Source organism: Girardinichthys multiradiatus, chromosome 19 (genome assembly GCF_021462225.1).
Source record: "Girardinichthys multiradiatus isolate DD_20200921_A chromosome 19, DD_fGirMul_XY1, whole genome shotgun sequence".
NCBI classification, from domain to species: Eukaryota; Metazoa; Chordata; class Actinopteri; order Cyprinodontiformes; family Goodeidae; genus Girardinichthys; species Girardinichthys multiradiatus.
The window spans coordinates 18833243-19077035 of NC_061811.1; the positions used below are offsets into that span (position 1 = coordinate 18833243).

A 243793-nucleotide genomic window follows, 5' to 3' on the forward strand; every position below is an offset into this window, starting at 1 on the left:
ATTATATTTGGACATGCATTAATGTTCTGCATGCAAATTGTATATTTAGTTTGTTGAATGGACGTTTACTGCCCTAGAGCTTTTGATAGAGCTAAATGCTTTAGCCCACCGCATGTAGTGGGTAAACTGTGATGATGGAAAACAAGGAGAATAGTAAGTCAGAGTCCTTCAGAGTTGTGTTCTTTGTCAGTGTGAGAAGAAAGCTTAACAGAAGGATGCTAAAATCTGCTAATACACATGGCTAAAATAACATACATCTACAAATTGTTTCAAACTCCTGTCCTCCAGGGTCATTGTCTTGAAACTTTTAGTTGTGTCTCTGTCTAAGCACACCCGGATCAAAAAACTAGGCCAATGGCTAACTCTGCTGAACTTAACTGCATGCTTCAGAAGCAGCTGGGTCATTTGATTCAAGTGTGTTGAAACCAGGGACACCAGCCCTTGAAGACTGGAGTTTGAGACCTCTGATCCCTAGCGTGGCTGGGGTCATCCTTACTGATATGCCTCTTTTCCATTCAAGGTTCCATCACTGCATGGCTCCCTTCCGCTCTACCTCGCTCTACTCGACATGAAACCTGTTGTGATTCCATTGATGGCTGAAGGTGGAATTGCTGCTTCTCTGCATTAAGATAATGCCAGTGGAGGTGGCTTGGGGATACATGAAGGATGTGTTCTGGTTATCTTCATAGTGAACTGTTTTTGACACATCGAGTCCCACCATTAGTGGCGTTTCACCAAACTCAGACCCAAAACTTCAACTGTTGGATTGCAAAACAAAGAGGGGTGATTCATCACTTTAGATAACAGGTCTCCACTGCTCTGGAGTACAGGGTCACATGCTTTACACTACTGCATCTGATGCTTTGCATTGAACTTGGATGTAGCTACTTGGCCATAGAAACCCACTACATTAAGCTCTCGATACAATGTTCTTGGGTTAATCTGACAGCTAATAAAGGTTGGAGGTCTATAGCTATACCATTTTGTTCCTCCATTGCAGTCATTCCAAAATCACTTCCAGTTAACTGTGGAATATTTAGTGATGAGGAAATTTCATGACTAGACTTGTTGCACAGGCACTATGCTGGAACTATGCCGAGTTCCTGAGAGTGAGCCTTCTATGACAAATATTTGTGGAAGCAGTCTGCATGCCTGTGTGTTGGTTTCTTATGCACCTGTAACCACGGAGCTGACTGGAACACCTGCATTCAGTTATTATGATGGGTTAGTGAATACTTGTCACAATATCACACAATTTCTATTTTCTAATTTTAGCCTTGTTTGTCTATTATTATGTCTTTTTTGGTTTTTTTTTGTTTTTGTTTCATTCTGTTCAACCCTGAATGTGCATCTATAGTCTGGCCAGAATGAAGACTTAACATAGTTCAGGCAGCCATCCACTGAGAAACAGCTCAATATGAGGCTAATCAAATCTGAAGATGAGCTTGTTTACCTTTTGGGGCAGATTCAGCATTTTACTGGTTTTACACCAGTTTATTGTCTAATTAGGGACATGAGTTGTTTTGACAAGCGTGGGATGAGTGACAACCCTAGGGAACAGCAACGTGACTTTAAGTTTTCCCAAGAGGCTGACAAACCTTTGTAAACATCCTTGCGGCAGACTGAAGCATACAATATTGTAGTTTGTGGTTGAGGTGGCATTGGTTTAAAAAAGGAAGAAATAGATTAACTGCTTTTAAATGTTTTTCACAAAGGAATCTCAGCATCTGCCTCAGTTATTTTTTAAATCAGTGGTTACATTTTAAACTAGAAATGTTGTAACTCTAAAATGCTTGACATGTTCTCTTTCAATCTGAGCCAGAAATAATTTCAATGTGAAATGAAAGATGCAACTCATCACTTGAACTTTGAAAGTCACTTTTCAACCCAGGTAAAATGAATGAAGAGAGAGGGCCAAGAGGGAAAGATGGAAACTTTAAAGTTCATTTGATTGCTGTATGATTACAGATAGTACAAGGGGAACAGGCAGCAACTTTCTCACAAAAACTCTCACACACACACCACTACAAATCGACTAAAATAATATGATCGACTCTACCTCTGCATCCGAGTTAGGAAACAGTTATACGCACTCTCAGAAATGTGCTCACACACCCATATAACTGCTTGTAAACTGGTTGTAAAAGAAACATTGTTCATTTTTATTCAGTGGTTGTGTTATGATTTGGGGTTGTTTGGTTTTTGGTTTCTGGTTTTTTCTTATGTTTTTCACAGTTAAGGTTTTGACTCGTTCTTTTGTTATTATTCTTCTTAGGTTTTGAATCAGGCTTCTGTTATTTTCCTGGTCATGCTTTAGCTTTGCCGTCTTGTTCATGTTTTGTCAAGTTTGGTTTTCGGATCTGGTTATGCTTTTGCTTCATGTTTTTTCTAGTTTCTGTTAGTTTGTGTTCAAGAGTCTCTGTTTTTGCTGCAGCCATGTTTTGCTCTGTCTGTCAATTAAGTTTATTCGGTCCACCTGCACCATGTTAATCAGTTTTGTTTTCCACCTGTACCATGCTCCATATATAAACACCTGTTCTGTCATTGATGTAGGAAACATTTCTCAAACCAAGTCTTGTTTTTTTTTTTGATCATGCCATGCCTGTCTTGCCTGCCCGTTTGTTTTGTTCCTGCCTCCTGCTGTGAGTGAGTTTTTGTTATTAAACCTTTTTTTCACTTACCGTCACGCTGCCTGCTCGTCTGCATTCTGGGGTCCTATATCTTGCAAACCATAACAGGTTGCATGTTTTATGTGTTTCAACCATGTCAATATTTTGTATCATTCAGCTGGCTCTTACCTTACAGCTGAATCCTAATAAGTGTGAATAATATTAAACAATTAACTCACCAAGTGTTGAGTGCATATACATGGAGATCAGTCAGTAGGCTGACATCGCTGTATTGAAAATTCTTCAATGTCATTTTTGGAGGGCCTAGATTTAGGTTATTAGCTGTAAGCCACGCTCATCAAAATTAAGAGATAAACCTTCAAGTATGTAACTCTGTGTATCAATGAATCTCTTTACGACTCTCACTTCCTGAATTGAATAACTGACAAAAACGTTTTGATTACATTCTGATTATTTAGGTGCACCTGCATGAGTCCTCGTAACAGGTTTTCTGCTTTAACTTAAGTGAATAAATAAATCATTTTTCTTCAGAAAGATGAGATGAAAAGGCTAAAGTGAGGGCAAAACAAGCCTCATGCTGTGCCTTTAAAGAAAGGACAAGCATGGGGCCCCTTTCATGTCATATTATCCCCAAGGGGCCCCTCTAAAGTTACATGCTGTCTGTGGCTGTAGCCAACAGGTCTCACATCACTACAATCATTAAAGGCCCGCTGTAACAAGATAGCCTTGCCCTGACCCATATCCCCATCATATTTTGGTTGGCTAGTATGCAGGCGGTCATTTCAATATAAAGTAACTCTCCTTCTTATGTATCCGTTTTCACTTTGTATTATTTTGCTCCCGTTACAAATTCTGATGTTACTTCCCTGCTGTCTGGTTTATGACACATCCCGTGAGGGTTGCTGAGAGAGCCAAGATGGTATCATTAAATTAATTTGACATTGTGGCACGCTGGACAAGGTGTGTGTAAAAGAACAGTTTAAAAATAAAAGGCTCAAGGTAAAAGAGTTAACTTTGATCTTTATTTTTTGGCCCATAAGTCAAAACCAGGACTCCTTGTTGCTTCCTCTGGTCCAAAAACACAAACACTGCTGTTAAATTAATCTCCTCACTGCTACTTGGAATGAAATAGGTAACGGCTGTCCCATACGGATGCCCTTGCTTTTACGTCTGTGATTAAAAATGGGCCACACAGATAGGAAATGAGTACACCGGGTAATGGTGTGGATCTATTGATTTTCTGTCGCTTTCTCCGACTGTTTCTTTGCTCCACCTCCTCTTCTTAATGAAGGAAGCCTCGACTGGGACTGAGTCTGTTTGAGAAAGCTGGAGCTGCCCAGCTGCTCTTCTCCACAAGGCTGTCACTACCTGATGTAAGTCACTGCCCAATGTCCATCCCAGTTTTTCTGTCTACAGTTGCCAATCTTTACAATCTAGAGATACAGTCATGTGAAAAAATAGAACACCCCATTTAATATTCAATTCTTTCTTAAAGAAATATTTTCATATTTATGTCTAGTCTTATTTTGTATTTATTTGGTCATTGTTGTCTCTCAGCATTCATGTTGAGCCGGTCAAATCTTGCTACAGTAAAGCAGTAAAGCATTCCCAAACCCTGAGTCTTCCCCTTCACGTGTCAAGCTGGTATGAGGTTGTTTTCCAGGAATGCTGTATTTGGTTTATGGCACAAAATGTCCTATGTTCTGGTGTCCACATAATTCAGCTGTAGACTCACCTTTCCAAAGATCAGTATTCCAGGAGTCTTGGTCTTTGTCTTCGTTTTCTGTGCCAAACTTCAATCTGCCCTTTGTAATTTTGTTAGAGAGCAAAGGTTTCCCCCTTCCACACCTCCCATGGACATAAAAACTTGTGCAATCTCTTTCTGATTATACAGACATGCCCTTTTATATTAACAGGAGTAAAACCCTGCTCTAGGTCATGTAATGATATTTAGGGCTTTTGGAGACTTCCTTTAGCATCTTGAGGTCAGCTCTTGTGGTAAACTTGCTTGGACTGCCACACGTGGGCATATTCACAGATGTTTTAAATGACTACACTCGTAGACTACTTTCCACACAGTGGAATGAATGATTTTTAATTATTTATAAACCTGATTTTAGCCCTTTTAAATGAAAATATACTTGAGGGTGTACTAATTTATTCCTCACCAGAAATTATGATGACTTTCCTAGATTACAACAAAATCTGACTCATTGGAATTAATATTTCAAGAGATTAATAATAATATTTTAAAAGTTCAGTGCAGCATATTTCATATCATATCTTACCCTGTTCTCTACTCAATGTGTTTGCATTCACAATCAGTCAGCCTCATAGCCTAATTGCCTAAATCATATAACTTAAACAATGATGCTATGAGGCTGTATAGTGTTATAGCTGGAGTTTTCAGAGGTACAGGGAAGTTGGGTTTACATTGAGAGATACCTTGTGGTCTTCCCTGAAAAGACAAGCTTCTGATATCTAAAAGTACACTTTAACTTTCATCAAACATACAGTTGATGTAGAAAATGACAGTATGTGCGGTTGTCTTCTGCTATCTCTTGTGCTTTTGTGATGCTTGCTTGTGAAGAGCATCAACTTAAATAGAATGGCTGTTGTCAGCGCTCTGTAAGAGCAGTCGACATTTAGGCTGGTACTCAATCAGCACTCTGCTGGTTTAGCAAAGGACTCTTCTCATGCTGTCATCCAGCTTGTATGTCAGCAAAGCCACATGGTCACATGAAGGCCACTAGATCTGTCCAAAAGCTTCATTTCTCTGAGCATCCTGTCTCTCTCATTTCATTCCCATGGTTTTGACATTTTAATGTCTCTTGAAAGACATGGACAACCACTGCTAAGTGGTAGATTGTGGAGGTGGTCCTGATTTTTTTTTTAAAGGGACTGGAAAGTGTATCGACTGTTGCTCTGTGAGAGCTTGCTCTTTGGTGTTGGACAGAGGGGTTTGACAGGTTGTTGCTCTGACAGGCAAGAGAAACTAAGGAGGAGCTGCAGAGATCCACAGCTCAGGTGGGGGAACAACTAACAATCTGGTGCTCAACAAACATCAATAGATAGAACAATTTAGAGATTGTTTCGTTGTGTTTGTTTGATGTTTGTTTGATATATGTTTGTTTGAGTGATTATTTTGCTTTGTGTTCAACTGTTGAATTCATATGTCTGCTCTGCATGATTGGTTAGACTGATAGTGAAAACCCACAGCGCTAGGTCTTCATATTGTGTTGGGTTTTACCTTTTTTTCCCATACAAACACACCCACTCTCATACCTGTATTCATACATATTTTGGTTCTGACACATACATATCCAAGCTGAACTATAACATTGCAGCATTATTGTTTTTTTCTATTGTTTTTACTTTAATTAATTAGTTCATTTGTGTTTCAGCTATTCCTTTGTTGTTATCATTCATTAGTTTATGAGTTTATAAGTTTCTTATTTTCCTTTCCCAGTTGCTAGCTTAGTTGTGGAGTTTATTGGCTCACATATTTTAATAGTAAAGTTGAACTATTGTGTTTATGAATGTTTGTTGTTTGGAGAGAAGTTGTGTTTTTTCTGTGTATGTATGCAGCTTGCATGAATTCTCTCCTTCGCCTATTGTTCTATTATACCACCTTATCAGGTGAGTAATTCCACAATACGCCAGGGCAATACAAACAATGGACAAAGCATGGAGAAATCTGGGACTTTGTGAGGAGCATTTAAAGGGAGAAGTACAGGAAATTTGTGGGGGTGGGGGGGGTAGGGGGAGGGGGAGGGGGAGGGGGGAGTAAAGGAGTGGACAAAGGGAGAAAAGCCAGGGGGCTAATGGGCTCGTGCCTAATCAATCCTGACTGATGGCCACTTTAGAGTGGTCCAGGCTGACAGATGGAGACCATCCCTCTGTTTTACCTTTCCCCTGACTCACCACACCAAAAGCACATCAACACCTATCAACCCTCACCCCAACTCCCTGGAGAAAATCAGACATCAGGAACATTCAGAGACAGACTGGACCCAGCCAGTGCCTGTCAGATGAGCCAGTCCATTCATCATGTAAGAAGACCCACATCAGGAGTCTGTACTGTCATCCCCGACACGGTTGGGATTTAGTGAGTGCTGCATCAGTTGTAGATTGATTTACTATAAGGACTGATTGGACTAAATGAGTGAGAATTCAATTGCACAGTGAATGAGTTACAACTCATTCAACCACATGTACTTTTCTACACTTTATCTCAGCTGGCAGAAAGAGCAGACACTGTTCACTTTATTCTCTGCAACTACCATTTACTACCATTTACTCCAGGTAAATGGTAGTTCACAAAATTTTCATCACAAGTCACAGCATCTTTAGATATTTTGTGAATAGTTGTACAAGTTATAAGTTGGAAAAAATATCAGAAGGGCCCTACTTCCAAATGGAAAGTAGGAAGTTTCTCACCAACTTTTAACCCCAAAATCCAGTGTGACTGCCTTTCATTTAGAACGTTACGTAGCTGAAGTTAAGGAAATGAATTTTTTTGCGCTTTTGACAATTAGTATCTTTTTAAATAGCTCACAACCACAGTACTATACTACCTTCAGCAAGCATTTAGATGTCATATCCAAGTTGAGATTTCAGAAGAAAATGGAACAAAGCATTAGTGGCAAAAGGTGCTCCTGATCTACTGTCATCCAATACATCTCAGTTAAGGCATTCTGGTTTACCTTGCAAATAATTAATAACAACATTTATTTTGAGTACCACTAAAGGCAGCCAAAGTACAACCAGCAGAACCATGGATCTAAGATATGTCTTTTATTAAAAGTCTTGAGATTCTGAAAGTTCAATATTACATCTAAAAAAATACATTTGAAAGCAGTCAGGTATAGAACTGAAAAAGAGCAACAAAACACCCCAAATTCAACAAGACCATCACACTGTTTGACTAAGCTGCCAGGATAGGGGACACACACACACACACACACACACAATGTATTTTTATATGTTTGCTTTAGCTACTGTAAATTGTGCATTATATGCCAGTATGCTTTTTACCTGTTTTTTTTTTCAGGGAAGCAAGCTCAGCTTTTAAATAATAAACCACATTGTTGTAGAAAAAAAATTAGAAGCTTGCAAAATACAAGGAACAGAGGGATGACTCAAGGCTTTTGTGTGTTGTACTTAGTTGTCTTAAGTCTCCAAAGGACTAACACTTTGCCCAGTTAGTTTATCATTTAAAACCAAAACATGTAAAATATTATATACTTATTCGGCAAGTTATTTAGTAGATCTTGCCACAATATGATTGGAGCCTTATTGTCTTCAGAAATGCCTTAATCCTACATGGCATGGAATAATTCATCAGAAACATTTATTAGAGAGTTTGGTTCTTATTGAAATGATCAGCACCAAGCAGTTGCTGTAGATTTGTCGGCTGCACATCCATGATGCATATTCTCCGTTCCAACAAATCACAAATGTGATCTGTTGGTTCAAGTTTAACATTATATGAGCTTTGTAGCATGGTGCATTATTCTGCTGGAATTAGCCATGAGAAGATGGGTACTCTATGACACAAATGGAAGGACATGGTGAGCAACAATACTTGGATATAGGCCGTGCATTTAAAATGATATGTTGGTACTGGGGGCCTAAAGTTTGTCAAAAAATCCCCTGCACTATGAACCTTTGATTTAAGGCAGGAGGGATTTAAACTTTGTCATAAGGAGGTGGTTTCTTGCAGGACCAAAGTGCAAACGGGAACATGAGATCCGTGTGGTAAGTAGACATGACAAGACATTTTGGTCCACACAACTTCCACGCACAGGATTTTTTTCTCTTTTTCAGAGCCTTCTCGGTAAACAAGAGATTTTTGTGACTGAAAGTACCAGCAGAGCAGCAGTTTCTGAAGTACTCAGAGCAGCCAGTCTGGCACCAACAACTATGCCATTTTCAGAGTCACTGAAATCCCCTTTCTTTCCATTCTGGTTCAGCAGATTGTCATCATCACATACAGATGTACCTAATAAATTGCACTCGGCTGGCCTTTTTTAAAATATTAAAACTGAAGCCAGTGACTGGCTGTTTGGACAAGACAGACTTCAGAGGCCACAAAAGGGAGGAAACAAGGATAGCAAAGAGGTATTCACTGGAAGATTTTTACCACACAGTCTCTTTTTAAAGGAATGCTGCCACTGGGCTATATTTGCAGACAAGCTTCTTATGCAGCAGTGTCAGCAGCTGCAAACTTCAGCTGCTTCTGCGTGCATACATACATTTGTCACCCTTATTTATTTCTGCTCAGTAAATCAACACAGCCTACAATCCTCTGCTTTGTCTGTCCTGTCCTTTAGCAATCCCTTTGCAAGGGAACGCCACTGTTTTTCTCAACCAGCTGTTCTTTCAGCAGCCAGTGTAGGTCAGCTAGTAAGGCAGCGATGCAGGACTCCATCAGCGTTTAGAATCTTCACTTCCTGAGCCATGGAAAAGGGTCAAAGCACAAGGCACAGATGGCAGAACCCGGCCCGGGCTACAGACACATCCAACTCTGTTGAGGGGTGGAGAACTGAAGGGTCAAAAAGGCAAACAGAGAGAGGGGAAAAAGAAATGGATCTTTTTGGAAATTGGAGAGAAAACCACGCAGAGGCAGGCAATTTCTTTCCATATGCAGTGGAACACAATCATTGAGAGGTTTTCAGAGTTTTCACTGCTTTACTGATCATAAACTTCAAAGCAAATTCCTTCATACCTGTCCACAATTATAACTCCTTTCCTTCATATATTCCTTATTTGTGAAAAGCTCATTTAATCCACTGATATATACAAAGTGTCTCAGAGCCTCTTGATGCTGGCTGTAAATCAAATAAAATTAAATGTGCTGTTCTGCTGACATTAAGTCCCTTGAGAGGCTAATATGATCATTACTGAAGTCTTTGGCAATAATGTCAGCAGATTAGGAAGATGATTCATAGTTTAAAATCCCCGGAAATATTGTGAGGTTAGTCTCAATTTCACTGTAGACCTTTCTGGGGTTAGAGGGATTCTAAAAAATCATGATCAAGTATTGGGTACTTATGTTCAGCTCAAATAACTTAATCTGTGTTTTATAATTTTTTTTCAAATTGAAATTGAAGAGAAGATAAACATTGCATGCTCCCCTTATTTCATAAAAACATTCTAAATATAATTTTTTGTCAAATTCTCAGCATTTGTATTGTACATTTCTGGCTTTTTAATAAAGACAACTCACAAGTATACAAAGCTTTATTGAACACAGAGGAGCAGATAGTTTGGTCCATTTTTTTCCACCTATACATGTTCATACATTTACATTCGGAGATGCATTTGCACAGGAAGGAAGTATAAGGGAGCAACTACAAGAGAGAAAACACTTGAATCAGGTAAGAACTGATGCAAACAATGTGGGAAAATTTCAGGTTTTGGTTTTCCAGCATTTCACGATAAGGCTTCCTGAACTGATGATGGATTAGCAGTTCTCCAGAAATTAGAGCTCTTCTGTGCCATCGTTTCAGTGCCACAACATCTGAAATGTTTCAGGACAGAAAACTGTCACATACTCATTTAGTGATTTAGTGACTTTAGTGATAGGTTAATCCTCTCCTACTTTCTGTGTCACTGCAAGGGCTTGACAGATCCAGGAAGGCAGACAATTAGAGGAGGAAAAATTAAGGATCATTTGCAAATTGTACAATGTTTAAAAGATCTACAGCCTTTGCTTGTGGGTGCCAGTGCAAAACACCTTCAAGCACTTTTTAACGGCAAAACTAAAAAACTTTCACACTGTGCCTGTTGATGAGTTGAGGCATCTGCTTAAAAGGCTTACAGGCAGCTGCAATAAAAAAACAAACAAAAAAAAACAACCTTTTTTTTTATTAATATTGTATGCCAGTAAATTCCTCTGTCCTGGAAAATAAGAACTTTTCAAATATGATCACTGTCTTATCCTCCCAAGTGTGTGATCATGAATGTTTTTCCTGTGTAGCATTTTTATTTTTTTTTCTCTCAGTTCCTCCAGGTGAATAAGACACATTTGATCCTGGTTCCAGTAATCTCATCCCAATCATTTAAATACACTTTCATTCAGAGTTTGTCTTTTTTAAATAAATGTTCTCTAATATGATCATGGTATCCTCTGCCCTGAATTTGGGTCCTCCAGCAACTCAACAGAATATTATAATTCCATTAAGTATATATTCTCCTGGTTGGGAAAAGTCGGTTGGACCTTTTATGAAGTTTGGACAATATCTTTGGAAATTTAAAGGTTTCTTACCAAACCAAACAACCAACCATGTAAATATTATACATGCTTGAAAAGCACACCAGTGAAGCAACATATTTCTTCACTTTCTGAAGGTTACAGTGCAGAAAAAGACAATGCATACAAATATGAAATATTATTTAAATATTTGTATTGTTAAAGAAGATTAGCCCCATGCATGACCACAACATTCCCAAATCCCACTGGTTGTCCAGCTTAGAACTGTAATATGATTTAATTGATGGCGACATCAATCCAAGATTTCATTTTTGAATTGATAGTAATGTAACAAAGCATATTAGTTGCTTTTCTCAATATAAAAATGGGGGCTAACTAGCTTGTAACCTTAGCATGTTAGCACACTTTTACAGAAATTAAATCATTTTTACAACTTTTCTTTTTACTAGACTGTAGATAACGATCAAGTTTTATCTTACAGGGGTTAATATCTACTGATGCTAAAGTGAATCATTCACCACTCATTTCAGTGTAACTGCCCTGAAGCAAAGAAAGATTTATCACATATTCATGATATATGACATGCTGAAGTTTTATGGAGTTTAGATGAAAATTCAGAATGAAAGACTCATCTTCACCGCCTCCACCTTCCAATGACTCTTCTGTGCGTCTCCTGGCCTTCCAATCAGCATCTTGTCTGCCTGATTCTCCATCCAATCACCTTCCGACACCTCGCTTTTAAAGGACCTTCAGCTGTGTACATCCTCGCTTTGTCAGCTGAGCTCATCCCTCCTCCACCATCTTTCCTTCACATCTACTCCTGGCTTACTCGCTCCCTGGCCGCCAATCCACCACCAGTGTCAGATCAGGGGGAAGACATCTCTAAATCCAAGCCTTACAAATGATCATCTTAGCTCATGTCATTCTCAGCATTCAGGTCTTCCTCCCAGGTCAGAGCGCCAAAGAAATAACAATGTAATTTCATATCATTAAAAACTTTTCTAATTGCCATCCCTTTCTTTGTGAGTCTTTTCAGATTGAAATTTAATTTACCCCAAGGCTGACTGAAGGAGAGAAGACATCTTCAGTCAGAGTTCATGCAGGAGCATTTTACTCTTCAATTCAATAGATTCTAAACTAATTAATAAATTTCCGACATAAGGTAGTCATTAGGGCCAGAAAAATCAGATAAGTGGAGTGCTAATGTTTGACAAACACCCTTTTCGTCACACTCTCCATGAACGTCCAGTGAAAAACGATTCGAGTCGGCAGAAGGCGGCATGCTGAACAGGTGACAACGCAGCCTCATCCCACCCGGAGATAGCTAGCCAGGCTCAGTTTACTGTAGAAAGTCTCACAGCAGATGGTGTCCAAGGAAGTGAAGAGTGGCCGTGTCCACACACACACACCAGATGGGGGTAGAAGAAGAGACAAAGAAAGTGGGGGAGAAAAACAATAACATAAAGGAGGAAAAGCCAAGGTGAAACAGGAGGGCGGGGGTCGGGTTAATGGGGGCTTTGTTACTGGCTCATTAATTTGTTTGCTTGTGTACGGTTGTCCCTTTGTTTGGCTGTTACAGATCCTTGCCTGAGTTCATTAGCTTGTCATCTGTGATTAAATGTGTTCAGTGAGTCACTTACCATACAGATTCAAAGCAGGAAACTATTTTTGAAAAAAGTGTCCCATGCAAAGCAAAGCTGGAAAAACATCCAAATTAGTGTTTTGTTCCACGGTTTAAGGGGAGGTGAGATCACTTGCAAAATATGTAAAAGAAGGTGCCTAAATTGCTGATAAAACAATAAGAAATCAGATCATGTTTAGCCCAAAAAGTGTCACCCAATTAGTTTTTAATTCTTCTACCTTTGGTGTAGTTCCAGAAACTCTTGTCCTCTGAGGGTAGTTGGTCTGTAATGGACCTCTGACACTTATATGGGTGACACTATATGGGTGACAAATCACTCTTTCAAAAACAGAAATTACTTGCAATTTGTGTAGGAGCTGGAAGGGAAAGAGCCAAGCTCTGGTCCAAGTAATCTCCCAGTGTCAGCCGTTCAAGAATGGGCTCTGGAATTTTAATAAGTCGGGAGGAAAAAGGGCAACACAACTTAAATGCCACACAGATGTGGCCTATCGGTGATGCAATCTTACAAGGAAATTAGTTGTAGTACTCTGTAGCACATTACTTTGTTGGAAACTGTTACATATGGGCCATACACAAAACTGCAAGTGGAAATGTCAAAATAAAGATGTGCTGATACTATACGCTGAATGTGTCCCAGTTCATTTTATTTTTCCATCTCCTTTGTCCTCGTCTCTCTACAGCCCATCTGGCTGTGATTATTAGCTGTGGCCTAATTCAGTACTCTGTCCCTTTTCACGCCAAAGCCTGTTGTTTCACTCATCCGTTTTTTCGTTTTCTCCTATCGTTGTGTTGCACTCTGAGTTTTATATTGTCTACAGTTTTAGTTTCTTATCCTTCTGCCTGAGTGCTCCTGCATCTGTCACCGGTCGAGCAGCGAGTGTCTGCGTGGCGTTCTGCCAATGCTGACAGCTGGCAGAGAGACAGACAGAGAAAAATATGTGGTGGAGGAGAGAGGGCAGAGAGAAAGGGGAGGGCGAGAAGCAAGCAGTCAATAAATATCAGTTCGAGTCAGAAATTCTATTATCACCTTTGTGACAGCACATAACATTGCAGAAGTTGTAAAGGAAATCAATAACAGCATTGCGGGAAACAACATAAAGCAGTGCAATATTAATAGGAAAAATCATGCATTAGCCAACAAGTGGAAACGCGTTTTTACCTGTTAACTTTGTTTCTTTTCATGTGCCTTTTACTAAAATTGTTAAACCTTTCTTTGCTTTTGGTCACATTACCAGCGATTTAAAGAGGCTTTCAACCCCTTTGCTTCCTTTTTCCTGTATTTTTCTGAAAAACCCTATATCACGATCTGACTTTGATTCTGTGTTGCTGCTATGCTGTTGAATTCTGTATCATTTTGAGTTTATTTTGGGTTTTCTCCTCTGTGTAGTGATCATTTTTTGAGTTTTCCCATGAAGTATGAAGTTAAACAGCATTTTAATGAGCCATGCTTTAATGATGCTTTCTCATGTTTTCCTTTATGGTATATATTTATTTCAAGCAATTCCCCCTCTGTCCCACAGTCCATGTCCCTCCACAGCTGCAGCTCATTCAGTTAATTAGACTCACTTTTTCATTGTGCTAATATTTCCTCCTCATAGCATACAGTGACAAAGTATCCCAGCTGGCAACAGTGGTTTAGCCTCCAGAAGAGGTGGAAACACACTCAGGCAAGAGACATTATATGTTACCACAACCCTATTGTCCCTTACATGGGTTGTGGTAAACTGCAAAAAGACTTCTAGAGGCTTTATTTAAACAAATACGTTTTTCTTGCCATTCCTCACAGAGGTCAGATGCTTGGAGTGCATGAATAGTAGTTGTTATATCAACAGTTTCTCCCACCTGAACTTTGAATCTCTGCAGCTCCTCCAGGCCTAAAATGGGCCTCTTGGTGCTTCTTTGATTAACGCTCTTCTTGTCCAGTATCCTAGTTCTGGTGGATGGCCATGTTTTGGTAAGTTTGCAGTTGTGCTATACACCTTAGGGTTTTAGAAATAGTGAAAATACTTAAGCCCAGAAGTGAAAAGTGGGTTTGGTTTCTTCTAAGGTCTGAAAAGGATGTGTTTGGTCAGTATTACAGCAGGTCCTGTCAGTTTGAATTACATGTAAAAATGTCCCATGATACTCTGCTTGTCTCGCCATCCTGCAAAAAGACAGGACATATCTGACCTTAGGTTTTCAGCACTTTAAGATGGTCTCCAAAAAAGTATGAAGTTAAACACCGTTTTAATAAGCCATGCTGTGACAATGCTGAGCTCTAATGTGTTTACATTGGCTACTCACAAAGAGAGAGTTGGCCTTACATTTTAACAAGAGTGAGAAATGAAAACCCACTTCATACAAACTTGTGGCTCTGCGAAGCGAAAGGCCCAGCACGTGAGCCCTTCAAAGGCGGTTAGCAAATCGCAGACACTTTTGATGCAGCATCACCATTCTTGTGTTACTGTTTAAATCATTGGTGTGATGTCAAACTAAAAGGCTGGATGACCCATCTTATACCTTATGGGTGTTTATTTGGCAGCACAAAAATCGTGTTAATATCCGCATACTGGTATATGAGAAACCACAGTGGAAAAATATTCTTGTAACAACAGAGAGGAGGACTGCAGTGAGGGGACAGGGAGAAAGAGAGAGAAACCAAGATGCAGTATTCCAGGGATGAAGAAGGCTGGTTTCACTTTTTTCACTGTTTGATGGCACATTATATGTTATAATGAAAATAAATTTACTGCTTGGAAGAAGAAAAAAAAAAAAGATTTATTAGAAAGATAGCCAGTGCTAAACAGTCAAGGTTTGATTCTGCTACACTCTTTTTGCAATGACTTAAACATTTGGAGAAATGAAGCTTTTACCCTGAGCGGAATGCAAAACGGTTTGCTCAAATTTAGGAATGAGCTGGCTCTACTAAGTCTGATTAAACGGTGGGGGAGGTGGGCAGGGAGAGAGTAAGAGAGAGAAGGCGTAGGGTGGGGGGCAGAGGCAAGGAGTAAATCTCTAATTTTCCATCTGGAGAATGTATGTCACTGGGCTGCGCTATCTGCCAGCTCCACATCTCACTTTCTCAGCCTGATTCGTTGCAGCAAAGTACAGTTGTGTGTTGCCATTGCAGCCAATTTAAATTCAGAGAGCGCGCTCTGCACTGTTGCAAGCTGCACTTTGCCATTGACTGGTTAATGGATGAATTGAAAAGCTGTATCTAGGCAGAGCATATTCACATTATAAAAGCTGCTATACTGGAGGAGCTCTTTTTCATGGACTTCAGCAATAGAAGTAATTCAATAAAATATGCATCAATTAATACAATATGTTTTGATTTGTAGTATTTACCTTATACACAAATTGCTCTGCTCCGTTTATTCTTTTTTTATGCTGTCCTTGAATCGCAAAATCTACAACAACCCTGAACCTAATGATCGCATTACTAAATATGCCTTGTGTTTTTTACTCCACCTCCTTCATGTGTTGTGCTCTTTGTTTTGGGAGGTTTTCTTACTTTATTCTCCTCCTTTGCAGCTAAAATGCAACTCAATGGTCTGAACATTTTCCTGGCAAGTCTTGAGCTGAATCAATTCTGGTTTTACCCAGATCCCTAAATTGAAAACATTTCTTCTTTGATGTCAAAAGGCAAAATGGTTAACATGGTCCTCTGTAAATCTGAGTACCCCTGGAAGAAGCTCATTTGTCATGTGTTACTGGCCATTTATTTTACAGCTACAGCAAAATGTTGCTGGTGTTTCAAACAGGGTAAGTAGCAAAATAAATATTGTGTTTTTCAAGCCTAATAAGAAAGATTATTGGATGGAGAGATATGTAAACCTTACTGTTAAAGTCTTACCACACTTTCTTTATTGGATTCAGGTCTGCACTTTATTTTGGACATTCTATCATAACCATTTCACTGCAGCTCTGTCTGTGTGTTTAGGGTCACTGTCCTAATGAAGAGTGAACCTCTGTCCTGGTATTATGTCCTTTCCTGCAGGTATTCTTCCATCATGGGCTGTATCATGTTACATCCACACAGTTCAGACTTTTTGACATCATTAACTAAACAGTGCTATGTTAAAAGTTTAAAGCTTGGGATATTGTTTTATACCTAATCCTACTTTAAACATTTCCACAGTTTTATCCTTGCTTGCAGTGTTCCTCGGTCTTCATGATGCTGTTTGTTGACTAACAAAAATCAGAGGCCTTCACAAATTAGCTGGATTTATACTAGTTTTTGGTTTATAGTGTTAAACAAAAATGTTTTAAAGATTCTTCTAAAGTAAATGATCTTATTGGTTCAATAGTTGTAGAGAAAGTTACATGTGCATTGGCAGAAAAAAACAAAACAAAACCGAACATATACATATGTATGCAGGAAAGGGAAAACTAAGCACAGCACAGAGTATTGAGAGGGCTCTGCACATAAATTTGAGTTTTTCAAAATAAGTGTAAAGAATTCAGATCCAGTGTAAAGAATTAAAGATTAATTTCTGTCATGAGAAATTAATCTTTGGTCATTTGGTTTTGACCATGTGACTGCAGAAGATTTCACCGACCTCGACAGTCTAAACAGTCCTTTGTTGGAAGGTGAACTTGCTTAAATGCGGTAGCACAAGGGGAATTCAGTAGGAACTCAGATCCTTTTACTTCACAGCATTGACTATTGGCTTTGAAATGTGTTTATGACCCCTTTTCCTTTGAACTGTGAAGTTGGAATATTTTGTTTCTTCGCTGGTAAATTTTGAATAGAGTGGGCCTCAGAAAAAGTCAACATCTTTCCTGAGAAGACACAGTATCTGTCTCAATTCCGCCAAAAAACTATGAACTATTCTTTTTTTTTTTTACTTTCACTTTAGTTCTCATATAATCAGGGTCACATTGTACATATATCTCTATTAGAAATACTTTTCAAAGCCTAATTTGCTCAGTGAGGAAAATCATTTTCTATTTTTCTAAAGTGCCTGCTACAACTCTTTAGACAAACAAAAAATAAATTAATTCTGAAATGTTCAGAAGACTTCCCATCAAAAAATTTCATCCTGCAACTATGTGCCACAGTAAAGATTAAGGTACCACTATGCCATTATGGGCTCTTAAACAGGAAACCATCAATTAGCTGTCAGAAACATTTTGGAAACCATATATTTTTAAACAACAGACCTCAGATCTGACAGAAATGTATATATTTTCTTATTAAAGGCTGGTTTAATTTAGTTACCAGGGATGTTGGCAGACCATGGGGCTGTTAATGAACACATGGATTGTCTCTCAAACTGTTCTCTGTATTAAATGACTTCCAGTAATTTCAAAATAAACGTAGCTTATGCTCAATAGTTTTTTTCTCACCTTAGTAAGCAATTATAGCACATGCAGCACATGGATTTTAAACATTTTACCACCCATCACAATGTTGTGAAGATGTGGTGTAGAGTTTGCATTACAGTTGGCAGTCGTGTTGCCTATTAGATGGGATTCGGTGTCTTATTTATCTCCAATTACAAGCAGGGTAAGGAGAACTATCAAGCACCCCTTATTCTTGATGTTGATTTCATGTTTAAGAGATCTATACACCTCACAAATCCATATGTTATCTCTCTATATTCTAACCTGGACAGAGAGAAAGTTAAAATCCATTAAGTAACAAACAGTTCAAACATTAAATATATCAGTGCTCTATAAACATTCTTTCACAAAGGAGCTCTTTCAACAAGGATGCTGTATACATTTGATTTTTACAGCATCCTTGTTGAAAGGAGTTCTAAAAATCTAAAAGGATGCTGTAAAAATCTAATGTATAATGCAGTCAGAGGATTCAGTCTGCCTTTATTGCATTCTACAGTAGCATGGCTTCAGAGATGGGAAGCCACTCTTCATTAACTTTAATCATCCTGCCATCTGCCTGATCAATAAGAGCCTGGAATGCATTTCCTAAACAGCTAATGATATTTCAAACTTTTTAGATTATCAGCATCATTTGGGGAAAAATTCCCTCTGCCAAAAACACAATTATACCCACAAACTGGTTGCCCAGAACCCCTCCTTCAGTTCTCTAATGGAATTGCAGCTTTAATGAAGATGTTCAGCTCACAAAGTCTAAGCCTGAGCAAAGTAGAAAAAAACAATGCAAATGAGCCACCTCTGCTTGTTTCCTTAGCTTCAGCCTACATACATTTGCTACTCTGGTTTCTGTGTGTGCCGAGGTTAGACAGAGTGAAAAGTGCTTGCTCTCATGTGTGGTGACTCCAGTGCCAACAGCTGCAGGGGAAGTCAGAGAGTCTTTGCGGGTTCAGTGCTTATGAGTGGTGTGTTTGTGCACCGAATGTGTGTGAATGTGCATGGGCTCTTCCTTCGCCACTCTGCTGGGGCTGCTCTATTTCCTCGTTGCAGGTGCTGCAATGAGATCACTTCCTGCCGGCTCCCCCCACTGCATTTGTATCCGTGTGCTCCAGCCTTTTCCTGTCAACGGGGAAGAGGAAAATGCAGGAAACAGGATGAGCATCCCGGGCAGGAGTGGTCACCGAAGGTTGGGAGAGCTGGAAGGAGGGTGTGATGACCCTGGAAATAGAGGAAATGACCACAGATACACAGCAAGGCATTTTTTACTGTTTGCTTTGGAGAATCCAGACCTACTTGTGATATTTTAAAGTGGTCTTGTTTTTCAACAGACTTTATTGATAATTTTTTTGTTTCCATCCAGTCTTATACCTGACCATGTTAGACAGTGTTTGGCTGATTAGGAGCCTTTCTATGACTGAAAGATCCATAGGATGGCTTTAAACAACCAAAAATACTCATGTTTAAGGCTGTAAATGAGTGAAATAGCACCCAAACACAAAATAAAAACTTTGGATTTGAAAGGATGACAAACTAATGATGACATGCCACAGCTCATCATCAAGATCCTTTTAAGCCTGTTTATGGTTTTGCCTAATTAATTAAGAGGTATTTTGTCACCTTATAAACAGGTTAAAACACAGTGACATCAGAATTATAAGCAGTCGTCCCAACTTACACTTGAAGAAACTTAGTAGGCTTCCCTTCCTATTTTTGACTGAAGTTAAAGCTGCTCAGAGTACATCTACAGCTAGCAGAGTGCACACAATTTCACAAGCAATTAAGAGTCATGGGTTAAATCTATTATGCATAATCTCAGCATCTGGTTTTTTCACACAGAGGGCATGGAAAAAAGCCAACCACTGCAATGATAAGGAAATCCGACCCTCTTTAGAATGTCCATAAATGAGAGGCATGCTGCAACAGCCCCACAGATAATGCAGCCAGGATGATTGGATGTCACATTGACGATGTACCAAACCCCTCCTGTTTGCTTCCCATCAAATGTTCTGAAACTTCCTTTTATACCTTGCTGTCGCACACAAAATCTGCCAGATGTTACTCATGTACGCTCCCACATAGTCATGCATATCATACACACTAAATCATTCAGCAAACTCAACAGGTTGTTGGAAAGACAAGTCCAGGCAGATAAGTCTCTCTGATGACATTTCCATTATGCTTCTTACAGTTGGTTTATCTCTTCTCATTTTAAGGGGAAATGATCTGTAGAAAACATTTTGTAATCCCACTTCTCTGTGATTGTGGAAGAAGTTTTAGAATAGACGTATCTTTACTATGTACAGTGATTTAATTGTGTCCTTTTATGATGTCTTTTGATAGCCGGTCAGACTCCTGTCCAAATAAAATAGATTAAGAGTGCCTGAATGTGCAGTAACTTCAAAAAGGCCCTTGTGACATGAATCCTTTTAATGTTATATTCAACTGCTCTCTATGTACTTTAAAATCAGTTTCATCTTCTGGGTCACCTTAAGCATTAACTCTGAGTGTGTCTCTGACTGTGAGAGAGAGAGAGACGGGAAATTCAGTGATTTCCATCTTTCCAGGGAATTCCTCTACATTTAGAGCCTCCCCATCTAAGGACAGTGAGGGTTAATCTGAAATCAAATTGCAGATCTCATTCCAGCTTCTGCTAACTCCTAAAGCCATCCAAGAAAGTCCAAATTAAACCCAACTTTTTTAGAACATGTCAGAATCTATTTCCTCTAATTCACTGACAGAAAGTTGGTTGAGATTTGAGATTCCTGAATGAACCGTGGGGTCTAACCCCTGGCAGAGCTTCCTGTCTCACTGGTGTGTGTGTGTGTGTGTGTGTGTGGGTGTGTGTGTGTGTGTGTGTGTGTGTGTGTCGGTGTAGTTTCCTGCTAAAAAATTTGTGATTTCATATGCTCACACAGCTGGACTGCGAAAAGCTGAGGGAAAACATCCTAGGCTAAAAGAATGCTCAAACTACAGTACAGACCAAAGGTTTGGACACCTTCTCATTCAAAGAGTATTCTTTATTTTCATGACTATGAATATTGTAGCTTCACACTGAAGGCATCAAAACTATGAATTAACACATGTGGAATTATATACTGAACAAAAAAGTGTGAAACAACTGAAAATATGTCTTATATTCTAGGTTCTTTAAAGTAGCCACCTTTTGCTTTGATTACTGCTCCACTCACTCTTGGCATTCTGTTGATGAGCTTCAAGAGGTAGTCACTTGAAATGGTTTTCCAACAGTCTTGAAGGAGTTCCCAGAGATGCTTAGCACTTGTTAGCCCTTTTGCCTTCACTCTGCGGTCCAGCTCACCCCAAACCATCTCGATTGGGTTCAGGTCTGGTGACTGTGGAGGCCAGGTCATCTGGCGCAGCACCCCATCACTCTCCTTCTTGGTCAATTAGCCCTTACACAGCCTGGAGGTGTGTTTGGGGTCATTGTCCTGTTGAAAAATAAATGATGGTCCAACTAAACACAAACCGGATGGAATAGCATGCCGCTGCAAGATGCTGTGGTAGCCATGCTGGTTCAGTATGCCTTCAATTTTGAATAAATCCCCAACAGTGTCACCAGCAAAGCACCCCCACACCATCACACCTCCTCCTCCATGCTTCACGGTGGGAACCAGGCATGTAGAGTCCATCCGTTCACCTCTTCTGCGCCGCACAAAGACATGGTGGCTGAACCCAAAGATCTCAGACTTGGACTCATCAGACCAAAGCACAGATTTCCACTGGTCTAATGTCCATTCCTTGTGTTCTTTAGCCCAAACAAGTCTCTTCTCCTTGTTGCATGTCCTCAGCAGTGGTATCCTAGCTGCTATTTTACCATGAAGGCCTGATTCACACAGTCTCCTCTTAACAGTTGTTCTAGAGATGTGTCTGCTGCTAGAACTCTGTGTGGCATTGACCTGTTCTCTAATCTGAGCTGCTGTTAACCTGCGATTTCTGAGGCTGGTGACTCGGATGAACTTATTGTCCACAGTAGAGGTGACCCTTAGTCTTCCTTTCCTGGGGAGGTCCTCATGTAAGCCAGTTTCTTTGTAGCGCTTGATGGTTTTTGCAACTGCACTTGGGGACACTTTCAAAGTTTTCCCAATTGTTTGGACTGACTGACCTTCATTTCTTAAAGTAATGATGGCCACTCGTTTTTCTTTACTTAGCTGCTTTTTTCTTGCCATAATACAAATTCTAACAGTCTGTTCAGTAGGACTATCAGCTGTGTACTGTATCCACTTCCTGCACAACACAACTGATGGTCCCAACCCCATTTATAAGGAATGAAATCCCACTTAAACCTGACAGGGCACACCTGTGAAGTGAAAACCATTTCAGGTGACTTCCTCTTGAAGCTCATCAACAGAATGCCAAGAGTGTGCGGAGCAGTAATCAAAGCAAAAGGTGGCTACTTTGAAGAACCTAGAATATAAGACATATTTTCAGTTGTTTCACACTTTTTTGTTCAGTATATAATTCCACATGTGTTAATTCATAGTTTTGATGCTTTCCGTGTGAAGCTACAATATTCATAGTCATGAAAATAAAGAAAACTCTTTGAATGAGAAGGTCTGTCCAAACTTTTGGTCTGTACTGTATACAACCAATACTGTACACAGACTACAAGTCTTTCTAAATAAGCATTTAAAACTCTTTGAGCCAGGTTTGGCTTTTCCCCAATCTGTTAATAGCCTGGATGTCTTTAACACCGGAGCATTCTCACAAACATATGTGATCCATCTGCTCAAGAATGTCAGGAATGTAAAGAAAGACTGAAGGGAAGTGACAAGACAAGGGACAGAGCTTGTTTAGACACGTCAGGCTTCAACTTGAAGCCACAAATTGTTCTGATGTAAAATTTAAAGATCCTTAGAAATTTTGACAGATCATAGCCACAAAGAAAGTCTGCTGACCTCTCACCTTTTATTAAGTATTTAAAGCATTTAGCTCTGCTGAGTGGAGGCAAGATGATTGCATTAAAGAATGTAGGTTAGTCATTTTGACAGACAGAAGATAGCTTAGACTTTCAGACAGCAAAGATTTGATTAACATCTTTATGTACAGAATAACTACTATTAATCAGTGGTGGACAGCTGACATAACTCACTTTCATCTTTTCTGAAACACCGATCCAGTTTTTTGTAAGGTTCTAAGTAATGTAGGAATTCCTTCAGGAGGTAGCTGGAATGGGGCCAATGTCTTGAAATCAACTTCTCTGATTTCTCCCTCTCCAGTGAGCAATGGTAAATTGGGGAGGGGGTGTTTGGTGTCTGCCTTGGGGCAAGTAAGCTCAAAGAAATAGTTTTATGGGGATAATACAGTGGAGATAACAAGTATTTCATACACTGCTGATTTTGCAGGTTTTTCAACTTGCAAAGCATGTAGAAGTCTTTAATTTTTATCACAGGCACTCTAACTGTGAGTGTATGAATCTAAAGCAAAAATCCAGAAAATCAAATTGTGTTTTTTTTAAGTAATTAATTTGCATTTTATTGCATAACATAAGTATCTGATCACCTAACAATCAGTAAGAATCCCGGCTCGTACAGACTTGTTAGTTCTTCTTTAAGAAGCCCTCCAGTTTTCCACTCATTACCTGTTTTAGCTGCACCTGTTTTAACTTGTTATTTAAATAAAAGACACCTGTCCACACACGCAATCAAACAAACTCTGACCTCTCCATAATGGCCAAGACTAAAGAGCTGTGTAAGGACATCAAGGATAAAATAGTAGACCTGCACAAGGTTGGGATAGCCTACAGGAAAATAGCCAAGCAACTTGGTGAAAAGGCACCAACTGCAAGAAAATGGAAGAAGTTCAAGATGACGGTCAGTCTCCCTCGGTCTGGAGCTCCATGCAAGATCTCACCTCGTGGGGCATCAATGATTAATGCTGAAGGTGAGGGATCAGCCCAGAACTATTTGTTAGAACTTGGTCAATGACCTGAAGAGAGCTGGACCACAGTCTCAAAGAAGACCATGGATTAAAATCCTGCAGCGCACATTTGTTGTAGATGGATGGTTAGGATTTTTTGATGTGTTGTTCTATATAGCACTTAACAGTGATCAGTATATTACCTCCATTAGACAACACTGATAACAATTTCAGTATAGAAAATGACAAAGAAAGTTTAGTTAAGTCATAACCCTGGCAAATGTATGTTTAATGTAAACCATTAATTTACTAGTACGTTTCTTCTTATTTGGAGTAATATTAACATTTTGGACTAACCAAGCTAGAGTTTTGACTTGAATATGTAGAGGGAGCTAAGGATTAGGGCGATGGCAAGGAGGCCTTCTAATCTAATGATAAAATACCACTGAAATGATGCAAAAAGCTGCCCAGCATTTAAAGGAACGGCGTGTTTCCACTGATTATTGATAAGGGTATAAATAAGATTTCTTAATAGAGCACATTGAACACTTTTTAACTTAAGTGTTTTGCCTGCTAAAAATATTTAATAATTACAGTGCAGTCATTGTTTACTTTTATGTTATTTCGTTTTATTACAGGTGTAATGGAAGCACAGCTTCCTTTGATAGATATGTTTAAACAGGTTTGTAGGATTTCCTTCATTCATCTCTGGAACATTGCCAAAATTAGAAATATCCTATCCAGGAGTGATGCTGAAAAACTAGTCCATGCATTTGTTACTTCAAGGCTGGACTATTGTAATTCGTTACTATCAGGATGTCCACAAAATGCAGTTAAAAGCCTTCAGCTGATTCAAAATGCTGCAGCAAGAGTTCTGATGAAAATTAAAAAGAGAGATCATATTTCTCCTATTTTAGCTTCCCTTCATTGGCTTCCCATTAAATGCAGAATAGGATTTAAAATTCTCCTTCTCACATATAAAGCCCTTAATGATTTACCTCCATCATACATCAGAGATCTGATTGTTCCATATGTTCCTAACAGGGCACTTCGTTCTCAGACTGCAGGTTTACTGGTGGTTCCTAGAGTCTCTAGAAGTAGAATGGGAGGCAGATCTTTTAGTTATCAGGCTCCTGTCATGTGGAACCAGCTCCCAGTTTTAGCCCATGAGGCAGACACCCTGTCTACTTTTAAGGCTAAGTTTAAAACCTTTCTTTTTGATAAAGCTTATAGTTGGAGTGGCTTAGGTTATCCTGAGGTATCTTTGTAGTTATGCTGCTGTAGGCTTAGATTGCTAGACGACATAATGACCACTTTCACTCTCTGCTACAGTCTCATACTACGCTCCAATTTTGGGTTATTTGCTGTTATTTCAGCTTTTAATTCTACGTTCTCTGTTTTTTCTCTTTCTAGAAGCTACACCTGTCCTGACTATGTTAAGCTGTGGCACCTTCTTGGAGGGGGACATCGGCTGAGGTGCTGCTGCCAAAACCTTAAGGCTCACCTTATACAGATTAAACACTAGGCCCTGTCTTTCAGTGTTTAACCCTATATTTCTCCTAGACATAGCTACTGACTGAGCTTCTACTGTGACTAATTGTATGGTTTGATTTTCTATATCATTGTAATGTTTTTCCTTATGTACAGCGCCTTGAGTGCCTTGTTGCTGAAAAGCGCTATATAAATAAACTTGACTTCACTTGTATGTGCTCTCTTTCATACTCTAGAGTTGAAATCTGGCACAGAGTGCATCTGCTTAGCTGCCTTCTCTCCTAGATGAAGCCTCAAAAGGAGCTATAATCATTAATGTTTCACTTTTCTTTCCTATAGAAAGTTCCACCGGATCAGTGCTTCATTTTTTTCTCTTCTCTGTTCTGTTCTCTCAAAGCCCCAGTCGGTCATGGCAGATGGCCGCTCACATTGAGCCTGGTTCTGTTGAAGGGTTCTTCCTGTTAAAAGGGAGTTTTCCTTTCCACTGACACTACATGTATGCTCAGTATGAGGGATTGCTGCAAAGTCATTGCTATTGCTACATGCTCATCCAGGAGGAAGGAATGCTGCAAGTCACTGACTTGATGCAATCTGCTGGGTTTCCTTAGATAGAAAACTTTTTAACCAATTTGAATAATAAACTGAATCTGACTACACTGTTTAATAGTTGGAATTATTTGGAATGTATGAACCTCACCTGAAATCTGTATAATTCGATTGAACTGACTTTGTAAAGTGCCTTGAGACGACATGTGTTGTGAATTGGCGTTATATAAATAAAACTGAATTGAATTTGATAGTGACCTTCAGGGGTTCAGGACAAGCAGGTTTGCTGGCCAGTTGAGCACAGTTAACACTATGGGCATTTAACATGCTTTTGGTAGTGTGGGCAGGTCCCGAATCCTGATAGAAAACAAAATCAGCATTTCCATACAGCTTGTTAGTAGACGGTTTCCTGGTAGATGGTTACATTGACTGTGGACTTGAGAAAACAGTGGTCCAACACCAGCAAATTACATGCCACCCAAAATCCTCACGGAAGTGGAAAACTTGCACTGGACTTCAAGCAATATGGATTTTGTGCTTCACCACTTTTCCTCCAGACTCGCTTCCAAATGAAATGCAAACTTTACTTTATCTGATAAGAGGACTTTGGACCACTGAGCAACAATCCAGAAGTAAGACACTTCTAGTGTAATCTGGGGTTCAGGAGTGGCTTGACATGATGAATCTGACATTTGTAGCTCATGTGTAGTATTCATCTTTCCGTAGTGGCTCTTTAAGCTCTGATCCCAGCCTGACTCCTTTTGAAGCTCCCCCCAAATTCTTCAATTACTTTTGCTTGATAATCCTCTGTGTTTGTGCACCTCTTGCTATAACAATTTTTCCTTCCACTCAACGTTTTATAAATACGGTATTTAATATTTTCACATATTCCAATTTTCTGAGTGACGGAAATTTGGGTTTTCATTTTCTAGAAACAATTATCAAAATAACATGAAATTAAGGCTTGAAATATTTCACTCTGTGTGATGAATCTATGAAATATGAGTTTCATTTTCTGAATTGAGTGACAAAAATGTTAAAATGTTTTGATATTCAAATTTTTTGAGCTGTACTTTTACATTAGCAAACTGAAAATATGGTGGCCTTTTGTTTCTCTCCTTATTGATGTTAAACTGTAGTTGTTATTCTAAAGTGGAGGTTCACTGGTTATGAAAGGATTTCCTGTTTCCTCTGTTCAGTCACGCCTGGTAACACTAAATTCTGCCTAATTTTTTCATGAGCCCTACTTCATTGACTCCACTTATCTGAGTGGTTCATCTCTTTTATCACTGACAACAAATGTCTTGCTATCACTGTTTGGTCTATGGAGTCTTATTAGTTTGTGACTCAGTTACTGCGCAGCCAGTGTTACCCAACATCCTCTCGTCTATTCTCTACTGCATTCATTGAAGGTTTATCATCCTCAAACTCTGACCCATTTCTCTGTCTTGCTCTGACAATCCATCACACAGTTGTTACCCTGACTCATCCCAGGGGAAAACACATAAGGGTACTTCCTCTTCCTGTTGGAGGCAGGCCAGGCATCCGCTGCCCTGGGGGATACAGTCACTTCATGTGCAACTCTGAGTGGTGGCGGGGGGTGAAACCGAAGGTGCCTGGGAGGATAAACTCAACATTTAACAGGCATTCTAGGTACTCATTCAAATAACAAGTGCTCTGTTCATCTTGAAAGGGATTTTCATTATTACATGATCACTGTAAAAAGATAGACTGAGATTAATGAGAGTGCAATGCTTTATTTTATTCATGTCAAACACTACTGTGTAGATTTCCATTCAGGAACAAAGCTGTTGTCTGACAACAAAGCTGCAGAGAAACAATTTTAAAATGAAACCAGAAGGATTGCCACGTCATGTAGAAACGGCCATATGCCACTGAACAAACATCTCATATATTTAGTTAAAACTAAACATTATCCCCCAACAGCATGACATTGCCACCACCATCTTAAATGGCAGTGGGTTGAGGGAAATGTGTTCTTGGTCTTTTTAATTCTGTTTGTTCTCTAATGTTCTCTAAGAAACCTTTACAGAACAGCTATGTTTCTTTTTCTTATTTTATAATTATCCCATAAGTATGTGTTGGTCTCTCACACAAAATCATAAAACAGAAATACAGGAAATTAGTCTTCATCTGCACTTCAGAATTATTCTTAATAAAGATGTAGCATAAGTAAACAATTTTAAATAAAACATTAGTCATTTAGCTGCACTGCACAGATATGATAAAACCCTTACATTTTGGCTTTGTACATATGAATGATGTAGGCCCATAGGCATCTGAAAAAGGCATTACAGATGCCAAACAGAGGTGGAAACAACAGGTTAAGGAACATTTTGAGAATAATGAACCACACAGCAAAAAGGAAAAGGAATTAAAACCCTGACTGATTATAAAGGTAGTGGTACACAAGTCAATCAGGACAAACATCTACCTGATACCTTGAATATTTGTCTTGCCCGGTTTGGTAAACCATATGGTGGAGTAAGTACCAGAGGAGTCCAGCTAGAGCAGTGGCTTCAATCCTATACCACAGGTTCCAATGTCCGGCATGTTTTAGATGTGTCTTTGCTCCAACAGACCTGATCCAAATGATTGTATTACCTCCTCAGTTTCCATCAAGTGGTGCAGAAGCTTTTCAATCATTTAGGTCAGGTGTGTGGCAGCAGGGAAACAGTGGGTCCTGAGGACCAGGTTTGAGAACCCCTGAGCTAGATAATAAGCAGACACTCATCCTCCAACACCCCCAGGCAGGTCAAGTCTGAGGAGTATTGACATCACCAAGGCATCAGGACTAGATGGGGTGCCCAGATGCATCCTTAAGGCCTGTGCTGACCAGCTAACAGGGATGTTTACTGACATATTGAACATCTCACTACAGCATGTTGCAAAGCTCACCCACTTCCAAGCCACCACAATCGTCCCTCTGTCAAAGAAAACAGCAGTCACCAGCTTTATCAACTACCATCCAGTTGCCTTTACACCTTGATTAACAGCAAACTGGAAATGTGGTGGCCTTTTAAATTGATTGATTAAATTGATTAATATACCTACTGGCCTTGGACTGCCCAGCACACTTTGTGGATGGATTATGGACTATCTCATTAAAAGACCACAAAATGTCTATGTGGAGCCAAACATCATCAGCCATAATCCTTAAATACAGGCGTGCCAAAGGGCTATGTGCTGAATCCAGCCCTCTTCATTCTCTTCAGACACGATTACAACCCGACAGTACCATAATCAAATTTGCCGATTAGTTCGACTACCACCGCAGTCGGACTAATCTCAGACCACAATGAGTCCTACTACAGGCAGGAGGTCCGACATCTGATCAAATGGTGTACAGACAATAATATGGTTTTAAACACCAGTACAGCAAAAGAGATATTGAGTTCTTTTGGGGGATTAAAAGCAACAAAAAAGGTCCATTGAGGATCAATGGGGAGGTGGTGGGAAGGGTTGACTCCATTAAGTTACATGTTAGATCCTCACATTAGTGAGGATCTAACATGTAAACATCTCTTGTCATGATTTGAGAGTGTTTGAGTTTTTGTCTTAGGCTCTATTTGATTATGTTTTCCAAATTGTGTTTTTGGATCCTGTTTCTGATCATTTTCCAAGTAGTACTTTAGTTCTTTCCTTAGGTTTAGTTGCTCATGATCCTTGTATTCTGTTTTTAGTGCATTTAAGTTTGTTCTGTTATAGCTATGTTTCTTAGGTTTGATTGTGTCTTTGTTTAGTTCCAGCCATGTTTTGTATTCACTCCTGCCACAGCCTGTAATCAGCTTCATTTGCCCACCTGCACCATGCCAATCAGTCTCCTTGCTTCTTTTTTTGCCATGTCCATACATAGACAGTCACTCTGTTCATTCTCTGCAGAAACATTCACTGATCACTCTGTCATGCCAAGCCTGTCCATGTCCTCGCCTGTTTGCCATACCTGTCCAGTTGTCATGCCTGCCTCTGTTACCAACTGTCTGAGTGAGTTTTTGTTTAGTTAAAGACTTTACTCGCCACTGTTCTGCCTGCCTGTCTGCATTCTGGGGTCCACTCCTACACCACATTGTGACATCTCCAGCCTTGAGAAGAAAGCTCAACAAAGACTTTTCTTCCCGAGAATGCTGAAAAAGGCTGGTATGCCACCTCAGCCATTCATTAACTTTTTGTGGGAGACACACATCCAAATATGGACTAACAGTTGATGCCTGATTAGGGCAGTGTAGGTATTTTTTTTCCAGAGGATTTGGCACAAGGCACAGTGCCTTAAAGTGGGGGACTGGTTCCTGCATGCTGCTGGTTTCAGTTAGAATATGGTATTACTACAGGTACATTTCTTGAGCATGTCACACCTGCCATGTGTTACTGTGATACTGATGATAGTCTTTAACCATGGACATGGAGTTGGTAGTGGAAATGTAACACTTTGATTTTAGTTTCCTGAACTTGCCACACAAAGCACATTTCAGGACCAGAATTCTTCTGAGAATTCACATAATTGTGTGGTTGTCAAGGAAACAGTATAGCAATGTACCAATTTACAACTTAAATTTGTAATTTATGTGTATTTAAGACTTTTTAAGACCTGAAATTGAGATTATTAAATTCAACTTTTTAGCATCCTGCAGAAATCATTGACTTGCATCGATCCAGTTTATATCAGCATAGATACATCCTCATGTCCTAGTAAAGAGAATTACCACATTATTCATTTGTGCTCATAAGCAAGATTCATTCCTAATCTAAGTAGTTCTAATGTAGCACAGGAGGATACATAGCTATTAAATATAATTAAACCCATACTGGCATCACACTGTGATGTGTCGGACAGATTTCTTTGCATATCAAACAGCTTCATAATTTGTAGTTTTCAGCACCTTGTACAAACATTGTCATACAAAGAAAGAATGCAGCTTAGAGATGTGCAGTATAATTACAACATTTAGTCAACAAGCATCCTCTACCCTAAATTATGACAGAAAAACCTGGAGCAGTCAAGATTACAGATCTCCATTCTATGCAAGGAAGAGCCACAAACATGATACTTACTCTGACACAAACAAGAGAAGGAATGTGGCCAGGCCCTCTGAGAAAATTGAAACAGCAAAAAGCGTCATATTGTTTGCAAAACAATACTATCTGTTTGTGCCTGTGTGCAGTTTGCAAACCTGTGTAGGCAGTACCTAACTCATATTCATAACTAACATGCCTGAACTATCTCAGTTTGGAAACAATATTTTGGAAAGCAGGCATTAAATTGGTATAGTATCTGTTACAATTCTTGCTGTCATGCATTGGGGGAGAAATCCTGAAAGAAAAGTAGTTAGAGGCTCCAAAAGACTAGAGACTGGGTTGGGGTTCGCTTTTTTAGAACAATAGATCTGAATTTGCTGTTAAATATTTAATATCCCAAACTAAATTTATACAAAAGGGTATTTACGACAAGACTAATACTATGTTAAAACTACAGGCAAGTGGGGCCCAAATCCAACTTTTTTGCCCATATGTGACCCATATCTGTTTTGTTCATGACAGTAAGAATGGTCTATTTTCAATTGTTTTACCTCCCAAAAAATCTAAATTGTGCCACTTTCATACGTGGTACTAAATCAGGTACATATCTGATAATTTTCAAAGCGTCTGCAGTCTGAACGGTCATATAGCATTTCATCCAACTTTTACGTCATTGTCTCCAACTACGCATCCACAGACTTCTCTACCGAAGTAGCAGTCACTTCTCCGCTAAAGGACACTGTAATTAGTTGTGCTCTCTTTTTCCTTACCTGTCTTTGTCTTATGATTTAATCATAATATTGACCACATCATCTCAACTTAATAATAACAAAGAGACACCAGCATCCATTATTTCTTCCATAAACAGGATGCTGTTGTGTGATGTCTGCATTCTCCATCTGTACATGCGGGTCACTTTGTGGTCGTGAACTGTTCAGAATTTAGTCTGATGGAGGTCGCATTTGATTAGTAGTTTGAATGACTACTCAAAACAAATCAGATTTCAGCAAAAAAAAAAATTGGAATCGAGCATCAAGACCTGGAGTGTGAACATAGCCTAGAAAATCTTTGTAGAATATTAGCACTGAATTTGTTCAGAGATGTTCAAAATCCCAAACTCTACCTAAAGTTGCTTTGCAAAGCCAGAGATCGTCTTTTGGACTACCTCTCCAAGAAGGCTAAGAAAATTAAATAAAACCCATTGAAAAGCAAGATGACAAACACATATGAAAACAATAAGAATCCAAAGAGTATTGTAAAGATAATAAGGAAAAAAACAGCAATACATTTTTTTAAATGTTTGTTTTGTTTGTTTTATTTCTGAAAATCTTTCTTAAATGATTTTCAGAATTAAACTTGAGGCCAGTGGGTTATTTTTGAACAAAAATTATACTATATTTGAAGCTTGAAGTTCTCTATTTGTGAGAAGTCTCTATTATCCATTCCTTTGTCCTTTACTTTGTTTGAGCTGTGAAGGCACAGTATGTCTGCATGATTCCTGCAGTTTTCACAAGGGACAGGTTCCGAAATGAAGCTGGAGCTTGCTGAACGCATAACAAAACAGAATTCCACCGAATGCACTTATACTGCGTATCTGCATGGTCCAAGATGAATCCAGCGATCACTATCAGTATCTGATATGCTCCTCAGAATTTAAGAGATTCTTATTAAAAATAAGCTAAATATTTGAGTTGAGTTAATTGTAGCATCTCTTACATGTACATGATCTACATGTTTGGAGTTTGGTTTGGTAGAAATCGGATATGCAATAATGGATAAGCCTGCCAGTTTTCATCTGGATCAGGGGTATTCAACTAAAATTTAAAGAGGTCCATTTAGAGAAAATATGCTTAAGCAGGGGTCTGGAAGATTATAAAATATAACATAAAATATAACTATTCAATGTAATGTTTATTTAAGTGGCCTTGTCTCATCACCTGCATACCATCAATACCTTACACTCAAGTCAACTTTCTCCATTTGTTTCTCTCGTCTTTTTATGTGTCACTTGGCTTCCTTCTCATCTGACTTTTCTGTACTTGCTGCAGTCATAATATTTACTGCCAGGTATACACAGACTTGTTTTGCTGAGAGGTATCACGTCATGTGGCTTAACTGCCATGCAGTTGATCTGTGCTTTTCCGTATACACTAAGACACTACCGTAAAGTCTACAAAGGCTGTGCTAGTTAAAATAAAAACGCCTGTCAAGTTTTAAGTATTACTCCTCTGATTTCTGTAGGTATGGGTCTTGATGGGGCAGTTTCTGGGTCCAGACCGGTACCGCGGTCCGACAGTTAATGATCTCTGATCTAGATTAATGTCATATGCAGTAAAGAAAAAAACAACCAATGCATGTGTTTTATATCGTTGTCCTGAAACTGATAGTTATCATTTAAATATTTTTTTCAATGTTCACAGAAATATTTTGCTAAGCAACCTAAGCATTAAAACTTAGTTGGTAATTATATAATAGCTGAAAAGTTATTTAAAGCAATGATGTTTTAATACAAAAATGAAATGGTAAAATGTTTTGTAAACATTTGCCTAAATTTATTTGTGCTGAATAATAAATTAAAACTTCCTTAGCTAATAGAAAGATGCCATTTCACCATGAGCTTGTTCAAAACTACAGAAATCCTTGATGTTCGCAATATCAATCCACCTTATCAGTTGATTTGGCAGATCAGCTGCAGGGATGTTTTTCAAACAACTACTAGACCTAGAAAGCCCAGAAACATGCCCGTCTTAGATGCAGCTGCACAGTAGGTGCAAAATTCCAAATTTATGGATAATCGTTGTTGTAGCTAGAGCAGACTGGCAAGTTGCAGCTGATCTGGTGGACTGATACAGCCAGCATGCTCCACCAACACAACATAGAAATATAATGTTCGGCTAGACAAAACAGCACCTAACTTATCTCTTGTGAAACTATAGACTTTTTGATGTCACAGGGATATAGATTATTCTACTAAATAAGGGATCTACTGTCAATAATAAATTCACAACATGTCAAGTCAGAAATCCAAACCGGCCCTTTAAATGTGTTGTTCGTTCTCTGAAAATGTTGGTGAGAGTAGACCCAAACCACAATGGTAATCGGTGAAAAGGTGAAAAGACAAGCACCAAAACTAACAAAAAGAAAAAATACGCATTTCTAAGGACTGAGAATTGCCTTGGTTTCTTTAAACACAAACAACCAAAGAAAAACAAACAATGGAAACTGGGTTAAAAGCATGTAGGATCTACACCCATACCTACAGACAACTGAGGTTAGAAATGGGTGACCTGAACATTGGCTCCCATGTTGCAATACCTATAAACATTGTCAGCAGTTTGACTTTCAAATGTTTGCTCTGTTTATGAAGCAGTATTTGGGTCAGAGGGTGTTGACAAACTTGGCCCACTTAAAGGCCAAGCTGAGGCCAAAATTTAACTTTTTGGGGATTTTCGGAAAAGGTGGCGGTATTTGAGGTTAATAAAAAGGTTCATACTTGCTATTGAAACCACATTCTGTAGCCATGCTGCAAGCACCAAATCCCATAAAGACAATCCCAAACAGTTACCAGGAACCATTTGCTCTAAACTCAATCTCAAATCCATTTCCAATCTCCTCTAAATCATTATGCACATTTCTGTTCAGTTTGTTTGTCTTTGTTTCATCAGGTTAATTTACTTCATTATTTGTCACTCTTGTCCACGTCTCTTTTCTTTCATTCCTGTCTACCTCAGCAATATTTGTCTTTAAAGCTCAAGTCTCATTTCTTTTGAGCAAGCCCAAATTTCACCCCAGGTCCTCCAAAAGACAGTGCTCCTTCCAATGCTGCACAGCCTGTGTCTTCTTTGCTCTCACATAGACAGTTGTGGGACAAATGTGTCAGATCCTCGACTATGAGCATCTGGAGAATGTTAATGTAATCTTTGCAAATCAGATTCCTTTAACTGTCACTGGCAGGAGTTCAGGGCTCAAGAGGGAGCAAGGGCCTCAGGAGAAATGAGCAAGACGTAAAATGAGGAAAGAGCCAGAGAGGCAGTGCAAAATAAATCAGAGGCTGGCTTGTGTCACAGAGTTTTAAGCAGATGTTCTGCTAAAGAGCTGTTGTACTCTTTGTTTGCTCCCTGATAGCTTTTGCGTACAGAGATTACAGGGGAAACAATTTGAACAGTGAGGGAATTAAGGGTCCAATGAGGAAGCAGAAAGCAGTTCAAGGTCACTTACAAGAGTGTGGAAAAAGCTTTAGACCTCATCTAATTTTGTTGGATTTTGCTTTAAAGGAGCCAGACGTTTGTGATCTCTGTGATCTTTGTAATTGGACTAGACCAAAAGCAGTTTTGGCTTGGTGAAATCAACAAAGACTTGACCCAAGTGTAAAGAGATGCACCATCTTAGTTGATCAACTATTGTATGCTAAGTTTTCAGCTAACTCTTTGGAAATTACTTTGTTGGTCCCAGAGTTTGGGACTGTCTGCAATATAGACTCAAGCTGTACTTAAGTCGCAAAAAGACTCTTCAGTACTTGAGCCTTGACCCAGTCTAAGGGGCTGGAGCTTGAACATCTTTGTCTCAGGTAATCAGGAGTACAAGTTGAGCATATGACTAAATGATTAACACTGTCCCATCTGACTTACCATACTGGACAGTATTCAAATGAATTTTTGCACATGGTAACTTTATACACAGCATGTATGGGTTCTCTGTGATGTTTCTTTATAGCATGTGTCAGAAGAACAAGTTAACGACAGCTTTCAAGTTCTTCTGTTTTTATTTAATGCTACCATCAAGCGAGCTTTTACAATAAGATGTGCTTACTACCTGATTAAATCAAGCGCTTGTTTTATTTTCCTGGGACGTCTATGGCCATGTTCCACAAACTGAGCTCTGAAATAAATAACTTTGTGTCACTTGAAAACAAAATAACCTGTAACTAAAATCTGACAATCTATTCTTTAGCCGGGAGATTAGCGTCATTACAAAGATACTTTCAGTTCTTTAAGATAAAAGCACGTTCTGTTTGATTTATTCTGTGGTTTTTCACTAACCAATTTCAAATATTTTTTTACATGAAAGCATATTAATATGTTTCAGTGTTGGATTGAACACATTCTAAAAAAGATAAAAATGTTACATGTTTATTTGTTAAATTAGGTTTTCAGGGTTGTTTTTATAATCTGCAGTAATTCACTCTCAAACTAGACACCATGTAGCCCATGTAAGATTGTTATTTTTAGTCATCTGCATGTGTGTGTGTGTGTGTGTGTGTGTGTGTGTGTGTGTGTGTTCCTGTCTTGGCATCACAGTGAGAACCATTTTTCCGATTTCACCATCAAATTGAGGACCGTTTGTACCAAAGTGAGGACATTTTGCTGGTCCTCACGACCTATTTTGCGAACGGTTAGGTTTAGGATTAAGGTGTGAACTGAGTTTAGGTTAAGGTTAGGGTTAGGCATGCACTGGTAATGATTAGGTTTAGGGTTATTGTCAGGGCTAGGGCAAAGAAAGGGTTGAAAATGACTGAAAATCAATGGAAGTCAATGGGAGTCAACACATGGTCCTCACTACATATAGCAAAACAAGAGTGAGTGTGTGTGTGTGTATGTTTGTGATAAGTTTGTTTGCAGGAAGGTTGAACGTGAGACTGAGCCATTTGTGATTGTAACCTTTGCCCTGTAAGTTCAGAACTGTCGTTCTGTCTCATTTCCTTTCCCCTTGGTGTATATGCACGCATGTACTTTGTCAGGAGGTGGGACAATCGGATGTAGTACCTGGTTCGGACTCTGCCTAAATCCCTCCGTATTAAGAAAATAACGACAGTGCATTAGCAATGAGGTCATGCAGTTGAAGAACTTTCCGGTTGTCTCTTAGCCTCTGACTGACCCAGACTACTATACAGACATAAAATCAGATCGTATACTCCATAATTTTACTTTGCACAGCACATGATGCTGACATCTGGAGGTGGGGTTTCAAGCCACACCTCCAGTTGTCAGTGAAAACACAACAAGTTTTGTGCCGAAAAGAGCAAGGTTGAATGAAGTAGAGCTCTGCGGTGCTGGAACCGTGAATGGTAAAGAGGCATTAAAGTCTGGAGGGGGAGGTTCTCCAACAAATTCAGTGAACATATTTTTGATGTATTTGTCTTGTGTAAAAGTATATTTATATACTCACCATAGGATATGATTTATAAGTACCACCAAAACAGTAGAGGTACTGAAATTGTTAGAGCAAAACTACTTTTTGAAGGGGGTTTCATGGCATGTTTCCTGTTAGCTGGTAAACTGCTGAGTCAGATCATTTCAGTAGAACAAGCCTGTACCATTAAAGGAGGCTTTATTGGCTAAACACTGACCAGAACCTGTGATTACTGACTGGAATTACTTTCTGGCTTGGCTGCTAGACTTAGGAAATATATTTGCCTTAAACCCATGCACTAATGGAAAAAACAATTGACCTTATGAATGGTACAAAGCTAAGTTAAAACACTTTGCATGGATTGTTATTATTATGCTCTTCAAGTTCTCTTACCTTTGCCCAAGTCAAGCTGTAAAGATGTTATGGAAATATTTGTGGAAACAGACCCAGTGCTTTGGATCTGTCAGCTGATGGAAAGTATGTTACTGTTTTTTAGAAACCAGACGTTTTCCCTCTTCACTAAGCTGAATTTCAACATCCTTACAACAAAGGGCCAGAAATTATTGCTGTATTATATAAAACTGAAAACTTGTATATTTAACTTGTAAAAAATAAAGTCCAGAGGCTAAAGTCCTTGATGTGATTGTCTTCAGTTCAGTTTCCAGTCTCAAGTTATTGGCTGCATGCAATTCAATTACAGCTTCCTCCTCCCACATGTCAATGTGCCCCTGGGCAAGGCACTTGACTTTATGATGCCTACTGATCTGTGTATCGGTGTATGAATGTGGCTAAAGTGTAAAGCGCTTTGAGTGGTTGGTATGATTGGAAATATATATATAAATTCAATGAATTAACCGTTTCCATCCTCTTTTCCGACAAATTACTTTTAAGTAAAAGCCACAAGGGCCAAACAACAAAAGGATATATTTCTCAATGAAATCATTATGATGTCATTAGCAAAAATATGTTCGTTAATCAGTGGTTTATTATTCCTTCCTACAGGATTTCTAGATCCAATATAAACTTTTAATCCTAATTTCCAACAAGTTTCTAAATGTATTTTCATGTTTTCTTGCTGACATTTGTCATGGCCTGTTATAAGATCCTAAAGGAATAATAACTTCTGTTTTTTTTAATACAACTGTATACTGTATTTATATTCAATAAATTACAATATTATTAAAATATTTATTTATTTCAGTAACTCAGTTCACTATGGGTAACTAAATTAGATTAATTAAACACAGACTGATATTTCCAAGCCTTTATTAATTTAGTAATTTTAATGCTTTTCCACTTACAGCTAATGAAAACACAGCATTTAAAATTAGAATATTACATCAGACTAATAAAAAACATTTCTAATACAGAAAAGTGGGCTTAATAATACATAGGTTAAATATCTTTTTAAAGGTTTGTTTAAAACGGACTTTTAATTTGACAAACAAGCTTCATCTGAACACATATTCTAATTTTTGAAGAATAAGAATATCACTATAGGTTTAAAACAAAAATGTATATCATGATGTAACTTCTTTAATATATATTTTTCAATTTATTTATTTATAAACACAAAAGAAACAATTATTCAAACTGCTGATAAAACTAAATGCCATATTGATCATGTCAGCTATAATAATGTTACATTTATTATTTTGACTTTAAAACATCGAATTAAGTGAAAATATGTGACGCCCCCTAAATGTAGTAGTAGTTTTTCAATTACATATTGTGCAGAAAGTGGTATCCTCCTGCCATTCCACTTCAGTATTTAAGCTTTCTGCTCCAGTAGAGCCTACAGTCAACTGCTTAACAGACCTGTTGCTTGCAGTACCTTTTTCATTTTTTTCATTCTTCAGACCTTGCATCACCATGAATCTTGACTGATTTAGATAAAAGTAGAAAACACTCTGCATGCTTATTCACCCCTGTCATTAAAATAAGTCAGTTATTCGGCTACATGCACATGAACACATAGCTATGTCACAAAGCAGACTGGCAGCTGAGCATTCTAAAGGGGCATCAACGAGTCAGATAGTAACCTCAGCGCACCACAGCGGTAAACATTTAGACTGTCCTTGTTATTTCAGTGACTGCAAATCATTTCTTATCTGTCACCCATTTACCATTTTCTCTTTTTTAACTCATTGTTAAAACACTTAACTTAATGATATACTGTAATGTATAAAAAATGAATCCCAGATAGGAATAAAGACTTATGTTAACTTTGCTTTACTGCAATTGTTATTGTTGGAAATGCTTTTAAGAAGCTACATTTCCATACAAACAGAGGTTTTTATACACATTTACTAAAGAGTGTTTCTTTAAAAGAATGATGGTGGCAGAGGCCATTTTTACTACGGAAGAAGGCCACATTAAAGAGAAAAAGATGCAGTTTCAAATATATCTCCATTAGTGGATATGGCTAAGCTTTGAGACTGGGCAAGAGGGGATGGGGGAAGGGATCAAAATATCACCTTTCTGCCCTGAAGCTCTCCCACAGCTGCCACCTCCATCCCAGACAATTACTGTCAAACAGCCATGCTACATATTACACTCTCTTTTCTCTGCCCCTCACATGCACACAGATTAAACACACAGACCAACAGCAAACCCAGGACGGGTTGAAAGATGTTGACATTTCTTAGAAACAACCACACTTTTTACAGAAACTGCTGACTTGAAAAACTCTTTTTCTCTGTCGTCAGGGAGAGTTTCGGAAAACTTCAGCAGTTCACAGAGGAGCTCTTGTGTGGCACTTGTGGTGGGCTCCATTAACACTGGATTGCTGTGTGGCAACATGCTGGCATGAAGCACTTAACCTACTTCTAGACCAGTATTAAAGTCCAGTCATGGTAACACTGCCAAGCCCATGGGCCAAAAAACTTGTTTTTTTGATTCAATACATTTGATGAAATGATGCTCCATTGGTCTTGTAATGTGTAAAAGTCTTGAATCCTTTCTTATTTCTTTATATTTTCCTTCCTAAGTCAGACTTTCTTGGAATCTGATCAGTAGGTCCTCAAGCTTCCTTCAGATCAATTATAGTTTTGCCTTTTGCTACAATTTTTTCTCTTTTTTGATCTAGTACTTGATCAATTTCAGATTAATTTAGTTAAGTCAAATGAGTAAATCAGCTGATAAATCCAAAGAAAAGGAAAGCAAAAGAAAAGATTTTAAATGAATTACAGAAAGCCCAATGAACAACTGATCACAACCAATTTTTAAAATAACAAACATCCATCTGGCTCCTAAGACAGGGTTCTTACAAAGTTTCCATTTCAAAATTTTTATTATTATATATATTAGAATTATTATTTCCGTAGATCTTGCAACAACACAACACTGAAGTTGACTTACAATTCAGCAGCATGGTAAAGGGATATTTCTCTGCTTTTTGGCTTTTGGAGAAGCCTTTGATACATAAAACAATTTTGGATTGGCTTATCTTTTATTAAATGTAGATTTTAAATCACAGACCATAGTCGGTTCTACTATTATTTTAATGTTCAAAATAAAAAAAATGTCATTGCTTTATTTGACATCTAAATCAGACCAAATTTAAGAACTATAGGCTCTAACAGGGTCTACCAGACAAAAAAAGTAGTTGAAATGGCCAAAGGTTGAACAGAACTAAAGTTCTGATGTGGCAAATTAAACCCAAAGTAACTCATCTCAACATAAATTAGTGTAACAAAAAATACTTTCAGAAATTCTGCTTTTTATCTTTTAAATACTGGAATAAGGAATAAAATCTGGAAAATCAAACATTTTTCCAAACCCAATTATTTTTCTTCCATTTTAAATTCGATACTTTTCTACACTTTTCCATGCAACAGCTTAAGAACCCTCTTTAGAAACAACAAAATGTGGGGTTTTGCACAGAACTTGTTGCACGGTTGTTCCTGACAAAGAAGATTGAATCGAACGGTAGGACTTGACAAATGAGCAGAGGCCAGTTGTAAATTACCACAGAGAAGCGTAATCAGTGCAGAAGTTTGCAAAAACTCTTGGTGGTAAACCCACAGTGCATTATGAAATAAAGAGCTCAAAGCAGCCTCTAACACGGTAATGTTATCGAGTTATCCCATAACTGGCTCAGCCAAATCCGCCTGCTGCACTTTGCTTAATGTACAACAGCTGGTAGCAGCTGGGGTCTGCGGCAGCCATGATGGATCTCATGTGATATGGCTGTTCCCGCCCACTCTGACCTCCCAATGATTGTTTTATCTACAGGAGGCTCCAGAAGAATGGAGACTGAGGAGGAATGAGTGCTGAGTCCCTGTGGTGTGGAGATTTCCAAAGCTTTCACTGAAACACTTTTTTTCCTAGATACAAGACAATGTATATGTAGAGATACCTTTGCTGTTTTTGAATTTGTAAAGAAGAAAATTGTTTCTTTTTTCCTTAGACAACTTTTACTGTTTATTTTTAATGCTGCTGATCTTGATTCGTATAAAATTGTATCATATTATAATTATTTGGATTAATTAAAATTAACTGGACTGGACTACACCGAATATAACTAAAGGGGAATTAAATCCGTTTTTAAAACTGTTTAAAAAAGTGCCGCTTTTACTATGAGCTGGGGCTTAAACAGAGCTGAACTGAATTATTGAGTCTTTCTGTGCCAAATAAAATAAATTGGAAAAACCAGGGAACGTGCATACTTGTTTTTAGGGGCGAGAAATTAATTTAGTCAAAGGGGCACATAAGAAACTATTGCTTGTTATGAAGAGCAGGATCTCAGCCAACTCAGTCTTTCAAACAATATATTTGATAAGAAAATCTAAATCTATTTTTATTTGTATCTCATTATTGTAAATACAGTACTGTGAAGTACTAGTGATTTAGATTCTTTTGTCATTTTTGTTACAAATAAATCTCTGATCGTCTGTCATGTTTGGTTTTGTAATTGGACCCAAATGCAGACGAAACCAGAGGTGAAGAGGTGAAAAATATTAAATGACAACAAAAGTCAAACTTACAGAACCACACGAGAGGAACAGGACGGGGAACATCTGGCACGAAACGGAACATCAGGTAGTACAACAGGAGAATCCATCAGTGATGAAAGAGGACCAGAGAGTTTATATACTGAGGGAAGTGTGGAGAAAGGTATAAAGTGCAGGTGAGAGCAACCAGGTGAAAAGATATCCAAACAAACATGCCTCCTATTATTAGCTTTTATCTGTTTTATCTTTTTTATCTTAAGTTTTAATTAGTAACTAACAATGATGTGCTTACTTGGCCTGGTCCCCTTAAAAATTGTGTTAATCTCAATGGAGTTCCTGGTTAAAATAAGGTCAAATAAATAAGTTATATCCAATTGTCACTAGCCACATAAACATTGCACACAGTGGTCTGGCTCCTGACTCCCTGCTTTAGCTGTCTGTCCCAGCCATAGCATATACTCTGTTGTGTCCTCTTTCATTATCATTGGGTCGTTCCTTTTCAATAAATTCAAGATTCAATCTGTTTCATAATCCTGGGGCAAAACTGTTTTTGATAGGTGAGAAGAAATATATTGTCTTCACCTGTGTTTACTTAATCTGACCCAGATTTCATGCAAAGAGGAGTTATAAAGAAATACATCTCTGGTGTATATGGTGAGATTTAAATGAGTCAGAAAAGCGCATTTAAAATTAATATTTATTTTCTTTCCATTCTGGGGCACAACACCAACAAATCATCATTCTGCCACCATCATACTTCAAATTGACCTAAAAGTGATCAAAGTTAGCCTGATTTAGTGTCAGACAGTGGGAAAAATATATGTTTTTTATATAGTGTATGTAAATATCTACAGTCAACTGGATGTATTCTCCAGTTGCACTTATGCACAATCAATAGAGAAAGCTAGAGTCAGGCAGAATATTAAAACATGACGAAAAAGACCAACAAAGAAAATCAATGGTCAGAAAGAATTTGGAGAAGAAATGTTTTACCTTATAAACATTTTTTTTTACTAAATTCATGTGGTCATTGACTGTCCCCTTTTATGTCTATCCTGGAGGAATACTGGGGGAAAAACTGGAATGCACAGCAGGTACATAGTTAATTAATGGATCTGGCTCTAATTTGGGGCTCTTTGCTGGCAACATTTGAGAGGGCAAAATATGTTCCAATCACACATTTGATATAAAGCTGAAGACACGAAAACTTGCCTCATCTTTTCATTTTTGTCATGACATAGAAATGTGTGGTAAACACATAAAAAATGAAGCATGTTTCCTCATCAGGTAATCACATTGAGTTTGTTCTCCTCACATCATTTTGCCACCACTCCTTTTTTTCTTTTATTTTACCACTTTCATACACTCTGTCAAATGTGGGTACGCAAACACATACATGCATATTTAACTGTGCCATGATCCAAGCACACCACTATAACCTCCCCTCAGACTCGGAACTACAAGAGTAATGCATTTGCACAACAGGGCAGGCAAGAGAGCAGCAGCCAGAGGGACCAAGAAGAAATTAGAAGCAAAAGATCCCTTTAAAATACAGATTAAACACCCAAAACCAAGCAAGAGCACCTAGACTGCAGTAAAAAAGTATTTAGCCTCTTACAGATGTTTTGTTTATGCTTTTTTGTCAGACTTTTACTTCAGATCATAGAAACGAATTTAATGTCAGACAAAGGTAGCCTGAATATATGGCAGTTTTTAAAATATGATTTCATTTTTTTTTGTTTTTTGTTTTTTTGCCATTCAGGGTTGAACTTGCTTGATGTGCTTCCGAATATTGTCCTGCTTAGCATCGAAAACGGATGGTCAGACTCCTTGTGCTGAGCGCCTTGTGCTCTCACACCTAAAAGACATCACCGACCCCCTCCTGGACCCCCAGCAGTTTGCCTACAGAGCCAACAGGTCTGTAGATGATGCAGTCAACCTAGCCCTTCACTTCATCCTCCGGCACCTGGACTCCACAGGAACCTATGCCAGGATCCTGTTTGTGGATTTCAGCTCTGCCTTCAACACCATCGTCCCAGTTCTGCTACAGGAGAAGCTCTCCCAGCTGAGTGTGCCCGACTCCACCTGCAGGTGGATCACTGACTTCCTGTCTGACAGGAAGCAGCGCGTGAGGCTGGGGAAGCACGTCTCTGACTCCCTGACCATCAGCACCGGTTCCCCCCAAGGCTGTGTTCTCTCTCCTCTGCTCTTCTCCCTGTACACCAACAGCTGCACCTCCAGTCACCAGTCTGTCAAGCTTCTGAAGTTTGCGGACGACACCACCCTGATCGGACTCATCTCTGATGGTGACGAGTCCGCGTACAGATGGGAGGTGGACCATCTATTGGACTGGTGCAGCCAGAACAACCTTGAGCTCAACGCTCTAAAGACAGTGGAGATGGTTGTGGACTTCAGGCAGAACCCAGCCCCACCTGCCCCCATCACCCTCTGTGACTCCACAATTGACACTGTGGAATCTTTCCGCTTCCTGGGAACCATCATCTCCCAGGATCTCAAGTGGGAGCCAAACATCAGCTCCCTCATCAAGAAAGCCCAGCAGAGGATGTTCTTCCTGCGGCAGCTGAAGAAATTCAACCTGCCAAAGACTATGATGGTGCACTTCTACACAGCCATCATTGAGTCCATCCTCCCCTCCTCCATCACCATCTGGTACGCCGCTGCTACAGCCAAGGATAAGGGCAGGCTGCAGCGTGTCATTCGGTCTGCTGAGAAGGTGATTGGCTGCAGTCTACTGTCGCTCCAGGAACTGTACACCTCCAGGACCCTGAAGCAGGCAGGGAAGATTCTGGCTGATCCCTCCCACCCCGGTCACAGACTCTTTGAGACTCTCCCCTCTGGCAGGAGGCTGCGGTCCATCCGGACCAAAACCTCACGCCACAAGAACAGTTTTTTCCCATCTGCCACCAGCCTTGTTAACAAAGCCCGGAAACCACCCTGACACTCTCCCTTTCCCCCACACCCCCCCTGTTTTTGCTGACAGGACACCTGTAACCTGTAACTCTATGCGTTACATTAACGCTCAGCTTGGACTCCTGCTTTACTTGCACTGCCATACTTGCACAATGATCACCTGCACTGTTGTACTGCTCTTGCATCCTATACTGCTCTACATTTACTCTCACTCACTTAAAACTGTGCACATATATTATATTGTAGATATGTTTATACTGTTTAATTTGTACTGTATTGCACCGACTACGCCAAAACAAATTCCTTGTATGTCCAAAAACGTACTTGGCAATAAAGCTTTTCTGATTCTGATTCTGATTCTGATTCAGGATGTTTTGCTTGAAAGCAGAATTCTTGTCCATCAACTACAGCTAGTTGTTCAACACTACCACAATGTTTAGCTCTATTTTTGGTGTTCTCTTTCTTAAATGCTGTGTTCATTTTACATCAGATTTAATGGGGCACACAGCTCCTGAACGCTTCCAGTACAGAGCATATTTTTACAAAAGTCTTGTAAACCATAGAGATGTTTTTGGGAGGAATGCGAGATGTGCTTTTGTGTTTTGTTTTGGTCAGCAGTGGTTTTCGTCTTGGAACTCTTACATAGACCCAATTTTTCCCAGTACTTTCCTCATTGTTGAACTTTGAACAGTGATCTTAACTGAGGCCAATGAGTTATGTTGTGGTTTGATGTTTTTCTGGGTTCTCCTATAATGTCCTGGTGTTATGATTCTGGAACGTCTGCTCTACCCTGTCTCCCTGGCTGCAATCAGCAGATTAGATGCACCTGGTGGCTGCTGCAGTGCAGTGCAATCTGTGGAATGCCAAGCACCTGTGTCTTCCCTGATATATACTGACTCTGACAAGCAGACGGTGCCAGATTTTTGAAAGCCATTCGTGTGAGTAGATATCCAGCGTTCCTTCCTGTCTGATCATTGTTCTTGACCTTGCCTTGCTTTTCGGATTTTTGCCTCTCTGCCTGTTCCCTGTCGGACTGTTTGGATTCTGGTTTTGACCTTGTTTCCTGCATCTGGTTTATGCCTCTGCCTGCCCCTTGCCTGACATCTCTTGTTCCAATCATTGACCCTGTTTCTGTCCTCGGATTATTGAGCCAGCCTAGCTCTTGGATTATTTAGCCTGGAGTAACTTCTTACCTGTGCTGTGGAGATCACTGCCTGCCGCCCACTGAGGTTTCCCATCTGGGTTTCAAAGTTCCACTCAAGACAAAAGCAGTGATTCCTGGAAGTTGTGAGGAGTGTTACCTGTGTGACGTTTTCCTGTGGCTGAATAAACCTTTTAAACTTTCAGTACTGTGTCTGGCTGAATCTTGGGTCCGCCTTTTTCTGATTCGTAGCAAAAAAATCTAGCCACAAAATGGACCCATCGCCAGCACAGCAGAGGCGCACCCACATTGATGAGACCTTTTTCCGGTTGAGATCCAGCATGGAGGAAATATTTTCCACATTACGTTCAGGCAATCTTATCTCCGAGCCGCCACCGTCACAAAGGGAGCCACGCCTAACTCCGCCTGAGATGTTCAGGGGAGACCCAGACCAGTGTCGAGCTTTCCTAACTCAGTGTGAAATTCATTTTGAACTTCAGCCGTCATCCTTTCCCACTGAACGTTCTAAGATGGCTTTTGTTATATCTCTGCTGGCAGGAAGGGCAAAGCAGTGGGGGACTGCTGAATGGCAGAACAGGTCTGCATCTTGTACCTTCTATGAAACCTTTTCCAAGGAACTCATTCGAGTTTTTAACCCTGTTCTTCCAAGTCGTGAAGCCGCAAGAGGCTTACTGTCCCTCAAACAGGGTGATCAGTCTGTTTCGTCTTATATAATTGACTTTCATTTGTTGGCCGCAGATAGCCGTTGGAATGAGGCAGCACAGATGGATGCATTTATGCAAGGACTAAACGCAGACATCAAGGATGAGTTAGCAACCCGGGACTACCCCTCTTCCTTGAAACAACTCGAGGACCTGGCTGCTCGCATTGACATTCGGCTCGCAGAGAGAGGGAGGGGGAAGCAACATGAGGTGGGTCGCTCCTCATTAACTCAGGGTCCTGCACTCTGGCACGAGAGAAGGAGTCGGTCACCTCTCATTGAGGAAAATGAGGATTGTGAGCCCATGCAGTTGGGCAGAACCAAGATTACCCCTGAAGAGAAGGATCGTCGGAGAAGATTCAAGCTCTGTTTTTATTGTGGAGAGAAGGGACATTTAGCACTCAGGTGTCCATTAAAAAGGACAGGCTCAGCAGAGGAAGGGAGTTTTCTACTGAGCCGAAGTCAGCTAACTGCCTCCTCCTTCGTGTTTCCTGCTCATTTTCGAACCTCTTCCATGTCTCTCCAGGAGGCCGTGTTTATTGATTCAGGAGCAGACACTGAATTCATGGATGAAGCATTCGCCAATAAGAACGCTGTGACCATTGGATGGTCACAGCATGAACAATTCACACCTCAGGACGGAGGAGATAACCTTAACAGTTGGAGGTAATCATCAAGAGAATGTAACCTTCATGCCTTCATGATCATAAATTCACCTGAACTTCCTGTTGTCCTAGGGGCCTCCTGGTTGCAGAAACACAACCCTCACATTGACTGGAAAAAGAAAGAAATTCTGGGTGGGTCTGAGTCATGCTCCACTGCCTGCCTTTTGTCTGCTGCTATTGAGGTCAGCGTGGAGAATGAGGTCAAGGAGACATACCCGGATTTATCCAAGGTACTTCAAGAATACCATGATCTAAAGGAAGTATTTAATAAGATTAAGGCCAAGAACACTCTAGCTCATGCTGTTCAGTCGGCTCATCATGACTGTGATCTGCTCAGAGAGCAGTATGAGGAGGAGCAGGAAGCCAAAGCTGAGCTGCAGCGTGCTATGTCCAAGGCTAACAGCGAGGTGGCTCAGTGGAGAACCATGTATGAAACTGATGCCATTCAGCACACTGAGGAGCTCGAGGAGGCCAAGAAAAAGCTTGCCCAGTGTCTTCAGGATACGGAAGAGTCCATCGAGACCATGAATGTGAAATGTGCCTCTCTGGAGAAGACCAAACAGAGGCTACAGGGTGAAGTGGAGGTCTTGATGATCGACGTGGAGAGAGCTAATGCTCTGGCTGCAAACCTGGACAAGAAGCAGAGGAACTTTGACAAGGTTCTTGCAGAATGGAAGCAGACGTATGAAGAGAGTCAGGCTGAGCTGGAAGGAGTTCTGAAGGAGGCGCGTGCTTTGAACACAGAGATGTTCAAAATGAAAAACTCCTATGAAGAAGCTCTTGGCCACCTGGAGACCCTGAAGAGGGAGAACAAGAACCTGCATTAGGAAATAAGTGAATTGACTGAGCATATTAGTGAAACGGGAAAGACAATTCATGAACTGGAGAAGGGTAAGAAAACTGCAGAGAATGAGGTCAGGAGCAGGAACGATATCCTAAGGTGCCAAAGAATATGGAGAAAGGCCAGGAGGTCGATGATCAGAATGTCACTGATTCAGTCAAGAACGGCCAACCGGAGACGGACCCCTGCCCCTAAGTACCAGGTGGGGCAGAAAGTTTGGCTCTCTGCCAAGAACCTACTATTAAGGGTAGAATCCCGGAAGTTGGCACTCCGATTTGTTAGACCTTTCCCAATTTCCAAGATCATCAAGCCTGTCGCTGTACGGCTGAGATTACCCAATTCCATGAGGATTCACCCCACGTTCCACATTTCTCAGGTCAAGCCCTTCGTGGAGCCCCGACTTGGTGATGTGTTGCTATGTGTTGCTTTTGGAGATCTTTCAGTCTGATTTGTGTTGTCGGACAGTTTATGTCAAAGTGATTTGTTGAGTGTCGCAAGTGAAACTGCACTTGCTAAAATGCTAATTCATGATTTAACAAGTAAGTCAGTAATATTATGTAGGAGCAGGTTGATTTGGATAGCTTTTCCCCCTTAAAAAGGTAAAAAAAATGTGAAAACCTTTTGTATTTACTGAGTGAATCTTTGTCAGATTTTAAAATGTGTCTAAAAAGTGTAACATAGAAGAACACTGTATATTCCACATTAAATTACTAGAATAAATTAACAGATGATGTCTCTTTTTGCTCTTGCAAAAGCCTTGCAGAAAGTCATAGAATGATATGTGAAGTGGTAATGTAAGGTGATGGAAAGCGAAAGGATGCTAAGCAAGGGAATGAGTTTTATCCCTGCAGGGAGTACACCATTGAAGATGAGAAATGTTTTGCTGTAAATGAGGGTGCATCTTTGCTTGCTGGAGGAGGAGAAAAAAAAGTGGGTGAACGGGGATATTAGAGAAGATACCTGCATGCTTTCAGTGAATCTGTTACACCTCTTGGTCTGGTCACAAACCTCAGCAGCATCACTTACAGGGCCGCTTTAAACACATAACGTTTGAACTCTGACAGCAGCTGTACTGGCTTTCATCAATGTTGTCACATTGCTGTCCGTGTAATTGGAGTACAGGCCTGGGCCAAAGCAAAGACAGGTATCTTTCCATTACAGTACCCTCCTATTATACGTTATCCTCATCCCAAAGGTGCGTCTTGCTATTGATTTTCTTCACCTGCCAAAAGCGTTGTGAATAGCTGCTTGGTCTGACAGCCACATTACTCTTCCAAGACGCTTAGCAGATACCAATAATCGGCGGTTTCCTTCTCCTGTATTTGGAATAACGAGGCCATACATCAGGCCAAACACCCACTACCTTGAAGCTGAACTGTGTGAGGCTCTCAGACCTTATAAGGTGATTCAGTCTCTGGTTGGAGGAGGATAGAAAGCAATGAGTGTGTAGTATAGTATATGAAATTTCTGTTTGTGTTCAGCTCTGAGTGGCTATACATGCTCCTCATTAGGCTTGACTTCTGCACACAGCCAAGCCATTCTTAGCCTAAAACTCTCTCCTGTTAGTCTGTGACACAGCAACTTTGGGAACACACACACATGTGACATGCTCATCTATCAAACTGAGGACAACCTTGACTTCAGGGGTGTGTGGCTGGTGCAAGCACAGGTGTGTAGTGTGCTGTGGTGTTGACTCAGAGCAGTGCCAGACCATCTGAAGGTTTAAGTGCTTTAATGATAGCACGGAGGCCGAGATAAAGTAGCTGGTCAAAGCTCTTCGCCACTGCTGTTGCTGCTCGTTAATTACTCAAATCATGGTAACCTTGAGGAGGCCGCCCGGGGTCACGTAGCCCATTAGGAGGAACAACCTGCATCCAGCCAGACAACTTTCCCATGATGCCTCCATAAATCTCCCTAAAAAGATCCACTGAAAGCTCTGCAGAGAGCACTCAAACAGTCAGCAATGTATAATTAGACAAGAACTTGGATCTGAGGGTTGTGGGAATTCTGAGGGCATTTTAAGTTTTCATCCACATTCCAACAACTGCTTCTTTTTTTTTTTACAAAACATAGATAAAAAAAACGAAATAAAACAAAGAACATGACACATCTAAATAAATAAAATCTAATCTTTTCACACATCAAAACATACTGAACTGTTTACTCTTGTATTCTCAAAAATCTTTGTCCTTCAGGTTTGTTTGTGAGCTTTAGTTATTTTTCTAGTTTAACGATGATTGTTTTTTAGTTTTGACTTTTCGCTTCTTGCCCTTTTTTCCTGAAGTTTTTGAATTACATAGTACTTTATTGTCTAACATGAGCTTTTGTGGGGTGTGTTTAAAAACCTTACAAATTTTATAAATTACCTTGTTATTGAAGTTTTTAAAAGATGTTGTTTTCTTAAATTATTTTCTGTTAACTGTTAATTTTTTTCTTTCTATTGGTGCATTCTAAAATTGTTTTCTTACATATTTGATATTTAATATCTCAAAAGCTCAAATAATACTTCAGCTACAATCCCAAATCCCTGATGAGTTGAAAAGGAGACGCCGTGGATGCAGAGCAGGAGCTAAGAGAAGAGAGAGAAGGAGGAAGTTCAAACCATCTCTTCCGTCGATTTTGATGGGCAATGTGAGATCGTTGGGAAACAAGTTGGATGAACTCCAAGCCCTACAAAGGACCCAGCCAGAGTACCGGGCATGCAGTATCATGTGTTTTACTGAGACATGGCTGCAGGATCATATCCCCGACTCCAGCGTCTCTCTGCCGGGCTTTTTAACCATACGAGCAGACAGAGATTTAAAGAGGAGCGGCAAATGTAAAGGAGGTGGACTGGCAGTACTTGTGAACAACAGATGGTGTAATCCAGGACATGTTACTGTGAAGTGTCATCTCTGCAGTCCAGATATTGAACTGTTGGCAGTAAGTTTTCGTCCATATCATTTACCCAGAGAGTTCACCAGTGTTATTTTGGCAGCAGTTTACGTTCCACCTTCCGCTGTTGCCGACACTGCATGTGATGCCATCAGCTCAGTTGTTGCTAAGCTACAGACACAAAACCCCAATGCTTTTGTGGCAATTTCTCGTGATTTTAACCATGCTTCACTCTCTGCTACACTTCCAATGTTTCAACAGTTTGTCAGCTGCTCTACCAGAGAAAACAAAACATTGGATTTGTTTTATGCAAATGTCAAGGACTCATACATCTCTACAGCAAGACCTCCTATAGGCAAATCAGATCACAATTTTGTTTTTCTCTGCTCAAAATATAAGCCACTTGTTCAGAGGCAACCTGTAATAAAGAGGACTGTGAGAAAATGGTCACAGGAAGCTGAAGAAGCTCTGCAAGGTTGCTTTGAGGCTACAGACTGGGACACACTGTGCCAGCCACATGGAGAGGACATCAATGCCATGACTGAGTGTGTGACCGACTATATAAACTTCTGTGTGGATAACATCACCCCCACCAGAACCGTGAGATGCTTCCCCAATAACAAACCTTGGATCACCAGTGACCTGAAGGACCTGCTTAACAAGAAAAAAAGAGCCTTCAAAGAGGGAGACAGAGAATTATTGAGGATTATATAGAAGCAACTTAAAGTCAAGATAAGAGACAGCAAGGGGGTGTACAAGAAGAAGCTGGAGAGCAAGCTCCAGCAAAACAATATCAGAGATGTGTGGACAGGGATGAAGAAGATCACAGGCTTCAAGCAGAAGGATGATCAGACCGATGGAGGTCTGGACAGAGCCAATGAACTGAACACATTCTTCAACAAGTTCAGTTCAGAAACAAGCTTCGCATCCTCCTCTCCTGCTCACAGCCAAACAGACATTCCACCTTCCTTTGACCCACAGGACCCACAGCTGTCCAGTAACCCCTCACATTTTTTATCTTCCACCTCAGCCCTAGACCCTCCTGCTTCTACATGTTTGCCTTCAACCATATCAGAAGATGCTGATGCTTCCTTTGCTTCCCCCTTCCACCTGTGTGTCTCAAGAAGTCAGGTGAAGAGACAACTGGAGAGACTGAATCGGAATAAGGCTGCAGGTCCAGATCATGTCAGCCCTAGAGTCCTGAAGGCCTGTGCAGAGCAGCTCTGTGGGATTCTGCAGCACCTCTTCAACCTTAGCCTGGCCCAGAAGAAGGTTCCGGTGTTGTGGAAGACCTCCTGTCTTGTTCCGGTACCAAAGAAAACTCACCCATCAGTCCTCAATGACTATAGACCTGTTGCCCTGACATCTCACATCATGAAGGTCCTAGAGAGACTCCTGTTGGCCCACCTGAGTAAGCAAACAGTAAACTATCAGGACCCCCTTCAGTTTGCTTATCGCTGTGGAGTTGGAGTTGAAGATGCCATCATACACCTGCTTCAACAAACCCACTATCATCTGGACAAAGCCAGTAGCACTGTGAGGAGCATGTTCTTTGAGTTCTCCAGTGCATTTAATACAATCCAACCTGATTTGCATTTGTCAGAAACTCCAGAAGACTCAGGTGGAGGCCTCAACAATCTCCTGGATCAAAGACTACCTGACAAACAGACCACAGTTTGTCAGACTGAAGGGTTGTGAGTCTAACCAGGTAGTCAGCAGCACAGGAACACCACAGGGGACTGTACTCTCACCATTCCTTTTCACTCTGTACACCTCAGACTTCCAGTACAAGATAGACTCCTGTCATCTGCAGAAATACTCGGATGATTCTGCAGTCGTGGGGTGGATCAGAGCTGGACAAGAAGATGAGTACAGGAAGGTGGTGGACCACTTTGTGGCATAGTGTGGAAACAATCATTTCATTTTGAACGTGACTAAAACAAAGGAGATGATTGTAGATTTTAAGAGAAACAGGAATAAGTCAAAAACTATTTCTATCATGGGAGAAGAAGTGGAGGTGGTGGAGGAGTATAAATACCTCGGTGTTCACCTGGACAACAGACTAGAGTGGAGATGCAACTGTGAAGCCATCTACAAGAAGGGACAGAGCAGACTGTACTTCTTGAGGAAGCTTAGGTCCTTCGGTGTTTGCAGCAAGATGCTGCATATCTTCTATAAGTCTGTTGTGGAGAGTGTGATCTCTTCTGCCATCATCTGCTGGGGAAGCAGCATCAGAGCCAGGGACTTAAAAAAGCTCAACAAGTTGATAAAAAAGGCTGGCTCTGTTCTGGGGACTCCTCTGGAACCTCTGGAGATCATTGTGGAAAGACGGATTCTTCATAAAATGAAGAACATTATGGAGAACCCTGAGCATCCTCTTCATGAGACTGTCCTACAACAACAGTGTCTTCAGTCAGAGGCTTCTTCAGATCTGCTGTAAGACGGAGCGCTACAGGAGATCCTTCCTGCCCACAGCCATCAGCATCTACAACGGCTCTTTAAGGAAACCTTCATAATATGAGCTATAACAACATTTAATTTCCCTTTGGGATTAATAATGTATTTTTGAATTGAATTGAATTGAATTTTAAACATACTTTTTAAAATAGTGAGGTTTTTATGTTGTGCTGGTTTTCATGTCTATATTGACATTGTTTTTAGAGGAATATATTTGTTTTTCTTTATTTTTAAATACGTTTATTTTCTTCAATTTATGCATTTTAATCCCTATTCTTCAGGTTGAATTATGTAGTTTAATTTTGCTGATTTAAATTTTTTGTTTGGTGTTCAGTGTAATTTTGAAGGCTCTGAATTATGTCAAACCCTCACCAATCAATACTGATTTTCAAGTAGTATAAAGGCTGGTAAAGTTTTTGCAACATGGTACCGCCATGAATCACATGTCAAATATGGGGACAATTGGATGCCTTGGAATGTTGGGGAAATATTTGCCTCTAGGGCAGCTGTTGCACCTTTAGCCTGATCCCAAACTGCCTCAACGTCTTTTATGTATACCGCAGAGTCTAATTCATGACACCACATCACCTTTGACTGTTAAACAGTATCTGCTTATCAGAGTAAAATTACAGAACCCCAAAATATTTTCCTGTAGAAATAAGAAAACAATGACCAGTGATCAAATTGCTTCTGTGTGCATCAATTTGGTCATCTCCCTGTAACTCAACCTATGAACTCATATTGCACATCTATACACTGTAATCCCACTCTGACATCAATAAAGAGCTGACAATCTCATCAAACGATGGGCTTTCATCTATATATCTAAACCATTATTCTTGGTTTCAAGCAGATTATCTCCCACATAGACCTGAATGGTGCCTGATCGGCTTACACCTTGGGTATTTGAGGTTGTCAGACTGGAGCACCTGATCATATGGTGCACAACCTGTTGAAAGCTACATCAACCAATGCCCTTGGCCCAAATACCAAATCTGCAATTACATAATGGCGGAGGATCCTTTTGACTCTAACCAAGGATTCTCATCAACAACCCAAAATCAGAAAAATTAAGAATGAGTTTGTAAAAGAAAAAGGCTGCAATTACAGGATGTAACATTTGTTTGCAGGAAGATGGAAAATATTTAAAATGTCTACATTTTAGGCTAGCATTGTGGCGTATGTAACGTGAGACATTGGCAAATCAGGAGATCTCCAGCTTCACACCACATTTTCTCAACTGAGAGGTGAAAAATTATGAAACTGCTTAAGAACTACTCAACTAGGGGGTACTTGAGCTAGAACACCACTTAGTGAAAAAGTGCATTGTGTGGTCAGACAAATCTGTCTTCCAGATTCTTTTTAGGGGAAATGGTCCACATATTCCTCAAACCCAGAATGAAAATGAACGTATTATAAACAACAAGTCTAAAGCAACTCTAAGTTACACTTCAGTCCAGAAATGAAGTGAGATTGACATTTAATATTTTTCAACAGATTTCTTCCCACTTTACAAGGGTAAAACACTGGAGAAGAGAGCACACATGTTAAACAGACCTCACCACAAATATCTTGCTCAAGGTGGTACATGTACGTTTTCATTTCGAATGAATCCAGCTTATAAGTGGTCTGGGAGGATGATGCTAACAGCTGCTCCGAGAGGAGCCTCTTCCACAGCAGCCTTTTACACTTTTTTAACAACCCCAGTCTCAAAAACACCATTTTGCTTTTTGACACATCCTTTTTTGAACCTTAAAACAATTGTCACATTTGCATTGTGAGTTATTTACTGAGAAGAACATGATTATTTACACAGGAAATGAAGGCAGGAGGCGGTGTGCCATCAGTGATCATCCTGTGTGAAGCATCATCTGAGGAGGGACATGTAAAACACTTCCTGTCAAAGTAACTATTTAACAGAAAAGAAAGGCAGTGTGAAAAAAACAATGCAATAGTATTCACCTAAACTACTATAAGATTTTTGTTTTTTACATTAATTTGCTTTAAAATCAGACAGCTACTCTGAATGGAAATGCTTGACCTGTTCTTGTTTCTTTAAATATGTCATTTTTTATTAAAGCTGTTTTAAAATAATACAAGTTTCCCTAAGCTGTTAACTTCAGCCTCGGTAGCCATCTAATCTGAACTCATAGTAAATAAAGACACCAAGAGTTATCTGCTGCCGGTAAGATGTTACCTTACTCCAAAACGCCAGAACTATCCATTTAAGGACAGTCCTCTAATTGCACTGATCTTCTAAATATAATCCAATTAGTGTCAAACAGTTGTGTCACCAAAAGCACATTAGAAGTTTATATATCACATGTTTCTGTCTTTTTTTTTTTTTCAATCTAACTAACTAGAAACAAAACATTTTTATAATTCAGGAGAATTTGTATGCTTTGATGAATGAATGACCTGTTTGTAACAAAATTTGGCAGAAATGTATTGTGTGAATTTCAGCTGTTTCAACAATAACAAAAAAGTGACAGAGAGATAGTCAAGATTTGAATATTAACTGTTGGCCGCTAACCCTGCTGAAGATGCCATCTACTATGTAGCTTCCAGATTTAGGTAAAGAGTTGATTTCCAGTGTGTGGTGGCTCTGGACTACATTTGATGCTCTTTAATTAAAACTCTAAAATTCTTGAGACTGGCTAACCAATAGCAAATAATGTCATTCAGCTCTATTCAACTCTCAAAACTGGAAAGAATTAAACTGGTCAAACCTGAACTGAATGACTCCACACTTAGAGTCTTTTAAAAGCAGCATTTGAAATTTATTAAACCTTTGTTCTGTTTGTAAAAGCAAAAGAACCAAGCATTTTGGCTTTTTACACAAAATATGGATAGACTTAAACTGATAAAGTTGAACAGAGATTCTTTAAATTGCAAATTGTGTATTGAGAATTTTTTGTTTTGTGTGTGGAAACAAAAAAATGGGTATTCTTGATTTTCAATAAAATACTAAAATTTCACCACATCTCATGAACCCACTATTTTATACTGTCTTGTTATGAGCTGAATATTTCGATACACCACTAAATGTTATGAAGTTGGTCTTGGCATTACGAATATGTGAAACTTGTCCATGTGCAATGTTTCTTAACTTGAGGGAACAGATTTTATATCACCTCTATTTTTCATCCCCTGGCTATTGTGTGAGTCTGTAGTCTTCTCTTAAATAAAAGTCAAACTATAAGTAAGACTGTTTTATTCCAAACACTTTTCAAGGTGGGGTTTTAAATGGTTTCTGTTTATGTCCAGTTCCAGCACATTACCTATAAATGATAACCTTATTAGTTAGCCCCAAGGGGACGACACATACAAAGAGCCAGTCTCCCTTTGGACCCATTAAATTGCTTTTTATTCCCTCTGCTCCTGTCTGAGCAGGTGTCTTTCCCATTATGCTTGTAATCAATTGATATATTTCTACATCTCGTTTGGTTTTAGTGTCTTTTCCTGATGCTTGTTATCTTTGTGTTTGATGAGGAGCAACTGCATGATAAAATAAAGACAGGCAGTAAACGTTAATCTTGTGCCAAACCTGACGGTGCTCATTTCCCACAGATGTAAATAACAGTCAACAGTAACCATTCTCTCACTTCATTCCACCTCCCTCCCTATCCCCCTGTTTTGACCAATCAATTCCTAATCAGTCATTTGCAATCACTGTCAGCCTGCAGCCAATGTGTTAGAGGCTAAACTAGATCCAAGCTGGATGGAGGGTAAAGCAGACACTGTAGGTTAAATCAATGTTATTAAAATCATTTACAATTTTATTTTAACAGATGGCTGTATGCAAAGTGATGTAAAAGTGACAACCTTAAATAACCTATTTGCCCTCCATGCCACATGCCACTGAGCTAAAAATATCCCTTAGGAGTGTTATCTAAATAATACAGATGCAACACATAACTTAGTCTTGTGAATAATTCAGCCTTTTTTATGTAACCATGTTGTGATAAACCTGAGATGGACCAAAGAGGGAATTGGGGGCAGCAGATAAAAGTGGGTGGGTTATAAATAGGTCAAACTCCAGTGATGCTCCATGACAACCCAGCTGCATTGGCAAATGGATGCATTGGAAAAAGAGGGCAAAATGACAACCCAATAATAAAGCCCCACCAAAGTATGGCAAGCTGCACAAAACATCAGACTAAGAGTTTCTGAATCACTTCCACCTACACATGATGTTGCACATTATGAGTTAATTATTGCATAGATAACGCCTGTGAGAGTTCAGCATAAATCAAACACTGAATAAGGAGAACAACTAAGAATAAGGGGTGCAAATTCAATAAATTAAGCCCACAGGCAGCACATAAAAGCACAATATCTAACCCAAGGCACTCTGGACATTTAATAGATAAATATCCAGCAATAATGGATGATGCACAATGTGTGAAACTAATCAAAGAGCATATTAGTCAGATCCAAATAACTCATTAAGGTGGATGATGCCTTTTGTAAGTGATGGTAGTCCAGTTAGTTCGATCTGGTATTAGTCTATAACAGAGAGAACAACAACATGACCTGAATGGTATTAAGCTCATTATGTCTAGACAGCACAAAACACCATTGAACATCTTATTTTTCCTCTCTTCCAACCCTGGGGGAGGGGGAACATATTTTATGTCAAAATGATACTGACATGATGATGATATGTGGTGTCTGAGTCATGTAAACAGGCTCGAAGACAACCCTCGAAGCTCTCTCTTTCACTCAGGCTCCCCTCCCCCTGTCTACGCCGGACCGCCTGCTGAGACACGGCAGGCCAGCCAGGTCATACTAAACACCAACCACAGTCCCTCCAAAAGCCCATCCCCCCCCTGGCTCCCATCCCCCATCTGATTTCTAAATCTGCATTACAATGATGATATGGGAGGAGGTGCAGGAGGCTCAGCGATTCAAGGAGCTGGCGCAAAGGAAGAAAAAAAAACTGAAGGGAGATTAGAGATAGTGATGATCTCACACACTGGTCAAAAACAAAAGAATACAAAACACAAAGTACATTTGCATGTGGTTGCACACAAGCAGTCGTTATAAATGTGTCTGTGTAAACAAAAGAACAACAGCTACTTCCGAGCAAATTCCCTATCTTGCCTTACACTTTGTTTTCCTAATCTATAGAAAAATGAGAATGCCAGATCATATAACCTAGTGTCCCAGCATAGCTCAACATCTATTCACAACAATATAGGTAACTACAAGGCATCCGAAACATACTGGCTTTTTTATTTATGCTGCACAACAGCTGCTGGAAATTCCGTTTCCTTCGCTGTTTTGTACCTTTGTAGGTTTAGTTGTTTCGCACCCCTATCCTGGGTATGAAGTGGTGCCATCGACCACAGGATGTTTTATACCAACCATGTGTCAATGGACATTTTAAAGTAATTTTCGATATTCTGATCAAGGGTTGCTGTAAGAAAATGTGGTAATTTGACCCCAAATAGAAACATCTACTATTAGACTTAGGGTCATAATCTATCATATTTTACGAGAGTCCACTGGCCAGAAATGGAAAATAAATGGAAATAGAGTGTAATACAAAGCTTTTATATAATAGTATATAATTGAATTGAATTATATGTGATATTTGAGGCTTTTTATGAACAACTATCTCCATAATTTCAGAAAATACTTAACTACAAGGAAAGTAAACTTCAAAGTACTTAGGTACAAAACGGTTTCTTTATATGTATGAAATGGATGTAGTGAGGGATAAAATGGGAATGTTTAGGTAAAAATCTGCTGGTACGAAATGTCAAATGGGCAAGCTGACATGGAGCTTTATTCTATATTTTGGCTTAAACCAATGTATTTAAATCAAAATAGTGAATTCAATAGATAACATTATCATACCTATAATAATCATATAATAATGTATTTCTGTTTTGAACTCCAGTAACTACTATAGTACTGTGAAACAGTGGTATTTGCATCCAGTGTTTTCATACAGGGTAAATCTTAGATAGAAAGTCTTTACATGTAAATAGAACAACCTTAGATCCATTAAGAAAGCAGCCTACCCCTGTAAACTGGACTCCGTGGCTCTATGTTCTTGTTTTTTATTAAATGCTTAGAATGAGCTCAGGGCCAGCCAGTTTAAAACATAAAATTGTTCGTTTTCTTTATCTCTTGACATCCTACTTCAGTTTTATTTGTAAGATGTTATTTTTTTATACATCTGTTGTCAAGAGTGTGTATGAAAGTTAGATAGGAGTGCTACACGGTGTGTGAGCAATAGAAACAGAGGGACAGCAGACTATGGTAATGATGAGTGAGCTGATGGCACACTGACCCACTAACGCTGCAGCGCTGTTGCCAGCAGGGATGAGCTGGCCTACTACTGTACACCCCTGTCTAAAGCATACACACACACACATGCATGGAATACATCCAGCACTTCTTTGGCTTGACTTTCTCTGGCTCTGTTCCTCAATCCCTCACCCTCTCCTCGTACGTGTGTCGCCTCTTGTTTTATCTCTTGCAACCTTTATACCTTGTCTGCATGTTATGACAACAGCAAGAAACAAAGGCGCTGCTCACACAAGCCTTGATATAAAGATAAAGAGGCTGAAGAGAAGATGCAGTAGAGATTTGCAAGATGCAGAAGTTTTAAACCAGCTTTAATTTCTTTATATTTTGCTATCAAAGCAGCAAGACTTGGTATAATTCTGCAGGCTTTTTGTAAGTCTTTTTATGTTTTTCTTTGAGCTCTTGTTCCCGAGTCCATTGACTGGGTGTGCCTGTTTTTCTGTCAAGTTTTGTCTTGGGCTGCCCCTTTTCCCCACTCCTTGCCGTTGGCTGGTGCCTGTGCCCACCGGTGTGTTGGTGGATCTTGGTGTCGACATGGTTGTGTGCCGGGTCATTCCCGTTGGCAGTTTAGTGGGGCCTGGGCCCCCTGGCTCTGTCGGGCCGTTGCTGTGAGTTGGTGTGCCCTTGGGTCTCGGGTCTCTGGGTCCAGTGGCTAGTTCTGAGCTGGCTGCTGGCGGGGCCTCTGGGCTCGTAGCTGCAGCTCCCTGGGGCTTCTGCACTGTGAGTGCTGGCTGGGTCCTACGGGGCTCCTCTGCTATTCTCTGGGGGGGTATACACAAGCGCTTTCACACATACACCCAGGGGTGTTTGGATTTAGATGTTTGTGAAAATACAGATATATACAGGTCCTTCTCAAAATATTAGCATATTGTGATAAAGTTCATTATTTTCCATAATGTCATGATGAAAATTTAACATTCATATATTTTAGATTCATTGCACACTAACTGAAATATTTCAGGTCTTTTATTGTCTTAATACGGATGATTTTGGCATACAGCTCATGAAAACCCAAAATTCCTATCTCACAAAATTAGCATATCATTAAAAGGGTCTCTAAACGAGCTATGAACCTAATAATCTGAATCAACGAGTTAACTCTAAACACCTGCAAAAGATTCCTGAGGCCTTTAAAACTCCCAGCCTGGTTCATCACTCAAAACCCCAATCATGGGTAAGACTGACGACCTGACTGCTGTCCAGAAGGCCACTATTGACACCCTCAAGCAAGAGGGTAAGACACAGAAAGAAATTTCTGAACGAATAGGCTGTTCCCAGAGTACTGTATCAAGGCACCTCAGTGGGAAGTCTGTGGGAAGGAAAAAGTGTGGCAGAAAACGCTACACAACGAGAAGAGGTGACCGGACCCTGAGGAAGATTGTGGAGAAGGGCCGATTCCAGACCTTGGGGGACCTGCGGAAGCAGTGGACTGAGTCTGGAGTAGAAACATCCAGAGCCACCGTGCACAGGCGTGTGCAGGAAATGGGCTACAGGTGCCGCATTCCCCAGGTCAAGCCACTTTTGAATCAGAAACAGCCGGAGAAGCGCCTGACCTGGGCTACAGAGAAGCAGCACTGGACTGTTGCTCAGTGGTCCAAAGTACTTTTTTTGGATGAAAGCAAATTCTGCATGTCATTCGGAAATCAAGGTGCCAGAGTCTGGAGGAAGACTGGGGAGAAGGAAATGCCAAAATGCCAGAAGTCCAGTGTCAAGTACCCACAGTCAGTGATGGTCTGGGATGCCGTGTCAGCTGCTGGTGTTGGTCCACTGTGTTTTATCAAGGGCAGGGTCAATGCAGCTAGCTATCAGGAGATTTTGGAGCACTTCATGCTTCCATCTGCTGAAAAGCTTTATGGAGATGAAGATTTCATTTTTCAGCACGACCTGGCACCTGCTCACAGTGCCAAAACCACTGGTAAATGGTTTACTGACCATGGTATCACAGTGCTCAATTGGCCTGCCAACTCTCCTGACCTGAACCCCATAGAGAATCTGTGGGATATTGTGAAGAGAACGTTGAGAGACTCAAGACCCAACACTCTGGATGAGCTAAAGGCCGCTATCGAAGCATCCTGGGCCTCCATAAGACCTCAGCAGTGCCACAGGCTGATTGCCTCCATGCCACGCCGCATTGAAGCAGTCATTTCTGCAAAAGGATTCCCGACCAAGTATTGAGTGCATAACTGTACATGATTATTTGAAGGTTGACGTTTTTTTGTATTAAAAACACTTTTTTTTTATTGGTCGGATGAAATATGCTAATTTTGTGAGATAGGAATTTTGGGTTTTCATGAGCTGTATGCCACAATCATCTGTATTAAGACAATAAAAGACCTGAAATATTTCAGTTAGTGTGCAATGAATCTAAAATATATGAATGTTAAATTTTCATCATGACATTATGGAAAATAATGAACTTTATCACAATATACTAATATTTTGAGAAGGACCTGTAGATATACTCTATATTGAGCTGCGGTTGGCACCAAATATGTCTTGTATTATTTAGCAACATGTACTTTTCAGTGACGTTGTTGCATTTGTTGTTTGTGATTTTTTTTTGTTCAGGTGTAGAAGCAGGCTTCTAAGGTGTTATCTTGTATTCTCTTTCAATTCAATTAAATTCAGTTTAAATATATAGCGCCAAATCACAACACATGTTGTCTCAAGGCACTTCAAAAATGTCAGGTACATACATTCCAATTAATCCTAACCATTGAACAGAGCAGTTATTTATTCAAATTGGATAAAAAGTTTTTCTGTCTAAGGAAACCCAGCAGATTGCATCGAGTCAGTCTCTCCTCTATTCTCATCTCCTTCTCTGCCTCCTAACTTTTTGCCCTACCTCCCTCCTTTTCTTCCTTCTTTTTTTCCCTTTTGTTTCCGTGTCTGTGTCCATCACATTTGAAAAAATACCAAAGCAATTTCTAATGAAGTTTATATATATATATATATATATATATATATCTAGCACAGCATTATAGCAAAAGCCGTAATGCTCTACTTGTGAAAGTAAACCTGTTGGGCTTCTTCTTGGCACTCAGACAACAATTCTACTCTGCCATACAGGACACCCAAAAAAAGGCAATGGTCATGCACTGGACTGTAAATCAGTGGATAAAAGCACCCAATTCCCAGAAAACAATGCATATATACTGATATATAGTCATTACAAACAAACAAGATAATGAGTTAAACCCTCTTCTCTTCTGCTCGTAACTGGAATCCCAATTAAAAAAGTGTTTCTTCGTAACACCATCAGCCTTAGGCGCATCAAGAGAAGAGGCAGTTGCTATGGTAACCAGCTCTGTAACATGCCTGCATTCTCACAGAAATGTCTGGTATGGGGAGTTTGGTGGGGGGTTGTCGCAACATGTCTGCCACCTGAGGAGAAATGTCAAGAGGAGTGTGTGTGTTTGGGATGATTGCTGTTGTTTCCATTTTCTGAGTTCTCCTGTGATGTGAGTGATCGTTTTTATCAACGAGGTGAGTCTAGACACGCAGCCCAGCTTAAAACCTAACCCACAAACATTTGAGTTTGCGTCCCTTCATCATCTTCCCCTGAGAGCTCCTGCCAGACCCTGACAGAGGGGCAGATATGTCTGCCCCCCAGCCAAGATGTCTGCCGTATGTAGCTTTGTGGTCGCCTGCTGGTGAGGGCCTTTTTGCAGTCATTAAGGCAGTTGATCGAATTAATTAGCATCACAAAAGGTTTTCTCTTAAGTCCACACACCCCAATTCATGGCAGTGAAGAGGTCTCTGCACCTGATTCTCCTTGTAATTAGGTGCTTGGCAATGCAAATATTGTGCTTAGGCCTAACTAGATCAGACACATAAAATCAAATTTACATTTCAGTGTGCAAACAGAGCTGCTTTTGAGCATTGCTTATACTAAATTTCAGATACAATGTAACATAGAGGTTTATTTTAAGGCTATTTAAGTCACTTGAAATTGATGTCTGTTTATTTTTGAAATTATTTACCATTCTTGATCAATAAATAATGTGTTCATCGTATAGTTTGTAGCCCTGAAGGTCAAGGTAAAATTATAAGTGGTGTAATGTAGCATGATGGACTGGAACAACACCTGTGGAGTAGAACATTGGGTGCTTGGTCCCAACGTTTGAGAAAGGAATTTCAAATTTCAAGGAATCTCCCCACTCAGCATTCTTGGGAAAATTTACTTTAGGGTGATGAAAAGGAAGCTTTGACCAACTATTGAACATTAATTTAGGAGGAGCTGTGCAGAGAGTGCTTCGAAACTTTACCCTCAAGCTATTGTTGAGGGTGTCAGGGAAATTTGGTTCCAAGTCCATATGGGTTCGGTGAATGTGAAGAAAGCTTATGAATTTGTGTCTCAAGGTATTAAGTGAAGGGTGCTCTGGGATGGTTAGGTACCTGGGCTGGTTTTAAGGGCTAACTGATTCTTTTATATCGAATGCAAGAGCTTGCAATATAAACACAGATTTTGTTTGTGGTGTTGGACAGGATCTCTAAGCATAGTCATAAAGATGAATGTGGCTGGTTTGAGTGTCTCAAGGTCTCATCTTTGCTTTTTCTAGATTTTGTTGTTTGCATCTTCAGCTGAGCTGTTGTTTATTCACCTTGAAACGAGGCAGTTAAAGTGGTTCAGGCAACTGATTAGGATGTGTCCTGGATCTATCCTTTTTAAGGTTTTCTCTGCACGTCTCACTGGGAGGAGATAGTGGACCCAGGACCTATACTGTGCCTTCATATGTTTGCCTTGACAAATACACTGTAAAGGGCTTCCATTATTATCCTTGGTATGTGTGGAATCATCGACCAGCATTAGCGAGATACTAATAGCACTTTGGCTGCATTAAGACCAGAAGGTGTTAGAGTAAAATTCTTGAGTAAATTTTAACTGTCGCTGTAACATTGACAGGTTTTTATGGTTTCTTACTTAGTCTGTTTTGTTTTACAATTTTGAAACTTTAAGATAGTACCAACCGCTATTGCACTGCATTGAAGAACTGAGGTATCTGTTGTCAAATTAATTTGCAACTCTTTCAGAGTACCATTTAAAAGCACACAGGAAACATCTTGCACTCTCCGTTTTGTGATTGTATATGCATGAACTGCTTGGAAACAGAGCAACCTTAGGAAATCAACATAACTTGTAATCTGCTCAAGGTGACTGAACGTTTGACCTCACTGTGTCAAATCATAACATCAAAGACTTGTTTCTGATTCCCTAGTTCCATGTCTTCTTGCTCTTACCCCCCCTGCTCCTCTCCTACTTGGGATGCTCATCAGTTGGCTCCTCGAGAAATAGGACAATGGGGGCTTTCTGCTGAGGTTTTGAGAGCTCATCCTGTGTTAGAGCATGAAAAATGGGCAACGACACAAACAGGGGCATTGAGTTGCCGAGAGGGAAAGGGAAAAAGAGTGTGAAGAGGAGTAGCAGCATCATGTTCAATATGAAAGAAATTAACAAGCACGAGAACACAGGAAGTTCCACAGCGACTATCTGAGTTATTTCTCAAGCAGTGTGTGCCACAAAAGTGCATTATAATGATAAAAAAATTGTGTTGAGATTACATTAGATACTCTAGTTATATAAAATTTGTCATACTATTTGAAATTTCATCGAAATGTAATGTATTTTTCTTGTGATTTAACATGACAGTTAAAGTTGGCCTTACTTGTGAAGTAGTGAGAAAATTCTGTATGGCTTTAAGATCTTTTTCCAAATTAAAACTTGAAAGGTGATTTGTATTTGTGTTCATCTGCCTTCATCTACAACCCCCCCCCCGCCCCATGAAATTCCAGCGCAACCAACTGCCTTCAAAATTCAAATGAATATTACATACAGTCCACGTGTGAATAGTTTGTTCTCAGTACAAATACAGCTGTTCTGTGAAGGCCAAAGAGGTGTTAGAGAACATTAGTGAACAAACAGCATCATAAAGACCATAATAAAGTTTAAAGCAGGGCTAGGTTATAAAACAGTATCCTAGCCTTTCACAATCTGACAGTTCATCATCCAAAAATGTAAAGAGTATGGCTAACCTTTCAAAACATGTTTGTTTTTTCAAAAACACCCTTTCCTCCTACAGGAAAAATCAGACAGCATGAAGCCACCACCCTGTACTTCACAGTTAGGATGGTATTGTCAGCCTTGCAATTTCACACTTTTCCACCAAACATAACAATGGTCATTTGAGTGCAGTTGCAGACTGTAATCTGTTTTTTATGTTGCTTGTAGAGTAATGACTTCTTCCTCGCTGAGTGACCTTTCCACTCATATCGGGACAAAACTCATTTCACACTTACCAGCTTCTACCAGGATGTTTACAAGGTCATTTGCTTTTGTTTTGGCGTCCAAACACAAATTTAGCACATACACACTTGGACAACATTGTTGGTGCCCCTCAGTTAATGAAAGAAAAACCCACAAGGGTTACAGAAATAACTTGAATCTGACAAAGGTAATAATGAATAAAAAGTCTCAAAAATGAACAAATGAAAGTCAGATATTGCTTTTCAAACATGCTTTAAGAGAATTTGTTTAAAAAATAAACTCATGAAACAGGCCTGGACAAAAATGATGGTACCCTGAACTTAATATTTTGTTGCACAACATTTTGAGGCAATCACTGCAATTAAACGATTCCTATAACTGTCAATGAGATTTCTGCACCTCTCAGCAGGTATTTTGGCCCACTCCTCATGAGCAAACTGCTCCAGTTGTCTCAGGTTTGAAGGCTGCCTTTTCCAGACGGCATGTTTCAGCTCCTTCCAAAGATGCTCAATAGGATTTAGGTCAGAGCTCATAGAAGGCCACTTCAGAATAGTCCAATGTTTTCCTCTTAGCCATTCTTTGGGTGTTTTTAGCTGTGTGTTTTGGGTCATTATCCTGTTGCAAGACCCATGACCTGCGACTGAGACCAAGCTTTCTGACACTGGGCAGCACATTTCTCTCTAGAATCCCCTGATAGTCTTGAGATTTCATTATACCTGCACAGATTCAAGACACCCTGTGCCAGATGCAGCAAAGCAGCCCCAGAACATAACAGAGCCTCCTCCATGTTTCACAGTAGGAACAGTGTTATTTTCTTCATATGCTTCATTTTTCCATCTGCGAACATAGAGCTGATGTGCCTTGCCAAACGGTTCAATTTTTGTCTCATCTGTCCATAGGACATTCTCCCAGAAGCTTTGTGGCTCCTCAACATGTAGTTTGGTAAATTCCAGTCTGGCTTTTTTATGATTTGTTTTCAACAATGGTCTCATTGGCCGTCTCCCATTAAGTCCACTTTGCCTCAAACAATGTCGGATGGTGCGATTTGACACCGATGTTCCTTGAGCTTGAGGTGCACCTTTAATCTCTTTAGAAGTTTTTCTGGGCTCTTTTGTTCCCGTTCGTATTATCCGTCTCTTTGTTTTGTCATCAATTTTCCTCCTACGGCCACGTCCAGGGAGGTTGGCTACAGTCCCATGGATCTTAAATTTCTGATTACAATAATGTAGACACCTGTGATGCTAATTAATGGACACACCTTGATGTAACATGTCCCTTTGGTCACAGTATTTTCAGGAGTACCATAATTTTTGTCCAGGCCTGTTTCATGTGTTTTTTTAAAAATAATATCTGTTTAAGCATGTTTAAAAAGCAATGTCTGACTTTTATTTGCTCATTTTCATAGAAGTTTTATTCGTTATTACCTTTGTCAGATTCAAGTTATTTCTGTGACCATTTTGGGTTTTTCTTTAATTAACCGAGGGGTACCAACAATTTTGTCCACGTGTGTAACTACAATCACCTCAGGGACACAGAACTTATCTCCTTCCTCAACAGTATGATGGCTGAACAGATCATCTTCAGCCATCTGGAAATTGTTGTCAAGGATGAATCAGAACTGAGAAGGTCCACAATGGTTTCGTGATATCTTGGCTGATTTTTCTATGATGTCATACAAGCAAGTAGTGTGTTCAATGTGTCACCCTAAGATATATACGAGGGATCTGTATTTAAAGACATAACTTCATAATTTAGACTGTCACAAGTTGCTTAAAGCCATAGTAATTTTAGTACATGTAAAGTTCTTAATTTGAAGAAAATTTTTTCTCATTATTACATTTTGGAAATCTAAACAATTTTGCTAATCTTAAAAACCTGAAATAGGAAAACTGAGAAAAAATGTTTTGGCATCTATGAAAATGTCTGGTTTGATCAGCATGAATCCAATAGTGTCTTTTCACCATACAAAACTTTTTTCCAAGAATTTGTTTTTAATATTTTCCTCAAAAGTGCATTTGAAGACAGGAAAGCCCCTTCATGATTAGCCAAAATATTTTGTCTTTAATGCTCGTACAACTCATGAATTATTTTTCTAAGTACAATGAAATTACTAAAACGACTTAAATAGCTGTCAAAGATTGTTTGTGTACTGTTTTCCCCGCCGACCATAACGACCCAGATTGTAAATGATAGAAGATGCTATTAGTCATGCAAAGTTATATTATCATAACAGTTCTACAAGAGTCTAAACACCAAGTGCTTATCCATCTCACTTTGATTAAACTAGGATCAATCCTTTGAAGTTGGAAGACCTTAACCTAGAGACCTCCTCAGAGTCGACTCTAGAGTCACCACATCTGCACACCTGCAAGGAATTTCAAACCAAGCTTGAGATAGTGAGAATGGGGCTTAAAAAATGCATCGTGTGCTTCACTTTGCTGACTCAGTTTGCGGGGAATGCGTGGAGTGCTGGTGGTGTGGACATCAAATTTAAAGCCTCTAGGGTATATTCAACCACTGAATGGGCTGGAGACTGTTTGCTGGGTGGCTTTGCATGCCTCACATACCATGGCTGTGACATGCTGATGTGAGCGTGTGGTGAGGAGATGTGTGTTCTGTTAGTTAGTGCAAGCAAGGACTAAGGGGGAAAAGGAGAAGGGAAATCAGCAAATCTTTCAAGGAAATGTGGCATTTTTTGTGACTTTGTTTATGGGATAAATTGAGTTGCTGTTGGACAATCTGAGATATTAGGTTTCAGAGCAAAGTGGCGATTGACAAGCTCTTTAAGCTTAAAGCATGGTTCGACAAGGAAGGCTTCATCAGATTTGGGCTCTCAAAAAACAGGCAAAAAAAATCTACAGTGTTACTGTTTTCCTGGCTGAGGAGACATTGTTACTGTGACAGTCTGTCGTCGCTCCGTCTGAGTTGGTGAGAAAAGCCTGAGTGCCATCCACAAGCCGCCAAGTGGTGGTTGTTATGTAATCAGTTTACTGTTAGAAAGTTGGCCCTACCACTTAAAATCCAGTGAAGGCCTGTAAAATGCTTCTCTCTCACTGAATATGATTATTCTTTTTCTCCAATGAATGAGAAGCGATAAGCCTGTGGTGGTTGTAAGGTGACAGCAGCCTTTAGCTTGTTTGCCTTGGCCCCAGTCAAATCATCTGGACCTTAACGTCCAAAATCAAATGTCCTCCTGTCCTTTTTCTCTTCAGCCCAGAGAAGAAGCTTCTGACGTTGTCTCTGGTTAAGGAGTGGCTTAACACAAGGAATGCAACAGTAGCCCATGTCCTGGATACGGCTCTTAAAATGTGTCCATTTGCAGTCCAATGCCTTGTGAATCTTCTCCAAATTCTTAATCAGGCTTTGTCGCACAGTCTTTTTAATGCTGCAGTTTTCCCTGTCACTTCTGCACCTTTTCCTGCCAGACTTTTTCCTTCAATCAAACTTTTAGTTAAGACGCTTGAATACCGCACTCTGTTTAAAGGAAAGTAGAAAGCCAAAAGGCAAGAATCCCTTATGAAATGGTATACTTTGGACTTTTTTTTCACTCTCAGTTTGATATAGTGGAAAATATTCTCTTTTTTTTTTTTTCACGGATATTTAAACCCATTTTGGCACCGCACATTTAAAAGTTTGCGAATATCTTCAGCAGCCTAAAAACAAAGTCTTGCAGGTCCTTTGGTGGAGTAGCTGTGAGCATGCCCGTCCTCTCGCTGCAGATTGGACAGCGCTCGGCTGCCACGCCCGGAGGAGGAGACTACGGTCGATTTTTGAGGCGCGGTTGAAATACACACAGCCTGTCTGCCTGAAATCCTTTAGTTTGAGCTCAGCCGCCGTGGGCTTCGCAGTCAAATATATAGAGAGGAGGGTCTTCTCGCGTCCAGATCTTCTGAAGGGAATAAAAAGGAGATCCGAACCCCACCTCCGGGCCAGACCGTTTTACCATCCCGGAGTTGGATTTTTTTTTATTTGTAAAAGCCGACTCGGTTTTTTTTTTCCTTTTCGAGTGTTCTTTTTCTTTTTTGTTGCTTAGGAAAAAGACAATGGGAGCCCAGTTGTCCAAGGGTGGAGTGGAGGTGGAGGGCAAGGCCGCCGCCGACCCTGCTGCTGCCAAAGTCAACGGCCAGGTGAGTAAAAGAGGCCCAGATGGAGGCGCATCAGCGGGGAGCCACATGGCAGCCCAACGCCCACTGGCAGCATGGGTGCCAATGTGAGGTTCAGAGCCGCTCCTGCACTCCGTCTCCCCTCTTAAACTGAAGCACCTGTCATCAGATATGGGGGGAAACAAATAAAACCGTAATAAAATTAATCGCAAGTGATAAACTATCGAGCCAGACCCGCGCGTCCCCGCTTAGTGCGCACCCAGCTCAAGTCTTTGTTAATTCCGTCTGCGGGTCTGTGTGTGGGGTGGAGGGCTTTTTACCAGCAAACTGTCTTAAATGTCTTCAATTCTTGCCGAAATGCGCGATTGCAGCGTGTTCTCTCTCATGAGTTGGCGGTTTTGGGGCAGGCTGCGGCTTATAGCGTCGAACAAAGGATGCGAGGCGCATCGGTGCAAAGGATGCAAATGCGTTCTGCTGGAGGTGCATTTTGCGGACTTGCAAACAAAGCGCGAAGAGGCGCCAGATTAGACCCAGTTTCCCACAATGCCGCATATTTTTAAGCCTGCTTCCAACCTGTACTTTAGGTAGTTTAATTTAAAAGCTTTATTAAAAGCTACTGTTTGGTAATGATTAAATTCAGCACCTGATCAGATTCTATATTTTGTTTTTAGCATTTTCCGGGTCTGTTGTGGCCCACTCTCTCTCTGTATAGAAATATGTCCCGTAAACATTAGGGGTTGTCTGCGATAACTGGCTGCGCTAGGAGCTCACGGTGTCGGTTCAGCTCTTGGATGAGCGCAGCAACCAGGTTTGGTGGGAATTCCTTTGTTCCCAAACCTGCGCTCCATGGTGACGTTTTCATGACGCACGGCTGCCCCCCTGTGTCCGATTAGAGTCATGTAGCACCAAACCCAAATTACTGACATGACAGATGGTCTCAAATTTGTAGCGTATTGTTTACATCTTACAAAATATTCTCAACTATTCGTTCAGACTTCAGAATTTTATGACTCAAGTGATTCAATGTGGATTTCTTTCCCTGCAGGAGAATGGCCATGTGAAAACCAACGGTGATGTTTCAGACAAACCTGATGGGGAAGTGGCTGCTGCTGATGGGAACGGAACCGCCGAACCAGCTAAGGAGGGCGAGGTCAGCGCTGGGGATGCAATTGAGCCTGCTCCGGCCGCCGAGGGCGAGGATTCAAAGGCGGATGGGGAGGCCGGCAAGGAAGGCAAAAAGAAAAAGAAGTTCTCTTTGAAAAACTCCTTCAAGTTCAAGGGCATCTTGCTGAAGAAGAACAAGAAGAGCAGCGAGGAGGGCAAGGAGGAAGCCACCTCTCCTACGACTGAGGACAAGCCCGAGGAAAATGGCCACACAGCCAAGGAGACCAAAGAGGAGACGCCAGCTGTGGAGGCCAAAGAAGGCGAGGCTGCCCCTACACCTGAGGGTGAGGCCAAGGCAGCAGAGGAGGCCCCACCAACAGAGGCCGCCCCTGCCGAGGAAGCTGCTGCCCCCGCCGAGGCCGCCACAACACCTGCAGCCTCTGAGGGCGAGGCCAATGCAGAGTGACTGCATCTGAACTGATTTTCCAAGATGAAAGTATATAAATATATATATGAGAGACTTGTGCCACATTTTCAAAGTTATAAACAAAACTACAAAAGAAGACGACAAAGGATATATCACATTTGCTGATTTGACCACCAGTTCACTGCCTTTTATTAGTTCTTCGACAGATGGAAACTCACCGGGCCCTCTCATGATGAACCCGTCGGCTTGCGTCTCTCCACCCTCCCTCTTGAGGTACACATAGGGACTGGCATGTGGCGAAGGTAGTGGCTTGGACGCAGAGTGAATTAGGAATACTGACTTTTTTTTCCCAATTCATGGAAAAAGCATCTTTTTTTTTAACAGCGTGGCAGCCCTATAACATCAATTTCTATTTTAGTTTTGGGATCTAAAAATTTTTTTCCACTTTTTGCAGAGCTGGAACAGACCATCTTTCTCACTCCAAAAGACTTATATGGACACAAATCTTTGAAATGATCTTATTAATTTTTTGATTTTACATTCCTATACTTTACCCCCCTGAATTTCAAGTATTTTGTCATGTATAGAAAAGTGATAATCCAGGAGGGGAGACTGGAAAAGAGCTATGTCTTTGTTCGTGCATTTGGATTATTTTTCTTTTCTAGCTAAAACCACGTTCAAGCTTCTCAAGTATTGCAGTGTTAACATTCAGAGTTTATGGGGGGAGGGGGGGGGGGAGTCAGGGTTGTGTACAAATGTGATCTTTTTATCTGCAAACTGTCTCTGTAAATATGTTTTGGCCAACATTTTTGGTTCTCTTTATTTTGCTATTGTTTGAAGATGTTAATGGTTTTATTGTAACTTTTAATAAGGGTAAAAATAAATGTTCAATCCCCTCTTGAGTTCTGCCTTGTGATTTAACCCCCTAAATACACACAAGCACGAGTTTAGATGGTTGCAACAATCTTTGTAGGATATTAAAACAAAAGAATAGAATATTTAGCACAATACATCCTGAAGAGGAATCTCAAATCTGAACATTCAGGAGAGCTATTTAAGTTCAGTGAACATCTTACCAGGTTTCAGAGTGTCAAGAAAAAGTGAAGAGGCAACGAATCCCAAGTTGCTTCAGGCTGAATGTGAAGTTTCCATAGTTGGACATTATTTTGGGAACCATGTCATCTGCTGGTGTTGGTCCTCTGTGTTCAGTGGTCTACACTGCCAAGTATCAATACATGGTTCGATGTCCATTGTATCAGTCAGAAGCCAGAAAAATCACCTGACCAAAGGATCATAGAGAATCCATGGAGTATTGGCAAGAAGGAGATGAAAGACACAAGATCCAACAATGCAGAAGATCACTTTTAAAGCAACCTGGGTTTTCTTAATGCCTCAGGTGCAGGCTGACCACTACTATCCCAATTTGCATTGATGCAGTAATTCATGCAAAAGGAGGCCCAATCAAAAATTGAGTTCATAGAAATGGACATAAGCCATAATCCTAAAAACATTGGCCATAATGATTGAAAGTGCAATAAAGAAAAGCATCAAACATGCAGGAATTCATGCAGAGAAGCCTTTCATTTACATACAAAGCATCAGTTATTTTCACTTCAACATTCTTCATCAAAATTTGTCTTTTGAGTACTAAATGTACTAAAATTTTTCAGAGGAACAGAATTTAGTATTTTCATTAGCTGTATATCATCATCAGGAAAAGAATAGTCTGTGTGTACTCTGAGCAATGAATGTCATTTTTCTGTATTCTGTACAGCACATTAGTCTTGTGTAATAATGTAAATGAAGCTGGATTGGATGCTATATGAGTTTTGCGTTTTAAGCTGATGTGCTGAAATAAATTAACAAGTCATCCATCTGCTTAACTTAGGTATGTTTCCTAAATTGTTTGCCTTTGGCTCCGCCTGGTGGAGGGAAATAGGTGCTGCAAGTCGTTGTTGGTTTGTTTTGCCTTTTCTCCCGATTGGCAGAGATCCGTTACCTCGACGATCTTGAACAAAGGTATAAATGCACCATTGCCGGCAGTTCCATGACCCAGGCACTTTGAAAATGTGTCGTTAGGACTATGAAAGGCGTCCAGAGACGTCCTACCGATTCCTAACAACTCCTAACTTCTTACGTTTTTTTACGTATCACGTAGGTCATGCGCAGTGGGCAGAAAACAACAAAAATTGATTCCCCCGTTCTCTTTGTTTTGGCTCCTTTTTTAAAGTCGTGAAAAAATTGGTATGTATGATCGATAGTTTATCAGTTTGACGTGGGTCTGCTACAAATAAAAATCTCACTTTACATTATTATTTTTTACGTATTGTTCATTGTATCATTCAGGTAAGGAGCGACTTTTGCTTGAAATATTATGTTATATGTGGCATCTGCTGTGATTTTAAAGGTTTAATAGTAACTAGGTATTTTTTAAGTCATTCATTATTGACACACCTGCCTGACTTATTATTGTAAATTTAAAAATGTTCTTCGGATAATAATTTATGAAAACTAACTCTTCTTTGTATTTACTATTCAGAAATTATTATCTATAATTTCTGAAAAGAAATGCAAACAAAGAAGAGTTAGTTTTATCATTTCATAAATGCACCCAATCTTTGTAATGCCTTTTAAACATTGTTTTTTAAGGATGGACAAGCAATGCTGTGCACACTCAAATGTATATACTTGAGGGTGGATCCAGATGGAACATGAAAAGAGCTCAAGATGCTTTACATATGAGTTGTAGATCACACACTAAACTCTATGATGTTCGTCTGATGTCCAACATCAACACCCTTAGCAACAGAGTGCTGGGTCATGCAGTCTTGCCAGAGTTTGTTCCTCCAGGCAGCCCCACTGGTACTGAACCTTTACCTATGAAATGATACAAAAATACTATTTTGTGTACAGTAAATTTAAAGTACAATTGTAATTGTCATTTGTGATAATCTTTGTAGGGGAGCGCATTGCTGTGGAGTATCTTTTAGCTCAGTCGGACAGAGGAGACCTATTAGGTCCCAAGCAGGACAGCGAACTGGGAGTTGTTTTGCCAGAGATGCAAGCCGAAGTTCTGGAGGAGGAAAGTCCTGATGTCACCATCAGTGAGGTCACTGACATCCTCATCGACAGCCCTCTGAAGGTGCCACAGTATGATGACCAGTTGGAGATGTCACCCCCTAATACTCCCTTTCTCCAGGAAGGGTCATCTTCCACTTCATCTCAGGTAATGTGATCATTTCATTATAATGAGTTGATTTATTTTTAAAGACAAAGGTTCATTTGTATGGATTGTGACTAATTTGGGATTTTCATATTAACAGAACCAATTAAACTCATTTGTTGGATGCTTATACATGAATGTTTCCCCTTCCAATGTATTTGTCTAATTAACCAGATTATGATAATTGGATACGCTATCATCAGGCACTGAATATGGCTATTGATGGACAGTTTGATGATCTGAAACGTTTATGTTAGAAAGGCCTTGGCATCAGGGACTAAAACATAAATGGAGATCATGAATATGGAGGATAAGCTTCTTTCCTATCCAAGCATATGTAACCTCTCCTATCTCTCCTGTACAATTCTCAGGAAACCAGTTTTGATGCAAGCCCTGTCTCTCACACTCATACTGTTGGTCCAGTCAGAGGTGCACTTACTGATGACAACTCCTTTAGTGGACCAAGCAGTGCTTCATCCCAGGTAATATGTTACCCCTGTGGGTTTGGAGCGTGCACCACTTCGTAGCTGACTTATGTTGTATGCAAAATGTGGGGATGAGGTTTGTCTTGTTATGAAATCACATTTCCATCTTCACCTCTGTTTTGGCTCTATCCACAGGTACAGTATTCTGCCTCTTTTATTTGCTGGGTTAGTGTTGGTTGGTTTGCTTACATTTCTCAATATATACCCCTGCATACTTCATTCATACACAGCATGAATAAATCAGAAACTGTTTTCAGCGCCTGATGTTATGCTTTAATTTGGTTTATGAAGTCTAAGCAAGTTAATTCTTTATTTTTTTCCTGTGGTATGTGGGCATTTTTCCTTGGTACAAATGTGGATTATCCACTCTGAGACCAGCGGGGAACTTACAGAACTTACAGAAGAACTTGCAGAGGACACCTCCAGCAGTCCAAGGAAAATGTTTCAGGTAACGTAAATAAATGCTTAATTTTATATGATTTAGTGTGTATGTATGTGTGTATATCAATTGTTTTTATTCTTTTAAGGATACTACCCGGTGTGATTCCAGAGGTTTTCCTGGATGGGAGGCTATTGACAACTTGGCGGAGTATCTTTTAAGCCTCAATCGTACGTTAACTGCGTTGTCAACCACAGAGGTGGCAGAAATCATGCAACTGTATTCTGCTTTACATGCCATGGACAAGCGGCCCTCCAAATACACCCTAAAAAGTAAGAAGAGAACCTTGCCAGGACCATGGAGAGCTTCCCGGAAACGCAGTGGCTCTGCACCGGGTCAACAGGCAGCTGAAAGGTGACATGTTATTTGACACAATGCAAAATTTGCTTGCATATTAACTAAAGAAAGCCAAGTCATGTTTTGCAAATCCTATTTGTAATTTAAAGTTTTAAGACTAGAAGATTAAGCTGATCAAACTGAGGAGAGTAATTCAATTACATTTCACTACTGCTTCATTCAAATTACTGTTAATGAATTTTTCTGCAATTTTAATAACCTGTTTTCCACACAGGCTGTTCATGACCCATGGCCAGGCTGCCCAGAGACTTGACACCACTAGAATCACTGAGTGCATTTGCCTCAAGCTACTAAAAGAATACCAACAAGCGAGGAACTGACCAAAAGACTGCAAGGGAAAAGTTCTGCCCATTCCACAGTCAATTGTGCAAACCTACTGCCATGTTAAACAGCGGCTTGAAGACTGCCAGCGCATACAAGATAAGACCAACTTGTTGTTAGTCACTATCAACAACACCACAGTATGTGCCTGGTAAGATGACTTTTATTTCTAAGAAATATTGCCGTTTAGAGATGTGCTTGTCCTAAAAAGTAAACAATTTGTATTGTACTATTTTTCAGGCTACATGGGCTCTTCAAAGCATTGTCCTCCTTATCCTAAGACTATTTTGTCATTCTCATGCCAGCAAGGTCACTCTTCACCAGGCCCAGCTCCTACCTGCTTCTTGTATGCACAGAGTCAGCAGCCACAATCACCTGCTTGGCCTTATTATGAGCAGAATCAGATGCCAAAACCCCAATCTGCTTCTTCAAGTTTCTGCTACTGTCCATCAGCCCCAGTTTGGACCTCATCTGGACAAGGACAGTTCCCACCGCTGGCTATTCCTCTAGCTTCATTGCATCAGTGCTGTACACCACCACTTCATGCATCAGCTCCGGCACCTGCTGCTGATGTAGCAGCATCTTCATCATCAAATCAGCTTTCAGCAAACATAAATTGTCACAGGAGATGGAGACAGAATAGGGCAGAACTAGAAGACCAGGAACGTCTGGCAAGGGGGGAACCTCCCAAAAAGCGGCAATGGAAACAGGACTATCACTATCAATGTTCAGTTTGTGGTCAGGCCAAAAACAAAAGGACTGGTCATACACAGATTAGTGGAAAGTGGTACTGTCCAGCCTCTGGACAGTCTATTTTGCAATGGAAGGAAACTTTCAGCAAGCAGTGAAAGCTAAGAAAGATTTTCTTTGTATAATGGTTAGTTTGTTACATTTTATAAGCAGTGGTTGGCTTGTGGGACTCCTGAGGTGGTTGACGGGTACCGTGAGGCCAAGCATGCTGCGGCCCGGCCTGTGGCAGAGGCAAAAACTCGGGCCTGGGAGGAATTTGGTGAGGCCATGGAGAAGGACTACCTCGACTGGGGACATTATCGGGCGGTGGAAGCAGTACTTCAAGGATCTCCTCAATCCTGCCGTCACGCATTCCCTGGTGGAAACAGAGGCTGGGGACTCAGGGTTGGACTCTTTCATCACCCAGGCTGAAGTAACCGAGGTGGTTAAAAAGCTCCATGTATCAAGTCTCTTGATGTTGTGGGGCTGTCATGATTGACGCGCCTCTTCAACATTGCGTGGCGGTCGGAGACAGTGCCTCTGGACTGGCAGAACGGGGTTGTGGTCCCCCTTCATAAGAAGGGTGATTGGAGGGTGTGTTCCAACTACAGGGGGATCACACTCCTGAGCCTCCCTGGTAAGGCCTACGCCAGGGTATTGGAGAGGAGAGTCCAGCCGATAGTCAAACATCAGCTTCACGAGGAGCAGTGTGGTTTTTCTCCCGGCTGTGGAACACTGGACCAGCTTTATACCCTCTACAGGGTACTCGAGGGTTCATGGGAGTTTGCCCAACTGGTCCACATGTGTTTTGTGGACCTGGAGAAGGCATTCGACTGTGTCCCTCGTGGTGCCTTGTGGGGGTGAGTGCTCCAGGAGTACGGAGTTGGGGGCCCTTTATTAGGGGCCATCCAGTCCCTGTACAAGCGGAGCAGGAGTTTGGTTCGCATTGCCGGCACTAAGTCGGACCTGTTCCCGGTGCATGTTGGACTCCGGCAGGGCTGCCCTTTGTCGTCGGTCCTGTTCATAATTTTTATGGACAGGATTTCTAGGCGCAGCCAAGGGCCGGAGGCGGTCTGGTTTGGGGACCAGTGGATTTCATCTCTTCTTTTTGCAGATGCCATGGTCCTGCTGGCCCAACTCTAGCCAAGACCTACAGCATGCACTGGAGCAGTTTGCAGCCAAGTGTGAAGCGGCTTGGATGAAGATCAGCTCCTCCAAGTCCGAGGCCATGGTTCTCCACCGGAAAAGGGTGGTTTTTCCTCTTCAAGTTGGAGGGGAGTTCCTGCCTCAAGTGGAGGAGTTCAAGTATCTAGGGGTCTTGTTTATGAGTGAGGGGAGAATGGAACGGGAGATCGACAGACGGATCGGTGCAGCTGCCGCAGTAATGGGGACACTGTGCCCATGCGTTCTGGTGAAGAGAGAGATGAGCCAAAAAGCGAAGCTCTCGATTTACCGGTCGGTCTACGTTCCTACCCTCACCTATGACCATGAACTTTGGGTCATGACCGAAAGAACGAGATCCTAGATACAAGCGTCTAAAATGAGCTTCCTCCATAGGGTGGCCGGGCACTCCTTTGGGGTTAGGGTGAGGAGCTCGGCCATCCGGGAGGGGCTCGGAGTAGAGCTGCTACTCCTCCACATTGAGAGGAGCCAGTTGAGGTGTCTCGGGCATCTATACCGGATGCCTCCTGAACGCCTTCCTCGGGAGGTGTTCCAGGCACGTCCCATCGGGAGGAGGCCCAGGGGACGGCCCAGGACACGCTGGAGGGACTATGTCTCTCGGCTGGCCTGGGAACGCCTTGGGCTCCCTCTGGAAGAGCTGGAGGAGGTTTATGGAGAGAGGGATGTCTGGGTGTCTCTACTGAGTCTGCTGCCCCCGCTACCCGGTCCCAGATGATGCGGAAGATGACGACAACGTCGAGGCCATTGATTCAGAGATGTGCGCCTTAGTTAGATTCTGCTAATAATTAATTACTGTCCTGACTCTTCCTGGGTGTATTTATAATGCTGTGGATTTCTTCTAATGACTGATACCTTAGTACAACATTATGTTAGTGGACGAAGTGGTTGGGTGGTTACGGCGATGGATTGCTAATTTGATGCGCGCTGGATGCAAAGGTTGGAACCCCATCCTTGGTGAATTTATGCCTTTTCTACTGAAGGATATAGTTCGGTTGAACTTCTTACACATTGGAAGACTAATAAAGAATTGGCAACTGTGTCAGGAAAAATATACTTTCTACATTGCTAGATAGTCTTTTCTACCTAGTTTTAACTTGCACATTTGCTGCAGCTACAGCTAGTCTTAGCAATTACCCAAAAAATTTATTCTTATTCCACTGTTTGCCTGTGCATTTTAAAAGTCAGTCAGTCATTTTCTACCGCTTATTCCATAGTGGGTCACGGGGAAGCTGGTGCCTATCTCCAGCAGTCTATGGGCGAGAGGCAGGGTACACCTGGACAGGTCGCCAGTCCATCACAGGGCAACACACATACAACCATACACAAACTCATTCATACACCTAAGGGCAATTTAGAGTGACCAATTAACCTAACTGGCATGTCTTTGGACTGTGGGAGGAAGCTGGAGTACCCGGTGAGAACCCACGCATGCACAGGGAGAACATGCAAACTCCATGGAGAAAGACCCCCGGCCGGGAACCGAACCCAGGATTTTGCCCCGCCGTACCTCTCTGAACTTCTTCTTCCCTTACCTTCTCCATCTCTCAGGTCGACTTAACAGTGGGTCCTGCAAGTACCAAGATCTAGAAGGAAGCTCAGAGCCTTCTCTATTGCTGCTCCTAAAAAAAGGAAATACCATCAAAATGTTAGTTGTGGGTATGCTAATTTTTTTTTTTTTATATAGTTTTAACAGGTGGGCATTTTCAGTGAAAAGGTACAATATAATTCAAGGGTAGAGAATGACTTCATAAACAATATTTTGAAATATTTGGATATTTCTGTTTTTGTTACCTTTGAAGATTAAAGCAAAGACACACAACTCACCTAATTTACTGTAAAACACCACTTCAAAACTAGACTAGACTAGACAAGTAGATAAGGTATTCTTTGCCTGCTTTGGTGCGCTGGAATAATGTTGTTTACAAACTTCAAAGGAATAAAAAAATAATCACCATGTGGCGGCGCAGTTGGTAGCACTGTTGCCTTGCAGTAAGAAGGTCCTGGGTTCGGTTCCTGGCCGGGGGTCTTTCTCCATGGAGTTTGCATGTTCTCCCCGTGCATGTGTGGGTTCTCACCGGGTACTCCAGCTTCCTCCCACAGTCCAAAGACATGCCTGTTAGGTTAATTGGTAACTCAAAATTGTCCTTAGGTGTATGAATGAGTGTGTGTTTGTGTGTTGACTGGTGACCTGTCCAGGGTGTACCCTGCCTCTTGCCCATAGACTGCTGGAGATAGGCACCAGCTCCCCCGTGACCCACTATGGAATAAGTGGTAGAAAATGACTGAATGACTGACTGAGGTACAATATAATTCAAGGGTAGAGAATGACTTCATAAACAATATTTGGATATTTCTGTTTTTGTTACCTTTGAAGATTAAAGCAAAGACACACAACTCACCTAATTTACTGTAAAACACCACTTCAAAACTAGACTAGACTAGACAAGTAGATAAGGTATTCTTTGCCTGCTTTGGTGCGCTGGAATAATGTTGTTTACAAACTTCAAAGGAATAAAAAAATAATCACATACCATACCAACTTTATTTATAAAGCGCTTTAAAACAAACCCCGGCTGAAACAAGGTGCTACACCCAACAGAAAACTACAAACATATATTAAGAAAGAAAAAAAAAAAACATGTAAAGAAAAAAGTGTCAATTTTGAAAAATATTTTGTTTTTATTTACTTTTTTTTTTTAATTGCATATGTACAGTTATTTATGCCCTTCTCAATAACCACTGTTAAAGCCTTTATTGGCAGTAAAGCAACCAATCCCTTTCTATAATTGCTTGTTTTTTGCATGTTTCCACTGGTATTTTGATGATTAATATTTGGTGATGAGGTCCATGTCTTGGTGGTTGGAAAGTCTCCTGCCATCATTCTACTCTTTAGCTGCCTCCAAAGAGTCTTGATAAGACTGAAGTAAGGAAGAGGCACTCTAAAATGAAACATCTTGGTAGAATTAAAAGATTATGCCTAAAACCTAAATTTGCCAGGGGTATGAATAATTATGGGCTTAACTGTACATATTTAAATACACTTAAAGCAACTATAACTTAGGTTGTGGCTCATGCAATTTGCTCTCCAAATAGGCCTTTTAAAAAAAATCTATCCAGACATTTCTGGGGAAAGGTAATGATAAATCCAGATGTCAAGCTGGTTTTAAGTAGTGTGCCCTTGTTTCTGCAGTTTAGTTCAGTTAGTTTAGTTTAAAAACAGCTAGGCTATTTTTTTAACTCTACTCTTTACTCAGAAAACGTCTTTTTACTGTCTGGTTTCACTGATTTGTATTTAAAATGTTACGATCAAAAGTTATGATTTGCACAAATACCACTGATGCATAGTTAAAATCCGCTTATTCAGAATCAGAATCAGTTTTATTGCCAAGTTCGTACATACAAACAAGGAATTTGACTCCGGTACACTTTGCTCTTTGGTTTTGTTTTTGTATTACAGAATATACATATATACAACATACATATATACACATATATAATAAAAAGGTGCATTTCCAACATCTGTATGCTGTTGTTTTGTACTCTATTGAATGTTCAACAGAGAAACAGCCTGGGGGAAGAAACTGTCTCTATACACTTATTCAACAGAAACAGGTTGACAGAACTGCACAGCTTTACAGGATTTCTTTTTTTTCTGAGGGGAAATTAACCAACAAAGATTCAAACAGCCAGAAATCCAATGCATGAAAAAAAAATCATATGTTTTGCATATGTGAGACTTATGCAACATTTACTTAAGATTTGCACCACTAGCAGAAATTTCCACATACATTTGACTGCACAACAGTTCATTTGACATTTGCCTAAGAAACTGAGCACAGTTTATGTTGTAACATATGGCTTAGTAGATAAATATGCAAACATACTTGTCAAAATAATTAGATCAATTCTGTCTAGAATTATGTATATATAAACTTGAATGACAATTCAGTTGCTCCTGAGTGCCCTCTGTTGATTTGTGGGCTCCAAACAGCTGGTTAGTTTTCAGTGTTTTATGGTGGCGGTGGTTAAGTACATGTGTACAAACTGGTTTGTTTATAAGGGACAAAATACAAGTAGTAGGTTGCAAAATGTCAATCTGATGCCTCAAAAAACACATCCGAAGGGGTTACTTTTATCATTTTTATTATTTATCTCTGTGAAACAGAAATTAAATCAAAGGTAATGAAATTAACACATTTGTAGTAAGAAAGTTAAACACAAGTTAAATAGGTTTTAAAAGTAAACACTGATGGCATTTACCGTTTCTGAGTCATTGTGAGGTAAGGAGCTCCCATTCTAAAAAGTCATTGTGATGACAAAGCAGCATGTCCAGAATTCCACTCTACCCAAGCTGACCTGAGTGGAGGCAGCAACTAAATCAGAGTAAAACAATTATTTCTTTCAAAGCTGACCATGAATGAAGAAATACAACCTTCAGACAAGCCGAGCTGCTTCTACAACCAACTCCGCCTGGAGGGGAAATTAACCGACGCAGTCATCATTACTGAGGGTGTTGAATTTCCAGTTCACAAGGTCATCCTCTGTAACTGCACTCCATATTTCTAGTGAGTTGAGCAAAATAGATAACTTTATGTGTTTTACTAAGCAGGCAAAATGGCTATGTTTGGTTTTAATTGAGGATTTAAGATGGTGATCAGTATTCCCAATGAGTAAACTGAAAGTTAATGCTGTAAACAAAAATGTATTTTTAGCAGGTAATGTGTTTGCTGTTAGAACAGAGGTTTGAATTTCCTGTTTAGCTCAAAAGTCTTTCAGAATATTAATTACGAACAATCACTATATTGTTATTTTTTGGATAATAGCTAGTTTGAAACTCATTTTGAAGTTAAATGCTTCAGCCACATAAACCTCATATCTACTGGCTGAAGCTCTTAAACAGAACATGAAAAAACACAAACTCATTATTGTTTAAAAGTGTTAAACTAAACTTGCCCTAATTTAAGGTTACCTGAAACAAAAGGTTTATCAGGACCTTTTCCTGACACCATTTTAACACAAGTAGGTTGGTTTTAAATTTAAACTTAACTAGACTGTTACCATATCAGAGTTAAAATATGGCAACACTTGCAATCAGCTTCATAGTTCTATTTTATGTGTCATAAATTTACAGTAAGTAAGAAGTAGGTAAGCTCAAAATTATAACTTTTTTAAATGTGATAAAACTTTTTGAAGGGGGGAAAAATGTGATGTCATATCACATAAAAAATCATTATATTTCACGACAATTCTATGCTGTGCCCTCTTCTCAGCGCCCTCTTCACACGGTGGTCCAGCTCAGACCAAAAGGTTTTTCATATACCAGGAATATCACCTGCAATGATGCGGCTCATCCTCGACTACGCATACACCAACTCTCTCACTGTAACTGAGGCTAATGTGCAGGAGCTTCTTCAAGCAGCAGATCAGTTGAACGCTCATGAGGTTGTGCATGTCTGCTACATGTTCCTCGAGGGTCTAATGAGGCCAGACAACTGCATTGGCATCTGGAGGTATGCAGTAGCCTGCATGCATACTGAACTGCACCACAAAGCCTACTTCTACATCTTGCAGCACTTTGAGACAATCGCTTTGTGTGATGAGTTCCTGCAGCTCTCTGCAGACGAGCTCGCTGATATCATCGAAAAAGACAACTTGACTGTGAGACAGGAATCCAAAGTGTATGAGGCCATTTGGAGGTGGACTTGTCATGCTCTTCAAGAGCGAGAGGCACACTTCCCAGCTCTCTTGTCCAAGGTGCAGTAGAATCAGAATCAGAAAAGCTTTATTGCCAAGTACGTTTTTGGACATACAAGGAATTTGTTTTGGCGTAGTCGGTGCAATACAATACAAATTAAACAGTATAAACATATCTACAATATAATATTAAATATATGTGCACAGTTTTAAGTGACACATTTAGTTTAAATATTCACATGTTCAGTTTTTTCTTTGGTAATGTTATTCTCACTATGCTGTAAAGACATAGTTCTAAAAGAAATTAGGAAGTTTGCTGAGTTTAAGGCTATTTTGCCATTTGCATCAGTATCTTAGAGATTTTCTTTAAAAGCAGATAACGGCCTCATTAAGTCTTAGACAGAGCTTATTTAGATTACATCAAAAAGGCAAAGAAGAAAAACAACATAACTTAGACAAAAATGTGGTTTGGGACAAATTTAGGATGGGGGCAGGGGGGCAGATCCAGGGGGGTGGGGGCAGGTGTAGGGGGCTGGACCAATGTGGAGACTGGTAATGAAATTCTGTTCAGTGGGATGAACTACTTTAGTCAGAAGGTGGTGTCAAGAAACTCATTACATTAAAACCAGTTTAACCACTAAAAATGATGTCACCATCATCGTTAAATTTACCAAGTTTTGTTCTGATTTATTAAATAGTAGCTAATTTATTATTATTATTATTATTTACTAAATAGTTACTTTCACACCTACTTTCAATTGATTTTTTTACTACAGTGATGTTGCTAAATTTTCTTAGAGTAATAAGACTTTCATCAGGTTGCAGTAAAAAAAATAAATAAATAATGAAAGTGGGGTAAAATGGCAAACACCCCAAAAACAGCCAAATATAGATTTATGATATTTCAGCATTATCTTAAGAGAATAATCCTAAAATGATTTAAAAACCAGCAAAATCTAAGCTTTTATCATATATAATTTCTATATTGAAAATGTCACATTTCCAAACATGCATCTTCATAGAGGTTTGAGACCTATAACAGAAATCCCATCAAGAAATGATACCAGACTGTTATTATTAAAATTGTTATTTTTGAGTTTTGCTTTAAACATTCATGTGACAGTAAGACATTAACATTTTTTATACAATCTAAATTAACAATACAAATGAACCAAAACGAGAGAAAAAAAACTGCTTTGACAGCCTCGGCCAGAACCAGTTTCACACATGCGCAATTTATATGTACTCAGTAAGGAAAGATGTATACACCACCAGTTTGGGGTGCAGCTGGGAGGAACTCTTGCAAGATATAATGGCTGGTTGTAGTTGGAGGTGGGGCTCATGCAAGTAAGGAGAATATGTGCTTTCAAGTCAAAAACACCAAAAAAAACTTGCTAGATATGTTGCTGGTTGTTGTTTGAAAAAAATATGTTTCTAGAGGGGTCTTAAAAGTCTACGTTTACAAATCAGCACTGCGTACATCCTTTCTTACTCTAAAATAAAAGATACAGACATAAATACAACGTGGTATCAAACTTAAGGGCAACACACAACAGCAGCTTAAGATGTGCATCCAGAAAGAATGTAATTTTCTATTAAACATCTCACTATGGTAGCATTGGTTTGGTGGGCAATGCACCGAGGAATGATGCAGAATGATCCATTTCAACCCTGTTCTGCTTAGGTGTCCATACATTATCAACAGGTGAAGTCCAGTTATCTGATTAGGCACACTGCAGCCAGAGTTGTGCAACAGCACTAAATATCAAATACACCAAATGCGTGACCACTTAAAATCGCAGATGTTTATGTTGGAGAGCAGTGATAATAGCATAAACCTACAGGACAAGACTAGTATTGAACAGGCTTAAGTTGATTTTTAAAAAGGTGTCAGATACATTACTGTATTTTAACCTACGCCACCCAGTAAAATTCTATTGATAAATGTTGTCTTGTCATCTCTGTGTAGGTCCGGCTGGCCCTGTTGGGTATAGAATATATCAGAGACAACCTGCTGCCTAATGCGCTGGTGGAAAAACAGTGCACGTTTCTCCTCTCTGAAGCCATGGGAACCATTAGTCAACTTTTATTATGTAGACCCCATTTGACCAGCATCTGTAAGGCCTTTGGTCGCCCTCGTCTGCCTAACAGCATCCTACTAGCCATAGGTGGGTGGAGTGGTGGTGATCCAACCAATGCCATTGAGGCATATGATGTCCGTTTTGACCGCTGGACCAGCATAACTAACAACCTTGAGCGTCCTTGTGCCTATCATGGCACCGCCTTCCTCAATGGCTACATCTACTGCATTGGTGGTTTTAACAGGGTGGAGCATTTCAACACCGTACGCAGGTTTGACCCCGTCACATACACCTGGCATGAGGTGGCTCCCATGTACCACCGGCGCTGCTACGTGAGCGTGACTGTGTTGAATGGGTGTATTTACGCAATGGGAGGTTATAATGGACACATGCGACTCAGCACAGCAGAGTACTATCAGCCAGAGACAAACCAGTGGAATTTGATTGCTCCAATGCATGAACAAAGGAGTGATGCAAGCTGCACCACCCTCAACAATAAGGTGGGTGCTAAAAAAAGAGATAAAACTAGGTTTCGTGCTGTTTTACATATTGTGCTTTTCAATCCTTCCTTTTGACACTTATATCATTCAGTTTTGGTCTAAATAAAGTGGAACTGCAACACTTTGGTCTGAATTCCTCATTATTGTAGCCTCATAGGCCCCTCTTTTTCCTCTGTTCTGAGGAGTGTTTGACAGCAACTTATTTTGGTGCGGTCTCTTTAAATGCTACTGAGGCACATCACACCCGCCCACCTCCAGGTCAAAGAGCCTTCTACTCCACCCTGTTTGGCCATTTTTGTAGTTTGATAGCGAAGATCCAATTAACTAGCAGCAAAGAAACAAGAAAAAAATGGCAAAAACAATGCAAAACTGTTTATGTAATAATACTAGTCAAAACATGCATTACGGTTATGTCCTCAAGGAGCTAAAGGGAGAAAATATGTGGTATGCTCTTGTAGAGGTTTAAAATGCAACAGAATGGCTGCAGTCAACTCAAGTCCTGTTAGCAACAGTTACAAAATCCTCCTACTATTTTTCTTTAGATTTACATCTGTGGGGGATTCAATGGAACGGAGTGCCTGCAGACAGCAGAATGTTACACCCGAGAGACCAATCAGTGGACAATGATCGCCCCAATGAACAGCCACCGCAGTGGAATAGGAGTCATTGTTTATGCAGGTCATGTGTTTGCAGTAAGTACAGGAAACTGGGCTGAAACACAGTTTAGATGTTGAAACCTCACTAATAATTTGCGAGAGCTTACATCAGTGGCTGTATTAAATCTGAACAGACTCAGAGACAGGTGTGCAAAGCAATGAGCTAGACATTTTTCCTGGTCACATTTAACTACTACTTTCATTGATTAGTGATATGATTTTCAGATGCACAAAAACTATTTACACAGCTTAGTTTTTTAATAGGTGTTCTTCTATTTAATAGAAAGTTTGCAGCTTTCTATTAAAGTTGCAAACTGTAATGTTACCATGGTAACAGTGGAAAACTCCTCATGCCACATGCATGAGGAGTTATCATCTGGAGTTAATGTTTGAATAAAATTATTTGCCAATACGTTCACAATTCAAAATTTATGCAACACTACAGTTATGATAGGGTGTATCTGAAGTCAACAGTGGAGGAATTGATTTCTGTGTTGCTTTATCATCATGTCATGCTGTGTGCAAAGGGTTAAGGTGCACAGTTTGAACTTTAATTTCAGAATCTTTAAATCTAAGGCAATGAAATGGTATATTTAAATAGTAAAAGCATGTTAATATATTGGATAAATTAAAGTAATTATAAACATTATGTTAAACAATTCCTTGTAGCTGTGACTGAAATCAGAAATCAATAGAAATAATTAAAGTAGGTTTTTGCCTCTGAGGTGCATTGCCAGGACTCTTCTTTGGGTGTCAGTTTTGTTGCCTTTTGTTGTGTCCTTTGCAGTATACAACACCTTCCACATTTATTGGCATCCCTGGTAAAGGTGTGTAAAAAGCTTTCAAAAAATAATCTACACTACTGATCAACATTTTAAGACAAGGGGAAAAAGCTTTGCTCCTTGTGGTGAAGGTCGCTTTGGTCGCAATGTGACCTGCATTGTTGAAATACCCAGTCATCACTGAACAGATAAGGACCATTAGTTAGGAGGGATAAGTGCTGCACCTCAAAGCCAGTGGTGGTTTTGATGACCACTCACAACCTGAAGATCCGTTGAAGGACAAAGGTCCCAGTTCCCGATGGAGCCTTTTCCACTAAGCCACCTCCTGTGGGATCACTGTCGTCATGCCTCTAATCTTGGAAACCATCAGGTTTTTACAGATAAATGTTTTTCTTGTCAAACTTTCTTCCACCTTTCAATGTTCTTTATTTGGTCTTTTCTTGTTAAATGTAGTCCTGGAGGAGATGTGGCTTTTCAGGATGTTTGTTTTTAGCCCTTCTCTTCTCATGTTGTCTTCTGAATAATAGGCTTCAGTCAGCATTAAAGTAAGGAACTTAATTTGGGTTGAGGGCTGGTCTGTGTTTTCATGGACAACCCATTAGATCCTCTGGCTCTACGCAGGGACATTTGTGGGATCTCCCAATTCCCTTGTTTGTCCACAAACCCTCAGGATCTTTTAAGAAATTTTAAATGACTCTCTTAGGACATTTTGCTTGTGTAGCTTAGCAATACTGCTATGTTAAAACACTGAAAGCTTTTTTTTTGCCTTGGCCACCAAGTAGTTTTGATAGTGTGAGTATCTGACAGAAAAGGGCATAAAAGATAGATTTATGGGCTGACTTGGACTTTTAAGGATATAATCTTAACTTGACAACTAAATCCAGATCTAAACCAAAGATCATGGCAAAGTCATTTGTGGGGTTGAGTTGCTTATAAGGTGCCTTAAAACCAAAGCTTGCTAAGTTTTCGCCTTAATATTTCTTGTTTTTTTTCTAACCACCTTCTGCTTATCTGCTGCTTTTTAAAAAAGATTTTGTTGGATTTTAGCTCTTAAAGGTTTACTCGTTATGACTTGTTTGAAACACCTGAACCAGCATTTTTTCCTTCTCTCCAACAGGTCGGTGGCTTTGATGGCAGCAGGCGTCTGCGCACCACTGAGGCCTACAATCCTGAGACTAATGTCTGGACAAATGTGGCCTCCATGATAACCACCCGCAGCAACTTTGGTATCGAAGTGGTTGAAGATCGGCTCTTCGTTGCTGGGGGCTTCAATGGCTATACCACTTGCTATAACGTTGAGTGTTACGACACCACAACAGATAGGTGGTCTGAGGTCTGCGACATGGAGGTCTTCCGTAGTGCCCTGAGCTGCTGTGTGATATCTGGGCTCCCCAACATGGCGGATTACATGGTCTCTCGTGACACTCTGCCACTGCCTTCTGTAGAGGAGGAGGAAGAAGAGGAGGAGATGGAGTCAGAAAATTCATCCTAAACCCAGTAAATTGAGGGATCCTTTCCAGTGCCATCATCTAAGACAGGCACAACAGCAACATTACATGATTAATAAACAATTCATGGCATCAAGCTATTGTTGCATGCACCTTTTTCTTTCTTTTTACATTTTTGTATAAATGTATTTATTTCAAAGGTCTTCAAAGCAGTCTATTTTGTCCTGAATGTGGTTGTTAATTTATAACTAAGACAGTATACCTTGTTTCTAAGCTGTAAGCCACATGGCTGTACTTAAAACAGCTTACTCAGATTAATTTTAAAAATGCAGAGGTCAAAGGTTTACATACACTAATTGGTATAAATGTCATATTGTTTTCTGGGGTTTTTAATGGTTTTACTCAAACCATGGTACATTCATCTGACAACACAGACCATTAAGGACACTCAAAAGCAAGATTTGAGGGTACAAGTTTGAACTTGTAGTATCTTCTCTCTAATCTGTTTAGACAGGGACGGTTCTTGGCATAGGCCCCATAGACTGTTGTCTAAGGTATCAAATGCTAAAGGGGCGCTGCTAAGACAACTAAAAAAATAAAAATAAATCATTGAATAAAATAAATAATAGCATCAATGTGCAGCCCTGAGTAGCACCTCTTTCTAATGGCTTGTACTGAAAAAAGTAAATTCAGAAAATATGAACACCTCTCAGCCACCTGAGGCCCTGTTGTTTTGTTGTTCCTCATTCTGATGAACCTCCAACTGCTGTCATTCAAATGCATGTGGCATTTATAACTAAACAAATCCTGTTTTTAGAGTATCCTAGATAGCTTATCAATTTGCAATCGTTGACAGGAGTTTTTATTTTGGCAATGCTGTTTAGAGATATACTGTTTAATAGTCATGTTTGGTCTTATAAATTTCCCTCCACACCTCCAACTTTGAGTCTTCGTTCAAAGAAGTATTTAGTGCTGTCTAGATGCAATCAAATTGATTAAGGTGCGTGTTAGAGGTTTCTGCTAAACTGACTATATGGTTTAACTAAATCTAGCAAAAGAGACAGTTCTTCACAGGTTCTTTAAAAGAACCATTCTGGTTTTCCACAACCTAAGAATCAACTTGGAGTGAAGTCATTGCTTGACTGTAAACATGTTCTATCCCCCCTAAACAATCAAAACCACTGCTTTTATATAAATGAAGGTTGGTGCAGAGACGTAAAAGTGCTGGGGAAAACATGTAGCCCGGATCTGGAGTCATTTTCCATAATCTGTAAACCGTTTTATTCACCGAGAGAGTTTTCCTCGTTTATAATAATTGGCTCATATTTTCCACCGCATGGCTGGACTTCTGCCGCGGAAAAACATCTTGCTGAGCTGATTACAGACGTGGAGACAAAATACACGGACTCTTTCATCATAATACTGGGAGATTTTAACAGAGCAAACTTCTCCCATGAACTCCCCAAATACAGACAGCATATTAAGTGTCCCACCAGAGACAAAAGCACACTGGACCATTGTTACATAGCTTTAAAGGACTCATATCATGCTACCAGGGCTGCTCTGGTTTTTTTGGGTCATTATCTAATCCACCTCATCCCAACCTACAGAGAGAGACTAAGAGCTTCCAAACCCAAGGTTCACACTGTTAAGAAGTGGACTGAGGAATCAAAGCAGATGCTACAGGCCTGCTTTGAATGCACAGACTGGACTGTTTTTGAAACCTCAGCCACTGACTTAAACCAACTAACTGATGTGGTGACATCATACATCAGTTTTTGTGAGGACATGTGTGTGCAGACCAAGACCTTCTGCACCTTTGGGAACAATAAGCCATGGTTTACTCCACACCTCAGGAATTTGCGCAGGGAAAAGAAAGAAGCTCACAGCAGTGGAGATTGGGCGCGGTACAGACAGGCCAGGAACAAACTAACAAAAGAGATCAAAGCAGCTAAGAGAAGCTACAGTGAGAAGCTTAAGAACAGCCTTTCTACTGGTGACACTTCAGCTGTATGGACTGGTCTGAGAAACCTGACTGCCTACAAGAGCCCCTCCACCCATCCTGAACAGAGTGGTCTCCTGGCCAACCGTCTGAATGGCTTCTACTGCAGACATGACAAGAAGCCATTCACACCTCAAATCATCCCCTCCACATCCCATTCAGGAACAAATTTGACCCGTAAAACAACCAACCCCCCACCATCAGATCCTCTGCCTGCACTAAAGATCTCTGAGGAAGATGTAAACAGGCTCTTTCAGCGCATGAAAACAAAGAGAGCTGGAGGACCTGATAACGTCTCCCCATCATGCCTGAAAGCCTGCGCACATCAACTCGCTCCGATCTTCACAAGGATCTTCAACAAATCACTGGAGAAATGTGAGGTCCCTCCTGCCTCAAACGATCCACCATCATCCCGGTTCCCAAGAAACCCACCATCCTAGGATTAAATGACTACAGGCCTGTAGCCCTGACGTCTGTGGTCATGAAATCCTTTGAGCAGCTGGTGTTGAAGCACCTGAAAGACATCACAGGCCCCCTGCTGGACCCCCTGCAATTTGCTTACAGAGCAAACAGGTTGGCAGATCATGCTGTTAACTTAGGTCTACACTTCATCCTGCAACACCTCGACCACCCAGGGACGTACGCCAGGATCCTGTTTGTAGACTTCAGCTCGGCCTTCAGCACCATCATACCAGACATCCTCCACCAGAAGCTCACACAGCTCAACGTCCCAGCCTCCACCTGTCAGTGGATCAACAGCTTCCGGACAGACCAACAGCAGCAGGTGAGACTGGGGAGCATCTTCTCCCGATCCAGATCAATAAGTACTGGTGCCCCCCAGGGGTGTGTTCTGTCCCCACTCCTCGTCTCTCTGTACACAAATGACTGCACCTCATCGGACTTGTCCATGAAACTCCTTAAGTTTGCAGACGACACCACTGTCATTGGACTGATCCAGGACGGTGATGAGTCTGCATACAGACAGCAGGTGGATCGGCTGGTACACTGGTGTGGTCAGAACTACCTTGAACTGAACCCACTCAAGACTGTGGAAATGGTGGTGGACTTTCGGAGAACACCACCCCCATACACCCCCCTCACCATCCTCAACAACACTGTATCGGCTGTGGACCACTTCAGGTTCTTAGGAACCACCATCTCTGAGGACCTGAGATGGTCTTCACACATAGACACTGTTTGAAAGAAGGCCCAGCAGATACTGTACTTCCTGAGGCAACTCAAGAAGTTCAACCTTCCACAGGAGCTGTTGGTCATCTTCTACACTGCCATCATTCAGTCTGTCCTGTCTTCATCCATCTCAGTGTGGTTTGGCTCATCCACAAAACAGGACAGGTCCAGACTGCAACGAATAATCAGGACTGCAGAGAGAATAATCAGGGCTGACCTTCCCTCCATCCAGGACTTATACAGGTCAAGGGTCAAGAAAAGAGCTGCTAAAATCTCTGCAGACCCCACACACCCTGCACATAAACTGTTTAGAGTTTTACCTTCAGGCCGCCGCTACAGAGCACTGTTTATTAAAATCAGCCGCCACAGAGACAGTTTTTTCCCCCAGGCTGTTTCTCTGTTGAACATTCAATAAAGTACAAAACAACAGCATGCAGATGTTGCAAATGCACCTTTTTATTATATATGTGTATATTGTACATTGTAAATATGTATATTCTGTAATACAAAAACAAAACAAAAGAGCAAAGTGTACCAAAGTCAAATTCCTTGTTTGTATGTACGAACTTGGCAATAAAGCTGATTCTGATTCTGATATGGTCTCTCCCCTGTGTGGATTTTCATGTTTGTGTAAATAATATCTTTGGCGAAATCTTATCCCACACTCCTTACAACAGAAAGGTTTCTCTCCTGTGTGGATTCTCATGTGCCTGTTTAACTGAGCTTTCTGACTAAATGCTTTTCCACAGAGATTGCAAAGAAAAGCTTACTCTTCAGTGTAGATTCTCAAATGTATATTTAAAGCTGTCTAATAGATAAATTCCCACAATAATTACAACTCAATGTCTTCACAGACATTACTGTCAAAGTTTGCTGTTAAAGCAATCCTTCTGTTTTTCCATCATGTGGAGGGCCTCTGGATTGTGCAGGTCAGCACAAGGACTGTGTCCTTTAGGAGTGTCTTCTTTAACCAGCATCATCTGCTGAACATCTGGAAAAATCACAAAAATATATTTTACATTTTTTTCTAGTGGCCTTTATTTTTTGAAAGCTGACTCAATTTTTGAGGTTCAAGTTTCAATGTAAGTGGAGGAAACAAATTACCTCAAGATTTTGCTTTTAAAATGCAGTAGTAGTCTCAATTCTTAACCTTCATGCATGTCATGCTGTCATTGTTATTTTTGCTATTGAAATATGAAGTTATTTTTTTAGATTCTTTCAGATGAAATTGTTTGCATTAACATACAACTCTTTATAAGATTTGTTAACATACAGTGGTATGAAAAACACTTTAAATCAAACAAATTTAAATATTAGTCAAAGACAGCACACGTAAACACAAAAGTGCAGTTTCCATTAGTCAGCTGAAAACAGACTAATGGATAACTGTTTCTAAAATGTGACAGACAGGTAAACATACAAACCTGATCTGTGCAGCAGAACGTTGGAGGTGGAAACAGTCCCTACCATTAGATGCTGCAGTTTATTTTCTTTGAAATTAATAAACTCCTCTTTGTAGCCAGCATCGAAGGTCTCTCCCGCTACAGCATCGTGTTGCTGTTTGACCCGTTGTCTCCACACCTTCATAGTAACTCTCTCTCCATCCAAGTTGCTGAGCTGCTCTGTTCCTTTTCTTCTTATTTATTTGAAGCACTGACTTATCACGCACTTTTCAGATATGGCATTAATATGCATCCTGGCCTATTCAGATGCAAGTACAAGCCTAAAAAGACCACACCTGGCATCTTTACATTCAAATAAACTTTTAGTCAGGTTTCAGATTGAGCTGTTAGATGAGCTATAAACACGAAGTCAACAGGTTTTTGATGCTTTAGCAGCATCTTGGGGATATTCTGTCACTCAAACTACGTTATTACCACAGACATCAACATTTTTGTGGACTTATTTAGCCTATAAACACTATGCAAGGCACCACTGCAGTTTGTTGGAGGAGCACAGTGTAACAGGAGTTCACAAAATTGTAAATATAACTTTTAATTTGTACAGGTTAGAGTGTGTTCTTGTTTTATTTTATCAAATTAGCGTCTCGTCAGTATTCATAACATGATAATATTGTATTATTATGGTAATAATTTGTGTTGTATGTGATGAGTTATCAGGGAGGAAAAGCTTTTTGTTTTTTTGTGTTAGCAGCTTTGCTTCCTAACTGACGGAAGAGTACCAGGGTACTAGTAACTATTTAAATCTTGAACTTTAAGATGACTGCATGTAAAATCGTTCCCTCAAAAATGGTTTACTTTAAGATGAAATCTAGATATTGCAGCAAACGGTCTTTATTTCCTTGTTAAGTAGCCAGATTAAATGTCAGTTATATGACTTGTGATAGGCATTTATTCTGCCCAGAAAACTGATTCTTGATCGTATAAAATCTTCATCATTAGTATAATTATATTTTCACAATTAAAAAGAGCTACAAAGAATATTCTGAAAACACGTTTTTTAAATGTTGTGTATATACACAAAAGTTAAACCAAAGAACAAAATGTGGAGCAAAGTTGTTTTAACAGTCTGATTGTTACAGGAGGTAGAATGCATTTACTATTTCACTTCTTAAAGAGCAAATGGATGGTTATGTTTTACTTTTACAATTGTAAAACCTAGTGTGATGAAAAAGATTGTTTCATTTAGGTCCAATTTTTAGGATTTAGACATTCTAATTACATGACACATTTTTACATTATATTAGTTAAAAACTAAAAGATTGCAAAAAAATTACTCATTTCTCATGTATAGTTCATAAACCAAAAACTCCTAATTCTAAAGCAAAGGAGGGAGGCATCATAAAAAATTTCCACAATAAAAATGCTAAATTACAGACACAGTGGGAGTAACTAAATTGAACTGAAAATACACAAGTAAAAGTCGTGAGCCCATTAAATGCAATAGAAATAAAAATATGACAAAGAATTTAAAGGAGGCCATTAAAAATATTGGCTAAAAAGGAAGGTTTTGAGGCCTTTTTAAAAAGGCTTTTAATTACTTTAGGGTAGCATCTGAAATATTAAGTTTTGATGTGTGCTGAGAATGCACCAGGACCACAAGGGAAGCCCAGTCAATGAAATACACATGGACATATACATGAAGAACCAAGAAACAAGATTTCAGTCTAACCACTCAAATCAAGCAATCATTATGGAATAAAACCTAAAACTACCAGGTATGCAACCAAAGTAGCCTGTAGCACATTTTATTTATTTACATAAAATCCTCAAAAATAGGTTAGGACTGCGCCCTACTTGTTCCACGGTCCTTATTCATAACCACCACTATATAACAGCTGATGCATCAGTTACAACAAGTGACACTTTGAAACAGGAGTTTGGTCTTCCTGAGCTCCATGAATAATTCTGGACTGAAGGTACCTTGAGGATACATTAATAATGAGTCAATTGTTTTTGCAAATATGTCCAGAAAAACAGAAAAAATATATCTCACCAAATCTCCTCAGCAGTGGAGATATGTTCCCAGTGACAAGAGTCCTAAAAATCTTGCTCCAAGAGGATTAGATGCAAGAAAACATCTCACATCCAAACAGTTTACAGGACCTGACTCCTTCAGTGGTCCTCATAAATATCTCACAAGGGGGACCTCAGAGACAAGGGGACTCTCGGAATGCACAAACCAAAGAGTTACTACATCTCTCAGAATGCTTGCTAAGGTTTTCTTCATGGTAAAGGTTAAACAAGCAATTGAACGTCGTCTCCCTAATGTTAAGAAAGAAAACTCAACTGATCAAAGCACTGTGCAGGAGTGGAAGAATTTGCAATGTATTATTATAAAGACTTGCAAAGACAAGGTTATTCACAAAAGATAAAGCTGCTCACCTGTGAATACTTTCCTTGACAGAGATAGGATGCATAAGGTGGGTGGAAGGCTAGAAAAAAAACTAAGGTATGCTTTTTAAAATAAGACAAACGTTTAAGGAGGTTATGAATCATAGAAATAATCATTTTACAATGAGAGATTTTTTATATGATTAAAATGTATATCCTATTTATGTAACAGTTTCTAGATCAGAAAGTTATCAAATAAAAGTTATTAAACAACCTTTCTCTGACTTGGAGGCTGTAGAGAGTTGTAGGTTTTAACCTTTACCACTTGAGGGCACTCTTCGCATGCTGCTTTAAGATCTGCCTGTTACACATACGTTTGGAAGTAAAGTTTTGAGTAACATCAAGATAAAACAGCCAAATCTCTAAAATTATAAAGTTTAATGATCTGTTGAATATGGGAACGTAAAATTGAGGTAATATCGACTTTGGAGATGTAATTGAACGCAGCATTTGTTCGTGCTGTGATTGGATCTATCAAAGTGACGTGCAATACACCTCACTTTGATTGGTTGAATAAGTAACAACATAACGTACAGCGTCAGTCACGTCGGTTTTAGGGCCAAACGCACATTTGTCAGATACCACAGATTTATAGATTTAATTTGAAGTTTAAATTCATTCCGAGTGAAAAGCGAGCTGGGAGTGTTTAATATGGGTTTAGAAGCCTGGTACATGGACGGTTCGGACGAGGACCAGAGGAAGCCCCACAGGCTGAACCCGAATCAGCCCGTTACCCTGGACGAGTTGAAGAAACTCGGAGTTTTCTACTGGAAAGTAAGTACACGCTTACCTCAGCTAATTCTCTGCCTCAGTAAACAGGGACACACTTTTTATAATCATGTAACAACTTTGGCTCTAATTACACAAAACAAAACGTTTTCAGCATCTCTTGGTGTAATTATTTTGTATATCCCCGTCCCTGCAGTTGAATGCTGATATCTATGAATCAGATCCAGAACTGGAGAAGATCCGAAAAGACCAAGGCTACTCCTATATGGACATTATTACCATTAAAAGGGACAGTCTACCCAACTATGAGGAAAAGGTAACGCTTGAGCTCCAGTATGTATAAACTGGCCGAGAAGCCAACTAAAGCACAACTGCATGTTTGTGGAAACCAAACAATATCAGCACAAACATCTCATGCAAGCATACTGTCGAGTAGGGAGTAGGTCCCTGCAAGTTTATCGCGGTATTTTATTGCGATAATGATAACAAGTATTAAAAACAAACAAACAAAAACTTTGCAGACTTTAATGACACTATACTTGTAAGTGACTGCAGTCAAAGCCTCGCAAAACACTGCTCTTAAAAAACAACACGAAAAAAATCAACGCAAAATACATTAAGTAGTGTAATTTTAATCGCTAACGAGCATTTCAAAAACTATATATATTTATTTCTGCTCTCATTGAAAAAACTGGGAAGAAAATAGCATAAAGTAACAATCCTTTTAGTTTTTGCAATATATAAACATACTGTAGAGTGTCTCATTGTCACGATAAATAATAAATGTCATGACAAAAATATTTTCATGGTAATAATAAACAGTGCAAACATTTGATTTGGGTATGTGTTTCAGCATTGAGTCGATTGTGAACTCCTCTTTACGTCGAAGCATTGTAACTCTTTTATGCATGACCACACTCAGGATTTCTTTTTCAGTGTTTAATTCATCTTTTAGGGATGGAAAAAAATTGTGGTCATTTTTCTTTAAACACGAGATAAGACTTTTTGAAGTATGTCACAAACAATAATGTTTGTTCTGCTCCTTAAAAGCCTAGCCAGAGATAAGGATTGGGAATGAGGATTCTGTCGAAGTATTTAAACAACACTAATTTCTACAAACAGCAACAGTATTGTTCATGGCTCTAAAGAATAAAGAAAATGAGACTCCTCAACAGGTTTGATGATATTAGAATCTATACAGAAATCCGACAGTACGGAACACACAAACAAGACTCCCATACTGAAACGGGTTATTTTCATACTCCAGGTATCTGATGTGTTGTTTTTTCCCCCCATGAGTTTGGATACATGACAAACCCTCAGTTACATCATACATATGTCAGTTCTTCCTCATGTAGTCTTTGTAGGTAGCGTTACTAGCAGTATACTTATTTTCATGCTAGTGATGCATAATGTCCATTTTAATGGAAAAAACAATGAATTGCACTTTCTTCACTACCTAAAAGGAAAACATAAAAAAAAAATGTGTCCTTGCTTGTCAATTTATATTATTAATGTCCTTTTTTTTCCCCTGCAAGTTTCTCATAGTATTGACTGACTACAAGTCATGTGTTTTGAGGAAATACAGGTCCTTCTCAAAATATTAGCATATTGTGATAAAGTTCATTATTTTCCATAATGTCATGATGAAAATTTAACATTCATATATTTTAGATTCATTGCACACTAACTGAAATATTTCAGGTCTTTTATTGTCTTAATACGGATGATTGTGGCATACAGCTCTTTAAAACCCAAAATTCCTATCTCACAAAATTAGCATATTTCATCCGACCAATAAAAGAAAAGTGTTTTTAATGCAAAAAACATCAACCTTCAAATAATCATGTACAGTTATGCACTCAATACTTGGTCGGGAATCCTTTGGCAGAAATGACTGCTTCAATGCGGCGTGGCATGGAGGCAATCAGCCTGTGGCACTGCTGAGGTCTTATGGAGGCCCAGGATGCTTCGATAGCAGCCTTTAGCTCATCCAGAGTGTTGGGTCTTGAGTCTCTCAACGTTCTCTTCACAATATCCCACAGATTCTCTATGGTGTTCAGGTCAGGAGAGTTGGCAGGCCAATTGAGCACAGTGATACCATGGTCAGTAAACCATTTACCAGTGGTTTTGGCACTGTGAGCAGGTGCCAGGTCGTGCTGAAAAATGAAATCTTCATCTCCATAAAGCTTTTCAGCAGATGGAAGCATGAAGTGCTCCAAAATCTCCTGATAGCTAGCTGCATTGACCCTGCCCTTGATAAAACACAGTGGACCAACACCAGCAGCTGACATGGCAGCCCAGACCATCACTGACTGTGGGTACTTGACACTGGACTTCTGGCATTTTGGCATTTCCTTCTCCCCAGTCTTCCTCCAGACTCTGGCACCTTGATTTCCGAATGACATGCAGAATTTGCTTTCATCTGAAAAAAGTACTTTGGACCACTGAGCAACAGTCCAGTGCTGCTTCTCTGTAGCCCGGGTCAGGCGCTTCTGCTGCTGTTTCTGGTTCAAAAGTGGCTTGACCTGGGGAATGTGGCACCTGTAGCCCATTTCCTGCACACGCCTGTGCACGGTGGCTCTGGATGTTTCTACTCCAGACTCAGTCCACTGCTTCCGCAGGTCCCCCAAGGTCTGGAATCGGCCCTTCTCCACAATCTTCCTCAGGGTCCGGTCACCTCTTCTCGTTGTGCAGCGTTTTCTGCCACACGTTTTCCTTCCCACAGACTTCCCACTGAGGTGCCTTGATACAGCACTCTGGGAACAGCCTATTCGTTCAGAAATTTCTTTCTGTGTCTTACCCTCTTGCTTGAGGGTGTCAATAGTGGCCTTCTGGACAGCAGTCAGGTCGGCAGTCTTACCCATGATTGGGGTTTTGAGTGATGAACCAGGCTGGGAGTTTTAAAGGCCTCAGGAATCTTTTGCAGGTGTTTAGAGTTAACTCGTTGATTCAGATGATTAGGTTCATAGCTCGTTTAGAGACCCTTTTAATGATATGCTAATTTTGTGAGATAGGAATTTTGGGTTTTCATGAGCTGTATGCCAAAATTATCTGTATTAAGACAATAAAAGACCTGAAATATTTCAGTTAGTGTGCAATGAATCTAAAATATATGAATGTTAAATTTTCATCATGACATTATGGAAAATAATGAACTTTATCACAATATGCTAATTTTTTGAGAAGGACCTGTATTTTGTGAACTTGCACTGGGTGTCCAATAGGTGGCAGTGTTTGGAGTGATACCATAGAGACATGCAAAAATAACAATTATAGCAAATGTCAGGCCATTGGTCTGATTACTGAAGCTCGGTCCAAACTGAGTTCTGTTTGCCATGACTGCGTATCCAGTGACAGGTACATTAGTTTCATGTTTTGGTCTACTTGTCTTCCTCAGCTGAAGATGTTCTATGAGGAGCATTTACACTTGGATGATGAGATCCGTTATATCCTTGACGGGCAGGCCTACTTTGATATCCGGGACAAGGAGGACCAATGGATCCGGATCGCCATGGAAAAGGGAGACTTGATCACCTTGCCGGCTGGAATCTACCACCGCTTCACCCTGGATGAGACGGTACATCTAAGATTTAACGTACCTGTCAACTTAACAGTTTAGCTATTATATAAAGAGAGTAAAATAAGCATTGAATACATCACAAATTGTATTAGTAAATATGGATATTTATTGAAAGAACTAAAGCTTGAATGCATTTATGCGGAAGAACCAAAATGGACCTGAGCAATGCATGCAACTAGTTTCTCCATACAGAGGGCATCTTGAAGCAGTCTTAACCAAAAGGTTTTTATCTGAAGTGTTAAATAGATTTTTTTTTTTGAGCGTGTTCAATACCGTTTCCCCCTGTGTCATTGTATTTTATTACACAGAACCTAATTTATGTGTTTGGGCTGGTTGGGTTGTTGAACGGGGCACTCCGGCTTATCTGAAAGCCGTGTTATTTCTTTCTGCAGGACTACACCAAAGCCATGCGGCTGTTCGTAGGGGAGCCGGTGTGGAAGGCCTACAACCGGCCGGCCGATGACTTCGACATCCGGCATAATTATGTGGCTTCGCTGCAGGGATCCCGAGAGTGAGCAGATTCCCTCCGACTAATACGCGGAAATCACCTCCTCCAGTGGGTTCATGAGAAGACTGATGAGGAGAACGGACAGCTTATGAACACAGATTTTTCGTGGTGATGAATTAAATCTTCTCCTGAAAGTTGAGGTGCACCGATTGGATTTTTCTGGCTTATCACCGATCTTTAAAAAGCCTGACCTCAGATTTTGGGTGATACAGATTATTATTATTTTTTTTATAACTGACACTGGTGGTGTTATAAGGTCACAATTCACCTTTCAAAGTTCTAATCTTATTTTATTGAAAAACACTGAACAATACCCGTGAAACAATACTATTTTAACTGCACGAGGTAGTGCTTTAAAATATAAGTATCACCAGAGGGGTCTGAAAAATCGGTGGGATGACTATTGTTAACCTCGCACGTGCAGACGTGACCGGGTCGGCGGGCCTGTAAGTCAGCCCTCTCTCATGGGAGAGCAAAAGGGGACAGTGGCTGATTTCCAGACCTTTGCAGAGGTAGATAAGATCAGTTTCATATGTAAGTATCGGCTGATCGTGATCACATAAAATTAAGAAAATCAAGCTGATCGATCAGTGCACCCCTACTTGGAAGGCCTGAGATTACTGACAATTGTGCTTTATAGTTTAAAACATAAGATGATGCTTTTTAAGAGCTCACTTATTAGCTTTTTTAGATACTCTCTTTGCTTTTGATTTTAATAACTCTTCATGAATATTTTAGGTCTAGGAGTTTGAAATAATTTTACTAAAAGCATTCTTTCTTTCACTAAAAATAAGATGAGTGCCTTCACTTATAATAAATAAACTGAGTCTAATTTCCAATTCCACACTCAGAAAAAAAGATGTTTATGACAGATCAACATATGTTTTTAATTGGAAATAAATCTGCTGCTAATAATTTGTCTTTTATTCCATTTTTAATAACTCCAGCATGTTACTGTGATACAAGAGATTTCTTTAGGATAAAACCATTCTCTTTATATACATAAATATGATAAACATGAAGAAAACCGAAGGAGAAGAAGCAAAAATCAATAAGATAATCAGTTAGACAATGCTTCAGATATGTACAACTTTGGATTACAAATACTTTTTACATTTGTGTTCAGCGAGAAGAAAGCGATGCAATCTGAGGGGCTCGTTCACTTTCACTGCAGGAGTGATGAAATCTAGTGGTAATCCTGTAGAAGCTGCATTAAAAACTTTAAAGTTTATGGAGTCTGAAGCTCAGGGTAATGCCCATGCCTGGTCTCACTATGAGCCCGCAGTTCCTGTAGTGTAACAATAGGTTCACCTGACTAAAAGTTGGAAATCTGAAGACTGCTCATGTTTTTTCCATTCGAATTTCTCCGAAATATATTTACTGAAGGGCATTTTTCAGAAATTTGTTTATTGTAGATTTGACAGCACTGCCAATCGTGTCTTTGGTCATTAACTACAAAAGAGGGACTGTTTCTTGGTTGACCTCGTCATGGCTACCTTTTAAGGAGACGGTCATGTGACAGCTGAAAGAGACAGAGCTAAAAAGAGCAAAATGAGACGCCACACTGCAGCCAAGCAAAGAGAAAAAAAATCCTGGATTTGGATCAGCAGCAAACCGTATCCCTGATTTTGTTCAAATCTGAATGCAAATCCATCCACAACTTTTGAGTTATGCTGCACACAGACGAGCCATACCACCTGCTGGCTGGAACTGTGCAAAGAAAACCTCACCTACCTGTACCCAGATAAGGATGAACCATCAAAGAAACAACCTCTTTGCACACAGTTCCTATGCAGTCTGAAAATCTACTGAATTTCATTGAAGAGCGCTTTTGGGTCTGGCTAAGTAAGGAAGAAACAAGTATTTTTGAACTTTAAATCCTTAATCTATTGTCTAAATGTCTTCCTTCCATCATCCTTCTTTTTGTGTATGTCAGTCCATCCATCCACCAGAAATCTTTATTTATATTCAGCCTTCTTTCTGTCCATCCATTTCATCCTTTAGTTTGTCCGTCTTATGTTTATCCGTCCCGTGTTTCTGCCCGTCTGCCTGTCCATGTTTTCATCTTTTCTTTCTTCTGTTGCCAGTTCTGTATTTAAATCCACACTAATTTGGAAATATTGGAGATAAATTCAGTTTTTATTATTTATACTGTTAAAAACTGTCCTAAAAAGAACTCTGGATATTTTAGGTCTTAATAATGTCTGGAAGTATGTGTAGGAACCCTGTTTGTAGAGAAGAAAAATGTTTCAAGAAAGACAAGCTGGTTTGAAGTAAAGCCCTCCTAAAAAGTGCATCAGTCAAACATACAGCCAGATTAGTGCAGCAACACCATCACATGACCCTCACATGATTTGTTTTCCTACACAATTTGAAGAGGTTTAACAAAGATTGTGTTACTTAGTTGATGTTTTTTAGCTTTGGATAGAGCCAGATATGAATTCCCTCTGTATTTATGCAGAGCTGCTTCATAGACAACAAAACAAACAAGTACACCTCAAATTATTTCAATCTCAAAATTCTGTAAGTGAAAGAAAGGTTTCTGGGTCGCTGTTCACATGACTGTAGTGCTGGGCCCCCCTGTGCTTGGATCACTTTAGTGCAATAAAAGCAGATCTCAAACATCCCCTTTTAACATCTCTGAAAATTTGCAGCAAGCATTCGCTTGGCTGTCCTAAAGGAGCGCAGCTTAGTTCCTACCCAAACAGAGCTTTAGTACCTATCATTAACAAGGGAAAGCAGCAGTGTCCTCTCCCAGCTGTCCTTCCTCTCAGATCAGTTTGAGGCACTGCGTGTTGAAGCTGTCGCCCTCCCGGCAGGCCACGGCCTCCAGCAGCATCTGCTTCTTCTGCGTGCTGCGGGACGACTCCAGCTCGTACATGGTGGTCAGGTTGAAGAGGACGCTCTCATGGAGGTACAGGGCGGGGTCCTGCTGCACCAGGCCCTCCAGCTGGCCCAAGGACTCCTTTAGCCGACCCAGGTAAAGGAGACACACTGCTGCGTTGTTATTGGCCTGTAAAAGTTTTTTTAAAAGTCCATTCCAGAGAAATTAGCAGGATGTTTCAAAATGGGTGAGAGAAAAAACAGGGAACTCTGCAATAAAAGAAACCCCCTCGTACTAATTAAAGCTCCTCAGGAGCAAATTCTGATAGTTTATAAGATATAATTATACTTACAACGGGATTTTTTGGGTCAATTTTTAAAACTTCAAGGAAAGTTGCATGTGCATCAGCGTAATTATTCTGACTGAGGTAGACGAAGGCCCTGAAAAACAGACAAAAATACGTTAATCTCAGATGTACTTGTCTCAGAATAATCAACAGGAAAGTCACATTTAATTGATCTTTTTATATGCATTAAGGCAAAAAGCAACGTATTTCATATTTACCCACCGCCCATCCCTAACTTTCTGCTGCACACTGCTGATCAGCTGGCTAAAAGAAGGATTCTACACTTTTCTTTCACTTACAAGAAAGACAAATTAAAGATTGGTTTATTTTTAGCAGAAGCAGTAATAACTGCTGTTCTGTTTCACATAAAAGGCAATGAGATCATGTTATCTGTATAGTTTAAAATCTCCATCTAAATACCACCAGAGCATGGTATGTTTACCCGGTTTGTTAAAACATGACCACCTCATGTTGACCAATGCCTAATAGTTATGTTCAGATGAAACATGAACTGACAAAAAGAAATGCAGGATATCGACAGCCCTGCGACCAAATCCCACACACCTGAACTTAAATAACATCCTATGTTGGGAAAAGTCATATCTTGGCATTTCTTAGGATGTTTGACAGGAATCACCCACCTTAACATACTACTATAAGTGTTTCAGGGTAAATAATATGCATGAGCATTGGTGTGAAAAGCTAATCGCTGTAGTTTAATTAAACTTCTGTAAACGCCTTTCACGTTTACGTTTTATGTCTCTATTTTTGTGCATTTTTCTTCAGTTTGATTCCAGTTAATAATCAATTCTGTTTGACTTGCAATTTAACACACGCTGCCACCTGCTGGCCACACTGCACAGACTAGTTTAATCTGAAGGATGGTTATTTTTTTTTTTTACATCAATATTTTAAAAGGTTCGGTTCGGATTTCTGCTGATTTCTTTTAGCCAACGAATATCTTCACCCACAACGAACCCAAACACAGCAGCAAATTCACAACAGAACAGCTTTTACTCAAGTAATCTTTAACACGTGTCAGTGTAGTGCAATACTCCACGCCAGCTCAGGCCATAGCAGCAGAGATTTCACCTCCTGTTTAGTGTGTCACGCAGAGATTTACGTGTTCTGTCCCAGATGAGCATAGAGTTTACCCCATAGGTGCAAAACACTTGATCTGCATGTACCTGTTCATTAGAACGCATGTAGCATGACTGAGGTTACTCCCTTTCATCTGGTAGGCTTTCTCCACATCCTGGAAGTATCTTTCTGCAGTTTTCACATCTCCGATCTGGGAAACAACAAAGCAGCTATACGTTAACTGTTGATCCATGTCTGTCTACATTATTATTATGAAAAATGCCTAAAATGGCTGGAGAAAACATGAAGGAAAATCCTTGCAGACAAAAATGTAATAAGATGTAAACACCGTTTTAGAAAAGAAAACCATCCTTTCTCTGAGTCTTTCAGTTTGTTTGCAGCTGCAACAACAACGTTCTTACATATGGGACTTCTTATCTAGAACACACCTGGAAGCTTATGGCTGGTATTTACAGTAAGCCACAATTGAAAATAATTATCAAAAAGAAGACTTTTTCCCAGAGAGTAACAGCAACATATAAACGCTTAGTGACGTGGAATTATCAGAGTGCTTTTAAATAGTGGACAAATGTAAAAACCTTGAAACAAGAACCTCAAAGAGGAAAAAGATGCATCTGGAACAAAATGTTCTTCATAATTTTGCTTTGGTTTTGTGGACAGATTCAGTAATGTAGCACAGAGCCGTTGTCAAATCAGCTCCAAGTCTGGTGATCAACATGCAAAACAAACTAAAAGTAAGCAGCCCAGACAAAAAGAGGTAGAATTTAACTCCTCGTCTAAATCCATTCTTTAAAGTGTTAGTAATTATGGTGGAGTAGTAGGAAAATGCAGTGTGTTGAAGGGGTTATTTATTTCCGTGGAGATTTTTTACATTACAACCAAAGGTTTTATGTGATAGACCCACAAAACGTAGTGCATGATTGTGAAGTGAACAAAAAAATTATGATTGATACTTTTTTATTTTAAGCAAATTGTGTTGGCAGCATAATGCTGTGGGAGTGCTTAAGCTGGTTCAAGGTTGATGAATAAAAGGAGAAAAATAGCAGTTTTGCTGGAAAGCTGGTTAGAGTTGGATCGATTCTGCTAAGATGAATGGGCAAAAACGTTAGTCTCTAGATGTGCAAAGCTGGTGGAGACAAAGGCTAAAACCTGCATTTTTCATTTTAGCAAAACGTGGTTGAAAACAAATGCAAACCAAACCAAACATTATTTTTCTTCCAATTAGTCACCATCTTGTGCTGGTCCATCACATAAAATCTCAATAAAATACGATGGAGTTTGTGGTTGAAATGTGACACAATATTACAAAGTGCCACAGAGTAAAATACTTTCTAAAGGCACTGTATTTACAAAGCTACCTCCTGTTTCTGGTCTAGTTTTGATTGTTCGTTGATTCTAGGAAAGATATTGGTGTAAAGCAGTGAACCAGAACCAATACATGATTTTAATTTTTATTCCAAATGTATTTTAGGAAATCTTTCTAGAAAATCAGTTAGAATATGTCAAAAGATGTTGCGTTATAAAATGTTCTGAAAAAGAAAAATGTCCCAAAGAACTGATCTAACAGGGAAAAGTTATGGACAAAAAGCAGAAACATTCCTGCTTTTATTACAGTTTAAAAATACCAAATACTAATTGCTGCTTTACTGTCTTTGCATTTGCAAACCGTTTATCAAAGCCTCTTTACCAGTGGACGAAGTGGATTTCATATTTGGTCTATTGGAGCATAAGGTTCACTGTGCAATGGATAATCAATTCTGTGTCCAGGGAGTCTTTAGTCCATTCATCCATCTGGTGAAGCACAGACCTGCAAGAAGATGCGTCCGATTCCACTGAGCAGCTGCACTCTCTGCTGGGGTTCATACTGGATGATGGAGTGATAGGTCTCCACTGCCAGAACATAGTCCTGAGGACAAATGGGTTCCAGAAAAGCATTAAAGCGTGAAAACAATGACTAGAAAAGGAGTGAAACAGAAGACAAGGTTGGAGTGAGGTAAACTGAGCAGAGTTTGTGTACGGAGAGCATTATCAAACATGTGGAGTATTAGCAGGACGTTGTGACCCTCCTCCCACCCTGACGCTGTACTGAGACACATTGCTCACCTGGTGACTGGAATAGTGAGCGATGCGACACAGAGAGGTCAGAGAGGGGTGTGTGCACTGAGCTGAGGGCGAGGGCGAAGGAAGTGTGTACAGAACATGTCTGTGCATCTGAGCGCTGCTTGATACAAAACTCCTTTGACTTTTGACTTTGCCTTTAAAAATGAGTTAAATCTGGATCCAACTTTCATTTCTTTGCATTTTCCCAACAAAAGACCCAGAGATGTTCTTGATCTAAAGCTCTTCAGGCTTTTGGAAGGTCTTTCAGGTCTATCTGTAGACTGACTATTTTTCACAAAAAGGATCCTAAACTCAAGGGATGAACCAGTATTATTATCAACACTTTACCAACTTAGTAAAAAATACATTTTCTGGTAGATTTCTACAATGTTTGTTGTTTGTGCATTTGTTCCCGTTTCTTCCGTCAAAGCCATGAAAAACTACTTCTCCATTATTACCATTATCGATAATAATAATATTATTACGGTTGATTATTATTTATTTACATTGGGACAGGGTTAAGTATAAACAAATACAAAACACTATAACATTTATAGCCGTCGCTAACTTGCGATGCACGTCCCCAGAAGGGCCTTTAACAACATAAAAGACATTAAATACATACATGCATAACATAAATCTTTTAAATTAATTTTAAACAGTCCACAATGAAATGCAAGGACTGGCTGTACTACAAGACTGGTCTTTGAGAAACCGCTTCAGTCTTAATCTGAAAATCTGCCAGTCTGGAATCAGTTTCAAGCCCTCAGTTAAAGAACTACACATATTAAAAAGGTACCTTACAAGTTACTAAAACCTACAGATCTGAGAGAAACCACAAGGTCACCAAGCACTGGAGGAGCCTGACCTTTCAAATGTCTTCAGTACAGGGCCTTCAAATCCTTTAATGAATCTTCAAATTCAAAGGAAGCAGATTTTTGCTGATTAATAAACACAAAGTGTAAGACATAAATGCTGAGGATCAGAAATCCAAGCTTGGAATGAAGCTGGACTGACTGCAATCTCATCTCTCAGCAGTAGATGGCACTGTGTTTCTCTCTATGGCTTGTTTTAAACCCCACACCACCCCCAACACCCCCTCTTAGCTCTCCACTCTTTCTTTCTCTGACCAAGAATCCAATTAGTGGTCAGTCTGTGGGGATTTCACTGTGAATCCTCCACTAGCCTGGCATCAGAGATCTCTGAGACCCACACCCACAGTGACACACAAACACGCGCACCCACCTTCATCAGCAGCAGGCAGTTGGCCATGGAGTACATGACCCGACTGAGACGAGACCTCCACAGCGTTAGAGATGCTATAAACAGGAAAGAGAGATGGTGAAAAAGGGAGGGGTTCAATGACTTTCTATTTTCATTCCTATTGCTTTTTGGGTTTTCCTGAGATATCCTAGTTTTCTGAAAAGCCTCCACACTCTTGCTCCTCCATCCCTCTCATTACAACCAGCTGTAACACCTGTGCTATTTTAAGGTGAGGTGCTGAGGAAGACACTGCGGTACATTTCCTCTTTGTCTGCTGTGGGAAGAGCCTGTTACTATTCATCACTGTGTTTGTGGGAGACGGAGCTGAGGGAAGAGCTAATCACTCAGTGGGGTTCTGATGTGTGAAGGCAAGGCCCTGCGTTATCGACTGTCTGTGTGGGTAGGAGAGAAAGAGGACACAGCCATTACGCTGCTTTTGTTAGGAGGAGAAACCGGCTGAACTGAGGCGCCCTCATAGATACACTCGTGCATCTGTCACCCAGCTAATTTTACAGCATTTAGCTCAGCTGAAACAATTGCTGGGCACATTTTCAAACTGATAAACAGATGCTGAAGAAGTTTTTAGAAGCTACATGTCCCTGATTCTAGGTCTGATTCAGGTAGCATGGAAATGCATCTGGGTAGATTTTCCCTCACGCACACCAGTGCAGATGTGAGTGAATTGGCAGGATTGATCTGTATTGATCCGAATGGCGTGAAGAGCTGTGGAGAGCATTTAATATTCAGTGAGAGCGGTGGAGCTCTGAGAGGCTAAACACTACTACTGCATAGGTGTGTGGTTTCGACCGTGTGACTGTATGTGTGGCTGAGGTATGCTGCAGTCCTGCGCCAGGTGTGCATCTGGATTAACTGTTCAGGCCCGTGACCTGACTTTCCTCCCTTGATGCGATGCAGTCTGGGAACGCAGCCAGGTCGGATTCTCTGCGGTGTGTATGCTTACCTTGCCTGTTCTCCTGTGCTAGGGTGATCATGCTGCCATCCTCTGCCAAGCCTTTCTCCAGGTTTTCCAGTATCTGTGCAGGCATGGAGGATGATTCAAATTACTGCCTGCATTTTAAGTAGCACAAGCATTAAAAAATAAACAAGTTCTCAGATTATATGTGGGCTCTTTTTCTTTTTAAATCAGAGTTTCAACAAGTTTTAGTAAATAAATAAAAAATTAAAACCAATATTTTTTTTTTATTTAGGACCAAAATGAATTACTAAAACTAATTTATTAACTGAAGCAACTTAATTTGAGTTAAGTTGATGTTTTCAACTGTGGATTGTGAAAGCAGCACTTTTACACCCTGATAACCTAACTTCTAGGCCTTACATCATACAGCAGCCTTCATAACAGTTACTGACAGCAGGTTTTCAGGCCAAACCTCATTTATTTTCAATGTTTCTCAAAACATGGAAGCTAGTAGTGGATAACATAAACACGATGTTTAGATTTTAATTGCTTAAACATTCAAAAAGCCAGTTTCAGTAGCAGAAGCTGGATTATAATAAGAAAAAAACAAAGATTCAAATTTAAGGTTTAACCTAATATATGTAAAGACTTGGCACAGGAGGTCTGTATGGATTTAAATGAGATATTTAATTTTAAAGCGTTAATTTAAGATCCAGCAGAAATTATGTTTAACATAAATATTTTCTGTAAAGGTTCATGAGATACATTTTAAATCCACAATAGAACAACAATAAAACCATTTCAAACAACTGGTGCTTTGACAAAAGAACATGGACAAGGTTTATCTGTCTATGAATTTAGTTTTTAAGGCCTTTTCCTTCTTTTACTTGGGGGCACGTGTGTATCAATTTGTTTTGTAAATTTAAATTTGAGGTTAATGTATATGAGCTCAAAAAACTGATTTTTCATTTAGTTAATTTCACTTTATCTTAATCTTGAATTTATTTTGCGGCCAGTTTTTAATAGCTAGTTTTTCCTATGTAAACCTTTTGTGTTTTTTTTTTTTTTTTTTTTAAATCAGTACATATTAGTATTTTATATTCAGGAATGCTACCTGAATTTATGGCATTATTTAAGTAGCTAAAAACAGATTTCTGTTAACTAGTCTTAAAAAGTTATTCTAAGGATTTTTATGTTGTAAAATTTAGAATAATTTAAGTAAAAGTTTAACTTTTTTGTCCAAATCCTCTTTTTTAGATGCTTTTTGTGGCAAGGTTTTGGGTAAGTTTAGGGACTTCTAAAATTGTTTGAAGACTTAAAAACTGCATCTTAAGGCTGTGTTCTGGTCTGTGTGTGTGTGTGTGTGTGTTTGTGTGTGTACTAACAGCAAGGCAGATGGTTTTGAGGTTGTACAGGCGGTCCAGAGCCTCCTGGGGTTTGCCCAGGTACTGGGGAAGCTCGGCGTGCAGCAGCCGCATGGAGAAAGGCACCATTGAGCCTGGGTGACAAATAAAAAAGGGTGGAGATGGGTGAAAGGAAGACAGGAAACGGAGGGAGAGAATGTGTGAGGAAGAGGAGACAATATGGAACGGGGTGGGATGGAAACGAAGCAGGAGAGTGAAGACAGAAAGATGAGAATATAAAGCCATCCACCCACACACAGACTGTACACAGCCCTGGAGGCAGGAACCTACAGATGGCACTGAGCTACGTATGGCTGCTTATTAAAGCCTCTCATCTCTCCATCTTTGTGTGCCGCACAGCTCCATCACTCATCTCCCTGCCTCATCCCTCTGCCTGCCTCTACATCATTCACACTCTTACACACACACACCCACGCACGCACGCACACACACCCGCCCACCTACCCACACACACACACACCCCTGAGCAAAAGCCTGTGTTCAGGTGAGTCCCCAGGCTTTGATCAGGGTTTCTTTGATACTGTGATCTGATCTGAAACTCTGCGAGCGACTCCATCTTTGGCTGCTGCTTCTGCCAGTCAGTGTATCTCAATTTTTATCTATATTCTCTATCCGCTTGTGTTCACCATCTAAAAATGGAGGCCATGATACACTCTTGTTTTCCCCCATAATACATACTGTTTTTACTGCTGTCCTGTTTTACAGTTTTATCTTCTGATGTGACTCATTCAGTCTTTTGTTGAGGTGTTTTTTAGAAGATTCTTTGGCAGTATGGATAGTTATTTCATTAAAATCAAAGTGCCTAGGCATGTTTGTTATGTAAATAGCTGCTATCACTAGAACACATCTTGATCCTGTAGTCTTCATAACACCACAGGTTCTGCCTTTCCAACACTGTAAGCACCTCACTGTGGTTGCTGGTTATTCGGTGTTGACGGTTCCTAAAACTGCTAAAGAAACGAGTTGACAGACTCTCCCATCAACCTTCTTCACTGAAACCACAGTACTCTGTTGGAAAAAACGTTGTTAAAGCTTTTTATTAAAGCTTTCAAATATTCTACCAGAAAGCCACTTTATTGTCTGTTCATTTTGCTGACAGAAAGACTACAACCTTTTCTATAAAAAATCTTGTTTCTTTAGCTTCTTCAGTATTTTGTACTTATGGAGTTTTGGTCTTTTCAAACCAGACGTTTTGGGACACAAAAAGGAGCAGTCCAACATGGGATATTTCATACATCAGTATCCCAAAGTGCTCCTGGTTCTGCAATAAATATTAGCTAATCATATAGTGTAAGTACCATCTCTAGGCCAGTAGTATATTTGGTGATGGTTGTTAATCCAACAGAAAGCGTTTTAGGAGAGGTTCATAAAGATTTTCATTTAAAACTACAACTAAGTGTTTTTATTTTCCAAAACGACTTTCCAGATGTAGAAAAATGCAACGGTTTAGTTAAATACTTGTTTATCACAAGTAATATAAAGTCATTTTCAATGGTCTACTGATTATATAAAATGACTAGAGGATCAAATTCTTCAATAGACATCACAGCATTTAGCTTTCTCAGTAGCTCTACCTATATCCTGCTTCAGCCTCTATGAGGAATAACTGACCTTACCACTGTGTGTTTATTAATATGTATTTCTTTCTGTAGTTTGTGAGTATTGGCATAGAAAAAAACAAAAGCTGTTTCTAGCAACAACAATCTTTAATTAGTTTTACAAAATGCGTAAAAGTGTCTGCAAACAGTTCGGTGCCGATTATCGGCAGTAAATGAAGACTTTTACAAACTCACATTTGTGAGGCATCAATGTAATGTGATCTTGCAGTGTAGAAATGCTAAATATGGCCTGAGATTATTTACAGCCATTATATTGATTGTAGGTAATCTCAGACCATTTTCACATGCAATCTTCCTTGTTGCTGCTGAATGGTTCAAAACCTGACTCAGTTCCTGAGACATTTTGGAGGATGTGAGAGATGAACAAGAAGTTTTTTTTTCCAAAGCTGGTTAAAGAATGAAAGTAGGCAGAGCAGCAGTAGAACAACGGAGCAAAGTTTCTGATATTATTTAGATTTGGGAACACTTCGCTGTTTCAGTTCATTTCTATTGAGAGTAACTGAGAAGGTTTAACATTAGAGAAAAGGTAATTTCATCTCTGCTTGCTGCTGTGAACATATCTTAAAAAACAACATACACAGAATGTATTTGGGTGAGTTAAAACTATTGGTAAAGGGTAAATTTTTATGAAAACTACAATTTTTTATTTGCAACAATAAAAAAAAAATATAATAACCTGAGGGCTTTTACTGAGAGAGCGAAGTTTCTTCTGTCTCTGAGTTTTCACTTTACAAAACAAATACCCCACAAACATTGACTCCTTATTATTTGAGTGCTCGTTCGATCTCAATCCTTTAGGAGAGCGATACATGGGGCAGCTGTCTCTTAAGGCGTTCACACAATATGATCGCGGGTAATAGATAGTCGATGCAAGGGCTTGAGTAAAGACATGTTCGAATTCTGATGCTAGGCAACACAACTCACGCCAGTTTGTCTCTGAACACCTAGCAGGGCATAAAGCGTTTAATATTGAGCAATGGAAAGTCAATCGGTGCTCTCTTTAAAAGGCTGTGCAGTGTAGCTTCAAATGTTGTGTATGTGCAGCTGTGTCTTTGCTGCTGCCTTCCCTGTGGTAGCCCGAGGGCGAAGCATATCCAAAGTAATGGGAATACATTAGAGAGCAATTCATGCAGTAGAAAAAGAGGAAAAACAAAACCAAAGAACTGCTGGAGACAAGCAGAGCTCTCAATGATACAGTCTGATATCAAGCTTCTGCCAGAACTTTCCTTTGAATATTTAATAGGACAGTGGTGTGCTAGTGTATCCAAAGAACTTGGTTAAGATGCAAAAATGTAGGAGAGCATGCTTTCAGAACTAAGCTAAGAGTTTTAAAGCAGCTTTTCAGTGCTGTTATTAATCATACTATTAAATTTGAAACTCTCTGTGAGCAAATTTTGTGGAAAAGCTTTTGGACAAATAAAATATAAAAAGAATTTTGAAACAATAAATGCATGGCTGTTCAGCTGAGGAGTATCTAACTCCAGAGTGTCTGACCTGTATGGTCAAAACTAAAAGTGCACATCCTACATGGAGTGTCAAAACCAGAAAACGATATGGTGAAGATGCTCGTACCTCTCCTCCCAGGGTAAACAGTTGGATAGTACTCATAGTAGAGATCTGGTTGGTCGAGGTTTCCAAAGGGTTCACACTCCAGTTCAGCATTTTGGAAAAGGTTCAATTTGGTGAGAAGAGACAGCCGCACAAACCAAAGCTGGAACACACATGTCAAACAAATAAATAAACAAATCCCCTTTTTTTTGTTTTATACATAAATATGTATAAACCACAGGTCAAAGGTTTTAGACACACTGTTTCATTTAATGGTTTTCTTTATTTTCATGACTATTTACATTGTGCATAGATTTTCACTGAAGGCATCAAAACACATATGTAATTATGTAGCAAACAAAACATTGTAAAATAACTTTAATAATGTTTTATATTTTAGATTCCTTAAAGTAGCCGCCCTTTGCTGTGATGATTGAAATATTAACCTTTGGCCGTCTCTCAATGAACCTCTGGGAAGTTCTTTCAAGACTCTTTGGAAAACCATTTCAGGTGACCTCCTCATGAAGCTCATGGAGAGAATGCAAAAGGGTGCAAAGAAGTCATCAAAGCAAAGGGTGGCTATTTTCAAGAATCTAAAATATATTAATGTTTAGAGTTATTTCACACCTTTGCTTTTGGACTCATGACCAACTAACCTGTATGTACGGGTTAGTTGGACTAACCTGTATGTACGGGTTAGTTGGACTAACCTGTATGTACGGGTTAGTTGGACTAACCTGTATGTACGGGTTAGTTGGACTAACCTGTATGTACGGGTTAGTTGGACTAACCTGTATGTACGGGTTAGTTGGACTAACCTGTATGTACGGGTTAGTTGGACTAACCTGTATGTACGGGTTAGTTGGACTAACCTGTATGTACAGGTATTTACTGATGAAAACATAAGCAACAAAGCAGATTAACAAAAACAAAGACAACAGAAAAATATCTGCCTCTGCTGATCAGATATTAAAAGTTGTTGGCTGTAATCAATCAGTCAACTAATTCAAGCTCTAACAGTTGAAAGCTTTTCCGCAGACTTTTCCTCAATCCTGCTTAAAAAAAGTCTCCTCGGCTGTATACGGATGATCTAGCCAACTCGCTCTCAAAGGATGAGGACAAGAGGAAAAGAGGTTTAAAGTCAATCCCAGTAGGGTCCTTGTCCTTGAGTATCTTTGTGACCTTGAATCTCACTGTGTTAAGTACTATAAACAATCCTGCCTGTGCAGCAGAAGACTTTAGTCTCTCCTTGGTCCAGGAGTCACACGCTGGCAGCACGCTCCAGTGCCTCAACACCATCTCAGAGGGCCAGCCACAGTTCAACCCTCTCAACAAACGTGTTTGTGGTTGCAGGTTGTTCCTGGTGTGACGCGGCTATCAGCAAAAAGGGGATGTTTTGGCAAACGCCTCGACATTCGAATGCGAAACTAAGGATTGAAGGGATAAAGGAAAGCAGACAGGACTGAAAAACACAAACTGTGTCTTCCATATGATCGTGTGGGAGCGACTAATCAGAATCTCCCATAGATGAACCTTTCCTTTTGAAGTCGTGAGCTCTGACTACACACTAATGTGTCTCTAAGCATGTGAACCAGAAAAACTATCTTCCTTCTGGAAGTCCATATCACGGCAGGAAGACCAAAACAACCATGGACCTGACACAGGTACCTAAACTCACCTCGTCTTCCTCTGAAGCCTTTGACCACCAAGCAATAGCACATTCCAACAATGAAAATGTCGTAGCAAAGAAATATTAAGGCTGGAGGATTTAAAAAGGATCATTCAGTTCTGAATCAGATCATTGAATAGAGCTGTAATTTCCTGTGTAATTAAAGCTTTAAATATGGAATAAAATGATGATTACAGAGTCTATATTTGTCAGCTAGGATGAAAGAATACTTTGTCTCTCCGTGTTCTTAGTCTAAGTCTGTGGAGAAGCAAAAGTTATTCCGCTGCACATCCAAATATACTGGAGGTGAAACTGTGCATGTCCTACAAGAGGAATGTCACATCCTCGGGATACCTCTATGCGTGTTTATTCAAAACAAATACTATTAAGATGATAAATGTCCATTAAGATGTGACTGAATAACAATATTTCATTCTCAGAACGACAATAAAAAGTAGTTCTAACAAAGTTTTTCTGCTACACTGTATAAATGTTTTGGGCACTAGCATTAAAAAACCTCTAAATAAATGTAATTTCTGAGCCGTGCCACTTAAACACCATCTGTATTAAAATGCAGTCCAACATTTCCAGATGTGCATCAGGAGAACAACCCAACATTAACAATATACAATATATATATATATATATATAAGGAAGTTTTTTTTGCTGCTAAAGACTTATTAGATTGTAGTGAATTACAAGAGTTTTCTTGGCTTCAGTGATCTCTGCTACCCACAGAAACACAAAGATTGATTGGTACAGACGCAGAGGAATGGATGAATGAAAATAAGTCCCTACCTGCAGTGAGTCAGTGGTGTGGGAGGTTGGCTGGCCGGCCTTTCCGTATCCCTGACCAAGAGCTGTCAACAACCGACCCGTCAGATCCACTGCAGCCCGCCAGTTCTTACTGCTCTGTAGAGGAGAAGAGTCGCAACATGTCAGGGGGACGCCACACCGACTGGCTTTGTTATGAGTCATGCAATTCAGCTGAGGCAATCTACTGTCCTCTATATGACAACTTTTAGGTACAATAAATCCCTATTACAATCTGATCTATTCCTTTTTTAAGGCTCTGGCTCTCATTTCCATACTGCATTTGCAAAGTTCAAGAAAGTTCTAGAAATGTGAATCCAGCACTGAAAGAGCTACCTCTTTTCTAATTTTTATAGCTTATTTTTTTCCAGCTGCTTAGGTTTTAAGGAAGCTACAGTTTGGCCATAATCTGACAAAAACGATGACAAACTTAATCATTGCTGCCTTCGCTAAATGAATAAGTGAATAATTTGGTCAGGAGTGACTTGCTCAGTTGTGTGGAACGGCTTTTATTGTTAACTGTTTGTTTGTAGCCATTCCTTGGGTTCATTTGACTTATGTTGTCTTAATACTGATTAATCTATCCAAGTTTCCAGTCACATGGTATTCATTTTAAACTTAAAACATATTTCTTTCTGTAACAAAACACTGTGATAATAGGCTGTTGTTCTAATCGCTACTATTTTAACAGTATTGCCATGTGTCGGTGCTCGGCTTGTATCTGTGCTTTAATACTGTGTCAGCTGTTGTGATTTAGTTCGATGGATGGATGGATGGATGGAGCGTTTAGACAATAGAATAGTTAAAGTCTGGAAATCCAGATTTTCTTTTCTTTTTCCACATCAATCCAGGCTTCGTTTGAAAAACTTTTGCATTTGAATAATAATATAAGCAAATATTTCACCAGACTGAAAGGTAATTTCCAAAAACTAAAAACTGGAATAAAAGACAGAACACAACAAAGTTAATTATCTTTAGGTTTTCAGGGTTTTAATTGAACGTTCAGCCACATATTTAATGGTATTTTCTAGTAAATACTTTTTATTTGTTATATTTAGAGAACTCCTTAGTTAGTTTCCCACCCAAACCTTTCTATGTTACTTCTTTTTATCCTCTTTGCCTCTGATCTGTTTTTCTTTAACACTCATTGACCCAATTAAACTAGACCATGGAGAATTAGCATGTTGTCTTCAGTCTTTCAGTGGAAGAACCCCTGGACTTCAAGATTTCATCATTTGTGCTACATCATGAAAAGTCTGCATATGCACGGCTGAAATCCAAATTGAATGTGTTTGAGGTTCAGGTTTTCAGGCAGCAATACTTTAAACGCAAATAGGATTCTGGGGTGGAAACGCTTGCGTGAGGTAGAAGACAATTCTTGAAACTGCTGGAGTGAAGAGTTCATTGTTGCGATTTGAAGGAATTTAAAACCAATCTAAACAAAGACATAACACATTTACCCTACATCAAAAATAAAAAGGTGTCTTCTCTATAATGAAAGGTGGAGGTGATGAAGAACATTTTTCTATAGTCTGACTAAAATGTTAAACTATTCTTGGAATTTGTAAAGCATCCTTCAGACTAAAAAGGAGAGAAAGTACCAGCTTGTTTTAAAACCAGTTTAAAAGCCATAATCAGTAGGTAATGTATTATTTCACTTGTGTTATAAATATCTTTTAAAAAGGTCCTGCAACACAGTCATGAAATAAGCCCACAGTCACCTTTTCCTGTACAATTATTTTTATCTTAACAAAAACACAGAAGCTGTAATGCGACTCTTACAAGAGATGACACAAAATTGCAGATACCTTACATCGTACAATGTCTGGAAGAAGTAAGAACATAGAAACCTTCAATAAAAAAAATCAGAAAGTCTTGTGCAATAAAAGAGTGAAGATTTACTGGTCATTTAACTACAGCTTGATTCAAACCTTGCAGAAGATGAACAGGACTGAGTGTCGACAGTGCAGATTTATAACCTTACAACTGCTTTGAGAAGGTAAAACAGCTAACCTGACGGATGATGGAGCTTCATTACAATATGTGGGTTTTTATCCGTTTGAAAAATGAAATCAAGTTGTTTTAATTTTAAAGTTGTTTTAATTAAAAATAAAAAATAAAATAGCAAAAACAGCACGTTAAAAGTCATTGGAGCTCCATCCTTACGGTTTTTTTCTTTAAAACAGGTTTGGCTAATTTAGGGTTTTACCCCCCTGGGGTCCAGACAAGATTCCAACACAAAACATATTTATCCCATGATGGTTTAAAAAAAGTAGAGCAAAAAATGAATAAAAGGTGCGAGAAGGGAAGGATACAAGGTAGGAAGGACACAAGAAAGTGTATGAGGTTGAAAGTATGAGTTCTCAAAGTATGAAGGAAGGACAAAATATTTAGACAGTGGGATGTGAAATAAAGTCTGGAAATACACATATTTTCCAATACTTTTCATACTTACCCAGATCTTTCTGTTTCTACATAACATCAATGTAACTTTAAGAAATTTGATGATGCTCAGATTATTTTGTTTAATGATGTGATTCAGCAAAAAACCAACAGCTGTTTCTTTGTGTTTAGGTAATATAAGACAATAAGGTAAAATATTATTAGAAACCCTTAAAATATCCTAAATTACATTCAGTTTAAGTGGATGGTAATGACAGGCTATGTGTTAAATAATTAAGTCAACCATAATTTAAATTTTGGCTTCTTTAGACAATAATCCCAGCAGGAGACCCAAAGTACAAATCACTTTACGTCTGAATTGTTAATTTTTATTTTTAAAGAGCATTTCCATCTTTGGCAGCCAAAATATCAAGCTGAGAGCTGTTGTATCACCTAAAAACATTACTGCTGTCTTTTTTTAAACTGTAATAACTTAATCTTTCCTTCCATGCACTGAAATATTATCATAAAGGTAGTATTCAAAGTTAAATTTTTCATTTTTTGCAGAATACATATCTGTAGGTAACTGCAGCAAGCTACAGTGCAGTGCAAGTTTTTGTACCCTTACATATTTTGCTTTTTTGTCAAAGCTTAATGGTTTAGATCATTAAAATAATTGAGTGAATACAAAATGCAGTTTTCAAATTATGATTTTACTTTTCCAGGGAGAAAAGCCATCCAAACCAACCTGGCTCAATGTGAAAAGTTTACTTGATTCAAAACATACCACCTAAAAAACCTTTGAATGACTGAAGAAAACAAAACAAAATTAAGTTTTTTAGAGTTTCCTAGGTAAAGTCCGGGACCTAAACCTTATTATGATGTTGTGGCATAACCTTAAATGGAACAGTTATGTTTAAATGATTTAAAATGTACATAAAGCAAAAACAGAAGAGGGCAAACATTTTTTCATGGTTTTGTACATTTGTAAAGCCAAGCCAGACCAGATCTGACAACAGCGTAAAAACAGATAATGGAACACAGGTGTTTCTAAAGATTTATGTCACAAATAACTGTCGCTCTCCTTAGTTGGATATTTTCACCCTTGATTTATGGTCGTCGCAGTAACTGCATGTATCTGCGAGTTTGGATTTATTTCTGAAACTCTAAAAACTACCCAGGGTTCACAGAGGAGTTGCTGATTTCTGAGGTTGAACATGTGTAGGTAGGGAGAATGCTAGCGTCAGTGACAACATCATTATATCTAAGCCTGCAGGGTAAAAATCAAATGAAACAAAGGTTGCGTTTGAATGAATGCTGATGTATAAGCCATAAGAGCACACTAAAACCCATAGAGGGAGTGAATATGCATACAAACACACACAAACCCAGATATTAGCGGCATCTGCTTCCACAGGAGGTGGTACAATACAGAGAGGAGGAAAGAGGAGGCGGGGGTGTGAGAGTCACCCCACCCCATCAGCACACATGACAAGGTCGGCTTGCCGATTGGGTCCTAAGTGCTGCGCCATTCATCACAGCCAGAGAGCTAATTAGGAGACAGCGAAAGAGAGGGGGTAACTTTCTTTCTAGTCATCTTTATCGCAAAACTCATCTGCGTTTCCTTTGTGGCTCTCTGCTATAGCTGCTCTGTCTATTTCATAATTTCTTCTTTTCTTTTGCTGTGCTTCTCCCACACTTTGTTTTTGCCTCTCTTCCCACTTCCTTACCCTTCATCACGGTTAAATTTTTTCCTCCTTCATCCTCCTGCTGTCATTTCCTTGCGCTTTGCTTCTTCCCCGTCCCACCCTCCTCTGCTCAGTTCTCCTGGCCTGCGCCAGTAGCTGCGCTGCCTCTGAATCTTCATTAGGGGGGGAAATGAAGCTGAAAACGAGGAGGCAGCGTGGATGGCCAAAAGCAGCTGCACTCACTCACAAACGAGCACATCCTGCTACAGTACACCGCTGCCCTGCCACAGGGCATAAAAACAAGACAGGTGTGCAAGCGGTTCTCTCTAAGTGTCTTCGTGAGGCTGGGATTTAGGCTGATTGTTGTACAATAGCTGCATTCCTCAACATACACACGTACACACAGAGTCGAGATAGGGCACAGGGGGATAAAGGGTTTCAGAGGCGCATAAATGGGATGTGGATGAAAGAAATCTGGTCCATTCTAAGTGAAAGAATAAAGGTTTTAAAGCTAGCTACAGGGGGAAACAAGCAAAACTATAAAAATTGAAACAGGGTCTCTGAGCCTAGAAATAGCAGGCAGCAGAGCAGACAGCATACGGGGACAAAGAAGCAAAATGGAGAGTAAAAAAAAAAATTTAAAGAGTCCCACAATCTTGATAAGTGAACTTGAGCTCAGTCCTTATGCAACGATGCAGCATCACACCCTGGAATAACTCAGTGCTCTGATATCATCTTACTCCAGCCTGTAATTTTAGGTCTTGAACTAAACCAAACATTAGAGGAGAAAGTGAGGGAGGGTGATATGAGGAGCAACCAAACTGTATTGTTCGAATGGCAAGGTGACAAGGTCAGGACTCCGTTGAAGATGTAATGTGAGCGCCCTTCGAGTGAGATAATCACAGACATCTGAGGCTCGCTGTGATTTAAATTTGAGCAGACTGAGGTCTGACCTCACTGATGAAAAGAAAGTATACGAACAATCACAGGCGGGACACAATCCAGATGCTAATCTAACATTTAGAACATAAAGGGTCCTTGCTCCTGCTGCCAGCATTCATTACAATGTCAGATATAACATGTTTTATCTTTTCAATTTCTTCAGGCCAATTTGGTCTGCTAGCCTTATTTCACAGGCCTGATGTAGTCCCTTTTATCTTTGGGGTCAGACTCACTGAAACACAGCCACAAAGCAGGGTTTAAACCAGACTAACGTTCTCTATTAGAACACAATTTGTCTTCATTCATTATAGAAAACTGTCCAAGAATGACTGTAATTAATATAAAATATTGCAAACAGGATAGTAAGTATTTTGGAAAAAAGGTGGGCTTCTAGGTGGATTTGTGCTTTTTGGAAAGAATTCCAGTTTCTGGCTGCAACAGCTTGAAATGACCCTGCAAACTACTTACTTCTTTAGGTAATTATAAACAATATATTATTTACAGGATGAAAGTTTTAAGTATAAAAATGTTAACAAGAAACACAAACAAGCTGGATGTTAAATAAACGATTTAAGTAATGCAAATTTTGTAAATATTACGATAAAATTGCAAAGATGAGCACCAACCAAGAATTAGAAATAAAATGGTGTTTGTGCATGGGGTGTTAGCAGACTCTGTGACTAGAGAGTGGCCTTACTGCGTGGCTGTTGACTGATAACGTTGCTGTAAACTAACACAGAAAGGTAGAGCACATGCTCTACAAGAAACTGCCTTTAGTGTTAAACAATGGTTGTAACCTATTTGTATTATGTAAAAAGAACAGAGTACCAACTGCAGAGGTATCTGACTTTTGATAGTCAGTAATGTTCTCTCAGTGAACAGTAAATTGCAATATTTCCTTTAATGTAATCAATGCTACTCAAATCTATGGAAATAATATCATATCTAAAACCATGCTGGGCCAAGGGTCGAGCCCTGAGGTACACCCTTAACACAGGGCAAATAATACACAAACAGAACATGAGCCAGCTACAGTTCAACAAATCCTCGATGTGACATCCCTCCTCACAAAACCATCAGATGACAGTGGGGATAGGTACCGAATTCGATACTTTTATAGATACTCACAGAATTCCGTCTGTACTACCGAGTACCGATTCACGTAAATTCAAACTGCACTATGTTTCGGTACCTAAACGGATCATTGTGACACTGAGGGAGTGGTGTATACGGCTATAACTCCTGCATTTGCACTGTTAGGACGCCTGCATCGGTTAGCGACTCGTCGTCAGCAGCCAGCGACATGGTAGAAGAAATGTTGGATGTTATTTTGATATATTCAATAAAGTTTATATATTGAGAAACAGATATGTTTAACTGAAGAATTTTGATATTTTATTATTAAACAAATTAACATTTATTACCACATACCTGTAAACACACAAAAGTAGAGAAAACTGGTACTTTTGAGTACCAATACCGATTCTCAGGTACTGGGCATTGGTATCATATCGGTTCAAATGTGAAAGTTACGCATCCCTAAAAATGTTAAGAAGACTCCTAGAATGCTTTACCAATCAGAAATATTTACTGCTGATTATATAGTATTCTCGAATGTTCTGCCTTCTGAATGGAGTAGTTTTGGGTGTCAAAATATCTTCCTGGTACTTTGTTTAAACTCTTGTCCACTGGAATTACACATTTACCTAACAAGTGAAAATCTAGAGAATCAAGAATCACCTTAGCAGACTCCACCATCTGTGTTGACTGAAACAATTCATCATGTCATCAATCCCCTCTTGTTTAAACCTTTGTGACTCAGAGATTTGAATAATTTCAATTAACAGAATTGGTGGTGAAAAAAAAATCAAAGCAATAGACTGGTGGTGATTAATAATTTAGCACAGCCTAAATGACTTAGCAATAATTCATAATCAGCTCCACCCCAAATGAAATAAGGAGGTATTAGCATGTTGATTTATTGCCCGTCCTAACAAATAAGAAGCTCAATATGTGTTTTGGGACTCATTTGGTCAGGTCTCAGGCAATGCATAAGGAAAGCTTGTTTTAAAGGCTGGTGTATGTTTGCATTAACTTAAAACACTACAGAGAAAAAAAATGTAAAAGTTATTAAGGAACTGAAATGTAACATTTCAGAAAAAAAAATGGTAGGACAGCGACATAAAATAATAATACCTTACATATAAACAGAGTACATGCTTTTAGTATGTTTATGACTACACAAAACAAGCCAATTAGTACTTAACAAGTCTGACTAAAAATCATGGTCCACCCCAACTCTGACACACTCACACACACCACCCATGCGAATGTGTGCAATGAAAATGTGCACAGATAATGTCCTCCTTCACTCCCTCAGAGACACTAACACACATGATTAGTTTCCTTATGAGTTTAAAAGGGGTGATGCTACTTAATTGTGTTGAAGATCGGAAGTTCAGTGTGTCTATCCTTCTGTGAGTTTGAAAAAACCTCTGCATAACAAAGCCTGATGAACAAACGAATGCCCACTTGTTCTCTCTCACAAGACCCAGAGCCTCTGGGCAAATCAAACTTAAAAGGGCTTCCTCACACCAGCCCTGGTTAACAAAGGGAGCTCCAGTGCTACTTCAATTAAGCTTCTGCATTTTGGATTACACAGAGGCTGTGGGAAAATATACTAATATACTAAAAGTGTACGCCAGTCATTGGCTAACTCTACTTTGATGCCTCTGTTGTTGGCCTGCGGACACTTGGACCAGGGGACGGATATTGCCCCCCAGCTGAGGGATGGTTACTGTGCTGATATGCAGTCCACAAAGCAGTCGTTTCGTCTCCCACAGGCAATCACTCTGACTCTTCAAACAGTATCACAGAGAGATGGTGAGACACAAGGCAACATAAAGCACCATGTTAATACACTGTGCTTGCACATAGCTTGCAAGAAAACTCCCAATAATGCTCCCCAAGTTGGCTCAACACTGCTTCATGTTGTAAGTGAGGTTCCTCTGGGTGACATCAACCACTGATTGAGTTGTGGGCTACTGGATAGAGCCTGATGGTTTGCTTGTCAACAGTAACGGCATTTCTTATTCCCCTTGGACAGTGCTGCTGAGGACAGCTTTCCAGAGCTGTGTGTCGACCCTGATCCACAATCAAAGGCTCCCTAAGCATGCATGCAAAGCACACAAGTTTCTATCAGTGACGAACAACATGGAGGCGATGATGCTTCATATGAAAATCTAATGAGTAAATAAATAGTAAATTTTATATATAAAAATTTATATAAATTAGAACATGATGAAAATACACAAAAAAATTTAATCGTACAGATAATTAAACACAAATACACTAATACTTAAAGAGATCCCAAGGATCCTTTCTACTGGGTACAAGGTTACACTGTACTCACAAACATAAATACAGTGCCTTTAAAAACTATTTATATCCGTTGAATCTTTTCACCGTTTATCACATTAAAGCCTCAAACTTCATAAAATTTTATGGGATTCTATGTAATTGACCAAAATACCTTAATCCATAAACAATTTAAAACACCAATACAAATCTGAGAAGTGTGGCGTGCAGTGTATTTAGCTCACAATGATACCTGCAATCAATTGTGTTCAGATGTCACCTTATACTGGGAGAATGGGTTTATAGGACAGCTGTTAGTGATGCACTTTACACATGGCCTTTACGAATGAGAAACAATTTCTGTCATGTATTTATTAATGTTTGCTTTTTTAGGCTTATCTCAGTTTTCGATTATTCACTGTTAGTAGTTGGTATAGGATGTACTTTAAAGGTGAAGGTACTGGAAAGCTATACCTAATAAGTCTGTTGGGAATGATAAAGTTCTGAGTCTGGAGCTGAATGCATGACAATCTGGAAAGAAAAGTTGCAAATTCTGCCCCAATCTGACGGTGCTGCTCAAACTGGGGCAATTCAGCGTTTGAATGGGCCAATCAGACATTCACAAATGCACTTCATCCAATCTGACTGAGCTCGAGGTATTTTACAAAGAGGAATGGGCAGAAATTTCATTGTCTTGATGTGCAAAGCTAGTAGAGACGCACACGAAAAAAGCTTGCAGCTGTAACTGCAGCAAAAGGTTGTTCTAGAAATTATTCAGTGAAGGGGGCCTGAAGTCACTGTAGTTATAGCATCATTCATGTAGTCCTTCATCAGCAATTCCATGAACCCACATTATGTTTCTTTCAACACCAAAAAATGAGCAAAAATATATCTTGTGAAATTTGTAAGGGAGCTTTTTTTAATTTAGTTATTTCTAGTAACCTTTTGTAACGAGCAATTTTAAGGTGTGCACAAAGCAACCTTGATAGAAAGAGGCAAACTGACTTCTCCTTTTTACTGACTTCTCCTTTTTACAACCTGAAACAAAATCTGATCACTATTAAATTAAGAGATGGTTGGTTTCATCATACAATGGCTAAAAATGTAATGAGACTTCTACTAGTCAGAGCTGCATACAAAACAGATGTGATCTGTGCCTGTAAGGTGTGAATGCATCATAGCAAGTTTAAACTATCACCCTTCTTTATTCTAACAAAGCGGGCCATTTATCACCATATTTGAATCATTGTGAGCATGTTAAAATCTAGCTGCAGGGCTACTTAATACTCAGCCAAATGGAGGTTAGAAATCACAATAGAGAGGCTGCAGAATTCTCAGTCATTCAGCAAGACCAATTACTGAGTAGTAGTCTGTGCCAAGAGGACTAAATGTGAAGCACTGGCTGTAAGTAGTGATGGTGAGGTGAACAAGACCAAAACAGCAAAAACAACGCTAAACTGTTTACGCAATAATAATATTCGAAACATGTGTTACGGTTATGTCCTCAAGAAACTAAAAGCAACACACAGTGCTAACATAAGCAGAAGGCACGATGCTACTGCTATCAAAACAATGGCCAGGATGTCATATCAACACACAATAACTTAATGTCTAAAATAAAGTTTGCTGTCATTTTAGAGTTATTTGCAGCTTACCAATTTGCTGTGTTCATCATTTCCATAGACAGAAGGAACTGACCCCTTACTCAGATGAAGACTTTCAGCAAATCCTTCTTGATACTGGCGGAGGTTGCTGATGGCACTCGTCCTTGAAGTGGGGGAAACAGGAATTTCTCCACTGATGTGGGAACATTTCCATGAAAATAAAATTTAACCAGACACTTCGAAGAGGTTCTGATACTGGGAACTTATCCTCTTTTAGTGTAGGCATACTTGAGCATGGACTACAAAATTGCAGCGAGAAATAAATATGGCGGACATGCGAAACTGTTCAGCCAGACGTCTATGACCTTAGTTGTTCTGTAGCAAATACTGTGGCCTATGTAACAATTGGAAAAACGTAACAGAAGATAGAGAAAACTAAACAGACTGAAAAATATGACCCAAGCAGAATATAAAGATATCTCCACAGCACCTGGAGAGACTAAATTCAACTTTTCTGCACTCCTACAGACCCCAAGTACACAACAAAATGTATTTAAGACATAAAAAAAGTGGATTTTGTACGATACGTCCTCTTTAATCTGTCTTTATGATACAATAGCTGGATTAAAAGGGAAAGTGGAAAAAAGTAGGGGAGAGGGTTGTAATGTGAATGTGATTGTGTTACCTTGTAACTTTTCTTATGTACTTAGGAACAACCTTTTATTAATTTTTATTCAAAATAACTTTGCCACTGTGTTTGGCTTCAGGTTTTCTTTTTTGAGATAATTTCTTCTGCTTCAGAAAATACCCTTTTACACGCCACAGATGAAGCACGGGTTAGCCAGAAAAGCAACAGCAAGTTTATAAAAGTTGGTAATCAGCAGCGTTTGTTGCTCCTTATATTTCGAATCATGCTCAAACCAGCGTCCCAGTTCTTGATGTCATATGGTACGGATGTCACTACATGCATCATCAAAACAAGCCTCGAAACGTGCTTCACAAAATCGGCATGACCTTGAAACCTCGACACAGATGGACACATCACTCATTCCTCATTATGTTGTTCGTCACTGATAATGTAAAGAGTCAGGCGTACTGTGCGGTAAGCACTGTCCATGGACATTTGAGATTTCATAGTTGATCATATCAGTTTCCGACATTTCTTGTGACGAATTCCTACATTTCCCACACTTTCTTTCATCGGACGAGGATGATAAACTCATTTGCCTTGTACCTTTGGAAAACAATACAAAAGAAGGTGGTATGTAAGGTCATTAAACCAGACTAGAGACGAAAAAGGGGAAAACACCTGTCAGTGCGGCGCAGAGCGTGGCAGTGACACTCCACGTCCTCGCGACTGATTTCTTGGAGCACTGTGTCACATATAAAACAATTTGATGTGAAGATATTTTCCCACCGAGCAGTTTATTGTGTGACACCAAATACGCACATGCGGTCATAAAAATTTAGCTTTGCACGGACGTGTCTGGTGGACATCATTGTTGAGTCCGCCTCGAGTATGTGTGGACGCCCTCAGAGACAAGTAGGCCTGACTCTGTGGGAGAGTGCCAGCATACTGGCACTGGCATACCACCATTAAGTGTCATATTGGACATTTTTATCCTTCACCATTTCTATCAGTGTCACTCCTGAGCTGTCATAAGCTATTATGTTGGCAAAGCAACAGGGTGAAGTTTACCTGCACTTTTGCAATGAGGACCATATGGCTACAGCCACTGTACACAGAGCACGATGAGAACAGCTACCGCTAAGGTTTTAACATGCCCTTCAACGCAACAAAAGCTGACAGTGCGTTTCTTAGACCCCAGCCTGCAAGTGTAACTGGTGGTGGAAATGACAGCTATGTAGAAAGGTTATGATAATGACAAGTAAAGGTTAGACCAATGATATCAAAGTCCATTGCAGCAGCTGGGTCGTTGGGGTCATTATGTGGAGGATGTCTGAATGGTCTCTCTCTCTCTCTTTTTCTTTCACACATAATGACACACATACATACACGCTGGCCTCCGGCCCAGACAGCGTCAAACTGTGGGAGGAAGGAGAGGTTAGATTATCTGGCGGGCAGCAAAAAGGAATGAAGGAGAGAGACAAAGATGTAGGAGAACGAGAGGAAGAGGTGGGTGATTGCTAATGAAGGGGACAGATGAGGCCAGCTCTGGGTGGTGCTGAGCCAGGGACAAGCTCACTGCTGACGACGCCACAGTCGGGACAAGAGAGGAGACTGAGGTCACTGGAAGACAAAGGGAGAAGTCTAGAGAAGCAGACACGAACTCTGCATAGATCATCTAGTGTCATCAAGGACTATAGTTCCTTTATATCCCTAAGGAACAAAAAAAAACATGCACTTTAGGGATTTATTTTTTTTTAATTGCTTACAGTGCTGGTCAGACATTTACATAATAACAGGAATGTTATTTTAATTTTGGGCTTTTAATGATTTACTTGATGTTTTCGTTTTTCAAAGAACAAGGTTAATGAATTCCTAAAAACATGAAACAATTTGGTGGATAACTTTAAATTCAGTGGGGTTCTACTTAAATCCATACAGGGAATAAATGCAGGCTCAAAGTTTAGGCTCAAGGTTTCCAGCATACTGTATGTTTCATGTAAATCTTTCATACTATACCTGATTTAACTATTCTGACTTATCAGGCCTTTAAAGTCATTTAAAATATCAAATGTAAACATTAACTACAAATTAGGGTAGATATTTCTAAAGTAGGCAGGATACGCATAGGTTACTACATCTGAATCCAAAGAAAGACACATGGAAGAAATGAAAGTAGGGCATGAAGAAAGACATAAGGACAGTAACAATGTAAGATAGTAGTGAGATGTAAGAATGAAGGACACAAGGAAAGAATGGAGATAGGACACAAGAAAGGAAGGTCACATTGGAGACAGTAAGGATGAAAGGTCACTAAGAAGCAAGAAAGGGAAGAAGTAAGAAGACAATACATGAAGAAATGGAGGAAAGAAGGATGCAAGGAAGAAAATAAAGGAAGGAGGGACACAAAGAAGAGGAAAGGGACAAGAAAGAGCCAAAGTAGAGGTGTAGGACACAAAGAATGAAAAATGGAAGGGGACCAGGAAAGAAGGACAGAAGTAAGGAAAGATGGAAATACACAAGATAGTACAGACAGATAGAACTATGACAGAAAGCAGGGATACAAAGAGAGAATAGAGGTAGGAAAAGAGAAAGGAAGGAAGGACAGAGAGGGGTATGACACAAAGAAGGAGAGAAGTAGGGAGACCAGGAAAGAAGGAAGGGAGAAAGGAAAGAAAAGAAAAAAGGGTTATAAAGAAGGACTAGAGATGGGACAGAAGGAAAGAATGAATGACAAGAAAAGGTGGCAGGACACAAGACTGAAAGAAAGGAAAGAAGAAGGAAACAAGGAAGAGGCTGGACAAAAAGAGGGAAGAAACAAAGAGGGATACAGGTTTAGGGCATAAGGAAAGGAGAAGGAAAAAGGAGGGACATGAGGGAGTTAGGAAAGAAGGAAACCAGTAAGGAAGAAGAGATTACACAAAGAAAACTGTTGACAATGTCACAAAGGCTTGTAGGTATGATGGTAAACAAGTGGGATAAGGAAAAGAAAATCCTGAAAAGAAATAAAATAAAATGTTAAATCTTAAATTTACACACTAACTTTTACATTTTTATATTATATTTTAGTTTTTAAATCTCAATGTGTCTTAATATCTCACTTTGATTTACTGCTTAATAAATTATTATTGGAGTTTGTATAAAATTATTTAAAATACAGCTAACATTAACATAAATTTGACATTCACTGGAGAAACTCAAGAATATATAATTAAATAATAACTGGGACATAAGTTTACACACGTAATTTGTTTCGGTAGCACTTTAGTCTAGAGCTGCAACTAACGATTACTTGGCCAAAAGATTGATCTGTTGACTATTTTTTTGATTATTTGATTAATAATCGGATAGCAAAAGGTGCCTAATTAGAGATTTTTATAGAATTTAAAAGAGGTGAAGGTAAAGCTATGTCACTTGAGAAGTTGTGGATAGAGCATATTTACAAACAGAGGTTTTTCATCTTCAAGCAAAATGCACATATGTTTTGTAAAGTTCTGACCTAATTACTGTTCTGAGTGGGATGTTCTTTCAGCAAATGTCATGTTTTAACGTGTGTATACTCTGGTTAACGATTATTTTATTACTTAATGAGTTGACGTTATTTTAATAATCGATTATTCGGACTAATTCAGCGCTACTTTAATAAATAATCCTACCTCAAAGTAGGAAAGTAAGTTTCCTCTAGCTTCTCATATAACAATAATGACTTTTAGCACATCCATCGAATTCAAAACTACACAGGTTCATAGGACTCCTAACTCAAAACATTATTGAAATATGGGCACAGCTTTGCAGTGGTCAGTCCCAAACTTTCTGCATGTAAAAAAAGCCATAGAGTTGTCTAACAAGATGAGATTTCCCACTGATACCTTTATGTTGCTTTGGTATTACCATCTTATGGCTCCTTTCTTCCTATTGCTGCTAGAAAGCAGCACCGCCACCACCAGTGTGCTGCTTAGTTTGCATGGAGCTATTTACAGCAGTCTTGCTTTAGCTTTTTTTTTTTTATATCTTTAAGCACAGTTATGGTGAGAAGTGGAAGCAATTTTATTCTTTGTTTCAAGAATCTCATTCTCCAAAATGTAAAAAGCATCTCCAGAGGTAAACAGTGGGGATATTGGCTAAGCATTTTTTTAACCAAACCTAGTTTTTACTTCTCTAAGCAGGTGCATCAAGGATATCTTAGGAAATCTATATCAGATCTGTAAAGTAGTGGTGAAGTTTCACTCTGGATGAAATTTCATCACAGGGGTTGGACAATGAAACTGAAACACCTGTCATTTTAGTGTGGGAGGTTTCATGGCTAAACTGGACCAGCCTGGTAGCCAGTCTTCATTAATTGCACATTGCACCAGTAAGAGCAGAGTGTGAAGGTTCAATTAGCAGGGTAAGAGCACAGTTTTGCTCAAAATATTGAAATGCACACAACATTATGGGTGACATACCGGAGTTCAAAAGAGGACAAATTGTTGGTGCACGTCTTGCTGGTGCATTGTGACCAAGACAGCAAGTCTTTGTGATGTAACAAGAGCCACGGTATCCAGGGTAATGTCAGCATACCACCAAGAAGGACGAACCATATCCAACAGGATTAACTGTGGACGCAAGAGGAAGCTGTCTGAAAGGGATGTTAGGGTGCTAACCTGGATTGTATCCAAAAAACATAAAACCACGGCTGCCCAAATCACGGCAGAATTAAATGTGCACCTCAACTCTCCTGTTTCCACCAGAACTGTCCGTCAGGAGCTCCACAGGGTCAATATACACGGCCGCGCTGCTATAGCCAAATCTTTGGTCACTCATGCCAATGCCAAACGTCGGTTTCAATGGTGCAAGGAGCGCAAATCTTGGGGTGTGGACAATGTGAAACATGTATTGTTCTCTGATGAGTCCACCTTTACTGTTTTCCCCACATCAGGGAGAGTTACGGTGTGGAGAAGCCCCAAAGAAGCGTACCACCCAGACTGTTGCATGCCCAGAGTGAAGCATGGGGGTGGATCAGTGATGGTTTGGGCTGCCATATCATGGCATTCCCTTGGCCCAATACTTGTGCTAGATGGGCGCGTCACTGCCAAGGACTACCGAACCATTCTTGAGGACCATGTGCATCCAATGGTTCAAACATTGTATCCTGAAGGCGGTGCCGTGTATCAGGATGACAATGCACCAATACACACAGCAAGACTGGTGAAAGATTGGTTTGATGAACATGAAAGTGAAGTTGAACATCTCCCATGGCCTGCACAGTCACCAGATCTAAATATTATTGAGCCACTTTGGGTTGTTTTGGAGGAGCAAGTCAGGAAACGTTTTCCTCTACCAGTATCACGTAGTGACCTGGCCACTATCCTGCAAGAATGGCTTAAAATCCCTCTGACCACTGTGCAGGACTTGTATATGTCATTCCCAAGACGAATTGACACTGTATTGGTCACAAAAGGAGGCCCTACACCATACTAATAAATTATTGTGGTCTAAAACCTGGTGTTTCAGTTTCATAGTCCAACCCCTGTACATATATACACAATTGACTTTACAATAGAATATAATGTGAAATCAGTCCAAGTATGCATGGTGTTGTTCTGGATTGTCAAGTGTTCCTCAGAGAAACAGCCTGGGGGAAGAAGCAGTTTCTGTAGCGGCTGGTTTTAGCAGACAGCACTCTGTAGCACCACCTGAAGGTAAAGGCCTAAACAGTTTGTGTGCAGGGTCTTTGGGGTCTGCAGAGATTTTAGCTGCCCTTTTACTGACCCTAGACCTGTATAAGTCCTGGATAGAAGGAAGGTCAGTCCTGATGATTCTCTCTGCAGCCCTGATTGTCCGTTACAGTCTGGAGCGGTCCTGTTTTGTGGATGAGCCAGACCACACTGAAATGATAGGTGTTTCAGATTCATTGTCCAACCCCTGTATGTCACTGAGACAGACTGAGCTCTAGATTGAACACGAGAGACAGAGAAAATTCTGACTATTCTTTAAGCAGCTTTGCGTGACTGTTTTAGGGATGCTGTTGTGTGTGCTGTCAACATGTGTAAGTGGATGTAAGAATAAAGCGAGCATCGATGGGTGCAGTCACACCAAGACTCTGCAGCATGACTCATTCTGCCAGCTAATAGCAGGGCTCTGCGACGAACGCACATAAATGCAGCCCTACGAAATGAGTACTAATGTCACCCAAGCAAAAGGCCATGAATAAAGGAGGACAGCAAATAGCAAATAGTGTATAATGTCATGAAGTAAATACAGGCCAGACACAGGAATGTTGCTGCTCAATTGGAAATTTGTAGATCGGGTGGAAGGTAAGAGAAGGGGCTGTCCCAGGCTTCTGCATCATGTGATTGATTGGACGTCTTGACCCATAATCTGCTTTTAACAGCCAGCGGCATTCTGACATGTTCATTTCCTTGTCTGCGTATGAGTAATGACGTGTACTGGTGCATGTTCTGCTTGCTTGTGCACGTTCTTTCATTTTCTCATTTTTAACCTTCCCTCCCAGCTCTTTGAGATACATCACCTTCGGCATCTTTGATCTACGAGTTTGTTTGATCTCAGAAGTTTAGAAATTTCATAATTTATTAGTGAGTAAATCAGCAGAATTCAAAAAGAAAAGACAGGAGACAGAGAAGGCGATGCTGTCTGATTCATTCATCAGGAAAAGTGATCTTGATTATAGGGCCGGCAACAAAACTATGCATGTTTTTTAACAGATCCTTTTCCTGTGCATGTCAAAAGATATGTCAGTTCAACCCTTGGGAGCACAATCATGCTTTAAAATCAAGGAAGGCAGGAAAGATGGGGAAGATACATGACTGCATCAAACCAAGTTACCAAGTTAATCTAATTCATTTTAGTCAGGTTGAACAAAAACAGCAAACTGTTGCTAACACGACAACTCTACAACAGAGAAATGACACTTTTCCTAGGACCTGGCTAATATTTTAAAAATATCAAAATCACCCAAACAGACATTTAATAGTGAGCCTTCAATTAGTTGTAGCTTAGTCAGCAATAATTTCCAACCAGCAGAAGGTCTCTGAGCAAGTAGCTTTTCTGTTAACATCTAGACTTTCTCCCCTGGAAAAGGTGGAGCTTCGTCATTCAGCTCATTTCCATCTAAGATAGATTTGTTACTCTAATGGCATCCATTTCTAATGGCATAAAAAGGGCTCCTTAAGAAAAAACAAACAAACATTTGCCTCATAGGATAAAAATGATCAACATTAAATATTGCGAAAAAACTGTAATGGATTTTAAATATGGCCATTAGAAAAAGACCAAAACGGTCAAACAGCCTTATTACAACAGAACCACCTTAAGTTACAATTAACAGAAAAAGGTTTGAGCTCATGTTTCCTATGGTCTTACTAATAGCAGTTTTACCGGGGACACAGAATGCCGCTGTTTTCAGGATAGTTTCAGACTTCCAGAAAACAAAATTGTCCTTAGAATACTGTTTTTATCATGTTTAGCACGGTGCCGGTAGCATAGGGGGTTAAGAGCACGACCCATGTACAGAGGCCTTAGTCCTCGTCACAGGCTGTGGTGGGTCCGACACCCGGCCTGTGATGTATCTCCCCAACATTTACTGCATGGGCTTCCCCCTCTATTTCCATATTATTTCCTGTCTACTTACTTTCGCAAATGTGAAAAGAAAGGCCGCCCGCTAGTGCCTAAAAACAAACATTAAAATACTTTTTTTTAATTGATGTGTTAGATCTTAGTGGGTTCATAGAAAGAAAAAGCCTGCCACAGAGCAATGAATTAATCCAGGAGCTTAAAACACAACATGATTTAGCTTGGATACTCAAAGTTCCGATGAATGTAGAAACAAAACTGTGAAGGTAAAAATATTAGCTAGATAGCCATTCTATAGCTCGGTCATCAACATCAACAGATTGAGTGTGAAAAACAAGTAGAGATACAGTATGTTAAAATGAATGTGAAAAAAACATGTTGGTTGTTTTTTATTAACCTTTGAATAATGACTAAATTCCCTCATATTTTTCAAAAAACAAATATTCTTCATCTGTGTGGACTTCAAAGTTTTAGGAATATTTAGGATTCAATATTGCGATTAAAACACAAGTTGTGGGCGCGGCGCTGGTGGTGTAGGGGTTAAGCGCGCAAACACATATAGAGGCTATAGTCCGCCCTCCCTGAGTCCCTGACCTGAATCCCTGACCTGGTGACCTTTGCCGAATGTCTCCACCTCTCTTTGCCCCTCTTTCCTGTCTACCTACTATCAAAATAAAGGCCTCTAGTACCGAAAAAATCTCTTTAAAAAAACGTTTTTTAAAATACAAGTTGTGATGTTTTGCATAAAGTGCCAGGCAAAAGTATTCATGTTCCTTTGAACTTTTTTTCCTACATGATTTTGTCACATTGACAACAAACTGATGTGTTATATATTGGGATTTTATGTGATAGATTAATTCAAAGTGGTACATAATTGTTAAATGGAAGGAGGTGGATACATGCTTTTTATGCAATCAACTGCAGCTCATTGCCTTTAGAGATCACGCCTCAGCATTTCAAGCAGTTCTCTGCAAATTAGCTAATGACATATCTAACAGCCCCCCTTTTAAAACTGCAAACTCTCACACCGGTTTCTTTAGGGATAAAGCAGTAAATGTCCAGTAAGCCCTACATATATGTTGTCAGATACAAAGTCAACCTTTGTTTATGCTTTAGGCCAGGTGAAGCCCTAATCTTACTCGATACATCTCACACACCACTACTTTCTTTCTGTTTCTTTGCCACCTCTGCTGTAGGGCTGCATTACCTTACCAGCTCCCCGGCGCTCCCTTTTCGCTCAGCCGGTGCTCCAGGGAGCCACCCACACCAATCAGCAGACGGCATATGATCCTCTCACACATACACTCAAACACATGCACTCACCTACACCATATAGTGCAGTGGAAGGAGAGCTGAAAGTACCAGCTTGTGTGTGTTTATATATACACCAAGTCCAGAAGGCCCTTGAAATATGCACAGCAGTCCCATGCATAATACATGGGCACAGCAGGAGAAAAGAACTTGTGAGCCGAGAGGATCTCTGCCTCTCCATCTCCTCACTCCACCCCTCCCTTCCCACTCTATAACACTGTCTGTTGAAGCTGCTGTGCATATGTCTTAAATAACAACTGTCTCTCAGGGTCATGTGTGGGTCATGAATTGTGATGGAGGGAACGCATCAAGGCTGGGGGTAGGGGTGGGAAATCAGATAGATTGCAGCAGGAAAAGGGAATGAGGGGAGACTGCACGGTCACAGAGAAAAGTCACACATTTTGTAACCTCAGCAGATGAAGAACTATAATCTGAACTGAAAGGAGGCGAATGATTCACTGTTTTCAGTCAGCTGAGACCAAACCTGGTGACGGTTTCGGTAGGATCACTGACGTTTACGGGTTGAGTGTCCAAAGGTCAGACAGTCTGTAGATGCCACAGAATGCCAAGCTGTGGAAACTTACTGCAGCTTTGTCATTTACCTCCAGAAAGTGGGGTGCAGCTCGATGACAGTGCCTGTGCTTGAGTAATGATGTTTAGTGCTGAGACTTGTTGAGGAGCCTTACATAAGACTTGCATATTCTCCAAGTCAGACATCTAACGTCTACTGTCTGCAGCATGGAACAGAACTTTTCAAAGTCTAATCTGGGTTTGTCTCTTTGGCTAACAATTTAAATGATGGATGAGTTGGGCAGCTCATTACATCATTAAAATTAAGGTGTCCGAATGAAAAAAAGAAATCCTGTAGAATCTCCTGCTTTCTGAAACAAACATTTGTTTTTTGGAAAGCAGGATTGTCACTGCCTATTAAAATAATTATAGTTCAACCTCAACATAAAACAAAGTTAAATTCTGAATTAAATGTAAACCATTTTCATTTCCCTACCAACAGGTGTAGCAATAGAACAGAGGTTTAAAATGTATTCAAGTTTTGTGACGTTACAATCAAAAACTTTAGGGTATTTTACCAACACAAAGCAGAACACAAAGCAGTGAATATTTCTAAAATGGATGGAAAGGGATAAATGTATATTTAACAAAAAAAAAGGCTAAAAATGTTTGGCATGCATTATCTGACTTAAGTCAATACTTTGTGTAATCACCGTTCAATGCAATTCCAGCTGTAAGTCTTTCGTCTCTAACCAGCGTTTGTCTCTACCAGCACTGTACGTATACTGACATTGTTGCAAATTCTCTTTTGCAAAATAGTTCAAGCTCATTCAGACTGAGCGAAGAGCATCTGTGAACATCAAACTTTTTGGTCTTGCCACAGAAATTTGATTTGGGTCTGGACTTTGACGGTACCATTCCATCACATGAATATACTTGAATCTAAACCATTCTGCTGTGGCTCTAGCTGTCTGCTAAGGTTGTTGCCCGGCTAGAAGATGCTGTTCTGGTCAAGTCGCAAGTATTTAGTGTCACCCTTCTTTCTATCAACTCTAACAAGATTCCCTATCCTCGATGACAAAACGCATCCCAACACCATAACGCTGCCACCACCATGCTTCATATGGGGATAGTATTAGTTTTCCTCCACACAAGGCATTGCATATTTAGGCCAAAAAGCTATATTTTAGTCCAGGAGACAAGAGCACTTTCTACCATGCGTTTGCTGTGTTCCTTAGATGTCATGTGGCAAACTGCAAACAGGTCTTCTTTTGGCTTTCTTTTAACAGTAACTTTCAGTTTTGTGCCACACTTTTCAGATTTATTATTTGTAAAGATTTTTGGAACCCAATCAAAATGTTCTTCCCAATTCCGAGTTATGCACAGCTTCGAGTAGGTTCATCACATATCATCATGACAAAATGTATTAAAGTTTGTTGCTGTCCATGACAATATTTGACAAAGCTTAAGGGGTATACTGTACATACTTTTGCAAGGCACTGTACATCTAAATAATTTAATGCAAAGGAAAAGTGCATCACAACCATACTTTGCTGTGACTTGGAACTATTTTACAACATTCAGCTTTTTCAAAAGTTATTCCTAAACAAAAAGATCGTAAACCACTTACAATAAGCTGTCTGAGGCCGATGAAGGACTGCTCCACAGAGTTGGCGGTGAGGACCTGACGCCTCATGGCTGCCTGCTCTCCCAAGAAACGAAGCATTAGATCTTTCACAGCATCTCCCTGAAGCAAAACACAAAGCCAACATACTTTTTGAAGAAGAAGCAGGACCACACAAGCAACAGGGATGAGAGATCATGCTTATATAAAAGCTACAGATAAGGCAGACACTAGTTTTGCAGTATTCTGAAGAAGATAATTTGCAAAGCGCATGGCCATTTAAATAATATCAAGAAACAATATCAAGAAAATGTGTAATTGTAACACCATTGATAAAAATTGGGATGACGATATCGATTACAGTTAACCCACATTTTTTCTATCTTTACCATTACACAATGTCCCCACCACTCACTGTGAGCATTCATACCTCAGCCCCTAAGATCGGCATAAAGGGCACCTAGAGTCCATCCAATTGGCTAAATATGTGATTGTTATGCAGAGCATATGCATGACACGCCTACTTATCATGACTAATGTTATTTGATATACTAATATTTGATACTCTAATATAATGATATAAAACAAATATGATTTAACTGCTACAAAATTGTAAAAGAAAAATACAAGAGTGTGTAAGAGAAGCTGTCAAGGTTAAACAACTGGTCTAAATGTTTGACTTGAAAATGGTGGGAAAATTCATCCCCACCAAGGGGAGATTTTGCACCTGCTTCGACAACCAATTATTTAAAATAACTGTCTATATTCTGCATAATGTACTGTAAAAGTATGGTTATACATTACCAATGCATATAAACTACCAGCAATAGGCTGTTTAGTTATTTTGGTTTGATAAGGGCCATAATCTGTCACATTTCATTAGAGTCAGAAAGAGGATCAGAACCAAAATAAATAAGAGTAGTGTAATACAAAGTTTTTAGTAAATATTTTGTGAAAATACCAAACTACAATAAAAATAATCGAGTGCACCATAGATACAAATGGTAGGAAATGGAAAATAATGATACTGTGAAGATAAGAAATGGGCTATGAAGTGTTGAAGGGGTGAATAAATCCAGATCTGTTAAAGAGCAAAAATGTCACATTTCTACTGCATAATATTTTACATAATTAGTTTCATAACTAAATACAAGAGTAATAGTGACTGATCCTGTGCTCATTTTCACAGTAATCAATATGAGAACTGTTGCAGCACCTACAGATAAAAGCCACTCTGGTTTAATGGATAAATTTAACTGGTTTGAAAAGTCCTACCTGCAGGTTGTCAAACTTCAGTCCAGGCATTGTGAGGTTGTTGCTTTCTACATATGCTGGACTGTACTGCTGGGTGGCAACAGATATCAAAACTTTTCTCGTCTCCTCACAAGGCAGCCAGGCATCATGTCGCCTGTCCACCTCACTCAAGCTTAGTGCGGTGGCAAATGGGTCGTCGCTGCCTGAGAACACAGCTTGAAGCTGGTTGAAGGACTGTGCCTGTGTGGCTGAAACTGGGACTGGGGACGTTGTTGGAGCTGAAACAGTCTGGGGTGGAAGAGGTTGGGAGTTTGTGTTTGGTTCAGGAAGAGGTTGGGAGTTTGTGTTTGGTTCAGTGGGAGCTGGGCTAGGAGTAGGAGTTGAACAGTCTAAAAGCGCTCCTGGGGTGGAGATAGAGGAGGAGGTTGAGGAGACCTGGTGCTCAGGTGTAAGTGCGATGTGTGACGGGGCACCTCCAGGAGAAAGGTCAGCATTTGGGTTGGAAACGGAAATAAAGGACGATGTAGCAGTGAAAGAATCAAAGAAGTCAGAGGCTGGATTGGCTTGTCCATTGTCAGCGAAGAATTTACTGAGGCTAGGGCTGGGCTGACACACAAGGGGAACAGTTAGCTTACTGGGAGTCATAGCTTCATCACTTCCACCTGCACTCCCCATGGTAAAGCTGGGGGACTTAATCAGGGTAGGCTGGAAGCCATCAGGCGCCAACAACTTTGGCAATGTGCTCTGGCTGAATATAGTGCACACTGGCACAGGCTCATCTTTTGGACTGATTGACTGCAGCTCTGGATCCTCAATCCTAGTAGCAGCTGGACTTGGAGAATCATCTTGAGGTGAAACAGAAGCCATAACCTGCTGTTGTGAACCCACCTCCTCTTTTGTTTCCTGTTCAGATCCTTCTTTTTCCAGATGGTCTACTGAGATCTTAATTTCAGTCGTGTTCTGTCCAATTTTACTGTCCTCCTCTTTGTGTCCTAGGGTTGCATTCTCCTGCTCCCCGCCATCCAGATAGGAGTCGATAGGAGCCACATCGTCCTCCTCGCTGTTGTTAGGTGAGTCGGAAATCATGACGCTCTCCATCATTTGATCATTCAGTCTGTCCATCAGGCTCTCAGTGGGTGTGGCACTGCTGTCCTCCTGGGGTGTGACAAAGCCTGTGCCGTCCAGATCAATACTGTCCTCCTGGAGCAGGATGTCATCTTTGGTTGTGATCTGACCTATGGCCTCTCCAGCGGGCTCTGGAACTGCATCTTCATCTTCAACCGTGATGCCCAAAAACACGGGCCGCTGGGTGGGAGCTTCCTCTTTATCCATCTTACTGCTCCTGTAAAACCAGAACCTTATTATTCATTTAAAGTTAGCTTGCCCATGTATTACAACAACTAATGTATATCTATTAAAATAGCTTTGTATACAGCATTTATAAAAAAATAAAAAATAAAAAATACAAGTTTTAACTATATAATTAGTTTAAGGGCCACATGTCCAGATTGAAATCCTGATCCAAGTGGTTCTGATAGCACAAAATAAAAAATAAAAATGAAACAGTATGGTGACCCTTTTTAAATTATGAAAAAGTGGGCATTTATCTGTGGAGATGTACTTGTACATTAAATTGTATGTGCTTTCTTTCTAGATTAGGCATATAATGGATAGGAAACTTCAGGTTCCCTTGTCTTATGTTCCCCATTTTCCTTTCAGGAAGCTGGAAACCTTGACTTCCTGTCAGCCCAAACACCAATAGTTACAAGACGCATCATTGACGCTGACGTACAGCTACAGAAGTAAGCTTAGTGTGCATTGTTTTATTTTGTTATCCAGGTATGATTTAGACTGTCTCTCTTGACAAAGCTATAGCGCTAATGCTACATTAGCCGGCTAATCATCATATTTTACCGTCACTTAACGGTTACCTGTTGTTGTAAAGCTTATCTGACAATTGCCAGGGTATTTTATTGAACGTTACATGCTACACTTGTAGTCAGACAAGAATAAATGTCAAAGAATAAACCGAAACGCTGAAACACAATGCTATATCCTTACCTTACTGCCCTGACGGATGAAAAAGTAATACGCATGCGCCGCGCAAAAAAGCGTCGTCATAGATTGCGGAGTAGGATTCTTGAAATGGTTGTACGTAAAACGAAAAGCCCGCAGCAATGTTGTTTGGCTGCTGTTACGTAAATTAGCCGTACGTTTGTCTTAAATCGCGGAAGTGATGCTACAGTCGTTTGTTTTTAACTGCTCCTAACGAAACTGGATGGATTTTTGAGGTAATTTGTTTTTGAATCGGCTTTTAAAGGATATAAAACGGTTGGCAACAAGGTGAAAAATGGAAGACGACGCTCCTGTCATATATGGTCTCGAGTTTCAGGTAGGCAGTACCTGATATCTGACGCTCTATTCTATTCTATTCTATTCTATTCTATTGACACCTTATTATTGTTTTGCAGGCTCGTGCGCTTACGGCCCAAACAGCTGAGACTGATGCCATTCGCTTCCTCGTGGGCACACAGTCACTGAAATTTGACAACCAAGTAAGAAAACCACTTCAGCGCTAACATTTTACATTTTTAAGCAAAGCTTGGTATGAAATAAATATCCTACACTGTAACGTAAAGATACAGTGTATTGATGGTACAGTCACTAATGGTAAGATGTTTATACTGTTTTATTTATTTAGGCTAAATGCAAAATAAATTGGTGTCTATTAGGTCTTAAATTGAGTCATGTGCCTTGTGTTTGACCTTGTCGATCTTCCTCATATTTATGGAAGGATTTCTGTCTTTTTTCTTTTCCTCAGAGACATTTTACAAGCTGTGCTTGCATCTTCTTTATCTTAAGTTTCATCCACAAGGCTTATCTACGTTTTTTTTAGCTGCATCCAATAGCTTCCATCATTCATCATCTAAGTATTTTACCATAATTTAAATTGATCTATGATCCAACTGCTTTTGAAACGTTTTTTTCACTTTTCTTTTACTAAATTATTATTTTTTATTATTATTCCAAAATGTGATTTTTTTTAAATTCAGGAATACTATACTCACCAGTGACTTAATTAGATATGCCTTAATAGTTACAGGTTGGACAACCCTTTCCCCTTCAGAACTGCCTTAATTTTTTCTGAGATAGAGTCAGCAAGATGTTGAAAACATTTGTGGGATAGCCTGGTCAAAGTGGCTGAAGAAGGGCTGTTGGCATGTTGCCCAGTGTAGCATGTGGTTTATTTACAAAAAATGGCGGCACGAAAAATAATATTTACTAAAATCCTAAAACTATTAATTCACTAGTTAACATGGCTCAGATGATCTTAACTAAACTAAAAGCAACCTAAATTAATGTCAAGTACACTCAGCTACACTAAACATGTTTCTGTTTGAATACTCTCAAGCTATTCCAACAAAATGGTCTCCAGTATAATATTCTGTATAACAGGTAAGTGTCATTACAATTATTGATGCTTCTTCCTGCCAGCAACAATCAAACACCTTTTAGAGTTTAGCCATTACATTGCACAATAGCATCCATAAAACTAATTCAAACGAAATCCCTAAAATTGATTTTATGAAATGAGAACAGTTTTTCGTACCACTCTTCACCTGGTCCCTTCTTGTGACATAAGTTTTGTTAACGAAGCTATAAACACAGGAAGTGATGAAGCACTTTCTTCATTCGCTCCTGGAACACAGGTATGTAGGTTAAGTTAATTGACAAAATAAAATGCACTCATTAACTGTCCTAAACAATAAAATGTGGACTTGGCATAACTTGTCAGAGGCGATTTAGACCATGCTGTTAAAGCAAATAATCTGTAAAAATGCAAAACATAAACAAACCAGGGATAGTTAATATTTGCAGATTGCAGAATAAAGATGAAGTATGGCTAAGTCAAACAAACAAGAATGTTAACTGAAAATAATAGACTAAACTCTCTGGGGCAAATAGTGTTCTCACCCACTTTGTCACAACATTCTTTGAAGATTTTGATTCATATTGACATCCTACCAATACGCAGTTACTGCAGATTTGCAGCTGCAAATCCATCATGCAAATCTCCCATCCCACCATATCCCAAAGGTGCTCGGTGTATGAATGTGTGCGCGTTAGTGAGTGCGTCTGCGTGAGTGTGGCTCTAGTGTAAAGCGCTTTGAGTGATCAATATGACTGGAAAGGTGCTATATAAGTTCAGTCCATTTACCATTTAACAGCAATACTGTGAACATTTCAATGTTCAAGAAACCAGAATGAGATGATTTGAGCTTTGTGACATAAGGCATTAATTTGGTTAAATTTGGTCAAAAGGGAAGGAGTCAGTCAGCAGTTAACAAGCCTTAATTGTGACAAGAACATATCCTCTACATTATTAAACTACCACCAGCAACCTAACCCATAAATACAAGGCAGCACGGATGCATGTTTTCATCTGGCTTAAAGTTTATAGTCGTGAGTACATTTTTTAAAAGATTTGGACTATGATAAATTAATCAGAAACAAAAAAGTAATTGAAAGCCCTATTTACAAAATGTATTTTTATACTTAGACTTGAGCAAAACTACACACCCACTATATTTATTGGTATGTTTCAAGTGAATATGCTTATTACACAATATAATAACTTGTTGCTATTTTGCACTTTAGCCTGGGGGTAAAACAAGTTGAAATTAGCTTTGTTAGTAAGTCTTGTACCCAGCCTACAGTTGGATGCTTAGGTCACATGCTGCCCATAATTTGCCACATTAATGAGAATGAGGGGTGGCGCTCTTTAGTTTCCGCACAACTAATGTCTGCACTGTTCGCAAGCGGTTATACACTGCTCAAAAAAATTAAGGGAACACATAAACAACACAATATAACTCCAAGTAAATCAAACTTCTGTGAAATCAAACAGTCCACTTAGGAAGCAACACTGATTGACAATCAATTTCACAGCTGTTGTGCAAATGGAATAGACAACAAGGGGGAAATCTTTAGCGATTAGCAAGACACACTCAATAAAGGAGTGGTTCTGCAGGTGGGACCACAGACCACTTCTCAGTACCTATGCTTTCTGGCTGATGTTTTGGTCACTTTTGAATGTTGGTGGTGCTTTCACACTCGTGGTAGCATGAGACGGACTCTACAACCCACACAAGTGGGTCAGGTAGTGCAGCTCATCCAGGATGGCACATCAATGCGAGCTGTGGCAAGAAGGTTTGCTGTGTCTGTCAGCGTAGTGGCTAGAGCCTGGAGGCGCTACCAGGAGACAGGCCAGTACACCAGGAGATGTGGTGGAGGCAGTAGGAGGGCAACAACCCAGCAGCAGGACCGCCACCTCCACCTTTGTGCAAGGAGGAACAGGAGGAGCACAGCCAAAGCCCTGCAAAATGACCTCCAGCAGGCCACAAATGTGCATGTGTCTGCACAAACCGTTAGAAACCAACTCCATGAGGATGGTATGAGGGCCCGACGTCCACAAATGGGGGTTGTGCTCACAGTCCAACACCGTGCAGGACGCTTGGCATTTGCCAGAGAACACCAGGATTGGCAAATTCACCACTGGTGCCCTGTGGTCTTCACAGATGAAAGCAGGTTCACACTGAGCACATGTGACAGACGTGACAGAGTCTGGAGACACCGTGGAGAGCGATCTGCTGCCAGCAACATCCTTCAGCATGACCTGTTTGGCAGTGGGTCAGTAATGGTGTGGGGTGGCATTTCTTTGGAGGGCTGCATGGCCCTCAATGTGCTAGCTAGAGGTAGCCTGACTGCCATTAGGTACCGAAATGAGATCCTCAGACCCTTTGTGAGACCATATGCTGGTGCAGTTGACCCTGGGTTCCTCCTAATGCAGGACAACGCTAGACCTCATGTGGCTGGAGTGTGTCAGCTAGTCCTGCAAGATGAAGACACTGAAGCTATGGACTGGCCCGCCTGTTCCCCAGACCTGAATCTGATTGAGCACATCTGGGACATCATGTCTCGCTCCATCCACCAACGTCACGTTGCACCAGACTGTCCAGGAGTTGGCGGATGCTTTAGTCCAGGTCTGGGAGGAGATCCCTCAGGAGACCATCAGCCGTCTCATCAGGAGCCCAGGCATTGTAGGGAGGTCATACACAATACTGAGCCTCATTTGACTTGTTTTAAGGACATTACATCAAAGTTGGGTCAGCCTGTAGTGTGTTTTTCCACTTAAATTGTATGTGTGACTCCAAATCCAGGCCTCCATTGGTTAATAAATTTGATTTCCATTGATGATTTTTGTGTGATTTTGTTGTCAGCACATTCAACTTTGCACAGAACAAAGTATTTAATGAGAATATTTCATTCATTCAGATCTAGGATGTGTTATTTGAGTGTTCCCTCTAATTGTTTGAGCACTGTATTTCCAAACCAACGGATTTGCGTTTCTTGGATGCTTGTAGAAATTGTTGTTGCGTTCTTTAAGCCAGCTGACTAAGCGTGTGCAACATCAGGAGGGGGAGCTGCAGTGCTTGGTCACTCAATGCTCCATGCAGGCAGAAAAATTTGGGGTCACACCAGCATTTTCTATGGGATCTCACTAAAAGGACTTTAAACTGTAGGAATTGTATAATGGAAGATTTTACTGGTTTTAATACTGTAACATTTTAAACCTTGGTATACCTTGTCACCAGCTCATGCCTAGTTTGAATAGATGATTTACAAATGTTTTTTTAAAACTTCAGAACACACTAAAGCCAAAACAAAAAAATCATATTCCAGTACAAATTATCTTCTGAAAAGCTAAAAGCAGCAAACTGAAAAACAGATATTCAGAACTTGTATAGTTATCGATGGCCTTTTCAGCAAACATTTTGATGAATCATGAATTTCTCCACATTTAAATAGTTAATCAATAAGTAATTTATTTCTGCATTGATTGATAGTGATGCCATTTTTATAAACCCTTTATTTCATTGGGTCTTTACATGTGCACCTTTATTTCAGGTTGTGCTGTCCCCATTGGAAGATGAATCTGAAGCATCCTTTGTGTTCATTCATCCGTTTCTCTGTGTCTGATTGTTGCCGCTCTGAGCCCATTGGTGTGTCTGGGAGTGTGTAAAGGAAACAGAATGAGAGGTTGCGCATGCATACATGCACATCTTGCAGAGGTCATTACAGAGACAGATGACAGTAACAGTTGGCTCTAAACAGGAGGAGAAATAATTAGGTCTCTGAGCAAGAGAAAGCATTATGTGTGCCTTTTAAAAAGAGGGAGCCTATTTTCTGGCCGACTTCAGTGTGAAAACAGTCTGGCACTGAATGCCGGCATGGTTCAGTCCAAGTCCTGTGTTGCGACGCTAATACAGAGTCTTTTGGGAATGGTGACAATGTGTCCCAGCCTCTCTGTGTGATTCCCTGTTACACATTGTTAATAGCTTGATATACTTGCCCTCACTGTCTTCCTTGGGCTAAAATATGTAAAATTGTTCTTCTTAGTCAAATCTTGTTGATCTCAAATAAATGTTTTGTTAAAATTTAAACACAATGAGAACAGATATGTTGATTTAAAGACCAGACCAGATACAGATGATTCATGAAGAAAGGATCAGCTTTGGTATGGATTGTTTGGTCAGATACACATGCGGTCCAACTATTTAATTCAAAATAGACCGTCAATATATTTTGCACGCTTTATTAGGAACACCATTTTAATTGTGGAACACAAATAGGGAATTAGCCAATCACATGTCAGCACCTAAATGCTTTTAGGCATTCAGAAGTGTTGAAGTCGAACTGAGCATTAGAATGAGAAAGAAAAGGGGTTTGAGGGCTTTTGAGCCTGGTGTGGTTGTTTGTTGCTTGATGGGCTGGTCTGCCTATTTCAGAAACTGCTGATCTACTGTGATTTTCATGCACAATCATCCCTCTGGTTTATAGTGAATGGTCCAACAAAAAAGAAAATATCTGTGAGGCAGTTATGCGGATGAAAGTGCATTGGTGCTGTCAGAAGAGAATGGGCACATGGGTTTAAAATAACTGGAATCTCTGAACACACATGTTGAACCTTGAAGCAGATGTCTACAGCCGCAAGAGACCACACCATGGGCCAATCCTTGCAGCAAAAAACAGAACCCTGAGACTCCAATTCACACAAGCTCACAAAAGTGGACAATAATTGACAGGAAAAAGTCTTGATTTCATCTGCGCCATTGAGATGTTACAATCAGAATTTGGCATAATCAACATCCAAGCATGGGTCCATCCTGCCTTGCATCAACAGTTCAGGTTGGTGGTGTTGAGGTACTGGTGTGGGGGATGTTTTTTTTTGCAGATTTTGGGCCTTTTTGAACCAGATAATGTTTAAATGCCACATCCAGTTTGAGTATTGTAACTGACCATGTCCATCACTTTATGACCATGTTCTGATGGCTACCTCTAGCAGGATAATCCACCTTGTCACGACTTTCTTAACCATGACACTGTACTCCAATGGTCTTCACAGTCATCAGGTCTTCATCCAACTGAGAATCTTTTGGGTCTGGTGAGAATCTCATCATGGATGTGCAGCCAACAAATCTGCAGCAACTGTGTGATGTTGCATCATGGTGTTATGTATGCAACAAAAAACTAAGGCAACTCTGAGAGCCAATGGAGATTAAACCCGGTACTAGCAAGGTATTCCTAATAAAGTGGCCAGTGAGTGCAAAATATACATACATAAGCAAACGTTTCCAAGTTTGTTCCAAGTTCTTTGTAGAGTTCAGCTCGTTCTCACAGTGGTAGAAAATCACTGTCTTAGACCATTGAAGAAAAAAAATGTATCTAAAGCAACTCAAATCAAAGACTTAATGCTGGCTTGAGGGATAAAATATGGATTTTAAGACTTTAGATTAATTTTTTCTGCAATCTCAGCTGAAGAGCATTCGCTGATCAGTTGTGACTGACAGTTCCTCCAAACTAAGACAGGGTCAAATACAAACTTCCAGGAGAAGCTAAAACATGCACGACCTTTTATCTTTGCAAAAATAATGCCTTGCAACAAAACTATTCAACAGGTCTGACAAAAGTCATGGCTTCAGCTGTTCAGCACCAGAATATTTTTCTCAATCAGCCTGCAGTGATGCATACTGCAAAATGGGAAAATGAGAAAATAGAAGTGTTGCATTTGGTGTCTCTGTTTTGAGTAGGCATTCCTAAAAATCCCCAAAAATCGAAGTATTTTTTCTTTTATAATACGTCATCTGTTAACAAAACAAACCTCCTTGTTTTTAGTGTCTTTTCCATTTATCAAAATTCTACCACAAGCAAAAACTAAGATTTTATAAGAAGAATTTCGAGGTCTCTTGCAAACAATGGTCAACATTGCTTCAACTGTATGATGAGTGAATTTTAAAGAGGGATTTTACTTGATTCTCTATTTTCTCTCATCTACTATCTGTTGTTTTGCAGAAATCCACCAGTCGTTAATATGTATTTAAATGTCAAAGGGCATTTAGAGCTTGAAAAGCTAACGGGGATCATTATTCATCCTTGAGGTCATCTTCTTTCAGATTACCCTACAGCTGAATCGTGGGCCCACTATATGCGGCTTGTTTTATTCATGAAGCTCATTTTCTTTCCCATTCTGCATAAGTTTTCTGGCCAACACTGGTTAGCACACTTAGGTGAGTTTGAACTTGCATGAAAAATGTTTTTTCAATTGGCATTTCAGCCCTGATAGCTTCTGCTGCATCCATAAGCCTGCTGGCCTCTCCACCTCCCATTAAGTGTAATGCAGGGTGGAAATGTCTCTCTTAACTCGTTGAGCACCTCTCAAATCCCTCAGAGACCAATAGTTGAAAATGACAGATCGGAGGGCGCCTCGGCATGGCATTTAAGGCTGCTAACGAGATAAAGCAGCCGAGCTTGGCACCTCTCACCCGCTTGCTACTCCTCCGTCCTGCTTACTGTCATCTGTGCGGCTAAAGAGCTTTAGCAGTGAAGTCCATGAAGTGGGAGCCACAAGCCGGCTTGGCTTCATCCCTCCAACACCCTCTCCTCTTACAAATCTCCCTTCTCTCCTTCTCCTTGCTTTAATTCCTCCCACCACTGCCACATAATTAAAAAGTGCTGGGCTTAGTGCCCAAGTGGCTGAAGGCTATGAGTCACTCCCGGGCTGGGAAGAACGAGGGATAAATCACCTGAGGGTGGAGGGCTGGAACTTCGCTCCTCTTACACCTTGGTTCATTTGGGGGGACCCTATTATCGAGCCCTCCAATTACCCTGTCCCACCAGCCTGAATTTATTTGTGCGGCACCCCCACCACCATAAAATTATAACTTGCCGTAATAATTTTTTGCTCGCTGCAGTCCAACCCAAGGTTAATAGCTGCCTAGCTGACTTTGAGGAGGCTGAAGGATGCCAGTGCTCCTATCCTCCCCTCTCACTCCCCATCTACCTCCTCTTGTTTAGCCCGTAAAAGTAGCGCAGACATAGGGGAGTAGAAGTGCCTGCAAGGAGTTATTGTCCACTGCAACCCTATTAATGGCCCCCCAAAGTGCTGTAAGTGTCATTCTTATGGGGGAAACTGTCATTGACTCTCTGATCAAACCTTGAGACCTTCAATATTTTACTGCATTTTGGGCCCCGAACCGCATACAATCTTTAGGTACCTCACAGAATAGATTTGCATCTAATGAAAACAGCTCAGTATATGACAAGTTCCCATGAACTGCTTATAGATAAAAGTTTAGTTTGGGCAGCTAAACCCCTTAGGTCAAGGAAACTCCTGGTCAAGGAGAAACCTTAGTGCATGTATGCTGCTTTGGATTATGAGGTCTGACTGTTGAAATGTCATTGGTTTGTAGTTCTTGCACAGCTGATCGTGACAAGCTCCTCTTGATGTACAGTTAAGGTGACTTAGTAATTGCCAATAAACAGACTGACAAATATTATATGTAAGAGCTAGCCTAATCCTACAAGCTAAATACCAAAGTAAAAATAATGAAATAATAAGAAAAAAACAAGTAACCCTGCATTAAGAGTTGAAAGTAAACTTAAGGGAAATAGCATAGTATTATGACAAAATATGAGTAGGACATTAGTAAAATCAAACAAAATGTGAACCAAGAACCATAATTTTGGAAGATTGTACTTTTTACAATCATGAGAAGGAAGAAAATTCAAAGAAAAAACTAAGTACACCCTCGCTTTTTCCATAAGATTTAAGAGGGAAAGTGTCAGCCAGTATCTGGTGATCAAATTGAACATACAGGTGTGTTGACACAATTAATCTACGTTTGCTGTTCATCAATATTTGAAGGTTTGTCAGACCACATTCAAACCATTTTAAGTCAATCATCCTACAGAGTGGTAGTTCATTCACAAAGCATTCAAGACCGCTGCCAATGTTCCCAGTAGGGGACTTCTCAGCAAATTCATCCCCACTGTAAGACGGTGCAATGTCTAGAGAAATGCCAGAAAAAACAATAACTCAGTCACAGACTGTGTAGGCTTGTAAGTATGGCTTTTTTAGAAGGATAGACAGGAGAAAACCTAGTTTAAAATCAATATGGCAGCACAAACACCTAATGTCAACTGTCAAGCATGGTGGTGGAGGGCTAATAATACGGCCTTGTAATGCAGCCAGCGAGTGAGTGAGTTAATCATGAACTATTCTGTATATAAAAGTGTTCTAGGGTGAAATCGACAAGCAAATGGTTATAGATTTCACCCTACAACCATTTTGACGATTATGAAAAAAATGTCTATGAAAAATTCCATGCGTCGAAGCATCATTTAAAAACATATAAAAAACAGCGCTGTATATCACCTGCAGTTCACTAAAGGGAACTGCATGTTTCCAGGATATGGCCTGACCTATCCCATAATTTATTGCAGGTTGCAGCAGTCTTGGCAAAGGAAAGCATCAAAAGCTGTGAGTGAAGTTTGATAAATTAGACTTTATGGACAAAATGGACTTTTGTAATGTTTTTAGATGACAATGTAGCTGGGTAAAGCTAAAATATCTGCTTGGTTTATCAGGACATGGCTTAAAGCTGCCTGAAAATTTGAACAAGCACACCTTACAGGCCCCTCCCCTTTGCTACCTGCTGTGCTACAGAGCTCCCTCCACAGCTCCTCCCCCATAGCGGAGCCTGCCATGAACGCGAAGCTTGCTCTTCGTCATCGATCTTCTTCTGTTTAACTTTTTTTTGTTTTCTGAGCAGGTGCCACAAGAGAAATTGGCAGCTTTGCTGTAACGTTAGGTTATTTTACTGCCATTAGCACAGCTGCAGCACACCAGCAATCTTGAGCTCGAACGACCGTATGTGCTGTGCGGGGTAGGAGTGTGAGCATTCCTCTTGGCTCTGATTGGTTGTTTCTGACCAGGAGCAGTGTATTTCTGCAAATGGGAGTAGGACCACTGGGAGGAGACAGTGGAGCTTGATTTAAATTTTTTTTTTACACATTATTTGTCTTATATTTTACTGTCAGGACATATTGACAGTTTTAACAAATTTATAAAAAATAAATTTTTACAAGTTACTGCAGCTTTAATTGCAAAAGCGCACCGTCAGCTGACCAGGTGGTCGATGCGCTCTGTACCCAGAAAGAAAGCCTGACTCCCAGGGCACATCGTTTTCAAACTGCCGCTGGCTTTCACCAGTCAGTGGAAGTTAAACACAGATTTAATTCAGTCAGGTGATATATAATGGTTAATGTTTGGCTTAGTTTACTTATTGGTTTGTTACGTAGCAATTCGGTTTGGCTGAGATTAATGTAAAGTGGCACAACAGGATCGTTTTATTTAACTTTAATCTGAATATTTGGAAATGAATAATTTGCTTATCGAAACTTTTTGTTTTTAAATCATTTTGGATCTTTACTTGACTTTTTAGCAGTTGAAAGTAAATATATATTTTTTTAAATAAGTTAAATTTCATGTTCATATTTTATGAGTCTTCATTTGTAAAGGTGTTAAATAAAGGAGAGTGGCAACAAAGTGACATTCACGAAGTGTGGACTAGATAAAGTGAGTTAAAACATTTTTACAAATGACTGAAATGTCAGCTGTAATTACAGAAAGTGATGATGGGTATCATGAAAAATAATTGCAACTAGTCGTCTAATTAACTTATTGAAAAAATTATTGATAGATTAGTCGATTAATAAAAGAATCATTAGCTGCAGCCCTAGTGCCTATCAATCAGATGTAGAACGCAACTTCCCCTTGATCAGCTTTGATAGATTATCGGCAGGGACTGAATGCTGAACCATTTGAATTTTATTTTCCCTATCTGATAAATGGATCCAAACTAAGAATTTCGACCATTTTGGTCAATAAATACATTAATTAGGGCTGCACGATATTAAATAAATCTTGAGATTGCGATAACATTGGTAAATACTATGATGACAATATCAGTTGCCATATTCCTATTTCTTTCTTTTCCCTTTTTCTCATCTGTGCTTCCATCACCTTTTGACCTTTAGCATTTAGGATAATGTCATTTGTGTCCAATGTAAACATCTGCTGCTGTAAAACTGTCCAACTGGCTAAACATTATATTACCCTGTAAAATGCAAGTTCATAATATATTAGTCAACAATTATTGCACTCCTAACAGTCCTTTGTGTTTTGCATATTGCACACACTGATATGGCAATGACATATTCACCATATATTTTTCAATCTTAACATCTGCATTTGTTTTAATGCACCTTTTTATTAATTCATTAAAATGTAGATAAAGGATGAGGACATATGATTAAATTCATAAGGCATGCATTAAATCAGTCAAAGTCTAGACCGTTACTTGACTGAAATGATGTGGGTGGGACCTTTTAGAGATTTGGAGAGGAACAAATGTCTGCAAACCTCAATGAACTGAAGCAACATTGTAAGGAAAAGTGGACCAAAATATTCTCTACAATGATATGAGAGACTGATAAAGTCATACAGGAAAGGATTACTTAAAACTTATTGGTGCTAAAGGTTGTTCTACTAGCTACTGATTCATTAATTTTTCTTATGATTGGATGAGTTTATGGGAATTCTTCCATGCGAGTAACATTGCGGGGATCATAAAAGATGGAGTGAAGTGTCCCATCCAGAATGGTGTGATCTGTTAAACCCTCTGAAGTGGAGCTGAGTCTCATATCGGTCGTATCTTTGCTAGAGAAGACGATTTTGTGTGATGCTTCAGGATGCCCCTCCAAGCTAATTATCAAGGCAGGACTCTAGTCTCACTCTTCAAGGAGAGATCTTAGGGTAGAAGCTCCTAATTGTCTGCTTTAGGTTTTGGAAATATATGTAAACATGTTATTGTGGTGAAAAATAGAAGCTCTCACAGTCAGGACCTAAAAATAAATGTCACTGAGTTAATAGCACTTTAACTATAAAGTGCCTTTTGAAATTTCCTAAAAATCGAGATTTTTAGGGGAGAAATACAAATTTTTCCATTTCTCTTAATATTTGTTCTATGAAGGAGTCCATAAGCTGTCAGAAATGCATGTGGGCCAAGTGTCAATGCTTTTTATTTATTCACTGTAAACAGGCAATAGAGGTTAAATCAATCTGCCACAGAAAACATCCCTCTAAAGTCCCTCTAAACCTGGAGGATAATAGAAAACACATTTTGGTCATTTTCTTAGCCATATCTGTAGAATAATACAACAATACAACAACAAGATGTCTGTTAATGATAACAAAAGACTGCAACATTTTTGTTTTCCTTTAAAAATATATAATAGTTGCATTTCCTTTTTTATGTTAAATCTGACTCCAATGATATTTGGTCAAACTTTCATTAAAAACGATTTTTTTCCTTATTTGGTTTTAAAGAAATCACACAAGCTTCACACACCTTAAGATGACATGATCTTGATATGAGTGGACGATGTTAATGGGTGAACGTGAAGAGGATAAATAATTTACTTAAAACAAAACTATTAATCAGTTAAAAAGGTTAAAACACAGTTAAAAACATATAACGCCCCAATATCGAAGTCAATGATTCGATGCAGCCAGCTGGGCTTTTTTACACTGGCGACTTTTGTCCAATAAGCATTATGAACTGAATTCAATTGTCCTGCATCACATTTAGGATCAGATTTTTTCATATTTCCTTGAATCTAATTTGTCTTTGTGATTTGATTATATTCATATGAATTTGATTTATTGTGTGTTTCTGTATCGTTGGAAATTAGTTGGACCGACTTGATCTGAATAAGCTAAACTGAACTGAATATTGCAATTAACCACCATCTTCAGAACATACACTTGTCTCTTACTTTTTAAGGAATAGTAATTAAGCAAAGCAATTTGGCAAAATCGCAGTAATTTTACCTGACAGATCAGAATTTCACAAGTTTGATCAATTTGCGGCAGTTGTGACAATCTAAAGTGAGAAAATATGAAATGCTTTTGGTGATGTCATTAACTGACTTAATTTATCTTTTAAAGGGGAAATAATCACATAATAATAGGGGTAGATAGTGATTTCAAGAACTTGAACAAAAATGGGTTTATTATTGCCCTAGAATTATAAATCATCAGAGTTACTCCTGCGATCAAAGAGTTGAAGATCTATGACGTAAAAACTATTTTAATGTTGCATCCTTTTACTATTTGGATTTACTGATGTTAGCAGAGCAACAAGAGGGACATGCAAAAACCGAGGGAAATGCTTTCCATGAAACATGTAAAATGTTTGGTCATTTACATTAAAACCTCAAAAATACCTTCTATTTGTAAATATTTTCAGAGTTACTTTTCTAAAACATCATCATTAAAAAAAAACATGTTCATATTTGCATTTTTGTAAATTAGAGAATGAAAACAAATACTTTACAGCCAATAATTAGTTCTTTATTTGTTTGAACTGAAGGTAGTATGTGGGAGGATTGTTGATCCAGTGTGTCACTGGTCCTAGTTTAGAGACGGCCTCCTGGGGATCCTAAAGTCCACCAGAAGTAGGACGGTCATGCTTTGTTGTTGCCTGTCTGGTCAGAGCATGTGCTGGGTGTCTGAAACAATAAAAATAAATAACTTTAAAAACGATGTTCTTAATGACAGAAATGACCACATAAAGAAAAGCTTAGTCACAAAGCGGATCAAAATCAGACATATAATCTTCATCATTAAAGCTAAAACATCTTCTGCTCTTTAGGTTTGATTACAACACATATCTTAATAACAGTGCACAGTTAAAGACCTCATACAGAAAAGCTGTCTTCAGTGACGCATCTCATCTTTAGTCCCTTTAAATGACATATTGTGGAATAAAACCAACAACTAATGAGCTTTAAGCAAATTTCTTATTGTGGCATCCTGATTTTGTAACATCAGGAGCATGTGGACTCTCATGAATACAGCATTACTTCTAAAATGTATTAGGAGAAAAGGGGAAAAAAGTGACTTACATTGAATAAATCTTTTTTTTTTTTTTGAAGGAGTCATAGGCGTGAGTGGAGCTTTGGGCTACAGTTAGTGGGACGTGAAGTCAATGTTTTCTGGCCACTCTGAGCCCATCTCTCGCCTCGGTCTCTGCCTCTCTTTCAGATCCACATCATTGACTTTGATGATGAGAATAACATCATTAATAAGAATGTCCTCCTGCACCAAGCTGGAGAGATATGGCACATTGCTGCCAGTCCTGCTGATAAAGCTGTGATTACCACCTGCTACAACAAAAGTGAGTCTTACAGTTTCCATCTGTTATTTTTAGCTTTATGTATACTCTTCTGATTGTGTTAATCCTATATTGTATGACCTTAGTAATCTGTATTGCAAGACTGTTGTAGCAAAGTGTGGTTTTAACTGTTAGAAGTCGAGATAGCAGCGGCTTTACAGTAAGCAGGGCCTATTCAAGGGCAAATGGCTGAATTACTTTCTGTTGATCATCTGAGTCTACCAGGAGTTGTTCCATCTCATTAACCAGGCGTTTCATCTTAAAGCCGCTTTCACAATGTTTCCTGCCTTGTTTTCCTATTTTTTAGAACAAGGAGTCATGTTGTGTCCTTAAAATCCATCCGTCCATATATATTCTTGTTGTTTTATACCTCAGAACTGGCTTTAAGACAACTCTGTAAATTTAGGTTTGGAAAAAGGTTATAAACTATTTTTCAAGTTATTAGTATATTCATTCACAGCATCCCAGTTTGTTCAAAGAAGTATGCCAAGCTAATATGTTTAGATTCAGAAAATAAACAAGTCAATTACTGCCTTTCCAAGTCTAAACACTTAGTGTTTGTGCATACATCCTACTGAAGAAGACAGTCATGTCAAAGGGGGACATGGGGTAAAAGATGGCAGGACACGGTGAGTACCTCTGGGAAGGAGAGTCGTCTTTCACTGTGTGTCAACCAAGTTCTGCTCGCTTCAGCTCACATGGTGAGCTGAAGCGGGGTGACAGCAGCTTTGGACAGCCAAGCACGCGCTGCTGCACACACCACCCACTCACACAAAATACATTTAATCACGTGAGAGCATACGCATGAGCGTCACTACCATACAGCCTTTCAACGGCAACCAAAAACGTGTGAGCGGGCTTTTCTCTGCAGTGATTGCTTGGCCCATTACTCCAAAAACAAGGTTGTCTAAAACCACTCAAGAGTATAAGCCACGTGTTCCTTTTTAATTTGACAAATAAGCTTAATGCCAGTGTTTCTTAGCCCAGAAGCCGCCTACACACTGTCAATATCTACACCAAAAAGAAATTAGGCTGGTTCGCTCTCTGTCTCTGCTTGTGATTGGTTTTTACACTCCAGCTTGAAACTTTTAGTCCAATTACTTCACCAGTTCTACTCCTCTGCTTCTAATTAGCAGCTCCAGCTCTGGCATAGATGTGCCAAAATGACTAATTTTAGATGTGTGATTAGCAGGAAAGCATATTCACATTACCACACATTAGCAGCTGTCTGTCTCCCTTTCTGACCCTTACATTCAGGTGTGTTTTCATCGCATCGGCTCTTATGTCAGCTTCAGATCGGTGTTTTTGTGTTGTCTTTGTGCAGCCAGTGACAGCAGGGTGGTGTCCTGTGCTGCAGTATGGCGGATGCCCTCCGACTGGGACTCAGGAAGCCACGAGTCACCTGATGACTCTGCCCACAACCCTCAAACTCTGGAGCTTCTTTGTCATCTAGATGACTGTGCCCACAGAAACGCTGCCTGGTAGGTCTCACGTTAAACCAGAGAAAGTCCTTTAAATCCAATTCTTCTTGTGATCTAAGGGTAAATTATATGGACTCCTGTTACTAATTTGATGTTTTTTTTTTTATATGTTTGCACATTGACCAATCTGGCAAATATAGGTAATTGTTTTCATTTAAACAGGTTTCTTGATCTTCAGTCAGTGCTTCTAAAGCTTAACTAGAACATGATTTGTTTTGATCAATGTAACTAAAAATAATGGGGTATAATGATCCAAAATGATCAGAGTAATATTGAAAGAGACAATCTTCAATTTCCTTTCAGGGTCGTAATATGTGGAGTTATCTAAAACAACAAATTGATTTCTGATTGGTTGTGGTGCAGACTTTATCTGTGGGAAATTAAACCTTTCTTTAGCCAAACATGTTCTTATTATTGTTTATCTTTTATTTCAAATATCCTAATATTGCCTTTATGAATAACAATTTTGTCCTTTCTCGTGAGAGTTTAGGATAGTAATATTTGGTCTGTGCATCAAAAGGGTTAATGCAAAGTTAAAGTGCATTTAGATGACATTTACTGTAAATTTGAATTAAATTCCAAATGATTGCAAAGATTTTCTGCAAGATGTTAATCTTTAATAAAACGTTATAAAAAGATTTTGGTCGTAGAACAACTTTCTCCACTTTCTATAGATCATTCATTCCTTGAATAGTGTAGTTAGAAACTCATTCTGTTTTACATGGTTTGGATCTTTTTTTCTAGATATTGCACAGACTATTTACACCCAACAGTGCTTGTAAAATTATTTTTGTAATCACAGAAACCCCAGGAAGCCAGATAGTTGTTGACATGGGGCGTGGAAATAGTGGTGCAGAGGGCGTTGCAGCACCCCTTGTGGATGAGAGATGACAGACATGTTGAAATGTGGAAACAAAAATTACCAAATAAAACTGAAAAAGCTTGACCACCAAAAATCTGATAACTCTCTACACTCAGATAAATGGAAAATGCTTTGGATGGTTCTCATTATGCTTCTATTTTTCAACTAACAAGCAATTATACATTTTAGAAATAATTGCTAAATTTGTTCTGTTTCTTCTTTTGCTCCTTCTTACTGGGTGCACCACAGTCTGATTCGGAAACAGATTCCGCTTATTTGGAAGTGATCTCATCAGTCATATAGTTCACCGCCATGGAGAAAAAAGTTCAAATGAATGTACTCTGAATCTGCTTTTTAGGTGTTAAAACAGTGCTGCATCTGTCTTGCTCACTTTAAATCAAACACGATATAGTAGAATGTTTTGCACGACAATGCAGAGCCCCCTGCAGCGATGACATGCAAGCACATCCAGGTGTTCTGCTGTTATCTGTTTCATTGATCTCGCCCACCATTTATTTAAACACAATTCGGAGATTTTCTAAAAACTAAAACAAGCCGTAAAGAATATAGATAAACGTATCCATTAGACATAAAACCGAGATGGCAAAAACGGGCAAAAAAATCCTTGTTTGAACCTTGTTTTTATCAAGGTTCGAACTCAAGATCTCCTGCACAAAAGGTAAGTGTTATTGCACATTAAACTGTCAAGGAGGCAGATGTGGTGCTCTACTTCACCAGCACAAAAACACAGCCTTTCATGGGTTGAGATTAAGTATTCACCTTAGATATCCACATAAACATCAAATGGTCCCTATTTAATAAAATAAAGACATAAAGACTGCATGTGGATGTGGCACCACAACACCCTCTTGAACAAATGTTCCAATGATCAGCCTCTGTGGCTGATGCATCACACAGTAAAATAAGCTTACTTACATTTAACATTATTAAATACATTTGGAGTTTGGACATACAGGTCCTTCTCAAAATATTAGCATATTGTAATAAAGTTCATTATTTTCCATAATGTAATGATGAAAATGTAATATTCATATATTTTAGATTCATTGCACACTAACTGAAATATTTCAGGTCTTTTATTGTCTTAATACGGATGATTTTGGCATACAGCTCATGAAAACCCAAAATTCCTATCTCACAAAATTAGCATATTTCATCCGACCAATAAAAGAAAAGTGTTTTTAATACAAAAAACGTCAACCTTCAAATAATCATGTACAGTTATGCACTCAATACTTGGTCGGGAATCCTTTGGCAGAAATGACTGCTTCAATGCGGCGTGGCATGGAGGCAATCAGCCTGTGGCACTGCTGATGTCTTATGGAGGCCCAGGATGCTTCGATAGCGGCCTTTAGCTCATCCAGAGTGTTGGGTCTTGAGTCTCTCAACGTTCTCTTCACAATATCCCACAGATTCTCTATGGGGTTCAGGTCAAGAGAGTTGGCAGGCCAATTGAGCACAGTGATACCATGGTCAGTAAACCATTTACCAGTGGTTTTGGCACTGTGAGCAGGTGCCAGGTCGTGCTGAAAAATGAAATCTTCATCTCCATAAAGCTTTTCAGCAGATGGAAGCATGAAGTGCTCCAAAATCTCCTGATAGCTAGCTGCATTGACCCTGCCCTTGATAAAACCCAGTGGACCAACACCAGCAGCTGACACGGCACCCCAGACCATCACTGACTGTGGGTACTTGACACTGGACTTCTGGCATTTTGGCATTTCCTTCTCCCTAGTCTTCCTCCAGACTCTGGCACCTTGATTTCCGAATGACATGCAGAATTTGCTTTCATCCGAAAAAAGTACTTTGGACCACTGAGCAACAGTCCAGTGCTGCTTCTCTGTAGCCCAGGTCAGGCGCTTCTGCCGCTGTTTCTGGTTCAAAAGTGGCTTGACCTGGGGAATGCGGCACCTGTAGCCCATTTCCTGCACACGCCTGTGCACGGTGGCTCTGGATGTTTCTACTCCAGACTCAGTCCACTGCTTCCGCAGGTCCCCAAGGTCTGGAATCGGCCATTCTCCACAATCTTCCTCAGGGTCCGGTCACCTCTTCTCGTTGTGCAGCGTTTTCTGCCACACTTTTTCCTTCCCACAGACTTCCCACTGAGGTGCCTTGATACAGTACTCTGGGAACAGCCTATTCGTACAGAAATTTCTTTCTGTGTCTTACCCTCTTGCTTGAGGGTGTCAATAGTGGCCTTCTGGACAGCAGTCAGGTCGGCAGTCTTACCCATGATTGGGGTTTTGAGTGATGAACCAGGCTGGGAGTTTTAAAGGCCTCAGGAATCTTTTGCAGGTGTTTAGAGTTAACTCGTTGATTCAGATGATTAGGTTCATAGCTCGTTTAGAGACCCTTTTAATGATATGCTAATTTTGTGAGAAAGGAATTTTGGGTTTTCATGAGCTGTATGCCAAAATCATCTGGATTAAGACAATAAAAGACCTGAAATATTTCAGTTATTGTGCAATGAATCTAAAATATATGAATGTTAAATTTTCATCATTACATTATGGAAAATAATGAACTTTATCACAATATGCTAATATTTTGAGAAGGACCTGTACATGGTTAATGATCCGTTTTTAGGTACAATCTCATCTAATTCTGAGTGTCAGTTTTGTGTTGAGCTGGCCCAGTTCAGTAAACTTCAAAGCACAAAACGATGTGTTTCTTTGCAAAGTCATCACTGAGCTCTAACCATAAATAAGGTGCAAGAAGCAGCTCGTTCCTGTCTGTTTGATGGAACAGAGCTCATAAACTGCACCAAACACAAAAGAATATTAGTCACAAACAGAAGATGATTGTTGATTCAGGTCATATAATGACAGCAGTAGGAAACAGAAAGTGTGGATTTTTCATCCTAAAAAGACAATCTTTCTTCTTCTATTGATTAATTGGGTTTAATATAGAATAAAGTTAAATTAAGCTAGACTCAGTAGAGGCTACAAATGCAAAAGGCTAGTACTGATTAGCCACTGGTTTCGAACTGCTTGCAAATTACTCACGGTATTTCCATGTACATGCACCATAGACAAGATGCTTGGCCATTAACTGGATAGTAATTTTCTTTAGAGTAGTGGCCTTTAACAAAACTGACAAGTGTCTGCATTTCATCTCAAAATGGTGCTCATCTTTATTTGTCTTTCGTCCAGCCCTCCTCCACTCCACAGTAATACCCTTTTGCCACAAAATACTTTTTTTGATCAGAATGTCTGTATAGGTTTAGTTGCGTTTAGGTCAACTTGACAGACATACATACATATTTACATTATACTGAGAAAATGTTTTAGAGAACAATTAAAGAGCATAATTCCTAATTTATTACAACCTTTCATTTCCAGTTTGTTTTCTGTCAGAAATATGGAAAAGAGAAAAAACTGAGTGAAAGGCAACCAAAAGTTGCAGAAGATTGAAGAATTTATATTTTGAACACTGAACTTAATCATTGATGCATAATTAAATGGCCGCCCAAGACAAACGTAGTGATAGACCAAGTCTGCAGCTCAAAGTTAGTTTATAAAGTGAACATTTATATGGCAATTTATTCAGTGAGGAGGAGGAAGTGTGGAGAAATGTTTGCTGCAGTAGCAGCTTGAGGACCGAGCAAACCAGCACCCTACAGTGGGATTTAAAAGTGTGGTGAGCCCAATCTGCTTGTGACTTTGAAACAAAATATATATACATATAAAAATTCTGCCAGAGTTGAAATGGATGTTGCCATTTCTGCTCCAGTTCTGACATGTATCATCACAAAAAACATGCCTACTAACACACATAAATATGTCAGCGAGCCTCATGTTTCTCCCCATAATCAGTCCGTGTTTTACTCCTGACGGTTTAAATGCTCTACAGTAACATAGCTATTAATGTGATGTTTCAAGGGTCCCGTATGCAAGGCCACTCAAACTATTGGTCAACAGTTTGTTTTGCTATTTTAACATGTTGTTTTCCCTAAAATATCAATTTAAGCTAATGCTACCTGGTGGCTGGAAGGGAAGGTAAAATACTAATCTGTCCTTTATTTGGCTCAGACACAAAGAAAAAACAAGCCATTGATGCAGTTAATTATCATGTTTAAATATGCTGGAGGGATGTTTGGAGAGACCAGAACAGAAACACAAGACAGATTATAAGTGTTTACCACAGTAAAAGTAGATGTTTTCTCACTCCTATAAGCTTTATGATCACAATCAACACATGCTGTCACAATGATGGTCTGGCTGTTTACTGCCTCCTTGAGCTATCTTTTTGAACCATGGCATTAACTTTGTTTGATTTTCTTAAATCAAAGATCCTTGCTTCTCAATCCTGGGGGAAGGTGTTTTCTACAAGATCTGTCCTCTTTTGTTGTTTACTTTCAAGCAGTACACCCATGTTTGCGGCACAGGTGATCCTTGTGGCAAAAGTGCTCACTCCATCCTTTTTCTGTGTCACTAATAAGGTTCCACACATACATTTGAAATATTATTATTAAAAGGTTTTTTTTTATCAAGAAAACAATGCATTAGGCAATCATCTTAGCATATTTCTTGTTATACAGCAACATATGCAATGTCATCATCTATATATACATGAAAGTGCATGTCTGGTTCTGAGGGCAGGACGTTAAAAACACGTTTTAAAAAAACGTGTCTGCTTTGAAAACCAAAGGAAAGGCCAACTGTGACTTATTTATGTTTGAAACCTTTTAGGTTTTTAAGTTCTCTGGCTCTGAAATATGACATTTGGCCTTTAAGTTTAGAACAGTTTAGGAGACAGATTGACATCCCTTTAGTTCTTCGGTAAGTTAACCAGAAACATACTTTATAATACTCTGAAACAAGTCTCGTCTTCTTCTCAGCTGCTTTTGTGCGTGTGTGTTATTATTTTTCTCTGGATCTGACTATTGACTGGCCCACATCTTGGATTTTAGTCATGGCTCGATTCTTTTGTCTTACAGTCAGAGCTGCTCACCGTAATTCACTGCCTATGAGAATGAAAATCGATGGTCATTCCACTTTTTACGCCGCCGTTCATCGTCTGCCTCATGATTGCTATCATTTTTAGACGTGCCAATCAGTTAGTGTACTGTAGCAGGTGTCTGCGAGGTAGAGATAAAAATTGGGAGGGAAGGAGGGAGGGAAAGTAGAGAGAAAAATACAGAGATGTTGATTTTTTGCATTTTGCTTGTGTTTTGTTGAATTTGTTTCTTCATCACCCCCTTCAAAGGTCTATTTCAGATAAAGGCTTAATTTAAAATATTTTACTTTGAGTAAGCATGTTTACGTGTGAGAGGCCAGTTCAGACAGTGCTGTTGGGATAAAGATTGATGGTTGTGGGCGCCACCATCTCAGTGCCTGGAGAGATGTAACCCTCACAAGGGCATCACACTGTGCACATGCAGTCTATATGAGTGTGTTTCTGTTTTGTTGGTCTGTGAATTGGATGCTGTGAAGCCTGTACCCTATGCTGTGCACTATTGGCTTCCCTAGATGGATGGCTTTAGTGCGCCACCCGCCTCCTCCATCTCTCTACAACACGAACACATACTCACCCTCTCTTGTTCTCATAATACTGGCAGCCTGCACCAATCTGTGCATGTTTGTGTGTACAAAGACAAAGAGTTGGTATTTTGGGGGGGGGTTATTTTTATTTTATTTTTGCGTGCATGTTTGTCCACCTGCTCCATGTGTGTTTGCATCCACTGTAGCGTGTCTGCCTGTTTAGCTCACATGTGCCGTCCCTCCACACCCGCTAACAATAACCCTTTCTCCTTCCTCAAAAATCCCCTCATTGTTTGGGTGGGCAAACATTTGAGCCTCTGCTCTGTTGTGCAGCGCACACTGAATGAAAATGTTGGCAAAATTTACACCCCGAAATGAAAAATCATGCCTTTCTTTGTGTGTGTTTTTTAACGTGTTCTCCATGGTGGTTTTGCCCTCTTATTCCTCGTGCGCTTAGTTTCGATTGGGAGCTTTGCCAGTTGACCGAACTGATTCCTGTGGAGCTAGTTGAGCCAATCGGAGCGCTGGGAGGGAATGGTATAGTGCAAAAAGCTTTTTCTAAAGAGGAAAGCAGATGGTTATGGTATGAATGTGTTTTTGGACATAGGAACATGTCTTATCGTATTTAAGCAAATGACCTTTCACTTGAAATCCTGCTTACCTCTGTCGCACTTCTGTTATGTTTTTATTTTATTGGCAAAAACATCTCAGGTTTTGGTCTCTGTGTATGACTTGTCATGTAAAATAGTGTACTGCAGACTGTAGCTACTTTATTGTGTTAAATAAACTTTATTTTTAGTTTCAATGTCCAAATACTGCTGTAGTGCACAGAGAACAAAAGTTTTTTTTCTATGCATTTTACTGCATGATTCATATTTCCAGCAAACTCAATTTATCCTGTATTTTTTTTTAACTAGTTACTAGTTTAGATTTAACTTAAACTTAAATTAAGGTAAATTTGGATTTCCCATTAGAAATAAAAGCAGCATTTTCTTGTAAATAGCACTGAAGGAAGAGAGTTTTCTAAATATATTTCCAAATAAAAAATCTTTTGTCATACATGCAAGCAATTGCTTTAACATGGTGAATGAAACCCAAAATCAGCAAACACACCTCATGTCTATTATCCGTTGAATTATCTGCCTATAGAGTCATCCAGGCTGTGGAAACCACAGTGGAAGTGTGGACTGTGGTCAATCTAAATATTAGTATAAATGAATGCAGAGGTGCTCCAGATCAATTCGGAAAAGCCATTCACTGTGATGGTATTGGGTTGTGTCAGTGCCCTCTGCTAAGCTCATAACATCTGTGATGCCAGCATTAATGCAGAAAAGGTCCAGATTTTAGAGCAGTATATGGTGCTTTTAAAACCGTGTCTTTTCCAGCGATGCCCATGCATGTTTCACAACGGAGTCTAAAACAATATCTTGCACACATTCCAACAGCACCACTATATAGAAGGTAAAGCTACTGGACTGGCCTGATTTTAGAAACCAAAGTTGTGGTTTTTGGACCCCTTACTATGGGCTTTCAGGTAAAATAGGATAAAATAACTCCTAAAACTCTTAATCCCCTGCTATCCTTAATGCCAGAATGTACAATTTGAAATGTGTGGCATGCAAATGTATGGTTGCTTTGATAATGTGTATATTCCATACCATCTCAAACATATGTGACTATGTTGTCTAAATGCAATGTGTATATATATATATATATATATATATATATATATATATATATATTATTATTTATTTATTTATTTTTTTTTCTGAGCTTCTAATAGTTCCTGAGACCTCTACTTGTTTTGCATAGATTGTGCTTTCCTCTAAAACCTGCTGTCTCAAATCCTAGACTTGTTTTGGCCCCTCTAGTGGAGGATCCAAGTACTACAGGTGACAGGTGTCAGTTTTAATCTAAGTCCTGGTGACTGTATGCAGCTTCTAAGAAGCAATGTTTGTATAGTCTTTTTATTTTTTAATGTTTCACGTGATAAATTTAAAGACATGTTTTTTTAACAAGTCTTTATTGACATCATAGAGCAACTTATAACTTAAAACATTTATGGAAGAACTGTAGTGAAATTGTGAATGTCAAGTGTAATACTTTACATATACATGTGTATTCCATATGTTGGTTCATAAGCAATTTTTCAGTTGTTTTCTTGATTTAGTTTGTACTTTAAATACCAAAATAAGGAGCTGCATGGTGGCTCAGTTGTTAATACTGGGGTTCCTTCTGCGTAAATAGGTTCTCTCCGGATACTCAGGCTTCATCCCCTGTCCAAAAATATGCATGTTGGGTTAATTGGCCACTCTGAATTGCTGTTAGGAGTCAGTGTGTGTGCGTAGTTGTTTGTCCTGTGGGTGTCTCTGTGTTGCCCTGTGTTGCCCTGTGTTAGACTGGCGACCTGTCCAGTCTAATAAAGGGCTTCTCACCCAATGACTGCTGGAGATATGCACCCGCGACCCTGCATGGATAACTGGGTATAGACAATAGATGGATGGATACCCTAAAGAAAACATTGCAATACATTTAAACTTGAATAGACTGTAAGAAAATATTCAACTTAAATTTGACAATTTGGCCTCTTGCAAATAGTTACTGTTTATTTTAAATATAAATATAAAACATTTATTTTTACATCTAAATGTTTTTGAAAAGTATCTACTAAACATATATATTTAAAAATATAGTTTTATGAGCATTATTTCTTTTATCTGTTTTTAATAGGTATCATAGCTAACATTGTTGATAGGTGAAATACTTTTTTTTTCAACCAAATTGATAGTTTTGTATGATTACTGAAAAAAAGGCCAATTAAGTCTACTCTGTTGGATGGAATAAACTCCTATATCTGTTGTTGTTGCAGCAGTGCAGAGGAAAGATGGCCTGTTATTTGATCAGCATGTTTGGTAGTGTGCAGTCCACTGTGATGAATATCTTGAGCAACATCTTTCTTTTTGCGTAAGCTCTAGAGGCTCCAGAGCTCAGAGCCACCCATCTTTATTATTTTTTTTAGCGCATTGGTGTCATTGATGCTGCATGGAAAATAGTTCCTTATCCATAACAACTTTAGGTGCCTGTAGCTGTCTGAAATAGCCTCTGAGTAAATCAGCTTTAATAAGAGCCTCGACAGTTAAGGGAAGAAAATAGCCCAAATTATTTTCCAGCATCTCAAAACGTATAACATTGTTGCAGTAATTTTGTGTTTGCGACCATGAAAAGTGCTCAACAGTGCTGCCAAAAACCTCAACCTTCGGTTTTTCTGAATGTGCTTTTAGACAGAGTGATTACATGGACACAATGAGCTTGTTTTTTTTTTTTGTTGTTTGGCTTCTCAGGATTTGACCTTGACATAGAAAATCTACTGTCCGCTAACCTTCAAACTCTGCTGCAATAATGTGATCTCATATTTTAGAAGCTTAATTCACAACATTTTAGCTGAAAAATAAGGGAATGAAGAAAATAATATCCATACAAGGAACATTTAGCATGAATTTCACCTCCATACTTGCAAACATGTTGTGCTTTTGCTCTCCCTGTTAAATCCAGTCCAGAAGGAGGAGAGCCACACCCGATGTGTTTGTCTTGCAAAGGACACACTGGGATTAAACCCATATGCATGCAAAGCACAGCATAAAAGGAGACCAATCTGAAGAACAAGACAAATATAGAAAGACAAAGAAAGAAAGAGGGAGAGAAAACTATGTCCCCTTCCTCGAATTAGATGTATGTGGCTGTGAAACCCCCACAGCTCTTCCTGACAGTACTGCTCCAGATGTTAGCTTGCTGCTGAACCTCAAGGTCAAATGCACGTAACTTATAGCGTTTAATAAGAAAGAAAGACAACATGAGATGCTGCTCTGCAACCGTCTCTGACTCTCTGCTGTGTTGCAAGATAATTGATACTTTGGGGAAAAATATGATGGGCAAATCCCAAAGTGGTGAATATGTTTTAATTGGTCCGACATATTTCTGATGAATGTGTGTTTTTGTGTTAGTGTCAGGATAAAGCGAGAGATCTGTTGTCTTATTTTTAAGGTTTTTGTGTTAGGGTAGCCAGCGGTTGTTTGTGCAGAGACTCGTGTACCTCACGTGTTTAGCACATGTTGTTCAGGTTTTAGGATTAGGCTGTAGGTGTTGGGTTTGTATTATTTATGGTTCAGTGTTCACCTTCAGCGTCATATTTGGTTCCCGTGTTGCACTGAGCTTAAAACCATAAGCACTCACCTCTTATTTTACCAAAAAAGAATCTAAAAAAAGTCACAAATTGCAATCTTCCTATTGCCAAGAAAGATTGCTTGATTTTCTTTTTGGTGGGTGAGTTTGGAAATCAAACTGACACAACTTCAGGGTATTTCACTTTTTTTTTTAGTATATGTTAATAATTTCCATATTGTGTATGTGCCCATTATGCCTTGCAAAATGATTCATACTCCTTGAATATTTTCACACTTTATCATATTACAGTCACAACCTTCAGTGTGTTATATTTGGATTTTGTGTATTGCATGTACTGGAAGATTATGATGTAGAAGGAAAAGAATACAATTTTTTCAAAATAAAATAAAAGCCTAAAAAGTGTGGGGTGTCTCTGATTCCTCTAAGTTCACCTGCGTGGAAGTAATTCTCAGTATAAATCTAGCTATTCTATGATGGCATGAAGGTTTGTTAGAGAACATTAGTGAACAAATAAGTGTTAACTTTATTTTAAAAGTGAATGTCTGTTCCCATCTTTTTATACAGCCTGTTACTAAAACAAACCCCTCCTCTGACTTTGAGAGATTTGAGCCTGTGTGTTTGCAGCAGATTGAGTTCTGGCTCTTTAAATCCAGTTTTTTAACTAATCTTGACTGCTGCTTTTTGGTAATAAAATGTCTTTGGGGTTGATCTTGAAGAGGAGTATTGCTGTAAATATTCCTTTGTCTTCTGAAAATGAATTGAAGTAAATGTGATGCAGCCCCAAAAGAGAATAGGTTTGCTTGCTGGGTGTGTTTACATCTGTTTTTGCATCCAGGGTCCATGACTGTTTGCTCCTCAGGAGGGCAGTAAAAACCATCCCTCAGCAGCCTTGGATTTACAGCCCTAATAAACACAGCTCCTTTGCCCCTCCTCTACTTCTCCCAATCCCTCCATTGCTCTGCTTCGCCTCCTCTAATGGCGCTATGTATATTTGAAACTTGGATTCAGTCCAACAGCAAATTCTAACTTGTTCATTTGTTTTATCTCTCTCAAACACTCTCGCCCTCTCTCATTGTTGTGGCTTCTTAAGGTTGACAAATGAGTTTAAGAAAATGGAGTGTCTAATTGATAAACTCGCTAAATAAATAAAACTGTGGCAGAATTAGACGACCAAACCTACAAGTAATCCAAATTTACACTTCATTTAATCAGGATAAAATCAAAACCGAAAAAGAAGGTTTTTTCATGACCAAAGTTATATTTGGCTCGTTTGAAGGTCTCTGACATCACTGGCATATGGCACGACTTGGAGTTAAAAGAGTTGCTTTCTCTGTTGGTTTCTTCTCTCTTGTTACTGCTTCTGTCTTGATTTAGCTATCTGAACTAAGAGAGATGAAGAAAAGTACAGAGTTCCCAACAAGGGAGCAATGAAAAACACAGCAAGTGGCCCTGTACTCATAATATATGCTTTAAGTAGAGCACAGTGAGGACTCGCAGCTCCACGAGGCATGCAATAAAGAATCAATACTCTGCAGACGGTTGTATGCAGGGAGCGATCAAAGTAAAGTATGCAGTAAAAGTTGTTATTTTAGCTACGGTGAAGCAACCATGTGTCCCACTCTAGTGGAGCTAGATTGACCGAATTGGGCTGCAGAATTTGCCAATAAGTATTCTGTTCTAACCACACACAGCTCATTTAGACAACATAGTCACTTTTATTGGCAATGAATTTTCTTCTCCTACTTTGTAATCAGTAAAGACGGAGGCAGGTGAGATGTACAACAGACAACTACATGAATCTCATCTGGATTATACTTTTGGTCTGGGTAAAATAAACTTGTCTCTCATTAAAGGCTCTGGGCCAGTTCAACCTTTCATGTATTCCTACTCTTACCCCCACTTTATTCCTATGCCCTGCCCTTTTATCCCTTCCTATTTCCATTTCATGTTTGGAACCGTTTTGTACCCAAAAATAAAACCAAAGTGTATCACTTTATTCTTTGTTATTAAGTAGATTCATGAACTATGGAGATAAATGGCCATACAATGGTCTAATCTCAGGTGTGATTAATTTTAGTTGTATATTATTACTAAAACATTTTGCATTACATTTTCATTTATTTTGGTTCTTATCCCGGTTTGACCCCCAGATCAATCCAATATGCACTGCTCAAAAAAATAAAGGGAACATTTAAACAACACAATATAACTCCAAGTAAATCAAAGTTCTGTGAAATCAAACTGTCCACTTAGGAAGCAACACTGATTGACAATCAATTTCACATGATGTTGTGCAAATGGAATAGACAACAGGGAGAAATCTTTGGCGATTAGCAAGACACTCAATAAAGGAGTGGTTCTGCAGGTGGGGACCACAGACCATTTCTCAGTACCTATGCTTTCTGGCTGATGTTTTGGTCAATTTTCAATGTTGAATGGTGGTGCTTTCACACTCGTGGTAGCATGAGACAGACTCTACAACCCACACAAGTGGCTCAGGTAGTGCAGCTCATCCAGGATGGCACATCGATGCGAGCTGTGGCAAGAAGGTTTGCTGTGTCTGTCAACGTAGTGTCCAGAGCCTGGAGGCGCTACCAGGAGACAGGCCAGTACACCAGGAGACGTGGAGGAGGCCGTAGGAGGGCAACAACCCAGCAGCAGGACCGCTACCTCCACCTTTGTGCAAGGAGGAACAGGAGGAGCACTGCCAGAACCCTGCAAAATGACCTCCAGCATGCCACAAATGTGCATGTATCTGCACAAACGGTTAGAAACCGACTCCATGAGGATGGTATGAGGGCCCGACGTCCACAAATGGGGGTTGTGTTCAGAGCCCAACACCGTGCAGGACGCTTGGCATTTGCCAGAGAACACCAGGATTGGCAAATTCACCAGGGGCGCCCTGTGGTCTTCACAGATGAAAGCAGGTTCACACTGAGCACATGTGACAGATGTGACGGAGTCTGGAGACACCGTGGAGAGCGATCTGCTGCCTGCAACATCCTTCAGCATGACCAGTTTGGCAGTGGGTCAGTAATGGTGTGGGGTGGCATTTCTTTGGAGGGCCACACGGCCCTCAATGTGCTAGCTAGAGGTAGCCTGACTGCCATTAGGGACCGAGATGAGATCCTCAGACCCCTTGTGAGACCATATGGTGGGGCGGTTGGCCCTGGGTTCCTCCTGGTCCTTCTCAAAATATTAGCATATTGTGATAAAGTTCATTATTTTCCATAATGTCATGATGAAAATTTAACATTCATATATTTTAGATTCATTGCACACTAACTGACATATTTCAGGTCTTTTATTGTCTTAATACGGATGATTTTGGCATACAGCTCATGAAAACCCAAAATTCCTATCTCACAAAATTAGCATATCATTAAAAGGGTCTCTAAACGAGCTATGAACCTAATCATCTGAATCAACGAGTTAACTCTAAACACCTGCAAAAGATTCCTGGGGCCTTTAAAACTCCCAGCCTGGTTCATCACTCAAAACCCCAATCATGGGTAAGACTGCCGACCTGACTGCTGTCCAGAAGGCCACTATTGACACCCTCAAGCAAGAGGGTAAGACACAGAAAGAAATTTCTGTACAAATAGGCTGTTCCCAGATTGCTGTATCAAGGCACCTCAGTGGGAAGTCTGTGGGAAGGAAAAAGTGTGGCAGAAAACGCTGCACAACGAGAAGAGGTGACCGGACCCTGAGGAAGATTGTGGAGAATGGCCGATTCCAGACCTTGGGGGACCTGCGGAAGCAGTGGACTGAGTCTGGAGTAGAAACATCCAGAGCCACCGTGCACAGGCGTGTGCAGGAAATGGGCTACAGATGCCGCATTCCCCAGACCTGGGCTACAGAGAAGCAGCACTGGACTGTTGCTCAGTGGTCCAAAGTACTTTTTTCAGATGAAAGCAAATTCTGCATGTCATTCAGAAATCAAGGTGCCAGAGTCTGGAGGAAGACTGGGGAGAAGGAAATGCCAAAATGCCAGAAGTCCAGTGTCAAGTACCCACAGTCAGTGATGTTCCGGGGTGCGGTGTCAGCTGCTGGTGTTGGTCCACTGTGTTTTATCAAGGGCAGGGTCAATGCAGCTAGCTATCAGGAGATTTTGGAGCACTTCATGCTTCCATCTGCTGAAAAGCTTTATGGAGATGAAGATTTCACTTTTCAGCACGACCTGGCACCTGCTCACAGTGCCAAAACCATTGGTAAATGGTTTACTGACCATGGTATCACTGTGCTCAATTGGCCTGCCAACTCTCCTGACCTGAACCCCATAGAGAATCTGTGGGATATTGTGAAGAGAACGTTGAGAGACTCAAGACCCAACACTCTGGATGAGCTAAAGGCCGCTATCGAAGCATCCTGGGCCTCCATAAGACCTCAGCAGTGCCACAGGCTGATTGCCTCCATGCCACGCCGCATTGAAGCAGTCATTTCTGCCAAAGGATTCCCGACCAAGTATTGAGTGCATAACTGTACATGATTATTTGAAGGTTGACGTTTTTTGTATTAAAAACACTTTTCTTTTATTGGTCGGATGAAATATGCTAATTTTGTGAGATAGGAATTTTGGGTTTTCATGAGCTGTATGCCAAAATCATCCGTATTAAGACAATAAAAGATCTGAAATATTTCAGTTAGTGTGCAATGAATCTAAAATATATGAATGTTAAATTTTCATCATGACATTATGGAAAATAATGAACTTTATCACAATATGCTAATATTTTGAGAAGGACCTGTACAGGGCACTGTATTCTCCTAGGTTTCAGTCAGTCATTTTCTACCGCTTATTCCATAGTGGGTCGCGGGGGAGCTGGTGCCTATCTCCAGCAGTCTATGGGCGAGAGGCGGGGTACACCCTGGACAGGTCGCCAGTCCATCACAGGGCAACACACAAACAACCACGCACACTCATACACCTAAGGGCAATTTAGAGTGACCAATTAACCTAACAGGCATGTCTTTGGACTGTGGGAGGAAGCCGGAGTACCCGGTGAGAACCCATGCATGCACAGGGAGAACATGCAAACTCCATGCAGAAAGACCCCTGGTCGGGAATTGAACCCAGGACCTTCTTGCTGCAAGGCAACAGTGCTACCAACTGCGCCACCGTGCAGCCAGATATAGATATAATTTAAATAGAGCAGTATGACCATTTTGGAAATGTTCTGTAAATTGTTCATTTATGTCCAGTTGACACTTTGTAATAATCATAATTTTGTTCTATCAACTTAAAAAAACAACCAGTCCTGCATAATTTACCATGTTCATAACATATTACTCCCTTTTTTAATGTAGGATATTATTTGTTTATTCCTTTTTTATCTAGTGTTGTCCATATTTTTCATTCTTTTAGGCATTTTGCTTTTTTTCATCGTCTGTGAACAAATAAAGCGTTTTGAATGGGATTTTAAAGTGTTGTTTTCGAGTTCTGAAACGTAACTTAGATCTGATTGTTATTATATTTTTATTAGTTGCTGTTGCAGGTGATAGAGCACTTGACCTCCAATTTCAAGTGTTCATTAAATGCAGTCTATTTACAGTTCATTTAAAAGGTTTTATTGATAGTTGTGTAATTTAGAAATTTATGAAGTGCTAGTAATAATGCATATAATGTGCATGCAGTAAGCCGCTGTGTGCATACTAGGCTATATAGGCATAGTGTAGTAGATCCCATTCTTCTGTTACACTGTGTGGATTTCATGTAAATCTGACCAAACTCTGTGCTCTTATTTGCCATGAATCAGGTCTTCTGGATGTTTATAAACTGCATGTGTGTCCTTTTGCATCTACAGCGTGTTGTGGGAGCCCATGGGGGACGGCAAGCGAGTGATTTCATTGGCTGATAACCATGCGCTGCTCTGGGACCTGCAGGAGAGCTCCACACAAGCTATGGTATGAAATGCACACTAATTTTAAATAACATTCTCTCAAACACACACACACACACACACACAATATCACACAATAGCTGGCTTATTATTTCTGAACCAAGTTCCTTTTTTTGGTTTAATCGGACACATAATTTCTCTGACAAAATAGCTGCTTATACTATATAGATAGGTTCATATAAAGCTTCTGCATTGATCTAAGTCCCCACTTCTGGCCCACATTGACAGAAACAGTCTTGTGTAATAACTGAGAAATCAGTCCATTTCTGCTTTGTTTTTGTTTTTTCATTTAAAACCTTAAGAAACAGCCCTTGTGATAATTTTATTAGAAATATTTCCTTTTGAACTCTGTCACATATAATTTGGTAAAATTATACTGTGCAGCCGAAATGACTGTCCTCTTAAGACATGGTTGTGAGCAGGACCTTGTCATGTGACTTCAACAAAACAAGTTATAAACTTCATCTCTCGGTGCACAACTGTACTTATGCTGTTTAAAATCTATGGGAAGTAAAATAATTCAATTTGTATGATAATAAAAGACCATTCAAGAATAGAACTGATATAAATGAACCAGAAGCCAACGTGGACTGCAGGGAAACTCAACCAGCACCAGTAAATCCTTAAGTCACCTTCAGTTTCATTAGTTAGGACTTCACCTGACCCTGCAAAAGTGATAATACCGGTTATCCTTTTCCACATTTTTCCACATTACAGCCAGAAACTTCAATGTATGTTATTGAGATTTTTACTGAGTGTCACATAATTGTGAATTGGAGGGAAATTATACATCATTTTCAAAACTGTGGATAATTTTTATTCAGCCATGTTGAAGCAATGTTTTGTTTAACTGCTTTTTACTGCAATAAAAACTGCAAGCCATTTTGGATGTGTACCTGCCTAACGTATCTAGAGACTAATATGTTTCTCCCATCTTTGCAAAATAGCTGCAGCTCAGTCAGGTTGGAAGGAGAGTATCTGTGAATATAAATTTTAATTTAGGTCTGGACTTTGACTGGGCCATTCTAACACATGAAAATGCATTGAAAAAAATTCCATTGTATCTCTGGCTGCATGCCTTTCATTAATATACTGTGTAATTCTTATTTTTGCTTAGTTAAATATGTTATTATAGGACTGATCAAATTTTGTTTACTTTTGCCCTTTTTTTCAAGAGAGGCCACAGACCATTTATGTAAATGGCGTGTGGGAAAAGTTATGGAAAAAAACTGCAGTACACTTTCAGTCCATTGACTGGCATTACTCTTTGACTCCCTTTTAAAAGACTCTTAGCTAATACATTATTTTTTGTTTCAAATGACAAATGCAGATGACGAGAAGCTTCAGATTTATACAGTCAATTAATTCCAACCATTATTCCTTAAGTTGCACTGCATCCATAAGCAGGAAACGTTTAGATCCTTATTTCACATTTAATTTTTACCAACCTGCATCTGGCCATTGTTGTTACTTAATAGCTGCATGATTTATTTACAATAACTACTAAACACTGATAAATTAACTTATTTTTCTTTTACTATTATAATAATCAGATAAACTCATATCAGATATCTACAGCACAAACAGTACAGGAAGTACAGGGAATTGATACATTGACTGTAATCATAAGCAAATATTTATATAAAGACGAACATGCGTAGACAGTGGTGTAGAAACAGGACATGACGGTGAGGAGGACTACTGGGAGCTTTTGGGAAACTGCATCCGAACCTGGAACTGTGGTGTCTCCTTCTGCAGAGCTGTCTGCATAAAACCATGAATAATGGAAAATAATAACGATTTGACACTCCATGTAAGGTCTACATGAAAAGCCAGGTTTAGGTAAATGTATATTTTTTTTTATGTACATGTATATTTTTTTTTATGTACAAGAAAAATGTCAAAGATTTCTGGCAAAAAATATAACCTTTTATATTCTGGTACTTGTGTTATTCATCACATCCCTACTAAAAGCTGTATATTCACTTTCAGCTGAAAGTAGCAGAAAATGACAGAGTGCCGGGCTGAGATCAGGGTGTGTTTACATGGGAATCCCACTCTAACCACCCGGTTAGCTTAGCTTATCCTAGCAGCCAGACCGGCATGTAAATGGAGCTCCGCTGGTTCGAAAACATTTAAAAGTAGGCTTATTCTTGATGAACTGACTGCACAAAGTTTTGAGGGCTAATTTTGTAAGTAAAAACATCTTAAAACAATTTTTTGTGACAAATTATTGGTATAAAAACGTTCACCTTTGTCAGTACTGCACCTGGTGATGCCACACCTTGCTGCAAACAACCCCTCCCTTAAACAATACCGGGGAAAAATGGAAAGACCTACCTAAGAGAAGGACATTTTACGTGTGAAAGTAAGGTCCTGGTAAAGTGAAATTATCCAGCTAAGTTTTTATCAAAAACCCTGGAGTTTCAAAACCCCAAGGCTTTCCACAAGCAATGGAAAAGGGGCTATTGAGTGCTTTTAGAAAGTCTTCTATAAAATCATTATGAGACTGAAATAAGAGAGGGACAAACCCCAAATATTCCTCAACACTGCCTGTCTAGCTAGCAGAAATACACAATAATGACCCTAATACACAGAAAAAAACATGTAACTAAATTGAGTGTAAATACTTGTGGTCAATTTGCCTGTGGTTGTATCCTTTGTAATGCAAGGTGAAGAGGCTTTTCGCTGTAAATTTACCTTCTCCAACTTGCCAGCTTTGCACTTAGAAGGGCCATTATGTGTATTCAAAGCCACAAAATAATGGCGTGTGTCATGTGCGAATGCATTTGGGGAAGATGTAATCGAGTTGTGATGTGTCAGCCGGCTTTCATGTGTGTGTGTGTGTGTGTGTGTGTGTGTGTGTGTGTGTGTGTGTGTGTGTGTGTGTGAGTGTGTGCTGATCCATTAGAAGCCAGATGTGATGAGAAATATGAAGTGCATGACTCATTAGTGGTCATTAGGGCAGCCAGCTCACACACAAGTACAAGTCAGTCTGAAAGTCTGTTGGAGTTCAGATAAATGGAAGGCCATGACCTCTCACTCTGTCAGAATATTTGTCAGGGCTATTTATGTTGAGTTTTGGGTCATTTCACTATAAAAAAATACAGAAAGAAAAGCTTGTTTTTTTACATCTCCTGTTCTACTTTGATTTGTGTTCCAAACTTAAAAAACATATTTTTTTTAACCTTTTCTTAAATGTGTTTAGTTAAAAAAATCTGCACAGTAAACACTCTGGGTTTTATAACAGATACATATTAGAAAAAAGAATATTCACTTTTCAAAACAAACTGGAATCCAAATAGAATAATTTGTGTTTACATTGATTCCAGTGGTGGTAATTCTTAACATTAACACTAGCTGATATGAACAATGAACTGCTGTTGTCACTAATAAAACATATCATTTAATTATATATTATTATTTGAAATGTTATTAGGCTCCAAACTGACAATGTTTATTTCCATTTTCAACATATCTTAGAAAATTAATTAGATGAATAAGCATCCCAGTGAGAAATGTTTCACAATTTATTTCCCTTATATTTCCTTCTTAACCATCATTGTGTCTGTTATAAACAATTAGACATCTGTGCAAGCATCTTCCATGATTTTAAATAAAGTAATGTGTTCCAGCAACACAATCAACAAATTACATAATTCTGGTTAACTTGACATGTCTTTAATACGAGGAAACCTGTCGTCTGCTTGTCTAATCATGTAGCTCACTATCGTCCTCTAGTGTTGGCCTGTAAATACAAGTCCTCCTTCAATATTCTAGAGTGTCTTAACTTGTCAAATGTCTTTGTAATAAACAGAAAGGAAAGAACAGCGTCATTAAAAGGTCTGGTAAGTTTGGGATCAAACAAATGAACATAGCACAACTTAAAATGTTCTGTGCCTTTAAAAGGTTTCTTTGGTGCCTGTAAAACATCTGTCGTCATGAGATACGACTCATTATTGTAGCCAAAAATAACACATTACGTGTCACAATAACACTGGACATGTCCGCGCAAAGCTCAGTTTTTATGACTGCGTGTGCGGTGTCACACAATAAACTGCTCGGTGGGAAAAATACTTCCCATCAATTTGTTTTATATGTGACACACCGCTGCGAGCAACCAGTCGCGAGTACGCGCCGCATCACCGCAGGTGTATTCCCTTCCTTCCTCCCTAGTTTTTCCAAAATTACACATCAATTTAGCTCTGCCTCCCCATCCGATGACGCCATGGAAGAAAGTGTGGGAAATTTAGGAATTTGTCACCAGAAATATAGGAAACGCTCTACTATGAAACCTCAAACGTCTGCTGACATTGCGTTGAGAGTCCGCGCTGCTCACAGTATTCCCGACTATGTTCTGCCCTTTAGGTGCTAGAGCAACACAAACTAGTGTATAACTGTGAAGTGGAAGGAAAGTGATTGTTGTTTTTTAAAAAGCTTTTACAATTTAAAATCTGAAAAAGTGGGATGTACATTTGTATTCAGTCCCCCCTAAAGTCAGTCTTTTGAAGAACCACCTTTTGCTACAATTACAGCTGAATCTCTTTTGTATAATATCTCCACCGTCTTATGTTTTGCAAAATAGCTCAAGCTCCATCAGGTTGCATCGAGAGAGTTTCCTCAAATTCTCAAATTGATTTATGTTTGGACTTTGACTTAGTCAACTATGACATGAGCATGCCTTGCTCTAGACTGTTCCATTGTAGCTCTTGCTGTTTGGTTTGTTATTGTCCTGCTATAATGTGTTACCCCTTATCACTTTCCTATAAAGACAAAATTTGTAGTCTGCAAAACTTATAGTTTTCCTGTCGACAGATTCTCCCGCCTGAGCCTTGGATCTCTGCAGATCCCTCCAGAGTTACCCTTGGTCTCTTAGCTGCTTCTCTGATTGATGCTCTCCTTGCCCTGCCAGTCAGTTTAGGTGGGCAGCCAGTAGATATCTCCTAGAACACTGAACAAAAATATAAACGCAACACTTTAGTTTTTGCTCCCATTTTTTATGAGCTGCACTTAAAGATGTGAAACATGTTCTACATACACAAAATAACCATTTCTCTGAAATATTGTTCACAAATCTGTCTAAATCTGTGATAGTGAGCACTTCTCCTTTGCCAAGACAATCCATCCCACCTCGCAGGTGTGGCATATCAAGATGCTGATTAGACAGCATGATTATTGCACAGGTGTGCCTTAGGCTGGCCACAAGAAAAGGCCACTCTGAAATGTGCTGTTTTGCTTCATTGGGGGGTCTCAAAACCAGTCAGTATCTGGTGTGACCACCATTTACCTCACACAGTGCAACACATCTCATTCGGATAGAGTTGATCAGGTTGTTGATTACGGCCTGTGGAATGTTGGTCCACTCCTCCTCAATGGCTGGGTTGAAACAAACAGTACCCAGTATTAATAGCCACTAGATGAATTTTCAAACTGTATATTCAGGGTGGTATAATGACATGGCTCTGTGGTGCCTCCCAGGCTGTGATCAATTTAACAAGTTCCAAAAAGAAAAGGATAACTAGATTGTAATTGAATGTATTTTATGTTCTCCTAAGGAAAAGCCACAGCAACATTCGGAGCATTTAAAACAACATCAACAAGCACCACCATGCTAAAATTCCCCAGGGACGAACAGTTACTCAGTCACTAACCTCATTTGTCAATATTTAATATGCTGAAAGCAGATGGACAGAACGAGTTCCTAAATCAGTTTAATTTGCAGCTCGGCTTCCTAAATCTCATTGCTGATGGCTGGCGAAAAAAATGACTTGGCACATCTGTTTCCTGAAATGGGTGCAAAGAAGGATGATGGATCCAGGGGGAGAACAAAACACCTGATCTGTTTAATTTATAAAAAAAATTGTTGCAATTGCTCTTTAAATGGGATGTTACTACCTTTTCAAAAATCTTGAATTTGGGTGGGTTTTGAACTGACAAAAGATGACAAAATTAATACATTTAGAACTTCTGAATAAATATTACAAGCCTCTTGATTTTAACCCTTTATAAAGGTTTTATTTGTTTTCTTTCCCTTGATACTAAAATAGTTTATAAGTTCATAATTTTAAAGTGGAAAGAAAGTGATATGGGCTTTTCTTTTTTTCAAATAAAAATCTGAAAATTGTGGATTGCAGTTGTCTTTAAACTCCTTTACTCAGATACCATTAAGAGAAATTTAGTGCAGCCAATTGCCTTCAAAAGACACCTAATTAGTAAATGGAGTCTGTCTGTGTGTAATTTCATCTTAGTACAGCAAACAAACAACATCATGAAGACAAAGAAGCACACCAAACAGGTCATGTTGACATCTTGCAGAGCACTGTTCAATCCATCTTTCATAAATCTACCAAGACTTGACCATCCACCTAAATTGACAGGCTGGACAAGGAGCACATTAAACAGAGGAGCAAGGGGTTCATGGTAAGTATTGATGTGGTGCAAATGTCCATGGCTCAGCTGGGAGAAACTGTTGACAGGCCAACTGTAAGTTATGCACTACACAAATATGAATAAAAAGGCAGTTGAAAGAAAGCCATTAGAAGTCTTTTCCACTTGGTCAGGAGCCATGTAGAGGTCATAGCAAGCATGTGGAACAACAAAGTCTAATCAAGAGTAGACCAGAATTTTATTTTTTTTGCATATAAGCAAAATGAGATATGGGAAAGAAAACTTAACACTGCACATCAACCTAAACACCCCATCACCATGCTCAAAAGGGACAGGGAAGCTGGTAGGAGTTGATGGGAACATAGATTGAGCTAAATACACAACATGCATGGCAGAAAACTAGTTTTTGTTTTTCCAGAAAACAACAACCCTAAACATACAGCCAGAGCTACAATAGAAGTTACTTGGCTCATCTTATATTCATGTGTTAGGATGGCCTAGTCAAAGTCCAGAACGAAATCCAATGGATAACTGATATCAAAAATTGACAGACACTCACTGAACTCTATCTGACACTCCATCCTTGCAAAGGAAAATGGGCAAATCCTTCAGTCTGAATGTGCACAGCTGGTGGAGGCATATCCCAAATTACTTGTAGATGTAATTGCAACAAAAGGTGTTTAAACATAGAACTGACTCGGGGGAGATGAACGCAAAGGCACACTGCACTTTTCAGGGGAAATCATGTATGATTTTTCCCTCTATCCTACAATTATTAGTGATTTTGAGTTGTTCTGGTACATGAAATCCCGTAAACTACATCAAACAATGTGGCTCTAAGGTGACAAAATGTGAAGATTTAGTAATAATATGCAAAGCACTGTGGATGTAAATGCAGCATTTAAACCTATGGAGGTGATCCACGTCTGTGAAACAGACACTGAATAGAACAATTACTATTCCTGCTTTGAGGTAAATGGGGATTCATGGGCTTGAATGTGCATGGAAGAAATATGATGAAAGGGAAGGAGGAAAAAGGTGTCTGTAAAGGATCTTACTGATTGCAAAAATAAAAATAAGGAGGGAGGAAGACTGAGCTGGGATAAGGAAAGAGTGCGCCCTTGATGAGAAGGGGAGTGTAAAAAGGAGGGAGAGCTAGGCAGCCAAGACGAATTCCTCCACTGCTGATGAGAATGCTAATCTTCTTACCTCCCTCCCTCCTTGCTTCCTTTTTCATCCCACTCTCCTCTCCTCTTCAGTCTGTCAGAGGGTGATGTGTTCATCTCTAGTCATGTCCAGCGCAGCATGGACGTGTGTGTGTGTGCGCGCGCGCCTCTCTTTCTCTCTCTCTCTCTTGGGCCTAGCCTGGATTAGTGGTTCTGTGAGTTGGATGTGGGTGTGTGTATGCATTTATAAGAGAGGATTGTGGGTTTAGGCATGCCAGTGTGCATTGTTTCTGTGCACATGTGTGTTTGCAGCGCTGATCAGTTAGATAATGCTAGTGGAATTGAAGACACCTACACACCTTGTCCCTCACATCTGCTCTCATACAAACTAATGCGCACACACTAAACTGTCGGAGTGTGAAGAAAACATGACTGCATGGTGATTTGATAGAAAGCTCTGCATTAGAGCTGCTTGCCTCCTAAATGAATGCGTCCCCTAGTGTTGTGTGTACTGCCTTGTTAGGGCCCCTAATTTGGTTAGCGCACTAATAAAGCTGGGAAGCTGGGATGCACGAAGATCCAGCTTTCCTGTTGAACCATTAATGAAGCAAGATTTCTGCAGAAGTTTTGTCACTGATTTTTTAGGAAAATCCTGGTCTCCAAGGAGATGTAGAAAGCTCCTACTTCTCTGCAGGATACAGACCCTGTCTTTCTTTAAGTTACATTGTGCAATGGCATTTAGATATGTCTTTGCATGTGTCCTTTGACACCTTAAAATCATATTTATAGATGTTTCTGCTCAAAGCAAACTTAAAGCTGGTTTGTCCTTGGAATTGGACCCATTGGTAATTACTAGATTAGCTAAACAGCATTTATTGCTCTCTCTTAAAAAGAAGGCTTTATAAACATGAAAGAAATAATATTTTAAACTAAAGTAAAAAGAGATATTTTTTTCGGGCCACCAGTGGGTGGTATTGTAATTGTGAAAAGCTCAGGATTAAAATCAACATTAAGTTTTGGTTTGAAAGCACATTTTTAATGTCGGACAGTGGGATTTACAGACCTATTAACAGTACTCCATGTTACTTTTTCTTTTGAAATGTGTGGCAATTTCTTTTATACAGACCCACTGGAATAAATAAAATGTACCATACTTTGATTAGTGTCCCAAATGTACACCCAAAATTTTGGGTGGATAATATTTCACTGCAGATTATACATTAAGCATGTTATTCCTGCACTCGACTTACAGGGTCCCTACACAGTCCTGGGATCCATCCATCCATCCATCCACCCCACCCAATAGTTTTGTTTAGTTTAATTTCATTGTGACATTTTTTTTAATAATTCAGTTAGTTTTAATTAGTTTTTAGAGTGGGTTTGCTAGTTTTTATTAGTTATCATTGTTTTAATAATGCTTAGTTTTAGTTTATTCTTTATTCATTTAAGTACTACTTTTATTGTTTCATACTTGGGTTCATTTTAAGGTGCAGGATTCAAAAAGGCCAGAGTATCATATTTATTAAATTATGTCATATTTAGTAAATTAGAATATGCTTTATAATGAGACTGGTTTGTCAGATTACAATAGAGTACCTTTTGAAAATAACTACCTTTTAAACAGGTATTAAGCATACTTTTTCTCAAGCTCACATTTCTACATTAAAAAACTTTTTTATTGGTCTGATGTAACATTCTAAACTTACAGGTCCTTCTCAAAAAATTAGCATATTGTGATAAAGTTCATTATTTTCTATAATGTAATGATGAAAATTTAACATTCATATATTTTAGATTCATTGCACACTAACTGAAATATTTCAGGTCTTTTATTGTTTTAATACAGATGATTTTGGCATACAGCTCATGAAAACCCAAAATTCCTATCTCACAAAATTAGCATATTTCATCCGACCAATAAAAGAAAAGTGTTTTTAATACAAAAAACGTCAACCTTCAAATAATCATGTACAGTTATGCACTCAATACTTGGTCGGGAATCCTTTGGCAGAAATGACTGCTTCAATGCGGCGTGGCATGGAGGCAATCAGCCTGTGGCACTGCTGAGGTCTTATGGAGGCCCAGGATGCTTCGATAGCGGCCTTTAGCTCATCCAGAGTGTTGGGTCTTGAGTCTCTCAACGTTCTCTTCACAATATCCCACAGATTCTCTATGGGGTTCAGGTCAGGAGAGTTGGTAGGCCAATTGAGCACAGTGATACCATGGTCAGTAAACCATTTACCAGTGGTTTTGGCACTGTGAGCAGGTGCCAGGTCATGCTGAAAAATGAAATCTTCATCTCCATAAAGCTTTTCAGCAGATGGAAGCATGAAATGCTCCAAAATCTCCTGATAGCTAGCTGCATTGACCCTGCCCTTGATAAAACACAGTGGACCAACACCAGCAGCTGACACGGCACCCCAGACCATCACTGACTGTGGGTACTTGACACTGGACTTCTGACATTTTGGCATTTCCTTCTCCCCAGTCTTCCTCCAGACTCTGGCACCTTGATTTCCGAATGACATGCAGAATTTGCTTTCATCCGAAAAAAGTACTTTGGACCACTGAGCAACAGTCCAGTGCTGCTTCTCTGTAGCCCAGGTCAGGCGCTTCTGCCGCTGTTTCTGGTTCAAAAGTGGCTTGACCTGGGGAATGCGGCACCTGTAGCCCATTTCCTGCAAACGCCTGTGCACGGTGGCTCTGGATGTTTCTACTCCAGACTCAGTCCACTGCTTCCGCAGGTCCCCCAAGGTCTGGAATCGGCCCTTCTCCACAATCTTCCTCAGGGTCCGGTCACCTCTTCTCGTTGTGCAGCGTTTTCTGCCACACTTTTTCCTTCCCACAGACTTCCCACTGAGGTGCCTTGATACAGCACTCTGGGAACAGCCTATTCGTTCAGAAATTTCTTTCTGTGTCTTACCCTCTTGCTTGAGGGTGTCAATAGTGGCCTTCTGGACAGCAATCAGGTCGGCAGTCTTACCCATGATTGGGGTTTTGAGTGATGAACCAGGCTGGGAGTTTTAAAGGTCTCAGGAATCTTTTGCAGGTGTTTAGAGTTAACTCGTTGATTCAGATGATTAGGTTCATAGCTCGTTTAGAGACCCTTTTAATGATATGCTAATTTTGTGAGATAGGAATTTTGGGTTTTCATGAGCTGTATGCCAAAATCATCCGTATTAAGACAATAAAAGACCTGAAATATTTCAGTTAGTGTGCAATGAATCTAAAATATATGAATGTTACATTTTCATCATGACATTATGGAAAATAATGAACTTTATCACAATATGCTAATTTTTTGAGACGGACCTGTACATGTATTGATTTCATTAGCTGTAAGTCGGAAATTATCATAATTAACAGAAATACAGGCTTTAAAACATCAGTCTATGTGTAAATGGTCTTTATAATGTTTTACTTAGTGAATTGAGTTACTGAAATAAATTAACTTTTCAATGATATTTTAATTTATTGAATATGACTGTATGTACACTACCGGTCAAAGGTTTTATACACACTTTCTCATTTAATTGGTTTTCTTTATATTTATGACGATTTACATTGCATGTAGATTCTTACTGAAGGCATCAAACTGTGAATGAACACATATGCAATTCTGTAGCAAACCAAAAATTGCAAAAGAACTTTAAATATGTTTTATTTTTTAGATTCCTTAAAGTAGCCACCCTTTGCTGTGATGACTGAAATATTAACCTTTGGAAGTCTCTCATTGAACCTCTGGGAAGTTCTTTCAAACTCTTTGGAAAAAAGTCATAAGAGCAAAGGCTGGCTGTTTTGAAAAATCTAAAATATTAAAATGTTTAGAGTTATTTCACACTTTTTGTTGACTACATAATTCCATGTATGTTTATTCATAGTTTATTCATGTAAATAGTCATGAAAATAAAGAGGCCCAAGTGAGAAAGTGTATCTCAAACTTTTGACCGGTAGTGTGTGTATTGGTTAATGAAGACTCAACAAAAGATACCTTTTTATATAAATACATATTTTATTTAAATATATGAATAATTGTTGAACTGTCCACAAAACAGTGCACAATAGTGCAGCCTTAAGTGTGAAATGTGTGTAATACTGCAGCTATTTAGCTGCTGTAAATAGACTAAGGACACACGTGAACATAATAATTTTAACTAATATAATACTACGCAATATAAAGTAAACTTAATCTCAATCACATAGCCATGTGGACGTACCAGTCTCAAGAAACATATATGTACCAACGCATCCTCCAGCTTGCAATGCTCTGTATATTAGCTGGCCAGCGGCTTGGTCCATGGTGCAAGCTCTACATTATGGTTGTTTCTTTCCCGGTGCTACCTGGTTGTGATGTGGCTTCTCTTTTGGGGCAGCTACTCAGAGAAGCTACCTTGTCAAGGTACTTGCAACTTTTCCTCTTGAGAAGTATTCCACTTATTTTATTACTCGTTTATTATTCTCTTTTGCAGTCATACTCGAAAAAATCCCAAATAGGACTCTGGCAATTTCTCCCAACTTTTCATGTCGTCATTTTGCGGGCTAGCCTGGTGAGCAAAATTGTAATTTATAAAGTGCCGCCAGGGAATATGGGGTGCCTTACGATGCCGACAGCTCACGTAAATGCCTCATGTGGAAAAAAATGCATTCCACATCAGTTTGCAAGGCTTATAAATAAATAAATAGATAGATAAACACTAAAACGAAGGGTATTCTGCCTATAATTTCAGTAAATTTAAGTTTTATGTTTGACTGAGAAATCAAAACATCTGAGCCTGGAAAAGTATGCAGTTTTCAATTTTTAATCTAGGAAACCCAGCACAGTCCAACTTAACAACTGACAAATATCTACTATTTCCTCTTTTCTGCTCCTCTACCTTGTCCATTCTTCTTCCTTTAATCTTTCTTGCTTTATTCCCCTCCTCTCCCTTCTCATGCTGCTTCTCCATGGGCCTCTCACGGTCTCCCCCCTCTGTCCTCCCTAGCTGAAATAATGAGAATGTACCAGGGAACAGTGTGGTGACGGACCGATCGATGATCTTTGCTCCAGCAGACAGAAATGGGAGAGAAGTAGGGAGGGCTGGAGAAATAGGAGATGGAGAAAGAGGATGATAAAAACTGCAGATAGTTGGGGAGCAGAGAGAAATGGAGCAGCATGCTCCTGCTTTTTGGAATTGTTAGATGCATCACGGGTTTTCGGAAAATATAATATCCAAAGCCAGCCTGCTACATTAATTGGATTCCATTCTTCAAGGAACGCCCTATGAAGCCATTTACTTTATAACTCAAAGGGCTTGAAGCATTTTGATTTGAATAAATTGATTGTCATTGTTTTCATTTGAAATATAGCTGAAAAAAAATATCCAGGGACAATCATGTTGTCTTGTTTGAGAAGCCTTAAATGTTCCAGTTTAAACAGGCCTCACTGTATTCCTTAATGTTTGCAGCCAGCGACGTTCTGTAAAATGAAAGGCATACCAATATATCAATGATCTTCAACCAGCCTACACAGCTTTGATCCAACATTCAACACTAATGTGTCTTAAATGTTCTCAGTGCTCACCAAATATTTTCCAAACTGAATGATATTGTGTGTAAATCACCTCCAGGAAAGCAAAAAAGACAGATTAAATCACGTTAAACAAATTTAGAGGAAACTTTATTGGTAAACTAAAATTTCCTACAGTGTAGCCTCCACCTACCACACATCTTAATTCTCTGAAAGACCAATTAAAAGCCACTGGAGGTTTGTCAAAAGGTAACTAAATCCCTTCTAAACCTTGAGGAAGAATATCAGTTTTTTCACTGCGAACAACCTCAAACCTTCTGTGTCCTTTGTAACCAAAACCATCTCTACTCTCAAGCAAAATTATGGTAGCAAAACTTTTCAAAGTGTTTTTTTTGAGACTTGAACTTGGATATAAGTCACAGAATGGAAAAAAGAATAATGAGCTAACCTGTGTTAGAGCCTTTTCCAGAGCGCACAGGATCACCTTGAAAAAAAGAAAAGGAATACCACCTAGAAAACACAAAAGAACATGCTGGATGTCCTCGAGTATCCAGTTCAACTGAGTTGAGCTTTCTGCTTGGAGGGTGGAAGCTTTCAAAGGGAAGGTCTTTGGAAAAAGGCCAATGCTACTAAAAGTGCATAATTCAAATACTAAATTAAGGGTGTAAATATGAAGTACAAAATAAAAGAGGATTCCCCACCAAGCTTATTGAAATTGTACAGCTTTATAAATAAACTATGATTAGTGAAAGATGTAAGTGATAAAAAAGCCATAATGAAATAAATAGAGAGGTTCTGTTTTAAATAAGTGCAGAGATAACTAAAGATAAAGAATATGCATATTTCATAACATAAGCAATGGTCAATGACTAAGGTATTTTCTTGTAAAAAGAAGTCAACTTTTTAATATAAAAAATCAGAACAAATTTTTACTCGGTGCTTGCAAGTAAAACCTTTTCTGGTCAACATAGGGTCTTATTTGCTGGTGTTGCTTCTTATTGGGAAAAAAGGGCAATAATTATGTGAATCCTGTTCCTATTTACAGTAAAATAAATTAAGATGATTGAAAATCTGCTACCGAGTGGGGGCGTGAAGTTTCAATAGTGCTTTATTAAATCCACTCGTTGCTGGTAACTTTCAAAATACCAAAGTGGCAAATAAGAATGTGCTGGTTTTAGATTCTAACAATATGAAAGCGGTGAGTAAAAATACCATAATTATTAGGTTATAGAGTGACTGGGAGTCAAATGAAGTGACTTTTGATTGTTAATTACTCAAGCTGTCTGCTCTGGTCGCTAGCCTGAAATCCACTGCTTTACAGAGGTTGATGTAGTTTTTGATGTTTATGGGTTACAGATACTAAAAAACCCAAATTTGGAAATTAGGAAATTAGAATAATGCATAAAACCAATAAATAATAGATTTTGTATATAATTTTTTAAAAATCTACATTACTCTTAGCTTTATCAGTAAACCTTAGCTTCCCACTGTACTTTTTTGCTTTAATAACAGAGATGGGTGTCGCTCTTTTAGTTTCCAAGCTGTGCCTTTCTAAACAGGCAACTTTTGATTTCTTGTAGGCAAGAGCAATGCGCATCAGATACAGGTGAAGGAGGGAGAAAACTCCTGGCTCGTCAGAACTTTCCCTTGCATCTCATTAAAGGATTTTAAACTTTAGGAAATGAATGACAAACTTTATATACCTTAATACCAGAGACATTGTTTTGCCTTTAGTACCGCCAACCAAAAATGAAATACAGCCTCCATGAGTAAAACCTAAAATTGTTCCACAGGAATATATTTTAATCTTGAGTAAGGCCTACGGAGAAAGCTCCATGTGTTTAATATTCTGATTGAATGCTCTGTTCTTACTGAACTTGTCACAAGTATTTAAATGAAACCCTCATGTATGCTCTGACAAGTTCATAAAGGTCTTCTGGTATGGTGCAGGTTTCCAGCACTGCCACCCTTGAAGGTAAAGGTCAGCTGAAGTTCATCTCTGGCAAATGGAGCCCCCACCACAACTGCAGCCAGCTTGCCACGGCAAATGACACAACCATTCGAGGTTGGGATCTTCGCACTATGAGGTAAGCTCCATTTCCAGAGGCTGGTCTGAAAATATAAATGTCTAAAAAAGCATTATACATCTGGTTCTGTTACTTCATTTCCAATACTTTAACTATGTATTGTTTAAGGAAAAGACAGGTTACTATATTTTAAAAAAAATGGTCTATTGCTATTTCTTTATATCAGCTGTTTCTTTTAAAAGTTTGGAATTTGCTCCATTTACCGAATGAAACATCACATTGGTTTAGTGGCCCTGTTGGTAGAAATCTCAGAACATAATAATTATAATTCCTTGCCAATCAGTGTTAAGGCCTGTTTTCTGTCTGCTTGCACCTGACTTAAAGCCAGTAGGATGTTTGAGCAGGATATTTTTAAATCTGACAGAAATGAGTCATGTAAGTGTCGTGTAAGTTAAACTCTCAGAGCTTAATGGTTTCAGTGGGTATTTACATGGTTTTACAAGATGTTTCAGCACTGTACACAGAAGTATGTGCTTAATTATACTCATCATGCTGAACATGTTTTAGAACAACTTTCTCTGTAATTCATCAGTATTGCTTATGCTAGCAAATGTGTTTAATTCTACCTCATTATGCTTTGTTTGACACTTTTTTCAGTTTAAGCCACCAGTTACTGAGAACTCAAGAACTACTTTATTTTGCTACAAACTAGTTAAAGTTCAATCTAAGTATTTTGATTGTCACTTCAGGTCTGTCCAGACTTCCAAAGGAAAACAGTGAAAAATTTCAAACAAAGAATGTGTGGTAAAATCACAATGTGCAAAAGTGTAAAACTATCAAAGACTCCTAACAAATAAATACATGTCAGACTCAGACAAATCTATTATTTAGCTAATATAATACATTAAACAGTTGGAATAAGAGTTTTGCAGTATTATTGCTGTGTGGGGAAAACATTATCTTTCTGGCTTTCAGATGTATTGGTGTTATCATAATATTTCACTTTCTTCATCACAGTACCCTTCACAATTATTGACACCACTGGTCAAGGCGTGTAAAAAGCCCATAAATAAAAAACACATTTTCATTGCATTAGCATAATCTCACATTAAAAAAGGTTGAAAAATCCAACCTTTAAGTTGAGTACATTTAAAAATTGCACATCCAGAAGTAATTGTTAGGAAATTTAAATTACTCTTTCATAATAAATTTCCCTGGTTTTAAAGATATGACATAACATATGGGTGCTTGATTATGGGAAAACATTTATATTCACGATTAGTTTGGTCTGTACTGAAATCATGATTATTTAAAACCACTACTTATTGAGTTTGGAAGATAAATATATCTATTACAATTTAAGAACAGTGCATTGCTTTTAACTGTTTTTATGGCTGATGTTTGCAGCAATAAAGAGAAACTGAAACGCACTACTACAGTTCTCTGATTCAGTTTTAGCTCTCACCCCCTTAGACCATTGTTTTTCTTAGCGTCACATTAAACCTGCATGATTTAAATACGTCTTTATTTTTTAAGCCTTTTTACAGCTGTTAAACATTTTGTTTAGATTAGATGTGGAAAATGAGCCATGAGAGACTGCTTTAAACCACCCAAAATAAATGCAGAATTATTTATGTCTGCATCAAAAGGCATTTAGAATCATTACATTTTTACGCCTTTTTGTTTAAAAACAGAGATGTGTCTATATCTTTTTGCATCTGCATTATTTTAGATAAATCAGGCTGATTTAAAGCAAAATTCCTAAAAAAAACAAAAATGTGGTAGTACAGATATTTCTACTATTCTTTAAATACTTTTTAAAGTGCACACATTTTACTTGTGCCCATAAATGTTGTTTTGATATCCAGGTTGCTGCTAATACTCTCCAGAAGCAAAAAAACTGATTATATTTAACCCTTAATGTTAAACTGACAACAACTTTCTTTAGTGTAGAAGTTGTTACTGAGGAGAAAAATACTTGGATGTTCTTAGTATTACTGAGGTGTTTAAAATTATGAAACACAAAAGGCATAAGAAGCTTATAGAAAAAATACAAAAGACTCTTTTAGTTTTGTGTTGTTAGTTTATGCACTTATGTATGAAACAGCTGACGCTCATCTTCCCTAGCAGAAGAATGATTGTATCTCAAGGGATATTAATGGTTAAATGAAAATAAAGCAAGAGAGAAAAAAGGCATGTTTGCTGTTTGTTTGTTCCGGCCTCCCAGTTAACAGGAACACTGACCCTATTGATGCAAAGTTGCTCCCTGCTGTCCTTTTGAAGAGTCCAGTCCTTTCTGACATGAGGTATGTTAGATTTAGAAATGCTGATAATCTTTTTAAACTCTCTTAGTTAAAGTAAGGGTCTGCTTATCCAATGGGAAATAAACACTAGACTGCTTTTGCTATGCTAACTGTGCTAATCTATAAGATCGTGTCATATATATCATATTACATAAGATGCTAATACAAACCCACTGCAGTTTTTTTAGTTGGATTTAATTTTATCGAACATATTTCTGAAAGTATGTTCAAGACTGATTCCTTGTGTCCTTCCAATTTTTTACCCATAACTTAATTTGTTAACAAACACTCACTGGCCACTTTATTAGGTACACCTTGCTAGTACTGGGTTGGGCACGCTTTTGCCTTCAGAACTGCCTTAATCCTTCGTGGCATAGATTCAACAAGGTACTGGAAACATTCCTCAGAGAGTTTGGTCCATATTGACATGATAGCATCATGCAGATGCTGCAGATTTGTCGGCTGCACATCCATGATGTGAATCTCCCGTTCCACCACATCCCAAAGGTGCTCTATTGGATTGAGATCTGGTGACTGTGGAGGCCATTTGAGTACAGTGAACTCATTGTCATGTTCAAGAAACCAGTCTGAGATGATTCGTACTTTATGACATGGTGCGTTATCCTGCTGGATGTAACCATCAAAGATGGGTACACTGTGGTCATAAAGGGATGGACATGGTCTGCAACAATACTCAGGTAGGCTGTGGCATTGACACGATGCTCAATTGGTACTAAGGGGCCCAAAGTGTGCCAAGAAAATATCCCCCACACCATTACACCACCACCACCAGCCTGAACCGTTGTTAAAAGGCAGGATGGAGCCATGCTTTCATGCTGTTGACGCCAAATTCTGACCCTACCATCTGAATGTCGCAGCAGAAATCGAGACTTATCAGACCAGGCATCGTTTTTCCAATCTTGTATTGTCCAATTCTGGTGAGCCTGTGCTCACTATCAAAGGGGGATAGTGTCATTTGACCTATTTGGGCCAGTCCTAAGCCTGGATAAAGTCTAGGGCTGACAGTAGGGACTTTGAATGTTGGGACTATGATAGAAAAAGCTAGAGAAGGTTGTTTTTGGGAATGACGAGGATGGATAGGATCAAGAATCAGTACATCAGAGGGAGAGCTAAAGTTACTCTAGATGTGTTGGAAAAAAAGCCAGAGAGGCCAGGCTGAGATGGTTTGGATGTGTAAAGTGGAGGGATACTGAGTACATCAGTAGAAGGATGCTGAGGCTGGAACTGCCAGGCAGGAGGCCTAGAGAAAGACGGAAGAGGAGATTTATGGATGGAGTGAAAGAGGACATGGAGGTAATTGATGTGAGAGAAGAAGATGCAGAAGATAGGGTTAGCTGGAGACCGATGACTCAATTCAATTCAATTCAGTTTTATTTATATAGCGCCAATTCACAACACATGTTGTCTCAAGGCACTTCACAACAGTCAGGTACATACATTCCAATTAATCCTAACCATTGAACAGTGCAGTCGGAGTTAGCTTTTTATTCAAATTGGATAAAAAGTTTTTCTATCTAAGGAAACCCAGCAAATTGCATCCAGTCAGTGACTTGCAGCATTCCCCCCTCCCGGATGAGCATGTAGAGACAGTGGACAGTCATTGGCGTTGACTTTGCAGCAATCCCTCATACTGAGCATGCAGGTAGCGACAGTGGAGAGGAAAAACTCCCTTTTAACAGGAAGAAACCTCCAGCAGAACCAGGCTCAGTGTGAGCGGCCATCTGCCACGACCGACTGGGGGTTTGAGAGAACAGAGCAGAGACACAAAAAGAACAAAGAAGCACTGATCCAGGAGTACTTTCTATGGGAAGGAAAAGTAAATGTTAATGGATGTAGCTCCTTTAGTCGTTTCACCTAGAAAGAAAGAACAGATAAACTCTGAGCCAATTTTCAAGGTTAGAGTCTGAAAGAGAGCACATATAATTAGTTACAGTAGAAGCTCAGTCAATTTCCATGTCTAGGAGAGAGAAAGGGTTAAACACTAAAAGACAGGGCCATGTGGATCATCGGTAGAGGGTGAGCATTAAGTTGTTGCCAGCAGAAGCTCGGTCGATTCCCCTCTCCAGAAAGGTGTCACAGGCAGACACAGAGCCAGGCCAGGTGTAGCTTCTAGGAAGAGAAAAGAGAGAACAAGGTTAAAAGCTGAAATAACAGCAAATAATGCAAAATTGGAGAGTAGTGTGAGAATGTAGCGAAGAGGGTGAAAGTGGTCATTATGTCCTCCAGCAGCCTAAGCCTATAGCAGCATAACTACACAGATAGTTTCAGTTCAGAAACTATCTGTTTCTGTTGTGGAAACCCCTGGAAGGGAAGAGCCTAAGGAAGTAGAAGAAGATTTGTTTCATTTGTTCACTGTGGCTTTAGTGGTAGTCTGTCCGGTAACCGGTGGGTTGCTGGTTCAAACCCCTGCTCTGTTTGTCTCACACGTTGTGTCCTCAGGCAAGACACTTCACCCGCCTTGCCTGGTGATGGTGGTCAGATGGTCCAGTGGCGATGATTGTATGGCAGTCTTACTTCTTTCAGTCTGGCAGCTGTGGCCACAATGTAGCTTACCACTGTCAGTGTGTGAATGTGTGTATGAATGGATGGATGACTAATTGAAGCCCTTTGGATTCCTTGGACTAGATAAAGCGCTAAACCATTACAGGCCATTTATTATAATTATGGCTGGAAAGTACCATCTTAAATTCGTACTGGAAGTGTATTCTCTCTGTGCTTTTAGTTAAATTGTTCCATTCATTAATGTTCTGGTTGTATACTCTGGAATGTTCTCGTCTATGTATGACATTTTACCTAAAGTCCATTGTTCGCGAGCAGAATAAAGTGTTTTTCACCTCTGCACATAATGAAGTGGGAGTGGTGGAACAGTAATGTTCTTGCTTGACATGGAGCATGTGTAGTACCACACATTAACCTTGTAACTGCAGGTTATCAGCACCATACCTCGCAGCCCCTCATTGTGTATCTGCTTTGCAAGTGTGTGCTTTGTTTATGTGTCCTCGTGTGTTTCTTAGTTACTTGATGAGGGAGGTCAGCGTGTGTGTACGTGTGGGCTGTGCTAGAAGAATAATAATCACCTTGCTATTGATCGCCGTGATAACAGCAAAGTGCCAAAGAGATTGAGAGGGGAGCTGCATGGAGGGGGGAGGGGGATGAGAAAATGAGAATGTATTTACAAGATGCGTATCACAGGGCAAGATAAGATAGTTGAATCATTGATTTCACTCCCCGTCAGCCCTATAACAAATTAAAGAGTTCCTGCACACTCCGTTTTGGCCGCTTTCCTCTTGCTGTGCTGCTTTGAAAGATTCAACAGGGCTGATTTAACCATTTACACAAAGATAAGGTATAGGTGGTTTTTAAGTCTTGTTGGACCCTTGACTCATTTTTGGGGTTATGAAGTACTAACAACACAATTATTTTCTGATGGGACATCTTCAACCAGTAGGGGTGGCAACAGCTGCTTCCCCCTTTTTCTAACAGTACAGTTATGTTAAGAAAGTGCAGTTTTTTACATGTCTGAGATATTAAGAATCAGAATTTAAAAAAAGAATCAGAATTAAAAATCATATGGGCCTTAAGAAACTTAAAAATTAAAGAGAATATATAGTATTTCAGTAAAACACAACCATATATAGATGCTGATCTAGTATCTGTACTGGCACGGTCTGTAGATCTGTCATGGTAATCATAAAACCAAAAAAAATTGGATGTAGTTAACACTTTTGCTTCAAAGATCATCATTGCAGGAACGTGGGTGGTAAACGCTGGTAGGAAGGCCAAATTTTCTTCACACACCAAAAGTCGATTTAAGGGAAGCAGCAACAGAGAGTTAAGCAAGAAGGACCAATATATTTCATTCCTCATCTAAAAACGACAGCTCTAGCAGAGACAATAGTAAGACCACCAAGGCAACTGCAGGTTTTGTTTCTTAGCACTAATTTTATCAGCCTTTTTTACTGATAATAAACTGCAGTAGAATTGTTTTTATTCTCTTTGTGTCTAAAGCAGAAAACATTTGACTAGAGAAGCTGTCTGAGTATTTTTGACTTTACCGTCTGACCAGTGGGCTGCACGGTGGCGCAGTTGGTAGCACTGTTGCCTTGCAGCAAGAAGGTCCTGGGTTCGATTCCCGGCCAGGGGTCTTTCTGCATGGAGTTTGCATGTTCTCCCTGTGCATGCGTGGGTTCTCACCAGGTACTCCAGCTTCCAGTTCTATAGCATGCCAGTTAGGTTAATTAGTCACTATAAATTGCCCTTAGGGGTATGAATGAGTGTGTGTATGGTTGTATGTGTGTTGCCCTGCAATGGACTGGCGACCTGTCCAGGGTGTACCTCGCCTCTCGCCCATAGACTTCTGGAGATAGGCACCAGCTTCCCCGCGACCCACTATGGAATAAGCGGTAGAAAATGACTGACTGACCGTCTGACCATTACATGTGTAGCATTAGGCTGAAGTGACTTTTTAGCACCAACTCACATGGTCTTGTGACAAAACTACATTGGTGTGACAGGTGGCATCCACAGAATAACATATTGACATCTACATAACGGTAGTTAGCATGTGCAAATAGATAAAGATTCACCAAGCATTGTTTGTTTGGAGGGGGTTGCCAGGAGACGTCCTCTTCTCTCGATAAAAAAAAAAGGAAGCATTATTTAGGTTTGCAAAGTTGCATCTGAACGAACCAATTATCAGACCAAAGTGAATATATTTTTGCCATAATGGCCAATAGTATATTTGAAGGAAATTAAAGCATGTCAGCACAAACACCTCATCCATACTGCAGTGCTTTTAAATAACAGATTAATATAAATATGCCAAGGTTATTCACAGGCTTCAGGTGTCACTGAAAAACAAAAACAAAAACAAAAAACAAAAAAAAAACTGTAGTAACAAGCTGGATTCATAGTGGAAGAAATCAGGGACGAGTTGAAAATCTGGCCCCTGACGAGTGCATCTTAAGTCTCTTAAACTGTAAATTAAACTGTTTTTTCTTTCACTTCATCTTTAAGATAATAAATCCTAAAATTAAGCAGTTTTTGAGTTATGGTGAATGATATATGAATATATATGAAGCCCCCCCCCCCCCCAAAAAAAAAAAAAAGCTAAAAGCAAGAAATTTCCAAATATTTGAGGAGCTCTAGGTGATGTTTGGGTTCTGAATAAAAGGTCGGTGGTTTCTATGGTTTCCTTGCCATTTGTTTGTTGGAGAGATTAACTGATTAAATCTCTGTAGCTGTTTGACTCCCTTAGTCCAAGGCTTTAGACAAACACAGATTGCAACCAAGGGCACCACATCATGTGTGTGTGTGTGTGCTCATTCATGCACACTGGTGCACAAGTGTGAAGTGGTTGCAAGAGTAAAGCTTGCAAGTGTGAATGAGTAGCGAGACGCATTCGCCTGTCTTAGTGAGTGACCTGCTTGTGACAAGTGTTTGCTCTTTGCTGTGGGTCTGTCCCTGTATCTCTGTGTGCATTTGGTTTCGGCAACCTGGTTGTCAGCGTGGGAGCCTGTATGGTTTTGTGCATGTGTTTGTGCCCAGTTGGCGTGGCAGCTGTATGATGGCAGGCTCTCGGCACGCTCCAATGCCTCCTCAGATGACCTTTGAGGTGTTCCTTCACACCTTCAAATGCAAAAAAAAGCTGGGTATAGAACACACACACTTCTACACTTCAACACACACCGACCTGTGGCTTGTCACCGACTTTGCCAGCCCAAATCTGGCTGCTGTGATCAAAAATGGGTACAGAGAGTGCAGCCCAGCGGTACTAGATGCCTTATCTTGGTTATCTAACACCCTGGAGAGGAACACACTGTCTCTCAGACACACAAAATGCAAAGATAACGCTATTTATAAAACATATATAGATCATGTTCTACTTTGTACTGATGTAATATGCAGCATTATGTAAATTATGAACTACTCTGCTCCAATACTTGGGACAGAAAGTGGTGTTTAATAGAAACCTGTGACACATTTTCACTTCTTTTCTGCATGATGCCTCAGTGTACTCTTGCTTTTACATTATTCAGGGGACTGCTCCCAGTTGTAAAGAGCTGCAGTTCAGATTTGTTTTTGTTTTTGTTTAATTTGGTAAAATCTGTTTTAATTAATGTTATTTTCAACACCTGTTACTTAGGTTAAGCCAGAATAACATTTTATTATTAAATATGTGCAAATTATGTAAAATTATCCATTTATTGTAACAAAATAAAAAGTGAAAAAGGACAAATTAGAATTTTCAAAGTCTGCCAATTTTGTGACTAATGCTATACTTCTATACTATAGTATTATGAAGGTTGTTTATAATAAATAATGGTGAATTTGTTTGTTTTTTTTGGTGGGGGGAAACTTTATGCTGCTTACATATATAAAGAAAAACAAAACTTATATTTGCTCCATTTTCAGATAGTAACATTTTATTCCTTCTGAAAAGCATTTGGCATACTATTAGGAATTAATAAAACCCACCAACCACCATTTATAGAGTTGAAAACATTCAGATTAGCCAGAATTACAGACATTTTGTCATTTATTTGGTTTAGCATTAACGTGATAACAGGTACATTTGAACTAGTCCCTCAAACTTTAAAGGGTCAATTCTTGTTTAACACTTGTGTAATATTTGTCTTGGTTTTTAAAAAATATATGCCCATAGACTGCTGGAGATAGGCACCAGCTCCCCCGCGACCCACTATGGAATAAGCGGTAGAAAATGACTGACTGACTGACTGATGACTATTACATGTTATTATTTATTATTTCAAATAGATAATCTTGTGGTTACCTATTCCCTATTTCAGTTTGAAGATCTATAAGACATGTAATAAAGTACCATGCATGTGTGATCACCGTTCTTCAGGCTTCAGGGCAATTCATTGCAGTCATTTATTTTTCGCCCCTTCTGACTGCCTTTCTGTTGGCGTAAACAAAGCAGTTTATACCCTCTACTTAAGCCTGCATGTCAGTTCAATTCTATCAACAATTTTTGATTAGTTGTGGAGATAAATGATCATATCATTTAATTTAATTTAATTTAGCTATTTGTTTTGTATTTAATATTAAATTGTATTACCATTTATTTTAATTAGGGATGTTATGATATGAAACGGTTGTATCTTGGTTGTTGCAGGCAAATTCATCACGATAATCAATATTATCATAGTTATGGAAAAAGTTTCATTTCTTAGAGGAAAGCCAGCAGCAAAATTATTAGTATTATCATCAGTAGTAGTTCAAACACAGAATACACCTTATATTAAGAGAGTCTTCAGAGCATTTTATACATGGAGAGTTGGTAAGTTCTTTTAATTGACAATAATTTACTTCAGGAAACAAAATATATCCTTGAGACTCTCATTGGGAAGGTTTGCAGGAAGTTCTGTCTTTGATCATATCTTTTATTGGTACTTTTAACCAATTAGTCACTTACAAAACTGCAAAGCCTTGCATTGTTTTGGCTGCCCTGCCAGGTTTGAAAGCAGAGCAATGTTTACAACACTGTTAGTCCAGCTAAAGGTTACCTTATGTAGAACTATAGAACTGGCTGCTAGCCTGCTGGAGGCAGATATGTTGTTTCATTCTGCATGTAGCTAGGACAATATATTTTCAAAAGCCTGATAGTCTTGTAGATGTTACCCTGTTTTTATCCTGAGCTTTTTTAAGTTTTTTTTTCAAAATGTTGTTTTATTTTTTTAATCCACTGGTCATACTACTAGTGACAGGTTTAATCATGTCTGTGGCAGCGGTATAAACCCAGGTCATAATAATTCCAACCCTGTGCCTTACAGTTGGATACTTATTTAGAAATGTAAAATTCAGCATATTTTTTTAAAGATATATCGACCTTGGAAAATATATTTATTGTCTAAAAGACATAAAATGCATCTTGTAATTCTTATTTTTCTCTTTGGCTCTCTTCCATCAGTGTTTTATGCAGAAGTGGCAGCTCACTGGAATCTTACAACTTTTCCAGCATTTTGTCCATGACATAGATCACTGGTTTGAAAGATTCAATTCAATTCAATTTAGTTGATTTATATAGCGCCAATTCACAACACGTTGTCTCAAGGCACTTCACAAAAGTCAGGTACATACATTCCAAATAATCCTAATCATTGAACAGTGCAGTCAGATTTAGTTATTTGTTCAAATTGGATAAAAAGATTTTCTGTCTAAGGAAACCCAGCAGATTGCATCAAGTCAGAGATTTGTAGCGTTCACTCCTCCTGGATGAGCATGTAGAGACACTGGACAGTCACTGGCGTTGACTTTGCAGCAATCCTTCATACTGAGCATGCATGTAGCGACAGTAGTGAGCAAAAACTCCCTTTTAACAGGAAGAAACCTCCAGCAGAACCAGGCTCAGTGTGAGCGGCCATCTGCCACGACCGACTCGGGTTTGAGAGAACAGAGCAGACACAAAAAGAACACAGAAGCACTGATTCAGGAGTACTTTCTATGGGAAGGAAAAGTAAATGTTAATGGATGTAGCTCCTTTAGTCGTTTCATCTAGAAAGAAAGAACAGATCAACTCTGAGCCAGTTTTCAAGGTTAGAGTCTGAAAGAGAGCACATAGAGTTAGTCACAGTAGAAGCTCAGTCAGTAGCTCAGTCAGTAGCTATGTCTAGGAGAGAAAAAGGATTAAACACTGAAAGACAGGGCCATGTGGATCATCGGTAGAGGGTGAGCATTAAGTTGTTGCCAGCAGAAACTTGGACGATGCCCCTCTCCAGAAAGGTGTCACATGTAGACACAAAGTCAGGCCAGGTGTAGCTTCTAGGAAGAGAAAAGAGAGAGAACATAAAGTTAGAAGCTGAAATAACAGCAAATAATGCAAAATTGGAGAGTAGTGTGAGAATGTAGCAAAGAGGGTGAAAGAGGTCATTATGTCCTCCAGCAGCCTAAGCCTATAGCAGCATAACTACAGAGAAAGCTCAGGATAACCTAAGCCACTCTAACTATAAGCTTTATCAAAAGGGAAAGTTTTAAGCCTAGCCTTAAAAGTAGACAGGGTGTCCGCCTCACGGACCAAAACCGGGAGCTGGTTCACAGGAGAGGAGCCTGATAACTAAAGGATCTGCCTCCCATTCTACTTCTAGAGACTCTAGGAACCACCAGTAAACCTGCAGTCTGAGAACAAAGTGCTCTGTTAGGAACATATGGAACAATCAGATCTCTGATGTATGATGGAGCTAGATCATTAAGGGCTTTATATGTGAGGAGGAGAATTTTAAATTATATTCTGGATTTAATAGGGAGCCAATGAAGGGAAGCTAAAGTAGGAGAAATATGATCTCTCTTTTTAATTTTCATCAGAACTCTTGTTGCAGCATTTTGAATCAGCTGAAGGCTTTTAACTGCATCTTGTGGACATCCAGATAGTAAAGAATTACAATAGTCCAGCCTTGAAGTAACGAATACATGGACTAGTTTTTCAGCGTCACTCCTGGATAGGATATTTCTAATTTTGGCAATGTTCCGGAGGTGAAAGAAGGAAATCCTAGAAACCTGTTTAATATGGGATTTAAATGACATGTCCTCGTCAAAAATAACAACAAGGTTTTTTACTTTATTACCGGAGGTCAATTTAATGCCATCCAAGTTAAGTGATTGATTAAGCAGTTTCTTTTTTAAAGACTCTGGTCCAAAGACAACAACTTCTGTTTTGTCTAAATTTAGAAGCGGAAAATGTAACGTCATCCAAGTTTTTATGTCTTCAAGACATACTTGTAGTCTATCTAACTGGTTGGGCTCATCAGGATTTATGGATAAGTAAAGCTGAGTATCATCAACATAACAGTGAAAATGTATCCTGTGCTGCCTGATAATTTTACCTATTGTAAGCATATAAAGTATATAGTAAAGAGAATTGGCCCAAGTACTGAACCCTGTGGTACTCCACAATTAACCTTGGAGTTTAAAGATGATTAATCATTTACATGAACAAACTGGAATCTGTCAGACAAATAAGATTTAAACCTAGCACAGCCCAGCCCAGCCTAGCCTAAACCAGCCCACGATATGTGGCTTTCTTAGGCATTAAAATAAACATCTACATCTGGCATTTTCTGTTTGTGAACAAGCCACAGCCCTAAATTGTTAATTTTGAGCTCAAATTACCTTGTGGGGTCAAACTTTGCCTGCTGCTGTTTTTTTCTGTTATCTCTAAAGTCTACAGAAATTACATTTATTTTCCTTGCACTGAATTTTATGCATTAGTGATTTAAGGTGCTGAATTCTTTTCTGATTAAAATGTCCACTTAGTCTTGACCAAAAGGCATGATGCTTACGTATCTGAAAAGGTAGCATGTCTATTTACCATTTTTTAAGTATATTTGTATGTCTTATTCTAGTTCAATAAGCTGAGGATAATCCTCTCTAAACTACAATTCTAAAGTTATCCACAAACCGGACAAACTGTACCCTCTGTTTTACTTATTTTTTTAGTAACTCAAATTGTCTCAGTGGAGGAAAAGGTTGGTAAATAAATTGAGCCGGTGAGATCTAAGATTACATTTCTTTTTGTGTTTGTGCATCAAACAGAGAAGTTTGTAGTCATGATGCTATTTCTCCAAATTTTCCTGAATTCTCTCTTGGATCCTCAGATTGCAGTTATGGGGTGAGGCAGTCGCACAGATACACACTAAGCTGTGTAATGGCCGTCAGGCATGCAGCCATACCATACACTGCAGTCAGATGCATACTGAAAAGCAGAGCAGTTTTTTAGTGAAGTATGGATTTGACTCCTATCCTCTGTTGTGCATTTGTGTGTAAGTAAGAGACTGTAAACCTATTGAGCGGAAAAGAGATTGAAATGATTGATGGATATGCTGTTTGTTCCTTCACAGCCCAGGTTAAATAATAGCTTTGTGTTGGTGGAAAGACAAGAAGTTGACATCATTAAAACTCCTTGTCCAGACAGTATACGCTGTTATTCAACCAGTGTCATATGCTAGGATATAAACAAGGTTATTATGCTAAAGACATGAGCTGTTTTGTTGAAACTGTAAATTTCCATATGCCACTGTTGATTTGGGGGCAACTTTCTGAACCCAGCTGATGTCAAACTGATCATCTGTGACCTTTTCATGTCCCTGCTCCCTCTCAGAAGACAAACGAAGCACCATACAGCTACTCTTACAGCAGCATGGTCAATAATTCATGCAAAACCTTAAAGTGAGCAAATTAAATTAAAGGAAATACTTTTAGATTCAGAAACAGGCTTTTATTTGTCAGTATTTTCTTTACTTCCCAGAGCCTTTACTGTTGTTAAAGTGGAAATGTTTTTCAGAACAACCACAGAATATAACCATAAATATATTTTAAAGAGGGCAGTAATGGCATTTTGTGCCAAAAAAGAGGGGCTTGAATCAGGTATCTATGTGCTCATTGTTATTAGAACTGTGCAGATGCTTGGTAGTGGTTTTGAGCCAGCGCTACTAAATGTTTGCCTCAGTCTTCAACTCATCTGTGAACATTCATAAACTCCAGTCCAGTAAGTGGCGATATTGCACCTTGTGGGCTGGTTTATTTCACTAGTAACATTTGCAGGTAGACTGTCAAACCACTAGAGGATACAACGTTATTATATACTCTATCATTTTGTTTGTCTAATAAGAAAAGTTGCAGAAAAATTAAATGGTTGTTGTTTATTGATGGTTAATTTGAATGTGAAGATTTATATGGCCACACACGCACAATAATATAGGTTAACACAATGTGGTTTTGGAATTTGGATCCATGTGGATTTTTATCCAATTTCACTGAAAATTGTTGATGTAAACAGAGAGGAAAAATACTTTGTTAGTGATTGAAAGCTCAATATCTTCACTGTGATTACTGTTTCCATGGATACCTTACCACATGACATACTAATTCCACTAAGTTACATGAGAGGCAGTGCTGTCCACAGCACACCTAAAAGCATTCCTCTGTGCCAGTTTCAAACTGGTCTTCATTAAAAATGGGAGGAAAACTAAAAAATCACAGGTAGAACTGAGCCTGTGCTTTTTTTCCCTTCATCTAACTAGTTAATGAACGTCCTTGAAAGGAAAACAAACGGCTGCGGTATTTGGGAGATAATTAGCCAGACACAAGATTTTCAGATTGCAGCAGGTAATCCGAAAGGCTTAATGAAACCCCATCTGTCAAACATTTTGCATGCTTTCTGTTCCTGTAACTGCTTAAAAATCTGGAGAAATCCAGAGATAGACTGGCCTGTTGTACATAGTGTAACACCTTTTGACATCAGACTTTACAAATCTGACAGAAATCAGAAACCAAATACAGTTTGGATTTTCTTGGAAATTTACATTGCTAAATTTTTCAAAAAACTTTACTCCAAGTACATGTGAAGGACTGGGCAATAATTCAGTTCAGTTTAGTTTTTTATCTGTTGTGTGCCATGTTTTCATCTAATAGCTGTTGGATAATCATTTTGGAAATTTGTTATAAAACATTGGTGACCAGACAGCATCATGATGACCAAAGAATGGACCAGACAGGTCAGAGATAAAGTGGATACATTTAAAGCAGGATTAAATTATGAAAGAACATCCTACGTTCTGAAGGTTTCAAGGACCACTGTTCAATGTGCCTTTATGGAAGAGTGGCAATAAGAAAGCAATTGTTAAAAGAGAGCCATACTAAGTCTCATCTGCAGTTTCTCAAAAGCCACGTAAGGGACAACGCAAATTAGATTAGATGAGAGCAACAGAAAATGAAAACACTTAACACAATACTGAACACACTCCTCAGTTAAAACATGGTGGTGGCAGGTTTGTGCTGTGGAAACACATTTTAAATAATCAAGGACAAGGAAAATTGAGTTGATGGGAAGATGGATGGAGCTAAATACAAGCCAGTGCTGGAAAAAAGCCTAGAGGCAACAAAAGACAGAGGTCCCCATACCTGCAGGAGAACAGCCATAAACATACAGCCATAGCTATAATGGAATGGGTGAGTTGGGCCAAATTCATGTGTTGGCATGTTCCTGTAAGTGTCCATGACTAAATCTAATTGAGAATTTATTTCAGTACCTAAAAAATGATGATGCTCCCCAACCAACCTGGCTGAGCTTCAGCTGATTTGCAAAGAAGACTGGACATAAACGTTACGGCTCCAAAAAGGTGCAGGTGTTGTGACAGCTTGTGTTAGTCAAAAAACATAGCTCTGTACATGGTAAGGGTACAAAAACTGGATTGAAAAATGAGTGAAAAAGCTGCCACTGTACAAAAATAATTTGTGTTCAGTCATCAAGAATACTGTCAAAGATAACCAAGTCAAATAAGGAGTTATCTAAGACCTTTGCACAGTGTATGCTGCTTATTGTGTTGATCCCTTTCTGTTAACATATGACCAGACTCTCCCTACCTTCCTTCTGCCTGCCTGCCCACCTTACTTGTTTCCACCCACTTTCTGTGCCGGCTCCATCTCAAAGCCTGCCTTTAATTTTGATCAGCGATGAAATGATTGCCCACCCCTTTCAGTTCTTCTGTTCTCTCTCTCTTCCCCCCCCCACCTCCCCATAGTTGTCATAGAAACAGAGGAGTGTGTGCGTGAGAGAGAGAGATTTTGTGAGTTACCATGAGCATCTGTGTTCCAGTCGATTCCCTCAGCAGAGACATTTATCACCCAGAGTTAGGAAGTTGTGATGGCCAACTGTTCTCTTCTCTGTCTTCCTTTGTAGTTTCCTGCCTGCACACCTTTATCATCTTTTTTTATTTACACACAAGAACAGTATGCGAGAATGTGTGTTTTCCCTATTTTTTTTCTTTTTTTTATCTGCGTGTGACCAACAGTGTGTGTAATAGGTCCCCTGTCCCCTCATCAGCCCCCCATCACACACTCTCTAGCTGGCTGGATGACTTTAGATTGAGTGTTTGGTGGCTTAGGCCGACCATAACTCTAATCCTCTGCACTCAAACAAACGTAAACACACACTTGCACACATATATGAGGTCCCAGGTCTCTCCACTATTAGCCGGGGCCGAGGGAGTCTATGCGTGTCTCTGTATGTGTGTGTGTGTGTGTGTATGCATGTTTGGAGGGGGATTGCTCAGAGACACAAGAAGGGGGAACGAGCGAAACTAACCCAATTTCCTGCTCCATTTCCTTTTCACGCGGCGGCTGCGTCCCATTCCACAGCGGACTGGGTTGAACACCAGCCACCCTTCAGCCCGAGGTCATGCCTTTTACCCCTGAGCCACGCTTCGGAGAGTATGGGGTGGGGGGCGGGAGTTCAGTTTAAATAAATCATGGGACCCCAGCTCCAAATTACACACAAAATAGCAATTTTGTGTGAAATTGAAGTTCACTAAAAGTTTCAAGTCAACTCAGATCAGAATCATTCTGTTTGATAGGTGCAGCTTTGAAATATTAAGATGCCCTATGTTTATTCTCATCAATGACCTGTCCATCCTTAAAGCCATGCAAATGAATAACTACATTCCCACAAGATACTGTATTATAGAGTTAAACCTAGACATTTATATACTTTCCACTGTATAAAAAGATATATAATCTAATTTTCTCACCATCTAACAATAAATTGGCAAAAAAGGTTTCCTGTTTTAGGTCACTTAGAATTACCAGAAATATTTAAATTTGTTAATGCAATACAAAACATTTTATAAAGATTTCTTTATCTTTTTAAACATTTGAATTTGAATATAAATTTACTAAGTATTTGGCAGAACTACACTTTAAACTTTATAAGTTGAGCCAAATGTTTTAGATGTCTTTTCAGAAATTTGAACAATAATTTGCTAGAATTTTGGGTTTTTCCTCCTGATGAAACTGATGTAACTGAGTGACATGTAACTGGTTTTTAGGATGACCTACTCACACACACACATTTTCACCTTTTCTGCCTACAAATGTTCTATTGGTATGAGATCAAAACTTTGTGATGGCACCTACAAAACCTTTATTGTGTTGTACTTAAGCCAGATTGTGACTAATTTGATGTTATGCTTGGGATCACTTACGACCCATTTGGTGTCGTAAGATGTTATTTCAGTGTTTCCACATAACATTCTTTCCATGTGATGCCATCTGTTTCGCTGCCTTCATACACAACATGATACTGCCATCACTATACTTCACAGTTGGGATGGTGTTGATAGGTTTGCACGCTTCCTCCATTTTCTTCAAACGGTGTAACCATGGTCATAATGGCCAAACACTTCCGTTTTATTTAATTAGACCACAAGACATTTTACAAAGAGTTAAGGTCCTTGTGCCTGCATTTATTTCATTTGCAAACTGTGATCTAGCTTTTTATGTTGGTTTTGAAGTAATGCCTTCTTCCTCTCTTGGTGGCCTTTCAGCCCATGTCGCTACAGGACTTGGTTAACTGTGGATAATGATGCTCTCTTTCCAGTTTCAGACAGCATCTACACAAGTCCTTTTGATTTAGTTCAGAGAATGATACACATATTTCTTACCAGAACATGTTTAAAACACAAAACCTGTCTCATTCCTGAACAGTATGATGGCTGGACATTCCCATATAAGCATATAGTTGTTTGAACTGATGAATGGGTCACCTCCAGGCATCTGGAACTGAACCCAACGACAGAACTTGTGGACAAAGACTTGTGTAGGTCCACAATTATCTTTCTGATATCTTGGCCTATTTCTTTTGATTGTCCTGTGATGCCAAAGAAACAAACAGTTTGTTTAATGTTACCTTTAAAATACATCCACTAGTGTTTCTGTAATTAACTCAAACAATCACAAGTCTCAAAAATCATGTCATCATCAGCGTGGACTTCTGAATTTGAAGAAAGTAATAAAATTCATCATAATTCTGGTATTTAGTCAATAGAAATAGTTTTGCTATTCCTAACTGAGCTAAAACATGAAATAAATTGTCTCATTAATGGCAGACAGTGGGAGAATAAATGGAATCTGGAAACTTATTTTCAGTATATGAAGGTAACTAAATATACCTACCTGATATTACAGACTTACCGTTTATAAGCATATAATCTTTTTTTAATTGTTACAAAATGGCAGGACCATTTAAACTGAGGCTTTAATCATCCAACATGTCACATAAGTACACTGCTCAAAAAAATAAAGGGAACACTCAAATAACACGTACTACATCTGAATGAATGAAATACTCTCATTGAATACTTTGTTCTGTACAAAGTTGAATGTGCTGACAACAAAATTACACAAAAAATCATCAATGGAAATCAAATGTATTAACCATTTGAGGCCTGGATTTGGAGTCACACACAAAGTTAATGTGGAAAACCACACTATAGGCTGATCCAACTTTGATATACTGTCCTTAAAACAAGTCAAAATGAGGCTCAGTATTGTGTGTGTGGCCTCCACGTGCCTGTATGACCTCCCTACAATGCCTGGGCATGCTCCTGATGAGACGGCAGATGGTCTCCTGAGGGATCTCCTACCAGACCTGGACTAAAGCATCCGCCAACTCCTGGACTGTCTGTGGTGCAACGTGACGTTGGTGGATGGAGCGAGACATGATGTCCCAGATGTGCTCAATCATGCGGCGCTCCAAAGAAATGCCACCCCACACCATTACTGACCCACTGCCAAACCGGTCATGCTGAAGGATGTTGCAGGCAGCAGATCGCTCTCCACGTTGTCGCCAGACTCTGTCACGTCTGTCACATGTGCTCAGTGTGAACCTGCTTTCATCTGTGAAGACCACAGGGCACCAGTGGTGAATTTGCCAATCCTGGTGTTCTCTGGCAAATGTCCAGCATCTTACATGGTGTTGGGCTGTGAGCAGAACCACCATTTGTGGACGTCGGGCCCTCATACCATCCTCATGGAGTCGGTTTCTAACGGTTTGTGCAGACACATGCACATTTGTGGCCTGCTGGAGGTCATTTTGCAGGGCTCTGGCTGTGCTCCTCCTGTTCCTACTTGCACAAAGGCGGAGGTAGCGGTCCTGCTGCTGGGTTGTTGCCCTCCTACGGCCTCCTCCACGTCTCCTGGTGTACTGGCCTGTTTCCTGGTAGCGCCTCCAGGTTCTGGACACTACGCTGACAGACACAGCAAACCTTCTTGCAACATCTCGCATTGATGTGCCATCCTGGATGAGCTGCACTACCTGAGCCACTTGTGTGGGTTGTAGAGTCCGTCTCATGCTACCACGAGTGTGAAAGCACCACCAACATTCAAAAGTGACCAAAACATCAGCCAGAAAGCATAGGTACTGAGAAGTGGTCTGTGGTCCCCACCTGCAGAACCACTCCTTTATTGAGTGTGTCTTGCTAATCGCCAAAGATTTCCCCCTGTTGTCTATTCCATTTGCACAATAGCAGGTGAAATTGATTGTGAATCAGTGTTGCTTCCTAAGTGAACAATTTGATTTAGCGGAAGTTTGATTTACTTGGAGTTATATTGTGTTGTTTATGTGTTCCCTTTATTTTTTTGAGCAGTGTATAATCCTATCTCACATGCTGTATAAAACTCACAAAACCTCTTTCTCTCACACACACAACTTAAACACTGTAGGTGTCATCTGTTTGACATCAAAGGTTTCAATCCTAATCTCTATGCAAAATGATCAACAAACATAAAAAAAAAAAAAAATCCATTACAGCATCAGAAAGTTAATTTTCTGCCATCTGGACTATGATATTATAGAAAAGAATTAATGCCTGGTTTGTGATTTGAAAGTCTTTAAAAAAATATGCAAAAGATATGTGAATGAACATTAATCTACAGACATATAAGAATCTACAGAATATATTTTGGAGGGTATGAAGCACCCTGCATGTGTGCATTCTTGATAAATGATTAGATGTTATCACAGGTAGGAGTTTTAATAAAGAAATGTCATTAACATTTGTTTCTAATCTGCACCTCCACAAAATATAGATACATGATGCGTTCTGCTCAGGTGAAAAGTAAGACATAAAGGTTTAACACCGCTGTTGATTTAATTATTTTATATATTTTTTATTTTATAAGGGCATTGATTAGTTGAGGGGTGGTGCTTTCATAGTGTAGTTCTGTAACTAGTTGACCAAAAAGCTAACCTAATGCTGCTTGGTGATGCAGGCCCCAGGTAAAACAGGACAGTAGCAGGGTCTGAAAGCAGGATGTGTCCGATTGAAGATAACGCTTATAGGCGCAATCGCTGCAGATTTTAAATTTGTGAACAAATTGTCAATTTTAAAGCAGTTTATGTATGAACAACATACTTCCTTTACAACCACATGTTATGCCATTTCTTCATAGGAGTTGTGTTATTTTCACATTTACGATTGTGTCTACTGTTATTTAGAAGGAATGCAGTAAGTGCGACTCAATCACTATTTTTAAATTGTGGATTCTGTTATGTTGTTGTCAAGTCCTGCTCCTATTTTTTAACAATAATCTTGCCTTCAGACTTTCTTAGAAAAGGGATGTTACGGTCACCTAGGGACAGGCTTGTCACGTTATTGGCCAAGAAAATTAAGAATCAGAATCAGCTTTATTGCCAAGTTTGTACAGACAAACAAGGAATTTGACACCAGTAAACTTTGCTCTCAATAATAAATTATATATTTTTAAATGTATAGGTGTTGGACAGTGAAACTGAAACACCTGTCATTTTAGTGTGGGAGGTTTCATGGCTAAATTGGACCAGCCTGGTAGCCAGTCTTCATTGATTGCACATTGTACCAGTAAGAGCAGAGTGTGAAGGTTCAATTAGCAGGGTAAGAGCACAGTTTTGCTCAAAATATTGAAATGCACACAACATTATGGGTGACATACCAGAGTTCAAAAGAGGACAAATTGTTGGTGCACGTCTTGCTGGCGCATCTGTGACCAAGACAGCAAGTCTTTGTGATGTATCAAGAGCCACGATATCCAGGGTAATGTCAGCATACCACCAAGAAGGACGAACCACATCCAACAGGATTAACTGTGGACGCAAGAGGAAGCTGTCTGAAAGGGATGTTCGGGTGCTAACCCGGATTGTATCCAAAAAACATAAAACCATGGCTGCCCAAATCACGGCAGAATTAAATGTGCACCTCAACTCTCCTGTTTCCACCAGAACTGTCCGTCGGGAGCTCCACAGGGTCAATATACACGGCCGCGCTGCTATAGCCAAACCTTTGGTCACTCACGCCAATGCCAAACGTCGGTTTCAATGGTGCAAGGAGCGCAAATATTGGGCCTTGGACAATGTGAAACATGTATTGTTCTCTGATGAGTCCACCTTTACTGTTTTCCCCACATCTGGGAGAGTTACGGTGTGGAGAAGCCCCAAAGAAGCGTACCACCCAGACTGTTGCATGCCCAGAGTGAAGCATGGGGGTGGATCAGTGATGGTTTGGGCTGCCATATCATGGCATTCCCTTGGCCCAATACTTGTGCTAGATGGGCGCGTCAATGCCAAGGACTACCGAACCATTCTTGAGGACCATGTATATCCAATGGTTCAAACATTGTATCCTGAAGGCGGTGCTGTGTATCAGGATGACAATGCACCAATACACACAGCAAGACTGGTGAAAGATTGGTTTGATGAACATGAAAGTGAAGTTGAACATCTCCCATGGCCTGCACAGTCACCAGATCTAAATATTATTGAGCCACTTTGGGGTGTTTTGGAGGAGCGAGTCAGGAAACGTTTTCCTCCACCAGTATCACGTAGTGACCTGGCCACTATCCTGCAAGAAGAATGGCTTAAAATCCCTCTGACCACTGTACAGGACTTGTATATGTCATTCCCAAGACGAATTGACGCTGTATTGGCCACAAAAGGAGGCCCTACACCATACTAATAAATTATTGTGGTCTAAAACCTGGTGTTTCAGTTTCATAGTCCAACCCCTGTACATATATACACAATTGACTTTACAATAGAATATAATGTGAAATCAGTCCAAGTATGCATGGTGGTGTTCTGGATTGTCAAGTGTTCCTCAGAGAAACAGCCTGGGGGAAGAAGCAGTCTCTGTAGCGCTGGTTTTAGCAGACAGCACTCTGTAGCACCACCTGAAGGTAAAGGCCTAAACAGTTTGTGTGCAGGGTCTTTGGGGTCTGCAGAGATTTTAGCTGCCCTTTTACTGACCCTAGACCTGTATAAGTCCTGGATAGAAGGAAGGTCAGTCCTGATGATTCTCTCTGCAGCCCTGATTGTCCGTTACAGTCTGGAGCGGTCCTGTTTTGTGGATGAGCCAGACCACACTGAGATGGACAAAGACAGGACAGACTGAATTTTGGCAATGTAGAAGATGACCAGCAGTTCCTGTAGAAGGTTATACTTAAGTTGACCACACCAGTGGTCGAAGAAGACTGTAGGGGGCAAATACTTTTTCAAGACTCTTTACATACTGTAACTTCATTCAGTTTTATGTGTGACTTTAGTTGTAAGTTGGTTCATGGTCTTTGTTGTCTCCTGAAGCCTTTTGTCTGAACAGCAGAAAAAAGCAAGAACAGCAAAAACTGTCGGTTAGAGAAAAGAACAAACTGCTAGTTAATTAGATCTGGAACTCTGCCTTCACCATAAAGGCAGCATGAGTTTGTAGAAAATTCGCTGCTTGTTTTCTTTAGCACCATTTCCTCTGCAGGCTAGCCTTGAACAGCAAAGCTCTGCATGGTTTTGCTCAGCAGAGTGGAAAGCCTCAGTGTTATGGCCCAGTTGGGTGCCAGCAGTAGCTAGCCAGCAAGCTAGTCACCCTGCTGATTGCGTTAGGCAATTAACATGCTAATTAAAAATCTCATTAAAATAAGGGAGGTATAAGAGAATGACCTGAGGCAGACCGCTGGGCTTCATTTAGGTCAGGAAGACTCAGGGGTTTTCAGAGACTGTGTGTATTTAAATATGAGTGTATTCATGCTAGCTCTGCTCCTGGACTGTTGCTTCATTGTTTGCCTGTTTGACAGAAAACGTCAGATAACATTGCAAACTCAAACTAAAAGGACACATTTTTCATTGGGCATAAAGAGAGATCATGTCTGTGACCTAGCCGACTCAAACAACTACATCAGATTCATACTGATGAGCATTTGAAAAAAATGTATCAAAAATATCCCATGTCTTTTCCTTATGCTTTTTCTTCATTTGATAGACAACATTTAATAGATTCTTCTAAATACAATGCTGCATGGTACTTATTGGTGTCTGACTCAGCGCACACGTCATTATGGCAGCCAGTGGTTATTGGTTTTTGATTAATTTATTGAAGTGTTTTTTTTTTTTTCTTTTTTCTTTTTTATTAATGGATCATTTTATTTTATTATCATTTATTTTAAGTAAAACATTTCCAGTTTTTGGATCCCATAAAATGCATACAAAGTTTTGCATTTTAAAGTATAACATGTAGAAAGTTCCCCCCCCAGCACGACAAAAAATGAATCTTTCATCTATATTTATACATTTACAAACAAAAAAGTATACACAATGTTGAATATCATGATACTGAGCTAGAAACAAGAATTGGTCTCAGATTAACTAAGTGCAACTCTAAAGAAACAAACTCTTTTTCTGTTACTTTCTACATCTTTTAGTAAAAATTTAATTGCATCTAGCATATCAGCCAATACTACACTAAAAAAAACAAACAAAAACAAAAAAACAAAGCAGAGAGACAACTTGTCTAACATCATTTATTTAGAAGCTTAAAAAAGCTCACAGCAGTGTATTCCTGGCTCCTGTGCAGACCCTGGGATTGCCTCCGCTGCTTTTCTTGGATCACACTGTGCTGTTCTGGATTAGAGTAAAGATTACAGAGCATCCAAATCTCCATTTATTGTCACCTAGCTTCAAGTCTTTAGAGCAAATAGTTTTGTGTATGGAATGTATTGGATTTTCTGCACACAGCTCTTTGAAGAAAACTGCTGCAACTTTTATTAAGAATCAGAAGAAAATTAAAAGATGAAATCATAAAAACGATGTGCCTATTGAAGAAATTGATTTAAACAGATTTTTATACACAAACTTACTAATTATGTCAACAAATTATGGCAGCTTTACATGCCATGCATCTTCACAACGTGCTAAAATTTAAAAACTGTATATAAAAACCAATTACATGATTCAGTGGCTTGTAGAAATATCTTTAGCAGCAATAAGTTTAAAGGAAACATCAGTCTGTTACATCATTGTAAAATAATAGTTTTTTGTCCAGTGACTGCAAAATGAAGACACATCATCACAACACCACCACCGTGCTTGACAACTGATATAAGGTGTTTATGTTAATATGCAGGTTTTGGTTTTCACCAGAGGTGGTGCTGTACATTAAGACCAAACGTCTCCACATTGGTCTCATCTGTTTGTTCCAGACGTTTTGTGGTTTATTAATATGCAGATTTTCAAACATAAGTCATGCTGATATATTCTTTTCCAAGAGAAGAGACTCCTTCAACATTTCCAAATAAGCCATACATATAGAGTCTGTGATAGATATCTTGTGTTTTTTTTTTTCCAGAGTTGCTGATCTTGTCTGATCTTTGGGTTAATTTATTTGTATTTCTATTCTTATACAGATTTTCAGCACAAATGTTTTCCTCTTATCAATAATCTTCCTCACTGAAGAATGATAGGCTTGTTTTGATATGACTTTTAAGGCCTTCTTAAGTTGATGTGCAGCAGCTGTTGCTTCTCATTGCTGATGCCTTTACACCCTGGCTCTCTTTTAACACATTTTTCTCTAGAGCAACAAATGGTCAAAACCCTGCTTTTATAGAAGTAGTCACAATGATACTGATCATTAATCAATCTCCATGGTCCGCAGCACATGGCTGCTACTTGCCCTCTTTCTGTAAAAAATACTATAGAAAAGTGTTCACTTAGTTTTTCCATACGCAGCGTTTCCAATTTGGCTTTATCTTTGCTTAATAACCAGTAACATTGTTGAATTTGTTGTGTCGTCTGTACACTTTAGGTTAGATTTGAATTATTTTAGAATCAATTAAAAACATTGGCAAAGAGGGTGTACTTTCTTTTTCCAAGGTTTGTATATGCATGAATATTTCAGGATAGGGATCAGCTCTGTATGTTTCAAGGAAACCCATTTGAGATTGCAGCCCACTTATAAATATGTAGATCCACATTAATAAAATACAATCAATTCAATATCTTAACATAACAGAAAAACCTTAATGTTATATATGTCTCCTTCTGCTAACAAGCTGTAAACATTTGAAATATTAACACTGAGAATGTAATGGATTTGCTAAGAAATATTTAGTTGGTAAAAATCAGCACTGAGCAGCCCAACATTTCCAATGGACCTGTCACCTTTAAATGTGTTAAAACAACTACTTGTTGATTGATCCAGTGGCCTCCTTCCTTTTAGAATTAATAAAGTTGTTTTGTTTATTGTTGCAGTCTGTTATTGTGGTGTAAGGATAAAACCCTCAGTACGTTAGTTTTCTAAAAACAGATGCTTGCTGCGTGTGGGAATGTTGCTGATGAGAGTTGAGTTTGTTCAATAGGCTTAAAAATGTTGACTCTCAGAGGAGAGGAAAATATGTTTTATCAGTACAAGATTAGGGATTACTAGTTGTTCATAAGCACTGTTTGCAGCTCTTGAAACAGAGGTTATATGTATGGTGGTGCTATGGATGGCGGAAAGAGAGACAAATAAATGTATATTTAGAGAAAGAAGAACTTAAGAACTTACAGGAGATAAAAGTAGGTGTTCAGAGAGATAAAAAGAAACCCATTAAACAGAACATATTTTCCTTTATCATGTCACCTCTGTTAGCTTCACTGCGTCTAGAACTCAAGGCTCTTCACTTATGAGGCTTGCCTTCATAATTTATCTCTGCCAGCATTAGTTTCATTTTTGCGCCTGGGCTTCGCTGACAGACAGATACAGAAAAGCTTTGATTTACCTTAGGAGTGCTCTGTTTGTTGTTCTCTTATATCGTCTTCTCTCCCCCTAATCCTATCCTAATTCCTCTTTGTGCTTCACTTCTTTCTATTTTTCTCCAGGCTTTCTATTGTTTCCCTCCTTTCTAATCATTTCTGTCTTTTATCTTTTTCTATTCAGTCAGATCTACTGTATAGAGAACGCCCATGGCCAGCTGGTGCGTGACCTGGACTTCAATCCTAACCGCCAGTACTACCTGGCCAGTTGCGGAGATGACTGCAAGGTCAAGTTCTGGGACGTCCGTAATATCCAGGAGCCCGTAAAAACCTTGGAGGAGCACTCGCACTGGTGGGTGGACCCCAGGGGGAAATAAGGGGTGGTGGAGGTCCTTGAATGGGAGATGGTTAATTCCTGTATTTGTCGAAAATGTGCTCTGTGAGTCAACCTTGCACACTGGCAGATTCATTACCTTCCTAAATCACACCGTTTGAATTTAACAGTATATGCTGTTAATCTTTAACCTTCTTATACAAATTATTATGGATGATTATCATCTCCTTTGTGTGTTGTGCTTTCTCTTTGCATACGATCCACATTTTGCACAAATATTGTATATTTACTGGTGGCGTATTTCACTTTCACAGGCATTTCTTAAAACGGGGTCATTTTGTTCATTGCTATTTCCACACACTGTAAGGAAACGGGGGTTTTATGACTCCAATAAATTTGATCTACCAGCAGGAGCTCACTTCGGTATTTTGGCTTCATCAAGAGTCTTAGTTTGTCATATTTTAGAAGAGTAAACTGGCCTAAACTGGATCAGAACAAAAATAAATGCACATAGTAGTAGCAGTATTAAAAATAATACACAATGAAATTTTGCATTTTATTTGGCCATTTATCTTCATAATAACAAATTGCATAAAATACATTCGAACAAATGGATAAAAAGTGCTTTTTCAACAAAAAAAAAAGATGTACATTTAAAAAAAACAAAAGCTACCATTTTGCTTGGACTGCAGTCAGTGAAGCCTCATAATTCTTGCTTTAACAACAAAATCCAGTTTGGCAGTTTAGCTCAAACTTTGTCCTAGATCAAAACAAAACTTTCTGGAGCTTAGTTTAGTTGAGAGCTGTGTTCTGCAAGTCAGGTACAGTATTAAATCTTTAGAGAGTTCCTGCACAAGTTCAGTCAGCACAAAAAATGGTTTTGTGTATTGTTCTAGTTTATATATATATAAGTACAAGACATTCACTATCATGTATCATAAAAATCCCCAAAATACATTCTTCAAACAATCAGAATGCATTTCACATTAATGACATCTGTAAACTTAAGTTTATTATTTTAGCTGTCAGTATTATGGCTATTTAAGTTACATCGCTTTGTAATCAGTGTTGATTTTTATGCAGGTGATACAGCAGGTTACCTACCTCAGTCCACAGTTTCTTCACATATTAACATATTTTTGGACATTGGTTAATCCTCGAATTTCCCCCAAATGCCTCACCTCGTAAAACAGATATGTGGAAATCGAAAAATAAAGTAAAATACTATTGTAATCTCATTGAATTGTCAAACCAGTTATATAAGATTATTTAAAATATGTTGTTGACTGTATTATATGCAACTCCCATTAAGATTTATTCAATTTATACGCAGTAAATAGCTCCAATTCATAACAAATGTCATCTGATCAATATTTTGCAAGACAAATAGGTCCAATTCATATACAGTAATGTAAAATCAATCCAATACAATTATATAGAAAGATCCAACTTCAGCGATACATTTATTTGGTAAAATGTCATCTAAGTAAGTCCAGCCGATTGCATTGATTTAACTTTGCAGCAATCCCTCTTACTGAGCAACAATGTGGCAACAGTGGGGAGGAACAGCTCTGTTTTAACAGAAAGGAACCTCCAGCAGAACCAACTTCAGTACCAGCAACTATTTGCCACATTTGACAGGGAGTATCAGAGAATAGAAAGCAGACGTAAACAATACAGAATTGCTGCTCCAGGAGTGCTTTCTAGGCTTTTATAGCATGGGTAGCAAAGTTTCACAACAACAACATCAAGCTGTGCTCATCTTATGTTCTAATACACTTCACGGTTTTATTTTTTTCTCTAAATGTTCTCTACCATCTTTCTTTAACGTATATGAAATGTTCCTCGTAAAATGTGATTAATTTCTAAAGCAGAAATTACTTACTCTCCTGGTAAATGTAACATTTAAGATGTGGATAAAAGTGTCTGCATATAAGCAGAAGGAAGGCCTGACAGAACTGATATTTACGCATATTCAGGGAAGAACCCACAGTAACAATAAATATGATGAAAACTCCTTTCATTGACTTGTGACTGGTTTCCTGTTTCATTAATTGCTTTATCTCAGGACTCATGAAATGCCCCGACTGCTCCTGATGTAATAAATTGCAGTAATAAACTCATTACAAATTAAATCCATCGCCACTTGATTGGTGGTTGAGGACTGGAGGTGAGTCCAGCCCCAGGTTGTCTTCTGCTGAGGCTTCAGGCGTCGCTCTGAGCTGAACAGCCGACTGCAGATGTGTCATGTAGGAGACATGCACCGTCTCCTCTGTGAGCTGAATAGATGATCAGCGTGAGCCAAACTGGGATCCTGCTGCAGCACACGCACACACACACACATGCACACACACACACACACACACAGTGGAGTATTAGCACACTTTGTCTATTTGCACGCATCCTCGAAGGAGCAGACGTTATCTCCAAAAGAGAGGCAGGCTCGGCAAACATATCCATAACTGTAGATTGCAGCAGATGGGATGTCTTCTGATGGGAGATAGGTGACTGTGTGTGTGTGTGTGTGTGTGTGTGTGTGTGTGTGTGTTTTCACTATCATTTAATCTGTGTTTTTGCAGAGCTCTCTTTTTATCTGTGTGGCCACATGCGTTTTTGTGCCTTCCCCCCCACATTTCTCTAAAGCATATTCTCCTTTGTATTCGCCTGTATGAGCACCTATCTTCTTCTGTGCATTGCGTTTATGTGTGGGTGTTTGTTGTGCACGCTCATTTGTCGGAGCGCAGCCAGGATATGGCCTCAGGGCTGCTGGGGGTATTAGGGAGTATTTTTTAGCAGGGAAGCGGATTAGCGGAGCGCGGGGAATGGCGTGGCCGAGGCTGATTTTTCTGTCAACAGCCTCAGTTATCCCTCAATCCCTCCCTGTGAGGGAACTGGGACCGCACTCTGAGCTGCGCCTCGGGCTCACAAAGGCACACAAACACGCAAAGAACAAGTGCACAAAAACCGAAGAAAAAAGGAAGCAATTCGGGGAATGAAGGGACAAAATGGAGAGTTATGGAAGGGAGAAGAGGAAACTCAGAAAGAAATAAAGTGAGGATTATGGAGTTTTTGATTATGATCATCAGCAGATGTGAACAGAGCTCAAATATAGACTGCAAGCTTCCAAATCCTCATTACTGGCATCTAAATACTCAAACACAGCTATTTTAACGCTTGCGTGAGAGCACTGCATTTTCTGCATGATGTGTGTGGGTGGCTGAGAGCGTGCATGTGTGGTCTATTCAGGCATACAGTCAACAAACTATCACAGCATCCAGAGGTTGCTGCAGGGTTCTCAACCCACACAGGACTTTCTTCACAATCATTGTCATCATATTCATAAATGTAAATAAAAAAAAAATGTTCCTGTCATAGCTCGGCTGTCTAACTCTGAATGAATAATGTGTGTCCCAGGGTGTGGAGCGTCCGCTACAACCACAGCCACGACCAGCTGGTGTTAACAGCCAGCAGCGACAGCCGTCTCATCCTTTCCAATATGGTGTCCATCTCCTCGGAGCCATTCGGACACTTGGTGGACGACGAGGAGCTCAGCGAGGGGGAGGACAACCACCAGGAGGACAAGTAAGAGCAACTCTGGGAGTTCTAACAACTCATCAGCAGCAGCTCCTTACTTAAGCAGTCTGGTTTAAGCTGGTTGATGTTGGATTGTTATAAGGACTGAATATGAGATTTAATTTCTGATGTTCTAATGTGCAACAATGTATAACACAATGGCTACCCAAGACAAAAACAGTGATAGCCAAGTCTCCAGCAAATATGACTTTTGAAGTTTAATTTTATATTGATTGTTGAAATATATCTGGTATTTCCCTGTTTTGTCACATTGACTTATTTCAAAGAGATTCATTTAATGTTTATCAAGGTTTCACCAAAAGGCCATTAGGTTGTCAATGTTTTAACAAACTAAAACATGTTTTGTCTAAATAAATTTCCTCTTATTCAAAAATAGGAATAGTTACAGTTAAACACCAACCTGTCATTAAATGCAAGATAAATAGCAAAACAATTGGTACTGACAAAAGACAATTTCATAAATTACTTTTGCTTAACCAGGTACATGAACCTTTGCCTACAGTTAAGATTTTAAGATTTGTTTTTCCTAATTAATAGAAAGTAATGAGAACAAGTCAACATTTTGAGGTAAATAAGAGGCTTGTATAAAGTTGGGTGATGCAAGTTCATAGCCCCAAACACAACAGCTAATTAATATTATTAAAAGGCCATTTACGGACAATTTGAAGTTTATCATTCTATTGTACAAAAAGATTTTTAACAGCTGAAAAACATTTAAGACAGCTGCCAATCTTCCAAGAAGCGTCTGTCCACATTCATTTACCTCAAAGTCGGACCATCTCAAAGAACTGACAAAAACACCCAAAAACCTCCTTATCAGACCCTAATGGCCTCATTTACCGTGTTAAATGTCACAACAGTAAAACTGAACAAGACTAAAGAATCAAGGGTATTTTAATAAGGTTGCCAAGAGAAATATCTCTCTTCCATAAACAAGAAGACAGATTAATTTCCAAACATGTATCTGAATAAACCACTAGACATCTGAAACAATGTCATCTGGACAGATCAGATCAAATAATCGTCAGAATGCACAGTGGCATTTTTGGATAAACACAAACACAGCATGTTAGCACCAAACCTCCATACCAACAGTCAAGCATGATAGTAGAGGGGGTGATGATTTGAACTTTCTTTATGCCGCTCTCAGTCATTGAGTTGACTATCAACTTCTCTTTATACCAGAGTTTTCTAGGGTCAAATATGAGGTTACATGTCTACACATCAGGGAATCTGCAACAGTATGGCTTAAAGAAGAAAACATCATGATGTTTCAATGGCCCAGTCAAAGAGCCTTAAGAGGACTGTGGAGAAATATATGTTTGCAAACCTCAGTGAACTGAAACAATGAAAAGAGGCCTAAAATTTCCTCCACAATGTGGGAGACTGATAAAGTCATGTGGAAAATTATTACTGCTAACTATTGCTGTCAAATGTGCTTCTACAAGCTGCTGAATCATGTGGTGTATGAGGTTCCTCACACAGTGACACTGCATTTTGGTTTAGTTTTTGGTTCATAACCATTTTTAGGATAGATAACACTGATTAGTTTCTGAAATAACTGGAAAGAAAAAGGGCCATCTAAGAACTCCCAGTACTGTAGAAGAAAGGCTAAAGATTCATTTGTTAACCAGTTATTGGAGTCCTAGATATTTCCTTCAGTACTTCTTCCAAAATGCCAAAAATAATTTTGTTTCTTTTTTCTCAGTTTTTTGTCTGTTTGGTCTTTACCCTCTTGGGTCAGCTATGCTCTCTTCCTGCATTAAGGTTCAGAAGTAGAGTCATAGCACAGACTCAAGTCTTCATCATATTGAGCCTTTCCTCTGCTTGTCTTCTTCAGTGGTGTAAAGGTTCTACTGAAACAAACTGAGACACTGAAGACTGTATGGAAATATGCTGTGTATATTTGAACCGTTCCCTTGATAATGGTCCTCCCGAGATTAAAGCTGACAGCCTGAACCTTCTGTCTTACGGTACTTTGAAAATCTCAATGATAAAAGGAAAACATTAAAATGTGTTTCTGTCAAAACACTTTGAGATTCTTTCTTTCTCTCTGTGTAGACTAAACAGTTGATTTGAAAATGTCAGCAAAATCCTCTGTAATTGTTACTGTTCACTGCTGTCCAAATCTGCCACAGTCCAACATCCATTACAGTCCTCCTCTCAGCCATAACTACCAGCTCTTACACTCAATGGCCAACTCTCATCCACAATTATCGACTCTTCTTCCTAATCACCAGCACTCATTTTTACTTTTAACCCATTCCCCGGCAGCTGTTGACCCACCTTCTGCATGTCCTACTTAACAGTACCTGAACACTGCAATCTGATCCCCTGCGGTAGCCAGAACATCTGGGGTGAAGATCATTTAAAAGCAAAGTCAAGAAAAATCCTGTTACTTCAGCACATATTTGAATTCTCATTCAATTTTTGTCAAAAATACAGAATTAGGCAGCAATCTATTTGATTTGATTGAATTTGGTTAAAAGCTTTCACCCAAAGTGTTAATTGCCTCTGCTGGACTTTAACCTAAAAGGACACTAAAAATCAGATTGGCAAGGTTGACACAAGATCAGGCAAATCGTTTGGGTCATGCTCATCGTGTTAGTCAAAGAGGTTCATAATACACTTTAATTTACATATATAGTTTTTTACCTATTCAAAGCAAAAAATATTCAATTGATTCTGTAGTATGTAGCCATTATGAGAAGTTAAAATGTTTTGTTATTTCAGTTTTGAAGGTCTTTGTTTCAGGGCAAACTGATGAAAAATTGGCATTTGCTTTTGCAATGGTTTTATATGCTGACTGTGGCTCAGTAGGAAGAGTAGTCGTCTTGCAATCAGAAGGTTGTGAGTTCAAAAGCATTTTTTTTTTCTTTTTGCCAAAAAATGTGTGAAATATTTTCATCGGGATCTACAGAGATGATTGTAGTCTGAGTACAGACCAAACAACAAGTCAGTCCATTTCCAGCCCCCACCTTATTTTGAAGGCACGGTCAGCTGAGGCTCTTTTGACCGCAGTGTGGGGGGCCTTGAGTATAGCGCAGCATGTTGCCACAATGCTAATCAGCAACAATTACAATTTTCAAAGCAAAATGTTTAGTTTTTAAAGCAGGAAGCAAGCTAATGTTTGCCTAGCACCTCAGCAAACATCTCCCTCAGCAAAGCAAGACGCGTGTTTACTGCAAATTTTTTGTAGCCGTGTATTTAGACTCAAATAGTTTTACAATAATAAAAAATGACAACATTACACGTGTTTCAAGGAAACTGTTTAGGCAGCTTTGTAAATCCCAGTTAGCCCTGTGTTGGGGTGGAGACTATGAAGAGACATCAGGGAGACAGAATATGAAACAAGAACACAAAAAACATCCTGAGCATTATTATTGTTGCACAAATTTAGATGGAACACAAACAAAATGCTGTTGCAAAATGTGTGATATTAATGAAATCCAATGTGAAATTTAGATTTGTGAAGAAGTATTGTTTCTTTATTTTCAAATAAAAGATTTGTGCTATTTTTTTTTAACAAATATACTAATTGATAACTGTAAGGTAACTTTTTAAAAACTTCACTAAGCCATGTAATTACATGCTGTAAATTTTACTTCTCTTACTTTCTGTGAAATTGTGAAACTAGATACTTTAACCATATTATTATGATACTTTCTGGGGTAAGAACCATGTTTATTTTTTAAAACATTAAATCCTTGAAAGAAATCAAATAAGTTTGAAAAAGACAACTATTTATTTCATATGGCCATAGCTCTAAAAGGCTCATTGAGTCCAGAGAGGACTATTTTTCACAATAAGTTGCTATAGTATGCATTATAACTGCTTTATTATGAGATCTATTATCTTCAAGTTCTCTCAGTTTTTTATGCCAGGCAACAGTGTCCTGCTGCAAATTAAGTTTATTTTATGAAGTTTCTCTTTTTTGTATGTGTGTCAAGAAAGGCACTTTACTTGTTAAGGAATAAAAAGTAAGTAAGTTTACAAAGTTAGATTTACAACTTGTAAAATAAGTCCCTATTACACTTTACTGTAAAGTGTAAGCAGCTTTGGGTCTTAAACAGCTGTATTCATTAAGTGTGATTTATTTTTCTTGTAAAAAAAATCCAACAGAAGGGATTTGCTCATTAGTTGTTGGTCTGCACCTTTGACCTATATATAGGTTGCATGGGTCACATATATAGAAATCGCATGAGTCTGAGAACTGGTTTTGATCACCCAGAGCCATGGAACCCCACTCTGGGGAAAAGCAACACCAAGTGGGTAAGGGCAAGGGATAATCCTTAAAAGATAAAATGGCTTTAATAACATATTTTCATCAGAGTTGTTGTGGGAATAAAAGCAGTCATGCCAAATGGAATAAAAAAGCAGCCTTGTGCCTGTTTCTGTCATGGAGTTGTTAGGAGTTAATTTAATTAAACTTTTAATTCAATCTACATGTCCAAGACTGGTTTCTTTAGATTGCACCTTAAAATAATTTGCAATCAAGAGTTTTCACTTAGAGGCTCCTAAATATGTGACCCCACCAGGTGATGCATGGCAGTTTGTCAGTGTTTAAATTGTTCAGTGACATTATCCCTAAAAGCTCTCAATCCCTGGTGTTACTGAGACCAAGACCAGTATTTCTTAGGATCACTCAAGGGCTCCCAGTTGCGCTCTCTCTTTCTGTTCTTTCCCACTAAACGTATACAAGTGACACATTTAAGAGCGATTTTATTTTAGGCTGCCGTCCAGAGGGAGCAGCTACTGTCAGAGCAAAAACGTAGGTGTGTAAAATAAATCCAAATGTTTAAATCATTGTTTTTCCCTCAGGAACACTTACAGCCTGAGGGTTGAGGGGAGTTTGTGCTGGCAGTAATGCTGGATCATATTTCTGAATTGTTAATTATCGTCTCAGTATTGTAGCAGCAGTTGAAATGTGTCAGCAATGGCCACAATGTTGGTGGACAGATTTATTTTTTTATTCATACATTAATACCCAAATTTACTTTTTGATGTTTGGATTTAACTTCTGAAAGTTATGTAGAAATAAAGTGAACAAAATAATGTGAATCTTCCGCTCTCCTGCTAGCTAATGGTGCTGTGGAGACTTGATTTTATGCATGCCATTTAATACTGCAGACATTTTCACAAACTAAATCTGCAGAATTTTGTTTTAACAAATAAATCATAAAGCATTCTTCCTCAGTGTCTTAGATATTTCTGTAATGTGTTTTTGTACTTCAGGAGTAAGGAGCCTCTGAAAGACAGTGTGGTGTCCACCTACGAGGAACACGAGGACAGTGTATACGCAGCAGAGTGGTCGTCGGCTGACCCGTGGCTGTTTGCCTCACTCAGCTATGATGGACGCCTGGTCATCAACAGGGTCCCCCGAGCTCTTAAATACCGCATCCTGCTGTGAGGCAAAGGGGGAACCCACAAGCGTGACACATTTGTCTGATGTAAATATCTAAGTATGGATGTCCCAATCACTGTAAAGAAAGAAGTATGTTGCTTATCAGCATTAAAGGAAAATCTCTAAAACAAAGTGTAACTCATTTTTGAGCTCAGAAGGTTTTATTTAGTGACCGTAACTGTGTTGTTTTTAAACTCGTGACTGATTTCCTTAGACAAGCATAAGAAACAGTCCCGGTATCTGAAAACAGAATGACAAGTCAAATAAATTGTGAATATTTTAATAGCAACATTATACTAACAAATCTTTGTATGGCACATTTTCAACAGTAGCATTTTAAATAAAATGATCTTACAGCAATACTAAGTTAACTGCAACCAGTTAGTTTAAGACCCTTGTTGAAAGTCTTAAAATACCCAATAGCCTTTAAAGTATCTGGGAGAGAATTTTAGACATTGGGGTCATAATAACAAAGAGGAGCCTTTTCCCTCCTCATTTGAGTTTTTGGTATCAACAGTAGATTAGTATGACATGTTGTGTCATGTTGCATTTCTTTATCATGTCTAATGGGTAACCTAGATAAGGTAAAAATAAAGGGGCATAAAATTTGAAAAGAAGTTGCAAATTTTAATATACCTCATTGTCACCTCTTTGAATATATCCAGCTGAGAAGTTCTATTAAAACACAAACAAGCAATGTAGCCCCTTAACATCTACCATAGAAATATTAATGACCATGAGTTGTTTACGGAGGGGATTAATTTCCAGTATCCATAACCATCCAGTAGGAGAGTGTACAGAAGCGCTTGAGAAGAGACGGGAAACATGGAGAGAGGACTTTGAATGTATTTCAAACGGAGGACTGGTGCTACTTATACTCAACTTGGATTACTACAGTGTAATTGGTTGACAGTCAAATGCAGCACTAAGATCTAACAGTATAAGTATAGACACAGGTCCGTTATCTGAAGCCATGAGAGTATCATTTCACCAGTGCTGTTTTAGTGCTATGATGAGCTCTGAAACCTAACTGAAACTCTTCAGATCATTGCTGTGTAAATACTCACCCAATTGATTGTCAACTATTTTCTCAAGAATTTTAGATAATAACGGAAGATTGGATAGGTCTGTAATTTATTCAGTCATTTTGATCAAGCAAAGTTTTCTTGACCACCTGAAGTTTAACCTGCTCTAAACTGTGGAGATGACAACATGTGGCTGCTGTGGATCACTGCCGGTTCCTAGTAGCCACCCTTTCTCGGGACCTGAGCTGGTCCTCACACTTAGACACTGTTCGGAAGAAGGCCCAGCAGAGACTCCACTTCCTGTGGCAACTCAAGAAGTACAACCTTCCACAGGAACTGCTGGTCATCTTCTAAATGGCCATTATTGAGTCTGTCCCGTGTTCGTCCATCACTGTGTGGTGTGGCTCATCAGCAAATCAGGACAGGTCTAAACTGCAATGAACAATTAGGTCTGCAGAGAGAATCATAAGGGCTGACTGTCCCTCTATCCAGAACTTGTACAAGTCTAGGGTCAGGAAAAGGCCAGCTAACATCTCTGCAGACCCCGCACATCCTGCACACAAACTGTTCATAGACTTTTAACTTCAGGTCCAGACTACCTGGAAACTTCAACTTAAAAAATATTTAATGAAAAATGTTGAAGTTAGGTTGGCAGCAGTGGGGCAATGGTGGAGCGCGCGACCCATTTACAGAGACCTTAGTTCTTGATGCAGGCTGTCGCAGGTTCGAGTTCCAGCAGGTTTACATTTACTGTATTTCCTCCACCCTCTCTCCACCCTATTTCCTGCCAACTCACTTTTGAAAAAATTTGAAAAATAAAGGACACTGGCTTCTAAAAATGTTAAAGTTAACCTTTTCAATAAGTCTTCTGGGATTTTATTTTAATTAATTTACAGTGCATGCTTTACATACTTTCTGTTTGTGTGTTAGATAAACTAAGCCATAGGGACTAAGTTGTAAGATTTTCAATACTAAAAGAGCGACATTTATCCTGTCCAGTTCTGAAAAATAACATTCTGTTAAAAAGAAAAATAGCTGCGATAAATGGCCACACCTTTAAACAAGTACTTTGTTGACATATTTTAATTCAGTTTTCTTTTGTAGGGGTCTGCCAGCATCCCACACCTTCATTGAATATTTGCCAGCTCTTTCTTGCAAAACATCTCCAGATCTATCAGATTTTGAGGCCATCTCTATACCAAAGACTTCTTCAGGTCAACCCACAGGTTTTCTGGCAATTTTAGCTCAGGACTTTGGCTAGGTCATTACAAAACTTTAATTTTCTTCACATGAAGTCATTCTTTCATCTTCAGCTTTCTTGCAGACAACTAATGGTTTGGTGCCAATGCTGACTGATATTTTAAAATATCAGACCTTCATCTAACTTAAAAAAAACATGTTCTAGTATATTTTTAATAATAATACATTGTTTGTTTTTCATTTGTATGTCACATTATAAGGTATAAAAAATTAACTGATTTAAGTCTCATGTTTTTGAATTAAAACCTTGCCTTTTAACAGTGGTGTGAAGGCTTTTTTTATTGACCCATTATACATCAGACCCTCCTGGAATGTTTGTTGCTCTCTTTTTACCAAAACAGTCCAAATCCTAAACGAGTTTAGAGTTTAACAAACTCAACAAGTAAAGCAAAAAATACAAGAATATGTCAGTTATATTTATCTTATGAGAATAGATGGGCTGCACAAAACGATTATTTTCTGTAGGATTTCTTTCCCCTACTGAATAATTGGGACTCAAATTAAGGGTTTGATTTTTTTTCCATGCGATATTAATCTATCTACATCAGCATAACACCAAGCAGTGTCTTGGTTTTGATTTTAGCACAAATACAGACACACAACTCTTAAAGGCTTCAGGGAGAGGCAGCTTAATTCATTACTCAGATCTCAAAATTGCTGTTGATTTTGTGTCTATTGATTTTTGAATTAACTTTCAAATAGTTATATTGATTTTAGTGGGAATGCTTCTGTCCAATACAGACTTTAATGCTGTTGTAAATTCAAACTTAACAGAGCTATGATGCACATTTAAAGACAGGTGACAGATTATGGCAACTTTAAAAAAATATATATTTTCATGATTTTATCATGATATTATTCCACGTGTTTTGTACCATCTTTACGCCTCTGCCTTCTGCCGTCCACATGCCCTCCTCCTCTGAGTCTGCAGGTGCTGCAGCTGGTCGATAGTGACAGTCCGAGCCTCTGTGATAGCGGACATCATTGACAGGCCTCTTAATTGCAGCTTGACTTCAGGGATCACACTTCCACATGCTCTCACACATGAGAGAAGGGAGGGAGGGCCATGGACACTTCATTATCTTCAGTTCTGAGGCTGGAACCTGAATCTGTTTCTCTTGACTAAACACAGAACCTGCTCACAGCCAGCTGCTGCTACCCTTCAGTCAGGGATCTGAGTGGATTTGCAGTAATCCCTTTTATTTACCCATCAAGACACATATGTTGTCTTTAACCTGTACCAGAGTGTGAAAATATCTGACAGAGAGCAGCATGTGCATATTTCAGTAGCTGTATAAACAGTGTGTTTAAAGGGGTGTCAAAACGTTCCTGTTTTTCATGAAGAACTTCCAACAGCAGCTCAGCTTTGTGACCGAATGTCGATCCGTCTGCTAATAACAGACGAGTTTTTGCATTTGAATCAATAAGGGCACCTCTTTAGCATGCCTGAAAGCCTTTCCCGGGACAAATTACATGACTATGATGCATCGATTTTCAATGAGGAGATTTGGGTAGATTATTGAAGCCAGTTTAAATATTTTTCCAGGTCACCAATAGAACTGGAAACTAAAGCCTGGCATCGACATTTGGGGTATAAATTAGTCACTTCTAAATTTTTGATTTATTTAGATTCCTTTTGGTTAGTCCTCCAATGTCTTAGTGGAGGATTTTAATCAGATTAAGTACAGAGCCTTGGCAAAGTATTTACATCTCTTTAACCTTTGTACGTTTTGTCACATTACAACTACAAACTTTGCATTTTATTGGGCTTTAATGTAATATATCGACAAAACGTAGCACGAGTGTGACGTGAAAGGGACATTTGCATTTCATTGAACATTTTATTTAAATTAAAAGAAAAGAAGTATAGAGTGTGCATTTAGCCTGTACTCTGACACCCCTAAATATAATTCAGTGCCAACAGTATCCTAAGTCACCTAATTAGAAAACACTTTAGCTGTTTGTAGCTTGACTTTAGTATAAATCCAACTTTTCTGTGAAGGCTTCAGTGGTTTGTTGGAGAACATAAGTGAACAAACAGCATCATGAAGACCAAGGAACTCAGTAGACAGGTCAAAGATGAAGTTGTTGGGCAGTTTAAAGCAGAGTTAGGTTGTACAACAGGTGGAAGAAGGTGCTCTGGCCGGATGTGGCCTAAGCTGACCTTTTTGCGAATAAAACATTATGTTAAGAGAAAAACTAACATGGAACACCATGCTTAACACACCATACCCACATTCAAATACCATGATGGAAACATTATGTGGTGGGATTGCTTTTCTTCAGCCAGGATGTGAAGCTGGGCAAGGCTGAAGGGAGAATAGATGGAGCTAAATAGATGGCAATCCTGGAAGAAAGCCTGCTTGACACTGCAAAAGACTGCAAATAATCCATCATTATACCCAAGAGATGAACATTTTTAAAATCCACGTAACCAAATTAATAAACAGAACTAAATTGGATAAAAAGTGTTTCTGTCTAAGGAAACCCAGCAGATTACATCGAGTCAGAGACTTGCAGCATTCACTCCTCCCAGATGAGCATGTAGAGACAGTGGACAGTCACTGGCGTTGACTTTGCAGCAATCCCTCATGCTGAGCATGCATGTAGCGACAGTGGAGAGGAAAAACTCCCTTTTAACAGGAAGAAACCTCCAGCAGAAGCAGGCTCAGTGTGAGCGGCCATCTGCCACGACCGACTGGGGGTTTGAGAGAACAGAGCAGAGACACAAAGAGAACAAAGAAGCACTGATCCAGGAGTACTTTCTATGGGAAGGAAAAGTAAATGTTAATGGATGTAGCTCCTTTAGTTGTTTCATCTAAAAAGAAACAACAGATAAACTTTGAGCCAGTTTTCAAGGTTAGAGTCTGAAAGAGAGCACATCGAGTTTGTTACAGTAAAAGCTCAGTCAATTGCCATGTCTAGGAGAGAGAAAGGGTTCAAACTGAAAGACAGGGCCATGTGGATCATCTGTAGAAGGTGAGCAATAAGTTGTTGCCAGCAGAAGCTTGGACAACAACACTACACATTACAATATTTCTGCCTAATTATTCTGGGTTGAAATGGGAAAAAGGCCATACAGACATATCTTCTAAAACTGATTTGCTATTTCTGAGATCTGTCTGCATTAACTTCTGTTCATTTTGTCTCTCAGTAAATATTTTTACTGGCTCTGGGACATGACACCCACCATATGAATCATATCACTTAGAAGTGAGTCTCTGCGTAGCATCTTGAATTGAGGTAATTGCACCTGAGGGTCACCTGGGTGTCATTCTCAGAAGGTGGAGGCGGAATTGGATTCAGCAGCTGTGGAAATGAAATAGAAAAAAATTAGATTTCATTTAATTATTTATTCATGTCGGCTAAGCAATATGGAGCCACCTGGGGTGTGTGTATGTTTGTGTGGGAGTGGGGGGGCTTCAGGTGATTATTACCTTTGAGAGTTTGACTCATTTGCATGGAGGAGTGTTTATATGACCCCCTTGAAATGAAAATTATTCACAAACACGTTGCTCTCTGCAGGAAGAGGATAGAGAAAGACAAAGAAGAGAAAGTAACTGATAGAAAGAAGAGGCTCCCATGAGAGGAAGAGAGCTGCAAATGTATGTTTAGGATTGTGTGAAGGAGCGGAGAGATAGGGTAAAAGATGACTTAATAACTTCCAGAATTATGCAAATCCACCTTTTTGTGTCCATTCATAAGTGTTTGCATGTTTTTATAGGAATATAGTGATTTTACAGCTGGAAAGAACTCCAAAATTTAAAAAAAATAATAATAAGAGAGAACATTTACAATACCAGAAGCCAGTGGAAATCTAAAAATAAACAATGTGTTTGAAGCAGGCAGAGGTTTACTGTACAGGGGAATCAACCTGGCATAAAATCAGTTAACTGTTAACCTAGTTGCACCTGAGCTGCAGAGCGCTCTTTGTTGGAGCTTTCTCAGGCTCTGAGCTCGGAAGCAGAAGAAGCCCGGATGAAACACAGTCCCATCACGTTTGATGTTGGCTTGATGTGTTCGAGGATGACTACTTAACACTGACAAGCAGCCTGTAGTCGGGGAAAAGCTTCTGTGCGCCGTAAGCTACTTATTTACCACCCCATCGCTTTTGCAGGAGATAAACTGCTTTAGAACGGGATAGAACTGTTTTGGGTTATGTTTGGGAAGGAAACCGAATGGCCTTTATCAAAGCTATATGTTCTTTCCATGTTGTGAGCTTTATAGCATGTCAAGTTTTTCAACCTATATACAGGCATGAGAGAAGTAGGGTTATTCAATAAGTAGGTTTTTATTTAAAAAAGGGAAAAGAGTCACATAATTTTTTCCAAATGCACCTATAAATAAAAGCAGCAGAATTGCATTACTTTGTGAAAAAAATACATTTTAATTAACAACATAAATAAATAAATATTCATTCTGTAGTTTAAAAGGTATAGCTTTTGCCTCTTGGCTATAGTCCTTGGTGAGGATAATCTCCACTAGAATATTTCAGGGAATGTTTCTAATTAAAATTCACATTTCTGACAGAGTTGGTGTTTGTTTTCATTGTTGTCCATTTTTACATCCTTTATATCCTTGCCCGCCGCTGTCCTCAACTGGGTTGGTCGTGAAAACCTTGCAGTTCTTTGGATCTCACCAAGGTGTCTAAGGGATGAATATGTCAGACTCCTTCAAAATGAAGCTAAATTTTATTATTTGTAGCTGATGTGATTAATCTGAAATCTGCTCTTGGTATCCTTACTGTATTGTATATAAGCTTTGTCAGTTTTCTGCTAATCAGCCAATGGAAAAGTCCTCACTGTTTGTCTGTGCAACCACCAGATCTTGCTGAGTGAGCCTGGTGGACAAGCCTCTGTCACTATATGCCTATCTTTTTTTCTGGCCTCATTGTTCCTCAATTATGGAATAAGCACTGAGTGTATCAATGTTATTTATGAGCCTTTGCTACCACAATGCACCTATAATTACCTCTCAAAAGCTGTAATTGTGCTCATTTCTCATGTCCAGCTCAGATGCCCACCCCCACCATTGCCCTCCTACTGTCTAGGTGGAGATTTTGAGAGCCAATTGTCACAGAGAGACATTGGCTCACAGGTTGCTTGTTGGGATTTAGTCTGTAACAGTGTGTTTGAAGAAGTAATTTAGAACTGTTTGATCAAACTGTCATGTAGTTTAGGTGATCTAATATTCCTACTTGCAGAATAAGTGCAGCATTTTGTGTCTCAGACTTCTGATCGGCCAGTGATTGCAGTGACCGCTGAGCCCATCACCAGCATCCCAGTGATATAGACTGACAGACTGAATGTGTTTGATCATTGGTGCGTAGCTGGGCGACAGAGCAGGAGCAGGGGCCGTAGCAACACTCAAACCTTTTTGTCAATCACGAGCCAGCAAACGGCTCACCATGTAATCCATTAAAACCAATTTAGCCAGAACTGCACAGCTCGAAGCTCCACTCTGAACAACAGTGAATTAATGAAAGATTTTCAAAACATTGGAGCTTTGAGTTGATTGCTGCATATTATTTTTAGGGTTTGAGGTGTCATTCATTATTTTATGGTCAAAGGGGCTCACTGTCAGGGGCCATTACTTATTCTGCTATAAATCTGTACCTGTTACACTCTTTCTGTTTCTTTCATATTGTTTTGTTTGTTTCTTATCTGTTGAAGTAGCTTTTTGTTTATTTATAATAATGAACTTAATACATTTTAATTTCTGATATTTTGGAGGTACCCATGGCATACATCTGAAAACAGATTACATACACCATAAAAAGACAGTTTTTCTTCCTCACTGTCTCAATAAATCTAAACTGAACTTTTCCTATTTGGGCCATTTAGGATTACCAAACTTAATTTTTTTTGGCTAAATGCCAGAATAACATAAGAGAGTTTATATTGGATACGTTTTTGACATTGTTTTAATTCAGAACTTTGTTTCCTTAATCTTTGCTTCACACATCTTCTCAGCTCTGCGCACAAATCTTCTGTTAGACATATATCAGGCCTTTTTGATGGCCACTCAAAAACACTGATTTTCTTTTTCTTAAGCCATTTTTTAACTGATTTGGCAGTATTTTTTGAGACATTATCTACACTGCCTGGCCAAAAAAAAGTCGCCACCAACAAAAAAGATCACACACTCTAATATTTTGTTGGATCGCCTTTAGCTTTGATTACGGCATGCATTCGCTGTGGCATTGTTTCGATAAGGTTATGCAATGTCACAAAATTTATTTTCACCCAGTGTTGCAATAATGTTTCACCAAGATCTTGCATTGATGATGGTAGAGTCTGACTGCTGCGCAAAGCCTTCTTCAGCACATCCCAAAGATTCTTAATGGGGTTAACGTCTGGACTCTGGTGGCCAATCCATGTATGAGAATGATGTCTCATGCTCCCTGAACCACTCTTTCACAATTTGAGCTCGATGAATCCTGGCATTGTCATCTTGGAATATGTTCTTCCCTATCAGGGAAGAAAAAATCCATTGATGGAATAACCTGGTCATTCAGTATATTCAGGTAGTCAGCTGACCTCATTCTTTGAACACATACTGTTACTGAACCCAAACCTGACAAACTGCAGCAACCCCAGATCATAGCACTGCTCCCACAGGCTTGTATTGTAGGCACTAGGCATGATGGGTGCATCACTTCACCTGCCTCTCTTCTTACCCTGATGCGCCCATCATTCTGGAACAGGATAAATCTGGACTCATCAGACCATATGACCTTCTTCCATTGCTGCAGAGTCCAATCTTTATGCTCCCTAGCAAATTGAAGCCTTTTTTTCCAGTTAGTCTCATTGATTAGTGGTTTTCTTAAGGCTACACAGCTGTTCAGTCCCAGTCCCTTGAGTTTCCTTCGCATTGTGAGTGTGGAAATGCTCTTACTTTCACTATTAAACATAGTCCGGAGTTCTACTGATGTTTTTCTTTGATTTGATCATGATCGTTCAGGATTTTCTTCCAGCCACATTTCTTCCTCAAAGATGATGGGTCCCCACTATCCTTCCAGTTTTTAATAATGCGTTGGACAGTTCTTAACCCAATTTTGGTTGTCTCTGCAATCTCCTTAGATGTTTTCTCTGCTTGATGGATGCCAATGATTTGACCCTTCTGAAACAGACTGACATCTTTTCCACGACCACAGGGTGTGTCTTTCAACATTGTTGTTTAAGAAATGAGAAGCAACTCATTGCACCAGATGGGTTAAATAACTTGTTGCCAGCTGAAACATAATCGGCCATGCAGTAATTATTCAATGGGAGGCTCGTACCTATTTGCTTAGTTAAATCAAGGTGACAACTTTTTTATTTGGCCAGGCAATGCATTTGGGAAACCTGCAGCAAAACATCCCCACAACATGATGCTACTGCCCCCCTTACTTCACAGTTCCCCCTTTATCCTTTAAATCATTTCTCTCATAGCATAGTTGCCTAAGTCATATGACATATGCAATTATGCTATGACACTAACAAAATGTAGTAGTGGTCATTATGGCCAAACATTTGATTTAAGGCTCATCACACCAAGGGACATGTCTAAAAACATTTACGATTTGGCCCTTGACAGCATTTGCAAACTGTAATTTGGCATTTTGGAGTAATGGCTTCTTCATCTCTAAGTGGCCTTTCAGTCCATGTTGTCTCAACAGTCATTTCACTGTGGATAATGACACTCTTTTGCTTTTTGTTCTGAGGTTGATTCACAGATTTTGCACCAAAATATGCTCATCTTAGGGACATAGGACCTGTCTTCTTCCTGGGAGTTTGGCCAGTATGATTACTGGATATTTTCAGTGTTTTTATAGTTGTTTATAACAGACGAATATTGCACCTTGTGGCATCCAGAAATTGTGCACAAGGATTAACCAAATTTGTGGAAGTCCATAATTATCTTGGTTGATTTCCTTTGATTTTACCCATTATTTCACTCAAGGATGCAATGTATTTGTTTCCTTAAAATACATCCACATGTATGGCTCCATTAAACTTAAATGGTGTGAATTAACTTATTAGAGGCTTTTAGAAGTTATGACACAATCCTCTGGATATTCTTAACCTGTTTAAAGGCACCAATGACTTATTGTATGTAAGATGAACGTCTGATTAGTCAGTGATGGTGAATCATTTTTGTCACCAGAGCTTAAAAGACTAAAATCTGTAAACTACCTGTGTTCTGTATATTTGTTTTTGCCTTATATGTAAGTGTTTCCATGCAGTTTTTCTGTCCTCCTCTGACCCCTCGCTGTTCTTCTGTCATGCTGCTCGGTCACTCATCTGCTGAATCTTCACCCCTCTCCTCCTTGCTCGTTCGGTCACATCAGACTTGTCATTCGGCGCAGAGCGCCAGGACACACTCATGGGAGCTGCCTGACCCAGATCTGTCTCCTCCTTTACCCAGCTGACCACACACACGCTTGGCCACAGAAGCACTTGACATTTGGGTCGCTGACAAGACATCAGGTGAGGACGGAGGAGCCCAGGTGACAAGGAGAAGCAGTGAACCTTTGCTGTGATATTGCCCCAGTGAACCCTTGGACACAACACACACATCTCCACTCTGAATTTGCCTGTCAATTGAGGAGGAATAGAGGTGGTTGCTTCTTGGCTATGAAAACTAGTGAGTGATTTAATTTTCAGGTATCGGTCATATATAGCTTTTACCAATTGAGCCCTCTTTGAAACCATGTTATTCCACAGCACACCAATATACAGCATAAACCTTCAAAACTGGAAAAATAGACTTAAACCTCTGGGGTCTATAAAAGGGATCACTAATTGATGCTACTATAGCAGCCAGAATGGGTTATATTATTGCTAAAACTGTCCACCAATGTTTTGATGAAGAAGGAAGATGGCATTTCATTCAGGTGTGTGTTTCTCAGTAGCTCTTCAGTCTCAAAACAATAGATATGATTGCAGTGCAATCTGATGTCTGTGTCTCTGGGTCAAGTCAGCAGCTCTATAGTGTAAATCTTCACTGGGAAGATGTGCAAAGAAATGTGCGCATTAAATGTTTCCTTGACTTTACAGCAGCAATTCTTAAAGTCTGGACTCTAATCTGCATCCTCCCAGTATAAGAATGGGTTTGACCCAGTATTCCTGCTTCCAACCACAGTCCAAAAACATGACTGCTAGGTTAATTTCTTAAAGCTTACTGGTGAAACCTAAAAACACATTCTGAGATTTCTGTTTTGTCAAGCTATAATCCGTTTCATTTTCTTTCCTAATATCCAATATTATAAATTGTTCCACATAGAACATTTATTTTAAAAATAAACGGTTTAGTTGCCCCCCACTTTGAAATCTTTTTACCTCTCTGAGGTACTTTTGCTTATGTTTCTGAGTGTTGGAAAAAGCTTCGATGAACTCATGGTAGAAAATTCTGGCTGGCAGACTGATCTGCAGCTGGTGAACACGTCAATCTTTGTCAATCAACAGTCCAGAATAGCACCCCATGCAACCCATTAAAACCAATTTAGCCAGGGTGCCACAGCTCAGAGGTCCATGAACAGTCAACCCATGGTGAATTAATGATGGATTTTCAAAATTTTGGTGGTTTGACTTGATTGCTGGGTATTATTTCCAGGACCTACAGTGTCATTCATTATTACTTACTGAAAATGGAACCCAGCAAGAGACTATTTTTGCAGATTCTATCTGGTCTGGGTTTTTCTTTCTATTTAGTTTTTATAAAATAATTTCATTGCTGCTGTAAGTTAGTGAGGAAACTGACTGAGTGATGGAGTGGTCATTCCAATTAGTTCCCCTTTGACATTCTTGTGCTTCAAAAACAAATGATTTTCTGCATCTGTGGGAATTTAAGTTACATAAGCATCCCGTTGTACTTATCGTTTTCCGCTTTATCGGGGACCGGGGGCAGCGGACTCAGCGGAGACACCCAGACGTCTTTCTCCCCAGACACCTCCTCCAGCTCCTCCAGGGGGAGCCCAAGGCGTTCCCAGGCCAGCCGAGAGACATAGTCCCTCCAGCGTGTCCTGGGCTGTCCCCTGGGCCTCCTCCCGTTGGGACGGGCCTGCATAACCGTCCTTTATTTGATGAACATACAAACCACTTCTTTTAAGGAGATCAAACCGGTATCAGCTGGTTTTCTGAAAAGTAGCTTGAACTTTTTCCCAGTTTGTGCCTTGTAACTTGTGACTATGTCATATATCAGCAACTTGTGCATAATTATAAAGTAGAAGGGAAATTATACATGTTTTTTGTTAATTGTGACAGGATTTTTATGTTTCTTTTTCAACCATAAAAAGAGTATAGTGCTAATGGTTTTTCTTTTAACATATTCTCCCACCTGAGCAGTAGATCTCTGCAGCTCCTCAAGAGTTACCATGGGCCTCTAGGCTGGTTCCCTGAATAATGCTCTGCTTGCCCAGGCTGTGGATGACCATGTCTTGGTACGTTTAAATCTCTCCATAACTTTATCCCCAACCTATTTGCTGTGTTTGTTGATCTTCATGATGCTGTTTGTTCATTGATGTTGACTAGCAAACCTCTGAGGCCTTCACAGAATAGCAAGATTGATACTGAGGTTAAATTACACATTGGTTGATACAAGTGCAAAACTGAACATTTGATACTGATATTCAAATGTTTATTATTAATCTTTTTTCTGTTATTTTAATCCAGCTGATTAGCCTTTTGGGGAACAGAAAACTCCAAAACTCACCATATTTTGCACCTATGGCAGGGGGCAGTGAAAATATTGATCCACAGCTCCTCATAAACGGAAGACCCTTGAATAGATTTCATGCAGAACTGGGGCATGTAGAAATCTGCTTTCACTCATGATTACATGAGATAAAGATTGTTAATAAGAATCGAGTCTCAGAACACCAGACTGAAGTTATGAGTCTTTAGAGAGTGACAGTCGAGTCTGAAGTCTTTGTTTTTCAACTTATGTGTTACTTGAGATCAAGTATGAAAATCACCATTTCTATGTGAGATTCAATGTTATAAAAAGCTTTTTCAAGAGTTATTATCAATGGGTGTGGGTGTGGTCAGACCTCAAACTCATACGTCTCATAATAAAACGCATTCATAATTGTTTTAACTTGTTGGCAAAAGTATGATTCTCACCAAGTTTGTCAAGATTAAAACACGTCAGATCCCCATGTAGCTGTGTTTGCACAGCTACATGGTCATAATCTGATACTACCTAAATAAACCCTGCCATCTCACCACAGGAGGTAAAGTTTTACTTGCTGACATTCATCTTTAACTCTTAACTGCATCAGCTACAAAATATCTTCAGCATCAGGTGAATGATAGTAAATGTAATTTTTAGTGCTTACAAAGAGTACAAGCTACTGACAAAGCACACAATTTAGGGGCCAAAGTGTGAAGGCACTGAGGAGAAGGTTCTTAAAGCCCTCAGTTGCGCCACCAAAGTCCATAGCGCCACCAGAGTGCAAGAGTCTTTTATCACTTCTTGCAGCTTTAATTTACCTTGTGTTTTCAAGAGTCTCCTTCTCTACTGTTAGATTATAAAATAAAATAACATTTCTGCACTTGCAAATCATAATGCAAAGGATAACATAATGTCTGGAATAACAAAAAAAAGACAACCCGAGCTGCAATTAACCTTAATCAAATAACAATTTAATAATCTTAGCCTCCAGTGTGCATTTACCCACAACATTTAGCTCCCCTTTTTCTCGCTGTTGCAGCCGCGTGGCTGTGCATATTTAACCCTGACTGAGTGTAATGAATATTTGATGGAATATATGATCAAACTAAATGTAAATGTGTTTCCATTCCATGCATGCTCTGTATGTTTGTGCAGAGGGGGATCTCGTGTGATGAAATGTTGGGAATATATGGGGCCTTCATGCCATCACACCAGAGCGCTGAGTCTATTTGCCGGTCTGCTCAGCGATGAATTAGCATCACATTCAAGCCGCTGGGAGCCTCATTCATTGCTGTGACGATCTATTCTCAGAGGTGCATGCTCCTTTATCTGCTGTGGCCTGTGTGTGCATGTGTTATTGTGTGTCTGCCTACTATAATAAGCTTCTGTCTCTACTCTTCCCGCCAGCCTTCTAGTTCCACTTTGAGTGATGCGGGTGGAGGAGGAAGTGACCTATATAGGCTACATTTCTCTCTCTTTCTCTCTCTGTAGTCTGCTCCCGCTTCCTGCATCTCAACCATGTGTGCGTGAGAGAAAGTGGAAAGAGCACATGAATAATTCAGCGGATGCCTGAACACGACCGCCTTCAATAAAACCATCCCCCTTAATGAGTCTTAATGACAGCCACGGCGTTGAGACAATCAAAGTGTGTGTGTGTGTGTGTGTGTTAAGGCAGTGCGTGGGTGGGTATAACATGAGGCAACATTGATGCCTGAATAACGGTGCGCATGTGTTGCAGTTCATGTGTTTGCACAGCTACAGAGCCATGCGCTGCCTTTGCCCCAGGCTCTGTCAAGGTTGCCCTGGGTAATACTACCTGAGACTTTGAAAAGAACATGAAAGCAGACTGCTCAGCAGGGGAGGTGAGAGGAGAAGCTTGCTGGGGTGGAGCATTTTAGGAGAAGAGCAGCAGCAACATCCTCATCTCCCTTTGGCTCTTCTGGGTGTGCGTGTGGGTTTCAACTCCAGAATTACTTTATCCTTCCTCTTCCTCATGGTGTTTACAGCATCAGTTTTTCTCCATTTGCCCCCTTTTTACCACCTTATGCTGACTAGAGCCTCCTCCTACATTTGCAGTTTTTTTTTTTTTTTGTTCTTGGCAGTGAAACATATTACACATAAACCACTTTACTTTGCTTGAACATATACAGGTCCTTCTCAAAATATTAGCATATTGTGATAAAGTTCATTATTTTCCATAATGTCATGATGAAAATGTAACATTCATATATTTTAGATTCATTGCACACTAACTGAAATATTTCAGGTCTTTTATTGTCTTAATACGGATGATTTTGGCATACAGCTCATGAAAACCCAAAATTCCTATCTCACAAAATTAGCATATCTTTAAAAAGGGTCTCTAAACGAGCTATGAACCTAATCATCTGAATCAACGAGTTAACTCTAAACACCTGCAAAAAATTCCGAGGCCTTTAAAACTCCCAGCCTGGTTCATCACTCAAAACCCCAATCATGGGTAAGACTGCCGACCTGACTGCTGTCCAGAAGGTCACTATTGACACCCTCAAGCAAGAGGGTAAGACACAGAAAGAAATTTCGGAACGAATAGGCTGTTCCCAGAGTGCTGTATCAAGGCACCTCAGTGGGAAGTCTGTGGGAAGGAAAAAGTGTGGCAGAAAATGCTGCACAACGAGAAGAGGTGACCGGACCCTGAGGAAGATTGTGGAGAAGGGCCGATTCCAGACCTTGGGGGACCTGCGGAAGCAGTGGACTGAGTCTGGAGTAGAAACATCCAGAGCCACCGTGCACAGGCGTGTGCCGGAAATGGGCTACAGGTGCCGCATTCCCCAGGTCAAGCCACTTTTGAACCAGAAACAGCGTCAGAAGCGCCTGACCTGGGCTACAGAGAAGCAGCACTGGACTGTTGCTCAGTGGTCCAAAGTACTTTTTACGAATGAAAGCAAATTCTGCATGTTATTCGGAAATCAAGGTGCCAGAGTCTGGAGGAAGACTGGGGACAAGGAAATGCCAAAATGCCAGAAGTCCAGTGTCAAGTACCCACAGTCAGTGATGGTCTGGGGTGCCGTGTCAGCTGCTGGTGTTGGTCCACTGGGTTTTATCAAGGGCAGGGTCAATGCAGCTAGCTATCAGGAGATTTTGGAGCACTTCATGCTTCCATCTGCTGAAAAGCTTTATGGAGATGAAGATTTCATTTTTCAGCACGACCTGGCACCTGCTCACAGTGCCAAAACCACTGGTAAATGGTTTACTGACCATGGTATCACTGTGCTCAATTGGCCTGCCAACTCTCCTGACCTGAACCCCATAGAGAATCTGTGGGATATTGTGAAGAGAACGTTGAGAGACTCAAGACCCAACACTCTGGATGAGCTAAAGGCCGCTATCGAAGCATCCTGGGCCTCCATAAGACCTCAGCAGTGCCACAGGCTGATTGCCTCCATGCCACGCCGCATTGAAGCAGTCATTTCTGCCAAAGGATTCCCGACCAAGTATTGAGTGCATAACTGTACATGATTATTTGAAGGTTGACGTTTTTTGTATTAAAAACACTTTTCTTCTATTGGTCAGATGAAATATGCTAATTTTGTGAGATAGGAATTTTGGGTTTTCATGAGCTGTATGCCAAAATCATCCGTATTAAGACAATAAAAGACCTGAAATATTTCACTTAGTGTGCAATGAATCTAAAATATATGAATGTTAAATGTTCATCATGACATTATGGAAAATAATGAACTTTATCACAATATGCTAATATTTTGAGAAGAACCTGTATATGTCAAGTCAGATATAACATTAGAAATAAATAAGCTATGCAAATTTTACATGATGTCAGGACATTATAGCTTTCCTTATTGAGTTACCCCAATGCTGGTGCTGATATATTTAGGCGGACCTGCAGCGTATCCAGTTAGATGGAATAAAACATCTGTTGCTGTCAGGAAAGGATGCACACTGCAGCATCCACAACATCATTGTTCAGTTAAATACTAAAAATCCTAACATTTATATAAACCAGGTAATACTAATGAAATGTACAATGTTATTTTGTTACATAGTGATTGGTCAAATGTTTCATCATATCAAGAATATTAGAAATTCTTTGGTTTTTTGAGAGACCTGTTTTTGAATGCACTAAAATGCAGATGTCGGATTTAATAAACATTACCATAATTGCTTTCTTTTTTCCATTTGCAAGTTGCAAATTCAGGCTCCCGTTTGTTGCATTAAACAAGGCATCAATAGGCCATATATGAGATGTGAAATGCACCGCAATCAGTAAAACACTGCCCCTGTAAATGTGTTTCTGACCCTCTAGATGTCTGCAACAGCTAAACAGTTATATATTTCTTCACCACATGTATAAAAACTCCAGAGAAGTCTAAAACACAAAAAAAGTCACTCTTCTCTAATTCATCAGGCCAAAGGGATTTTACCAACAATCATCTTTTCATGAGACATTACTGGGCAAAATAAGATCTTTAATAAAAGCTTACTCATCATCAGACTGAGTTGTGAATAAATAACCAATAAAAACATACTGTTTGTGTGTGCATGAAAATGTGCAAATGCACGCTTTGATATTCTAAATAATTTTGTAGTCTTTATGCATGCTAATGAAAGCAAACCGAAGACAGTTTCCTCCAAACTTCACTGACAAACCAACCAGCTTCTTTTAGATGAAAAGATGCCTGTTTATGTAAAAGTGTCCAATTCATCAAAGACCGGCATTGATTGTGATACTATGTTAGAAAGTCAGATTTATCTATAAGTGGGAATTGCAAGTATCGTGGGTCGCGGGGGAGCTGGTGCCTATCTCCAGCAGTCTATGGGCGAGAGGCAGGGTACACCCGGACAGGTCGCCAGTCCATCGCAGGGCACCACACAAACAACCATGCACACACTCATTCATACACCTAAGGGCAATTTAGAGTGACCAATTAACCTAACAGGCATGTCTTTGGACTGTGGGAGGAAGCCGGAGTACCCGGTGAAAACCCACGCATGCACGGGGAGAACAACTCCATGCAGAAAGACCCCAGGCTGGGAATCGTTGAATGTGCTGACAACAAAATCACACAAAAATCATCAAATTTTTTAACCAATGGAGGCCTGGATTTGGAGTCACACACAAAATTAAAGTGGAAAAACACACTACAGGCTGATCCAACTTTGATGTAATGTCCTAAAAACAAGTCAAAGTGAGGTTCAGTATTGTGTGTGGCCTCCACGTGCCTGTATGACCTCCCTACAACACCTGGCCATGCTCCTGATGAGATGCTGGATGGTCTCCTGAGGGATCTCCTCCCAGACCTGGACTAAAGCATGTGTCAACTCCTGGACAGTCTGTGGTGCAACGTGACGTTGGTGGATGGAGCGAGACATGATGTCCCAGATGTGCTCAATCGGATTCAGGTCTGGGGAACAGGCGGGCCAGTCCATAGCTTCAATGTCTTCATCTTGCAGGAACTGCTGACACACTCCAGCCACATGAGGTCTAGCGTTGTCCTGCATTAGGAGGAACCCAGGGCCAACCGCACCAGCATATGGTCTCACAAGGGGTCTGAGGATCTCATCTCAGTACCCAATGGCAGTCAGGCTATCTCTGGCGAGCACATGGAGGGCCGTGCGGCTCTCCAAAGAAATGCCACCCCACACCATTACTGACCCACTACCAAATCGGTCATGCTGAAGGATGTTGCAAGCAGCAGATCGCTCTCCACGGTGTCTCCAGACTCCGTCACATCTGTCACATGTGCTCAGTGTGAACCTGCTTTCATCTGTGAAGAGC

The 243793-nt window shown here is 39.5% G+C and overlaps 5 protein-coding genes across 5 annotated transcripts; 4 read left to right on the forward strand and 1 right to left on the reverse strand.

Moving 5' to 3' along the window:
• Positions 1–69863: 69863 nt before the first annotated feature.
• On the forward strand, positions 69864–72593 carry marcksl1a (MARCKS-like 1a). Its single transcript, XM_047346076.1, has 2 exons — positions 69864–70184; positions 71206–72593. The coding sequence occupies exons 1-2, from the start codon at positions 70101–70103 to the stop codon at positions 71728–71730; spliced, it is 609 nt and encodes a 202-aa protein (XP_047202032.1). The 5' UTR covers positions 69864–70100; the 3' UTR covers positions 71731–72593.
• A 10118-nt stretch (positions 72594–82711) lies between these two features.
• LOC124855118 (kelch-like protein 10) lies at positions 82712–89724 on the forward strand. Its single transcript, XM_047344673.1, has 5 exons — positions 82712–82992; positions 83698–84181; positions 86091–86702; positions 87245–87394; positions 89258–89724. The coding sequence occupies exons 1-5, from the start codon at positions 82841–82843 to the stop codon at positions 89630–89632; spliced, it is 1773 nt and encodes a 590-aa protein (XP_047200629.1). The 5' UTR covers positions 82712–82840; the 3' UTR covers positions 89633–89724.
• Positions 89725–97152: 7428 nt separating this feature from the next.
• adi1 (acireductone dioxygenase 1) lies at positions 97153–102367 on the forward strand. Its single transcript, XM_047344693.1, has 4 exons — positions 97153–97406; positions 97558–97677; positions 100762–100941; positions 101337–102367. The coding sequence occupies exons 1-4, from the start codon at positions 97284–97286 to the stop codon at positions 101457–101459; spliced, it is 546 nt and encodes a 181-aa protein (XP_047200649.1). The 5' UTR covers positions 97153–97283; the 3' UTR covers positions 101460–102367.
• Positions 102362–142142, reverse strand: trappc12 (trafficking protein particle complex subunit 12). The gene is made up of 12 exons (XM_047344692.1): positions 142009–142142; positions 139969–141289; positions 138700–138816; positions 117061–117174; positions 114618–114756; positions 111388–111500; positions 110048–110120; positions 109069–109142; positions 107531–107629; positions 105810–105913; positions 104629–104716; positions 102362–104465 (listed from the first exon to the last, which is right to left on the reverse strand). The coding sequence occupies exons 1-12, from the start codon at positions 142041–142043 to the stop codon at positions 104223–104225; spliced, it is 2520 nt and encodes an 839-aa protein (XP_047200648.1). The 5' UTR covers positions 142044–142142; the 3' UTR covers positions 102362–104222.
• A 55-nt stretch (positions 142143–142197) lies between these two features.
• eipr1 (EARP complex and GARP complex interacting protein 1) lies at positions 142198–225204 on the forward strand. The gene is made up of 9 exons (XM_047344694.1): positions 142198–142339; positions 142419–142502; positions 156458–156590; positions 157912–158068; positions 174421–174520; positions 189526–189662; positions 215929–216096; positions 219493–219660; positions 224908–225204. The coding sequence occupies exons 1-9, from the start codon at positions 142298–142300 to the stop codon at positions 225080–225082; spliced, it is 1164 nt and encodes a 387-aa protein (XP_047200650.1). The 5' UTR covers positions 142198–142297; the 3' UTR covers positions 225083–225204.
• Positions 225205–243793: the final 18589 nt, after the last annotated feature.

Excerpts from the sequence above, each read along its gene's own strand:
- eipr1 (XM_047344694.1), top strand. The coding sequence starts at position 142,298 with ATGGAAGACGACGCTCCTGTCATATATGGTCTCGAGTTTCAG. Across the intron at positions 156,591-157,911 it reads TACCACCTGCTACAACAAAA|CCAGTGACAGCAGGGTGGTG; the intron begins GTGAGTCTTACA and ends GTCTTTGTGCAG. Across the intron at positions 158,069-174,420 it reads GCCCACAGAAACGCTGCCTG|CGTGTTGTGGGAGCCCATGG; the intron begins GTAGGTCTCACG and ends TTGCATCTACAG.
- marcksl1a (XM_047346076.1), top strand. The coding sequence starts at position 70,101 with ATGGGAGCCCAGTTGTCCAAGGGTGGAGTGGAGGTGGAGGGCAAGGCC. Across the intron at positions 70,185-71,205 it reads CTGCCAAAGTCAACGGCCAG|GAGAATGGCCATGTGAAAAC; the intron begins GTGAGTAAAAGA and ends CTTTCCCTGCAG.
- adi1 (XM_047344693.1), top strand. The coding sequence starts at position 97,284 with ATGGGTTTAGAAGCCTGGTACATGGACGGTTCGGACGAGGACCAGAGG. Across the intron at positions 97,407-97,557 it reads TCGGAGTTTTCTACTGGAAA|TTGAATGCTGATATCTATGA; the intron begins GTAAGTACACGC and ends CCGTCCCTGCAG. Across the intron at positions 100,942-101,336 it reads GCTTCACCCTGGATGAGACG|GACTACACCAAAGCCATGCG; the intron begins GTACATCTAAGA and ends TTCTTTCTGCAG.
- trappc12 (XM_047344692.1), bottom strand. The coding sequence starts at position 142,043 with ATGCGTATTACTTTTTCATCCGTCAGGGCAGTAAG. Across the intron at positions 117,175-138,699 it reads TCGGCCTCAGACAGCTTATT|AGCAGTAAGAACTGGCGGGC; the intron begins GTAAGTGGTTTA and ends TCTCCTCTACAG. Across the intron at positions 104,717-105,809 it reads ACATGCGTTCTAATGAACAG|GGCCTTCGTCTACCTCAGTC; the intron begins GTACATGCAGAT and ends TCTGTTTTTCAG.
- LOC124855118 (XM_047344673.1), top strand. The coding sequence starts at position 82,841 with ATGAATGAAGAAATACAACCTTCAGACAAGCCGAGCTGCTTCTACAAC. Across the intron at positions 82,993-83,697 it reads AACTGCACTCCATATTTCTA|CGCCCTCTTCACACGGTGGT; the intron begins GTGAGTTGAGCA and ends CCCTCTTCTCAG. Across the intron at positions 84,182-86,090 it reads TCCCAGCTCTCTTGTCCAAG|GTCCGGCTGGCCCTGTTGGG; the intron begins GTGCAGTAGAAT and ends ATCTCTGTGTAG.